The 268,220-nt window shown below is 46.2% G+C and overlaps 1 protein-coding gene across 1 annotated transcript; it reads right to left on the bottom strand.

Moving 5' to 3' along the window:
- Positions 1 to 33,457: 33,457 nt before the first annotated feature.
- Positions 33,458 to 202,540, bottom strand: ABCC5 (ATP binding cassette subfamily C member 5). Its single transcript, XM_073589272.1, has 30 exons — positions 202,385 to 202,540; positions 198,227 to 198,401; positions 151,831 to 151,994; positions 151,587 to 151,742; positions 147,182 to 147,329; positions 143,443 to 143,676; positions 129,678 to 129,851; positions 124,264 to 124,411; positions 122,744 to 122,892; positions 120,747 to 120,854; positions 119,440 to 119,790; positions 117,986 to 118,057; positions 92,738 to 92,862; positions 91,244 to 91,316; positions 81,632 to 81,835; positions 81,372 to 81,515; positions 74,788 to 74,890; positions 65,054 to 65,238; positions 64,736 to 64,882; positions 64,523 to 64,652; positions 57,641 to 57,794; positions 56,652 to 56,780; positions 56,353 to 56,539; positions 49,426 to 49,515; positions 46,904 to 47,093; positions 46,648 to 46,807; positions 46,257 to 46,335; positions 45,904 to 46,017; positions 36,523 to 36,687; positions 33,458 to 34,939 (listed from the first exon to the last, which is right to left on the bottom strand). Exons 2-30 carry the CDS (start codon positions 198,353 to 198,355, stop codon positions 34,838 to 34,840), a joined length of 4,314 nt encoding a protein of 1,437 aa, XP_073445373.1. The 5' UTR covers positions 198,356 to 198,401; positions 202,385 to 202,540; the 3' UTR covers positions 33,458 to 34,837.
- Positions 202,541 to 268,220: the final 65,680 nt, after the last annotated feature.

Genomic DNA, 268,220 nt, shown 5'->3' with positions numbered 1-268,220 from the left:
TGTGAAGAGGTTAGAGGAGCATGTGGAGAAGTTAGAGGAGCAGCGCTCTTTTTTTTTTTTCCTTTAACTTTGTTTGTTGATTCCGGTGTAAGAAGAGGGCAGGACGGTAGTCGTAGCCGAAGACACCAGTGGCTCTGGTGTCTTGACCTCCTCCCACAGGAAAATCAGCCTCTACCGGCGTACCTGTTTTGGTTGCTGGTCCACAGTCAGGGATTCCACTGCGGTGTAACTCAGCTCCTGCACACTTGATTCCAGTGCATAAAGATGAAATAACGGACACAGATACCGGTTCTGATGGAAAATGAACATTTTCACTTTCTTCTTTAACGGTCCCAGACACATCAGTTACATTACAGTCCACACAGCATTCCTCCTGCACTTTCCCTTGCTTACTTTCTGTACCTCATATACATTCCGGGGTAGTAGCGCCCTTGGCGGTACCGCAGCTTCACTATTGTAAGACCTCAGTACATAGGGGATCCCGCTCATCCATTTCACCCCGGGCTTGCCAGCTTCAGCCCTATTGAGAATCTGCCACATCTTGAACGTTCTGTGCCCTGCACGGCTTTTGGATCACATCTCCTTCTCTGTTCCTGCTGCTGATGTGTACTGTAATTCCCCGGGTGCTCTGGTCTTAACCAGCACCCGTCTGACTGTGCCTGTGCTTCTTCACATGAATAATGCTACGCAGCTCCTATGGCATCCTGGGCTTAGAGCCCTTATGGACCTGTCGGGCGTGCTCGCCCTACTAACTAATTCCTACATCCTACACTAGCTTAGCCCATAGTAGCGCCTCCTATAGTTAACTATGTGTGTTCTCTTACTAAACCTTCTAGAAACATCCTACAGCTATACCTAATAAGGCCCACTAGTATGCCCCCATCTAGTGGCCCGCAACAGTACTACGCTTACCCAGTCAAAGGAACTATATACTAACAGTGCCCTCCACTATTGAACCCGAAGGATGCACTATCTTACCCTAATCTGTACAGAAATACAATGCAGTGCAAAAGACATAATAAAGCACAATATCTTACAGTATGTACAGTATGGTAACACAAAGTGTGGTAATACCAATAAGACAGTCAGTAATACACAGTCATGTAGCAGTACCGTGGCATAATAATATTTACACAACATTTACAATATATTAATATTAGAACACCTTAAAGGGGAGGTGGCATTAAAGGGACATTCTACTCAATCCCCTACACTGGCAGCCACTGGGACTGTCACTTGTGTTACAGGGAGACGGGGTTCCAGGCTGGGACAGATCTGTGACCTCCAGGACAAAGGGCGTGACTGAGATAAAAGGGGCTGCGCGCACCAACAGGGGACTTTTTGCGGGATGATAGAGACTACTGCAGGAGGTTAGCTCCCTCCCTGCAGCGGTACCGCAAGAGACACTATCATGCTGCATTGCCTCCTGCCCCACTTCCAGAGACTGAGCAGCTCTAGAGGATGGCCCCCTGACACTACCCCTGGCCGTAAACCCTGACTGCACCAACCGACGCTTGCCTGCTGGCAGCTTGATCAAAGCGGCCCCGGCCAGAGACGCTGAAATAGCAGCCACGTGTTATGATTAGGTCACCGAGGATAGCCGGGGAATAATCTAGGCAACCAGAAAACCAGAAAGGCTGGTAACTAAGCGGATTGCAGACCCCTAAACTAACAACACAACTAGAATTAGCCGTGGGACGTACCTACGATGCCCTAGATGCCTCGGCACAGCCAAAGAGTTAACTAAGCCTAAAGCAAGAAAGAGGAAAGCTAAACTGCCCCGGAGTAGAACCCAAAAGGAATAGATGGCCCCCAAACATATATTGCCGGTGAGACAAGATGAGGCACAAACGCAGGCAGAAAATAGAGTAAGCAAATGATGGGGCCCAAACTGTCTAGATAGAACAGGACAGGAAAAATATTGTCTGCAATCACACAAAAAACCCTACGAAAAATCCAACACATCTGATATGCAAAAATACTGAGGCCACATGAAATCTCCCCCACTAGATCAGCATTCTGGTGTGAACTGGAAGCAAAACAAAAGATACTGATATAACAGGGGACTAGCAATACTGAACAGACTGACATAAGCTGTGGCATATGGAACGGGGTCCAGCACTGGTCCCAGCGAGGAACAATGCTGAACCCATACAGTCAAGCAGAAAGCAGAGAAAGGCAAAAACTGGATCAAATGCAAAAAGATTCCAGCAACCAAATAACTTATCTGAACGATGCAGGACCAAGCAGGGGGCAAGCAGACTTCAAAATGCACAGGAAGAAAACCAAATCACCAGCAACAACTGAGGGAAGCTTGCTGACTTAAATCTTCCCAGTCTGTAACACCTGACCTCCAATCATCCTCTTCAGGTGATTGACTTCTGTCAACCCGACGAGCTCCATTACCCGCAGCAACCGCCAGAGGGAGCCCAAACTCAGAAGTCAGGTCAAAAGTGTTCACAACAGTAAATATAACATACAACACATAACAGAGTACGTACTCACCGCACACACCTAATTCCCCAAAGCCATGGATCACCTGTAATAAAGATAAAATAATAAACCTACCTATACTCACCTCTCTGCCGTAGTCCAATTAATAATGAGGTCCCATGACGATCACCCGTGGAGAGCTGCCACATCAGCTGATGTGACCGCTCTCCAGGGGCTCCAGCAATGTAATGACAGGCGGAGGTAATCCTCCACTGTGTATCCCTCCACCAGGAAAGAGGTCCCGTAACCCTAGCCCTAACCCTAATTCTCGCACAGCAGTGCTGTAAAGTGAGTCTCTGAACTCAGGTAACCTCAGTAATGGGCTGCAAGAGGCATTGTCACCTGTCAGTTCATCACTGGGAAGCCCTATAGAGTGGTCACATCTGCTGTCACTGCTCTGAAGGGGAGATCGTTGTGGGACACTCGTTATTAATTGGACTGTGACGGACAGGGAGTATACAGTTGGTTTATTATTTTTATATTTTTTCTAGGAGACCGAGGGCGTCGCTTGGATCTGGGAGTTAAATAAAAAAGATGAAAACCGTGTTGTGTTTTATTTCATTAAAATACTTTATTCTTATATTTTTTTAACAATTTCAAAAGATTACTGTATATATTCATGTATAAGCCGACCCGTGTATAAGCCGATACCCCTAATTTTGCCACAAAAAACTGGGAAAACTTATTGACTCGCGTATAAGCCAAGGGTGGAAAATGCAGCAGCTACTGGTAAATTTCAAAAATAAAAATAGATGCCAATAAAAGTAAAATTAATTGAGACATCAGTAGGTTAAATGTTTTTGACTATCCATATTGAATCAGGAGCCCCATATAATGCTCCATACAGTTCATGATTGGCCCCATAAGATGCTCCATACACAATACACCCCATATAATGCTGCACAAAGGTTAATAATGCCCCCATTAGATGCTCCATAGAATAATATGCCCACTTAAGATGCTCCATAGATTATACCCCATAAGATGCTCCATAGATTATGCCCCATAAGATGCTCCATAGATTATGCCCCAATAAGATGCTCTATAGATTATGCCCCCATAAAATGCTCCATATATTATGCCCCATATGATGGCTCCATAGATTATGCCCTCATATGCTGCTCCATAGAAAATGCCCCATATGATGCTCCATAGATTATGCCCCCATATGCTGTCCCCATATGCTGCTCCATAGAATATGCCCCCATATGTTGCTCCATAGACTATGCCCCCAAATGCTGCCCCATAGCACATGCCCCCATATACTGCTCCATAGAATATGCCCACATATGCTACTCCATAGAATATGCCCCCATATGCTGCTCCATAGAATATACCCCAATATGCTGCTCCATAGACTATGCCCCCATATGCTGCCCCATAGAATATGCCCCCATATGCTGCTCCATAGACTATGCCCCCATATGCTGCCCCATAGAATATGCCCCCATATGCTGCTCCATAGAATATGCCCCCATATGCTGCCCCATAGAATATGCCCCCATATGCTGCTGCTGCAAAAAAAAATGCCATAGTCACCTCTCCTGCTCAGGACCCAGCACCTGAGATATTCACCTGTCCAGGGTCCATCGCTGCTCACCGCTGTCTGCCACGTCGTCTGTCAGTGACGTTCAGGCAGCAGAGGGCATGGCGCGCACTAACCATGTCACCGCGCCCTCTGCTGACTAAACGTCACTGACACAGGACGCAGCAGACAGCGGTGAGCAGCGATGGACCGGGGACAGGTGAATATCGCTATACTTACCCCCTCCTGGCGCGGTCTCTGCAACCCTGCTTCTCCACGGTCTCCCTTCCTGCCTTCAGCGGTCACGTGGTACCACTCATTACACTCATGAATATGTGCATAATCATAAGTTTAATGAGCGGTACCACGTGACCGCTGAAGGCAGGAAGGGAGACCGTGGAGAAGCGGGGGGCTGCAGAGACCGCGCTGGGGGGTAAGTATGATCTGTGACTCCCCTGCTCTTCCTCCCCCCAGGTATATGACTCGTGTATAAGCCGAGAGGGGGACTTTCAGCCCAAAAAAATGGGCTGAAAATCTCGTCTTATACACGAATATATACGGTGATAATGGATCGGTGTCTTATTGACGCCACTCCATTATTAAACGGGCTTAATGTCTCCTTCCAATAGCATGATGACATTAACTCCTTATTACCCCATATCACACCGCTACACAGGATTGGGAAGAGAGGGGCTAAGTGCCAGAATTGGCGCTTATTAGATGCCCCATTTCTGGGGCGGCTGCGGGCTGGTATTTGTAGCCGGGGGGCAATATCCATGTCCCCTTCCTAGGCTATGAATATCAGCCCGCAGCTGTCTGCGTAGCGCTCATAGGCACCAACAATACCCACTATTTTGTTACTGCCCCTCAGTGGATCTTAAGATTCATAGGGCTCTCCAATAAAAAATTTAGCTGTCTTGTCTGGATGTGACTTTGACTTTTTGCGTACTGTTTTTTTTGCAAACATGAAAAGATCCATGTGCTATCCTGAAAGAGAATCTGTCAGCAGGATTTAGCACTATAAAGTAAAGCCAAGGCCATAATGGCACTGTGATGCTGATTAATCTGATACCTCCTGTGAAGGAACCGATCTGTGGTTGCTGAAAATCATCCTGTAAAGGTTTCATCTAATGATATCTTCTGTGCCCTGGGATGGGCTTAGGAGGTAGGGTCTTCTTCTGCTTCTCCCTCCACCAACCTCCTCTGTTTCTTTCACAGGTCACTGAGAACGGCCTCCTTTTTACTTTATAGTGCTAAATTCTGCTCACAGATTCTGTTAAAAAATTGCATAGGACGTGTATTACAAAAACAGACTTGTTAATTTAGGAAGTTTTAGGCTGTGAGCTCACGATCAGGATTGCTAGAGTACTGGAAGCAGTGTGGGGTCCTCCCGATTTTTCATAACTAGACAAGGTAATGCAAACAGCTGCGGGATAATATTATCAGGGTGGAAAAGTCCATGGTTAATTGGGCCCTTCCAATCCTGAAAATACCAGCCCGCAGCGACCCAGAATTGGCACATCACATTAGATGCTCCTTTTCCCTGGCTATTCCTGATTGCCCTGATGCGACGGCATGTGGGGTAATGGTTTATGGGGTTGATGTAAGCTGTGTAGTGTCAGATGGCATCAAGCCCTTGTGTTAGTAATGGAGAGGCATCTATCACACACCCCCATTACTAACCCAGTAAGTTAAAAAATACATAATTTTAAAAAATACTATAACTAGCTCTGTTTGACCAATTTATTTAAAAAAAAAAGCCATGCAATCCAGGGATTCCAACATAGTCTTGGTAATCTGAAATAATTCACAAATGGGAAAATGAAAGACATAAAAAGAGAGACGTAAAGAAATAATAAGAGACAGTCCCTCATTCGCCAATTTATTATTAAAAAATAATCCTTGAAGCTCTGACATAGTCCATGGAGTTCCCAAGATGTACACCGATTCTGTGCTGCAACCTATGGAGTCTTGTTTTGAGAATGATGCTCCATAGTTCACTTCCAGTCAGGCTGAGTTCCGCAAGTGTGGAGAAGACATCAGTAACATTCCCATTCATCACTGCTCTGGCCAGGTCACCCAGAGGCCAGCGCGAGACCCTGAATGTCTCACGAAACATTTCGGGTCTCGCGCTGCTCTCCGTTACCCAGCTAGAGCGGTGATGAGTGGTAATGTTATTCACGTCATTACTGCTTAGCTTGACCGGAGTGACCTATGAAGCGTCTTTCTCAGAACAGTGCTCCATCGGTGAACGTCGTGGGAATGCCATGGACTATGTCAGTGCTGTGGGTATTATTTTTTAATAAATTGTTGAATGAGGGACTGTCTCTTGTTTTTATTTCTTTACCGTTCTCTTTTTATGCCTTTCACATTCTTATTTATGGACTACTTCAGATTTGGTGTACTACATCAGAATACCTAGACTACTTCGGAACTGCATGTTTATTTGTAATAAATTGGTGAAACAGGTCAAAAGTCGAGGTGTGCTTTTTTTCTCTTTTTACTTACTGGGTTAGTAATGGGGGTGTCTGATAGACGTCTCTCCATTACCAACATCAGGGCCTGATGCCAGCTGACACTGCACAGCTGACATCCACCCAATAAACCATTATCCGGTTTGCCACCGCACCAGGGCAATAGGGAAGAGCTGGAGCAAAGTGCCAGAATTGGCACATCTAATGTGATACGCTACTTCAGGGGCGGCAGCGGGCTGGGAAGGGTTACATGAAAAGCACTAAAGAGTGAAACTTAAGCCTTGTATAACGTTTCACAAAATAAATAATTAATTTAAAAAACATTAAAAAAAAAAAAAACTTGGGCTCCCTCCCTACTTTTGATAATCAACAAAGGTAAAGCAGACAGCTGTGGGCTGGTATTATCAGGAAGGGAAGGTCCCTGGTTATCGGTTATACAGTAGCTTGCAAAATAGGGATTTTTGTGTGCTCACCGTAAAATCCTTTTCTCCGAGCCAATCATTGGGGGACACAGAGACAGTGATGTTATGCTGCTTGCCACAAGGAGGACACTAAGTAAACCAGAAAAAAAGTTAGCTCCTCCCCTGCAGTATACACCCTCTCGCTGGCTGAGATTTCTCCAGTTCGGTCAAAAAAGCAGTAGGAGCATAAACAGTCAACAATAACCATAACTATGTCAAAACCTAAGAATGCTACAGTGAGCCAGTAGGCTAAACAGGGTGGGTGCTGTGTCGCCCAATGATTGGCTAGGAGAAAAGAATTTTACGGTGAGTACACAAAAATTCCTATTTCTCCTACGCCTCATTGGGGGGCACAAAGACAGAGGGATGTCCTAAAGCAGTCCCTTGGTGGGGAGCATACATCTGCTAATACCTCATGTACCACTGAGTCAACACTGAGGTACTGCTGATTGCAGGATGCATCTGCCGAGAGCTGCATCTGCAGAGGCCTGAGAATGAATTTGGTAATGTTTTGTAAAAGTATACAGACTGGACCAAGTCGCAGCCTTGCAGACTTGTTCTGCCGAGGCCTGGTGCCGAAAGGCCCAAGAGGCGCCCACTGAACAGGTAGAGGGCACCTTAATCCCCGCTGGGACAGGCGCGTTCCAGATACGGTAGGATTCCTGAATCACCAAGCGAATCCACCTGGCTAGTGTTGCTTTTGAAGCGGCTAGACCCTTCCTATGCCCTTCTGGAAGTATGAACAGGGCATCTGACTTGCAGAAGGGAGCCATCCGCGAGATATACCGACTCAGAGCCCTAACCACATACAGGGTGTGGAGGGCCTTCTCAATGCGATGGACTGGTGCTGGACAAATGGAAGGCAAAACAATTGCCTCATTGAGATGCAAAGAGGAGACGACTTTGGGCAGGAAGGACGGGGACGTCCTAAGAACTGCCTTGTCCTGATCACAATTCAGGAACGGAGGACGGCAGGCCAGGGCCGCCAAATTCCGAAACTTGTCTAGTTGACGTAATTGCCACTAGAAAGACCACCTTCCAAGAGAGAATGGTCAGTGGCATGTCCTGCAGCAGTTCGAAAGGAGCCTCCTGTAAGGCCCCGAGAACCAGGTTTAGGTCCCATGATTCCAATGGCCTTCTATAAGGAGGCACCACATGGGAAACTCCCTGAATGAACGTCTTGACCTGAAGCTTGGTGGCAATTTTGCGTTGGAATAGCACTGACAAGGCCGAAATTTGGCCCTTGAGCGAGCTAAGCGTGAGGCCTGACTCTAATCCGGATTGAAGGAATTCCAATATGGCTGGAGAGGAAAACACCAGAGGGGATCGATCATGATTCTTGCACCACGAAATGAAGGTTTTCCAGGTGCGGTGATAGAGGCGCCATTGACACAGGCTTCCTGGCACTAATCATGGTGGAAATCACGTCGTGAGAGAACCCAGCCTGTGCTAAAATCCAGGATTGAACGGCCACGCCCATCAAAGACAGGGCCCCGGAGTTCTGGTGATAAATCGGGCCCTGTGAGAGTAGATCTATGCGATCTGGAAGTCGCCAGGGGACATCGGCGACTAGTTGTATTAGTTCTACGTACCATGCTGGGTGCTGCCAATCTGGCGCGACTAGGATCACTGGTACTCCCTCCATTCTGATCTCCTTGATGACCCTCGGAAGCAAGGGAAGTGGGGGAGAGATGTACGGGAGCCGGAGCCACGGCAGAACTAGGGCGTCCTCTCCGATGGTGCATGGATCGCACGATCGGGCAATGAATCGAGGAACCTTGTTGTTTAATCTTGAGGCCATAAGATCCACATCCGGAGTCCCCCGACGATGACAGATCTGCTGAAAGACTTCCGGATGAAGAGACCACTCTCCCAAGGCAAGGCCTTGGCGATTGAGAAAATCTGCCACCCCATTCTCTACGCCCGGGATGTGGATTGCTGAGATGGGCGAATGGTTGAACTCAGCCCAATGGAGGATGTGACTCATTTCGTGCATGGCCATCCTGCTCCGAGTACCTCCATGGCGGTTGATATACGCTAGAGCCGTGGCGTTGTCGGATTGGATCCTGATGGGGTGACCTGCGAGATGATGGAAACTCCGTAGAGCTAATCTGATCGCTCGTATCTCCAAAATGTGGATGCGGAGACATGACTCTGGAGTTGACCAACGACCCTGTGCCGTGTGGTGACGAAAGACCTCACCCCAACCTAGAAGATTTGCGTCGGTGGTTACTACCAACCATCTTACTGGGAGAAAGGACCTCCCTTGATTCAGGGAGGACTTAAGAGTCCACCACTTGAGGGCTTGTCTGACCTGCAGAGACAGAAGGAACCGACGGTCTAGAGAGAATGCGTTCTTGTCCCAAGCTAACAGCAACGCATGTTGTAAGGGACAGAGATGGGACTTTGCGAATGGGACTGCTTCCATCACTGCCACCCTCTTTTCGAGAACTCTCATGCTGAAACGAATGGAGTGAGAAACCGGTCGGGAGGGAGTCCGCGCTGCCTGTTGTTAGGCTTGGGTCTTTTCTGCAGGGAGAATGACCAACCCGCAGGAAGTGTCCAAAATCATTCCTAAAAAGGAAATCTGCTGAGCCGGTTTTGGGGAAGACTATTCGAAGTTTATCTGCCATCCCAGGCGAGAAAGTGTATTTGCTGTTATATCCACGGATTCCTCGCAGGCTGGAAGAGACGGACCCTTGATGAGCAGGTCGTCCAGGTAAGGTAACACCACCACTCCCCGAGAGTGGAGAATGGCCATGACAGCCGCCGTGACCTTGGTAAAGACCCTGGGGGTGGTGGCGAGTCCAAAGGGCAAGGCAACGACCTGGAAGTGTTCCTAGTGAATTGCAAAACGCAGGAACTGCTGGTGGGACGGGCAGATCGGAATGTGAAGGTAAGCGTCCTTGATGTCGATGGATGCTAGGAACTCTCCTTTTTCCATGGAAGCGACATCTGATCGGAGAGATTCCATTTGCAATCATGGTACCTTGACAAACTGATTTAACAGTTTGAGAACCAGAATGGGCCGCATCGTCCCATACTTCTTTGGAACCACAAAAAGGTTTGAATAAAAACCCCTGAACCTTTCGTGATGAGGGACCGGAATGATGACTCTGTCCCTTTGCAGAGCCTGAACAGCCCGAAGGAAGGCTGTTGTCTTTTTCTTGGAGGGGGGGGGGAGGATGGTAAAAACCGTAGAAGAAAATTCTACCTTGTATCCAGAGGATACCAGCTCCCTGACCCGCTCGTCGTGGACGACCGCGAGCCAGGTGTGACTGAAGGAAAGTAGACGACCGCCTACTTTGTCGGTGTCCGCCGGATACCGCAACAAGTCATTGCGTAGATCTATGAGATCTGGCTCCCCTAGATCCAGATGCCCCAAGAGCGGTTAGGTCTGTATGAGACCTGGTATCCTCTGTCTCCGCGCGGGGACCGACCTGAACTGGGAGAGAAGGGAGAGGAGGACCAACTGGAGTTGTTGCGAAAAGATCGAGAACACATCGGCTGTTGGTTCCAAACGGCCTAACAGCCTTTTGTTGAGGAAGGAATTTACTCTCTCCCCCGGTAGTATCAGAAATGAGCTGGTCCAATTTCTCTCCAAAAAGACGACCAGTTTGATAGGGCAGAGAAGTCAACAATCTTTTAGATGTGGCACCGCCAGTCGTGGAGCCATAGAGCTCTTCTAATGGAGATTGCATTAGCGGCAGTTTGAGCAGCGCAATTGGCGGCATCTAAAAAACCGTTCACTACAAGGTCCGCTGCGTGAATTATCTGCCTGGCGACAATGGTTGCCTCCAGAGGAAGATTGCTACCCTAGAAAGCAGTAATTAAGACTTCTGCCCACGAGGCCATTGCCTTAGAGACCCAAGTCACCACGAAAGATGGAAAAAACCGCCGCTCCTGAAGCTTCAAAAAACTGAGCGGGCAAGGTAGTCAATTTGACGATCGGAGGGGTTTCGGACTGAGGAGCCCTCAGAAGTGGATAGGAGCGTTTTAGCAGCAAGACATGATATAGGAGGGTCCACCGAAAGGAACTGTAACCTTCATTAGGTCTGGAGCAAAAGGGTATTTAGCCTCAGTAGACTTTTGCCCTGTGAACCGCTTATGAGGCCGATCCCTATGTTGTCGGACAATGTCCTTAAACTCCGGATGGCTGGTAAATAACCTGCATACACGGTTGGACCTCTTAAATGAGATATCGTGTGCTGGAGCGGGAATATTTTCCTCGTCCAACTCCAGAATCCTGTTGACTGATTCTATAAGAGAATCAAGCGACTCCTGGTCAGTTGGGGAATTCTGAGGGACTGACGTGTCAGATTTGAATTCATAGTCATGCTCACTGCGAACCTCAGGAGAGGGAGAGCGAGAGACAGGACTCGCCGATGCTGAGGCGTGAGCGTGACTAGGGGACGTGTCATGGGCCCGCTTTCTGGAGACCTGACCATCCCTTGAACGAGTACGGCCCCTGCTGGTAGACGGTTCCCTCGCCAAAACCCTCCTTGGGCAGTAACGATGCTTTCTGACTTAAAGAGGCCCCCTGGAGGGAGTCTATAGCCTGGGTCAGTGACTCCACCGACCGTGACAGGGACGCAGCCCACTCAGGGGGACTAAACACAGGAAGCCCCTCAGCAGCGGATGCGAGGGGCGTTTGAGCCCAGGCCCGGTCGCAATCCGTGCATAACGGATTTGTGCTTCTTAGCAGCGCGTGTAGCTTAGATTGTGACATAGCGCTCCTGAAAGTGTTAAAAGTAGAGCCTGGGCTGCCGGGAATTGTGCAGGGAAAGGGTTAAGTTTTAATCTGGGGCAGATGCAGCTTACCCACGGTCCTGTGCTGTGCCCCCAGGAGGAAAAAACGGTGGTCCTGTGTGTCACCAGGTGTCCGTCAGAGTGCGCGGCTCACAGGCCATTCCCAAAGCAGGCTGAGGTAAAATACATGGCCCCCTAGACTAGGATTGTGTGTCTCATAAGAAACGAGAGGCGCCAAAGAAGGGGGGGCGGTGGCGCTATTCAAATTGCGGCCTAGTAGGCCAGAAAAGCCGGGGACTACATTTTTGGCCAACCTGCGGTAAGTGGCGGGAGCGGGAGGGCCACAACGGGGTGCCGGTGTACTACCACTGACGCTAAGTCAGTGCTTCTCCCGGGGACCAGGACCCGACCCCATACCTCCATCCAGTGCTCAGGCAGGCCACACTGTCCAGGGCCATCCAGCTGCAAGGGTCTCATCTCCCGGACGATGCAGCAGAGCTGGAGGAGCTCTTAAAGGGGTATGCTCAATCGATCAACCCTATGGCAGGGGGATGGAGAGCTATGGGGCTGATTCTGGGCATCCGAAAAGCGCTGCTCAAGTCTTCTCCATGCACTCCTGTGCTTCGTCCTTTTGTGGTTGCCCTCGTATTCGTGGAGTACCGGGACCGTAAGGGAACCATCATCAGGAATCAGCCCCATTCGTCGCAGGAAAGTGTACAGGGAGGTATACTCCGCGTGCTTGCCTGTTGTTGGTTCGGGGGAGAGCGGGCCGTAGAAAGGAACCGTCGCCCCCTTCACTCCGTTAATTAAAAAATAAAAATTTACAGAAAATTCAAAAGTAAAATAAAAACAGTGGGGTCTGAAACCAGACCCAAGTGCCTCCTATAGACACTAAGCAAGAACTGGAGAAATCTCTGCCAGCGAGAGGGTGTATACTGCAGGAGAGGAGCCAACTTTTTTCTGGTTTACTTAGTGTCCTCCTAGTGGCAAGCAGCCACTGGGCTGTGTCCCCCAATGTCCCCCCCAATGAGGCGTAGGAGAAAGTATTCACCCACCTTGTCATTTTTCATGTTTTGCAACCTCACAACCTGGGATTCCATGGTTTGATTTTTTACTTGACGGTTGTTATTTTATGCAAAGAACATGCCTCCAACTGTGAACATTTGGTTTTCTTTTTATTGCGATGCAAACAACAAAAAGGACAAAATAAATGAAAACATCCATGTGCATAACTATTCACCCCCCCTCAAGTCAGTACTTGGTGGCGCTCTCTTTTGCGGCAATTAGAGCTGCAAGGCGCTTTGGATAAAGTGTCTATGAGCTTTCCATATCTTGCTTGCAACACAATATTTTAGGGTCATCAAAGCAAATGGGATGAATAACTATGCACATCCCAATTTCTTTATTGTAGCCTCTAACTTTAATTTTGCCTATATTTTTCTCACTTCACTTCACCAACTTAAGACTTTTTAGTGCTGAGACAACACGCAAATTGGATTTTAAAAATATTTAAAAGCAAGTTATAATGTAACAAAATAGGTAAAAATCCAAGGGGATAAACACTATCGCAAGCTGCTGCATTAAGTATGAATAAAGTTTGTTGAAACACAACTTGAATTTGACCAACAGCAAAGCGTTGATCTGTTTCATGGGTGAAGAAGCCAAAGTACCATAAAGAAGTTGAAGTACCATAATAATTCAGTTCGTGATGAGCGAACCCGTGGATGTTTGGTTTTGCTGAATATACAGTCAAAAGTTTGGTTTGTGTTTGAACTCAACCTGGAACTTGACCCCGGACCCAATAGAAGTCAATGGTGATCCGAACTTTGGCGCTTTAAAATGGAATAAAAAAGTTCAGTCTGGGTTAAGGGACTTTAAAAGAAAGCTAAATGGGGGTAATAGCAGGACAATTTCACTCATAGAGCAAAGTGTATAGTAACCTTTATATTAACAATCGAATACAATATCACAATGATCCCACAAACATATTTCCCACAATCGCATACAAGATTTCTCCTGCGCATCCCCCCTACTCTGGAACTCTCTACCACAACATATCAGACTCTCGCCTACCATGGAAACCTTCAAAAAGAACCTGAAGACCTACCTCTTCCGACAAGCCTACAACCTGCAGTAACCACCGATCCACCATTCCGCTGCACGACCAGCTCTACCCTCGCCTACTGTATCCTCACCCATCCCTTGTAGATTGTGAGCCCTCGCAGGCAGGGTCCGCTCTCATCCTGTACCAGTTGTGACTTGTATTGTTTAAGATTAATATACTTGTATTTATTATGTATACCCCTCCTCACATGTAAAGCGCCATAAATGGCGCTATAATAAATAATAATTAACAGCTTACAAATTTCACCCACAGAGCATCTATCCACATCTCCCCGTAAAAGTGGAGTAAAAATTTCATCCACATATCATGTTTCCACATTTCCCCCCGCAGAAGCTGATAATAAATTTCACCCACAGAGCAGGCATGTATTCACATTTCCCTGAGAAAGTTGATTAAAAATTTCACACCTAGCAATTGGGCACATTACCCCAACAGCTCCAAGATGTCTGGTCTAGTAGCATAAGTAGCATTCTCTACAGCTGCGTCCTGTCCCTACACTAAGCAGGGCAGAAGTAACAAATAAGAACCTTGAACCAGGAGGAACAGGTCCAAGTGGAGGAGGTGGACGTGGCGTTATATGTGGAAGAAGCAGGGCAGGATGGTGGCTCAGTGGTTAGCCTACCAAGGACGTCTGCAAGGAGTATGTATGTTCTCCCCTTTTTGTGTGGGTTTTCTCTGTGTTATCTGGTTTCATCCCACAATTAGGGATGGGCGAATCCTGAAATACTCGGAATCGCTAGACTCTAACGAGTCCGACTCGGAAACTCGCTACTCGTTGCGAGTCCAATGTTAATGAATGGGGATGCGAGTATTGCAGCGATTCCTGTGCTGCCATTTTTTTTGTTCCGCTTACTTTCCGCATGTGGCTGTGCACACCTTGCGGAAAGTAAGCAGAACAATTGCGGATGGTACCCACGGTCCGGAGGAGAGGAGACTGTCCTCCGGGCTTTGGGCACCATATCCCTGTAAAAAATAGAATTTAAAAATAAAAAATATTGTTATTCTTACCCTCCGACGTCCCGCGCAGCCTTCCCGCCTCTCCACACATCCGTTCCCAGTAGTCCTTTGCGAAAATGCCCGCGATGGCGTCCGTTCTCGCGGGATCGCGAAGTCTCGCGGTCATCGCGAATTACCGCGAGACATCGCGATCCCGCGAGAATGGACGTCATCGCGGGCATTTTCGCAAAGGACTACTGGGAACGGATGCGTGGAGAGGCAGGAAGGCTACGCGGGACGTCGGAGGGTAAGAATAACAAAATTTTTTATTTTTTTACATTTTATCTTTTACTACTGACGCTGCATAGGCAGCCTCAGTAGTAAAAAGTTGGTCACACTTGTCAAACACTATGTTTGACGAGTGTGACCAACCTGTCAATCAGTTCTCCAAGCGATGCTACAGATCGCTTGGAAAACGCTAGCATTTGCATTGGACTCGTTACTGTGCGAGTAATCGCTTGGAAACTCGCAGAGTACCGACTCCTGCGAGTCCCCTACTACTCGCAGAGTAACGAGTCCTAACGAGTAGATTCGCCCATCCCTACCCACAATCCAAAGACATACCGCATATACTCGTGTATAAGCCGACCCCCCTAAATTTGCCACAAAAAACTGGGAAACCTTATTGACTTGCGTATAAGCCTAGGGTGGAAAATGCAGCAGCTACTGGTAAATTTTTTTAAAAAAATAGATACCAATAAAAGTAAACATTTATTGAGATATCAGTAGGTTAAATGTTTTTGAATTTCCATATTGAATCAGGAGCCCCATATAATGCTCCATACAGACCATGATGGCCCCATAAAATGCTCCATACAAAATACACCCCATATAATGCTGTTGTGAATTCCCTTTCTGGGCTCCCTCTGGTGGTTACTGAAGGTAGTGGAGCTGGTCAGATTGACAAAGGTGTTGCGAGTTCTCTTTCTGGGCTCCCTCTGGTGGTTACTGGAGGTAGTGGAGCTGGTCAGATTGACAGAGGCTTACCACCTGATAATGATGATAACAATTGGAGATCTGGGGTTTTTGACTGGATTATTTAAGACAGCTGACTTACTTCAATCCCTGCTGGTGATTTTCTTCCTGTGCCTTCTGAGGTCTGATGTCTCCTGCTCTGTTCCTGCATGGTTCAGCTAAGTGGTTCATTTGCTAATCTTTTTGCATTGGATCTGGTTTTGTCTATCTCTGCTTTGTGCGGGTCAGCTTGCTCCTGCTGGGGCTGTGCTGGATCACCGCCCATATGCTACTGCTTGTGTCATTTTGTTCTGTCCCATGTTATATTGGTCTCTTTTTGCTTTGCTTTCAGTAAATACCAGAGTGCTAATATAGTGGGGGCAAAGTCGTGTGACTTCAGTGTTTTTTGTGCATCAGACGTGTTGATTTTTCAGGGTTTTTTGCGTGATTGCAGACATTGTCTTTCCTTTCCTGTCTAGTCAGTTTGGGCCCCATCATTTGCTCAGTCTATTTTTCTGCCTGCGTTTGTGTTTTCATCTTGTCTCACTGACAATATATGTTTGGGGGCTATCTATTCCTTTCGGGTCTGCTCCGGGGCAGTTTAGATTTTACCTTTCTTGCTTTAGGCTAGTTAGCTCTCCGGCTGTGCCGAGGCATCTAGGGCATCGTAGGTACACACCACGGCTACTGCTAGTTGTGTGTATAGGATCAGGGGTCTGCAATCTGCTTAGTTACCAACCTCTCTGGTTTTCTGGTGGCTTAGCCTGGTCCTGCTATCCTCCTGGGTGACCCATTCATAACAACGCTCCATACAGTTCATGATGGCAAAATACGCCACAAATAATGCTGCACAATGGTTAATAATGGCCCCATAAGTTGCTCCATAGAATATGCCCCATATAGGTTATGCCCCTATATGCTGCTCCATAGATTATTCCCCCATAAGATGCTCCAGAGATTATGCCCCCATAAAATGCTCCATAGATTACACCCCCATATGCTGCTCCATAGATTACGCCCCCATATGCTGCTGCAAATAAAAAAAAAAAAAAAAGACATTCTCACCTCTCATCGCTGGGGGCCCAGTGCCGGTGTCCTGAGCAAGCGGTGACAGGTTTTGGTGTCACCGCTGGCTCAGGACCACGGAACTGGCGATATTTACCGATCCCCGCTCCATGGCTGAGAGTCGCTCTGTCTGCTGGGTCCCTCTGTGAGAGGGCGCGGCACTCACTAACTACCTCACTGCGCCCTCTGACCTGAACATCACAGACAGAGGATGCAGAGGGGAGGACAGAGTAGCGTGCAGCCATGGAGCAGGGACAGGTGAATATAGCTTATACACTTACCCCCTCCTGGCGCAGTTTTTGCAGCGCACCTGCTTCTCCTGGTATCATGTGACCGCTGAAGAAAGGAGCCAGAGACCAGGAGAAGCAGGGGGGCTGCAGAGACCGCGCCGAGGGGGAGTAAGTATGACCTGACACCCCCGCTCCCCCTCCTCGCCGACCCCCGGTATGTGACTCGCGTATAAGCCGAGAGTGGGACTTTCAGCATAAAAAAAATGGGCTGAAAATCTCAGCTTATATGCGAGTCTATACGGTACTTATAGGAAAATGAGGACAGTGCAGACAATGTCTGTAAGCACTGTAGAATTAATGGCGCTATGTAACTGAGTAAAATAAATTAATTGAATTAAGGAAGGAGAAATCCAACACTGTCCTGGGGCTTTATTTTTTTTTTCTTGTTTTATGGAACTGACTTAACCCCTTACTGCCATGTGACGTACTATCCCGTCCATGTGCCCTGGGACTTAATTCCCAGGGACGGGATAGTACGTCACAGCGATCAGCGGCGCCCACGTGGTGAGTGCAGCTGATCGTGGCCAGGCGTCAGCTGATTATCACAGCTGACACCCGGCACAAAGTGTCAGGGGCGGTCACGGACCACCCCCGACACGTTAACGCCTTGCACACCGCGATCAAACACAATCGCGGTGTACCGGGGGTTAAAGGGAAGCATCGGCAGGGAGGGGGCTCCCTCCGTGCTTCCCTGAGCCCCCCACAGCAGCGCAATGTGCAGCGCTGCTGCGGGGGTCTCCTTCCCTGCAGGGAGCTGGCTTCCTTAGTACCTGCAAAGCGCAGGCAAGAGGATGCCTTTTCAATGCCTGTATGCAAATAAAGTCCATGGAGCCTCATTTAAGAGTCTCAAACACGGGACTAGCCAGATCTTCCTCCAGGGAAGGACACAGCCAAGGAGTGGCTCATTTCGGAAACCACCATTACCACCATATTAAGTGGCCCTTTAAGTCAATATCCAGCTCTTTACAAGTTTACAGATATGACAAGGGAAATACCAAGGCCAGGTATCCATCCACAGACAGCTGTTTCGGGGTGTTGCCCCTCATCAGTGTGGAGTAGGATGCAAAGCGCAGGCATGAGGAAGTCTGAGTCAATGCCTGTGACAGATCGCTGATCTGTCACAGTGATCTGTGATGTGACAGATCAGCAATCCGGCACAGGACAGTGATGTCCCCCTTGGGACAACCTAATCAAGCTAAAAAAAATAAAAAAGTGTAAAAATAATTTTAACCCCTTCACTACCAAGGGTGGTTTGCATGTTAACTCCCGGGCCAATTTTTACAATTCTGACCACTGTCCCTTTATGAGGTAATAACTCTGAAACGCTTCCATGGATCCCAGTGATTCTGACTTTGTTTTCTCGTGACATATTGTACTTCATGTTAGTGGTAAAATTTCATTCAAATAACTTGCGTTTATTTGTGAAAAAAATGGAAATTTGGCGAAAATTTTAAAAATTTCGCAATTTTCCAACTTTGAATTTTTATGCCCTTAAATCACAGAGATACGGCACACAAAAAAACTTAATAAATAACATTTCCCACATGTTTACTTTACATCAGAAAAAGATAAATTTCAGCTCACCTCTTGTAGGTTCATAAGAACTATTGAAAAGCTCTGAGTGCGGACACGTCTCTGCCAGGACGTATAATGACTCCAAGAAAAGGAGTCTAAGAGCACTTGTGCTCGAAACGCGTACAGAGATCTGGAGAATATCCCCATGCGGTGAACTTTGTTGCCGTTACTTGATCACAAGCAGCCATGAATGTATTTTAAATATGATACAATAAAAATCCTGGAGTTTAAATTTCTGGAGCTGGACCTTTCTTCCTACTTTACATCAGCACAATTTTGGAACCAAAATTTTTTTTTGTTAGGAAGTTATAAGGTTTAAAAGTTGACCAGCGATTTCTCATTTTTGCAACACCATTTTATTTTTACAGACCACATCATATTTGAAGCCACTTTGAGGGGTCTATATGATAGAAAATACCCAAAAGTGACACCATTCTAAAAACTGCACCCCTTAAGGTGCTCAAAACCACATTCAAGAAGTTTATTATTAACCCTTCAGGTGCGTCACAGGAATTTTTTTGAATATTTAAAAAAAATGAACATTTAACTTTTTTTCACAAAAAAAATACTTCAGGTTCAATTTTTTTTATTTTACCAAGGGTAACAGGAGAAATTGGACAGGAAAAGTTATTGTGCAATTTGTCCTGAGTACGCTGATACCTGACATGTGGGGGGGAACCACTGTTTCGGCGCATGGCAGAGCTCAGAATGGAAGGAGCGCCGTTTGACTTTTTCAGTGCAAAATTGGCTGGAATTCAGATTGGACGCCATGTCACGTTTGGAGAGCCCCTGATGTACCTAAACAGTGGAAACCCCCCACAAGTGACCCCATTTTGGAAACTAGACTCCCCAAGGAACTTATCTAGATATGTGATGAGAACTTTGAACCCGCAAGGGCTTCACAGAAGTTTATAACGTACAGCGGTACAATTAAAAAATCGTATTTTTTCCACAAAAATGATCTCTTCACCCCCAATTTTTATTTTCCCAAGGGTAACAGGACCCTAAAAGTTATTGTGCAATTTGCCCTGAGTACGCTGATACCCCATATGTGGGGGTAAACCACTATTTGGGCGCATGGCAGAGCTCGGAAGGGAAGCAGCACCATTTGACGTTTTTAGCTGGAATTGAGATCGGACACCATGTCACATTTGGAAAGCCCCTGATGTACCAAAACAGTGAAACCCCCCCACAAATGACACCATTTTGGAAACTAGACCCCCAAAGGAACTTATCGAGATGTGTGGTGAGCACTTTGAAACAACCAGTGCTTCACAGAAGTTTATAACGCCCGGGCGTGAAAATAAAAAAATCGTATTTTTTCCACAAACATGATCATTTAGTCCCCAATTTTTTTTATTTTCCCAAGGGTACCAGGAGAAAATGGACCCCAAAAGTTGTTGTCCAATTTGTCCTGAGTACACTGATACCCCATATGTGGGAGAAAACTACTGTATGGGCACACGTCAGGTCTCGGAAGGGAAGTAGTGACGTTTTGGAATGCAGACTTTGATAGAATGGTCTGCGGGTGTCATGTGCGTTTGGAGAGCCCCTGATGTACCTAAACTATCTTTTTTTCACTTAGTGTCAGCCTCCAAGCAGCAGAAGCATACACCCACAGTATCTGTGTCCCCCAATGAGCGTCTCGGAGAAAAGGATTTTACAGTGAATTTATCACAAAAATCCCTGTTTCTCCTTCGCCTCATTGGGGGATACAGATACTGTGGGACGTCCTAAAGCAGTCCCTGGGTGAGAGATTGACTCACCGATTGTCATGTCGGACACTGTTCACACCAGGGTGTCCGGCAGACAGCGGTAATACCCTGTTGGGTATTCTGTTCCAGTCGGGATAGGGTTAACCAGGTTGTCATGCTGGCTGAGGGCTGGGCCATGCCCTTGGTCTTTAAATAGTTCGTCCTGACTATGGGCGTCGCCGACTATAGCTTTAGCCTAGTGCTAGCAATACCGGTCAGCAGTGGTGGTTTTGGAGCGTCTGATATCTGGTGCAGTATATCCCTCAGTGGTTCTTTCTCCAATCTGTTATATATATATTTGGTTGCCCTTGCACATTATTGTATTCCCTTGTGTATTAACTGTGTGGTGTTTCTTTTACCCCTGTCCATACGTATTTGTGGGGTCTGGTGTCTGGTCCCCTCACTGGGTGGAGGGAGGTGGGTTCAGCTTAGGGCTGGACAGGAGACAGGGACAGGGTGGAGGCTCAGGCAGGCACACCTTCAGTGTAAACCCTGGGTAGAGGGACAGACAGGGTTCCCCTAGTCTGAGGGACATCGCAGGGGTCCCGGGGTTTTTGCCTAAAGTAACCTAGGCATACCATGACATTATACTCGGCCTAAATAATAAAGTGAGAGAAAAAAAAAAAAAAAAAAAAGGTATAGATAGGGAATATAGGGGTTACTTACTATGGATCCTATACTTTCCCTAACCAAGCAGCTGGAGGCTCTATCCATACAGGTCACTGAACTTAGGGGGGCGGTCCAGCAACAAGGCCTGTCAGCTCCTGCAGTACCTGCTGAGGCTGCAGCCAGGGCAGCTGAGCCCAAGTTTCCCCTTCCTGAACGATTTGCGGGTGATCGTGGTAAGTTCACGGTTTTTCGTGAATCATGCAAATTGTATTTCCGTATGCGTCCACATTCCTCAGGTAATGAGGCTCAACGCGTGGGCTTGGTGATTTCTTTGCTGAGTGATGACCCACAGGCCTGGGCCTTTTCACTCCCTTCAGACTCACTGGCATTTGAATCTGTAGATTTTTTTTTCTCTGCTCTGGGTTTGATCTATGACGATCCGGATAGATTAAACTTAGCAGAGTCTAAGATACGCTCACTGCTACAGGGTGATCGACCAGCTGAGGATTACTGCACAGAATTCCGGCGCTGGGTGGTGGACACGCAGTGGAATGACCCTGCGCTTAGAAGTCAATTTTTGATTGGGGTTTCTGGAAGGGTTAAACAGACTCTCCTAATGTACGAGACTCCCGCCTCTCTGGAGGCTGCGATGGCACTTGTAGTACGCATAGACCGACGTCTCCGTCAGGGGGCGCTGGTTTCGTTGCCTCCGGGAGGTGGGGGAGTGGTCGGTGAGGTTGCCGCGGGTGAATCCGTGGAACCCATGCAGATCGCTGGTATAGCACAGTCACCGAGTAACAAGCCTAAACGTCCTTGGCACAGAAGGAAGGGGCTCTGTTTTTTTTGTGGCAAAGGAGGACATTTTATTAATGCTTGCCCCCTGGTACCTAAGAAGGGCGTGCCGGCGGAAAACTGATAGGCTCAGAGGGTTTGGAGGAGTCTAGTCTGAGCCTTTGTGTATCCTCCGTCATGGTTTCCCAGTGTATGCTCCCTGCTAGGGTGGTACTTGGGGGGCAAATGCTCTCTATTACAGTATTTATTGATAGTGGCTCAGCTGCCAATCTCATTGATGAGAGGTTCGCGCATACAGCGGGATTTCCGGTGGAGAAATTGCCGAACCCCATCCGGGTGGTTACCATCAATGCTTCCCCGTTGTCTCAAGGGGAGATCACAGAGTGTGTGTTGGATATACAACTCCACATCGGAGTATTACACTCAGAGCGGGTAACTTGTAAGGTGCTTGGTAACTTACCGGCTCAGATGGTTCTGGGCTTTCCATGGTTGTCAATGCATAATCCTGTTATTGATTGGAAGACCCAGGACATAATTCAGTGGAGCAGGGAGTGTCAGGAGAGGTGCCTGGCTACATGTATTTCCGCTTTGACCCCCAGTATCCCGGAGCCGTTGCTGGATTATGCTGATGTATTTTCTAAGAAGGGTTGTTCGGAACTACCACCGCATCGCCCCTATGACTGTGCTATTAGGTTGAAACCAGGGACCAAGTTACCCAAAGCTAGAATGTTTAATATCTCAGGTCCCGAGAGGCTAGCTCTCAAGGAATACATTGCGGATAGCCTGAGCAAGGGTCATATTAGACCTTCCTCTTCTCCTCTGGCTGCTGGCTTCTTCTTTGTTAAAAAGAAGGATGGCGGTTTATGCCCGTGTCTGGATTTCAGAGAACTCAACCAGATTACGGTCCGTGATCCTTACCCTATGCCACTTATACCCGATTTATTCAACCAAGTGGTTGGTGCCAGGTGGTTCTCCAAACTGGACCTCAGGGGGGCGTACAATCTTATAAGAGTCCGTCAGGGGGATGAGTGGAAGACAGCGTTCAATACCCCTGAGGGTCACTTTGAGAGTTTGGTAATGCCGTTTGGGTTGACTATGGCACCAGCGGTCTTTCAACACTTCATTAATGATGTCTTCTCTCAGTTGTTGGGGAGGTTCGTTATAATTTATCTTGACGACATCCTCATTTTCTCTCGCGACCATGATACACATATAGAGCATGTTAGACAGGTTCTGCAGTTGCTCAGAGAGAACAGGCTCTATGTCAAGCTTGAAAAATGTGTTTTTCGTACAGGAGCTACCGTTCTTGGGTTATATAATCTCCGCCTCAGGTTTTAAGATGGACACCGCAAAGGTGCAGGCAGTACTACATTGGGATCGGCCTGATAATCTTAAGGCGCTTCAGCGATTTCTTGGCTTCTCCAATTACTATAGGAAATTTATTAAGAACTTCTCTATGATTGCCAAACCACTGACTGACATGACTAAGAAGGGTACCGACTTTTCTGACTGGTCTGAGCCTGCGGTACAGGCGTTTGAATTCCTCAAGAATAGTTTTACCTCAGCGCCCATTCTGGTGCAGCCCGATGTCTCCTTACAGTTTGTCGTGGAGGTGGATGCGTCGGAGGTTGGAGTGGGGGCTGTACTGTCTCAGGGCCCTTCTTGGGCCAAGTTGCATCCGTGTGCCTTCTTCTCCAAGAAGCTGTCGCCTGCGGAGCGTAATTATGATATTGGCAACAGGGAACTATTGGCCATCAAATTGGCATTTGAGGAGTGGCGACACTTCTTGGAGGGGGCTGTTCATCAGATTACTGTGATAACCGACCATAAGAATTTGCTTTATTTAGAATCTGCTAAGCGCCTGTCCTCCAGACAGGCTCGCTGGGCATTATTATTCACCCGGTTCAACTTCATTGTTACCTATCGACCTGGGTCGAAGAATGTTAAGGCAGACGCTTTATCCAGGTGTTTTCCTGGTGGAGAGTTATGTGAAGAGCCGGTGCCTATTCTCCAAAAGGGTGTGGTGGTATCTGCCATCACGACAGAGATTGAGGCAGAGAATGTGGAGGCTCAGGAGGTGGTACCGCCGGGGTTGCCTGCTAATAAATCTTTTGTGCCGCTACATCTACGCTCTAGAGTGTTGGGCGAACATCACGACACGGTACTGGCAGGTCATCCAGGGGTTAAGAGCACTCTGGAACTGGTATCGCGTCGTTTTTGGTGGCCTAAAATCCGGCAGGATGTGGCCTCATATGTGGCTGCCTGTACCACGTGCGCACGGGCCAAGACTCCTCGTTCCCGTCCTGCTGGTAGCTTGCAGCCTCTCGGGGTGCCCAGTAAGCCATGGACTGAGATTTCCATGGATTTTATTACTGACTTGCCCGCCTCGGCAGGGAACTCGGTCATTTTGGTAATTGTTGATAGGTTCTCCAAAATGTCACATTTCGTTGCTTTACCGTCTTTGCCCAATGCTAAGACTCTTGCTCAGATATTTATTCGCGAGGTGGTCAGACTTCATGGTGTCCCGTCTGACATTGTGTCTGATCGAGGTACGCAGTTTGTGGCAAAGTTTTGGAGAGCTTTTTGTTCTCGCCTTGGAATCAAATTATCTCATTCATCGGCTTTCCACCCTCAGTCGAATGGACAGACTGAGCGGATGAACCAAAGCCTGGAGCAATACTTGCGCTGCTTTATTTCCGACAATCAGGAAGAGTGGTCAGCGTTTCTTCCTCTGGCAGAATTCGCAATAAACAACCATTGCCAGGAATCATCTGGGGAATCTCCTTTTTTTGTGTGTATGGTCAACATCCTCAATTTTGCACCTTGCGTCAGGGGTGCTCAGTTGGCGTCCCTGAGGAGGAACAGTTGGGAGCTCAATTGTCATCTGTTTGGAGGAGAGTCAAGCAGCGCTTGTTGAAGGTGGGTTCCAGGTACAAACGGGTGGCTGACTGCAGACGTGTGCCAGGTCCGGACCTGTGTGTGGGTGATTGGGTGTGGTTATCTACTAGGAACATTAAGCTCAAGATACCGTCACTTAAGTTGGGTCCCAGGTTCATTGGCCCATTTAGAATCTCCGCAGTGATCAACCCCGTGGCATTTCGTTTGGAGTTGCCGGCTGTGTATAAGATTCATAATGTATTTCACAAAGTATTGCTAAAGAAGGTCGTGGGTTTGGTGGATGGTTCCCCCGGGCCACCACCTCCCGTGTTGGTGGATGGCGCGTTGGAATTTGAGGTGTCCAAAGTGGTGGACTCTAGGGTTGTGCATCGCACTCTACAGTACCTGGTCCACTGGCGTGGCTATGGTCCTGAGGAGAGGACATGGGTGCCTGCCTCTGACATTCATGCTGATCGACTGGTTACTATGTTCCATCGTCGCCATCCGGACAAGCCAGGTCCACGACATGGTGAGGTTCCGGAGGTCCCTCGTAGAAGGCGGGGCACTGTCATGTCAGACACTGTTCACACCAGGGTGTCCGGCAGACAGCGGTAATACCCTGTTGGGTATTCTGTTCCAGTCGGGATAGGGTTAACCAGGTTGTCATGCTGGCTGAGGGCTGGGCCACGCCCTTGGTCTTTAAATAGTTCGTTCTGACTATGGGCGTCGCCGACTATAGCTTTAGCCTAGTGCTAGCAATACCAGTCAGTAGTGGTGGTTTTGGAGCGTCTGATATCTGGTGCAGTATATCCCTCAGTGGTTCTTTCTCCAATCTGTTATATATATATATATATATATATATATATTTGGTTGCCCTTGCACATTATTGTATTCCCTTGTGTATTAACTGTGTGGTGTTTCTTTTACCCCTGTCCATACGTATTTGTGGGGTCTGGTGTCTGGTCCCCTCACTGGGTGGAGGGAGGTGGGTTCAGCTTAGGGCTGGACAAGAGACAGGGACAGGGTGGAGGCTCAGGCAGGCACACCTTCAGTGTAAACCCTGGGTAGAGGGACAGACAGGGTTCCCCTAGTCTGAGGGACATCGCAGGGGTCCCGGGGTTTTTGCCTAAAGTAACCTAGGCATACCATGACACCGATCCAAGCTACATGCACCTCTTGTTTAGCAGTGCGCCATCGCTGCTTGGAGAATCCTTCTACCCAGGCTCGCCTCTGCTGAGGCCTGAGTACGGATATTATGTTTGGCAAATGTGTGCAAGCTGGACCAGGTTGCTGCCTTGCAAACCTGTTCCGTCGAAGCCTGGTGCCGAAGCGCCCAAGAGGCGCCCACTGCCCGAGTAGAATGCGCTCTGATCCCTGCTGGAATCGGCGTGCCTCTAATGTGGTAGTGGTAGGACTCCTGAACAGTCAAACGAATCCATCTGGCTAGGGTCGATTTTGAGGCAGTGAGTCCCTTCCTGCACCATTCGGGGAGCACGAACAGTGTATCCGTCTGACAAAAGGGTGCCGCCCTCGACACATACCTCCGGAGGGCTCTTACCAGGTCTAGCTTGTGAAGAGCCTTTTCCACATGGTGCACCGGTGCTGGACAAAATGAATGTAAGACAACATCCTCATTCATATGAAATGAGGAAACGACCTTCTGCAGAAAAGGAGGGGCTGATCTGAGCGCCACCTTATCCTTATGGAAAGTGAGAAACGGGGCTCGGCAGGATAGTGCCGCCAGCTCCGAGACCCGCCTGATGGAAATTATGGCCACTAGGAACACCACTTTCCAGGAAAGGTACCGCAAAGAGACATCCTGTAGTGGTTCAAATGGAGGTTCCTGCAGAACACTTAGGACCCGGTTAAGGTCCCAGGCGTCCATAGGCACCTTATAGGGAGGTACCAAGTGGGAGACTCACTGGATGAAAGTCTTCACCTGCAAATTGGTAGCAATTCTGCGCTGGAACAGGACGGACAAAGCCGATATTTGTCTCCTGAAGAAGCTTGTGGCTAACCCTGGAATCTAGGCCAGACTGGAGAAAGGCCACGATGTTGGGGATTGAGAATCTCAGTGGAGAACAACCACGGCCCCGACACCAAGCAAAGAACACCTTCCAGGTGTGATGATAAATACGTGCCGAGGCAGGCTTCCAGGCGCTAACCATTGTAGCGACCACCTCGCGCCCAAATCCGCCTGGGTTAGAATCCAAGATTCAATGGCAATGCTGTCAAACACAGGGTCCCTGGGTTCAGGTGGCAAATTGTCCCTTGAGAAAGTAGAAGATCTGGGCGCTCTGGCAGTCGGCGAGCAGCTGCATTAGATTTTCGTACCACTCTCGACGAGGCCAGTCTGGGGCCAGCAGAATCGCCGGAACCCCTTCTGTCTTAATCTTTCTGATGACTCTCGGGAGTAATGGCAGCGGGGGAAATAGATATGGGAGGCGAAATTGGTTCCAGGGCAGAACCATCGCATCCACAGCGATTGCCTGCGGGTCCCTGGCCCGAGCAACATATGTGGGCACCTTGGCGTTCACCCTGGAAGCCATTAAGTCCACATCCAGAGTCCCCCAGTTGGCAAATCTGCTGGAAGACCTCGGAATGTAGTGTCCACTCTCCGGACACAAGACCCTGCCGGCTGAGGAAGTCTGCCGCCGTTTTCCACGCCCGGGATGTGGACTGCCGAAATCACCGAGTGGTTTGCTTCGGCCCAATGAAGAACGTGCCCCACCTTGCGCATGGTTGCTCTGCTGCGGGTGCCCCCTTGATTTATGTAAGCCACCGCCGTGGCGTTGTCTGATTGAATCCGGACGGGGCGGCCCACTAGAAAGTGATGAAACTGTTGCAGAGCCAGCCGGATTGCTTGTATCTCCAATAAGTTGATCAGGAGGCGTGCCTCCTGCGGGGATCACCGTCCTTGGATCGTGTGGTGGCGAAACACCGCTCCGCAGCCGAGGAGACTGGCGTAGGTTGTCATCACCAACCAATGGTCTGGGGGGGGGGGGGAAGGGTTTTCCCCTGGGTCAGAGAGGGACTGGTTATCTACCACCCGAGCGACTGCCTGACTTGAGAGGGCAGTCGGCACCGCCGATCGAGCATGAAAGGATTCTTGTCCCAGGCTGACAAGAGGGCGTGCTGCAGGGGGCGAAGATGGAACTGGGCGAACGGTGTCGCTTCCATTGCTGCCATTTCCCCTAGAATCCTCATCCCGAAACGGATGGTATGAGGGGCTGGTTGGCGAAGTGCCCGGACTCCCTGTCGGAGAGATAGCGCTTTGCCCTGAGGGAGAATTACCAACCCTCGGCAAGTGTCGAAGATCATTCCTAAGAAGGAAATCCTCTGAGCTGGCACCAGGGATGACTTTTTTGCATTGAACAACTACCCTAAGTGGGCTAGAGTATCTAGCGTGATGTTGACATTTTCCTCGCATGCCCGTATTGATGGGCCCTTGACCAAGAGGTCATCCAAGTAAGGCAAGATGACTATGCCTCGAGAATGCAGTATGGCCATGACGACTGCCATAACCTTTGTGAACACTCTGGGGGCCGTGGCTAGCCCGAAGGGTAGCGCTACGAACTGGAAATGTCGACCGTTAATGGCAAAGCGTAGAAACCTTTGATGAGGAGGAAAATGGGAATATGTAGATATGCGTCCTGGATGTTGATCGAGGCCAAGTATTCTCCCTGCTCCATGGCAGATATGACTGAACAGAGACACTCCATCCAGAAATGTCTGATCCTGATGAATTTGTTCAGGAGCTTCAGGTCCAAAACAGGTCTGACAGACCCGTCCTTTTTGGGAACCGTGAACAGGTTGGAAGAGAAGCCCTGAGCTCTTTCGTGTTCTGGCACGGGAATAATGACCCCGCTGCGCTGGAGCGATTCGATGGATCCTAATAGAGCCCTTGCCTAGGTATCCACCCTGGGAAGACGGGCAAGAAAAAACAGTTTGGAGGGTATCTGAGAAATTCTATTTTGTAACCTGAGGTGTTATGATTGAGACACCGAGGAGGAAAAAAAGACAAGCTCAGCCCAGAAAATCAGAGAGGTTGGAAACTAGCAGATTACAGACCCCTAATCCTATCACACAACTAGCAGTAGCCGTGAAGTGTTCCTACGGTGATCCTAGACACCTTGTCACAGCCGGAGATCTAAATAAGCCTAAAGAGAGAAAAGGGAAAAACTGACTGCCCCAGAGCAGACCCCAAAGCAATAGGCAGCCCCCAACATATAATGACGGTGAAACGAGATGAAAACACTAACACAGATAGAAAGATAGGATGAGCAAATGATGGGGCCCAAGCTAACTAAAAAGGACAGGACAGAAAAGCTGCTGTCTGCAACCCGAGAAAACCCTGCTAAAAATATTACCAACACGACTGATAAGCAAAAAGGACCCTGAAGTCACTAGACTTCAACCCCTATATCAGCACTCAGAATATTCTGAAAGCAGAGCAAAAGAGAACACTGATCAAGGAATAAGAATCCAGCACATCCCCGGCCGGGGATGGCTGAACTCAAAAAACAAGGTAAACAAAACCAAAACTAATAAGTTCAATAGCAGAGCAAAAACTTATCTTTGGGAAGCAGGAATCAGACTGGTCTCCAAGAATCCAGCAGAGAAATCACCAGCCACTCAGAAGGGCGTCGGCTGCCTTATATCCAATCTGAAGTTCCTGTTACCCAGTCACAATCCACCTGATCAGGTGTTTGATTTATTTCATCCAAATCAGCCTCACTACCTTACTTCACCAGAAGAGGGAGATCCTCGGACACAAAAGGTGAATGCACAGATGAGCTCACAACACTGAGGCCACCAACACCTTTACCCATGCGTCGCGTGCGACATTGAGCCAGATGTGGCGAAACCAGAGTAGGCGGCCGCCTACCTTGCTGGTGTCGTCTGGCAAACGCCTTGAGTCATTTGGCTGACGATCTTTGGGATCTGGATCCCCTCGACCTGGGCTGTTGAGTATGCATTCTCCCCAATGGGTTGGCTCTATATGAGACCTGCCGCTCCCTATCCTGGTTGGGATGGCCTGAAGTGGAGGAATTGGCAGCTGTGGTCCACCCGGGGTTGCGAAAGGCCCGAAAACGTGCCTGAAACGGGTGGCAAAAAAACAGCTTGACCTTTTGGTGAGGGAGAAAACCACTCTTCCCTCCTGTGGAGTCGGAGATGAGTTGATCTAACTTCTCTCCGAATAGGCAGCCGCACTGATAAGGCAGGGAAGTCAAGGACTTCTTGAGGGTAGAATCGGCCCGCCATGTCCTTAACCATAGAGCTCTTCTAATAGCAATTGCGTTAGCGGCAGCAAGTGACGCGCAATTGGCCGCATCCAAAGAAGCATTAAGTAGTCCCCGGCCATCGCGATCTGACTTGCGATCTCAGATATCTCTACAGGTAGGTCTTGCTCCTGCAAGACTTTGTTCAATGATTCTGACCACTAAATCATGGCCTTGGCTACCCATGTTGCTGCGAACGAGGGAAAGAGGGCTGACCCTGATGCCTCAAATACCGAGCGAGCCAAGCTCTCTATGAGGCGATCCGTGGGGTCTTTAATAGAAGAACCACTAGGTAAGAATAACAGGGTTTTAGAGGCTAAGCGCGACACCGGAGGATCCACCGTCGGAGATTCTGTCCATTTTTTACGAAGGTCCAGAGCAAATGGATACCTTGCTTTGAGCACCTTCTGACCCGAGAAACGCCTATCCGGCCGTTCCGTGTCGCTGTACTATGTCCTCAAACTGTGGGTGAGCGCAAAAAACTATGTGGCCGCTTCACCTGCTTAAACGCCACCTTATGCCCTGTAGCCGAGGAGGGATCATCCTCAATCCCCAAGGTCTGGTTGACGGCTTCGAGGAGGCTGTCCACTGTCTCACGAGACCCTGGAGTATCCAGGTCAAGGGGTTCGTCTGCGTCAAAATCTGAGGTCTGCTCGCTATCAACCACTGGTGACGGGGAGCGAGAAGCGGAACTTACGGATGCCAAGGCACCGGATGGACTGGGCGACACCGTGTGGATTCGTTTCCCCCAAGTCTACCTGGAGTGAGAGCGGCCCCTGCAGGCCGGAGGCTCTTGTGAGGTGGAGGACCCCGCCCAGACAGGCGAGCCACTGTCCCTGCCCCTATCTGTGGCACGAAGGGACTCGATTGCCCTCATAAAGCGACACCATGGACTGTGACAGTGATAGGGCCCACTCCGGGGGGCTTGGCACATTGGTCTCGGTCGCAGGGGAGGGCTCCTGGGCGCGTTCGGACTCGCAGGCTTCGCATAATCACTTGCTCTGCGCCCGCGGAAAGGCGGCCCGACAAGAGATGCATGCAGCGTATGAAAACGTGTGCGTCTTCACTTTTTTGGACATGCTGTATCTGTCCTGCATCCGCACTGCAGACTGCTGGGGGGGTGGGAGGAAGCACCTCGTTTAGCCCTGTAGTGTGGCCTCTCAGGCAACACTTACCCCAGTACTGTGCCCCCACGTGTCCTGTCAATTTGCCCACTGGTTTCTTCAAGCTGCTTAGTGGCTGACACCGGACGGGAGCAGCCACCCTGGACGCCTGGTGCTTACTCCATACAAGCAAACGCGCGCCGCCGACAGAACCACTCCAGGGGCGGTACTTCCGGTTTGCGGCCTAGCTGCAAACCGAAGCCAGGGGCTAAATTTCTTCGCCGCCACTCAGGCACGAGGGGTGGGCAGCCAGATGTGACGTGCGGCACTTCCGCCCCACGGCCTAGCTCCAGGTGAAGCCGCAGGTTCAATTAATGGTATGCCTGCGACGGGGGGGGGGCGGACCCACCTCTCACGGCGACGAAAATGGCGCAAATTCACTGCCCTTCCGCTGCTGCCGACTAAGGGCTCCAGCCCCGTGGATTTTTTGCCGCCGGAGCCCTCCCAGGCCCCCACTGATGATCCTCTTCAGCTTCCCAGCTCAGGTATGTGAGGGGGGGGCCCTCGAAATAGGATGGTGCAGGCACCCTAGCTTCATCTAACCTCTTCAGGGGGTGAGGAGAGGGACCGTCCGCCACCTTGCACCGCAGTCTACGCATTGGTGGAGCAATGGGGGCCACACGGACTATTCTTGTGCCTCTGTACAGCCCACGGTTTCAATACCTTGGGGTGGTCAGGGCTAAGTCCGGCACTGTGTCCCACGACGCAGGAGAGGCTACATGGAGGCGACACTCGCACGTGCTCGCCCGTTGTTGGTTTGGGGAAATCGGACCCTTCCAATAGGATCCGTTGCCCCTGTCTAATCTTCATGGAAAAAAGAAAAAAAGTCTGGTGAAAAAAGCCAGACGTGTGCCTCCAATGGACACTAAGCAAAAAACTGATTTCTGCCCACAATCGGGGCGAGGGTGTATACGGCGGAGGAGGAGCTAACTTTTTTTTCACTTAGTGTCAGCCTCCAAGCAGCAGAAGCATACACCCACAGTATCTGTGTCCCCCAATGAGGCGAAGGAGAAAGGGGCTATCAGGATTATTCTCGCTTGACCCTCTATGATCTTCCTTGGCACTGGATGAATCAATACTGGAGGAAAAGAATAGAATAGGTCAAAGTTGTTTACCTTCATGTTCTGCCTGCTTGTGAACAAGTCTATGCTTGGAAGGTCAGACACATCTACAATTTGCTGGAATACTATATGATTCAGGGCCCATTCTCCTCGTCTCAGTTGATTTCGACTTAGGAAGTCTGCCCTATTGTTTTTCTTTCTTTTTATGTGCAATGCTATTAAAACCCCTTCACCACCCAGCCTATTTTGACCTTTCGAACCTGGCCATTTTTTGCAATTCTGACCAGTGTCCCTTTAAGAGGTAATAACTCAGGAACGCTTCAACGGATCCTAGTGATTCTGAGAATGTTTTTTCGTGACATATTGGGCTTCATGTTAGTGGTAAATTTAGGTCAATGAAAAAATCGTGGGACTCGTCCAAGTTTCTCGCAAGTCTGACCCCGGCCTAAATAGTATACTGTATGGTAGCTCCATCTATTCGTTCTTCTGATACAGCACACGCTACTATAACCGTGAGGATGGGTTTCGGTTTCATCTCATTGGCCACAAGCTGCAGCTTCTTCCTTTTTTCTACAGTGTAGTCCTGCAAGGTTAGGTAGCTTAGCTCCGAAAATAAGTGCATGATATGTAACTGTGCAGCCCTCTAGGGGGCTCTCTACACGAAACCTCCAAACCCAGATCGGACATAATAAAAGAGCACCAGAGCTACAAGCCTATGTATTTATCTCACATCCTGATGAAATGACAAGTACGACTATACAATTTTATTACAGATTTGAATCCTTTTGGAATGCGTTTAGACATATAAGAAAAATCACTAATGACAGCTTTTAAATAAAATTCTAGATAAGCATCAAGTCTTCTCTAGGTGCCCATACATCTTAGATGTTGCTGGTTCTGCCATTTCCTTTATAACTGTATGGGTGGTTGTTCAGTATTTTGATCCTGTGATACCTCTGCCTTATATCATGGAGGCTTACTGCATCGTGCAGTACATTAGTGTTGTGAACTGGTATTGGAAAGTACAGCTGCTTTTTACCTGTGATAACCAGTTTTTCGCTCCTCCATCATCATTACCTGTTAGGGGCGACTCCTGAGACTCCCATTCACATTAGTTGGTTGCCCAGTTTGGTACACTTTAAAGTCTTTGGAGACCTTAAAGGCCTGTGTTATAAGACGACTTTTTGTAGTGCAAATGAAGCAATGGAAAGATGCATTGGGCAGACAGGTTTATTATAGAAAACACCTTTGTTTTTGTACAGTATAAGGCTTTGAGACCATTTGTGTTAGATGTAAGTTTCACCAGGCAGACATGATACATATGCTTTGGCTTTTCCCTAAGTTCACAAGACATTGGGAGGAACTGGCCAATATAATTAATTCCATTTCCCATCTCTTACTTTGTTACTTTACCCACTCTCAGTATGTGGATAACATCCCCAGCACCAGAACCACTTAAGGTGGTTGTGGGTCGTCTACTCTACTGCTAGAAAATTCATAACCCAAGATGGCTTACAAAAGAATCCATGTACATTACAGGAGAGCCTTGGTAAACTCAAGAGGCGTTTAACACTTGAAAACAGTATTTATAGAGATAAGCGCTGGGGTAAACATTTTTGGACTTTTATAGGACTCTAGGCTTGATAGGTCTTGACTGACCCCATCCCAATATGACTAGATTTAATCATCTTTGAGCTGGTGCAAGTGAGGTCTTACCCTGGTTCCATACTTTAATGTTTCGTTGTTTGGAATTATTTATGAACCAGTAAATCATTTTTTCTACACTTGGGATTTTCAATTTGCTCTTGGTTTCCATGGTAGACTATGGGGTCTTCATGTACAATTCTGTCGTGTTACTGGTGTATATTGAAGCTTGGTGCACCAACACATCCCAACCCCGGAAAGGAATTAGAACCCTACAACTTTTTGATATTATGGACTACTCCAACAAAATTCTCCTGAGCCAGAAGAAAGTACCATAATAGTAGTGGTCCCCAAACACTATTGAAAAATGGCCCCCCTTCAGTTGACTCCAACCCTACCATCTCCCATTGCTAATTGGTTAAATATACAAAACGTTTTATATAAAAATTGTGAAAACACATTTACAGTCAAACGTCTGCATAAAATCCACACCCATGTATTTCATAGTTAACCCAGTGCTCATTTTAATATAAAATAAACCAGCTTACATCTTCACAGTAAATATAGGCTATGTACAGACGCATGTAGAAAGCTTCATTCTAAGCTGGCTACATACAGAACTATGGTTGCCTGAACCATTTTAATTATTTTCAGTGCATTTCATAACGAAAACGCATATATTTTTACCTTTAGTAGTAGGAATAAATACAATAGAACAAGAATATTTTTTCAAACAGTTAAAAAAAAAAATATATCTAAATCAGTCCTGAATTGGTTTGTGCTAAAAAAAAAAAAAAAATCTAAAACAAGAGATGGAAAATAAAAAGGCAAAATATACCATATTTTCAGTCAAGAGAAAAAAAAAGTAGGGATTGAGCCTGCCACAGGCAGGGAATGAGAAGCAGCGCAGAGCCCCACAATGTGGGGTTTAGCTGAGGTGCTCATTATTTAGCCCTTCACGGTAATCTTGTTATCTGCTGCAGCAAACATAGAGTAGAAACGAGTATTCTCATTGGAAAGCAAGGCAGACGGTGTGTCAAATTCCATAACCTGTAATCAATAAAAACAAATTTAGTGATATAAAAAAATGAAGACGTACACCGATATCATTATTACAATTTTTAAAAAGTGTTATGTGCAAGTTTTTTAATGAGTAAAAATGCAAAATGCTTGTAAAAACAAGCAACCTTGCTATTCACTTAATACAAATCTGGTCTCTAAGGCAAGGAAAGCAGCGCTTACAAGCTTTTTACTATAGAGCTTGCAAGCACTGGTCTGAAGGCTGACCTCTGCGCTGCTCTAATGCTGCAGTTCTAGTCAGCAGCACGACAATGCCACCAGCCTGAACTGTCTAAAAAGTAGGAGCATACAGTTTCTCAGTAAGCAGGCAGAGGGGTGAGTGGTGCGCTCCTGAAGCCACATAATTCAGCCAGTACACTTTTTTTTTAGTATAATGTACTGTGTGGATTTGTGCTCTTTGGAAGTCGGTAGCGTACACGCAGGTGATGTGATCTGGTCCAAAGAAGTGAAGTTTATTAATGTTTCATAAACTTCAGGAGGAAGCCAAACAAGAACACAGCCTTGTCTCGGTAAAAAGATAAACAAAAGAAATCAGTCCATAAAAAGCAAAGATGGGTTCACCCGTTTACCATTAGGTCCATACAAATCTGCAAAGGATCACAAGTCTTTCCACCTTCAATCGCAGATAACGCAGCTCAGCCGCCTTTTAAATAAACTGCACAGCCTAGATTGGAGATATTGGACCAGCCAGTCCCACCCAGCTCCTCTAGCTGCTCCTAAAACACAGACCCAGAAACCCAGTACCTTTTTAAAAACATCGCAGTAACCTAATGTTGCTGGAGCCTGCCCTACGTGCTTCACATCACTGAGGCTAACCACCTAAATGAAACATACCTCCCCACCCAGGACCTGTCCAGCTGCATCCTTACAGTACCTACAACTTTTGTCTCTGCCGCTTTCAATTATTTCAGAATAAAAAAAATAGTAGCATCTGAAATCAAACAGCTTGTAAGCTTCTGAGAATGGCTGATAATTATTCAATAATAGTATTATTGAATAATTCATTATATTGTGATTACTCTGCAGCCTGGCTCAAAAAAACAACTTAATTTCCAAATAGTCTTAGTCCGAATGCAAACAAACGTATATCAGTAACAATATGGACCATGATTCCCAGTCAGATCACAGGTCTACAGACCTGGACTCAACAGCCTTGTAGGTTGCTTGATTGGTGAAACCGGCCTTATAGAAACCAATTACTTGCACTGGGTATTTATGTGCTCTTTAGAAAGGCTGTGTGAAAATAGTATCAAAATGCTTGGACAATCAGACCAAAGACAGCAAGATACAATTATGTACAGCACTTTCGGAACTAAATAAAGGTAGGCGTGGGTTTGGGTGGGAGCTGAATACACAAAACCAAATGGTATTTTTAAACAAGATAGCTCACAAGGTCATGTAGTAACATGTTTAATAATTATTGAATATTTTATTATATCCAGGTTAGGACAATGTATGAAAACAATCTGTTCTAAGTAAACAGACACACAAAAAATGAACGACAGTAGAAAGTTGAATAATAAAAACCTCAATGCTAGATTATTCTCACTAACCTGTCCTTGTGCTAGCACCATAATACGGTCACAACCAAGCACAGTGTTGAGACGGTGAGCGATGGTCAACATTGTGCAGTCTGAAAATGCCTCCCTTATGGTTTCCTGGATTAAAAGGTCTGTCTCTGCGTCCATGGCTGCTGTGGCTTCATCAAGGATGAGAATCTAAAACAGAGCATAAACAATCAGCATTAAGGTAAATTTAAAGCCTTGCAAAAAGCTAACTCTTATTTAATTTGCAACACGACCAGCATAAAATGCAGTGAAACAATGCATTAAAAGGTGGCCCAAGTTTGGAAACAATCTATACTTCTCCACAGAAGTGGCTTCTTTAGCAGAATCCTAATTCTGATGGACTCCACGCTTGCTCAGTAAAGATTGCAGGCTATACACAACTTCATAATCATTTTTATTTTTAGCTGTTCCCATGCATAAAAAAAAAATATGCAACTTTGTGATAGGTCTTAAATATTTTGATAATTGTTTTATATCTTCAGCTCTAATTAGAAGTTTTCAACTTTCTCCTAAAATACATTAAGCAGGTTACTAAAAAGTAGGAACATAAAGTGTGATTGCGAGATTCAAATGTACAGGGTTTATTTGTCTGTTAACTTATAAAAGCATGGGTCAGCAATGGAGCATTGATATGAAACAAGACTTATTTGCAAAGGTTTTTGGTCAAGATGCATTGGCCTAATAAAAATCACTCTGCAACAAAAATGTGTAAAGACACCTCTATAAAGAATTTATATTTTTATCCCCAATAGGGATAGTGATGATAATGTTGGTAAAGCGCTGTGGAATCTGACGACACCATATAAGAAAGCATAATAAATTATAAAGGGAGTTTATCAACAGGTTTTTGCCATCTAATATGAGAGCAAGAAAATGGAGAAACAGAGACCTTGATTTCAGTTTCAGCAGTGTGTCACTTACTGTAGTAAACCTGCTGCCATAAAGTCCTCCATATTCATAAGCGCTGCATAACATCGCCTCCACCACTGATTGGCAGCTTTCTGCCTATGCACAGTGTACAGAGGAATATGGCCTTCAGTAGTGGAAGCGGGTTATACAGTACTCAGAATTCAGAGAACTGGTAGATCTCCCATCCCTAACCCACCTCTTCAACCTATCACTAACGTCCGGTACCTTCCCTTCTGCTTTCAAACATACCACAATTACGCCTATTCTTAAAAAGCCAACCCTCGACCCAACCGCTATGTCCAGCTATCGCCCAATATCGTTGCTCCCATTCGCTTCCAAACTCCTGGAACAGCACGTTCATGCTGAACTTTCCTCCCACCTATCATCTAACTTGCTCTTTGACAATCTACAATCTGGTTTCTGCCCCCCATCACTCCACTGAGACAGCCCTGACCAAAATTACTAACGACCTACTTACAGACAAATCAAATGGACAATACTCTATACTCCTGATTCTAGACCTGTCATCTGCATTCGACACAGTTGACCACTGCCTCCTACTACAGATCCTCTCCTCCTTTGGCATCAAAGGCCTTGCCCTATCCTGGATCTCCTCATACCTTTCCAACCGCACATTCAGCATCTCCCACTCCCACACCACCTCCTCATCCCACCCTCTCTCTGTTGGAGTCCCCCAAGGCTCTGTTTTAGGACCCCTACTCTTCTCAATCTATACACTTGGTCTGGGGCAACTCAAAGTCCCACGGATTCCACTACCACCTTTATGCTGATGAAACTCCGATCTACCTCTCTGGCCAAGACGTCACCTCTCTGCTGTCCAGAATCCCAGAGTGTATCAGCCATATCCTCCTTCTCCTCTCGCTTCCTCAAGCTCAATGCGGACAAATCTGAACTCATCATCTTTCCTCCATCTCACAGATCTTCCTTAACCGACCTAGCGATAACAATTAATGACATCACACTTTCCCCAGTACCGGAAGTTCGCTGCCTCGGAGTAACCTTTGACTCTGCCCTGTCCTTCAAACCGCACATCCAAACTCTTTCTACCTCCTGTCGCCTCCAGAATCCGTCCTTTCCTCAACCCTCAATCTACTAAAATGCTTGTGCATGCCCTCATCATCTCCCGCCTCGACTACTGCAACATCCTTTTCTGTGGTCTCCCTGCTAACATCCTTGCACCTCTCCAGTCCATCCTTAACTCTGCCGCCTGACTAATTCCTCTCTCTCCTCGCTACTCCTCTGCAAATCTCTTCACTGGCTCCCATTCCCTCAGCGTATCCAGTTCAAATTACTAATACTGACCTACAAGGCCATTTATAACCTGTCTCCCCCATATGTCTCTGAACTCATCTCCCGATACCTTCCCTCACGTAATCTCCCATCCTCTCAAGACCTCCTCCTCTCCTCCACACTTATTCGCTCCTCACCCAACCGCCTCCAAGACTTCTCCCGAATAGCCCCTTTTCTCTGGAATTCTTTGCCCCAACAAGTCCGACTAGCAACCACATTTGGATCCTTCAGACGGAACCTGAAAACCCACCTCTTCAGGAAAGACTACAGCCTGTAATAACCCCGCTACCTCCTTCTCTCTCACAACTACCGGTGATATCACCTCAACCAACATCGGAACTTCTGCATCCCACCAACCTACTGTCTCCTTCCCCACCATCCTGTAGCATGTAAGCCCGAAAGGGCAAGGTCCTCTCTCCCCTCTGTATCAGTCTGTCATTGTTAGCTTGTTTACTGTAAGTGATATCTGTAATTTTATATGTAACTCCTTCTCATGTACAGCACGATGGAATCAATGGTGCTATATAAATAAATAATAATCTGCAGCAGATAAAACAGACATTTTATCAAAGCTGCATAAAGCAACCTAGTAAGTGATAGATTGCTGAAATCAGCATCTCTGCACTTACATCATGTTGCTTTCTGGTGGCCTAGCAAAAACCTGGTGCAGATTTAAGCAGACTCCATATGCACATACAATGTGAGAATTGAGCAATTCATATATACCACATGTCTACGTTTAATGTGGAGCCGCTGCATTGAGAGACCCGACTTATTCCTCCCGACAGCATCCGGATTTCAGTCAAAGGCATGGCCGGCGTGGCGTCAGTCACCATTAGTACACAGCACTGACTGACCGCGAGCTCCATGCTGATAACTGCTAAGCTGGATGTCAGTCAGTGCTAGGGTGTGGCTATATATTGAACAGTGACTGAAGCCGCGCTTCTATGACTGAAAGCCAGATGGTGTCTGGAGGAACAACCTTTTCTCGTTCGCCTTATTGGGGGACACAGAGACCATGGGTGTATGCTTTGCTGCCACTAGGAGGCTGACACTATGCACAAAAAAATGTTAGCTCCTCCTCCGCAGTATACACCCCACCAATTTCCCCAGTTTAGCTTAGTGTCAGTAGGAGGTGGACACGGGTCTTTCATTAGACCCATATCTACCTCGTCGTGCGTCGTTCCTTTACAGGTTCTACGGAGGGATACAGAGTGAAAAGTCACATCTGTACTCCCACATGGAGTCTGCGAGTACGGCGTGTACTGCCACCCCGTATCCTTGCAGTTCCCCGCGGCAGGACCAGCCAGACGGACGCCGACACCAAGACGTGCCAGCGACTCCAGGGGTCCATGTCGTCAGTCTCCCTCCCACTCGCCTACCAGAGCCTGTCGGTTGGATGAGACGCAGGACTTCTTCAGACCCAGGTAACGGATCGGGGATGGGCGAGTATAGATTTTTATTACCTGGCTGCTCATTCCCGGCGGACAGGGGGCCTCTTCAATGGCACAGGGATGCGGGCGCTCGCAGTCGCCCTACATCTATAGGCACACCATGCTCTTTTTTGCTGGCCCCGCATTCCCCCCCCCCCTTTCTGGGGACAGGGAGCACAGGGCCTTTTTCCTTTCCTCCCCTTGAGAGCGGCTTGCTGCGTCCCCTTCTTCCGACCTCCACGTCGACCCCCTGCTGATAGGCGGCCGCCGCAACTAATTTAGGCCCCGGCTTCACTTCGGGCCTACCGCTGCGTCACGGCCACGCCCCCCGCCCCTTTCTTCTAAGCGGGCTTCTCTCCCGCTCTTCCCAGGCCCTCCCACCGCCTGTCCTTCACCTGCCCAGCCTGCTATTGGCTAGAGGGCGGTGAATTTTAACCCTGCAATGTGCTCCGCCCTCCCTCCTCTCCTGGACGCACGCTCTCTCACAGGCAGGCGCCATTTTACCAGCCTGTTAGCCGGACACCAGCTCGTCACCTGATCATCTTCTGCCAGCTGGTTTTTTCGTTCAGGAGGGTCTATCGGCCGGATTTCGCTCTGACCTGCATCCACTGACAGGTCGCAGAGCATCGCTTCTGGGGACACCGGACCGTGAGTAGCTCTGCACTGCAGACTGACCCTTCTCCGCCCTCTGTCCCCCAACCTTCCGGCATTACCTCAGCTTTTCACTATGTCTACCTCTAAGTCTGATCGTACCCGCTCTACTGCCCCCCCCTGCACTTTAGTCAAGTTCTTTGCATGTTCTTCGTGCAATTGCAAACTTCCAACAGGCCAGTCCACTCCCCTCTGCCTGGATTGTAGCAACCCAATTCAGCCTGACGCCGTCCAGGAGCCATCTACGGCTCCAGGTGAGAGTGAACCCCCCATGCCTGGCTGGGCCTCCTCGCTATCTCAATCAGTGGCAGACCTCACCAAGGTGTCTCAGTCCCTGGTGGCCACTCTTGATAAGTTGCCCCTGGACTCTTCAGCAGGGCCAAACAGGTCCCAAATTGTTCCATCTGAGTCAGCCAGCGTTAGTCGCAAAAGACCCAGGCAAGATGCCCAGCCGGATTCCTCTCCTCGTCCCATCTCACCGCATAGCCCTTCTCAGCAGCCTCCCTCTCGGGCCTCCTCTCCCGAGTCAGGTGAAGCGCTTTCGGACAGGTCATCTGAGGGGATTTTAGAGCTGGATTCAGACCAGGATGCAAACATGAAGGTCACAGTGCAGAACCTCATTGCAGCGATCCATCATACTTTCGATATTGCTGACTCCCCTGCGAAATCCTCAGATCAGGAGGTTTCGTTCAGACGGGCAGAAACTCCCTCCAGGGTTTTTCCCTTTCCATTCCGAGTTTGGGAAGATTTTTACCAAGGAAAGAGAGGATCCGACCAGACGCTTTCAAAGAGGAAAACGTCTAGGCGTACTCTACCCATTTGCTAAGGAGCTCACGGACAACTGGTCGGCCTCTCCCTCGGTGGATCCGCCTGTGTCCAGGCTTTCCAATAACACGGTTCTCCCGCTTTCAGGCGTGGCGTCCCTAAAGGATTCTAATGACAGGATTATAGAATCCCTGGCGAAGTCTGCCTTTGAAGCGGCTTCAGCGGCTGTGTGCCCAATCTTTGCTTCATCCTGGGCAGCAAAGGCCATAGTCACGTGGGCAGACAACCTTCGTCAAGGCGTCTTAGATAAGGCGCAACCGGAGCGTTTGGCCGATCTCGCCAATCAGATCTCCCATGCTGGGGACTATCTTCTTTCCGCTTCCTTGGATGCCGCATCCTGTGCAGTTCAGGCGTCAAGCAACGTAGTTGCAATTCGACGAACAGTTTGGCTAAAGGCCTGGCAAGCGGACTTGTCTTCTAAAAAGTCCCTCACTAACCTGCCTTTTCAGGGGGTGCGCCTCTTTGGGTCCCAATTGGACCAGATTATTAAGGACGCCACCGGAGGCACGAGTTCCCTTCTCCCTCAGTCCAATCCTCGCAGACCTCCACTAAGGCGTCAGTTTCGACCCTTTCGGACTTTCCCCCGTTTCAATACGGCGGACAACTCCTCCAGCCAACAGAGACCGCAGGCTCGCCAGGAGAGAAAGAAAGTTTCCTTCAGACGCACTCCTTCCTGGAGATCCCACTCTTCCCAGGGCAGACCGTCCACATCTGGACGGTCTACTTCAGCATGACTATCGTCGGACACGCGAGGCGCCTTTCCAATTGGGAGGCCGACTTCCTTCCTTCAGGGACGTTTGGCTGGCCTCCGTAGAGGACGCTTGGGTCAGGGAGGTCGTATCCTCAGGATACAAGATACAGTTCGTCTCTCTCCCACGGGATCGTTTCTTCGAATCCCAGCCTCCAAAGGATCCAGCCTTGGTCCCGGGGTTCTCTACGACTATCGCCTCTCTCCTCAGACAGCACCACTACCAGCTCGTCGCACGGCCCTTCGGTCTTGCCACCGCTCCCAGACTCTTCACGAAGATCGTGGCTGCGTTGATGGCTTTGTTGAGAGTCAGAGGTCTCGTTCTTTTCCCGTACCAAAACGATATTCTGATCAGGGCTCCCTCATTTCAACAGGCTCACCAAAGTTTGTCAATCGTCCTGGACACTCTTTCCGATTTCGGGTGGATCGTCAACAGGAAAAAGTCCTGTCTGGTTCCTACCCAACGCCTGGTCTTTCTAGGCCTTCTGTTCGACACTCGTCGGTCAAGGGTCTTTCTCCCACAAGAGAAGATTCTCTCTCTGCAGCAGGAAGTATGATCGCTGCAGATCTCACGATTCCCGTCCCTCCGTACAGCCAAAAGGGTCCTGGGAAAGATGGTGGCGGCGATAGAGGCAGTTCCCTTTGCCCAATTTCACGCCAGACCTCTCCAGCAGGCCATTCTGTCGAAGTGGAACAGGTCGCCTCGGTCCCTGGATCGCCCGGTTCCTCCTCCTTACTGGATCAAGCGGTCCCTCAACTGGTGGTTGTCGTCACCTCTCATTCTATCGGGTCGATTGTTCCTTCCCATTCGCTGGCAGATAGTAACCACAGATGCCAGTCTCCTCGGTTGGGGTGCAGTGTTCCGCAACCACACTGTTCAGGGTCGATGGTCGGATCGGGAATCAGTACCGATCAACATTCTGGAGATTCGAGCTATCCATCTTGCTCTCGTTCACTGGGAAAGGCTCCTCAAGGGACTGCCGGTACGGATTCAGACAGACATCGCCACAGCGGTGGCATATGTCTACCGCCAAGGGGGAACACGGAGTGTCTCAGCCCTGGCGGAGGGGTCCAAGATTCTTCGTTGGGCGGAGATTTCCGTTCCGTCAATTTCCGCGGTGCACATTCCCGGCGTAGACAACTGGGCCGACGATTTTCTCAGCCGCAAGGGTCTCGCGGCGGGAGCGTGGTCCCTCCATCCGGAGGTGTTTCATCTGCTCTGCCTTCGGTGGGGAACCCCGGATGTAGACCTCATGGCGTCTTGCCTCAACAGGAAAGTCCCACAATTCGTGTCCAGGTCTCGGGACCCTCTGGCAGTGGGCGCCGACGCCCTGGCCATTCCTTGGTCCCAGTTCGACCTTCCCTACCTGTTCCCTCCTCTGCCTCTTCTTCCCAACCTGTTGAAAAAGATCAAGGCAGAAGGAATTCCAGTCATTCTCATCGCCCCGAATTGGCCCAGAAGGTCTTGGTTCGCGGACATTGTCAACCTTCTCGCGGACGCCCCCTGGAAGCTTCCAGACAGGGCAGATCTGCTGTCTCAAGGCCCGATTTGCCACCCCAATTCTCGGCCGCTCAATTTAACGGCGTGGCTGTTGAGACCGAGGTTCTGAAACGGGCAGGATTTTCCGACCAGGTAGTTCAGACCATGATCCGAGCCAGAAAGCCATCATCTTCCAAGATCTACTACCGTACTTGGAAGGCCTATTTCACTTGGTGTGAGACCAATGACATCGCGCCCATGTCCTTTTCGCTCCCTTCAGTCCTAGCGTTTCTTCAGGCAGGATTGGATGCGGGCCTTGCCCTCAGTTCCCTGAAGGGTCAAGTTTCGGCGCTGTCCATTCTATTTCAGAAAACATTGGCTTCCCGTCCTCAGGTTAAGACCTTTCTTCAGGGCGTGGCTCACACGGTTCCGCCGTACCGGGCGCCCGTGGATCCATGGGATCTTAATCTGGTTCTTGAGGTTCTGCAAGGTCCTCCCTTTGAACCCCTCAGGGATATTTCCCTTTCTCTCCTTTCTTGGAAGGTAGCCTTTCTGGTGGCCATCACCTCCGTCCGGCGCGTCTCGGAATTGGCAGCTCTTTCGTGCCGCTCCCCTTTTCTGCTGCTCCACCAGGATAAGGTAGTTCTGCGGCCTCCGCCCTCTTTCCTGCCGAAGGTGGTGTCCTCGTTTCACCTCAATGAGGATATCGTGCTACCATCCTTTTGTCCGTATCCAACTCATCCCCGAGAGCGGTCCTTGAACAAGCTGGACCTGGTTAGGGCGATAAGAGTCTGTCTCGGACGACTTCCTTGCGAAAGACAGAGTCTCTTTTCATTATCCCTGATGGGGCGCGGAAAGGTCACTCGGCGTCAAAGGCAACTATTGCTCGCTGGATCAGATCGGCAATTTTGGAAGCCTACCGAGTTAAGCGTCGCGGAGCCCCTCCGGGGATCAGGGCCCACTCTACTCGGGCAGTGGGTGCCTCCTGGGCGGTGCGCCACAGAGCTTCCGCGCTGCAGCTTTGCAAAGCTGCAACATGGTCATCGGTTCACACGTTTGTGAAATTCTACAGAGTCCACACCTACGCTTCGGCGGACGCCAGCCTAGGTAGACGGATTCTGCAGGCCGCGGTGGTGAGTCCGCTGGCCTGATGGAAGTTTGTTTCCCACCCCAGGGACTGCTTTGGGACGTCCCATGGTCTCTGTGTCCCCCAATAAGGCGAACGAGAAAACAGGATTTTTTGGGTTGCTTACCGTAAAATCTGTTTCTCAGAGCCTTCATTGGGGGACACAGCACCCTCCCATGTTTTACAACTCCTGTTCTTATGGTTGTCGGTTGGTTACAGTTGAGTTGTCTGTTCTGTTTTCATTCTGTTTTGTTACTTCTCCTACTGCTTTCTCACTAACTGAGGAAATTGGTGCCGGTCGGTGGGGTGTATACTGCGGAGGAGGAGCTAACATTTTTTTTGGGCATAGTGTCAGCCTCCTAGTGGCAGCAAAGCATACACCCATGGTCTCTGTGTCCCCCAATGAAGGCTCAGAGAAACAGATTTTACGGTAAGCAACCCAAAAAATCCTGTTTTTAAGAAGGCCAGGAAAAAGAAAAGGCAAGACTATCTTCTAAAATATATAATTCACAAGCACAACATCCGGCTCTAGCTCTTCCTCAAACGAGCAGGAAAAACTTTTAAAAAGGATTATACAGTATTTTAGATATGGAATTTCTAAGTAAGTACACCAGACACATCAGGTTCAAGAATTTTTTTTTAACAAAGAGATCCTAATAGAATAAAAATCATTACACTAAGCAGAAGACTTTCAGCCTCAGATATAAATTCATGCAACTTTTCAGATGTCTCTTCAGATATTGACAGCTTCGATTATAAATTAAAAGGCATTGTCCAACACAGATCAGTCCAACAGGTTTTTTGTAATTACAGTAAGCCTAGATATGCCTTCTTTTGCATAAGCCCTGTAATAACATTCTGATATACTGAGCAGCTGACTTACCTTACATCTACGTAATAAAGCTCGCGCTATGCACATTAACTGGCGTTCTCCCACTGAGAAATTCTCTCCATTCTCTAAAACTTCAGTTTCAAGCTTGAGAGGTAGTTGGGCGACCTAGCACAAAGAAACCAATATGTTGCAGAAATTAAAGGGACTTGGTCATTGGATTTGTGCTGCTCGATCCACAGGCTGCATAACCCAGACCTGATTTCAGCGACGTGTGCTTTCTTTCAAAAACTAAGGCGTCTCAGAATAAACAAAGTTTGAAAGCTGGCCAGAGACTGTCTCCTGGCTGACTAGTCTGGCGCTGCCCCTGGCTCCAGTTGACAGCTCCAGTGCAGATATTAACTTACACATTCCTTCATGTGCGTCCTTTCCAGTGCATCCCAAATCTGCTCCTCCGAGTATTGGTTAAAAGGATCCAAGTTGGAGCTAGGGATTTAAAGTAATGAGTATTATAATTTTGCTACAGAAATAGGAGATCTGGTTTGCAGATAAACATTCTGTAGAGAGAAAGTAACTCTTAGCATAAACTAGTGGAACAGTCGTATGTATCTATAGTACCTTTAAACCAGCCCATACATTGACTATAAAAGACAACATGCATGTTACCACTCCTCACAACACCTTGGCACTATACATAAGCCGCAAATAAAGTTTGGCTAACCACTGACTGCTAGTTCTCCTCAATGCTAGAAGTATTAATGACGTTTATGGGACCTAGATTCTTGTAAATGTGCTTACCGGACAGTGCCACTGAACAAGACAGGCTCCTGGGGAATAATGGATAGCTTGCTGCGCAGATCTGCTAAGCCAATGTCACTAATATTTACACCATCTATTTTTATGCAGCCATTAGAAAGCTCCACAAGTCGGAAAAGTGCCATGCCGAGAGAGCTCTTTCCTATGGGGCAACATAAGGTTTAATAGTCAAAATATAATAAGTCACCATGGAACCACACAATGTCATTTCTTCAAGTATGCAACACATTTCTCTCACCTGACCCAGTCCTCCCCACAATTCCAACCTTCTCTTTTGGTTTGATGGTAAAAGACACTTTCTTCAGTACCAAGGGTAGGTTTTCTCTATATCTCATTCCTGCAGTTTCAAAAATGATCTCTCCCTCTTGGGGCCAATCTGCAGGGGGAGCCTTGTTCTTAATTCTGGCAGGAGCTTCAAGGGCCAACGTCTAAATGGAAAACAATAATTGTATGTGAATATTGAGCATCTGAAAACGCTTATTCATACACAATTCTGATCGACCTGACCTGGCGATCATATAAAGATCCCACAAAACGCCCCTAACAAAAAACACACAGAATTCTCACAAGATGAAAAAAATGGGTCACTTGGTTGGGATCCAAGCTTAAATAAAATAAACTTAATAAATGTGTCATGTCCTCAAAAGTTTAAACTATATAGTACAGTTGTGGCCAAAAGTATTGACACCCCTGCAATTCTGTCAGATAATACTCAGTTTCTTCCTGAAAATGATTGCAAACACAAATTCTTTGGTATTATGTTCATTTAATTTGTCTTAAAATGAAAAAACACAAAAGAGAATGAAGCAAAAAGCAAACCATTGATCATTTCACACAACTCCAAAAATGGGCCAGACAAAAGTATTGGCACCCTCAGCCTAATACTTGGTTGCACAACCTTTAGCCAAAATAACTGCGACCAACCGCTTCCGGTAACCATCCATGAGCTTCCTACAATGCTCTGCTGGAATTTTAGACCATTCTTCTTTGGCAAACTGCTCCAGGTCCCTGATATTAGAAGGGTGCCTTCTCCAAACTCCCATTTTTAGATCTCTCCACAGGTGTTCTATGGGATTCAGGTCTGGACTCACTTTTTCTTTTTTTCTCCTGTAAACTCTATGTTGATGCCTTTGCCCAAAAAGCTCTACTTTTGTCTCATCCGACCAGAGAACATTCTTCCAAAACGTTTTAGGCTTTTTCAGGTAAGTTTTGGCAAACTCCAGCCTGGCTTTTTTGTGTCTCGGGGTAAGAAGTGGGGTCTTCATGGGTCTCCTACCATACAGTCCCTTTTCATTCAGACGCCGACGGATAGTACGGGTTGACACTGTTGTACCCTCGGACTGCAGGGCAGCTTGAACTTGTTTGGATGTTAGTCGAGGTTCTTTATCCAACATCCGCACAATCTTGCATTGAAATCTCTTGTCAATTTTTCTTTTCCGTCCACATCTAGGGAGGTTAGCCACAGTGCCATGGGCTTTAAACTTCTTGATGACACTGCGCACGGTAGACACAGGAACATTCTTGGTCTTTGGAGATGGACTTGTAGCCTTGAGATTGCTCATGTTTCCTCACAATTTGGTTTCTCAAGTCCTCAGACAGTTATTTGGTTTTCTTCCTTTTCGCCATGCTCAATGTGGTACACACAAGGACACAGGACAGAGGTTGTCAACTTTAATCCATGTCAACTGGCTGCAAGTGTGATTTAGTTATTGCCAACACCTGTTAGGTGCCACAGGTAAGTTACAAGTGCTGTTAATTACACAAATTAGAGAAGCATCACATGATTTTTCGAACAGTGCCAATACTTTTGTCCACCCTCTTTTTTATGTTTGGTATGGAATTATATCCAATTTGGCTTTAGGACAATTCTTTTTGTGTTTTTTCATTTAAGACAAATTAAATGAAGATAATAATACAAAAGAATTTGTGTTTGCAATCATTTTCAGGAAGAAACTGAGTATTATCTGACAGAATTGCAGGGGTGTCAATACTTTTGGCCACAACTGTATATAGCTGATATATCTCTTATTCCTGAGCACTTTTTTCTTAGCATGCAGAGAATTCATAGACAAGTCAGAACAGCTCCAGCAGTGTGATCTCGTGACACATACAATATATCAGAATGTCACGCTCTTGTTTTCCCAGCAGCACTGCGACCAGATCAAGAAGAAAAGGAACATTCACATAGTGGAAGCAGAGAACTTCCAGGAGTCACCGAGGTGACGTTACAGTCCTGTATACACATAAGTACTGCAAACCCGGCTTGGTTTCCTGAGATAATGTGAATCTCACAAGAGCAATCTGCAGGAGCTGCTATAACATGGGTCCTTGGACTGTGTCAGAGCAGCTCCAGTTCATGCCCCATTGACACTGGGTGGCTTGGAGAGCAAAAAAAATAAAATGTGCAGAGGAATCAGGGAATCACCAGTTGTGAAAGATACAGTCAGCTTTAGGATCTCGAAGACATGACAGATCCTCTTAACACAATACTGAAAATCTGTTACAGAAAGCACAAAAAGTAGTTATAAAGATGAACACATGTGCCTAGAACATGTGATGCAAAAATCACTGTGATATTGGTGACCTATGAGTAAAATAAGTAATCAATATCAGAACGGTGGGGGTCTTGCACGCAGCAACCGCTACCACCAAAGCCAATAGCTGATCGATGGAGGTGTCAGATCTTCACCAATCTGATATTGCTGATAGGTCATCAATATCTAAGTAGCGGACAAACACTTTTTAAACACTGACGCTTACCTTGATGTAATGACTGATGCGTTCCACTGATGTGAATCGAGCTTCTGTTTCTGATGCAAGTCGGACAGTAAACTGGAAAAGTCCTGTCAACTGGAATTTAAATAAGAACAATAAAGCTAAAAACTGATGCATTACAAAAAAAAAAAATTTGCAAAATCTTCACAAACGCACAAAGAAAGATATACTACGACTCTGTAATTGAAAATAGATGGGGTAAATGCGTGTACCCTATCTGGGATATTTATGACATCCCCAGAGAATGAAACAAAGACGTGCAAAATCGCAGCCACGTCTCTATTCCTGACAGCCTGTGATATGGCCCTTTTATCAAGATAGCTGTGGGTCCCAGAGGTGGGATCTGCAACTTCCAGGCATATATGTCATATCCTGTCTATAGTGACAGACAGCAACTTCGGCATGATTATGTATTCACAATGGTGCTTGCTAAGTAAAGTCTTGACATGACTTAAAGAGGTTGTCCGGTCTAAAACTACAAGCTAAATAGAGTGACTGCGGACATGCATACTCCCGGCTACATTTTGACTAGATGGGCACGGACACACTTAATGCAAGTGTATTGAGCGATGCCGGAAACAATCTAATCGGAATGTGGCCTGGCGTATTGCATACTTGAGGTCACATGACTAGCACTTTAGGCGCCGGGAAAATCTTGATAGAGCGCAGTGAGCGTGATAGGGATAACAGGATTTTTGGGTTGCTTACCGTAAAATTTGTTTCTCGGAGCCTTCATTGGGGGACACAGGAACCATGGGTGTATGCTGCTGCCACTAGGAGGCGGACACTATGCAAATAAAAAAAGTTACCTCCTTCTCCGCAGTATACACCCCACCGACAGGAAGATATCCAGTAAGTGAGAAAGCAGTAGGAGAAACAACAGAATAGAGAACAGACAACTCAACTGTAACCATAAGACACAGAACAAATAACAGGAGTTGTAAAACATGGGAGGGTGCTGTGTCCCCCAATGAAGGCTCTGAGAAACAGATTTTACAGTAAGCAACCCAAAAATCCTGTTTTCTCCATCGGTTCATTGGGGGACACAGGAACCATGGGACGTCCCAAAGCAGTCCCTGGGGAGGGAAAAGTAAACTTCCATTAGGTCGGCAAACTCACCACCGCTGCCTGCAAGATCCTTCTGCCTAGGCTGGCATCTGCCGAAGCGTAGGTGTGGACCCTGTAGAATTTCGCAAACGTGTGGACGGAAGACCAGTTTGCAGCCTTGAAAAGCTGCAGCGTGGAAACCCTGTGGTGCACCACCCAGGAGGCGCCCACTGTCTGGGTGGAGTGAGCCTTAACCCCAGGAGGGGCACTCTGTTATTGACCCGGTAAGTCTCCAAGATTGCCGATCTGATCCAGCGAGCAATAGTCGGCAGGCCTTTTCGCGCCCCATCTGGAATGATGAAAAAAAACGGGAGTCTGGCTACCGGAACAAAGCAATTCTAGCCAAATAGACCCACGTTGCCCTGACCAGGTCTAGCTTGTTCAAGGAGCTTTCCCGGGGATGAATTGGAGCCGGGCAAAAGGAAGGTAGAACGATACCTTCATTTAGGTGGAAAGCAGACACCACCTTGGGAAGGAAGGAAGACGGAGGCCGCAGGACCACCTTATCCTGGTGAATCACCAAGAAAGGAGGGCGACAAGACAGGGCCGCCAACTCCGAGACGCGCCGGATGGAAGTGATGGCCACGAAAAAGGCCACTTCCCAAGAGAGAAAGGATAGGGAAACTTCCTTGAGAGGCTCAAAGGGGGGAACCTTGTGGGGCGTCTAGGACTAGATTGAGATCCCAGGGATCCACGGGAGCCCGATACGGCGGTGCTGCGTGAGCTGCCCCCTGCAGAAAAGTTTTGACCTGCGGACGAGAGGATAACGTCTTCTGGAAGAGAATGGAAAACAACGATAATTGGCTCTTTAGAAAACTAAGGGCAAGACCAGCGTGCAGGCCCACCTGGAGGAAAGCCAGAACAGAAGGGAGCGAAAAAAGACATAGGCAGGATGTGATTGGATTCGCAATAACCAAAACAGGCCTTCCACGTTCGATAGTATAATCTGGAAGACGATGGCTTCCTAGCCCGGATCACGGTGTGAATAACCCGATCTGAAAAACCCGACCCCTTCAGAACCACGATCTCAACGGCCACGGCTTGAGCGACCGAGAATTGGCATGGTAGATCGGACCGAGGCAGCAGATCTGATCTGTGTGGCAGCCTCCAGGGAGCGTCCGCGAGAAGGTTGACGTTGTCCTCGAACCAAGACCTTCTGGGCCAATCCGACACGATGAGGATGACTGACACCCCTTCTGCCTTGAACTTCTTTAACCGCTTGGGGAGACGAGGAAGGGGAGGGAACAGATAGGGAAGCGTGAACTGTGACCAAAGAATAGTCAGAGCATCGGCGCCCACTGCGAGAGGATCGCGGGCCCTGGAAACGAACCGTGGAATTTTCTTGTTCAGACGGGACGCCATGAGGTCCACATCCGGGGTCCCCCCATCGAAGGCAAATTTGATGGAAGACCTCCTGATGCAGGGACCATTCCGCTGCCGCGAAGCCCTCGCGGCTGAGAAAGTCGGCGGCCCCGTTGTCCACGCCGGGAATGTGTACCGCGGATATCGTTGGAACTGACACCTCAGCCCAATGAAGGATTTGGAGACTTCGGCCAATGCCAAAGAACTCCGAGCTCCTCCCTGGTGGTTGACGTATGCCACTGCTACGGCCTTGTCCGTCTGGATCCGAATTGGTCGACCCTTGAGCAGTTTGCCCCAATGAAGTAGGGACAGAAAATTTGCCCGTATTCCTAGGACGTTGATCGGCAGAGCAGCCTCCTGCGCCGACCAACAACCCTGGACGGTCAGATGGCGAAACACCGCGCCCCAGCCAAGAAGACTGGCGTCCGTCGACCCTACTTGCCAGTGTACCGGAAGGAAGGACCGGCCCTGGAGATGACAGCCACCAATTGAGGGACGGTTTGACCCGAAACGAGAGTCGAATTGGACGATCCAGGGAGAAGGCAGACCTGTTCCCTTGCGACAGAATGGCCTGCTGAAGCGGTCTTGAGTGGATTTGGGTGAAAGGAATCGCTTCCGACGTCGCCACCATACTCCCTAGGACCCTCATGGCTGATTGGAGGGAAGTGAGCTGGGGGCCCTGAAGCGAGCGAACATCCCGCCGAAGAGTTACTCTCTTTTCCTCGGGGAGGAAGACCTGTCATCCTTTCCTGACAGGTGTCGAAAAGTATGCCTAGAAACACAAGATGTTGTGTTGGAACAAGGCAGGACTTTTTCCTGTTGATGATCCACCCGAATCGGTAAAGGGTGTCAAGGACGATGGACAGACTTTCGTGAGTCTGGGGCAAGTGCGGAGCTTTGATGAGGGTATCGTCGATGTACGGAAAGAGCACGAGACCTCTGATCCTCCAGATTGCCATTAACGCTGCCATGATTTTTGTAAAAAACCCTGGGAGCGTGGAGAGACCAAACGGCAGGGCGACAAACTGGAAATGCTCCTGATGTATCGCGAAGCCCAGGACTTTCTGATGTCCCGGGAAGATGGGGACATGTAGATAGGCGTCCTGAATGTCTATGGAGCCCAGGAATTCCTGCGCCTCCTGAACGAAGGGACTCCATCATGAAATGTCGCACTGACCCTTTTGTTCAGTAATTTTAGATCCAGAATGGACCGAATAGTACCCCCTTTTTTTTTTTCGGCACTACAAACAGGTTTGAGTAGAAACCTGTGAAGCGTTCTTTTTCTGGTATGGGAACAATCACCCTTGAACTGAGGAGAGAGGCGATGAATGTAAAGAAACCCGGGACCAAAGCGGGGTCTCCAGGGGGTCGGGATTCAAAGAATCGATCCCGAGGGCGGGAAACGAATTCTATCTTGTATCCTGAGGATACCACTTCCCTGACCCCAGCTTCTTCCACCGAGGCGAGCCAAACGTCCCTGAATGCAAGAAGGCGGCCGCCCAACTGGGGGGATGCACCGCAACGGGGTTTGGACTGGGGGAGAGGCTTGGGCCCCCAGTGGCGTCCTTAATAATCTTGTCCAGCCTGGCGCCGAAGAGGCGCGATCCCTGAAAAGGTAGGCTGGTCAGGGACCTTTTTGATGATAAGTCCACCTGCCAGGCCTTAAGCCAAACTGAGCGCCGAATGTAACAACATTGCTAGATGCACAAGACGCGGCATCCAGGGAGGCAGAGGCCAAATACTCGCTTGCGTGAGAAATCTAGTTGGGGAGCTTTACCAGCTGCTCTGGCTGGGCTCCAGACAGAATGCCTTCGCAGAGATCCTTAGCCTATTTTGCAGTGGCCTTTGAAACCCAAGTGGAAGCAAAGGCCAGACTTAGAGCAGATGCAGCCGCTTCGAAAGCAGACTTTGCAAGAGATTCTATAATTCTGTCATTAGAATCTTGCAAAGATGCTACACCGGAAATCGTAAGGACCGTGTTGTTAGATTGTCTAGAGGTCGATGGGTCCACGGAGGGAGAAGCTAACCAGTCGGCGGTGAGCTACGGAGAAAAAGGATATAACACGCCAAGGCGCTTTCCTCTTTGAAAGCACCTGGTCAGATCCTACCTTTCCCTGGTCTGAATCTTCTGGAACTCAGAATGGGGAGCGAAGACCTTGGAAGGTAGTTTAGACCATCTGAACGAAACCCCCTGATCTGCGGGTTCTGTAGGAGTGTCTTTGATGTCGAAGGTCTGGTTGATCGCTCCAATGAGGCTCTGGACCATATCCCTCATGTCAGCGATTTGGCCGAATACAGCTCCAAAGCATCCTCAGAGGGCACATCCGAGAAACCCTGGCAAAGGAGAGGAGGACCGGGAAGAAGGAGGTCCCAGGGGGCGAGATGGAACGGGAAGAGGATTCAGACCAGTGTTCCTGTCTTTGCGACTAATGTTGGCAGGCTCAGGTGGAGCTTCTTGTGACCTGCTGTTTCCTGCGGATGTCTGCAGGGGCAATTTATCAAGTACAGCCACCAGGGTCTCAGACACTCTGGTGAGATCCGCCACAGATTGTGACAGAGAGGAAGCCCACCCTGGCATAGGGGTCTCACTCTCACTTGGGTCAACCGGGGGGCTCCTGGGTGGTGGGTTCAATGGGGTTGCTGCAGTCCTGACCGAGGGGAGAGGACTGACCTGATTGAAATTTGCGTTTACAAGATGAACATGCAAAGGACTTAGAATTAGGCATGATGAACAACACCACTAAGCTGTGCCAGGAGGATAGGGAATAGGGGAGGTATGAGTCTGCAGTGCAGAGCTACTCACGGCAGATGTCCTGTAGGTGACTGCCAGGCTCTAGAGGCTGCGCAGATCAAAGGGGCAGGCAGACAGGTCCCACAGAAGGAATCAGCTCCAGGATATATTTGAGGAGAGTGGGCGGCAAAGAACCAGAAAGCCGGCTCTCAGGGCTGGGAGGAGTGGGCGGAGCAAGGCTCACACACCCGGAGGAGGAAGATGCTGACGACGTCATCCTGCACTGAGGGAGGGAACAGGAGGCGGAGCCAGGCGCCAGGAAAGATGGGCGGGAGGGGGCGGAGTTAAACCTAGGGTCTGGAGGAGCAATATGGCTGCGGCTCCAGCACGCAGTGGAGTGCTGAGTAGTGGGCGGAGCCACGCACCGCACCAGGAAGAGAGACGGGCGGGAGAAAAGCCCGCCCGGAAGGGCAGAGGAAGGGGGCGGAGCCAACGCTATAACTAGGCCCGATATGGAGCCAGGGCCTAAATTACAGGCGGCATCCGCCGAAGCAGGGGGGAAGTGACACCGGGGCCACTGAAGCGGCGCCAAATGCCTCCACAGCGACGGAGAGCTTCCTGCGACATCGCAAAAAAACGTGCCAGCAGGAAAAAAAAGGGGAGGCCCCGAGTGAAGAGGCCCCAGAACTCCTGAGGGACCCTGGATCCCGTGCCCCATGGAGCGGCACCGACCTCCAACGCTGCAAAAACAAGGTATGCCCGGGAAATAAGGGGGGTGATAGTCTCAAAATGCTTTTTTTTTTTCCCCCTCCTCTCTTCTGGCGGCGACTCCAGCCGCCATGTTCTTCGGTCTTCCATTCTTCTTTCTGGGCTGGGGAAGGAAGAACATACCTTCTAATACCTTGAAGGTCGGACGTCCGGGATCCGCTTGAGGGACCTCCGTGGGACGTCCACGTCTCCTCACACTGACAGGCTCTGGTGGGCGAGTGGGTAGGGGGACGAAAGGCAGGACTGGATCCGGGCCGCCTGAACACTCTTCTGTGTTAGGGCTCTTGGTCCTGCCAGCTTGACGTATGAGGATACGGGGTGGCAGTACACGCCGTACTCAGTCTCTCTTTGTGGGAGTACAGTTGTGACTATTCACACTGTATCCCTCCGGAAACCTGAAAGGGAACGACGCACACTGCGGTAGATAAGGGTCTAATGAAAGACCCGTGTCGACCTCCTACTGACACTAAGCTAAACTGGATATCTTACTTCCTGTCGGTGGGGTGTATACTGCAGAGGAGGAGCCAACTTTTTTATTTGCATAGTGTCAGCCTCCTAGTGGCAGCAGCATACACCCATGGTTCCTGTGTCCCCCAATGAAGCGATGGAGAAATGAAGATTTAGAATTCTGCAGTCACGTAGAGTGACTGCAGACTTTTAGTTGAATACCGGACAACCCCTGTAAACATGACTATTCAAAGATACAGCCTGCCCGTTATGAAATATATCAAATTAAAGCAAAATACTGCAACACAATTATGAAATGTCTGAACAATGGAAAATCATTGCTCACATAGTGACATGGGGGGAAATCTGTCATGCAGTCATAAAGCTGAACAAACTAGTCTTTTTTTTTCCAAGGTGCCAGTAGTAGAATATAAATGGCCTGTCTAGAATAGGAGAATATCACAATACAAATCCAATGAAATAATTCCTTCACTAACCTGTACTGCGTACGACATTGCAAGTCCGGCGTATGCTGGAGAGATTTCCCCATGCATTAACACAATCATGAGGCCCGTGGTAGTGATGAGAGATATACTGATTATATCCAGACGAATGGCCAACCAGCGCATAGCACAGTTAAACAGATAGAAGGGGGCCTGGTTATTGTCCAACAACTCCTGATACCTGAAAAGTAATCAGAAAAATGTAAGAGAACCAAAGCTAGGGTGAGACGAGAAATTAATATAGCCTTCGATGAATATCAACCATTCTTAACATATGGCAAAAGGACACCAACCTGTGCAGAAACTCATGCCCTCTGCTGTATGCGTGAATGGTAGAAAGTCCTTGAATACTTGAGGTTATGTGTGACAAGAATGGACTTTGCGTAATGTTATCCAGTCTCTTCAGCTCTCGAATGAACACCCTGTAAAAGATGAATAGTATGTTCGTTACTTACTTTCACGAAGAAAATATACAATTGCATAATTTTTCACAACATATTAATGGATGTTTAATCCTTTTATGACAACGAGCTGTTATTGCCTATAGGCATTTCTAAACTATTTTTATAGTTGTATATTAATTTGGGGTACACATATACATATAGACAGTGCAAGAAACGCCAGCGGCTCTGATCAGTGATAAGATTTTTAAAGCTGGTCAGAGAGCCAGCAGCTGTGACCAGTGGTAAAAAGTTTACCTCCGATCACAGGCTTCGACTGATGGGAGTCCTACATAACTGCAATTCTGACTAGCTGGCTCACTTTATGCTCTATGCATGAGCTGGAAGTCTCTTGTACAATTTAAGTATATGGTGCCTTATCCTAATGCTCCATAGACTTACACTTTAAGAGCCACCTCCGGGTCATGCAAAGCGCAACATGTCCTTGACAATCTGCATAGCGGTGACATCACTGAAAAGAGTAGACCAGCGTTGGAAGAGAGTGGCGGTATGTGAGCGTATTAATATAGTCAAACTACACACCATACACACATTTAATGAAGAAAAATATGCATAGGAGTGCTTCTTTAAGGCTGTGCCACATGTCTCCATTGACGGAGTCTGGGAACCACAAATCATCTTCAGTACTACCAATAACAATAAGCTTCAATACCAGACACCATCCATGGACACATGTAATTCTTGTGCTGGAAAAGAAAAAAAAAGTAGATTCCGCTATTCTAATCCTGGATTACCTCTTTAAATAGAGCAACATAAACACAATGTACCCATGTAATACAAGCTTATAACAATCCCAGAAATGGCTGCAACATAGCACTTGCCTGGAAACAACATGCAAAATGGTGAACAAGATAATAAGTGGTCCGACTGCCAACAGGAACCATGGGAAGACACCAGATATGACTCCCAGACAAAAGAAAACTAGTATGACGTTTTGAACAAACATTTCAGCTTGAAAGGGAAGGCGGACATCAACTACAAAAAAAAACAATAATGAATGTTAATTGGCGAACAAAAGGTGACAAAGGTGGGTACAGATCAGTATAATACCATGTTATGGTTACTTATGAGCGAACATACTCGGAGGTGTTACCTGAGCATGAGCATGCTCATGGGGTAACAGAGCATAACAGAGTATCTTGGGTGTGCTCGTATACGATGTTCAAGTCACTGCGGCTGTTCAACAACCACAACACACGCAGGGATTGGCTGTTTATTAAGTAATCTCTGCATGTGTTGCGGCTGTTGAACAGACGCGAGACTTGCAGGCATGGCTACTTGAACATAGTATTTGAGTACACGGAAGAGACTCTATTAACACAAGAGCATGCTCAGATAACACCATAGCCGAGCACGTTCGCTTATTACTAGTTATAGTTCATAAAGGAGTATTGTAAAAACATCTTAAAGGGAATCTGTCACCCCTTTTTTTGAGATATCATATAATGATATCATTCAATTGTGTGTCACATAAGGATTCTCTTAGTACTTTTGCTTCCCCCTGACCCCCGCGCACCTTTCATGCATAAATACCTTTTTTATATCGGTTCAGATGTATGTAAACTGCCGCTCTCGGGTCCGATGGGCGGGGCTTATTCAACTGCTCCCCCTCCCTGTCTTGCTCTACACAAGAAGAAATGCAAAGAGCAAGACAGGGAGGGGGGGAGCAGTTGAATAAGCCCCGCACTGAAGTCGTGCGGCCACCGCACTGAAACCACCATGGTTACTTACCGGTAGCCGGTTTTTCCGGAACCCATGACAGCACCACATGAGAGGGATCCGCCCCGCCAGGACAGGAACCTACTGAGACATAAGGGGCGGCACCTCTCCCCCGCTTCAGTTGGGTTACAGAGCATTGAGAGGACTTCCCGGTTAGTTACATGTTTATCCAACACCACAACACTCAAAACACCCTACTAATTGTGCACACCATACAGTGAAAAAGGGGGGGAATGTACGGGTGCTGTCATGGGTTCCGGAAAAACCGGCTACCGGTAAGTAACCATGGTGGTTTTCCCTTCACCCATGACAGCACCACATGAGAGATTTTTGGAGACTTCGAAACACCTTAGGGAGGGACCACCGCTTGCAGCACCCTTCTACCAAAGGTTAAGTCAGCAGAGGAGGATAGATTTAATCTATAGTGCTTAAAGAAGGTTGAAGGTGAGGCCCAGGTAGCGGCCTTACAAATTTGTTCGATTGATACCTCTGCCTTTTCAGCCCAGGAGGTCGCCACGGCTCTGGTGGAATGAGCCTTGATGCCGTCAGGAATCGGGATACCACTAGCTGAATAGGCTACACTAATGGCTTCCCTGATCCATCTAGCAATAGTCCCTTTTGAAACCCCATAGCCTTTCCTGGCACCCTGAAAAGCTACGAATAGGGACTGTGACCTCCTCCACTGGCTAGTGGCAGATATATATTCTACAAGAGCTCTTTTAACATCCAGACTATGGAATTTTTCCTCCCCCAGATTTTTTGGATTTTCGCAAAAGGATGGAAGAACAATTTCCTGACCCCGATGGAAATCTGACACTACCTTGGGCAGATAACTGGGGTCTGTTCTTAACACTACCCTATCCTGAAAGACTTGCGTATAAGGAGGATTTACTGAGAGAGCCTGTAAGTCGCTTATCCTGCGGGCTGATGTGAGGGCTACTAACAGGATCGTTTTTAGGGTCAAAAACTTTAGGGGTAGCTGATGTAATGGCTCATACGGTTCTTTTGTAAGGGCTTCTAACACCAGGTTTAAATCCCAGGGGGCTATTCTAGGTATTGGAATAGGTCTAGCTCTATGGCAGGATTTAATAAATCTGGCTATCCACCTATCTGATGCCAGTTTGCAATTGTAGAGCGCCCCTAGTGCCGACACCTGAACCTTAAGTGTGTTTACTGCTAACCCCATCTGCAACCCAGATTGTAAGAACTCTAGGATGTCACTAATCGGAGGTTCTTTCCCTAACGGCTTACCCAAGAACTGTAGGAACTTATCCCATGTTCTGCCGTAGATGTTAGTAGTCACCGGTTTCCTGCTTTTTTGCAGAGTGGCCACCAGCCCAGGGGAGAACCCCCTATCTATTAAAAGCGACCTTTCAAATTCCACGCCGTCAGATGGAATCCTTTGACCTGAGCGTGTAATATTGGACCCTGAACTAGTAGGTCCGGGATTTCTGGCAGAACCCAAGGATCGGAGAGGGACATCTTCCGTAGCAGAGCGAACCAGGGCCTTTTTGGCCAAAATGGAGCTATTAGAATCACCCTGGCTTGATCGTTTCTGATTTTTCTTACCACAGTCGGGATCAGAGCTACTGGGGGGAACGCGTAAGCCAGTCTGAAGTTCCACTGGATGTGCAATGAGTCCACTGCCCATGGGTTTTCCCTTGGGTTTAGAGAGCAGAACCTTTCTGTTTGCCTGTTGTGCTTGTTTGCAAAGAGGTCTATCACCGGTTCCCCCCAAAGCTGAATTAACTTTTGAAAAATGGATCGGTTTAGTGCCCATTCTCCTTGCCTCAGGGTATTGCGACTCAGGAAATCTGCCTCTATGTTTTCTGCCCCTTTTATGTGTAGGGCTGTCACGGAGTGTAGGTGATCCTCTGCCCTGCTCAGAATGTTTGTTGCTGCTTCCATTAAGGAGTGTGATCTTGTCCCTCCTTGGTGGTTGATGTATGCCACTGCTACCTTGTTGTCTGACATGATGCGTACATCTTGACCCTGGAGTAGCGGAATGAAGTGGTTTAGGGCCTTGCCCACTGCCCACAGTTCTCTCAGGTTGGAGGATGCCTTCCTTTCTTGAGGTGTCCAGGAACCCTGACCTATGAGGCCCCTTAGGTGTGCCCCCCACCCCGAGGAGCTTGCATCTGTTAAAATTATATCTGTCGCCTGTCTGTCCCATGGTATTCCTAAGGTCAGATTTGTCTCGTTCAACCACCAGTTGAGAGAGTCTCTGGTTTTTAAGGAAAGCTCCAGCTTTCCTTCCAAACGCCCTCTTAGCGATCTTTGTGCTCTTAGTATCTCCCTCTGGAGTTGCCGGGTGTGAAACTGAGCCCACCTGACCGCCGGAATACAGGATGTTAGGGTACCTAGCAGGGACATTGCTTTTCTTAATGTCATACATGGTTGGTTTCGGCCCGCCAAGGCCAGATTTTGCACCTTCTCTATCTTGGACTCTGGGAGCAGACACTCTTGCCTTTCTGAGTCCAGTATAAATCCTAGGAAGGTCTGTTTCTTTAGGGGTTGTAATTTTGATTTTTTGAAATTGACTATCCACCCTAACTCTTGCAAGGTGTTGATCACCTGAGTCAGCTGTGCTGTACAGTGGTCCTCTGAACTGCCCACTATAAGAAAATCGTCCAGGTATGGTATTATGACCGTATCGTGAATCCGGAGAAAGGCTGTCACTTCCGCTATGACCTTGGTGAAGACCCTCGGGGCTATGGATATGCCAAACGGAAGAGCCCTGAACTGAAAGTGCCTTAGTGTGCCCTGAATATAAAGCGCTACCCTCAGGTATTTCTGGTAATCTGGATGGATAGGGATGTGGTAATACGCATCCTTTAAATCGACTACGGCCATGAAGCAATCTTGATGTAGCAGCTTCACTGCCGTAGTTACTGATTCCATCTTGAAGGTCGGGTTCTTTATCCATAGATTGAGGCGTCTGAGATTTATGATTGTCCTGAATGACTGATCCGGTTTTTTTATTAGGAAAAGGGGCGAATAAAACCCCTTTCCTTCCTGTAAGCGTGGCACCTCGGACAGTACCCGCTTGTCTATCAGGCTCAGGATTTCTGTTTCTAAGGCCAGTTGTTCTTCGGTCATCTTCCTGATAGGTGTGATGACGACCACGGATTTTGGCTCATGAATAAAGGGGATTTTCAGGCCTTCTTTTAGGATGCTCAGAATCCAGGTGTTGGAGGAGATCTTTTCCCAGGCCTGGAAAAAGAGTGCCAATCTCGCTCCTACTGGAATACTGGCGTCACTGTGGTGACTTTTTGGAGGTGGAGGTGCCTCCACCAAACATAAACCCTGATTCTTTCTTCTTTTTATCCTCCCATCTTCTCCTGTCAGCGGGAGGACGTCCTCTATTGAATCTTCCCCTCCGAAAGGGCTGTCTCCTCTGATCCATAGGGAATCTGGGGAAGCCTTTTTTCTTATCGCCTGCTTTCTCCAGAATATCGTCCAAGTTTTTGCCGAACAGGAATCGGCCATCGCAGGGGAGAGAGCACAATTTGGCCTTGGACTGAAGGTCACCCGGACAGCCTTTAAGCCATAACGCGCGTCTAGCAGCATTTGATAGTGACGCTGCTCTGGCTGTTAATCGCATAGAGTCCGCCGAGGTATCTGCCAGAAAAGCCGCTGCCCCGTGCAAGAGATACATGTCTGATAAGATCTTCTCTCTTGGGACCCTTGACGCCAGCTTCTCTTCTAACTGCTGCAGCCAGATCATGAGGGAGCGTGCCGTGCAGGTGCCCGCTATCGCCGGCTTAAGACCTCCTGCTGTTGCTTCCCATGCGTGCCTCAAATATGAGTCCGCTTTTTTGTCTAGCGGGTCTCTAAGAACCCCTGCGTCTTCCAAGGGCAGGGCCGACCTTTTGGAAGACCTGGACACCGCTGCATCTATTTTTGGGACTTTGTCCCATATTTCCGTATCCTTGTATTCAAAGGGGTATCGCCTCTTAGAAGCGGATGGAAGGGCCCCCGATTTTTCAGGCTTTTTCCACTCCTTCTCAATAAGCGCCTGGATTTTCGCGTTTACTGGAAAGGTTCGTTTTTTCCTCTCCTGAAGCCCCCCAAACATGACGTCCTCTAGGGTTTTGGCCGCCCTTTCTTCCTGTAGGCCCATTGTGGTTCTAATGGCCTTTAGGAGGGCATCTGTATCTTCTACAGGGAAACATGGCTTACCCCCTGTGTCACTATCTGAGGAGTCTGAGGATGATTTTTCCGCCTGAGATGATACTGATGCGGAATCTGAGGGGGAACTAGGGAAATCCTTCCTGCTTTTTTTCCCTTTTTTCAATAAGGACTTAATTGAGCCTTCCATTTCTGACCTGAGGGCAGATATTAGATTGGCTGCGAAACTAGGCGCTTCCTCCGCCATAGTTCGCTGAATGCACGAAGCACAGAGATCTTTTTGCCAGTCTCTTGCTAGGGGAGATTTACATATAGCACAATCCCTATTGTTCTTCTTGCTTCCTGCTTTTCTGGGCCTTTCCTACAGGGTGAAGCATACAATAGAAAAACCCCCTATTAATATACTGCTGACATTCACGAAGATCACTCACCACCCGTAATCAAGGGTACCGGATTTGGAGGCTGCGTCGGAGCACCTGACCCGCGCTCTTTGGACCTTGAGGAGTGCCCCGACCTGCGGCTGGGGCGACTGCTGCTTGAATGGCTTCCATGCTTTCTGCCAGAGGGCTGTGAGGGAGGCAGGGACGCTGAACGTTCCTGCTCGGACTCCATCTTGCACCGCCGATCTACCGCTGTCTTCCCCTTTTAATTTGCATGCCTCCGCCTGGTGAGCGTCTTCCTCCCCTCCCCCCTGCGACCGCCGGCCCAGCGCTTCAGAAAGCCGGCCGGCGTCGCACCCTGCGCCATTACACCGTCGCCTTCTGCTGACGTCAGCCGGCGCACCCAGCATTCCAAGCGCCGCTGACGTCAGCGGCCGGAAGACGCCAGCGTCTCTCCCCTGCCACGGGGATCGAGATGCGGCGTGCGCGAGGGGAGGGCGGCGCGGTGGGGGCTTCCCGGAGCCACCAGGATCCCATCCACGCCCGCACGAACCCGGAGCCCCAGGGACCCCGGGGACTGCGCTTCCAGGACCCGACGGCCGGCGCTACAGGTAAGCTACCTGTTCTTCCCGCGCCGGGACGGGCCTGGGTCTTCTTTCTCTTCGCCCATGACAGGCACCGCCACAGTGGGATTCCTTCCAGGACAGGAACCCAACTGAAGCGGGGGAGAGGTGCCGCCCCTTATGTCTCAGTAGGTTCCTGTCCTGGCGGGGCGGATCCCTCTCATGTGGTGCTGTCATGGGTGAAGGGAAAAACATGGCTACTGGGAGGAAATTAACTTTATTTCTCCAAGCAGCCTCCGGCTTTGAGTCGTAGAGGCTCAGACGGCACATCTTCAGTCTCTGCACTGTTCATGGTGTGCGGCGGCTGTAACCATACCCCGGCACTGTTTGACAGCCAGATCAACAGTACATCAGTACAGAGCTGGCTGACAATCAGTGCTGAGCATGGTTACAGCCGCTATTTACCAAGTTTTGAGCAGAGATTAAGGTGCGCCTCTGTGACTAGAGGCCGGAGGCTGCTGGCAGGAACAAAGTTAATTTCCACCCGGTAGAGAGGCTTACAGTGCGACAGCCTCATGGCTTTAGAACGCCACTAACCTGCATATTAACCCCATATCTGCAAGTTAATATAGTTTTTGACATAAGTTCCCTTTACAAACTTCTAAAAAATCTAAATACACTGCTTTGTCTATGGTGTTTTTGAAGATTTCTTTTTTAATAATTAAAGCCACAACATGCTCTGGATATGACTTTTTTCTAGTTTCTACCCATAGGCTCTTGTAAAGGACGTGAAAAAAATTAAAAATCAAAACCATTTTAAAATCCTAGAAAATATTTCAAAATTCTGACAAAATTGTGTGTGAATGAAACCAATAGGTTACAACTGCTCCAAGAGTACAACAGAACACACCTTCATCCATGTCTTTAGAAAACCTGTTAAGAATTCGACCTGTAGGAGTGGTGTCAAAGAACTTCATGGGGCTACGGAGAATGCGTCTAAAAAGTTCGTCATGAAGTTTAGAAGAAGCTCGGAGAGTTCCCTGAAACAAATTAAAGGAAGGAACATTAGCAATCGAAGCAGGGCAGTCAGCAGACCAACCAAAGATAACCGAAAATTCATTACCTTGACAAAGACAACGCCACGAACTGCTTTCAGGATGAGCATGACCACCATGGACAGAGCATAGATGCCAGTGTAGTAGAGCATATGAGGGTTGTCCTTCATGCTACTACTGATCACAGTTTCATTGTGTAACACCACAGATGTGTTCTGTAAGAATACACAAAAGACTTCCAAATCACTTTCTACAGCAGGAAAACGACTTGGAAAACACATTGCATGGTGTCTCTCTCGATCCATAGGACTATTCCATCCAGGATTTTAAGTGTTTACAGTGAATACTGTTTTTACATCACATTTAACATCAAATGAGTATCTTACCCCGCTTCCTTGCTTTATCCAGTAACTGAGCCACCAATTGCTGAATGCTGTGCTTCCAACATTGAGCACAAACAGGGCCATGATGACGAAAAATGCAAAAGGACCTCCGGCTGCCTGGATATAGACTCCATAAACTGACCAAGGCACTGATCCTTTGCCTTTCTCCTCCATCTGCATAAGCTGGCCTGTGGATTACAATATGATTGTTTTTAAACAAATCCTAATAATTCTTATCAGCATAAGCCTATTACTCCACCAATTAACACATATTAATTACGGAAACATTGTGCATCCACTGGAATTATTAAACCTAAAAACATGATCCACAACTAAGAAAATAATGTCAATTTTATTTAGATAATACATGAAATTAAGAACAGTAGGGAAAATATGCATATTTAAAAAAAAAAAATGCAGGGGTTGGAGGTAGTACTGTAAAATTGAATAAACACAAATGTAAACACAGTGTAAATAATGCACCAATATCGAATAAATGATCAAGGAATGTATAACTAGGGATGGACTGAAGTCTCCACAAATATTGAAATAAATTCTATAAGGGATATTTTTTTTAAAATTTTATAGTAAAAAGCAACCGTGCAGACCAAAATAAACTGGTGCCAATATAAATACAGTAAAAACATTCAGTGCATCATAAGATGGTATGGTCAGCTAGTTCCTATTATTATATTAGAATAAATACAAGCATCCACATAAATTAATAGATAGTCGACATTTGATATAAATAGGTGTACTATTACATAATGTGCCAGTGCCGGAAGAGTTTTATACAACTACATAATTAAATCAATACATATATATATATATAATAAGAAAATGGTGTATAACTGAATGTATCATTGGATCAAAAAGACCATCTGGATATGAAGGTACCTAGTGCAAAAATCAAGTCGCTGACCAGTTTGTACAAACTCCACACTGCAACTGCCCAATGCGCTTTTTGCCTGAGCTTTGACCACGATTCCCTCGTCTAAGCTCAGGTGAAATTTCCTTCCCCAATGATACATTCCTTGATCATTTATTCCATATTGGTGCATTATTTACACTGTGTTTACAATTGAGTTTATTCAATTTTACAGTACCACCTCCAACCTGTGCATTTTTTTTAATTCACTTGTGGATATTTTCCCTACTGTTCTTAATTTTATGTATTATCTAAATAAAATTGACATTTATCATCATTTTCTTAGTTGTGGATCACGTTTTTAGGTTTAACTATTATTACACCATATACATCTTCTTTAGTTTCGACGTATTCTACACAATCTTCACACTATGCAGTGTGTGCAGCATAGTAGCACCACATTAAGGGGAACCTGTCATCAGGAAATTAAGACTTTTAATTAAAGGCATGTTTGTAAAAGCCCTTTGCCTTTCTTGTGGGCTTTAATTTGCAAATTATAGAGCAATCCATTGCCAAAGTTTTAATAACAAGTGCAGTGGGAGGACACTGCTCTTCCAGCTCTAATGACTGTCGTATTTTTCCGTCTCCCATCGGCCGACAGTCTTTAACCCCTTAACAATCGCCGATACGCCTTTTTCACGGCGGCATTTAAGGGTACTTATGCCTCAGTGCTGCTTTTTAACGACACTGAGAAGTGTATAGCGCCCCCCAGAGTCGGAATTTCTCAGGGTCTCGGCTACCTGGGGTAGCTGAGACTCCAGAGAACGTGATTTGGGTCAGTTTTTACCGACCACAGTGTTGTAATCACAGTTATTAACGGCGTCCGCAAAGAAAAAAGTCCAATTTTCCATTTAATTTGTCTCTCCTCTGATGTGATCGCACATCAGAGGAGAGAGAAATAAGGTCCCTTGATCCCCCCCCCCCCCCCGTTGTCCCTGCAACCTCCCTGAGACGTCCTCCGGGCTGCCAACTGGGATAAAATGGTGGGCGCATGCACAGTGCGCCTGCCGAGATCTGCCGGTCGGCACCCGGCAACAATATGAAATTTTTCCTATCGGTTCATTGTGATAGACCCTATCACGGTGATCAACATAAAAAAAAATTGTAACTCAAACCCCCTTTTATCACCCCCCTTAGTTAGGTAAAAATAATAAAATAAAAAAAATGTATTTATTTCCATTTTTCCATTAGGGTTAGAGTGGGGTTAAAGTTAGTGCTGGGGCTAAAGTTAGGGTTGTGGTTATGGTTAGGATTACAGTTAGGGTTGGGATTAGGGTTAGGTTTGTGGTTAAGGTTATGGTTGGGATTAGGGTTAGGATTGTGCTTAGGGGTGAAGTTAGGGTTGGGATTAGAGTTAGAGCCGGAGATAGAATTGGGGTTTTCCACTGTTTATGTACATCAGGAGGTCTCCAAATGCGACATGGCGCCATCATTGATTCCAGCCAATTTTACGTTCAAATAGACAAATGGTGCTCCCTCCCTTCTGAGCCCTGCCATACATCCAGTGGCTTTTCCCCACATATGGGGTATAGGCATACTCAAAATGTTGTCCATTTTCTCCTGATATTCTTGTGAAAATAAAAAAAATTGGTTCCAAAGTAAATTCTTTGTGAAAAAAGTAAAATGCTAACTTTTGTCTTCCACATTGCTTTAGTTCTTGTGAAGCACCTGAAGGGTTAATAAACTTCTTGGATGTGGTTTTGTGCACCTGGAGGGGTGCAGTTTTTAGAATGGTGTCACTTTTGGGCACTTTCTGTTACTCTGTTACATTGACCCCCCCCCCCCCCCAAGCTCACTTCAAATGTGAGGTGGTCCCTAAAAAATGGAGATTTTTGTGTACCACCGTAAAATCTCTCTCTTAGCCTTTAATTGGGGGACACAGAACCGTGGGCGTTATGCTGCTGTCCACTAGGAGGCGACACTATGCATAATCTGAAAAAGATTAACTTTGGCTCCTCCTCTGCAGTATACACCCCTGGACGGCGTCAGCCTTCTCCAGTTTTGTGCAAAAGCATTAGGAGGAATATACCAGAAACATAACTATGCCTGTAAAAAAAGGCTACTATAAACAGGCTCAAACAACAATATGAGAACCCAACCATAACAACGGCCCGCAAGGGCAACAGGGTGGGAGCTGTGTCCCCCAATTAAAGGCTAAGAGAAAGAGATTTTACGGTGAGTACACAAAAATCTCCTTTACTCTGTCGCCTTATTGGGGACACAGAACCGTGGGACGTCCCAAAGCAGTCCCTGGGTGGGAAGCAGTGGACGAATATTGTGCTGACAGTCCTCTAGACTTGGGGTACTGCCGCCTGCAGGACCCGTCTACCTAGGCTCGCATCCGCTGAGGACTGGGTATGCACTCTGTAGTGTTTTGTAAATGTGTGCAGGCTAGTCCAAGTGGTTGTCTTACACACTTGATGTGCTGAGGCTTGATGCAGAACGGCCCAAGAGGCCCCTACCGCCCGCGTAGTGTGCCATGATACCGGCCGGAAGGGGAGAATTGTTGAGGCGGTAAGCCTCTTGAATGGTGGACTTGATCCACTTAGCAAGGGTGGCTTTGGAAGCTGGTAGGCCCTTGCGAACGCCTTCTGGAAGAAGGAAAAGTGAATCAGACTTCCAGAAGGGAGCAGTCCTAGACACGTAAATACGCAATGCCCTGACAAGGTCAAGCGTATGCAGAGCCTTCTCTAACCTATGAACGGGAGCCGGGCAAAGAGACAGTAGTGATATTTCCTCATTGAGGTGGAAGCTGGACACGACCTTCGGAAGGAAGGATGATACTGTACGGAGAACCACCTTGTCCTGGTGAAAAACCAGGAAGGGTTGTCTGCAGGAAAAGAGCTGAAAGTTCAGACGCCCTGCGTAGCGAGGTGATTGCCACTAGGAAAAAACACTTTCTGTGATAGAAAACGGAGTGAGACCACCTTAAGGGGTTCAAAAGGAGGTGACTGTAGTGCTGTCAAGACCAGGTTGAGACCAATGGACGTTTGTAGGGGGGAACCAATCGGGAAACCCCTTGGAGAAAAGTCTTCACTTGCAGCTTGTTAGCAATACGCCTCTGAAAGAGCACTGAGAGCGCTGACACCTGGCTCTTCAGCGAGCCCAGGGATAGCCCGGCGTCCAGGCCTGACTGAAGGAAACCGAGGACCTTTGGAAGAGAATAGGGAAGAGGAATCTGCCCACGAGAGTCGCACCATGTGAAGAAAATCTTCCAGGTACGATAGTAAATCCTGGCTGGAGTTGGCTTTCGAGCCCTGATCATGGTTTTAACAACGTCTGGTGAAAAACCTGCTTGGGTCAAAACCCAGGTCTCAATGGCCACGCCGTCAAATTGAGAGCCCCTGAGTTCTGGTGGAAGAACGGGCCTTGTGACAGGAGGTCGGGACGTGTGGGGAGACGCCAGGGGGCGTCTGCTGAGAGTTGCACGACGTCGGCGTACCATGTACGCCTGGGCCAGTCTGGAGCGATCAGAATGGTGGGAACACCCTCTTGTTTGATCTTCCTCAGGACCCTGGAGATCAGGGGGAGGGGTGGAAAAAAGTACAGAAGCTGGAACTGGGTCCAGTCCTGAACCAGGACATCTGCTCCGAGCGACCGCGGATCGCGCATCCTGGTCATGAAATTGGGAACCTTGGCCTTGAGATGGGATGCCATCAGATCCACGTCCGGGGTCCCCCAACGATGACAGATCTGACAGAAGACTTCGGGATGGCGAGACCATTCCCCCGAGTCCATTCCTTGTCGGCTGAGATAGTCGGCTTCCCAGTTGTCCACACCCGGAATGTGGACCGCGGAGAGTACCGACCTTGCAGCCTCCGCCCATTGTAGGATACGCGTTACTTCGGTCATCGCCGGATGCTGCGGGTGCCGCCTTGATGGTTCACGTATGCCACTGCCGTGGCATTGTCCGACTGTACTCTGATATGAGAGTCTGCCAGCAAGTGATGGAAGGCTTTCAACGCCAGGAAGATGGCCCGAATTTCCAGGATGTTGATGGGCATGGTCGATTCCCTTGGTGACCACCTGCCTTGCGCTCTGATGTAGGTGCACCGCGCCCCAACTCATAAGGCTTGCGTAGGTGGTCAAAACTTTCCATTGACCGGAGAGAAAGGATTTTCCCCTTGCAAGCGAGGTTGGCTTGAGCCACCAGTGCAGGGACCTCCTGGTGTTTGCTGATAACCGGAACTCCCTGTCGAGGGAGAACGGATTCCTGTCCCAGGACTTGAGGATGGCCAGTTGACGGGGTCTGGGCAAATGGTACCGCCTCCATTGCTGCTGCCATCCTGCCAAGTACTCATGGCATACCGGAGAGATCTGGGGGACTTGCGGAGGAGTGTGTGAACTCCCAGACAGAGAGCCAGTGCCTTGTCCCTGGGGAGGATCACCAGACCCTTGGAGGTGTCGAATAGCATCCCCAGGAAGGTCAGAGACTGACTCGGGGTAGTGAAGGACTTCTGTAAATTGACTAACCATCTCAGGCGCGTCAGAGTGTCGATCGTGATCGAGACGTTGACCTCGCAGTCCTTGAGGGTGGGGACCTTGATGAGAAGGTCGTCCAGGTATGGAACGACTACTATGCCTCTGGAGTGCAGAACGTCCATGGTAGCTGCCATGACCTTTGTAAATGTTCTGGGAGCCGTGGCGAGACCGAACGGGAGGGCCACAAACTGGTAATGGTCTTGGTTGATTGCAAATCTGAGAAACCTCTGATTGCCGGGAGCAATCGGTATATGCAGGTATGCGTCCTGTATGTCTATGGAGGCAAGATATTCTCCTTTTCCATAGACGCAACGATTGACCGGAGGGATTCCATGCGGAAGTGACGAACTCGAACATACTTGTTGAGTTGCTTGAGGTCTAGTATGGGTCGGACGCCGCCTTCTTGGGCACCACGAACAGATTGGAGTAGAACCCTCGGAAGCGCTCTTCTGCTGGGACTGGCACTATGACTCCTACTCGCAGGAGGGAAGAAACCGCTTGACGGAAGGCCTGAGCTTTGAGCGGGGATTTTGGAGGGACAGAGGGAAAAAACCTGTGCGGTGGGCTGGTAGTAAACTCGATTTTGTATCCTGAAGACACTATTTCCTTGACCCACTTGTCTTCTGTAATAGGCAGCCAGACCTGCTGAAAGAGTAGCAGTCGTCCGCCTACAAGTGGGGTGTCTTCCAGAGGGCATGAGTCAGGATGAGGGAAAAGTCTGAGGTTTTCCTCCTTTAGGTTTTACCTGGCTTGTCTTTAATTGCCAGTTCCTGTCCGGCCTCTGTGCCGCACGTGTGTTGTCCCAGCGGGGGGAACGATTACGGTTTTGTGCTGGGCGTGAGACGAACCAGCCTGAAGAATTCCGAAAGGATTGGAAACGAGATTGATTAAGCCTTTTAAACGTGCGTTTTGGTCTTAGTTGGGGAAGTACTTTTGCCCCCGTAGCATTGGATATCATTGTATCCAGCTTTTCACCAAAAAGACGGCCACTGAAGTACGGGAGATTTGTTAGGGACTTTTTTGAGGCCTCATCCGCTTTCCATTCTCTTAGCCAGAGAATACGCCGGATTGTGATGGCGTTTGATTGCAGAGTCCAACGCTGCATGGACCATGTAATCTGCCACCCCTGCAATTTGCACCGCCTGGTCCGCCAGCTGAGGATTTGAAGCTTGAAGGCCCTTTTGCAATAGATCAGCCCAAGCCATGATGGCCTTGGCTGCCCAAACTGAAGCAAATGCGGGAGCCAAAGAGGCACCTGCCGCTTCAAAGATTGAACGAGCCATGCGTTCGACTTGTCTGTCTGCTGTGTTCTTGAACTGTCCGGCAGCGAGAGAAGCGTTTGTGCTGCCAGCGTAGAGACTGGAGGGTCCACTTCAGGCGAATCTGTCCAATCCTTGGTGTCTTTCTGTGGAAAGGGGTAATTTGCTTCCAAATACTTGCGATTGGCGAATTTTTTCTCAGGCTGCAAAAAATGCTTAGAAAGGATTTTTTGAAATTCCGGGTGATTAGGGAAGACCTTCGATGGTTTCTGAATACTTTCAAAGGAAATCTTGTGTTCTAGTGCTTCCGGGGTTGGATCTGAAATGTCCAGCACCCAAAGGATGGGAGACGATATCCTCAACTATTGCAGTATTGCTAGGGGGACAGGAGACGAGATAATTCTCTGTTTCGTTGTCTGGGTTAGAGTCACATATGCCTTCCGAGTCTGTGGTCGGAAATCGTTGCGGAGATCCGCATTGTCTGTCTCTGTCAGGGGACGGACTAGGTGACCTGGAGCCACTGTGTCTCTCCCTGGAGGGGGACGACCGAGTGCTATGTGAGGACGCAGATGAATGCGACCTGTGGTCGGAAGTGGCATATCCCCGAGATTTAAACGCATGACCCCGGACCTGCTAGCGCGGGCTGGTCTCCCATTTGGGTTCCGGCCAAGGCTCAAGCTGCTTAGCGGCCGCCACCTGACGAATGCAGTCACGCTAGGCCTAGAACGGCCGGTGGCCTGGGTAACGTTCATAGCCGAGACATGAGCCTGTAAAGCCTGCAGTAGTGTAGAGGTCAGGCTATGTATGGACTGTGTTATAGACTGCAACATCTGAGTAGCCCATTCCGGTATGGAAGAAGACGCAGAAGCGTTGGTTCTGACCCAGTGTTTTGGACACAGTCCCGGCAGTGTGGGTCCGTGCTGCCCCTGGGGAGTGGTCTTGCAGGCTGTGCAGAATGCTCTTGCCTGGTTTTCTTCCTTGAGCCCAGCATCATGCACAGAGGCTGGCTAGCAGGGGTCCTACAGGGGCTATGCAAAGGGGAGAACTTATAGGTAATATGAATGCACAGCTGAGTAAAGAGAACCCAGCTGTGATCTTACCCCACCAGTGTGCCCCTAAGTCCAGCGCCGACAAATCACAGTCCTGTGCCCCCCGGAGACTGTTGTATGGCTGTCAGCTATCTTTCCTGCTGCAGCAAGATGGCCACCGGGATTCTGAGGTGGAGGGGGAAGGGGGCAGAGAGCTGAAAAGGGCGCGCTGAGCTATGTAAAAGCACGCCCTTCCTGCCTCGATCCGCCCCTTCTATGACACTGCAGTGTCATTTTCGTCATCCGGTGGGCGGGCCAGGGGGCGGGAATAGGGCGGCGACATCGGCTAGGCCGAAGCCGCGGCCTAAATTTGATACCTCATGCCCAGAAGGGCTCCAGGACGGCGCGGTTGTCCAGGGGGGGGGGGTCGGATTCAAACCAGACCCCCCCCGGATTGAACGGCAGGCTAGCGGTGGGGTTATGAGCGCCCTGTGGGGGGTCCATTTGAGACGCTATGCAGCTGGTGCTGCCACAGAGACAGGGGTGCAGGGAGCCCTGTCTCTGACAAGTGCCATGCCTGCCTGCACCTCCCCCGGTCCCAACAGGAGCCCGCAGCTGGGCTGGGGTCCCTGGACTTGTAAGTGGCCGAATGGTGCCTGATACAGGCCCTACCTGCGGTGTCTCAACCTAATGCCCCCAGAGGGGGATTAGGGAGGGTGCTGCTGTCACCGTCAGGGGGCTTCATCCTATCCTCGACCTCAACCCAGAGCCCAAGGTAACTGGGGAAGGAGGGGGGGGTCTCGACTTCGAGCCAGTACCCGAGGGACTGGGGAAGGAGCGACATGGGGAATAGCAGTCTCGACCTCAACCGGGTACCCCTTAAAAGGGGACCGAGGAGGGAGCCATGCCGGGAGTCTCGCTGGGGACCCGCTTTTCTTCATCTGTAATCCGTTGAAGAGAAGAAAAAAAAAATCAAGGAAAAAAACGGAGTAAAAACTCTTAGGCGTGCCTCCTTGCGACACTAAGCAAAAACTGGAGAAGGCTGACACCGTCCAGGGGTGTATACTGCAGAGGAGGAGCCAAAGTTAATCTTTTTCAGATTATGCATAGTGTCGCCTCCTAGTGGACAGCAGCATAACACCCACGGTTCTGTGTCCCCCAATAAGGCGACAGAGTAAATGGTTTTGTAAATTTTGTTGGACAAATGAAAAATCGCTGGTCAACTTCTAACTTTTATAACGTCCTAACAAAAATAAAAAATATGTTTCCAAAATTATGCTGATGTAAAGTAGATATGTGGGAAAGGTTATTAACTATTTTGTGTGACACCACTCTGTGATTTAAGTGTTCAAATATTAGTTTGAAAATTGCAAAATTTTCAAATTTTTTTGCCAATTTTCCATTTGTTTTTCTGCAATATGTCTTGCGTTTATTGATGAAAAAAATCTCAGAATCAGTGGGATATGTTGAAGCATTCTAGAGCTATAACCTCAAAATGACAGTGGTCAGAATTGGCTTGGTCATTAAGAACCAAATTGGCTCTGTCACTAAGGGGTTAAATGGCCATTACAAATATGCCTTTAGTTAGGGGTCTCATTTCCTGATGACATGCTCTTTAATGCAAGTATTAATTGCAGATTGTGGAGAAATAAATAATAACTATCTTTATTTTTATATAGCGCTAACATATTCCGCAGCGCTTTACAGTTTACAGTAACAATTGTGCTCTCCAATAAACAAGACTCATATTGGAATGCCCACTTCCAAGTAACCATAATGAGCTAGTAGCTATGATTTACGGTATCTGTTTCCAAAGGACCTTATTTAGAGAAGGCAATGGTCATGGATTACAACTACTGAATCAGTGAGCATGTATGGAAAGAATCTGAAATTTGCAATACATAAGCTCCTATGATCAGACTTGCAAATAATAGCATACGAGACAATTTTACTAATGGATTAATAGTGAAGTTCCTACACACACATTGACCTTAATACGAAAAACTTATGGTAGGTGACACACTGCTATAAATAGCTCACCATCTTCCTTTTTTGTGACCTTCTCTTTCTTCACAGACCCGGACTTGTTCCCTTTGTCTATAGGCTTTTTTAATGAACTGCTCACATTTTTTTTGAGACTCACCTGCAAAAGAAAAAATATACATTGCAACGTTTTTCAAATAAGACCACAGGGAAAGTACAAAGAAAACATATCTGCAGCATGTCAATTCTTTGTGTGTTTTTGTCCCATTGAATGTACAGGAAAAAAAATGCATGCAAAAATGTACCAAAAACGCAGCGGAATTTTCCGTAGGGTTTTTGCTGCCAAGAGATGCAGAAACCTTGCAGAAATTTCTGCAAGCAAATACTCAACGTGCGCACATAGCCTAAAGCGTCATGTAAAAATCTCCTATATGTTACATTAATAGGACAATAGACAACATACTCGGCTCACGTGTTATGATGTCCCATTCACAAGTCTCAATGGATAAGTGACCGAAGAAAAGAACGACACTGCTTATAGTCCTGGCACAGACCCCAAGAGCGGCATACACTATTGTCCATAGACTTAGGAGTGGGTGAGCATGCTTTACATCATGTTAAAAACATTCCATCCATTTCTTTATCCACCTGTTGAGCAACTCATTTAAAGGGAACCTGACAGATACATGTTGCTGTACATAAGTGACAAGTCTGGGGCAGTCACCCACCTTTCTCCGCATTAAAAGGAATCTGTAAACAAGGTTTTTGCCACCTAATCCAAGAGCAGCATAATGTAGCGACAGAGAACCTCATTCCAGCGATGTGTCACTTAAAGGGCTGCTTGCTGTAGATTTGATAAAATCACTTTTTTATCAGTAGGAGATTATCACTTGAGGACTAGTAAACCTCCTGTCATGTAGTCCCCCATGTCATGTAGTCCCCCATATTCATGAGCTCTGTATAACCCCCACCACACTACCAACTGGGAACTTGGTGCCTATAAACAGTGTACATAGAAATCTGCAAATCAGTGGACCAGGTGGGGTTATACAGAGCACACCCTTCAGAGAACTGGTACATCCGCAGCAGATACCACCATGGTTACTTACCGGTAGCCGGTTTTTCCGGAACCCATGACAGCACCACATGAGAGAGGGATCCGCCCCGCCAGGACAGGAACCTACTGAAACATAAGGGGCGGCACCTCTCCCCCGCTTCAGTTGGATTACAGAGCATTTGAGAGGACTTCCCGGTTAGTTACATATTTATCCAACACCACATCACACAAATACACCCGACTATTGTGCACACCCAAACGGTGAAAAAAGGGGGGAAAATATACGGATGCTGTCATGGGTTCCGGAAAAACCGGCTACCGGTAAGTAACCATGGTGGTTTTCCCTTCACCCATGACAGCACCACATGAGAGATTCTGGAGACTTCGAACACCTTAGGGAGGGACCACCGCTTGCAGCACCCTTCTACCAAAGGTCACGTCAGCAGAGGAGGATAGATTTAGTCTATAGTGTCTAAAGAAAGTTGAGGGTGAGGCCCAGGTAGCGGCCTTACAAATTTGCTCTATTGATACCTCTGCTTTCTCAGCCCAGGAGGTCGCCACGGCTCTGGTGGAATGAGCCTTGATGCCGTCAGGAACCGGGACGCCACTAGCTGAATAGGCTACACTAATGGCCTCCCTAATCCATCGGGCAATAGTCCCTTTTGACACTCCAAAACCTTTCCTAGCACCCTGGAAGGCTACGAATAGGGACTGGGACCTCCTCCACTGGCTGGTTATAGACATATACTCTACTAGGGTTCTTTTAACGTCTAGGCTATGAAATTTCTCCTCCCCTGGGTTTTTCGGATTCTCGCAGAAGGAAGGGAGGACAATTTCTTGGTTTCGGTGAAAGTTAGTTACTACTTTCGGCAAGTAAGCAGGGTCTGTTCTCATAACCACCCTATCCTGGTATATCTGGGTATATGGTGGGTTGACTGAGAGGGCCTGCAAGTCAATAACTCTACGTGCCGACGTTAGAGCTACCAAAATGATGGTTTTTAGGGTGAGATTTTTAGTTGAAATCTCCTGTATGGCTTCAAACGGCTCCTTCGTAAGGGCTTGCAGTACCAGATTTAGATCCCATGGAGCTATTTTTGGCAGGGAAACTGGCCTAGATCTGTGGCAAGATTTTATGAATCTGGCTACCCATCTGTTTGCCGCTATATTGCAATTGTATAACGCACCCAGCGCTGAAACCTGTACCTTGAGGGTATTAACCGCCAGCTGTAGGCCTGCCTGCAGGAACTCCAAGATGGACTCGATTGGGGGTTCTTGACCTAACGGTTTTCCCAGGAATTGTAGAAATTTCTTCCACGTCCTGCCATATATGTTGGTCGTTATTGGTTTCCTACTTTTCATTAGAGTAGTCACCAACCCCGGGGAAAACCCTTTATCTCTCAAAAGCGCCCTCTCAAATTCCACGCCGTCAGATGGAACCCCTTGACTTGTTTGTGGAATATCGGCCCCTGAGCCAATAAATCTGGGATTTCTGGCAGTACCCACGGGTCCGAGAGAGACATCATTCTTAGTAGTGAAAACCACGGTCTTTTTGGCCAGAACGGGGCTATGAGGATTACTCTGGCTTGCTCGTCTCTTATCTTTTTTACCACTGCCGGGATTAACGCTACTGGGGGAAAGGCATAGCTCAGTTTGAACAGCCACGGGATTTGCAGAGCGTCTACTGCCCACGGGTTTTCCCCTGGGTTTAACGAGCAGAACCTCCTCACTTGCCGGTTGTTTTTGGTGGCAAAGAGGTCGATCACTGGCTGCCCCCATAACTGTACTATCCTCTGGAATATTACACGATTTAAGGCCCACTCTCCCTGTTTTAACTTGTTGCGGCTTAGAAAGTCGGCTTGAACATTTTCTGTCCCTCTGATGTGTAGGGCCGTCAGGGAGGTTAGATGTTGTTCTGCTTTGAGAAAGATTCTTCTGGCTTCGTCCATTAGGGAGTTTGACCTTGTCCCTCCCTGGTGGTTGACATACGCCACTGCCACCCTGTTGTCTGACATAATTCGGACGTTTTGACCCTGTAACATGGGAATGAATGCCTCCAAGGCTCTGTTCACCGCTCTTAACTCTCTTAAGTTGGAGGAAGCCTTCTGCTCTAGGTGACCCCAGGACCCTTGGGCTATTTGTTCTCTCAGGTGTGCCCCCCATCCCGAGGAGCTTGCGTCCGTCAATATTACATCGGACAAGGGCCTGTGCCACAAGGTTCCTCCTACTCTTACCCTTCTTTTTTAATAATTTTTTAAGTGAGCCCTGCACCTCAGATTTTATTATCGATCTGAGGTTTGTTGCCAGGCTCGGCACCTCTTCAGCCATAGTCCGCTGGATACAGCTGACACATAAGTCCTTTTGGTAGTCTTTTGCTAAAGGGCTGTGGCATATGGCACATTCTCTATTTTTCTTTTTGCTTATAGCTTTTTTGCCTCCCTAAAAGAGAAAAAACAAGACATAGGAAGGCCTATTATTGTCTAACTTTCACGGAGATCACTCACCACCCAGGAAAGACGAATACCGGGTTCTGGGGCTGCGAAGGAGCGTGCGCTCTGCGCTCTCTTGATCTCGAGGAATCCCTCGATCGGTGACTCGGACGGCTGCTGCTTTTGCCGCTCGAGCGGCTCTTGCGACCAGAAGCTTGCGATGGGGGCAGGGACAACGGGGACGGTGAGCGATCCTCCTGAGACGCCATTGTCACCCCCGCAGCCGCTTCTGCTCCTTCCTTTATGTGGTGAGTGAGCCCCTCATTACCCCTCCCCCCGCGACCGCCAGCTGCTTCTCCTGGCCGGCGTCGCGCCAGGCGCCATGACGTCACGTCCAGATGACGTCACGCGCCCCACGTCAGACGCCGGTCTCCGCCCCCGGCTTCCCCTGCATGCATGGGGAAGGAACGGGCGCGCGCGCAGGGGGAGGGCGGCACAGCGAGGAACCTCCGAAGGGAGGACATCGGACCGTGCCCGCACGAACCCGGGGCCCGTACAAGGAAAACCCCGGGGACTGCGCTACCAGTTGCCGACGGCCAGCGTTGCAGGTAAGCCAGCCCTGCATCTTCACACGCCGGGACGGCCCTGGGTCTTTTCATCCTGACAGGCACCGCCGCTGTCAGAGGGATTCCTTTCCAGGACAGGAACCCAACTGAAGCGGGGGAGAGGTGCCGCCCCTTATGTTTCAGTAGGTTCCTGTCCTGGCGGGGCGGATCCCTCTCTCATGTGGTGCTGTCATGGGTGAAGGGAAAAAAAAGAGATTTTATCAAAACTGCAGCAAGCAGCTCAATAAGTGATACATTGCTGAAATCAGGGTCTCTTCCCCTACATCCGACTGCTCTCAGATGGGGTAATAGTGCGTTTGTTTGGAGGCCTGGGCAGGTGAGCAACTCTGCCTTTTTGCTGCGTCTCAGATGGGGCAACAAAAACCTGCTGACAGATTCCCTTTAACTGTTGGCTATATACAGATACACCTCAACCTGTCAATCAAATCTAAGCGGAGCCAAGAGAGCAATGAAAAAAACATTCTACGGTATCTAGCCGATATCAGATGAGTAGTACATACATTTTTGGTTTAACAGGAGAGGAGATCTAAATCCATACTGTGCTGATCTTACACAAGGGAACACAGTTTTATGACAGATCGGCATTTAATACTGTATTTCTATGCAGCTGCACTCCGGTCCTGAGTGCTGGCGGTGGCGCCGGATGTTGATGCGAGAGACTCGTGCGAGTTTCTCGCATCACACACAGTAGTGTGATCCCGGCCTTAGAAATCATTTCAAAGGTAATTCACAGCTTGGGAGAGGCATATGGTGATGATCAGAAAAGGCTAGTTTCTTAATGCAATGCAGATATGGATGAAACGTTTTGGCGACATAAATGATTCTTTTAAATTGCAGACAAATTCCAACGATACACTGTTATTAAGACTTTGTCACTACAGACCTGAATTACTGTATTTTTTGGACTATAAGACGCACCTAGATTTTAGATGAGGAAATTAGAAAAAAAAATTGAAGAAAAAATTTGGTCAATCCTGTACTTAATATCCCCTATCCTGGTATGCATGGCCCCTCTCATCCCCATCCTGGTGTGCATGTCCCCCCCCTCCTAGTATGCATGGGCCCCCTCATCCCTATCCTGGCATGCATGGCCCCCTCATGCCATCCTGGTGTGCATGGCCCCCTCTCATCCCCATCCTGGTATGCATGGCCTCCTCGTTACTGCCCTGGTATGCATGGTCCCCTAGCCTGGTAAGGCATGGTCCCCTCATCCTGGTAGGCATCTCCCCCTCATCCCTAGCCTGGTAGGAATGGTCCCTCCTCATCCCTATTCTGGTAGGAATGGTCCTCCTCATCACTATCCTGGTATGCAGGGCCCCCATCTCAGTCCTGGTATGCATGGCCCCATCCTTATCCTGGTATGCATGGCCCCCTTTCTTATCCTGGTATGCAGGTCCCCATCCTTATTGGGGCATGATTGCCCCCCCATCCCCATCCTTGTATGCATGGCCCCATCTTTATCCTGGTATGATTGGCCCCCATCCCTGTCCTGGTATGCATGGCCCATCCCCATTCCTGGTATGCATGGCCTCGTTAGAAAAACATTAAAAAAAACAAAACATTACACTCCCTTTCTGCAGTCCCTCGCTTCTTGTTCCGGTGCCAGCAGCTGCTTTATGCTTGTAAGCAGCGCATGGCAGGGATGTAATGCGCTGCTTACAAGCCGAAGGACAGCTGCCGGAATACTCATTGCTCTGTACGCCGGGACTACGTGCATTGAGGGCAGTGAGTTTTCATTGATCTTTAGTAGCGCGCCCAGTGTCAGCCGTCTGCTTCCCGCAAAGTCCGGGCGGTCACGTGTGCCTACTACTTAAGAGAACAAGACACGCTGGGAGTAAGCGCAGAATGGTAAGTGTAATTTTTACCTATTTTTTTTTTAAATGTTTTTCTGATGGGACCATGCATACCAGGATGAGGGCCAATCATACCAGGATAAGGATAGGGCAATGCATACCAGGATGCTATAAAAGAGAAATGAAGATTCATTGCCCTCCATGGGCGTAGAATGCAGTGAATATTCATTTCTCTTTAGCAGCGTGCACAGGCTTTAGCCGTAGCAGCCGGCTCCTGCCTCCTGTGACCCGCTGCCACTCCCTCACCTCAGCACGTACATCAGGGCTATAAGACGCACCCCCATTGTCATTCATATTTTTGGAGGAAAAAAGTGCGTCTTATAGTCCGAAAAATACAGTAAATAAAGTGACAATTCTAGCAGTACTGTGCCATTAATTGACTACCTGTCGGAAACTGTGCTACAGTACCTAACAGCAAACTTTATTACCATTATTTTATTTTACAGCGTCTTCCATTTATTGAATACTAATTATTTCCACTGGATCTTTTAGTAAGAAAAACACTGTATAATAAAATAATAATTTTTATTAAAAGATTACATTTGTGTACAAATCCATAAAGGGTAGAGCGCTATAACAAAGATAGCTATTTCAAGCTCATCAACTTAACAAAAGTTTGGTTTAATGACTTAATATTACAAGAGTAATCCAAAAAGCAGTTAAAAAGCCTAACAGTTACCTCAATATGAGGTGCTTCCCCTAGTTGAAAGTTGTTAAAAATTGTAGCATATTCTCCATTTAGCTTCATAAGATCCTCATGCGTCCCTCTTTCTGTAATGCATCCTTCCTTCATGTAAATGACTTCATCACAGTCCACAAGGTACTGGAGGTAGAAAGTATTAAAGAGGGCATAGAATGACACAAGGCAAATTTGACCATGTGTTCAGGCTATTTCACCCTGGCACCATTCTTGGCACCTCTCTCAGCTCGAACCATTACCTGAAGTTGGTGGGTGATAAACAAAATAGTTTTAGATTTCAGGTGCTTTTTGATGGCACTGTTGAAGATGTGATTGCCTACATGGGCATCTAAGGCACTGAGGGGATCATCCAGTATGAAAATGCTACGGTCACTGTAGAGGGCTCTTGCCAGACTGATTCTTTGCCTCTGACCACCACTCAAGTTTGCTCCACGCTCTCCAATCTGCAAGAAAATAGCGCAACACAATTGCAATCAGCTGAGCATGTCCCCAAAAAATCACCTTTTAGACAAAAAGAAACAGCACCAATTTATTCAAATAAAAAGCTAAGAAATATATATGCATATTGCCATTTTCTGAAAGTAGACACCTGACACACTGAAAAGGACTTCCTGCACTTTGTAACTGGAGGTCTACATAAAATTTTGCACCAGATCTTAAATTTTCGTAGTAAGTGCATAAATAATCATGATTGTGGCTATAAAAAAGAAAAAAAATTCCATACGTCACTTATGCCTATGTACAGTATATGTGCACACATCTTCACATTCCCAGAGCTGAAGGGATCAAAATCCAAAATGCAAGTTAACCCTGAGTTATGGAGTTGATAAATTGTATGGGAATTAATTAGGTGTGCAACGTTTCATCCTGCATTTAACGGAGTTCTGTACCTTTCGGCGCGAAAACGTTTAAAAAACTCGTACAGAATGCACCCCATGCATTCTTATGGCATTCCGCAGATGCTGTGCTAATGCTGCGCTTTTTTCCGCGGCGGAATCGCATCGTGGAAAAAAATACAGCATGCTCATTCTTTTTGCGGAATCGCAAAGAATTGCCGCGATTCCGCACCCATAGGAATGCATGAGAACCGCTTACTTCCCGCATGTGGCTATGCCCACCATGCGCAAAGTTAGGCTGTGTGCACACGCTGCGGATTTTGCTGCGGTTCCGCAGCGGTTTTGGCCGCTGCGGACCCGCAGCAGTTTTTGCTGCGGTGTACAGTACTATGATTCCCTATGGGAATCAAAAACCGCAATGCAGATGGTGCGGAATTTTCCGCGCGGATTATCTGCGGTTTTCAATCCGCAGAAAGAATTGACATGTCAATTCTTTCTGCAGATTCCCCTGCGGTTTGCCATCTCCTCCATTGAGGAGATGAAAAACCGCAGGGCAAAACCGCAGGTAAAACCGCAGGTATTTTGACCTGCGGTTTCACCTGCGGATTTTACAGAATCCGCACCTAATCCGCAGCGTGTGCACACAGCCTTAAGCGTCTCATGTGCGGATGGTACCCACGGTGTGGAGGAGAGGAGACTGTCCTCCAGGCCCTGGGTACCATACCCCTGTAAAAAAAAAAAAAAAAAAAAAAAAAACCCATAAAAAAAATCGGGGTATATTTACCTTCCGGCGTCACGCGCAGCCTTCCTGGGCCTCAGCGTTCCCAGTAATGCCTTGCGGCAAGGACCTGTGATGACGTAGTCTCGCGTTACTCTAGCGGTCTCGTGAGATCACTATAGCAACGCGAGACCAACGTCATCACAGGTCTCGCAAGGCATCGCTGGGAACGGGAGCGTCGCTGAGGCTGCGCGGGACGTCGGAAGGTAAATATACCCCGATTTTTTATTTTTTTTTAATAATTTTTAACATTCTTTTACTATTGATGCCGCATAGGCAGCCCCAATAGTAAAAAGCTGGTCACACTTGTCAAAGACTATGTTTGACGAGTGTGACCAACCGGACAATCACTTTCCAAGCGATGCTTCAAATCGCTTGGAAAGTGCTTGAATTTCGCGCGCGAAAATCGCGGCAAAAATGCTAACTATTGCGCGGAAAAAAACGCACGTTTTCTGGGAAGGAGTCCGGTTTTGAGTGTCCGGTTTAAAACGCTAAGTGGGCACATAGCCTAAATGTTGAGGGTTTTGATCCCTTAACCCCGGAGCTTTATTTGGTTTTGTGTTTTCGTTTTCCCACTCCCCTCCATCCCAGAGCCATAACTTTTTTATTTTTCCATCAATATGGCCATGTGAGGGTTTGTTTTTGCGGGACGAGTTGTACTTTTGAACAACACCATTGGTTTTACCATGTCGTGTACCAGAAAACTGAAAAAAAAAATTCAAAAAAGTGAAATCCCACACTTGTTCTTTGTTTGGATTTTTTGCTATATTCACTAAATTCTAAAACTGACCTGCCATTATGATTCTCCAGGCCATTACGAGATCATAGACACCAAACATGTCTAGGTTCTTTTTTAAGTGGTGGAAAACAATTCCAAACTCAAAAAAAAACCCCCGCCATTTTCCGATATCCGCAGCGTCTCCATTTTTCATGATCTCGGGTTGGATGAGGGCTTAATTTTTGCGTGCCGAGCTGACATTTTTATTGATTCCATTTTTGGTGCAGATACGATCTTTTGATCGCCCATTATTGCATTTTAAATCAATGTCGCGGCGACCAAAAAAACGTAATTCTGGCAGTTTGACTTTTTTTCTCGCTATGCCGTTTAGCGATCAGGTTAGTCCTTTTTTTTATTGATAGATCGGGCGATTCTGAATGCGGCGATACCAAATATGTGTATGTTTGATTTTATTTTTATTATTTTATTTTGAACTAGCTGAAGAACCCGGCGTTGCCTGGGCATAGTAACCAACTGTGGCTAGTTAAACAAATTATAATGATTATATTGCACATAAAAACCGTGCATCTAATCCTCTCCTGTGTGATACTGACTGCTGAGCCGTGTATCTAATCCTATTCTGTGCGATACTGTCTGCTGAGCCGTGTATCTAATACTATTCTGTGATACTGTGTGCGGAGCTGCGTATCTAATCCTATCCTGTGTGATACTGACTGCTGAGCTGTGTATCTATTCCTATCCTGTGTGATACTGCCTGCTGAGCCATGTGTCTAGTCCTCTCCTGTGTGATACTGACTGCTGAGCTGTGTATCTAATCCTATCCTGTGTGATACTGGGCTCCCCCTGCAGTCTGTGTCAGAGGGTGGTCTGTGTTGGCACGGTAATAAATTGTGTTATTTCCAGCTTTACAGAAGGACGATAACACCATAGAAATAAGAATAATAGGCCTCAGTTACCACAACTGCCTACAAAGGAAACTGTTGCTGATAGCAACCAGTCACAGCTTATTTTTCATCTTTTAAAAAGCTCTGGGACAGCGTGGCGAGTTTTGAGTGGCGACTTTTGTGTTTCGAATGGCGAGGTTATTGTATGTGTGGTGAAATGTGTGCTGAGGGTGGTATATGTGTTGAAGCACGTGGTAGTGTGTGTGTGTTCATATCCCCGTGTGTGGTGAGTATCCCATGTCAGGGCCTCACCTTAGCAACTGGACGGTATATACTGTTTGGCGCCATTGCTCTCATTCTTTAAGTCCCCCTCCTTCACATCTGGCAGCTGTCAACTTGCCTCCAACACTTTTCCTTTCACTTTTTCCCCCATTATGTAGATAGGGGCAAAATGGTTTGGTGAATTGGAACGCGCGGGGTTAAAATTTCACCTCACGACATAGCCTATGACGCTCTCGGGGTCCAGACGTGTGACTGTGCCAAATTTTGTGGCTGTAGCTGTGACGGTGCGGATGCCAATCCCGGACATAAACACATACATACACAACCACATTGAGCTTTATATATTAGATGGGGCAAAAGAGAGGCGATTTGAACTTTTAGATTTTTTTTTTTATATTTTTCAAAATGTTTGTTTTGGGTTTTTTTTAAAATTCGTTTATTGAACCTCAGGACACACAGAATTTACAACATACAAAATGGCTTATGATAACAAACATTATACATAGCATACGTTTCTGTCCATTGCAAAATATAAATCAAAGAAATTGCACATTCTTATAGATAAACAAGGCAATATGTACATATCCTTCCAAACGTACGTAAAGAATAATTGGTTATACATTTTCCAGCATGTATATCTATGAAGTACAGTATTCAGGTGTACGGGACATCTTGTTCTCCAGGATCCATTTTTGTGCTTACGACGCCATTTTGTTGTTTACAAGATAAATTTTGTAATTAGGTGAAAGTTCGCAGCTGTCATGAAACTAGACTGTTCTAGCTTGTACAAGATATGAGACCCTAAAAGAATGTGCTATTGCTCTATTTTCTACGTCACACAGCTAGGGACATATATTCCGATTTTCTTGCAATACTATTGGCTTATAAAGTGAATGTATTACAATGATGTTATTGGTAGTTGAGAACTTTGCATAATTAGGCAAAAGATTATAAAAGAAGTGACTAAAATAAAGGGGACTAGTGATCTGCCTGGATCCTCCCGTACAGAGACCCAGTCTCCGTGTGGTCATTCCCAGTTGCAAGCAACGCCCTATGAACTAATTTGGAAATCACTGGATCAACCGTGAAGGGTTAATTTAGCCCTCCCTAAATAGCTCCCTCAACATATCAATCCAATTTCACAAGCCTTGTAATAATCATTCAGAAATAAAATCTAACTAAAATTCCTAAACTACAACTACCACTACATCAACTAGTGTCTACTATTTCCGCAGCCTAGTCTCCTATATCATTATGTCGTATTTGATGTCTCAACCTTGCGTAAGATGAGAGGAATTCCACCTCTCCCAAATTTTTTCAAATTTACCCAGGCATCCCCTATTTTGGTATAACGTGCGCTCATATGTAACAACCGAATTTACCAAATCAACCCAAAGTCTAAGAGAAGGACATGAGCCGCCCATCCACCGCAGTGCCAGTACCTTCCGCGCCATAAACAGTGTTTCGCGCAGGAAGACCCCAGTATAGCGATCCCAAATCTCCTCCTCCCATACCACAAACAAACAGACCAATGGCTCTAGAGGGACTGGAGTCTGTACCAAGGATGTCAGTAGTGACGTAAGCCCTTTCCCGTAATGCAGGATAATGGGGCATTGCCACACCACGTGAATAAAATCCACATCTGGCAAGTGACATTGCAAACATTCTGATGATTGCAGTCGACCCATCCTAAAAAGTCGTATTGGGGTCAAGTATGATTGATTTATTATATATAATTGTATCATTCTGTTATTGATAAATGGTGATACTCCAATCGGAGATTCCAGAATCTCCTCCCATTCCTCTCTTTGCGTATTAGGGATGAGTCGTTCCCACTTCCTCTTAATAGAGCTTATGGCAGATTCCGCTCCCACCGACAGTATGTACGTATACAAAGAGGATATGAGACCTTGGGGACCCTGCGAATTAAGGATTCCTATCAGAGGTAACGATGAAATAGCATGGCCCAGACCCCTATTCCTCATACGTGATTGAAGAGTCGATCTCAGTTGTAGATAACGAAAAAATTGAGATCTCGGAATATCGTGTGGCCTGTAATTGCTCAAAAGACTTTAAGGTCCCTTGGTCATACAGGTCCCCCACTGAAGAGACGCCACACTGAGTCCAGAAAATGGTGGACGGGTGATTTAGAAATTCCGGAAAATAATTATTATTCCACAGGGGCTTTTCAGCTATAAAATCTTTAAACCCAATTACATTCTTGACTTGCCTCCATATTGATCGTGCCAGCCGGAGCAGGGGTAGCAGACGTGGGGCACTGGTTTTCTCTAGCTCAAGAAATCCTAATGGGCAATCCACTTGTGCAGCGTGAAGCAAATGACTTTCAGAATTGGGGAGGCAATTACCCGGCATCCATTTACTTAATGCTTTAGCCTGCCCAGCTAAGTAGTATAGGAAAAAATCCGGCAGTGCCGCCCCGCCTCCCCTCTTTGGTCTCTGTAAAGTGGACAATTTAAGTTTGGGCCTAGTTTTCCCCCATATAAAGGACGTGACCAGGGAATTGAGATTTACAAAAAAAGGACCTGGGCACCGCTACCGCACTGTGCTGAAGGAAGTAGCTAAATTTAGGGAGCAGTATCATTTTAATCAGATTAATGCGTCCGGCCACAGACAATGGGAGCCTACTCCAGGATGCAAATTTAACTTTAGCTAGTTCCAGTAGTGGGTGGACACTGAGTTGTAGATCAAGCGTACTAAAACATATTCTTTTTACTTTTGATATGCTTCAATAGTCTCCATGGGAGACTAGAAGCTGCCACAACCCGATCGACCCAGGTACATAGAGGCGATGCTCAGATCGCCTCTAAATAGCAGATTTACTCACTTGCTATGAGCGCCGACCACTGTGTGGCGCTCACAGCAAGCTGGCACTGACAACCATAGAGGTCTGCAGGAGACCTCAGGTTGTCCTGCCAACACACCTGTGACCCGGGGTCACCAGTGTGTATATTTCCAGCGTGATTGCCAGAAGCGCTTGTTAAAAGCCGCTGTCAGCGTTTGACAGCCGCATTTAACTGGTTAATAGCTGCGGGTGGATCGCGATTCCTCCTGCGGCTATTGCGGGCACATGTCAGCTGTTCAAAACCACCGGAGCCCACATCAAAAGAAAGGGAGTCCGACATCGGTGTAAATATACGCCTGTCGGAAAGGGGTTAAATTTGTAAGGCAAGAGTCTAGCCATGTATACCATTCCAACGTATCTCACCTGGTGAGGCAACCATCAGATATGCATGGTCAGCTCTTTATTCACTCTCAGACTGGGACTCTCAACTACCAGACATTTATGGAATATCCCTGGGAATACGTGGTAACTGTCTGGGTTAGGAATATTCCTTTACATATTACATCTTCCTTGACAGTGAACAAAGTTAATGTGTGTGATGGACCATCAGATTAATGACATTTATACTAAGAACCTATAACTCTGCCCTTCCACTCGCCAAACAGACCTACTACATCACCCTGATCGATTCACTATCTAACCACCCCAAAAAACGTTGACACCTTTCACTCCCTCCTCAGTCCAAAAGCACAGGCCCCTATCACAGACATTTGTGCTGATGACCTGACCTCCCACTTTATAGAGAAAATAGATAATATTCAACAGGAAATCCACTTCCAGCCACCAGGTGCTTTGATTCCCATCCCTCTGCACATCTCCTCTGGCTCACACTCCATATTTGATCCCATCACAGAAGAAGTCTCCAGACACCTCTCCTCTTCTTGTCCAACCACATGCACTACTGACCCCATTCCCTCACATCTTCTCCAGTCACTACTCACCTAACTACAATCTTTAATCTCTCCCTCTCCTCTGGCATTTTCCCCTCCTCCTTCAAACACTATCATTACTCCATTATTAAAAAAAAAAAGCCCTCTCTACCCATCCAGCTCAAATAACTACCAACCAGTCTCCAATCTCCCCTTCATCTCTAAACTTTTGGAGCACCTGGTCTACTCCCTCCTTACCAGTTACCTCTCCACTCACTCCCTCCTAGATCCTTCACAGTCCAGCTTCTGGACAGAAACTGCACTCAAAGTGACCAATGACCTTCTGACAGCAAAATGTAACAGTGACCACACTCTGCTCATTCTTCTCGACCTCTCTGCAGCTTTCGACACTGTTGACCACCATATCCTACTCTCTATGCTCCAGTAAATAGACATTAAGGACACTGCTCTCTCCTGTTTGTCTTCCTATCTTTCTGACCGCCCTGTTAGTGTATCGTTTGCTGGCTTCACTGCATCTCCTCTTCCTCTCAGGACTCAGTCATTGGCCCCCTTCTCTTCTCATCAGCAGATTTGGGTTTCAGTACCATCTTTATGCTGATGACACACAACTATACACGTCATCCCCTGACCTTACCCCCGCTGTACTACAGAATGCCAGTGACTGTCTGTCCGCCGTCTCCAACATCATAGCTCTCTATCTGAAACTCAACCTCTCCAAAACTGAACTTCTGCTCCCGACGTCTACTAACCTCCCTAAATCTGACATTTCCCTCTCTGTAGGTGGCACCGTAACGCCCATGCGCGCTGTCTAGGTGTTATGTTTGACACCAATCTTTCCTTCACCTCCTATATACAATTTCTTGCCCGCTCTTGCTGCTAGCACCTAAAGAACATCTCTAGAATCTGCCCATTTCTCACCATAGAAACAACAAAAACCCTCACTGTCGCCCTGATCCACTCCCGCCTGGACTACTGTAATGCTCTATTAATTGGCCTCGCCCTCAATCGACTTTCCCCCCTCCAGTCCATCCTTAAAATGCACCTGTCACCTGTTTTGTCCGCTATAAGATGCGGCCGCTGCCTTTCAGAGCTTATCTACAACATTCTAGAATGGCTCGGTCCGATCCGTTGGGTGTCGCAGGTCTGGGTCCTCCCATCTTCTTGCGGCGCCGTCCTCCTGGGCCTCTCTTATCTCTTCCGGCGCCTGCACACAGCAGTACTCTGCTCTCAACAGGGGAGAGAAGTACGCCTGCGCAGAAGTGTGATGCCGGGAGCGAGGAAGCAAGCAGGAGGGCGGCTTCGGACCCAGACCTGCGACACCCAACGGACCGGACAGGACCCCCCAAATCTCGTCCCCCGGGTGAGTATAATACATCACCTCCCTCATTTCTGTTTTTCGGCCTACTCGATCTTTACTCTGCAAACGACTTTCGACTAACCGCTACACTAATCTGTACCTCCCACTCATGGCTCCAAAACATTTCTCCTGCGCTGTGCCAATTCTCTGGAATGCTCTACCCCAAGAAATTAGAACTATCCACAACTTGCACAATTTTAGGCGCTCCCTCAAAACACATTTGTTCAGAGCGGCCTATCATGTTCCCTAATCAAAGTCATTATATGTGCATGTGTGTGAGTGTACCCCATTCACTATCTGAAAATAACCCTCCATCAAACTCCACCGCACCCAACAGCACCACAAATACTGGCTGGTGACCAGCTTATGCGACCTTTATCTATCTCATACTCCCTCAAGAAGGCTGGACCATCATTGTAAATACGCACCTGTACTTTGTAAGCTCTCATGAGCAAGGTCATCTTATTTTGCTTTAATTATTGTATTATTGAAAACGTTGTTACTTATGGCTTGTGTATGAAACTGTTTAACTGTAAAGCTCTGTAGAATATGTTGGCGCTATATAAATAAAGATTATTATTATTATGACATTAGGTCACTGTGAGAACTCATCTACAGACTCCTGCATTTTTAGCATTTCATCCATTGCATTAGAAGCCTTAGCAGGCTCTTTTTGTATACACTGCTTTCTTCTCCCTTTTTCCCTCTGGCTATTATTTAAATAATCTCAGGAGGTAATTCTCTCTCTTTAATCAATTATTAAAGCAACAGTGATAAACATTGATGGTATAACTTAGAACCAGGCAATATATCATATGGTGAGAGTTAACAGTTAAAAGGGGTATTCCCATCTCCAAGATCCTATCAAAATATGTAGTAGGTGTAATATTAATAAGATTAGTAAATGCCTCCAATTAAAAATGTAATATAGTTTTTCTGATTCACTATGTCTTTTTCCTTATGTGCAGGTATTGCAGTAGATTAGGTATCCATGGTTACGACCACTAGCAACTAGCTATCACTTCATCAGTGGACGTAACCATGATACCTTAAGGCATAGCGCATCAAAAAAACTATGCTAGATTTCTAATTGGAGATAATTGCTAATATTATTATTACACCTACTATATACTGGGATAGGATCTTGGAGATGGGAATACCCCTTTAAGGTAAATGTTAGATTTGCAATGGAAATAGCAATAGAGTACTATATAGAACGCACCTCTGTCAAGTCACTATTGGGTAGGATTGCCAAATCTGGTCTCAGACAGCAAACACTCAACACAGTGTTATACCTAAAGATAGAAACAAAGAAAGGACAAACTGATCAAACTAATTCTGTAACCAAACAACACAGCTTGATTCCCCAGTTGCTGAAACTTTAATACTTTAAGTAAATTTTTAGTCTGAGAATCAAGCATTCTTTTTCTATTATAAATTTTGTAGCACTAAAGGCACGAACAATCAGCCATATCAGAATACTGCCAAAAGGAGGAATCATTTCTCAAATTATGATCCTAAAAAAAATGTTATCATAAATAGATTAAGTCTTCAGTACAAATCCTAAGAACAAATGACATTATAGTAATACAACATGCCACCCACTGGAGGCTCACAAGTTATTTTTATTAACTTAAATAGCCATGGCCGAGAATTCATCACATACAGTGATATGCCAGTTACAACTCTGAGGCTTGTTTTTAAAAAACGAATGCAGATATCTGGTGTAGTATAACATAAGTAAATGATAAGAACACAGTCAGGCTGAAGGGTTTCTCTAGTTTTCAGCTTAAACATGAATGTGTCACCAATATTGTCCTTGTTAAAGGGATTGTCCAGGACCATTTTTTTTTATTACAGGCAGGTAACAAGAACCTGCCTGTTCTATCTGGTGACAACGCAGAGCGGTAATCAACTGCTTCTGCTGACGATTCAGCTGCTCCACGTCAACAAAGCATCTCTTCCTCTGCTGGGCTGCTCTGCCAACAGGGTGTAACTGCCGACATCATGCTGACAGCCAGCTCAACCCTGCCTAACAGCAGGAATCCCACTGTCAATCAGCATGTTGTCAGCAGTCATGCCCCGTCAACAGAGCAGCCCAGAAGAAGAGATGCTCTGTTGACGTGGAGCAGCTGAATTGCAGGCAGAAGCAGTCAGTGACCGCTATGAGCAAACACTGGTTGAGGCAGGGTTGAGCCAGCTGCCAATCAGCATGAGGTTGCCAGTCACATTCCATTGATAAAGCACAGCATAAGAAAAGCCGCTGCTCTGTCAAAGTGAAGTCAGCGGAAGCCGGTGAATCACAGGCGGGGCGGTCACCACTCTGTGCCAACAAAGACTGCGCCGGGCACAAGAGGCAGGGAGTTAGGAACTCCCTGCCTGTTGGGTTCTTAAGCCCATAATAAAAAAAAAAAAATTAAATAGTCCTTGATACCCCCTTTAAACATCAAAAACATTTTATTTTTCTAATACGATTGTAGATTTTTTAAATTTTATTTTCCATATAAGACTTGTGGTGCGGCCATCTTGCTGAGAAACTAATAAGCTCTGTTACAAGCATTCTGGCATATTCTCTACAGCAAGCCAGAAGTAAAATAATATTAAGATGCAAAGCATTAAAGCAGCATTATATACCATAAACAAAAGAGATCTTTCTCTGCATTTTTTAATTGAAGATTGTAATTTACTTTTGATTCCTTGTTACATGTCCACGTACCTTTCCTCATCATATTCCTTTCCAAACAGAATGTTATCTCTTAGCGTAGCATTCAGTATCCAAGCCTGCTGAGCAACATAGGCAAAGGACCCATTGACAGCTATGCTGCCTTCTAGAAGTGTCATCTGAAAAAAGACGCACAACTGAGTAAGGTATTGTGAAATGGCCGAGGAAGAAGAAAACAAAGAATTTCAAATACGAAAGTTACGCTATTATTTCTCAAGTTAGAAACATCTGGTAATTACTAGCATAAAGACCACTGTGACCATTATGTTCCCATAAGTTAATAAAAAAGATCACATACTGCAAATCATGATTTAAGAAGTGACAACACACAGTCTAAAATGGATTACACAGGTCAACGAAAAAAAATTTTTTTTCTGGTGTCCAAAATATTTTAATGAATTTGGGGTATTTTTGGGGTGCTGATTCTGAATATGTCATCAGTTTTGCCAGATTGGCTCAAGTTTTTGAGATTTTTGGTATCTTATTTATAGCACTTGTTGGTAAATGCGACGCATCATCTCATTAATTTCTTTGGATTAGTACTTGAACTGAGCAGTTCTCAATATAGTTTTGTGTTAATTAGTGTTCTAAAAGTTTGTTCATAGCTTGATTTTTGCACTAACTTTATGTTGTTGTCTGTTTTCCAGTGAAAAGCATGAACTCATCATGAAGAAGTTGTCTTAACGATCCAGACTCATTCTGTTACATTTGTGGTGAATATACACTGCCAAAACATAGAAGAAACATAACACACTTCGTAAAAAAAGTGTATTTTGCCTATTTTGGGGTTATGCTTGGGGACCAAGACAAGTTTTGGGCACCACACATAGTGTGCAAAGCATGTATCGAATTATTACGAAAATGGAGCAAAGGACAAAGAAAAAGCTTCAAATTTGGTGTTCCAATGGTGTGGAGAGAGCCAAAAAATCATCATGATGACTGTTATTTCTGTGCAGTGCAAGTGCAAGGATTCAATAAGCATAAGAAACGAAAATGGGAGTAACATGGAATCTGCAAGAAGGCCTGTCCCTCATTGTGAAGATGTGCCTGTACCTGTGTTTACCATAAATAACAGTCATCATGATGATTTTTTGGCTCTCTCCACACCATTGGAACACCAAATTTGAAGCTTTTTCTTTGTCCTTTGCTCCATTTTCGTAATAATTCGATACATGCTTTGCACACTATGTGTGGTGCCCAAAACTTGTCTTGGTCCCCAAGCATAACCCCAAAATAGGCAAAATACACTTTTTTTACGAAGTCTGTTATGTTTCTTCTATGTTTTGGCAGTGTGTATTCACCACAAATGTAACAGAATGAGTCTGGATCGTTAAGACAACTTCTTCTTGATGAGTTCATGCTTTTCACTGGAAAACAGACAACAACATAAAGTTAGTGCAAAAATCAAGCTATGAACAAACTTTTAGAACACTAATTAACACAAAACTATATTGAGAACTGCTCAGTTCAAGTACTAATCCAAAGAAATTAATGAGATGATGCGTCGCATTTACCAACAAGTGCTATAAATAAGATACCAAAAATCTCAAAAACTTGAGCCAATCTGGCAAAACTGATGACATATTCAGAATCAGCACCCCAAAAATACCCTAAATTCGATGAAATATCTTTGGCACCAAAAATGCTGTTGACCAGTGTTATATGAAAAAAATTCTATATTATTTTAGGTAAAATTTAAAGGCAGCCATGTTTGGAATTTCAGCCAATAGTTGCTAGTACATGACTAGTGTGTGTGGATAGATAGATAGATAGATAGATAGATAGATAGATAGATAGATAGATAGATAGATAGATAGATAGATAGATAGATAGATATGGTGGCTCAGTGGTTAGCACTGCAGCCTTGCAGCGCTGGGGTCTGGGTTAAAATCCCACCAAGGACAACATCTGCAAGGAGTTTGTATGTTCTCCCCATGTTTGCGTGGGTTTCCTCCGGGTTCTCCGGTTTTTTCCCACATTCCAAAGACATATACTGTAGATTGTGAGCCCCATCGCAGACAATGCCAATAATGTCTGTAAAGCGCTGTGGATTAATGGTGTTTATAAATAAGTAAATTAAAAAATTAAAAAATACATACACTAGTGATGAGCGAACCTCTGATAAGGTGGTATCTGAGCATGCTCATGTGCCTACAGACTGTCTTCGCCTTGCTCGAAAAATATGTTCATGCGGCTGTTAAGCCGCAATCCCTGTATTGTGTTTATGCAGCCACGGGGACTCTTTTTTGAGCACACCAAAGACACTCTGTTAACACACAAGCATGCTTGGATAACACATAATCCGAACACATTCACTCATCAATATATACACACCCCCCTTTTTGTTTGTTACCTTAAAAAGGGAATCTGTTACCACACTTGCCCCATGTAAACTATCAGTATGGACATACAAGTTATAGAATGCTGAAATCAGTCCTTCCGGTGTGTCTCATATCAAATGTGTTGTTGCTGAGAAGTCATCTATTTATCACTTTATATATTTATGAATTCTTCCAGGCTCTGGCGAGGATGGTGCCTGGAGGATAACTCTGTCCCCAGAGGATGTTTTAGACCAGCGGTTCTCAACCTGTGGGCCGCAACTCCGGCGAGGGTCGAACGACCACAACACAGGGGTCACCTAAAGCCATCGGAAAATATATATTTCCGATAGCTTTAGCCGCTGAAAAGTCGTGCTACCGTCTGCAGCAGCGCTATTCAGCTAGAACGCACGCCGTTACGGATGCGCATTCCAAACTGAATGCCTGCGCGCATGCGCAGACATGATTGCATCATCCGTCCCGGGTCTAAGGGGCGGGGGGGGGCTCCACAGTCCATAGCAGCACATTACGTGTGTCCGGCGCTTGCGGACGTCATCAGTGGGCGAGAAAAGGGAAAAGACACCCCTGCAAAGAGCGCACACTGAACTGAATTAAATTTTATTGATGCAAAAGGTAATACATTAAAAACATGATAAAACATGGTAAACAACCCACAATATATTTTCATAGAATCATAGAGTTGGAAGGGACCTCCTGGGCCATCTGGTCCAACCCCCTGCTCAAAGCAGGATTCGCTAAATCATCCCAGTCAGATGTCTGTCCAGCCTCTGTTTGAAGGCTTCCATTGAAGGAGAACTCACCACTTCTCGTGGCAGCCTGTTCCACTCATTGATCACTCTAACTGTCAAAAAGTGTTTTCTAATATCTAAACTGTGTCTCCTCCCATTCAGTTTCATCCCATTGCTTCTAGTCTTTCCATGTGCAAATGAGAATAATGTTGATCCTTCTACAATGTGACAGCCCTTTAGATATTTGTAGACAGCTATTAAGTCTCCTCTCAGTCTTCTCTTTTGCAAACTAAACATTCCCAAATCCTGCAACCTTTCCTCATAAGGCCTGTTTCACACTTCCGTTTTTGTGTCCGCCAAACGGATCCGTTTCCGTTTTTTTGACGGAAACTGATGCAAACGGATCCGTTTTTTTCAAAACGGATCCGTTTTTTTGACGGATCCGCGGTAACCGCTAATGGAAGTCTATGGGACAAAAAAAACGGATCCTGAAAAAAAAGGCGGATCCGTTTTTTTACGGAAACCAACGGATTTTGACGGATTTGAAAAAACGGAAGTGTGAAACAGGCCTAAGACAGGGTTTGCAGACCGGTCACCATTCTGGTCGCTCTTTTCTGAACTTGCTCCAGTTTGTTGATGTCTTTTTTAAAATGTGGTGCCCAAAACTGGACACAATATTCCAGATGAGGTCTGACCAAAGAGGAGTAGAGGGAAATAATGACTTCACGTGATCTAGACTGTATGCTTCTGTTAATACATCCTAGAATTGCATTTGCCTTTTTTGCTGCTACATCACACTGTTGACTCATATTCAGTCTGTGATCTATTAGTATACCCAAGTCTTTTTCACATGTGCTGTCGCTTAGCCCTATTCCTCCCATTCTATATATGCTTTTTTCATTTTTATTGCCCAGATGTAGTACTTTGCATTTCTCCCTGTTAAAAACCATTCTGTTAGTTGCTGCCCACTTCTCCAGTTTATTTAAATCTTTTTGAATCCTCTCTCTCTCTTCTCTAGTATTAGCTATCCCTCCTAGCTTTGTGTCATCAGCAAATTTAATCAGTTTACCCTCAATTCCTTCATCTAAATCGTTGATAAAGATGTTGAACAATACAGGGCCCAGGACAGAGCCCTGTGGTACCCCACTTGAGACATTCTTCGAACTGGATGTGCAGCCATTTACGACCACTCTTTGGGTCCGATCACTAAGCCAGTTATGAATCCACCTAACAGTTGCCTTGTCCATTCCATACTTAGTCATTTTTTCAATAAGGATTGTATGAGAGACTTTGTCAAATGCTTTGCTGAAGTCAAGATATACTATATCTACAGCATTTCCTTGATCCACCCAATCAGTGATACCGTCATAGAAGGAAATTAAGTTAGTCTGACATGACTTATTAGTTACAAAACCATGCTGACTCTGTTTAATCACTTCATTCTTATCCAGGTATTGACATACATGTTGTTTAATAATTTGTTCAAAGATGTTTCCTGGTATAGAAGTCAGACTCACCGGCCTATAGTTGCCTGGGTCCACCTTCTTCCCCTTTTTGAAGATAGGAACAACATTTGCTCTTCTCCAGTCTTCTGGCACTTCTCCTGTTCTCCAAGAATTTTCAAAGATTATGGAGAGGGGTTCAATTTCTTCTGCTATCTCCTTCAGTACTCTGGGGTGTAATTCATCTGGACCTGGAGACTTGAATTCATTTAGGTTAGCTAAGTGTTTCTTCACTATCTTTCTGTTTATAGATATCCTGGATTCTTCTATTCCCTTAATAGGACAGTGAATAACAGTTGATGTTACATTTCCTTTATGAGAGAAAACAGATGCAAAATAGGAATTTAAAAGTTCAGCCTTCTCAACATCCTGTCTTACCATTTCATCATTTTCATCCTGTAAAAATCCTATAGCATCTTTGACTTTTCTTTTACTTTTGACATATCCCCAAAATCCTTTATTATTGCTTTTGACATCTCTTGCAAGCCTCAATTCATTTTCAGCTTTAGATAATCTGATTTGTGCCCTGCAGGTTCTGCAGACAGCATTATATTCTTCTTTAGATATGCCTCCCTCTTTCCATTTTATAAACATTTTTTCCTTCCTTTTTAGCATGTGCTTAAGTTCTGTGTTCATCCATCCTGGTTTCTTTAAATGCTTCCTATTCTTCCCTCTTTTCGGAATTGTTAACAACTGTGCTTTGAGAATTTCATTTTTCAAGATTTCCCATCCCTCCTGGACATTTTTGTCTTTTAGGATATCCAGCCATTGGATCCCTCCAATTCTCTTTCTGAATCCCTTAAAATCTGCCTTTCTGAAATCTAACCTTGACGTCTGAGTCTTCACAGGTCTTCCGCCTCTAGTTATCCAAAATTCTAAAATAGCATGGTCGCTACCTCCTAGGGTCCCAGCCACTTTTACCTCCTCAACCATTTCCTCCCTGTTTATAAGGATTAGATCCAAGGTAGCAGTTCCCCTTGTTTTCTCCCTTACCTTTTGGAAGATAAAGTTGTCAGCAAGAGAGGATAAGAGTTTCCTTGACCTGTTAGTTTTGCCTGAGAGAGATTCCCAACAAATGTCTGGATAGTTGAAATCTCCCATGACAACTATGTCATATTTTTTGGAGAACTTGGCCATTTGATGCAGAAAGAGTTCATCCATATCTTCAGCTTGCACAGGCGGTCTGTAGTAAATGCCTACAATGGTGTCCTTTCCATTGTTCTGTCCTTGTATTCTTACCCAAACAGTTTCCACAGATCTCCCAGTCTCTGAAGCTTCAATCTCTGTGCAGATATACGTGTTTCTAACATACAATGCGACACCCCCTCCTCGTTTATCAAGTCTGTTTCTTGCAAATAAGTTGTATCCTTCTAGTCTTGTATTCCAATCATGTGTATTGTCCCACCAAGTTTCAGTGATTCCAATGACATCATATTTCTTTTCCTGTGTTAGTAGTTCCAATTCTCCTTGTTTGTTGCCCATGCTTTGTGCATTAGTATAGTATTGGTTCCTCTTTCTCCAATATTTTTATTAATTAGATTCTTTCGTATTTGTTCTTCCTTTCCACTTCTAATAGCAGAGTTCTCAATAGCATTTGTCAGGTGTATGGCTTTTTCTGGTCTTTTGCTTCCCTTCCCATGTTGTTCTAGTTTAAAGCTCTCCTTACAAGTGTAGCAAGGCGACTTCCAAATACATGCTTTCCAGTCTTCGTAAGGTGCACCCCATCTCTAGCAAGTAGTCCATCGTATAAGTAGTTCACTCCGTGATCCAGAAATCCAAATCGTTGCTGACGGCACCATCGACGTAGCCAGTTGTTCACCTGCAGAATCTTATTCCACCTCCTTGTTCCATGGCCATCCACTGGGAGGATGGAAGAGAAGACCACCTGCGCTCCCAGTTCTTTCACTTTCTTGCCTAAGTCATCAAAGTCTCTGCAGATGGTTTCCAGGTCGTTTCTTGCGGTGTCATTTGTCCCCACATGTAGTAGCAGGAATGGGTAGTCATCTGTAGGTCTGAAGAGTCCTGCTATCCTGTCAGACACATCTTTAATTTTTGCACCTGGAAGACAGCACATTTCTCTTGAAGTTATATCCGGTCTGCAGATAGCAGCCTCTGTTCCTCTCAACAGGGAATCCCCCATGACCACCACTCTCCGTTTCTTCTTCACAACATTTTTCTTTCTCCATCCAGGAGGACTCTGAAGGCGTACAAGGTTGCTGTTTGTTGGCAAAGTCTTATCCTGATGTATTTCTTCATCGTTTTCCTGCGTGAGAGCTTGGTACTGGTTTCTGAGCAGTATGGGTGCTGACTGCCTCCTGATCCTCCTGCTTCTCTGGGTCACATGTCTCCATTCCTCTGTTTCTTCAGGTGCACTTCGAATTTCTTCTCTTTCTGTAACATGAAGAGATAATTCTGCTCTGTCAAAGAACTCTTCACCTTCCTTAATGATCTTCAACGTAGCTAACCTCTCTTCGAGATTTTGCAACTTTTCCTCCAACAGGGACACAAGCTTGCATTTGTGGCATGTGAAGTTTGGCTTTTCCACTGGTAAATCTGTGAACATGTAGCAAGAAATGCAGCTCACCAAATGGCTCCTGGCCTCTTCCATCTTGAGATTTCTTAAAAACGATGAAAGATGAGCCAAAAAGGTTTTTCCGATTTCCTCTTTTCAGCTGCAACGGCCAAAACCCAGTGATCGTTGAGCTCACGGAGACTCTTCACTTATCCCAGAAGGCACTGGGGATATGAAAATGATCTCCTCAAGACTCTTCCCCTGGTTTTCCGATTTCCTCTTTTCAGCTGCAACGGCCAAAACCCAGTGATCGTTGAGCTTGCGGAGACTCTTCTCTTATCCCAGAAGGCACTGGGAATATGCAAATGATCTCCTCAAGACTCTTCCCCTGTTCAAACATGGCATATATAACATATCAGACCTGACACAATAATCCATATATAATCCGTATGTAATACAACCCCACTATGATACCCATAACCAATACCCTATATTTAGGCTCATGGAGACCAGGGGCAATTGTTGCACAGTATACAATATTTAATGCAACAAACCCTGCATACTACCTAATAATAAATGTATGCCACAAGCGGCCATAAAGCAAGGTGGCCCAATAATGACCAACACTCAATTGTGCCCCATCAACAAACAAGGTACCGCTAGGGGAAAATGAGGCTGCAACAAGACATATAGAGAGTGGGTGCTAACCCAGGACCATACCCCACGCGTATCGCCACAACCCGTGTGGCTTTGTCAGGGGAAGTCATCAGTGGGCGGACGCAGCAAGCGCCGGAGGACAGAAGCCTAAGAGGTGGAGAGGCAAGAGGCGGAGAGCCAAGAGAGCCTGCGAGATAGCCTGCTGGTGTAAACAAAAGGTTAATAATGTAAAAATTACAGTTTTAAAGTAGCCACCAAAATTATTTTTTGGTTTGGGGGTCACCGCAACATGAGGAACTGTATTGCGGGGTCACGGCATTAGAAAGGTTGAGAACTACTGTTTTAGATGAAGAGAGAGTTACCACTGTGAGACAAACAACTAACACAGAACAGGAGAAGTTTTGTCTTCTTGCAAACACATTTTTCTTCTCTCTGAGCTCTGCTGTATTGCAACAATATTGCAACCTTGAGCTCAACATACTGTATTCCACAAAAAGGTATATCATGTGGAAAAAAATGAAAATAAGAGAAAATATTGATTGTTAAAAAATGATTCTTTATTAAATATTATTAAAAAGAGAACTTCAAAAGGCCTAAAAAAAAAAGAAAAAAAAAGGGGGATAGGCTGCGGCAAAACAGTATACAATGATGTAAAAAAATATAATAATACACACACACAATAATAACCCTGTAGATGTAAATATAAGTACAAAAATGGTTCTTGCATGCAAAAGTAATAATAATTCCTGCCAGAGTCAGTGCACCATAGTAGGTGACAATGAACACATTGCTTGTTACTACTAGGTTTTGCAAAAAAGGCAATATTGCACATTGCCCATGTGGCTGTGGAAAAAGTAGATGTAAAGTAGATATAAATATAAAGAGGTATTGACATGCAAATTAATCACTGCAGGGTTCAACATGCCTCAGTAGACAAAAGCCATTGTTTGTTACTGCTGAGTATCTGCAAAGGAAACAGTATTGCACATTGCCCATGTGACTATTAGCGTCCTGAGTGTGCTAAAGAGTTAATGAGTAAAGTGTGCCAGAGAGCTGCACAGAGAATAATAGAAATAAAGTTCCTGGTATAAACTGGGGACTGGTTATTAGTACCCGCGTTAGAAGAATGTTCCAGATTCGGTGCAGCGTCCACCGGTAACAGCTGAGGGAATGCCGCAGGAATCTCCCCCCGCCCGACGAGCGCTGTTTCGCTATGTAGCTTCATCCAGGGGTGTGGAGATAAGGAGGTGTCAGCTAGGTATTTGTAGTGTCCTGTCTTTGCCCTGTCTTTTTAAGTTCTCTTTTTAATAATATTTAATAAAGAATCATTTTTTAACACTCAATATTTTCTCTTATTTTCATTTTTTTCCACATGATATACCTTCTTGTGGAATATGTTGAGCTCAGTATTGAAGTGACTTTGCCTTTCTAAAAAAGGACTGTGAGATTTAATATTGCAACCTTGTCTACCTGTGAGATGAAAGGTGAAGTGGAGAGGAATTGCAAATGTGTCAAGTATATTCAAACACAGCTTTGCAGTGAGATCAGGAGAGCAGAGAGCGGCCATTACATATCACACATCAAGCTGGTAACCTTTATACTTAAAACAAGCTCTGGGGGCAGAGTTATCTTCCAGGCACCAAATGTCCCAGAGTCTGGAACAGGTCACTTATACTCGTATAAAGTGATAAAAAACGTAGTTACTTACCGATAACGGTATTTCTCAGAGCCCAAGACAGCACCACGGAGAGAGGGGATCTGCCCTTCAGGGAGAGGAACCTACAGATAAAAGGGCGGAACCTCTCCTCCGCCCCAGTTGGTTACAGAGCATCAGAGGGTTAAACAACAGAAATATACATTATGATATTGCTTATTATCAAAAAACACCGTGCCTATACGAAAACAATCTACGAACAGTAAAACGTGCTCCCCTTACACGTGATTGGGGGGGGGGGGGGAATAAGCGGGTGCTGTCATGGGCTCTGAGAAATACCGTTATCAGTAAGTAACTACGTTTTTCACTATCCCCCATGACAGCACCACGGAGAGAGTTACAGAGACTGGTAGTGTAGGGAGGGACCACAGCCTGAAGGACCCTTCTACCGAAGGTCAAGTCAGATGCAGAGGCTAGATCTAATCGATAGTGTCTAAAAAAGGTTGAAGGTGATGACGAGGTGGCCGCCTTACAGATCTGTTCTATCGATACCTCAGATCTCTCAGCCCATGAGGTCCCCATTATTCTTGTGGAATGGGCTCTCAACCCTTCTGGGATGGTATTCCCGCTGGAAGAATAGGCCAGGGCAATCGCATCCCTTTATCCACCTTGCCAGGGTACTCTTGGACGCTTTAAGTCCCTTCTTGGGCCCCTGGAAACACACAAAGAGAGAACCTTCCTTCCTACACCCCTTGGTGGCCTCTAAGTATTGAACATCTCCCCTATTCCTAGGATTTGGGCAGAAGGAAGTAAGGAAGGACTACTTCTTTGGGACCTATGGAAATGCGATGCTACTTTAGATAAGTAGGCCTGGTCAGGCTTTAGGATGACTATCTTCCAAAATTTTTGTAAATGGTGGTACTGCAGATAGAGCCTGAATATCGCTCACCCTACGAGCCGATGTTAGTGCTACCAGTAGAAGTTTTTAACAATAAGATTTTTAGAGGGGCTGACTCAATAGGCTCGAACGGGGAACCTGGCAGTGCAGATAGTACCAGATTTAAGATCCCACGATGGACATTTTTGACTAATTATCGGCCTAGACCTAGCTGCAGCTTTAATGAATCGTGCTATCCATGGGTTACCTGCCACATCATGGTTATATAGAACGGTTTCCTACTTTTTAGTAGTGTAGTAATTAGGTTCTCCGAAAACCCCCTTCCCCTCAGCAGTGCCCTTTCATATTCCGTGCTGTTAAATGGAGGGTTAATGACCGAGGGTGTGATACCGGTCCCTGAGATAGTAGGCCTGGGAAATCCGGTAGGATCCAAGGGTCGGTGATCGCCAGCATCCTCAGCCAGGAGAACCAAGTTCTTTTTGGCCAGAAAGGGGCTATTAATATCATTCTCGTTTTGTCCTCCCTGACTTTCCTTATGACTGCAGGAATGAGGATGATCGGGGGAAAGGCATATGTCAGGTTCTGAGTCCATGGAAGCACAAAGGCGTCCAGGGCCCGAGGATTTCCCCTGGGGTCTAAAGAACAGAATTCTTGCACTTTTTTGTTTTTGAAATCGACGAACAGATCTATGCCGGGGTTCCCCACATCTTTACAATCTGCTGAAAAATGGACTGTTTTATGACCCTCTTGCCCTGCCTCAATTGAGTGCGGCTCAGAAAGTCTGCTTTTTGGTTCTCTGTTCCCCAATTGTGTAATGTGGAGAGGGATAGCAGATTTTCCTCTGCCAGGCTGAGGATTTTGGAGGAGGTATCCATCAGGGCTCGGGACCTGGTTAACCCCTGATGGTTTATATAGGCCACCGTCCGAGAATAAGCGGACGCGATGACCCCATAGCGGAGGTAGGAAGCGTGATTGAGCGTAACCTACTGCCCAAAGTTCCTTCTGGTTTGAGGAGGCTTCTAGTTCCTGACCCCTCTATTCCCCCTGAGCAACCCTGCTGTCCATGTGTGCTCCCCATTAGTGTTGAGCATTCCGATACTGCAAATATCGGGTATCGGCCGATATTCGCGGTATCGGAATTCCGATACTGAGTTCCGATACTTTTAGCATATCGAATACCGGAATCGGAAGTTCCCATAATGCTATGAGCTAGTTTGATTTGATTCAGCCAATGAGGAATCCTAAGAAGTGTGGGCACATCCTGTTAGGCATGTTAACTAATGGCATGGCTGTGATTGGCTGCTGAAATGATGTCATGATGCACTATAAAAGCCGCCGCCATTTTGGGTTCACTCTGCCTGCTGTGAATTCAGTTAGGGACAGGGCGCTGCTCTTCTGACTCTGAGGGACAGTTAGAGATAGCGATTTGCTATATAGTGCTTTACCCAGGCTACTGTAGCAACCCCTGTGTGAAGCTTTCTTTTACCTTGCAGCGCTGTTCACAGCTGTCTGAAGGTCTGTGTGTGTGAGTGCAGCTCACGGTGTAGTGTGTTCTGGACCCACCTCTAGTTGTAGGCCGCTCAGCGTGCGTCACTGCCTCATACATATATATTTTTTTTTTTATAGCTGCTCATTTTTACTGATTTCTCCTATTAGTGTGCATCCATCCGTATCCATCTACATTGGTTGCAAACACTATATAGGAGTAGATAGCGGAGCCTTTCTGCAGCCTTTCAGTGTTATGCACAGTTCTCTGCGCTGTAGTGTTCACGGCTGTCTGTGACGTCTCTGTGTGTGAGAGCTGCACACGCTGTAGTGTGTTCTGCAGCCACCTCTGGTTGTAGTCCGCTCAGCATGCGTCACTGCCTCATACATTGTCCATTTTCGCTGTAGTGCTGCTTATTTTTCCTGAATTTCTCCTATTAGTGTGCTTCCATCCGTATCCAGCTAGATTGGTTGCAAACACTATATAGGAGTATATAGAGGAGCCTTTTTGCTGGCTTGTGCCCTGCAGCCCCAGCCAGATTAGTATTAGCCTATTTTTTGGAGCCTCATCTATTTCATTGTAGGTTACCTTCCTGCATTGTAATAGCTCCAAAAAGTTTGTGATACTATCGCTTTTACATCTTTGGTCACATCCTTTGTTTTTTTGAAAAAAAAACACGTAAATAAAGTTCACCAAACACTCCACTTTACAGTTGTGTAGGCCACATTAGCTCATATTAAAGTGTAGTCCACACACTTTATAAATTTAGTGTTTCTTATACCTGTTAGCAGCTGTTTAGGAATAAGCACACTAAGCCTTTAGTACTTTTCTGCCTATCTTTAATCAGTCCACAAAGATGAAGAAGGCAGGGAGTAAGGCTCGTGGGCGTGGAGTTTCAGCAGGGAGTGGACGTGGGGATTCTGTGCCTGCTGCGGGCACCAGTGACTCAACATCCCCCAGTTTTAACACGGAACAGTCCTTTATGCGCAGCTTTGTAGGAGCTCGCCGTACCCCACTGCTGCGGGAGAAACAAATTGAAGCCGTTGTCGGATGGATGGCAGCTAACGCATCGACTTCAATGACTTCCACATCCTCTCAGGTCCAGAGCACTGAAGAGCAACCATCTGTCACTTCACCACCTGCCAAATTGCCCAGGCAGTCAGAGAGCCCTGGACAGGAGCCATCTCATTCTCTACTTCTGTTCTCTGAATCTCTTGGCTTGGAAAGAGGGGGCCAGCCAAGCAGCATTCTAGAATGTGAAGGAGAGGGAGTATGCAGTGATGCGCAACAGCTTTGTCTCTCTGAATCTGAAGAGGCGGGTGGGGCCAGTGCCTATGGTCAGCACACCTCAGTACGCATCAGATGAGACTCAGGTGCCACTTTCTGGTGCGTACTGTGCTGGCGAGACTACCCAGGAGAAGCAGGTGTTTGAAGAGGGTAGAGTAGATGATGAGGTCCTTGACCCATCATGGTGTGAGGAACAGGAAGGTGGTGGGAATAGCTCTGAGGAAGAGATTTCCCGAACAGCCAAAACAGGAGGGAGAGGGAGGGGGCAGACTTGGTTGCCTGTAGCCTTCACTTCGGCACCCATTAGGAGCATTCCTCTTCCAAAACCCAAAACGGGCGCTTCCAGAACCTGCAGTGCGTGGTCCTTTTTTGACACAGTTGCAGATGACATTTGCTTTGTCAAATGCAAGCTTTGTAATCAGAAAGTCAAAAGAGGGAAAAGTGTGAGCAACCTCAATACCACAAATATGTGGAAACATGTGCGGACCAAGCACATGGTGGAGTTACAAAGACACACTGAAGACGTAGGCCAACCTACAGCACAACCTACCACCTTTTCAGCTCGTGTTGTAGCCTCTTCCTCCAGCTCACACACAGCTGGTTCGGCTTCCTCACAAGATCGCCATTGGAAGAACCTCTGGCACTGTTGTACAGAGACCCAGTGTAATTACACCCACAGCACCACGTTCCCTGTCATTCTCACACTCCCAGGCCACTCTACAGCCATCGGTAGCACAGGCATGGGAGAAAAGGCGGCCATACTCGGCAAACCATCCCCGAGCACAGGCTCTGAATGCTGGCATTGCAAAACTACTGGCCCTTGAAATGCTCTCACTCAGGCTGGTGGAGACTGACACCTTCCGTAACTTCATGGCATTGGCAGTCCCACAATACAATGTGCCCAGCCGCTTTTATTTCAGCGGGCAAGCCGTCCCAGCCCTGCAAAAGCATGTGGAGGGAAAAATTAAACATGCGCTACTACACGCCGTCAGGAGCAAGGTCCACCTGACCACCGATGCGTGGACCAGTAACCATGGACAGGGACGATACCTTTCCCTCACTGCCCATTGGGTAAATGTTGTGGAGCCGGGTTCAGATCTTGAGAGTGGCGCTGTACGTGTTCTGCCAACTCCAAGGATTGCAGGAATCCAGTCTGTACACATTGACTCCTCCTCATACACCAGTTCCTCAGAATCAGCGCTGCAGGAGCCGTCACGGTCTACCTCCACATGGACCCGTGAACGCTTACCTGTTCAGACCGATATGAGCACAGCCGTGGCCAAACGTCAACAGGCCGTACTGAAATTAATTTCTTTGGGGAATCGAAGCCACACAGCGCAGGAGCTCTGGAATGCCATCAAGCAGGAGAGCGACGTGTGGTTTGTGCCAGCGAATCTCCAGCCAGGCTTGGTAGTGTGCGACAATGGCTGAAATCTGGTGGCAGCTCTGGGCCTAGGCAACCTCACTCACATCCCATGTCTGGCACATGTGCTCAACTTGGTCGTGCAGAGATTTTTGAGGGACTATCCGGATCTTGATGCACTGCAGCACAAGGTCCGCATAGAGTGCGCTCACTTGCGGCGTTCCAGCATGGCAAGATCAGGCATTGCAGCTCTGCAGCGCCGATTCCGCCTTCCGGAACATCGCATCATATGTGACCTACCCACCAGGTGGAATTCAACGTTACATATGTTGGAGCGGTTGTGTGAGCAGCAGCCAGCAGTAATGGATTACCAGCTGCATCAGGCGCAAACAAGTCGCACTGCACGCCGTTCACACTTCAACACTGAGTGGGCCTCTATGAAGGACATCTGCCATGTTTTGCGTGCCTTCGATGATTCCACGCGGATGGCGAGTGCAGATGATGCACTAGTCAGCATGACTGTCCCCCTTATCTGCCTTCTTCAAAATACACTGCAAGCACTAAGGGAGGTGGTTTTGGAAGAGGTGGAGGATGAGGAGTCACAAGTGCCATCTGCTTCTGGACAGTCTGCGCAACATGGTTCCTCACAAAGGCCTAGGCAGGGGACACTTTGTGAGGAGGATGAGGAGGAGTCAGTGGAGGAGGAAGACATCTCTCCAGAGGAGGGAGGTACACAATGCTCTAGTAGTCAGTATGTAGAGCGAGGGTGGGGTGATGCAGAGCAGGCAGAGATGACGCCTCAAACAGGGGACAGCGTTTTTGGCCAGTTGGGAGTCTGCAGCACATGGTTGATTTCATGCTGCAGTGCCTGAGAAATGACCGCCGCATCGCCCACATTCTCAACACGGCTGATTATTGGGTGTACACCCTCCTAGATCCTCGCTATCGGGACAACTTACATAGCCTCATAACACCGTTGAACCGGGAGCGTAAAATGCGGGAGTACCAAGACACACTGGTGCATTCCATCATGTTCTCTATTCCACCCAAGAGCAGTGCTGCTAGTGCTTTACAAAGCAGCTCTGTGCGTCGAGGCAGTGGAGGAAGCTCTGCACAAAGAGGGTGGAGAGGCAGTGCCTCAGCACAAGGCAAGACCAGTATGGCCCAAATGTGGCAAAGTTTTGTGTGCCCGCCACAAATGTCTACACCATCACAGATGGCTCCAGTCAGCAGGAGGTAATGTTTCCGTCAAATGGTGACAGACTACATGTCTTGCCCTCTCAGTGTACTCCCAGACTGCTCTTCCTCCTTCAAGTTTTGGGTCTCTAAGCTGGATACATGGCCAGAGCTTAGCCAGTATGCATGGGAGGTGCTGGCTTGCCCTGCTGCTAGTGTATTATCGGAACACGTCTTTAGTGCCGCAGGTGGTGTACTAACAGACCGTCGCATGCGACTATCCTCCGATAACGTTGACCGGCTTACTTTTCTGAAAATGAACAAGGCCTGGATCTCGACGGAATTTGCCAGTCCTCTTCCAGATTAAATAATTGGTTGACAACAGTATCCAGGTCTCCTGTTGTGTTCATGTTTCTACCACCTGAACTTTAATCCCTGGGCTCCAACACCGCCAGTTGCTGCTCAGAAGTGCCGTCTGCACAGAGAAAAACACTAGCTCCTGTGTTAGTGGCGTTCAGTAACGTCAGCTGCTCCCCTGCTGTGTGTCCGGCAATGTCTCCTGCTCCCTCCACATTCACACAACATCAGATATTAAACTTTCTCCAAATAGGCCTCAGCCTACACCATGATTGACCCTGTGCTCCAACACCGCCAGTTGCTGCTCAGAAGTGCCGTCTGCACAGAGAAAAACACTAGCTCCTGTGTTAGTGGGGTTCAGTAACGTCAGCTGATCCTCTGCTGCTTGTCCGGCAATTTCTCCTGCTCTGTCCACATTCCCACTACTACTAACACAGGAGCAAGTGTTGACTGTGCAGACGGCACTTCTGAGCAGCATCTGGCGGTGTTGGAGCCCAGGGTAAATACTAGAGACAGAGTGGAGCCAGAGGCCTAATTGGAGCAAGTTTAAAATCAGTAGTAGTCTACAACAGATATTAATCTTGATCCAATTAGGCCTCTGCCTCCACTGTTTGTACTATTGACCCTGGGCTCCAACACCGCCAGTTGCTGCTCAGAAGTGCCGTCTGCACAGTCAACATATGCTCCAGTGTTATTGGGGTTCAGTAATGTCAGCTGATCCCCAGCTGTGTGTCCGGAAATTTCTCCTGCTCTGTCCACACTCACAACTACAGATTTTAAACTTGCTCCAATTTTACCTCTGTCTCCACTCTGTTTGTATTTACCCTTGGTTCCAGCACAGTCAGCTGGTCCTCGGTAGTTACATTGGCTCTTGTTCCTTCTGCTGCCCCTCCGGGTTCCAGCACCGTCAGCTGGTCCTCGGTAGTTACATTAGCTCTTGTAGCTTCTGCTACCCATCCGGGTTCCAGTACCGTCAGCTGGTTCTCGGCAGTGCCTTTGGCTTAGGTGCCTCCTTCTCGGTATCCGAGTTCCAGCAACGTCTGCTGGTCCTTGGTAGTGCTTTCTGGCACAGGTACCTCCTGCTTAGTAACCGTGTTCAAGCACCGTCAGCTGGTCCTCGGTAGTGCCATTGGCTCTTGTTCCTTCTGCTGCCCCTCCGGGTTCCAGCACCGTCAGCTGGCTCTCGGCAGTGTCTTTGGCACGGGTACTCCCTCCTGCCCAGCCTGGTTCCAGCACGCCTGCTGTTTCCGGGAAGTGTCAACGACACTTTGGCATCAATACGTTGTCCTGTCGTGTTGCGGTCGGGTTAGCCGACTCTATGGTGCCTGCAGTTTAGGTGCTTCCTATGTGGGCTGCGGGATCTGGCAATAAAGGCTGTTTCCGTAGTGCCAATAGGACAAGCACCCCCTGTAGGACTGTGGGTTTCGGTAACTGCGGCCGGCTCACGGCCTTGCAACGTTGTTTTTCAGGGGTACTTTCTGCTGCCCCTCCGGGTTCCAGCACCGTCAGCTGGTTCTCGGCAGTGCCTTTGGCTTAGGTGCCTCCATCTCGGTATCCGAGTTCCAGCAACGTCTGCTGGTCCTTGGTAGTGTTTTCTAGCACAGGTACCTCCTGCTTAGTAACTGGGTTCCAGTACCGTCAGCTGGTCCTCGGTAGTGCCATTGGCTCTTGTTCCTTCTGCTACCCATCCGGGTTCCAGTACCGTCAGCTTGTTCTCGGTAGTTCCTCAGCCTTCTTGTACCTTCTGCTACATTTCCAAGTTCAAGCTTTTGAAATGGTTTTTGGTTATCACTCTGGATCTCCCTGACGACGACCCTGAAGACCACCCCAAAGAAGACCAAAAAGATGACCCTGAAGATGACCAAGAGGACAAAGAACATGAAGACAACCACCAAGATACAGAAGACCAAGAGACAGAAGACCAAGAGACAAAAGACCAAGAAGCAGAAGACCAAAAAGCAGAAGACCAAAAAGCAGAAGACCAAAAAGCAGAAGACCAAAAAGCAGAAGACCAAAAAGCAGAAGACCAAAAAGCAGAAGACCAAAAAGCAGAAGACCAAAAAGCAGAAGACCAAAAAGCAGAAGACCAAAAAGCAGAAGACCAAAAAGCAGAAGACCAAAAAGCAGAAGACCAAAAAGCAGAAGACCAAAAAGCAGAAGACCAAAAAGCAGAAGACCAAAAAGCAGAAGACCAAAAAGCAGAAGACCAAAAAGCAGAAGACCAAAAAGCAGAAGACCAAAAAGCAGAAGACCAAAAAGCAGAAGACCAAAAAGCAGAAGACCATTAAGCATAAGACTAAAAATCAGAGCAAAAGATATTATCTAAATTATAAGCAGAAGAAGACTAAGCAGGGTATGGGGGTGAGTCCGTTACTCCTCGTGATGCCCCTGGAAAATGCCTGCTGCTGCAGGCCAAACTGAACGCGGACAAATCCTGCTGTAAATCTTTTGTGACAGGCAGAACGGAAGGTGTAATCTTCAAACTTTTATAGATAACTACAGGAATGCCTGTCACAAATAAGAATATGATGAAGAAGAATAGGAAGAAGATGAAGAAGTAGAATATGAAGAAGAATAATAGTTGAATATGAAGAATATAAAAAAAAAAGAATTGGAAGAAGGTGAAGAAGAAGATGAATAAGGTGAAGAAGTTGATGAAAACGATGCTGCTGCTGAGGATCATGAAGGAGAAAGTGTGGGAGAGTAAAAAAGAAGGTGAAGAGCATGGAAGTAGTGAAACATACTGTACATATCTGACAAAATATAACAAAGGTTAACAGTCAATATCTTTGTAACTCCGAACGTCTTAAAAAAAAAAAAAAAAATACTTCCTGCTATTCCATTTCATTGGGCTAAACCTCTATGCCTTTAATGTCTCCTCCACCTCCCCCAATACATTCTACATTATTCTTAGTTGTTTTTCTTCATGTAGAATTAACCTACAAGGAAAGAAAGGGTTTATTTTAATTCCGATATTCCTGTCTCGTTGACTTGCATTGGTTTCCGGTATCAGAATCGGCGATATCCGATACTTTTTGGGTATCGGTCCGATCCAATACGATCTGATATTTCACGATATCAGAAGGTATCGCCCAACACTACTCCCCATCCCATGGGACTGGCATCCGTGGTGATTATGCGTGATATTTTTGTTACCCAGGGGATTCCCTTGGATAGGTTGTCGGTATTCCTCCACCAGGCTAGGGAATGAATAGTTTTCGAATCTAGGGTTATGTGACCCTCTAAGTGACCCCTTAATTCCAACTGGTTTGCTAATATATCCCACTGGAGATCTCTTGTATGTAGTTGTGCCTACTGGACTGCTGGTAAGCAGGCAGAAAGGGAACCCAGCAGTGACATCGCTTTTCTTAGTGTCATGGAGGGGTTCCGTATGGCTTTTGCCACTATCTGCGCAATTTTTTCTTTTTTGTGACTTGGGAGGCTGCACTCTTGCTTGTGTCCAACGTGAGCCCTAGGAACCCCTGCACTTTGCTGGACTCCAGCTTTGATTTTTTCAGGTTTAGAAGCCAGGCGAGGTTCTGTAAAGTGTCCATCACTCTGTCCCTCTGTTCTTTGCAGTTTTGGGCCAAGTCGCTTGCTATTAAGAAATCGTCCAAGTATGGGATTTTTAGGATGTCCTGCTTCCTTAGGTGGGGCCATTATCTCTGCTACTAATTATGTGAACACGCATGGGGCTATAGATATTCCGAAAGGCAGGGCTCTGTATTGGAATTCCCTTAGCTCGCCCTCTATGGAAACCGCTAGTCTGAGGAATTTCCTGGAGTCTTTGTGAATGGGGACGTGATAGTACGCGTTGCTGAGATCTAATACCGTCATGAAACAGTTCTGGAACAGGATTTTGATGGTGGATTTGATCGATTCCATTTTAAATTTTTGACATATCCATTTAGTTTCCGTAAATTTATAATTGTTCGATATGTGCCGTCCAGTTTGAACACTAGAAAAAGTGGGAAGTAGAACCCTTTGCCTATTTCCTGGGGGGGAACCTCCTGGCGGACTGCTTTTTTTTTTACTAGATTTAGGACCTCACATTCTATTATTATTATGCATTTATATAGCGCCATTTATTCCATGGCGCTTTACATGTGAAAAGGGGAAATATAGACAGGTACAATAAATATGTGTAAGACAAGGGACACACAAGTACATAAGGAGAGGGGACCCTGCCCGCGAGGGCTCACAGTCTACAGGATTCTAGAGCTTTTTGTTCTCGTGTAGAGGATTTTAGTGGGGTTACCACATATTTTTGAGGTAGGAGAGAGAGAAAGTCTATCCTCAGGCCTGACTCGATTAGATTCAATATCCAAGGGCTGTTCGAGATTTTTCCCCAGGCCAGAAGAAAAAGGGGTTAATCTTCCCCTCACCCTGGGCGAACTGTCACTTAGAGGAATTCTTGTCCCAAGATGAACTGCCGAAGAGGAAACCTCTATCCCTCTTTATCCCCTCATCCCATCTGTTCTGTTCCCTAGATGGCCTTTTACGAAAAAACTTTTGGTTCCGAAAGGACCGTTTAAACGCTACAGATTCGGAAAGCTTTTTTTCTTGATCCACCCATATCACTAGGGATCCTGAGGTACATGCTGCCTCTATGGCTGGTCTAAGGTTTCCCCCTGCTGATTCCCAGGTCCCCTTGAGGAAGGTGTCAGTTATTTTTTTTATCTAAGACGTCCCTAAGTGTACTCATGTCCTCAAAGGGGAGGGCAAACTTTTTCTTGAGGCCTTGGCTACGGCAAGTTTCGGGGCCTTGTCCCAAGATGTGGACGCCTCCTTGTCGAAGGGATACTTCCTTTTACGAGAAGGGACCGTGGAGTTCTTCATGTCCGGCTTCTCCCATTCTTTTTTGATCAGGCCCTGTACATTTTCATTTAGCGGAAAAACCCTGCGTTTCTTTTGGCCCAGTCACCCGAACATTATGTCCTGAACCGACCTATCAGGACGAGGGTACGACACCCCCATGGTAGAGCTCACAGCTTTCACTAGCGTGTCTACTTCGTCTAGGGGAAAACAATGACACCCCCTCATTTCCTCGTCTGAGGATGAGGAGAAAGAGTCCAATGTATCTGAGTTTAACTTCTCCAGATGTAGATGGATCTGATTGGGAACCAACTAAGGTTGTCCCTTTTTACTTTTTCCCCCTGTTTTAGAGTTGTAAGAGTACTCTGAACCTCTGATCTAATTACAGTTCTAAGATCAGAGGCAAAATCTGGGGTTTCCTCGCAGAGGACTTCTTTAATACAAGATTCACAGAGCTTCTTATCCCATGATTCTGGTAAGGCTCTGTTACAAGTGGGGCATTCCCTGTTCTTCCTTTTCCCCTTATTCTTTACCTAACAAGGGAAAAGAAGTCTATTATAATGGTGAACATTCGCGAAGATCACTCACGAGATGGATGGGGTCGCAGGTACCGGTTCGAGAGGTGGAATCGGATCCTGTATAGGATGATCCAAGGATGGTGTCTTGCTCCTTGCAACTGATCTGCTGTGCTGCGTGGAGTAACTACCGTATTGGGTGTCTCGCCTGTCCCGATCCTTCTGCCGGTGGTGATGCTGCTGCTGCCTGGACTGCTGCTCCTGCTGCTGGTCGCTATCCTCCATTTTTGTACAGGACGATTCCAGCCAGGAGCATTTCTAATGCCCATTTTAAATTTCCCAGCGTGTGCCGTCACTTCCTCCCATCCTGCAGCGCATGCGCAGACACAGGGACCCGGAAGGCGTCATCTATTTCCGGGGCAGCGGCCATCTTGGTCCAGCTCTGTACAACGCTGTCCGCGCGTCTGCCCCTGGTCCCTGCACATACTGTGACAGGGGCCTCCCTGCCGTCGGACAGGTCGGCCCCGGATATTCATCTGTCAAGTAACGCAAACCTGTAGGTCACCTGTCAGGGACAGGAACCCAACTGGGGGAGGAGGAAAGGTACCGCGCATTTATCTGTAGGTTCCTGTCTCTGAAGGGCGGATCCCCTCTCTCCGTGGTGCTTTCATGGGGGGGATAGAGAAATATGATTTCTCAGCAACAACACATCTGATATGAGACACACAGGGAGGACAGTTTTCAGCAGTTTATACCCTGCAAGCCCATATTATTAGTTTAGATAGGTCAAATGTGGTGACAGATTCCCTTAAAGAAGCAATTGTACCATTTACCTTCTACATTTTACGCTATGTATTGGTGTGCTACAGTGGTATTGGTACCACTTATGCAGAACCAATGCAAATTCCTCACACAAATGTGGAAAGCTCTACCAAGAGTGTGCTATTTTGTTAAATATACATTTTTTTTTTTTTTTAAATCAGGAAAACTTATTGATGCAGCAGGCATTACAGACTTCAGAACAGTACAACAGTAACAAGCGCAGAATATACATTGTCAACAAATACATTGTTGTCATACATGACCACTGTTCATACAACTGAAGTCTCAACCCCATTAACTCCCGCCCGACAACAAACCCTCCACTCATTTCTTGGCGTACGTCACCTATATAAACCAAACTAAATTACACATTCTGACTCTACTTAGAGAAGATATTAAATAACCTATTACCGTATTTTTCAGACTGTAAGATGCCCTTTTTTCCCCCAAATTTGGGAAGAAAATGCGGTGAATCCTATAGTCCGAACGTACCGTATATACTCGAGTATAAGCCGACCCTCTAATTTTGCCACAAAAAAACTGGGAAAATTTATTGACTCGAGTATAAGCCTAGGGTGGAAAATGCAGCAGCTACTGGTAAATCTAAAAAATAAAAATAGATACCAATAAAAGTAAAATTAATTGAGACATCAGTAGGTTAAATGTTTTTGAATATCCATATTGAATCAGGAGCCCCACATAATGCTCCATACAGTTCATGATAGCCCCATAAGATGCTCCATAGAATATGCCCCATATGCTGCTCCATAAAGGTTATGGCCCCATAAGATGCTCCATAGAATAGGCCCCATATGCTGCCCCCATAAGATGCTCCATAGATTATGCCCCCATATGCTGCCCCCATAAGATGTTCCATAGATTATGCCCCCATATGCTGCCCCCTAAGATGCTCCATAGATTATGCCCCCTTATGATGCCCCCATAAGATGCTCCATAGATTATGCCCCCATATGCTGCCCCATAAGATGCTCCATAGATTATGCCCCCATATGCTGCCCCTATAAGATGCTCCATAGATTATGCCCCCATATGCCGCCCCTATAAGATGCTCCATAGATTATGCCCCCTTATGCTGCCCCTATAAGATGCTCCATAGGTTATGCCCCAATATGCTGCCCCCATAAGATGCTCCATAGATTATGCCCCAATATGCTGCCCCCATAAGATGCTCCATAGATTATGCCCCAATATGCTGCCCCTATAAGATGCTCCATAGATTATACCCCTATATGCTGCCCCCATAAATGCTCCATAGATTATGCCCCCATATGCTGCCCCCATAAGATGCTCCATAGATTATGCCCCAATATGCTGCCCCTATAAGATGCGCCATCGATTATGCCCCCATATGCTGCCCCTATAAGATGCTCCATAGATTATGCCCCAATATGCTGCCCCTATAAGATGCTCCATAGATTATGCCCCTATAAGATGCTCCATAGATTATGCTCCCATATGCTGCCCCCATAAGATGCTCCATAGATTATGCCCCCCATATGCTGCCCCTATAAGATGCTCCATAGATTATGCCCCAATATGCTGCCCCATAAGACGCTCCATAGATTATGCCCCTATAAGATGCTCCATAGATTATACCCCCATATGCTGCCCCCATAAGATGCTCCATAGATTATGCCCCCAATGTGCTGCCGCTGCTGCATTTAAAAATAAAAAAAATGACACTCGCCTCTCTTAGCTGGGGGTCAGGTGCCGGTGTCACTGCTGGCACCTGAGATATTCACCTGTCCCCCGGTCCATCGCTGCTTGCTGCTGTCTGGCACGTCATCTGTCAGTGACGTTCAGACTGCAGGGGGGGCTGCGCACACTAACCACGTCACCGCGCCCTCTGCTGTTTGAACGTCAATAACAGATGACGTGCCAGACAGCAGCAAGCAGCGATGGACCCCGGACAGGTGAGTATCGCTATACTTAACAGTCCTGGCATGGTCTCTGCAGCCCCCAGCTTCTCCGCGGTCTGCCTTCAGCGGTCACGTGGTACCGCTCATTACACTCATGAAAACGCGCATGTTTAATGAACTGTTCATACTTTGGTGGAATTATGTATGGCCACTTTGGACAACTTTATTGCTAATACCAACTCAAATTCATCAGATAAAAGGTCATTCCATCATAATGAAGTGAATCGCCACCTTACAGGGAATCTGTTACCATGTTTTTCCATCCTGAGAGCAACACAATGTAGGGGCAGAGACCCTGATTGAAGAGGTGTGTCACATACTTAGCAGTAGAATGTAATTATTATGTTATCATCATTAACTTCTATATTTCACTATGTATTAAGTTCACATGTCCCCTCTAATAGTTGCTTCAGGACTTGATAAGGACTTTAGAGAAGGAGGCAGAAGAATCCAAGCCAAGGAAAAGGAACGAAGTATAGTGAGTTTATTATATGTGTGGCCAGAGACTGCCTGGGTCCAAATTCAGACAGGAAAAAACTTCAAAAACACGCACTGTAAAAAAACACACTGTACACACCTGTGTTTTGGTATAAAGACTTCAGAGTCTAATACCACTGAGTTTCTGTGTACACCTTAGCCTGTAAAGTTGCTGTCTGCAATCTCCTAGACATCTCCCGTCTGCCAGTAGTTTCCATCATCACGTCTGCATGCGGTCTCCGAGACGTTTCCGGCCTGTCTGTGGTCTCCTGGATGTCTCTTGCCTGCCTATGGTTGCAATATGCCACCTGCCTGCCTACAGTCTTCCGGACGTCTCCTAACGATTTCCAGCATTCCGGCTACCTGCCGGCGGTTCTCTGGAGATCTCCTGTTTACCTACAGTTTCCAGTCCCTCAGCTATCTATGTCCTGCGTGCATCACCTATCTGTTGCACTAATGCCCATGACCTGTGTGCTAACCCGGATCTTAGGCTAAGAGGGATTCACTTCTCCTTGTGAGTCTAACACCAACTAAACATGTGCAGCTTTGCTCAATTCACTTTGTATTGAGCGAGGCCATGCACATATAATTGGAATGTATGCAAATGTGGTCACATTACATCCAGGAAGAGCAATGGTAATACATGTTCGTTTTAACCCACAATCTGTCTCTTGTACACCCACACACAGTTTCTGCAATTATACTGTACATTACCTGTCCAAGTATAGCAGAAATTAAGGATGTTTTTCCACTGCCCACACATCCACATATCCCTATCAGCTTGCCCTAGAAGGGAAAAGGAACAAAACTAATTATTAATTTAACCATTATTAAATTAGCAAAGTGTATTAAAAGTAAATTTGCAAATAGAATGTATAAAAAAAAGCCTTTTTTAGATAAAAGTGCGTAATTTACTCCAGGTATCATTTACAGTATTTTACGGATTATAAGACGTACCCCAAATTTTGAGGAGAAAATAGGTAAAAATATTTTTTAATAAAATGGTAGTGCTTCTTATAATCCATGCGTCTTATTGCTTACCCGGGGGTGGTGGCTGCGGTGGTGCAGGGTCGCTTCTGGAGGAGACAAGAGTGTAGTGTTGATGCAGGCTGGGATGAGGGGGTGTTCCGATGTGCACCACTGCGGGTGTTCGGTGGTGTGGGGTCTCTGCCGACATCGAACACCCCCTCATCCCAACATGCGGCCTGCAGCAACGCTCCACTCTTGCCTCCTCCACCAGCGACCCTGCTCCACCGCGGTCTGTAAGGTATATCCGCATTATAAGACGCACCCCCATTCTCCCCCCCAAATTTTGGGGAAAAAAAGTGCGTCTGCGAAATACGGTATATTGCTGTACTAGAGATTTATGCAGCCATGCCACTGGTTTCAGTAAAAATAACCCTGAAGGGTTCCCGTTAAATGATTCTGTCCAGAACCAAAAGTGATCCCAATCCACAGGACTGGGGGGTAAGTTACTAACAGCTGGACATCTGACTACAGGGTTACAATGAAGTGTACTGGAGCATTTGGAAGTACTTCACTACACAACAGTATGGTAAAGTACTATGCACAAACATAGACGTTAAAGGTGTGGTCCAATCATAACTTATTGATGACGTACCCTTATGGCGAATTCAGACGTGCGTGCAAATCAGACCGGCCGGGGGGGGGGGGGGGGGGGTCTCCTGACCCGAGCGGGACAACTTCATAGAACTATAAGAAGCTGTCACGTTCGGGTCTGGAGGGCTGCAACAAGTCTAAGCAATGCGGTCCGTTGTTGGTCTGATTTATATGGATATCTGACTGCACACCCTCAGGATAGCAGATTGGTGTGGGTCCGACACCCAATACCCTCATCGATCAGTTGTTAGAAGCTCCAGCGGTGGCTGAATATAATCCCAGCTTACAGAGCTGTAGCATGCAACTACAATCATTGTGTATTGGCAGCTGCTAGAAAACGAAATGATGCCTCCGGAGCTTAGAGTTAATGGGGTGGGGGTGCCACATATCAGCCTCCCACCTATCTAATATTAATTGGACAGGTAATCAATATCTTGTGACGGGACAACCCCTTTAACACCACTCACCATAAATAAGACATCCTACAAAACCAGATTCCTTTCAGTTTATTATTCGAGATATTTTAACAATGGGTTTATAGTTTTTACCTGTTCAATCTCCAGATCAATGTTGTATAAAGCCCGCTGGAGCCTCGTACTTGATAGCTGCATATCTTTGCCTTCTTCATCAGGGCTGGCTTGCTCATCATTATCAAAAAGTAGATGTCCTTTTTGCTCTGCTAGAACAGTCTGTGGTCCTTCTTTCTGCAAATTAGCCTTCTCTTTCTTTCCTTTTGTCCCCTTCTTGTCTTTTTTCAGTTTGGGGGTGGTCTTCGGAGAGCACTGGGTGCTGGCATGAGAGGAATCCCAAGCTAATGTAGCATTTTGCAGCTGAATGGTGATGTTTGGGCAGGATGGCTTTTGCTTTACCATGTGAACCTCTTCCATTAGAAATAAACTCTGATAGGAGGTTGTGAGAAAGGTGCAAAGATGAGACAGCAGGTCAGGTCTAGGTCACGCAGGAAGCAAAAACATCAGGCTATACAGTGGAAGGAAGCTGCTGCGGAGCAAAAGGTAGCTTATTAGAGACAACTAACTTCAGATTGATGGAGACTGGGAGCATTTCTGGAGAAAATTTCCCATTCTAAGTAAGCAAATTAACAATCTAATAACGCCAGTCCCCCATTTCTCTCAACATCATAATAGGAGAGTGCATATATAACAAAGCCATACAGCAATGATGCCTGCCATAAAACATGCAGTACATATAAAGCTATTAAAGTCCCTGATGAAGGAATTCCAACTTCACCCCAACATAACCTATTACGAAATCCACTATCCACCTTCTCGGCCTCCAGAATTCCTACCATATGCAGCTACACCTAGCGGACTTATCACTTACAGCCTTGTGAGTTTTGAGCTGGAGACCAATCTGACTCGATTTGCTAGAGCTGAAACAAATGACTTCTGTTAGTGGTTATGGTAAGAGCTGGCATGCTCTCTTGGGCCTACGTTACCTTCTCAGCAGCCCATAGGTCCCTCTGCCTGCTCCAGTGTAACTTTCACTGGCATGACATAACTATGTCTATAGACCTGAAGACTGGTTAAGCACAAAAAGTGAGAGGTTTGGAAAGAAACAGCTGTGCATCAGTCCGACTTGTATTCATTAAAGGTGGATGACTGCGAGATTAGGCAGCCAGCAAATATGCACAAATTAGTAACAAACAAATTCTGCCAAGACAAGAAATATTATCCCCAGTATAAAACCAAGCGGCCAATAACAATGGATGACTGAAACGTCCAAAAACTAGTAACAAACCCTAATTAGGCCCCAATTAGAATTTTTACTAAAAGGACACCATGTCATCCGGACAACGCAGGAACAAACTGCATCAGTCCTGTGGACCGCAGCTTACCTTAAACCTTTCCATGGATACCGAAGCCTCAGAGAGAGATTTCACAGAGAACGGCGTCACCTTTAGTGCAAAGGTCATGGAATTAAAGACTGTGACAACGGTAAAAGCCTAGGGAAAAAAATACAACGTGGTGGATTTATCAATTCGGTCTAATTTTCAGTCACCGCAAATTGAGACAGTCTTAAAATGCACAAGATTTCAGTGACAAATCCAGTGCATCTTTAGGCTGTCTAACCTATTACTTGGCTTAGTTTGTGACAGAAATTTGTGCAAAAATTTTGCACAATATTTGCAGTATTTTAACCATGCCCGTTTTCCTTTCCAATGACGCCATGACCCAAAAGGTGTAGATAGAGTCAGAAATTCATAACAATTGTAAGTAATGAAGGTTGGATTTTTATACATAAACTGTCAGAATTCTAGAGTACTTCGTATGATAAATCTCACACAATGTGTCCTAGCTTCACTATCGAGTAAGCTTTCTACTTCAATGAAGCTTTTCCGTTCATTGCTCGGGAGCCGTATGTGACTCAAAGATCCCTTCTTGAATGTTCAGGAATAAGCCACACGGGCTAGGTAGTCAAGACATTAGATACACTGTATGTTGGCAAATCGTACATCGTAATGAACCGGCACCTGCTAACAATCTAAGGTTTATAAGCAAACATATAATGGCATAGTCTTGTTACAGAAGCTGGCCAATAGATGTACTAGAAATGGGACAAGTTGGCTACTGGGCCATATGTTACTGCAAATAAGTAGTGTTCCTTGATTCTTTGTAAAATATTACACTGGTGAGAGTGTACATGAGACCTGTCATTGTCTTACTCGACAACAGGATAACAATTAAGAGAAAAAAAAATATTCAGGATTGAGAGTCCTCAGTAGTTGATACCTTTTAATGGCTAACTGAAAAGATGGTAACACATTGCAAGCTTTCGAGACTACTCAGGTCTCTTCATCAGGCTGGACTAATACAAAATCTGAAGTCACATATTTATGCACAATACAGCCTAGAAAAAATGCAATAGATAAGACAAGTGACGTGAAGCAGAACTATCAATATGGGAGAGGGAGAAACATAAATATAAACATTGGACCAGTTCATAGATAAGGAGTCTGGATGTTTTATGGTCCTCTGATTGGGGTCTAGTTCTGTGTTGCCCCGCAAGGTTTTAAAAGGAAATTAGAGAAAAAAAAAGGCAGACAAAAAGCATACAGAAGAAACTTTATTGACTTCTATCAAGATATCATGAAAACAAGAGCATGAGACAATGAATGGCTCTACAATAGGAAGCAATGAATTCCGCTACAACCATAGATAAGTACCAAACTTAACAAGGACATACAGTATGGTATGACATGTATAGTTTTCATCCTGAACACTAGAAGACACACAATAAGGCACTACTTCTGGTTTCGGGAACTTATCTTGCTTGCTTAGAAGAGAGACAGGTTCGGGAAGACTAGATAGTGACACCTTTCCTGTCACTTCCATGAAAAAAGGTTATAAGCCATCACGTACTGAGAGCACTTACAGATTTTTTGTACATAAATCCTTGACAGTGATGTGGCAACACCACTGATCTCCTCTCCAAAAATAATGTATAAAGTTATAGTTAATGGGAATCTATCCAGGTTTTTGCTATCCCATTTGAGCAGCATGACACAGCGATTGAGACCCTGATTCCAAAGATGTGTCACTTACAGGGCTGCTTGTTGTAGATTTGATAAAATCAAGTGTTTTATCCATTACATATCTACCAGTTCTCTGAATGCTGAGCTCTGTATAACTGATTGGCAGCTTTCGGTGTACACTGTGCATAGGCTTCTAGAAAGCGGACTTGTCAGTGATGGGGCGGGGTTATACAGAGCTCATGAATATGGAGGACTACTTGGCAACAGGTTTTCTAGTTCTCTAGTGGTTATCTCCTGCTTACTATACTGTGATTTTATAAAACCTAGAGTAAGCAATCAGCTCTATGTCATAATGTTACCTGGGCAGCAGTGAGGTCGTATCCAAGCATCATGTGCACAGAAAAGGTGACCACGCTGGCAATGACCACAACGATAGGAGCAACTCCCACAGTGATGCTCTGGAAATATCCAGCTTTTTCAAGGATCTTGCGTTCATTTTCTCGTATTTCTAAAAGAAACGAGAGGCAAATATATGTTTAATGCTTGTTTTTGTAACATTAACAAAGTCCGCTTTTTTCCATAGATGTGAAGAAAACAAAAAAAGTTCTGTTCCTCTCCTGCGCAGAATAGAGGAGAAACCCTTTAAAGGGAATCTGTCACCCCTTTTTTGAGATATCATATAATGATATCATTCAATTGTGTGTCACTAAGGATTCTCTTAGTACTTTTGCTTCCCCCTGACCCCGCACCTTTCATGCATAAATACCTTTTTTATATCGGTTCAGATGTATGTAAACTGCCACGGTGCGGTCCGATGGGCGGGGCTTATTCACCTGCTCCCACCCCTCCCTGTCTTGCTCTACACAAGAAGAAATGCTTAGAGCAAGACAGGGAGGGGGGGAGCAGTTGAATAAGCCCCGCCCAGCAGCAATTTACATACATCTGAACCGATTTTATGCATGAAAGGTGCGGGGTCAGGGGGAAGCAAAAGTACTAAGAGAATCCTTATGTGACACCCAATTGATTGATATCATTATATGATATCTCAAAAAAGGGGTGACAGATTCCCTTTAAAGTATAAAGTAGACAGCCACTGCGCAGCTCATCTGTAAGATCTGGTGAACTTCTTGCATTCACTGCTTTGTATCAGAGAACATTGTAGGAGTCTGTACAACAAAGAGCATAGTACATACAAAAAGGAGAGCCATGGCCTGCAGGGTCAAGGCATAAGAACACCACGTCGCAAATAATTGGTACCGATCAATTTCCTTCCTTTCCCTTTAATCCGGTCTCAGGATGGTTTTAATAGTTAGGGCCCCGTCACACATAGCGACTCACCAACGATCCCGACAATGATATCAACATGTCAGGATCGCTGGTGAGCTTTGTACTTAGTTACCAGCGCGTTGATGCAGGGAGCTGGTAACTAAGGTACACATAGGGTTTCTAAGGGACGTGCGTCACTTAGAAACCCGATGTGTACCTTAGTTACCAGCTCCTTGCATCAGCGCGCTGGTAACTAAGGTACACATCGGGTTTCTAAGTGACGCATGTCCCTTAGAAACCCGATGTGTACCTTAGTTACCAGCTGATCGCTGGTCTCCCGCCTGTCACACGCAGCGATGCCTGCTGGCCAGCGGGAGACCAGTGATCAAAGAAATGTCCAGGGCTTTCCAACAGCGATCAGCGATACCCGGCTAAGGGGGCCGGTCGCTGATAGGTGTCACACACAGCGATCTCGCTGGTGAGATCGCTGTTGCGTCACAAAACTTGTGACTCAGCAGCGATCTCACTAGTGAGATCGCTATGTGTGATGGAGCACTTACACATTGCACAAAATCAGCATGAAAAAGGTTCATGTGGAAGCAAGAGAACTTACTCTGCACGTTTTGAGAGAAAGCTTTCACCCAAGCATACATCTTAATGAATTTGATGTAATTTAGGACTTCATTCATCTTCTGAACACGCTCATCAGTGACTGAAACACATTTCCTTCTGAAGTACGCAGTGAGCCTAGATACAAACATCTGCACACAAAAAAAGTAGTAATTTTTACTAATGCATCATTGGGATGAAAATGCTGCCCCAAATATTTACCCTCATTATTATGGATGTGCTTAGGACTACAATGATACAATACAATGTGTGTCTTAATATATGTCCTCTCTTGCTGTTTTTGATGCCTATTTCCTACCGTTGGACTCGTGCCTGGTTACACAGGCCTTGTTTTTATTTAGTAAGGGTTGTTTTCTACATTTTTCACTGTTCTGGACTCAATAACATGTCTTCCTCATTTTTCTAATTATAAGAGGGGACCTAGGATGATGCAGGTAGTAGGAAACCAGAATGGCTTGGCAACACTGTGAACATTGGACCAGGGTTCTAGAAAACGTTATGATCAACTCTAGTCAAGATTACAGGGCACATCACCACTGCAGCCGATTACAGAGTTCAGAGACTTGTTCCACCTACATTGATGGAGCCGCTTAGTACAATGATTGAATATAGAGATGATGTGCACTGTAGACATCAGCAAAGACCTTAACCCCTTCATGACCCAGCCTATTTTGACCTTAATGACCAGGCCATTTTTTGCAATTCTGACCAGTGTCCCTTTATGAGGTAATAACTCAGGAATGCTTCAACGGATCCTAGCGATTCTGAGGGTTTTTTCGTGACATATTCATGTTAGTGGTAAATTTAGGTCGATAATTTTTGCATTTTTGTTTAAAAAAAAACAAAACGGAAATTTGGCGAAAATTTTGAGATTTTCAAATTTTGAATTTTTATTCTGTTAAACCAGAGAGTTATGTGACACAAAATAGTTAATAAATAACATTTCCCACATGTCTACTTTACATCAGCACAATTTTGGAAACAAAATTTTTTTTTTTTTTTTTGTTAGAAAGTTATAAGGGTTAAAAGTTGACCAGTGATTTCTCATTTTTAAAACAAAATTTACAAAACTATTTCTTTTAGGGACCACCTCACATTTGTAGTCACTTTGAGGGGTCTATATGGCAGAAAATACCCAAAAGTGACACCATTCTAAAAGCTGCACCCCTCAAGCTGCTCAAAACTACATTCAAGAAGATTAACCCTTCAGGTGCGTCACAGGAACTAAAGCAACATGGAAGGAAAAAAATGGACATTTTAATTTTTCCAATAAATATTTTCTTTTAGCATCAATTTTTTCATTTTCACATGGCCAACAGGATAAAATGGATCCTAAAATTTGTTGGGCAATTTCTCCTGAGTACACGGATACCTCATATGTGGTCATAAACCACTGTTTGGGCGCACGGCAGGGCTCAGAAGAGAAGGAGCGCCATTTGACTTTTTGAATGGAAAACATGCTGGAATATTTAGTGGTTGCCATGTCACGTTTGGAGAGCCCCTGTGTGCCTAAACATTGGAGCTCCTCAACAAGTGACCCCATTTTGGAAACTAGAGCCTCCAAAGAACTTATCTAGATGCATAGTGAGCACTTTCAACCCCCAGGTGCTTCACAAATTGATCCGTAAAAAAAAAAAAAAAAAATTTCTTTTAGCCTCAGTTTTTTCATTTTCACATGGGCAACAGGATAAAATGGATCCTAAAATTTGTTGGGCAATTACTCCTGAGTACACCGATACATCATATGTAGTCATAAACCACTGTTTGGGCGCATGGCAGAGCTCAGAAGGGAAGGAGCGCCATTTGACTTTTTGAATGGAAAATTAGCTCCAATCGTTAGCGGACACCATGTCGCGTTTGGAGAGCCCCTGTGTGCCTAAACAGTGAAAACCCCCCACAAGTGACACCATTTTGTTAACTAGACTCCTTAAGGAACTTATCTAGATGTGTGGTGAGCACTTTGAACCAAGTGCTTCACATAAGTTTATAATGCAGAGCAGTGAAAATAAAAAAAAAATCATTTTTTTCCCCCTCAAAAATGATTTTTTTTTTAGCCCGCTATTTTTTATTTTCACAAGGCTAACAGGAGAAATTGGACCACAAAAGTTGTTGTGCAATTTGTCCCAAGTACACCGATACCCCATATGTGTGGGGGAACCACTGTTTGGGCGCATGGGAGAGCTCGGAAGGGAAGGAGCGCCATTTTGGAGTGCAGACTTTGATGGAATGTTCTGCGGGCGTCATGTTGCGTTTGCAGAGCCCCTGATGTGCCTAAACAGTAGAAACCCCCCACAAGTGACCCCATTTTGGAAACTAGACCCCCCAAGGAGCTTATCTAGATGTCTAATGAGCACTGTGAACCCCCAAGTGCTTCACAGAAGTTTATAAACGCAGAGCCGTGAAAATAAAAAATCATTTTTTTCCTTCAAAAATGATTTTTTTTAGCCCGCTATTTTTTTTTTTCACAAGGGTAACAGGATAAATTGGACCCCAAAAGTTGTCCAGTTTGTCCAGAGTACGCTGGTACCCCATATGTGGGGGGACCACTGTTTGGGCGCACGGTAGAGCTCAGAAGGGAAGGAGCGCCATTTGACTTTTCGAAAGGAAATTAGCTTCAATCGTTCGGACACACCATGTCGTGTTGGGAGAGCCCCTGTGTGCCTAAACTTTGGAGCTCCCCAACAAATGACCCCATTTTGGAAACTAGACCCCCTAAGGAACTTATCTAGATGTGTGGTGAGCATCTTAAACCCTCAAGTGCTTCACAGAAGTTTATAACGCAGAGCCGTGAAAATTAAAAAGCATTTTTTTCCCTCAAAAAATGATTTTTAGCCCTCAATTTTTTATTTTCACAAGGGTAACAGGATTAATTGGACCCCAAAAGTTGTTGTTCAGTTTGTCCTGAGTACGCTGGTACCCCATATGTGGGTGGGACCACTGTTTGGGCACACATCGAGGCTCGGAAGGGAAGTAGTGACGTTTTGAAATGCCGACTTGATGGAATGGTCTGCAAGCGTCATGTACATTTGCAGAGCCCCTGATGTGCCTAAACAGTAGAAATCCCCCACAAGTGACCCCATTTTGGAAACTAGACCCCCCCAAGGAACTTATCTAGATGTGGGGTGAGCACTTTGAACCCCCAAGTGCTTCACAGACGTTTGTAACGCAGAGCCGTAAAAATAAAAAATCATTTTCTTTCCACAAAAATATTTTTTTAGCCCCCAATTTTTTATTTTCAAAAGGGTAACAGGAGAAATTAGACCCCCAAAGTTGTTGTGCAATTTTTCCTGAGTACGCTGATACCCCATATGTGGGGATACACCACTGTTTGGGCACACGTCAGGGCTCGGAATGGAGGGAGCACTGTTTGACATTTTGAACGCAAAATTGGCTCGAATCAATGGTGGAGCCATGTTGCGTTTGAAGACACCCTGATGTGCCTAAATAGTGGAAACCCCTCAATTCTAACAACCCAACACACCCCTAACCATAACCACAACCCTATCCCCAACACATCCCTAACCCTAATCCCAACTCTAACCCTAACCACAAGCTTAACCCTAATCCCAACCCTAACGGAAAAATAAAAATATTTTTTTTTATTTTATTATTTGTCCCTACCTATGGGGGTGATAAAGGAGGGGTTTATTTACTTTTTTTTTATTTTGATTACTGTGATAGTTTATCACAGTGATCAAAATGTACCTGCAATGAATGAGTGAATCTGCAGCCGCCAGAGCCGACGGGCGCACTGCGCATGCTCCCGCCATTCTGCAAGATGCGGATGATGACGGTGCCGGCGGATCGATGCCAACAGTCGGTGTGTGTGTTGGGGGGGGGGGGGGGGGGTCGGATAGAGGTCTCCAGCCATGGCCGATGCTATTGCAGCATCGTCCATTGCTGACTTGTAATAGTTCACCAAATTTCATTGGTGAAATATTACAATCGCTCTGATTGGCTGTTTCACTTTTAACAGCCAATTAGAAGCACAAAGCCCCCTGTACCTGCGGGACAGGTGACCTTTCATTGACCCCAGTCACCCAACCCACAGGGGGGCGATCAATTCATGATGCCACATCAGTGCCAATCTGACCTGTGACGCCTACTTTCATGACACCTACGTGGCGTCAAAGGCCGAAAAGGGGTTAATAGCAGTGGAGAGGAAATGCTGGACCAATGTGTATAATTTTTAAACGTGTGCACGTCTTTAAAGTAAAAGTGTATTCACGAACAAACACTTTAAGGCAGGCAAAAATTACAGTGGCACAAATGAAATGATTATTTTATTCCAATTTAAGATTGCACACAATTTCCCTCTGCATACTGTGCTGTCTTTCAACCTTACCTTATAAACACTAACTACGTATACATTGATACAAATCAGAAAATAAAATTCTGGTAAAAAATTGTGCTGTGTTTTCCATTTATCAAGGCCTATAACTGGGTTTTCCTATATATTTTAATCATACAAGAAGCTGTGAGAATGAGTTTTCACACTTTCCCATGAGTCATACTGTATAAACAATATGTAGCTTCTGAACAATATATGGCACTGTTTTATACTGTTAACTTACGGTCCCAAGAAGTCAGCATTAAACTTTGCAACATAACACAAATGCTGTAATATCAAGATCAGCGCATAGGCAAGACCGCAAGAAACAAGCCTGAACTTACCATTTAAGTGCAGTACATTATTACTATTGGCCGTTTGTGACGCAGAACAAGTCAGAGAGGCTTACTGACCACAGCTTTGCCATCCATTAAAAGAGGTGACAAATGTCGCTGGTAGGTATCTGTCACAGCTCTGTTAAATGTCGGTAGTCTTTCGCAGGGTGCGAATAGAAGTATAAAATAAAAAAAATTAAAAAAAAGGTGACGTAAAAAGGGCTAAATGGATAATGCTCAAAAACCAGAAAGTCTAGTGGCGGGTTCACAACACCCGACCTGCGGTGTTAAATGACCGACAATCAGCTGTTTAAGAGACTGACTACATTTCATATATGCACTGACCCATCAGTAAGACATTATTCTGTGCCAATGTTCTTGGCAGCAAGTCCTGTTTACACAGAATGATGTGTTGCAGAAAACAATGATTTTTAAGTTTGTTTAAAAACCAAATTTCCCCAACAAACAAGCAGTTTACGCTATGGTTTGCCTAGCGAACAAGTGTTTTACTCATTCATCAGGTGATTGGCAGCCTATTTACACTTTCCGATTATTGGCAAATGAGCATTCCTAGGAAAGCACATTCACAATAACTGGCAAATGTGAAAATCCAGCTTAAATTATCTGTAATCCAGACAGTGAAACTATTTGTGGTCCTTTCTAGAAAAGCCGTGGCATCTCAAACGGAGAAAAAGCCAATCACTATTTAAAAATCTGAATGAAGTAACTCACCATAGCTGGATAAAACAGAATAAACACTGCAGAGCCAAGAAAGCCAGTGGGACCCAATATATAGACGTTGTACACCATGCCAAGGACTGCAACTATGGGACCTCCTGCCAGCAGACTGCCAACAGCTGCAGCTTCAAACACTCGCTGACCATCACTGGAGCAAACATTTATAAGCTGGAAAATAGAATAAAATTGTTACTAAAACCCAAATTTAATGATTACTTAAGATTATGCAATGACAACATGTTATAAACAAGATAAAAAGTGCCTCCTTTTCAATATTGTTTGTAGATTTGTAAGCTTGCGAGCAGGGACCTCACTCCTAATGTCATTGTTTGAATTGTCTTAACTTGTATTGAATTTATTGTCTGTACATGTCCCCGCTTAATTGTAAAGTGCTGCGGAATATGTTGGCGCTATATAAATAAAAATTATTATTATTATTATTAATATTAATTACAAGCATTAGAGATAGTTTATCAATTCCAGAATTTTATTCAACTGTAATATGGCCTATTCCTAAAGACCTTCTCATCTACATCTCATATGTTTGCAGATTTTATTTAAGAGTGTTCTTCTCTATATACAGTGGGGGAAAAAAAAGTATTTAGTCAACCACCAATTGTGCAAGTTCTCCCACTTAAAAAGGTGAGAGAGGCCTGTAATTGACATCATAGGTAGACCACAACTATGAGAGTCAAAATGAAAAAACAAATCCAGAAAATCACCTTGTCTGATTTGGCAAGATTTATGTTGCAAATTATGGTGGAAAATAAGTATTTGGTCACCTAAAAACATGCAAGATTTCTTGCTCTCACAGACCTGTAACTTCTTCTTTAAGACGCTCCTCTGTCCTCCACTCATTACCTATAGTAATGGCATCTGTTTGAACTTGTTATCAGTATAAAAGACACCAGTGCACAACCTCAGTCACACTCCTAATTCCACTATGGTGAAGACCAAATAGCTGTCGAAGAACGACAGAAACTAAATTGTAGCCCTGCACCAGGCTGGGAAGACTGAATCTGCAATAGGCAAGCAGCTTGGTGTGATAAAATCAACTGTGGGAGCAATAATAAGAAAATGGAAGACATATAAAACTTCCGTATGCAGCTCCCACTCCCCCAAGGCGAGCTCCTGACAACTAAGGAAATCTGCCGTCCAGTTTTCCACACCTGGAATGTGCACCACTAAGATTACCAAGTGGTTCTTCTCTGCCCAACGGAGAATGTGAGTTACTTCAGAAATGGCGACCCAGCAGCGGGTACCCCCTGATGATTGATGTATGCTACGGCTGTGGCGCTATCGAATGAATATGGATGGGATGACCCACTAGAAGATGATGGAACTGCTGCAGGGCCAGCAATATCGCACGGATCTCAAGAACACTGATAGGGAGCCTCGATTCCCGGATTGACCAGCGCGGCCTTAAGCAGTGTGGTGACGAAAGACTGCTCCCCAGCCCAAAAGACTGGCATCGGTAGTCACCACTAGCCATTGAACCGGGATAAAAGACTTCCCCTTATTGAGGGAAGAGCTCAATGTCCACCATCTGAGAGCCTGCCTGACCCTCAGGGATAAATGGCACCTGCGGTCGAGGGAGAACAGGTTCCTGTCCCAAGCCGCCAGAAGAGCATGTTGCAGGGGACGAAGGCGCAGCTGCAAAAAAGGGACGGCTTACATTGCAGCCACCATTTTCTTACGTACCCTCATAGCAAACCGGATGGAATGAGGGGCTGAATGACGAAGAGCACGGGCTCATTGTTGAGGGGCTAAGACTTTGTCTAGAGGGAGAATTTCCAACCCTCGGGAGGTGTCCAGGGTCATCCCTAAAAAGGATATCTGCTAGGGTGGGACGGGGGAGGATTTGCTGAAGTTTATCAGCCAGCCTAGGCGAGAGAGAGTATTGCAAGTGATGCAGACAGACTACACGCAGTCGTGAAAAGACGAACCCTTGACCAAAAGGTCGTCTAGATAGGGCAGAACGATCACGCAAAGAGAGCGCAAGATGGACATGATGGCCGCCATGACCTTTGTGAACACTCTGGGAGCCGTAGCGAGGCAGAAGGGCGGGGCCATGAACTGAAAATGCTGGTCGTGCATGGCGAAGCGCAGGAATCTCTGGCGGGGAAAAAAAACCGGGATATGCAGGTAAGCATCTTGGATGTCGATGGATACCAAGAATTCCCCTTCTTCCATTATGAAGTGATAATTGAACGCAGAGATTCCATGCGGAAACGACGGACCTTGACAAACCTGTTCAGAAGTTTGAGGTCTAGTATGGATGTCACCCTTCCGTCCTTTTTTGGGACAACAAAAAGGTTCGAGTAGAAACATTGAAACCTTTTGTTTTCTGGGATGGGGACAATGACGCCGTCGTGACAATGCGTCTCTGGAAAAAGCCTTTGCCCTTGCCTCTGATGTTGGAGGACGAGAGCAAGAAATGTGTTGGGGGGCGCGTAGTAAAATCGATCTTGTGTCTGGACGACACCAGGTCTCTGACCCATTTGTCATGGATGACGGAAAGCCAGGTCTGACAAAATAGAAGTAGGCCTACCCTACTGGTGTCAACCGGATAAAGCTAGCAGTCATTGGGCGGAAAATCTTTGAGACCTAGGGTCCCCTTAGATCGAGACTGTTTGGGTCGAGATTTCCACTGCTGGTTGGTCCTATAGGAGACCTGGGATCCTTTGTCCTTGCGTGGAGAGCGCCCTGACCCACAAGAAGTGGTGGTAGTGGACCAGCCTGGATTGGAGCGAAAGGATTGGAAACGGAGTTGTTGTTGTCTGCGAAAAGGATGCCCAAGTCTCTGTTGGGGAAGAAATTTGCTCTTCCCTCCTGTAGCATTGGAAATAAGCTGATCCAGCTTTTCCCCAAATAAGCAGCCACTCTGAGGAAGAGATGAGAGATACTTGACACAGAGTCCGCTTTCCACTCTGAGCCATAATGCTCTTCTGATCGTAATGGCAATAGGTGCTGACAAAGCAGCACAGCCAGCCGCATCCAAAGATGCATGTAACAGGTAATCACCTGCCCGAGAAATTTGGCTGGCAAGGTGCGCTGCCTCATGAGGAAGATTACTGCTCTGAATGGTCTTAGCTAAAGTATCCGACCAGACCATTGCCTTAGCTACCCAGGCTGCAGCGAAGGATGGATAGAGAGCCAAAGCTGAGGCCTCAAAAACAGAGCGAGCCAGATTTCCTATCAGGCAGTCCGTGGGATTTTTAATGGATGATTCATCTGGCACGGACAAAAGAGTTTTGAATGCCAGGCGAGATACTGGGGGGGGGTCTACAACCGGAGATTCAGCCCAATCTTTCTTTAGCTCAGCTGAAAAAGGATACTTCGCCTCAAGAGGTTTTTGTCCTGTGTAACGTATATTCGGTTGCTCCCTTTGCCGATTAATTATGGCCCGAAACTGGTGAATGGCAAATGCATTATGAGGGTGTTTAGTCCTCTTAAAGGACATGGCATGATCCAGAACGGAGCTGGAATCTCCCTCAACCTTCATAATCTGGTTGACAGCCTCAATCAGCGAATCCACCGTTTAATGAAAGTCTGGCAAATTCGGATCCAAGGACCCGTCTGATTCATATTTGGACTCGGGTTCACTGCTGACCTCTGGAGAGGGAGAGCGAGAAACTGAGCTTTCGGACGATAAGGCACGTGTTTGCTCGGGAGACGTACTACAGATCCATTTCCTAGGCACCTGTAGGCTTCTAGAGTGCTTCCGGCCCCTGCTAACTGACTGCTCCCGTCTGAGGGAGGATCCGTCTACATCAGTCCTGCTAACGCTCCGTTCTGAAGAAGGATCACGGAGGGATTCAATCGCTTTAGCCAGAGAAGCCATGGATTGTGACAGTGACGAAGCCCACTCAGGAAGACTAAGTACACTGGGCTCAGTGGTGGTGGAGGGCTCCTGAGCGCATTTGGGGTCACAGGCTTGACAGAGCGGTGAACTCTGAGCCTTAGGAAACGCAGACTGGCAGGAGGTGTATGCAGTGAAGAAGACTGCAACAGCCTTGTTAGCCTTTTTAGATGCTTTAAGCTGGGACATTGTACCCTTCTATGTGTCCACTTTAAAAATTAGGGATTCCCGAGGTGAAAGGGATACAGTAGGGAGGAGTGTGGTATAGGTCAGCACTCCCTTACCCAGATCCTGAGTCCCCAGGTCCTTCTGCGTGGCACTTCAGCTGCTGAGCCTCCCCAAGGAGTCTGCGGTGAGTTGTACCTGGCAAATTGCCTCAGGGACCGCTGCTGGATGCCAGGGTGTCCGGGGGGTCCGTGGGAGGAGGGGAGATGGCAGTCAAGATTAGGAGGCGCTTCTCGTCCTGGATGAGAAGCGCCAGAAAAGTGGGCAGAGCCGCCAAAATGCATCATAGCATGGGCGAGGCTTCAGGCGGCAGTCCGGAGAAGGCCGAAGCTGGAGACTAAATTTATCGGCGCGGATGCAGGAAGGACCAGGGAGCGCTGCTGTTGCCAGAATGAGCCCCACCTATGCCAGCGCCGCCCCAGACCGCTTGCCCAGAGCCCTCCAGCAGGTAAGCCAGTGATATACGGTGGGTATATGTCCTCCTGCTGCCGCTGCTGGTCATGGACGGTGCAGTGATAAAGGGGTAACCCTCAATCCATCATCCCTTTAATAGGAAGGTGGAGAGGGACCGTCCACCTCCTTGCACCATCCGCTTTAACAGTAGTGGTGCAGTGGGGGCTGCACAGACGCCAAAAGAGGCCTCTGTACATCCAAGGGGTTAAATACTCTAGGATGGGACAGGGCTAAATGTCCGGCATTAGGTCTGGCTGGGGACTAAGATACATGGAGACGACACTGCATGTGCTTGTCTGTTAAGGATGCGGAGAGATCGGTGCCCTTTAAGGGACCCGTCACCCCTTTAAAAAAAAACCCCAAAAAAAAAAAAAACAGCCCAGGCATGGCATTCCACGTCGCAGGAGAAGATACGGGGAAGCAACACTCACCGTGCTCGCCTGTTGATGGTTTGGGGAGATCGGAGCCTTGAAAGGATCCGTCGCCCCTTCGTCCAATGGAAAAATATAAGAATCCAAAAGTAAAGTGATAAAAATGAAAAATAAAATAAAATAAGAGCTTTTGATCTGAAGACCAGACCCGTGCGCCTCCTACGGACACAAAGCAAGAACTGGTTCTCTCAGAGCCAGCATGAGGGTGTACACTGCAGTGGTGGAGCTAACTTTGTTCTATTCACTTATTGTCAGCCTCCTAGTGGCAGCAGCATAACACCCATGGTCCCGTGTCCCCCAATGAGGCGAAGGAAAAATGTTATTTTGTTAGAATTTTAGAAAGTTTAAAAATGTATTTTAATAACAGCACCCCTCAACATAATGAAACTGCCAGACAGCAGTTTTGAGAAACACTTCAGGTGAATTTAAGGAATTATTTCAATGTGACATGACCGTAATGAAAAAAAATATTTTTACTACTTAAATGTTACTAATTTCTGAACAGGCTACTATATCTGTCAAAACCTAGTCCCATTATTAGGCCATGAATTGCCATAGCAACCATCAGTATCACACGATCAAGACCTCAGGTTGCCGATGGGGTTAAAGAAGGAGTCCCCACTGTTAACCATCTAGTGACTGTCCTGTAGTCACTATAGATAGCAGCATCTAAGGGGTTAAGGAGCCATGGTCAGTTTTAACACTGAGGGAGTGATGCAGCAAGATGTCAGCAATAGCGTACAGTTGACATCAGCTGGATTGTCACCTGTAGAGAGATGCTATCCTCTTATATCTCAGGTCAGTAAAAAGACATATTGGTGATCACTAAGGGTTAAACTCATCTTCCGGCGTCTTCACCTGTTAACACCGCAACTCCGGTCGGTCTCCAGCAGTTTGTGACCTGCCAGTTGCCCCAGTGTTTCATGGAGTGAGCTGGAGGTTACAACTCAATACAAAGTCTACGTGAGCCTCGTTCAGGCTCTCTTAGACATGCATAGAGAGCTTGCGATGTAGCTTCTAACTTCCGACTAGTCAGAAGCTGCAGTCACAAGATGGTGCCAATGGACCAGAGGGGCAAAAATAGGTGAAGATGCCAAAGGGTGAGTATAAAACATGGGGCAGAGACCTTAGGTTTAAATCACCACTTCAGCACTGAAAGAAAAAAAAGTTGGAGCGGTGCTTTAAAGGGAACCTGTCACCAGGTTTGACCAATATGAGATATGGCCACCACCTTTCAGGCCTGATATACAGCATTCTATAATGCTGAATATCTGTCCCCAGCCTTCCTTCTGAGGTCTCCCTTCTTGCTTCATGTGGATGACGGGTCCCTATGTCATCCACACAGTCTCCTCCCCCGGCATCACGCTCCTGCGCAGATGTACTTCTCTGCCCTGTTGAGGGCAGAGTAAAGAACTGCAGTATGCAGGCGGTGGGAAAGGTCAAAGAGACTGTGTGAATGTAGGGACACGTGATACACACAAAGAAAGGAGGACAGCATCACAAAAAGAAGGGAGGAGATGGACCAAGACCAGCAATACCCGCTTGGATCAGACCACCCCGCAGGTGAGTATAAAAAAAATAGGGATTTTTGTGTACTCACCGTAAAATCCTTTTCTCCGAACCAATAATTGGGGGACACAGAGACAGTGGGTGTTATGCTGCTGGCCACTAGGAGGACACTAAGTAAAGCAGAAAAAAGTTAGCTCCTCCCCTGCAGTATACACCCTCTCGCTGGCTGAGATTTCTCCAGTTCGGTGACAAAAAGCAGTAGCAGCATAAACAGTCAATAATAACCATAACTAAGTCAAAGCCTAAGAATGCTACAGTGAGCCAATAGGCTAAACAGGGTGGGAGCTGTGTCCCCCAATGAGTGGCTCGGAGAAAAGGATTTTACTGTGAGTACACAAAAATACCTATTTCCCTATGCCCCATTGGGGGACACAGACAGTGGGACATCCTAAAGCAGTCCCTGGGTGGGGAGCATACATCTGCTAATACCCCATGTACCACTGAGTCAACAGTGAAGTACTGCCGATTGCAGGCTGCATCCGCAGAGGCCTGAGAATAAATTAGGCAATGTTTGTAAAGGTATGCAGGCTGGATCAAGTCGCAACCTTGCGGATAGGCCTGAGGATGAAATTGGTAATATTTTGTAACAAGTATGCAGACTGGACCAAGTCGCAGCCTTGCAGACCTGTTCTGCCGAGGCCTGGTGCCGAATGGACGAAGAGGCGCCCATTGACCAGGTAGAGTGCGCCTCAATCCCCACTGGGACGGGCGTGTTCCTGATACAGTAGGACTACTGAATCGCCAGGGGAATCCACCTGGCTAGCGTTGCTTTGACACGGCTAGACCCTTCCTATGCCCCTCTGGAAGCATGAACAGGGCATCTGACTTGTGGCAGGGAGCCGTCCGCGAGATGTACCGTCTCAGCGCCCTAACCACATCCAGGGTGTGGAGGGCCTTCTCAATGCGATGGACTGGCGCCGGACAAAAGGAAAGGCAAAAACAATTCCCTCGTTGAGATGGAAGAGGAGACGACATTGGGCAGGAAGGACGGGGACGTTCTGAGAACTACCTTTTCCTGACGAAAAATTCAGGAACGGAGAACGGCAGGACAGAGCTGCCAATTCCAAAACTCGTCTGATTGACGCAATTGCTACTAGAAAGACCACCTTCCAAGAGAGGACGGACAGTAACACGTCCTGCGGCGGTTCGAAAGGAGCCTCCTGTAAGGCCCCGAGAACCAGGTTAAGGTCCCATGATTCCAATGGCCTTCTATAAAGAAGGCGCCACATGGGAAACTTCTCTGAATTAACGTCTCGACCTGAAGGTTGGTGGCAATTTTTCGTCGGAATAGCACCGACAAGGCCAAAATTTGGCCCTTGAGCGAGCTGAGCGCGAGCCTGATTTTAAACCAGATTGAAGGAATTCCAATATGGCCGGAATGGAAAAAACACCATAGATGATCGACCATGATCCTTGCACCACCAGGTTTTCCAGGTGCGGTGATAGATGCACATGGACACAGGCTTCCTAGTACTAATCATGGTGGAAATCACGTTGTTAGAGAACCCAGCTTGTGCTAAAATCCAGGATACAACGGCCACGCCGTCAAAGACAGGGCCCCAGAGTTCTGGTGATAAATCAGGCCCTGCGAGTGTAGATCCATGCAATCTGGAAGTCGCCAGGGGACGTCGGCAACTAGTTGTATTAGTTCTGCATACCATGCTCGGCGCGGCAAGGATCACTGGTACTCCCTCCGCTCTGATCTTCTTGATGACCCTCGGAAGCAAGGAAAGAGGGAAGATGTACGGGAGCCGGAACCGGTGCCATGGCAGAACTAGGGCGTCCGCTCCGATGGCGCATGGATCACGCGATCGGGCAATGAACCGTGGGACCTTGTTGTTTAGTCTTGAGGCCATGAGATCCACATCTGGAGTCCCCTAATGATGACATATGTTGAAAAGACTTCCGGATGAAGAGACCACTTCCCCGAGACAATGCCTTAGCGACTGAGAAAATCTGCAGCCCAATTTTCTACGCTCGGCCCAATGGAGGATGTGACTCGCTTCGTGCACGGCCATCCTGCTCCGGGTACCTCCCTGGCGGTTGATATACGCTACAGCCATGGCGTTGTCGGATTGGATCCTGATGTGACCTGCGAGGAGACGGTGGAAACTCGGTAGAGCTAATCTGATCGCTTGCATCTCCAAAATGTTGATGGGGAGACTGACTCTTAGGTTGACCAATGACCCTGTGCCATGTGGCGACGAAAGACTGCTCGCTAGCCGAGGAGACTTGCGTCGGTTGTTACTACCAACCATCTTACAGGGAGAAAAAACCTGCCTTGATTCAGGTAGGACCTCAGTGTCCACCACCTGAGGGATTGCCTGACCCGCAGGGACAGAGGGATCCAACGGTCCAGGGAGAACGGGTTCTTGTCCTAAGCTAACAGCAACGCGTTGTAAGGGACAGAGGTAGAACTGTGCAAATGGAACTGCTTCCATCGCTGACACCAACTTTCCTAGAACTCTCATGCTGAAACGAATAGAGTGAGAAAACAGTCACTCTGCCCATTGTAAGGCTTAGGTCTCTCCTGGAGGGAGAATGACCAACCCGCGGGAAGTGTCCAACATCATCCCTAAAGGGGGAATCTGCTGAGCCGGTTTTGGGAAAGACTTTCCAAAGTTTATCTTTCACCCCAAGCGAGAAAGTGTATTTACTGTTATCCATGGATTCCTCGCAGGCTGGAAGGGACGGACCCTTGATGAGCAGGTCTTCCGGATACGGTAACACCACCACTCCCCGAGAGTGGAGAATGGCCATGACAGCCGCCATGACCCTGGTAAAGACCCTGGGGCGGTGGCGAGTCCGAAGGGCAAGGCAACGAACTGGAAGTGTTACTTGTGAATTGCATGAAGGTAAGCGACCTTGATGTCAATGGATGCTAGGAACACTCCTTTTTCCATGGAAGCGACAACTGATCGCGACAACTGATCGGAGAGATTCCATTCGGAATCACCGTACCCTGACAAACTGATTTAACAGTGTGAGACCCAGAATGGGTCACATCGTCCCGTCCTTTTTTGGAAACACAAAAAGGTTTGAAAATAATCCTCTGAACCTTTCGCGATGAGGGACCGGAATGATGACTCCGACCCTTAGCAGAGCCTGAACAGCCCGAAGGAAGGCTCTTGTCTTTTTCCTTGGGGGGAGAGGAAAGGAAAAACCGAGTTGGAGAGGGAGAAGAAAATTCTCTCTCTCGTATCCGGAGGACACCAGCTCCCTGACCCACTTGTCATTGGGTAGATCTATGAGATTTGGCTCCCCTAGATCCAGAAGCCCTGGGCCTGGGTTTCTAAGAGCGGTTAGGTCTGTATGAGACCTGGGAGCCTCTGTCTCCACGCAGGGACCGACCTAATCCGGAAGAGAAGGTAGAGGAGGACCAACCGCAACTGTTGCGAGAAGATCAAAAACTCGTCGGCTGTTGGTTGCGAAACGGCCGAACAGCCCCTATTGTTGAGGAAGGAATTTACTTTTTCCCCTGGTAGTATCGGAAATGAGTTGGTCCAGTTTCTCTCCAAAACGACCCGTTTGAAAGGGGAGAGAAGACAACGATCTTTTAGGTGTGGCATCCGCCCGACAGCCGTGGAGCCATAGGGGTCTTCTAATGGAGATCACATTAGCGGCAGTTTGAGCCGAGCAACTGGCATCAAAAGAAGTGTCTACTACAAAGACAGCTGCGTGAATTATCTGCCTGGCGACAGTGGTTGCCTCCGGAGGAAGATTAGTGCCTTGGAAGGAAGTAATCAAGACTTCTACTCAAGCGGCCATTGCATTAGTGACCCAAATTGCCGCAAGAGATGGAAAAAAAACGCTGCTCTTGAAGCTTCAAATAAAAAAAAACTGAACGGGCAAGGTAGTCAATTTGACAATCGTAGGGGCTTCTGACTAAGGAAACCTCAAAAACAGATAGGAGCGTTTTAGAAGCAAGATGCGATACAGGAGGGTCCACCGGAGGGGACTGTAACCAATCCTACATTAGGTCTGGATGAAAAGGGTATTTAGCCTGAGTAGACTTTTGCCCTGTGAACCGCTCATGTGGCCGATCCCTATGCTACTGAATGACTGATAAATAACGTGCGCACACGCTAGGTTCCCTTAAATGAGCCAGCGTGTGCTGGAGCGGGAATATTTTCTTCATCCAACCTTAGAATCCTGTTGACTGATTCTATAAGAGAATCAAGCGACTCTTGATCAGTTGGGGGATTCTGAGGGGCTTACGTGTCAGATTCGAATTCTGAGCCGTGCTCGCTGTGAACCTCAGAAGAGGGCGAGCGAGAGACAGGAGTCGACGATGCTGAGGCGCTGCCCATCCCTTGGACGAGTATGGTCCCTCCGCGGGAGGCAAGAACACTATCTGCCTGGGTCAGAGACTCCACCGACAGTGACAAGGACGCAGCCCAGTCAGGGTAACTAAACGCGGGAGACCCGTCAGCAGCGGCGGCAAGGGACATTGGAGCGCAGGACAGGGTGCAGTCCGGGTCGCAGTTCGTGTATAACGCATTAGTGTGTGCACTGGGTAAGGCAGACTTGCAAGTGGTACACACAGTAAAAAACTCTGTGCCTTTTTAACAGCCCGTTTAGCCTCCTTAGATTGAGGCATAGCGCTCCTGAAAGGGTTAACGGCAGAGTCTATCTGCAGCTGCAGGGAATGTGCCGTGAAGGGGGTTAAGCTTTAATCTGAGGGCAGATGCAGCTTACCCGGTCCTGTGCTGGATCCCCCGGGAAGAAAAAACGGTGGCCTTGTGGTGTCACCCTGTATCCGGCTGTCCAGAGCAGGCATAGCGCTCATGAAAGGCTTAACGGCAGCTGAAGACATGGCCCCGAGAATAAAATTGCGCGTCACGTAAGTAATGAGAGGCTCCAAGATGCATCACCGCTGACATTAAGTCAGCGCTTCTCCCGGGGGGCAGGACCCGACCCCATGCCTCCACTCCTGTGCTCAGGCAGGTCATCACTGTCCGGGGTCTGCTTGTCTCATCCTCCGGGCGATGTAGCAGAGCTGGAGGAGGTCTTAAAGGGGTATGTTCAATCGATCCACCCTGTGGTAGGGGGAAGGAGAGCTCTGGGGCTGATTCATGGCATCTGAAAAAGCGCTGCTCAAGTCTTTCTCCATGCAATCCTGTGCTACGTCCTATTGTGCTTGCCCTCATATCCGTGGAGTACCGACCGTAAGGGAACCATCGTCAGAGGAATCGCCCCATTCGTCGCAGGAAAGTTTACAGGGAGGTATACTCCGCGTGCTTGCCTGTTGTTGGTTCGGGGGAGAGCGGGCCGTAGAAAGGAACAGTCGCCCCCTTCACTCCGTTAATTAAAAAATAAAAATTTACAGAAAACTCAAAAATAAAATAAAAACGATGGGGTCTGAAACCAGACCCAAGTGCCTCCTACAGACACTAAGCAAAGAACTGGAAAAATCTCAGCCAGCGAGAGGGTGTATACTTTTTTTCTGGTTTACTTAGTGTCCTCCTAGTGGCCAGCAGCATAACACCCACTGTCTGTGTCCCCCAATGAGGCGTAGGAGAAAAGCACTTTTTCTTATCTTTCAGGTCTTGTTGGGGGCAGATATACAGCATTATAGAATTATGTATATCAACCCTGAAAGGTGGTGGCCGCATCTCATATCAATGAAACCCCTGATGATAGGTTCATTTTAATTTCAATCTACCAATTCGCTACCAAAGGAAGCAAAACTAGTATCCCTGTACAGAGAAAACTACTTGTTGCAAATGTCATTAGTTTTTCTGTAGTCGAGAACAAAAATAGAAATAAACTGCAGTGAGAAAGCATAAACAGCCTTTCTATTGAAACAAAAAAAAACAAAAAACAAAAAACAAAATGCAACTTACAGTGCTCAAAAATATTAAGGAAACAACTAGGCCCTGTTTACACTACGTTTATGCAGTGGATCTGAGTCTCCCACTGTATCCCCATAAAAACTATATTAATGCACTGGCAGAATCTGTCTGCAGTGAATAAAGAATTTCACATTATTAATGACTAAGACAGGAGATAGCAGCTGCTGATCATAAAATTCTATAGAGGGGAAAGAGCGAGAGGCAGACACAGACTTACTGCTTCAAGTACACTTGAATCGACATTTACTCTTTAAGAATCACTACATGACCCCAAGTCGATTAAAGAGTAAAAAAAAACTTTGTCTTATTTATCAGCATTTGGAAGGTTATGAATTTTTGTAACATATCTTCTTAATTCCTTATTTTACTGATTAACCGGCTACGTCAAGCTCCCTTAGAATATGCTTTTAACTACTGCTCAGCATGACTATGTTCTCTACTTACAATCAGGGGAGAAAAGAAGAGAGGCTCAGACAGGGAAATTCCTGTATTCAGATTGTACTGTAGATAGTAAATAGTACCCTGACTGCTGTTTGGTACTGGGACAAAATCCTTATGAGTTATTGTTGCACATTACACAGGTGCAGAGGGCCCTAGGTTTCTTCTGTTGAAGGTCAAGCGGCCAAAGTGTGCAGGCAGTTCCTGGATGAGGAGAGCATTGATGCCATTGACTGGCCCTTATGTTCCACAGATCTTACATTGGTGCAATGTGCAGAGAGGTCTTTCGGGTGCAGTTAATACCCATCCTCACTTGTCCAAAGTGTTCAGAAAATTCCTGGATGAATAAATCAATCACGGAATTGACTGTCTCACGTTCCACAGACCAAAATGCAACTGACAACCTCTAGGACATTATGTATCAGTGCTTCTCATAACACCAATAAATGCCACAGATTGCACAGGAGCTCACTGATGCTCTGAACCAGATCTGGGAGGAGATGCCCCAAGAAAGCACCTGCCAACAGAAGCATACAGGCACTTGGTAGCCGTATACACTACTGAGGCCATTTTAGGTGCTAGCATGAAATTCTCTGTCATTTCTTTTTTCTACTTTAATTTTCAAGTAGTGGTTTAGAGTCCAGCCCTCAAATAGTTGATGATTTTGGTTTCCATTGACCTTTGATATATTATTTTGTTTTTAATGAATTACACAATATATATTCGTAAAGATTTTTAACTTGAATCTTGCATTTATTGAATCCGATGTGATTCAAGTGTCTCATTGTTCTTTGAGCAGTGTAGCAATTGACCAGCAAAGAGAACAAAGAAAAGTTTCCCACGTTAGTGAATAAGTGGAAACCTAAGCAACATAACTTGCAAGATACACAAGTAAGGAATAAAAACAGCTTTAATCTTAGACACACCTCTCCCAGTGATTTTTCCTTTATGTTCTTTAGCTTAAGAATCTTTTTGAAGGCCATGGTAAGTATCGCTCCTCGAAGACGGGAACCGGTTCGATAATTTAAAGCCCATGTGAGTGCCAGGGACCAAGATCTGACAATCTCTGTCATGAGTAGCCCAAACACTAACAACAAGCTGTACGAGAGTTCCGTATCATTATGCTGGGTATATTCCAAGAGGCTTTTCACTACGAACGCCTACGGGGAGAGAGGCAAAAAGGCATGAGAAGTCTTGTACACTTTTCACGACAAATTTAACAAGCTTTATGCTAAGTTAGAATACAGCTACTGGTCTCCCAACACCTAACAGGAAAGCAATACTGTTGGAGGTAAGTGTGTAACGTTTGGAGACAGTGGACAGTAGGTATAGAAATAAAGATAAAATGCAATTACACATTACCTTCAGAGAAATAAAGGCAGATTTGTGACAGGACTCAATGCATTCTAACTTAACATAAAACTTACTTTATCGGCAGTACAATATCAATATAAAACTAGTTTAACAGAAAACAGAGGCATAAAAAGGGAAAATAAAAAAACGAAAAGGAAAACAAAAAAAAAAAAAAAAAATCTTAATGCAAATACTTAAATTTGTTTTCAACGTGCGCATTGGATAGAAAGGAACAATTGTACCTACAGTTGTACGGGGAAGAGAAGGACATTTTGGCAATAAATTCCTGAAAATAAATATCAGCAGTTTATTATTATAGAAAAAAAAAAAAAAAACACAAGCAAGTTGAAACAAGACAAGTGAATTGTGTACTCTGGACACTTTACGCTTACCCAGGTAACCAAGTCTTCCACTATACCAAAAGCTCTGAATGGTTCATATTCCAGCCGGCTCCTTTATATTGATCTTTCCTATAAGTCATTTTCTTTACCGCTAAATAAATTCATTAATTTACACTACTTCAAAGCTATGATGCCAACAAGTGAACAATTTACTATCATAGATAAAAGAACTATGAACTTAGGGGAAAAAAATCAAAATTTTATTAAGGGAGTGGGGTTGTATTTCACCAAACAGATTCCAACAAGTACTTCTCTAATAACAGAATCACATACAAATCAGAAACAAATACAAGAGAGCAAATGGGTAATATACATATCCCAAGCATTCTACCAATCCATTCCAAAGCGTTCTGGAAAGAAGCATAACAGGGGGGAAAAAAATCCTATTCATCATTTTCTTGAGCTGTATCCAAAAGTTGACAAAAAACAAAAAGGAATTTTATCGAGTTGATATACAATCGAATGGCTGGAATCTTTTAAGTCTCTTCTAGTCCTTGTACAACAGTCTTTCAAGCTGAGCCAAACAATCAGTTGGCATGTTGTTGGCACAAATTATGAGAAGCTTTGCACGAGTATGCCATTGGTAGACATGAAGGAACCTGAGGTTACGCATTACCCAGCCTGCCTTTCCTATTATTACAGGATGAGTCCGACGAGTCCATGTCCTTGTGGTTTCCCCCAATCAGCCCTGTTGGGGCAACTTTCAGCTCATAATTGTATAAGGGAAAGGCAGCACTTGGAAAGGCGGAGAGACTGGATATAAGGCTGCTTGTTTGGAAAAGGAACACTGGGGTACCTGCTTGTGTAAAATTTTGGCACTGAAGGATGAAGCAGTCTACTTTTAAGACACTGGATACAAATAAAATAAAAAAAATAATAAAAAACACAGATACAGCGAAATAAGTGAAGAGCTGCTTCTAAAGAGTCTTGGGGAGGCACTGTTGGAGGTGTGAGCACCTCCTACCACCAGACAGAGACTCAAGATAAAGCAGTATGTTCCGTATCCAATGATAAAAAGGATAATAAATGAAACTCTAAGCATTCACAATTATCAATTTATTTACAAGATGAAGAAAAAATAAAACAAACAAAAAAAAAAAAAGTAAAATGGGAAGCAAATAATGAAAGCACTGTTAAGAGTTAATGAGAGAATCTTTGAAGATTAATGTTACCATAGGCTTAAGCTTCTTGTGGTTGTAAGCATTCCCGTGGAATAAAGAAGACCTTACCTTAATCTTGCATTGCGTGAGTTTCTGCCCAGGTTGCCTGGCTGTATCTGGCCGCAGAGCTGCCACCCTGGAAATTCTAAAGAATAGCTTCTGTCATTGGTTCCACTACATTGATCACGTTAGTAACGATCCCTCTCCCACCCCACCATTAGTCCAGCGTCTCACATGGCAAACAGGAGAGGCTGGATTAAAGAGAAAAAACATGTAAAAGCAAGTCAATGTACTCTTATAAGTACAATCCAGTATTCTAACTCTCAAATATGCAATCATTTGAATGAGACAACATAATATACCTTCCTCATCTTAAAAATCATGTAGATTATCTTTATCCTATGTGGCCTTTAAAAGTATTTCTCAAGTAAAGAAATATTTCACCTTCGGAGCACCTTGTGCCAAAGCGTTTTCTAACCGGAAGAAAATTATATGATTTTTTGCTGGAGCACAAAATTTTTTTTTTAAAAACGCTATTAAAAAAACTCACCAAAAATACATAAAATTGGTTAACTCAGATATGGCCACTTACTGCTAACAAATCAAGTGTCAGAATATAGAAAGCTCTAAGCTTTAGCGCTATAGTCACCATGTGGCACTCATTTTGTTCCTACTTGCAAGAATTAGTACGAGGCTCCATCTCTAACGACACAATGATTTTAGAGGAAGGCATGGTTTGTTCTTCAATCACTAGAAAAATTTGGGACAAAATCATGCAGACCACCCACCCGGCAAATCTAGAAAATGACAAGAGTACAGTTTGTCTCCTGACATTGATCTAAGACCATGGAAAGTACACAAAAAAACTTACATGGCTCTGCTCGCTATAAGATCCTATAATGTTTGCAAAGGTGTAAAAATGAAGTCACTTTCCTCTAGGAACACCCATTACCTATGTAGTGTAACAATGACAGAAGCTCTTCTTAATGAAGTTTTTTTTGTTAGGTTTGGAGATTTACAATATATCTACTACACCTTCAGACTCAATATCAAATCCAACATATTAAGTATTGAAAAATAAAGCAAGTCGCTAACAGATCAAGAACAAGCAGTATATACATTATATTAAAAAAGATAAACAGAAATTTTTGACATTGCCCTGTATTTACTTACCCATGCATTGCACCTTCGTCTTTAAGCAGCACACTGAAAATTAGTACTAAAAGAAATTGCTATACACCTTAAGGAAAATTAGCAATAAGTCGCAAAGGAGAGAACAGGAAACTAGAGCTTGCTGAATACATGCACGTATAATGGTATAATGTGAGGTATATGGCTCCTAATGATGGTTTAATAGAAGTAATACTTGCTTATTTTGTCTTCTATTGCAAGCACGAGAGCACTTGTTCATGATACCACATACGTGGTAGCCAATATTGATAATTTATATCAATATATATATTGATAAAATGGAGATTTTAATTTAAAATCTGTTGGAATTATATTATACTGAGTTTCTGGTTCTACAAAAATGCTGTATTTCCAAATGATTAGCTGTAGACTACACGCTCCATCAACAAGAGAAATAAAAGAAGAACCAATGCTAATTCTGCAGGTCTAAACTAACAAGCTTAATATAAGGGCAAAGAGTGCACAGAGGAGAGGGGGTGGGGGAAGAAAGTAAAAGAAAAAAAGAAAGTCTAAAGATGATATTACCTTTGGGCACATGAAACAGGGTGGAAAGTACTTACTGGACCAATGAAGCCAGCCAGTTGGGTAAGCATCAGGCACAGGATGGAGATGATGAGCCTGGTGCGACAGAATCTCCATGAAATGCTCCGAAGAGAGGCTTCGTCTCCTCCTCGTTCCTTCACCTCCTCAAACCACAGTTTCTCCAGCCTGGATGGGAAAAGAAAGTAAATTCTTGTACAATACGCAAATGTTAAAAGTGAATAGACTAAGAAATGATGCTATAAATAAGACAAGGGTAAGAGTACATTCTTGAAAAGACCAAGACCCTGACGAGAAGGTTTCCTTCCTGCATTTAATGGCTAAATGCTTCGACATGATGCAAAATGCATGAAGCTGGATGCTGGCATCAACTCGGTCACGCTCTACCTCTGCAAACAGAAGCAGAGGTCTACCATAAATTTTATCAATGACAGATTGTTGCATTTCTGCAGGACAGTCACACCATTTCCTCACCTAAAATGCATTATACTGTGGACAAGTCATTTTATACTGAATTTAGAGCTTCATAACAATCATGGAATAAAATAAAATAAGTGCAATCTACAGCCATCTCTAGGAGGATCTTCTTTGTATATTCATTTCCTATAGCCTTCATTGGAAGATGAATATATCTGCAGATAAACAGAATTTTAAATCAAATGTGCCAACTGCACAACCACTTCTCAAAATAAAGCTGTCACGGCTATTAGCTGATCGATGCTACTATAGCTGCTGAATCTACTAGCTGATTAGCTTGGCGTTCAGCAGCAATACCAATCAGAGGCTGCAGATGGTCACACATTTTCCTTAGTAGAAATGAATTGTTGCATTGTGCCCATTCAAGTTTTTTCTGCAGTAGCTTCTGTCCATGATAATGGAGGGGGATGCACCATTCAAGGACATCCAGATGTCCTTCACTGGGTATAGTAATAACAGTTGCCCTATTTGGGACATCCCCCTACAAGGTAACCATGCATTCAAAGTAATTTTTCAGAACAAAGTGTCCTGTGCTAGTACATGTGGAATAACACCATTCTTGGTCTTATGTGACTTGTGTATGGCACTCTCACCAGATTTCCATTCTGCATGCTTGCTCTGTAATTTGCTCGGGGGATTAGATGAGCTGTAGAGATTATTCTCATAAACACAGCACAGAGAAGGGGATGCCTGTTCTTCATTCACTTTATATCTCAGAGACAAGCTGCAGTGACCAGGAGGCCATTCTTCAGTAGAGCGGAGCTGATCTGAATCAACCTCTGATGTGCGGTAAAACACTTGTTATAAAGTTCTGCATAATGTTTTCCATCTGCCTTTATCTGTTAAGGCCCCGTCTCACTAAGCGATCTCGGTAGCGAGATCGCTGCTGAGTCACAACTTTTGTAACCTAACAGCGATCTCACCAGCGAGATCGCTATGTGTGACAGCGATCAGCGAGCGGCCCCCCTGCCGGTATCGCTGATCGCTGCAAGAAACCTTTGGACATTTCTTTGGTCGCTGATCTCCCGCTGGCCAGCACGCATCGCTGTGTGTGACAGGCGGGAGACCAGCGATCAGGTGTAAAAAATAATAAAGAAAATAAAAAATAGTTATTCTCACCTTCCGACGTCCCGTTCAGCCATCCTGCCTCTCTCCACGCTCCGGTCCCAGTGATCCTTTGCACGAATGACCGCGAGACTTTGTTATCCCTCGAGACCGTGACATCTCGCGGTCATTCGTGCAAAGGATCACTGGGACCGGAGCGTGGAGAGAGGCAGGATGACTGAACGGGACGTGGGAAGATGAGAATAACTATATTTTTTATTTTGATTCTATTTTTTACAGCGATGGCCAGCGATGCCGGGCGCTCGGCATCGCTGTGCTGATCGCTGGTGAAGCTGTTTGTGTGACAGCTCACCAGCGATCACATAGCGACTTACTAGCGATCCGGACACCTTGATATCGGTGTCGGAATCGCTGGTAAGTCGCTTAGTGTGACGGGGCCTTTACTTTCCCTGCTCCTCACTCCTTTTCCCCTCTCCACAAAGACTAATGAGCTGTGACACATGACACAGGCAGTCCATCTCCTCTGAACAAGATAAACTTCAGCTGTTTTTTCATAGTTTTCATTCAGTGGATGGGGAGGGAAAGAATGTCTGATAAGTGGGGAAGGAAGCAGATTTCTCTGATAAGATACATTACAAAGTTTCTTATAACTGAATGTACTATTGACTTATGCATAGCTGGTTGAAAGTACAGTTCCTTTTTAACTCCACGCTAATTCTAAAGGCCACGTCACACACAGCGAGATCGCCGATTTTGTGATGCCACAGCGATCTCGCCCGCGAGATCGCTGTGTGACATATATCAGCGACCGGCCCCCTGCCGGGTATCGAGGTCGAACGTCCTGGGCCATTTTTTGATCGTTGGTCTCCAACTGGCCAGCACGCATCGTGTGGCAGCAGGAGACCAACGATCAGCGACGCTGGGAGCTGGTTTCCAATGTAAACAGCAGGTATCTAAGAGCCGTGCGGCGCTTAAGCCCCCGTTACACAAAACGATGTTCCAGCGATCCCACCAACGATCCGACATGATGGGATCGCTGGGACATCGTTAGACAGCTCCAGCGATCAGGACCAGCGATGCTGGACGCTGGTTTCTAATGTAAACGTCGGGTATCCAGGAGCCGCGGCTCCTGGATACCCGACGTTTACATTAGAAACCAGCATCTAGCATCGCTGTTCGCTGGTTTCTCACTGCCACACGCAGCGATGCGCGCTGACCAGCGATCGAAAAACGGCTCTGGCCGATGCTGCACGATCAGCATATACCGGCAGGGGGGCCGGTCGCTGATCCCAGTCAGACACCGCGATCTCGCTAATGTGTCGCAAAATCAGCGATCTCACTAGCGAGATAGCTGTGTGTGACGGGGCCTTTAGTTACCCGCTGTTTACCTTGAAAACCAGCTTGCACGCTGGTCCTGATCGCTGGTGGGTCTGTCTATGTGACAGCTCACCAGCGATCAGCTATGTCCCAGCGATCCCATCCACGTCGGATCGTTGGTGGGATCGCTGGGATATTGATGTGTGTAAAGGGGCATTAAGGCAGTACACCAAGGCTAAATTGTTGGCATTGCTGTCTCGAAGAAACTGAGTTGTGATCTCAAATTTGATTTGTGTGCTCCAGAGTATGGTTATCTCCCTGATACTCAAATTTTTGGAAGAACACTGTAAATTGTTATTGAACTTACCTTGAATAATTCAGGTTTTAAGTATGTGAGCATCCCCTTATGTAAGTGAAAATAAAATGGTGTCCCATCTGAGAAATTTATGACATTCTACAAAATTTGCATCTATTCCAAGAGTAAGGCCTGTTGTGAACTCCCTTGCTCGAATTTCTGAGCCGAAGCTCCCTCTGGTGGTTACTGAGAGTAGTGGAGCTGGCCAGGTGGATGGAGGTTCTCCATCTGACGATGACAATTGGGAATCTGGGATTGCTGGCTGGGAGCATATAATGGAGCTGGCTGCTCTTGAAGGTTGCTGGTGATTTTTTCCTCTGTGTGCATTTGGAGCTCTTTTGTCCCCTGCCCGATCAGCTAAGTGATTCTTTTGCTAATCCTTTGCATCTAATCTGGTTGTGTCTTTTTTTTGCTTTGCTGCTAGGGTTCAGAGTGCTTGGGGCAGCGCTGGGCCCTGCTTCATTTGTTGCAGCTTGTTCTGTCCCCTGTTATGTTAGTATCTTTTTGTTTGCTGCCAGTTTATACCAGAGTGCTAATCTAGTGGGGGTGAGATAGTATGATCTCAGCTTTTTTTGTATATCAGAAGTGTTGGGACTTTTTCAGGGTTTTGTGCGTGATTGCAGACAGTATCTTTTTCGGATCTGTCCTGTCTAGACAGCTTCGGCCCCATCGTTTACTCAGTCTGTTCTCTGCCTGTTTGTGTTTCATCTTCTCTCACCGACAATATATGTTTGGGGGCAGTCTATTCCTTTGGGGATCTGCTCCGGGGCAGTTTAGATTTCATCTTTCTGTCTTTAGGCTTAGTTAGTCCTCCAGCTGTGACGAAGCGTCTAGGGATTCGTACGAACACTCCACGGCTACTGCTAGTTGTGCGGATAGGATCAGGGGTATGCAATCCGCTTATAGTTACCAACCTCTCTGGTCTTCCGGTAACTTAGCCTGTTCCTGCCATCCTCCTCGGTGACCCATTCATAACAGAGGCCCCATTATGCTGCAGTCAGAGTGGAGGATGAAGCAAGCGAGGTTCTCTCATTCATTTGTATGGGAGTTCCAAAAATTGGCAAACAAATTTGCTCAACAATTTCTGGAACTCTAGCCTAAAAGTAAATGGGCATACCGCATCTATCTGACATATCTTGTGAATATGCCATAAATGTCCTGAAGTTGTTAATTATAGTGACTTGCCATAATCAACCTAAACAATAACATACCGCCTACTGTTGATATCAGAAGACTCATGCAGGGACAATGGCCAGATATCTTCAAAAAATAATTCACCCTTCTTGTATGCTTTACGTGCAAGAGGTGTAAGCCAAGAGAAAGTCATGAAGGAAAACAGTCCAGCATTATCCACAGGGTGCTGGTGTCTGTAAACGAGATGAACATACAGTAAATATCAGTAATTTCGGAAAACACAAGACCTAACAAGCTTGGAAAGGTAGAAAGAAAACTTACTTGGAAGTAATCCGAAAAGGTTTCAGCAAGTGTAGACCATAGTGGTATTTGGTATTAGTGTGCTGGTTTTCACCCAAGAACTGCAAGTGTGAGTGCATGGAAATATCCAAAGGAAGACCCTCAGCTCGAGCAGCAGTCTCCAAGGCATCCAGGCAGCCCACATCCTGTAAGTAAATGTATAATATTACACCAGGAATAACTGAACTTAATATTTTCTTTATCAGCTCTGTATAATTCAGCATGAGCATGGAAAAGGGCAAATTAGAGTAAAAGAATGTCCAGTCAGGAGCTCAAAAATTATATTGCAGGCATGACCTACTGAAGGTAATTAATTACCTGCTACAGATTTTCCTCTTTGCTGTCTAGCTCAGCTCCACTAGGAAAAGCTGCCATCTGTGACAACCGTTCCGCTACAGGTAGTCAGAGACACATCCCCTGTCTTATCATTGGCTCTGCCTACTGCTATCTTCTTCCCTCTGCACCTCTGCCTTTCCGAAGGAGAGATGATTTATAGTACAGCAAGTGCCACACACACACACACTCAAATGCAAAATGAGCCTAAATAAGTAGACACCTGAAGGGTCGTTTGAAGTGGGCATGGAAGATGCCACAAGGACTAGAATAATCAGAAAGTCACAAAGGTTAGCAGTGATTCAATAATTCAGGTAAGGACCTATCAAAGTCTGTTTCCTGACTGAGCAACCCATCATTTCTATCAAGAAATCAGCTTTAATTCCCCAAACACAGCAGACTGCTTTGGGCTGAACCACCGTCCAGCTGGCAGCTACCTTGCACGACTCTCCCATACACAGGCGAGCTCTGCCAAGTACTCCTGTGTACTCTAAGAGAAAAAAAAGACTCAACAATTGTCAATCTGAAATCGGACATGTCTGATCCTTATTGGGGACCTGACACCTGTTACAGGCTGCACGATCCACAGGTAGCATGTATAAGATGCTGTCGGCATGATTTCAGCCACATATGTTTAACACTGAAAATATATGGTGTTTCTGAGAAAAACAATAGTTTAATAGCTGCCGAGGATCGAGCCACATGGGAGACTGGTTGGACAGTTCTCTCTGTATGCGCATATAGGGAGAGGCGATCACTCAAGGTGTAGTGGATGGGGAGAAGATGCTGTGGACTAGCCTGACTACTCTCAATTACAGCTTGGGCCCCTGCAGCTATGGCTGAAATCATGCCATTGTCTGATACAAGTTCATCTGATTAGAGTTCCTGCTTACAGCACTGAGAGCAGCGCATGTAAGCCCGTCCTCTCCCATACGGCCAGCTCTGCAGTGCTTGAGCCAAGGTATCAGAGTTGGGGCATGCTTATAGCTGACGCTCTTTGTGCTGAGGGCAGTGACAGAAATAGCTCCGGGCACACCTAATTGAAAGCCGGTGGCTCCTGGGAGAAATAAAGATCATTTTCTCCAGGGTGCTGCACTTTCAGAATTGCAGCCAAGCACCTTCAAAGAGCTATTAACTTGCAGATTAACCCTATATCTTCAGGTGAATAGCATTATCATCAGACATGTCAGCAGGTTTTTGCTACCTCATCTGAGAGCAGCAAGATATGGGCAAAGAGAAGCTGACCCCAACGATGTATCATTTAGATTATTGGGTCCAGCAGTTCTGACACAATCAGAGCTTTTAGATTTAGCATGAAGCAGAGCTGAGGAAGCTAACCCCGCCCACACTAGGCTATGTATATACCATATATATATATATACATACATATATATATATATACATACACATATATATATATATATATATATATATATATATATATATATATATATATATATATATATATATATATATATACACATACACACACACATATATACACAGTGCCTACAAGTAGTATTCAACCCCCTGCAGATTTAGCAGGTTTGATAAGATGCAAATAAGTTAGAGCCTTCAAACTTCACACAAGAGCAGGATTTATTAACAGATGCATAAATCTTACAAACCAAAAAGTTATGTTGCTCAGTTAAATTTTAATAAATTTTAAACATACAAGTGTGGGTCAATTATTATTCAACCCCTAGGTTTAATATTTTGTGGAATAACCCTTGTTTGCAATTACAGCTAATAATCGTCTTTTATAAGACCTGATCAGCCCGGCACAGGTCTCTGGGGTTATCTTGGCCCACTCCTCCATGCAGATCTTCTCCAAGTTATCTAGGTTCTTTGGGTGTCTCATGTGGACTTTAATCTTGAGCTCCTTCCACAAGTTTTCAATTGGGTTAAGGTCAGGAGACTGACTAGGCCACTCCAACACCTTGATTTTTTGCCTCTTGAACCAGGCCTTGGTTTTCTTGGCTGTGTGCTTTGGGTCGTTGTCTTGTTGGAAGATGAAATGACGACCCATCTTAAGATCCTTGATGGAGGAGCGGAGGTTCTTGGCCAAAATCTCCAGGTAGGCCGTGCTATCCATCTTCCCATGGATGCGGACCAGATGGCCAGGCCCCTTGGCTGAGAAACAGCCCCACAGCATGATGCTGCCACCACCATGCTTGACTGTAGGGATGGTATTCTTGGGGTCGTATGCAGTGCCATCCAGTCTCCAAACGTCACGTGTGTGGTTGGCACCAAAGATCTCGATCTTGGTCTCATCAGACCAGAGAACCTTGAACCAGTCTGTCTCAGAGTCCTCCAAGTGATCATGAGCAAACTGTAGACGAGCCTTGACATGACGCTTTGAAAGTAAAGGTACCTTACGGGCTCGTCTGGAACGGAGACCATTGCGGTGGAGTACGTTACTTATGGTATTGACTGAAACCAATATCCCCCACTGCCATAAGATCTTCCCGGAGCTCCTTCCTTGTTGTCCTTGGGTTAGCCTTGACTCTTCGGACAAGCCTGGCCTCGGCACGGGAGGAAACTTTCAAAGGCTGTCCAGGCCGTGGAAGGCTAACAGTAGTTCCATAAGCCTTCCACTTCCGGATGATGCTCCCAACAGTGGAGACAGGTAGGCCCAACTCCTTGGAAAGGGTTTTGTACCCCTTGCCAGCCTTGTGACCCTCCACGATCTTGTCTCTGATGGCCTTGGAATGCTCCTTTGTCTTTCCCATGTTGACCATGTATGAGTGCTGTTCACAAGTTTGGGGAGGGTCTTAAATAGTCAGAAAATGCTGGAAAAAGAGATAATTAATCCAAACATGTGAAGCTCATTGTTCTTTGTGCCTGAAATACTTCTTAATACTTTAGGGGAACCAAAACAGAATTCTGGTGGTTTGAGGGGTTGAATAATAAATGACCCTCTGAATAAACTTTTCACAATTTAAAAAAAAATTAAACAAAGAAATAACATTCTTTTTTGTTGCAGTGCATTTCACACTTCCAGGCTGATCTACAGTCCAAATGTCACAATGCCAAGTTAATTCTGAATGTGTAAACCTGCTAAATCTGCAGGGGGTTGAATACTACTTGTAGGCACTGTATATATATATATATATATATATATATATATATATATATATATATATATATATATATATATATATATATATATATATATATATACCCTGAGCTACTTATCACAAGAAACGGCAGACTCAGGCCTGGATTTAGGCCAGCCTAAGGCAATCCTGTGCAATAATCATGCTGTATATTTATTCAGCATCTTGATATGCTACATCTGTCAGGTGGATGGATTATATTGGCAAAGGAGAAGTGCTTACAAACATAGATTTAGATAAATTTGTGAATTGTGAAAAGTCTTGGATTTTTGAGTTCAGCATGAAAAACTGAAGAAAAAAAACATTGTGTGCTTTTTTCAGTGTAGTTAATGTTTTTTTTATCTCAGCCTTGAAATTATGTATTAGAATAAAAAAAAATAAAAAATAAAAAAAATAAAAAAAAATTGTTCCAAAAGTATACCTAGCCATGTTATAAGTTTTATATCAGACTGCACAGAAAAAGGTACAATAGTGGAGATTAGTGTGAACTATTAATTTGGGTAACCAAATAGTAATGAATATAAGGATTCAGTCTAAGAAATAAAGAAACCCTAATTGTTAAAAGACAAATACTTTAAAGGGCATACATAAAAAAGGTCCGAAGTGATACAAAATAATTTCACCAGGATGACAATATGGCCATCTTTTTCTGTGCTATAGAGGTGGTAAGAGAGGACCCAAGGAGGGGAGATTGTGACTAGAGGATCCTACAAAAGGAATGCCAATGGATCTTTCGGAAAGAATTCAAAAGCCAAAAGGGTTTAAATGAACAAATGTTCTTCATCTCATTCCTATAATAATTTTTGTCTCTATTTTGGACACTGGTATAGCTTGAAACAACAGCTTTTCCAGGTTGGATACAGTATCATACTAGATTAATACCTTTTTGGAGGTGTTCCCACTGCTCCATGTTTTCTCTGATAGGATATCATATAGTCTTATTGAGGTAGCATGCCATTTATCATCATCCTCAAAAACATTTTTTTTTTGGGGGGGGGCTAGGCTAGTTTCACACTTGCGTTAGGAGGCGCAGCCGCAGGGCAGCTCCGCCCCCTGCTGCGCCCCCTCCGGTCAGCTCTTCCTATGGGCGCATGACGCTGCATACGTACCCTATCGTTAGCATTGGGTACGCAGCCCGTGCGCTGGTACGCTTTTGCCGGCAATGTGCCCTTTTGACGGTGCGCCCAGCGCACCAAAATGCAACACGGTGCGTTTGGCACACGTCAGCGCACCGTCAAAAGGGTGCATGCGCCGGCAAAAGCGTACCAGCGCACAGCTTGCGTAACCAATGCTAACGATAGGGTACGCAGGTAGCATGCAGCGTCATGCGCCCATAGGAGGAGCTGACTGGAGGGGGTGCAGCAGGGGGCGGAGCTGCACGGCGGCCGTGCTCTACGACTCCTAACTTAAGTGTGAAACTAGCCTGTGTTTCTATGGGGCATCTCTCTAGATCACCATTTTATATCTGTCCTTTATTATCATCCACCATTGAAAATTAAATTAAAAATATCTACCATTTTTGGGCTGAGCTGGAGCATTTCTATTATGCAGCTCTGGCAAAAATTGTCTGATTTTTCTCTTCATAGGTATATTTTTGAGTAAAATGTAAATTGCTCTTTTATTCTATAAACTACTGACATGTCTTCGAATTTCCAAGCACTAAATTTTATATTTATTTTCACAAAATGAGAAATGGTCAAAATAACAAAAAATGCAGTGCTTGCAGACCTCAAATAATGCTACGAAAACAAGTTCATAATCATTTAGAAACAACAATACTAATGTTTTAATTCAAGAAGAGTTCAAAAATCAATATTTTGTGGAATAACCATGATTTTTAATCACAGCTTTCATGCGTCTTGGCATGCTTTCCACCAGTCTTTCACACTGCTTTTGGGTGACCTTATGCCGCTCCTGGTACAAAAAATTAAGCAGTTCTTTGTTTGATGGCTTGTGACTATCCATCTTTCTCTTGATTACATTCCAGAGGTTTTCAATAGGGTTCAGGTCTGGTGATTGGGTTGACCATGATAGGGATTTGATGTGGTGGCCCTTCATCCACACATTGATTGACCGAGCTGTGTGGCATGGTGCATTGAGAGCTGGAAAAAAACAGTCCTCAGAGTTGGGGAACATTGCCTGAGCAGAAGGAATCAACTGTTTCTCCAGAATAACCTTGTATGCGGCTTGATTCATACTTCCTTCGCAAAGATTAACTCTCCATTGACCGGGATGACCGTCATCTTATTTGCATGTCACTCAGCAACCGCAGGATGACATCAAGTGATATACAAAAAAAATGGCAGCTGAGGTGAATTGCACAGCAAGAACAGTTTGTAACAGGCTCCTAGAGGCAGGGATCAAGTCATGTAAAGGTAAAATAAAGCCTTTAATCAATGAGTGCAAAGGAGAAGTTTTCCAAAGCCTTTAATCAATGAGTGCAAAGGAGAGCCTGGCTGAAGTTTTCCAACGACCATAAGGATTGGACCATAGAGGACTGGAGTAAGGTAATCTTCTCTGATGAGCCTAATTTTCAGCTTTGCCCAACATCTGGTTGTCTAATGGTTAGACGGAGACCTGGAGAGGCGTACAAGCCACAGTGTCTTGCACCTACTGTGAAATTTAGTGGAGGATCGGTGATGATCTGGGGATGCTTCAGCAAGGCTGGAATTGGGCAGGTTAATCTTTGCGAAGGTGAATCAAGCCGCATACAAGGTTATCCTGGAGAAACAGTTGATTCCTTCTGCTCAGGCAATGTTCCCCAACTCTGAGGACTTGTTTTTCCAGCAGGACAATGCGCCATGCCACACAGCTAGGTCAATCAATGTGTGGATGAAGTACCACCACATCAAATCCCTGTCATGGCCAGCCCAATCTCCAGACCTAAACCCCATTGAAAACCTCTGGAATGTAATCAAGAGGAAGATGGATAGTCAGAAGCCAACAAACAAAGAAGATCTGCTTAAATTTTTGTACCAGGAGTGGAATAAGATCACCTAAAAGCAATGTGAAGGACTGGTGGAAAGCATGCCAAGACGCATTAAAAATCATAGTTATACCACAAAATATTGATTTCTGAACTCTTCCAGAGTTAAAATAAAACATTAGTATTGTGGTTTCTAAATGATTATGAACTTGTTTTCTTAACATTATTTGAGGTCTGCAAGCACTGCATTTTTTGTTATTTTGACCATTTCTCATTTTGTTAAAATAAATATAAAATTTAGTGCTTGAAAATTCAAAGACATGTTGACAGTACTTTATAGAATAAAAGAGCAATTTACATTTTACTCAAAAATATACCTATAAAAAAAAAAATCAGACAAGCTGAAAATTTTGCAGCGGTGTCTTAATTTTTGCATATATATATATATATATATATATATATATATATATATATATATATATATATTTATTGTGTGTGTGCGTGTGTGTGTGTGTATGCTTCAAGCAACGGTCACTCCACATAGCCATAGGGAAAGCGACCCTGGTCCATGGACACCCGACAACAGTTGTGACACACAGCTTGGCCTCACATACATTGCACACACAGATTTCTGCTGCAGGGACCCTCTGATCCCATGTATATGGGGTTACTATACTTCCCTGTCACAATCCATGTTTGGATTTGTGGCAGATCTGGTTCCTCTCAGTTTAAAACTTTTTTCCTTTTGGATAATCAGGGGTTAATGTCAGTTTTTCCCCCACTGGCAATCTGGTTGTTACTGCAGTGCTGCTGGGTCAGCTGATGCAGGGGGTGACCACTCCCACCATCCTTTAATAGGTTACCTGATGCGTCAGCTAACTGTGATACAGTTCCTTTCTGGAGACCAGCCTAGCAGGAGCAGCTCTCTGGTGTCAGCCGTCTGGTGCTTGGAGTCCAGTTGCTGTTGTTATCTGCAGTGTGGAGCTTAGCAGTGGTGTACATAAGCTAAGTGTGGTGTTTTTGCTTCCTAGTCCCTTTGGCGTGTTTGCCACTTTCCCCTGCGTGTACTATTCTGCAGAGGTGAGGCATGCTCCTTGCCGGTCAGTGCACTAGCCAGGGCAGTAATAGGTGACTAACAGGGACGAGGTATCCCGACGGCGGCCGGGGGGGGGGGGGGGGCTTGAGACTACCCGCATAGGGCGTTAGGTGAGTGCAGGGACAGGCTCAGGTTGGAGCTCAGGTGGAGACCATCCCTCATTCCCTTTTAGTGGGGCCTTCGTCTCACCTATACCATCCCCGTTGGGTCAAGTCATCCCGTGACATTCCCCCAGTGATGTGATTTAAGACATTGCTCTGTGACACGAGCTGACACTTCCAGCACAATCCTGCATCTGACTCCTCCTCCCAAGCACGTGACTGGTCACATGGTCATGACATAATCACAGGTCCTTTAGCTGCCAGGATTGATGGGAAAATCAGACATGTGAGGGGAAAAATGAGACATGTGAGGGGGAAAATGAGAGAAGTGAGGTGCTGCTGCAGTATGAGGCTGTGTATGGAGAAGAGTAAGGCGCTACAGATGGAGGCTGTGTTATAAGGCCACATTCAGTATTTGGTCAGTATTTTACCTCATTATTTATAAGCCAAAACCACGAGTGGGAGGAAAATATGGAAGTGGTGACGTGTTTCTATTATACTGTTCGTCTGATTGTTTTACTCCAAGTTTTACTTACAAATACTGAGGTAAAAATACTGACCAAATAACGTGTGAACGAGGTCTAAAGGAGAAAAGTGTGGACAATATAATCATAATTTGATATAACTATATATATTTATTATATATATATATATATATATATATATATATATATATATATATATACACACACACACACACACACACACACACACGCAGGCACACACACACACACTTTCTTTTCTCACTTCGTGCCTTTCAATGTATACTGATTAAAGTATTTGTATATTCAAGATAAGGGTTTCTTCACTTGTTAAACTGAACTAACAATTTGGTATAAATTCATAAATAGTCCTATAATTTTTTATCATGCACCACATTCATCTGGTTGGGGAATGATCTGTTGACTAATGGAGAGATCACAATGAAGGCAAGATAAAAAGATTATGTTATATATCTAAACTTGCACAAAAGACCATGACATAATAAAAATAACTTCTCTGAATATTATTCAAATGCTTCACTAGCAGACAAGTATGAAAAGGGTACTGTACATCTACAATACGCACGAGACTCCAAAAATAACACAAAGAAATTAAATAGATGACAAAACTACCTTCAACATTCTCTAAGTGCTCTTTAATGGTACTGCATCATAATAAAACACTGTGCAGAATGATTCTTCCATTATGTAGCTAAATCCAATGAGAATTCCTGTCAAATGCAGCCTTAGTCTCAGAAATTTAAAAATAGAAGAGAATGCTTCCTTATCCGGTACGTTTAGCATTAATGCATCACATTAAGTCCATGCTGTTGACATGAGGGATCACAAAGAAAAGATATTGAACAGAAGCAACTTTGAGGCTCCAATTCCAAGAGTTTTTGCTGCAATTCTGGAGTAAAACTCCTTGAAATATCAAAAAAAATGTTGAGACTTTTGGCATTTCTGCGTCAATCTTGCCAGCACTGTCAAGTTGGTGGAACTGGGGCGGGATGGAGCGTGCCAAAGCCACTCAACTGGAAAAACATTTCTTGAGGAAGAGCTTGACAGTTGAGAGATGTGCCAATCTCAATAACAGGCACACACCTCTTTTTCCATTGCTGCCTTTATTAAAACTGACATATAAAATGTCAGACTTAAAAGGAATCTGTCACCCCATTTTCGGCCTATCAGCTGCCGGCACTGACATCAGGGGCTTATCTACAGCATTCTGTAATGCTGTAGATAAGCCCCCGCCCGATGAAACCTGAAAGATAAGAAAAATAAGTTATATTATACTTACTGGGGGTTGGGTGCGGTGGGTGTGGCGGTCCAGAGCCTCCCATCTTCTAGAGATGACGTCCTCCTTCTTCTGCGCAGGCGTACTTTCTCTGCCCTGTTGAGGGCAGCGTAAAGTACTGCAGTGTTTAGGCGCCGGGAAAGGTCAGAGAGGTCCGGCGCCTCCACACTGCAGTACCTTACTCTGCCCTCAACAGGGCAGAGAAAGTACGCTTGCGCAGGAGCACAGCATGAAGCAAGGAGGACGTCGTCATCTTTGGAACATGGGAGGCGCCGGACCGAATCACGACACCCATCGGACCGGATACCCGGGTGGGTGTAATCTAACTCGTTTTTCTTATTTTTCAGGTTTCATGGGGGGGGGGGGGGCTTATCTACAGCATTACAGAATGCTGTAGATAAGCCTCTGATGGCGGTGCCGGCAGCTGATAGGCCGAAAATGGGGTGACAGATTCCCTTTAAATTGGGGCACATAGCACTGTTGTTTCAACAAACTTTGCATAAATCTGCAACACATGCAAAAATGAGAAACTTTTATGACATTTTTTTTCTCCAGTCACGAGCTAATCTCCCCCCACTTCTTGAACTCATTTTTCACTCTGAAACACAGTCCAAATCCATCTTGGCCAAAACAAGATAAACTGCCAACTCACTGAGGGATCAGATTAAAGCTGCCTATTGAAATCTATGGAGATGCAGTCTGTGGGAATGATGCTGCAAAATCCACACTGGTAAATACTACTGTGAAACAGGCTGTGTGGCAAGAAGAACCAGATAAGAATCCACACAGCAGTAGGGACTGATTAGGTTGAAACAGAGAATTTTTAACAAAAGTTGAAAACCCTTAAAGCATCCACTAACATTAAAGAAGTACAAGTCAGAAACAGCAGTGCCTTTTCCAAAGTAGTTCAGACAGGACTTCATTTCTGCTAAACATACACTTTCAGTACGGAAGTAACAGAAAATAAAGCCAACCCAATCAGACAGCAATTGTCATCAAGTCTGTTGCAATAGATTACTGCCAATTAGGATAAAGGCACTAAGTGAATGAAAAAGCTGCTGCCATAGGAAACCCTGACATCTCTATATATAAAAATTGAATATACAGTGCTGGCAAAAAAAACTTTACAAGTTCAATGAAATCACAAAATCTTAATATTCAAGTGGATTCAAGTGTTTTATTGTGGATATTTTATTACAATTAGTATTTTGTCATGTCACCCTTACATTTTATCACCATCTGCAGTCGTTTAGGCATGGATTCAGCAAGGCTGGCTAAGTATGTGGAGACCATGTTTACCCACAGTGTCTTCAGCACATCCTTTAGATTGTTGATGTTGCTGGGTCGTGTCTCTTGAACCTTGTTTTTCATTAAATTCCAGGCATTTTCTATGGGGTTAAGGTCAGGGGAATTACCTGGCCACTCTAAAATGTTAATGTTATGGTCACTGAGAAACTTTCTCACGGCCTTGGCTTTGTGGACAGGGGCTCCATCATGCATAAAGTAATCACACTGATGTATGACCCAAAATGTAAGCATGTGTTCTTCCAAAACAGTAATATAATTGCTTGCTTTCATAGTTACATTCTTGGGAATGAAGTACAAAGCTTCCCTGCCCATGCTTCCACTGAATGCACCCCACACCACACTGTCAGGGTGTTTAACAGTCTTAACTGTATATTTTAGGTCATACCGAGACACGGTACTCGGACGACGCACAACCTTTGAGCCTCCCCTGACCAGCCTGAAAGTGCTCTCATCACTAAAACACCACTTTCTTCCACTCTTAAGATGTCCAATCTTGATATTTCTTACAAAAGGCCAGCCTTTTCTTCTTCATTGCTGCTGTGAGCAGGGGCTTCTTTGCGGAACGGCAACTTGGTAGACCCAGGTCCTTCTGCAGGCGGTGACGAATTGTCCTAGGTACTTGTTTTTTTAGTTCAACAGCAGTTATAGAAGGATGTGACATCACTTCACGCTTCAGAAGCTTATCAGTCCTTGGTGAAGTCTTCTTAGGTGCGCCAGAGCCTGACTTCCTCTGTGGTACCATCCCAGGAGGCAATGATGCCGCCGACCGCTTCAGTTGATAAATTGCTTCTCTTGACACTCCCAGATCTCTAGCTACAGCAATCACCAAATCCCCCTTCTCGAGCAGAGCCAAGGCACAGGATTTCTCTTCCATTTTAAGCTTCTTTCGACCCATTGTGGGAGATAATAAAAAACTAAGGGAGATAATAAAAGACTGCCTAATAGCAAAACTGGCTGAGCTGCACATAACCAATCAGAGTGCAGCTTTCGCTTTACCAGAGAAGTGAAAACTGAGCGTTGATTGATTGATATTTGCAACAAAGCCAGCTTTAATATTAGACAGTTTTTATTATCTCCCCCCCCATTGTGTACACTTTTAAAAAGTGAAATTATGATGTGGATTTTATATGTAAAGTGAGGTGTGAAACTGCAGCGTTTCTACACAAAAGAATTGACATGCTGCGGATTGTAAACCGCAACAAAACCGCACGGAAAAATCCGCAGCATGTGCGCAGCGTTTTCCAGTTTACCATTGAAAACAATGGTACTGTACAACGCACCTAAATCTGCTGCGGACCCGCAGCTGCAGAAACGCTGCGAATACGCAGCAGAATCCGCATCGTGTGCACATACCCTCAAGGCTCATCCCCATTTGCAATAAAAAAACGGTCCGATTTCTGGACTGCAAGAAAGGGAGGAGTGCTGTGCGAGTCATGCGATTTTTAATCTTTCCATCCGTATGCAATCCGTTTTTTTTTCTCAGCAACTATTTTTCTACAGTCATTTACAGGACCATTTAGGCTGAGTTTACACGTGGCGTTTTTTTCGCGTTTCCGCGGCTGTTTTAACCGCACGATTTTGCCGCGAAAACGCGAAAAATAAGCATCCCATGCATTCCTATGGGATTCCGCAATGCTGTACTAATGCTGCTCATTAATTTGCGGAATCGCGGCGATCCCGCACCCATAGGAATGCATTGTTCCGCTTACTTCCCGCATGTGGCTGTGCACACCATGTGAAAAGTAAGCAGAACATGTGCGGATGGTACCCACGGTCCGGAGGAGAGGAGACTGTCCTCCGGGCTTTGGGTACCATATCCCTGTAAAAAATAGAATTTAAAATAAAAAATATTGTTATTCTCACCCTCCGACGTCCCGCGCAGTCTTCCTGCTTCTCTTCACGCTCTCGTTCCCAGTAGTCCTTTGCGAAAATGCCCGCGATGGCGTCCGTTCTCGCGGGATCGCGAAGTCTCGCGGTCATCGCGAATTACCGCGAGACGTCGCGATCCCGCGAGAACTGACGTCATCGCGGGCATTTTCGCAAAGGATTACTGGGAACGCCTGCGCGGGACGTCGGAGGGTAAGAATAACACCATTTTTTATTTTTTTTTTTACATTCTATCTTTTACTATTGATGCTGCATAGGCGGCCTCAGTAGTAAAAAGTTGGTCACACTTGTCAAACACTAAGTTTGACAAGTGTGACCAACCTGTCAATCAGTTCTCCAAGCGATGCTACAGATCGCTTGGAGAACGCTAGCATTTTGCAAGCTAAATACGCTTGCAAAATGCTAGTTTTTCCGCGGGAAAATCGCGGGAATTTAAAATGCGATTTTCCCGCGGACTGGAATTCCGGAATTCTCGCGGTAATTTCCGCGAGAGTTCCGGTACGTGTGCACTTAGCCTAACAGTGTTCTATGCCACAGAATGGTAATGTATCTGTTTAAAAATCGGATGGAAAACGGATGATCCATTTTTTAATCGCACCCATTGACTTGCATTAGTGATTTTCAAGAGAAAATCGCAGCATGCTGCAATGTTTTTCTCAGTCCAATTTCGGATGGGGAAAGAAGAAAAAAAAAAAAAAAAAAAAAAAAAAAAAAAAAAAATCGCAACTGAGATGTCACCCATTGACTAACATTGGTCAGAGTGCAATCCGATTTTCTCTCGAGTATGAGCCCTTAAAGGGATCTCCAGTATGGAAGTTAGGGCAAATCCCTCAGCGCTCTAATACTAACCCCAGGCCTCTCTTAAAGGGATCCCCGGTAAGGAATTAGGACCGTTCTACTCAGCTCCGTGGTTCTTACCCCCCAGGGTCTCTTAAAGGGATCGTTGGTATGGAAGTTAGGGCAATTCCACTGAGCGCTCTGGTTCTGACCCCAGGCCCCTCTTAAAGGGATCCCCAGTATGGAAGTGAAGGCAAATCCACTCTGTGCTCTGATTCTGACCCCAGGCCTCTCTTAAAGGGATCTCCGGTATGGAGGTTAGGGTAAAACCCTCAGAGCTGATTCTCACCACACCAGGCTTCTATTAAAGGGATTATTGGTATGAAAGTCAGGGCAAATCCACTCAGCGCACTGGTTCTGATGCCAGGCCTCTCTTAAAGGGATACTCGGTATGGAAGTTAGGGCCATTCCACTCAGCGTTCTGGTTCTGACCCCAGGCTGACGGGATGTTGTGGGATATTAGTGGTAGTTGTCCGGTGGCTATGGCTGACGGGATGATGTGGGATATTAGGGTGGAGTAGTCCGGTAGCTCTGGCTGATGGGATGATGTGGGATATTAGGGGTAGTAGCACGGTGCTAATGGGATGATGTGGGATATTAGGGGTAGTAGTCCGGTGGCTTTGACGGGATGATGTGTGATATTAGTAGTCCGGCGGCTCTGGCTGATGGGACAATGTGGGATATTAGGGGTAGTAGTCCAGTGGGTTTGACTGGATGATGTGTGATATTAGTAGTCCGGTGGCTCTGGCTGACGGGATGATGTGGCATATTAGGGGTAGTAGTCCGGCGGCTGTGACAGGATGATGTGGGATATTAGTGGTAGTTGTCCGGTGGCTATGGCTGATGGGATGATGTGGGATATTAGGGGTAGTAGCCTGGTAGCTCTGGCTGACTGGATGATGTGGGATATTATAGTGAATGTGGCTATGCGGAGTGGGCGGGACTATACACACTTTATATTATTATTTATAAGGCGCCATTAATTCCATGGTGCTGTACATGAGAAGGGTGGTTACATACAAAGTTATAGATATCGTTAACAGTAAACAAATTTACAATGACAGACTGGTACAGAGGGGAAGGGACCCTGTCCTTGCGGACTTACATTCTATGGGATAATGGGGAAGAGACAGAAGGTCGGGGGTGCAGCAGCTCTGGTGGTGAGGAGGTGGCAGCTCAGGCGGTGGTGAGGTGGCAGAATGGTCATTGCAGGCTGTAAGCTTTCCTGAAAAAGATCGGTTTTCATGTTCCGTTTGAAGGATCCGAGGGTGGTGGATAATCAGACGTGTTGAGGCATGGCATTCCAGAGGATAGGGGATATTCGGGAGAAATCTAGGAGGCGGTTGTGTGAGGAACGAATTAGTGTGGAGGAGAGTAAGAGGTCTTGGGAGGATCAAAGATTACGTGAGGGAAGATATAGGGAGATTAGTTCAGAGATATAGGGAGGGGAAAGGTTGTGGATGGCTTCGTAGGTCAGTGTTAGTAGTTTGAACTGGATTCGTTGGGGAATTGGGAGCCAATGGAGGGATTTGCAGACGGGGAGACAGGGGAGTAGCGAAGAGAAAGGTGGATTAGTCGGGCAGCAGAGTTTAGGACAGACTAGAGTGGTGCAAGAGAGTTGGCAGGGAGGCCACAGAGGAGAGTGTTGCAGTAGTCAAAGCGGGAGATGATCAGGGCATGTACAAGAGTTTTAGTAGATTGAGGACTGAGGAAGGGACGGATTCTGGAAATATTTTTGAGTTGGAGGCGACAGGAGGTGGCAAGAGATTGGACGTGTGGTTTGAAGGACAGGGCAGAGTCGAGAGTTACTCCGAGGCAGCGGATTTCAGGTGCGGGAGAGAGCGTGATGCCGTTTACCATAATAGATAGATCGGGTAGGGAAGATACGCGAGATGGAGGACTGATAATGAGTTCAGTTTTGTCTACATTGAGGTTTAGGAAGCGAGAGGTGAAAAAGGAGGATATGGCTGATAGACACTCGGGGATTCTGGACAGCAGAGACGTGACATCTGGGCCAGAGAGGTAGATCTGAGTGTCATCTGCATACAGGTGGTACTGGAAGCCATGGGAGTTGTCCTAGGCCAAGAGTATAGATGGAAAAAAGTAGGGGTCCCAGGACAGAGCGTTGGGGGACTCCCAACAGAGAGGGGGTGGGAAACGCTGACTGTGCGGTCAGAAAGGTATGAGGAAATCCAGGACATGGCAAGGTCTTTGATGCCAAGGGAAGAAAGAATCTTTAGCAGTAGGCAGTGGTCAACTGTGTCAAAGGCAGAGGACAGGTCAAGAAGGAGGAGGATGGAGAACTGTCTGTTAGCTTTGGCTGTAAGTCACTAGTAATTTTGGTCAGGGCAGTTTCAGTGGAGAGGTGGGGGCGGAAGCCAGATTGCAGGATGTCAAGGAGGGAGTTAGATGAGAGGTGGGAGTTAAGTTGAGCATGGACATGCTGTTCAAGGAGTTTGGAAGCAAACGGGAGCAGTGATATGGGGCGATAGCCGGGCATAGCAGTTGGGTCAAGGTTTGATTTTTTTGAGGATGGGTGTTATGGTGGCATGTTTGAAGGCAGAGGGGAAGGTACGAGAAGATAGGGATAGGTTGAAGAGATGGGGTAGGGCTGGAATGATCATGTTAGTAAGGTTGGGGAGCAGGTGTGAAGGGATAGGGTGGAGTGCACAGGTGGTGAGGCGTGATTTGGAAAGGAGATGAGTAAGCTCTCCTTCAGTGATGTTGGAGAGGGAGGTTATTAGGGAAGGGCAGAGGTCTGGTATGTGGAGTGTTTGGGGTGGTAGAACTGTAAAGGTTTGCTTTGTTTGGTCAATCTTGTTTTTGAAGTAGGTGGCAAAGTCCTCAGCAGAGATGAGGGGAGTTAGAGGTGGCAGTGGTGGGCGGAGGAGAGCGTTGAATGTGCTGAACAGTTGTTTTGGGTTGTGGGATAATGAAGAGACAAGATTTGTGAAATAGGTCTGTTAACAGAGGTGAGGGATGATTTAAAGGCAAGTGTAGCTTGTTTGAAAGCAGTGAAGTCATCTGGCAGGCGTGTTTTATTCCAACGCCGCTCCGTGACCCTGGATGCTTGTTGAAGTTTTTTGGTGAGGTTGTTGTGCCAGGGTTGCCTATTGGTTTGTCGCACTTTGCCATGCATGAGAGGAGCAACTGAGTCTATGGCTGATGTGAGGGTGGCGTTGTAGAAAGCGGTGGCACTGTCCATGTTGTGGAGTGAAGATATGGAGGACAAAGGTAGAAGAGAGTATGAGAGTCTGTGGATGTCTAGGTGTGCGAGGTTTCTGCAAGGATGTGCTAGTGGCTGGACATGGGGGGCAGGTGAGAAGGACAAGGATGAGAAGGTGAGTAGATGGTGGTCAGATAGGGGGAAGGGAGAGGTTGTGAGATTAGATAGGGAACAGAGGCAGGTGAAGATGAGGTCTAATGTATGTCCATCTGTGTGGGTGGCTGTGGAGGACCACTGACTTAGTCCAAAGGATGAGTGACAGGTGTTTGGAGGCTGCTGGCTGGGGGGTGTCAATGGGGATGTTGAAGTCCCCCATGATAATGGTGGGGATGTCAGCAGAGATAAAGTGGAGGAGCCAGGTGGTCGTTATATGACAGCCATTTGGAGATTAGAGGGAGAGTAAATACGGACAGAGTGAACCTCGAAAGAAGGGAGGATAAGGGAGGGTGGGGGCTGGATAGGGTTGAAGGAGCAGTTTTTAGAAAGGAGGAAACTCACTCCTCCACCTTGTCTGTTGCCAGGGCGAGGAGTGTGGGTAAAGTAGAGGCTGCCATAACTCAGTGCAGCCGGGGAGGCCATGTCAGGGGGTGTCAGCCAGGTCTCAGTGAGGGACAGGAAGGAAAGGCTGCGGGAGGTAAAGAGGTCGTGGAGCTTGTTGCAGACGGAACGAGCATTCCAAAGTGCTCCAGAAAGAGGGTGCAGGAGGGAGGGGGTCAGTGGCACAGGTTTTAAGTGTGAGGGATTGCGGTAGCTTGTCTTCGTGTGAGAAAGATAGGGGTGGGGAATAGTGGGATGTATAAGGCGGGGGGGGGGGGCAAGATTGGGGGATAGGTTACCAGCAGTGAGAAGAAGCAGAGAAAGGGAAAGCAGGTGGGTGGAGGAGAGTGATCGTCTTGTATTGTATTTTAGTAGGAGAGGTCTGAGGTTAAGGAGTATGTCTGTAGATAAAGCAAGGTGGGGGTGTAAGAGAGAGGGGGAGATAGTTATTTGGTTCGAGGGTGCAGGGGTTTGGGGATAGCGAACGAAAGTGAAGATTAGTGGAGCAAAAACGGTGAGGGCAAATGTGAGCATGGTTAAAGAGCAGAGTAAAAAAAAAAAAAAAAAAAAGGCAAATAAAGTAAGAAAGCAGTGGTTAGTCTTACCGTCGGACCGATTTCTGGACTATTTCTGGTATATTTCTCATGTATCACTTTAAATATGTCACTTCAAATGATGTCACATCTGACCAAGGTGTGTGTGTGTATATATGTATGTATGTATGTATGTATGTATGTATGTATGTATGTATGTATGTAGGTATGTGTATATATATATATATATATATATATATATATATATATATATATTCATTATAATTTGTTATAACTGACCGTAGTTAGTTACAATGCTCGGGCAGCGCCGGGCTCTTCGGCTACTGAGATATAAAGGTGAGGCCAAAAATGTGATGGTGCTTGTGTGATATATTGCAAAACCATCTGAATGGATGAACAAAACCATCTGAATGGATGAAAAAATAAGGATGTGGGCAGGAAGCTCACACAATGCTGACTCATCATGACAGGCAGCTGATCTGATGTAATTCTGTTCATTCAGGACATGGCTATTAACCCTATGCTTCCATCTGTTTATACCATGTCTAAACTGTTCTGCCACGTGTGTAATATACATACTAAACAAAAAAGGAGGTAAAGAAATGTTAGAAGCCTGTCATTAGCACAATCATTACATAGGTCAATAAGAGAATATGGTAGGACAAATATTCAGATATTTATTTTACTCACTAATATACCGCCATTAATTCCACAGCGCTTAACAGACATTATCAGCACTGTCCCCACTGGGGCTCACAATCTAGATTTCCTATTAGTATGTCTTTGAAGTGTGGGAGGAAACCCACGCAAACACGAGAACATACACATTCCTTGCAAATGTTGTCCTTGGTGGGATTTGAACCCAGTGTTGGAAGGCTGCAGTTCTAACCACTAAGCCACCGTGCTGCCATGCTTCTTCCTCCTATACCGCCACATCCACCTCGACCTGTTCCAAGATTCTTATTTTTTGTTTCTACCTTTTTTATTGTTTTAGGGTATGTGCACACGCTGCGGATTTTGATGCGTTTCCGCAGCATTTTTGGACGCGCGGAATTGCCTCAAATCCGCAGTGCGTTGTGCACACAATGTTAATGAATGGGAAATGCAAAAACGCTGTGCACATGCTGCGGAAAATTCCGCGTGGATTCACAGCAGTTTATTTTCCGCAGCATGTCAATTCTTTTTGCGGATCCGCAGCTGCGGTTTCCATTCTGGCACATACAGTTGTGGCCAAAAGTATTGACACCCCTACAATTCTGTCAGATAATACTCAGTTTCTTCCTGAAAATGATTGCAAACACAAATTCTTTGGTATTATTATCTTCATTTAATTTGTCTTAAATGAAAAAAACACAAGAGAATGAAGCAAAAAGCAAAACATTGATCATTTCACACAAAACTCCAAAAATGGGCAAGACAAAAGTATTGGCACCCTCAGCCTAATACTTGGTTGCACAACTTTTAGCCAAAATAACTGCGACCAACCGCTTCCGGTAACCATCAATGAGTTTCTTACAATGCTCTGCTGGAATTTTAGACCATTCTTCTTTGGCAAACTGCTCCAGGTCCCTGATATTTGAAGGGTGCCTTCTCCAAACTGCCATTTTTAGATTTCTCCACAGGTGTTCTATGGGATTCAGGTCTGGACTCATTGCTGGCCACCTTAGAAGTCTCCAGTGCTTTCTCTCAAACCATTAGTGCTTTTTGAAGTGTGTTTTGGGTCATTGTCCTGCTGGAAGACCCATGACCTCTGAGGGAGACCCAGCTTTCTCACACTGGGCCCTACATTATGCTGCAAAATTTGTTAGTAGTCTTCAGACTTCATAATGCCATGCACACGGTCAAGCAGTCCAGTGCCAGAGGCAGCAAAGCAACCCCAAAACATCAGGGAACCTCCGCCATGTCTGACTGTAGGGACCGTGTTCTTTTCTTTGAATGCCTCTTTTTTTCTCCTGTAAACTCTATGTTGATGCCTTTGCCCAAAAAGCTCTACTTTTGTCTCATCTGACCAGAGAACATTCTTCCAAAATGTTTTAGGCTTTTTCAGGTAAGTTTTGGCAAACTCCAGCCTGGCTTTTTTATGTCTCGGGGTAAGAAGTGGGGTCTTCCTGGGTCTCCTACCATACAGTCCCTTTTCATTCAGACGCCGACGGATAGTACGGGTTGACACTGTTGTACCCTCGGACTGCAGGGCAGCTTGAACTTGTTTGGATGTTAGTCTAGGTTCTTTATCCAACATCCGCATATTCTTGCGTTGAAATCTCTTGTCAATTTTTCTTTTCCATCCACATCTAGGGAGGTTAGCCACAGTGCCATCCATGGGCTTTAAACTTCTTGATGACACTGCTCACGGTAAACACAGGAACATTCAGGTCTTTGGAGATGGACTTGTAGCCTTGAGATTGCTCATGCTTCCTCACAATTTGGTTTCTCAAGTCCTCAGACAGTTCTTTGGTCTTTTCTTTTTTCCATGCTCAATGTGGTACACACAAGGACACAGGACAGAGGTTGAGTCAACTTTAATCCATGTCAACTGGCTGCAAGTGTGATTTAGTTATTGCCAACACCTGTTAGGTGCCACAGGTAAGTTACAGGGGCTGTTAATTACACAAATTAGAGAAGCATCACATGATTTTTCGAACAGTGCCAATGCTTTTGTCCACCCTCTTTTTTATGTTTGGTGTGGAATTATATCCAATTTGGCTTTAGGACAATTCTTTTTGTGTTTCTTCATTTAAGACAAATTAAATGAAGATAATACCAAAGAATTTGTGCTTGCAATCATTTTCAGGAAGAAACAGTATTATCTGACAGAATTGCAGGGGAGTCAATACTTTTGGCCACAACTGTAGAAAATCTCTCTCTCTCTTCTCTCTGGAATCCGCAGGAAAACCGCAAAGAATCCGCATCAATTCCACAGGAAAACCGCAAGCGTTTTACCCTGTGTTTCCTGCCAAGAGATGCGGATTCTCTGCTGAAAAATCTGCAGGCTAATCCGCAACGTGTGCACATACCCTTAGAATCTCCTTACAGTGAGTAGACGCTACAAGGGAGCAGAAGGAACCTGACATAAGCAGATGCCTAAAGATAGCTGTGTTACCAAAGGAAAATGTAGGGGGTTGTGAATAATAGTGCAGTCTACAAAGCAAAAAAAAAACAAAAAAAAACAAAGACAGCCATGAAAACACAGAAATAAGTAGAGATGGGTGAACCTGAACAGTAAAGTTCGGCGTCTGATATTTCAGTTTTTCTTTTTTAATAAATTTGCAAAAATTTCTACACTTCAGGCTTTTTTTCATCCAATATGAGGTGCAGAGTGTGCATTAATGAGAAAAAAAAATATGAACTTTTTTGAATTGACCAAATGGCTGCAATGAAACAAAGAGTGAAAAATTTAAAGGGGTCTCAATACTTTCTGTACCCACTGTATGGTTTAATTTAGATTAAAGGAGTCTGTGTCATTCTTTCAATTAACCCCTTAGCGACGGAACCAATTTGCAGCTTAATGACTAGGCCAATTTTTACAATTCTGACCACTCATCACTTTATGAGGTAATAACTCTGGAACGCCTTAACGGATCCCGCTGATTCGCAGATTTTTTTTTCGTGACATATTTTACTTCATGTTAGTGGTAACATTTCTTGAATTAGACTTGTGTGTATTTAAAGAAAAAACGGAAATATGGCGAAAATTTTAAAAATGTTGCAATTTTCAAACTTTTAATTTTTATGCCCTGAAATCAGAGAGATATGTCACAAAAAAAATACTTAATAAATAACATTTCCCACATGTTTGCTTTACATCAGAACAATTTTGGAACCCACATTTTTTTTTTATTAGGAAGTTATAAGGGTTTAAAATTTTTACAACAAAATTTACAAAACTTTTTTTTTTTTTTTTTTTTTTTTTTTTTTTTTTTTTAGGGACCACATCACATTTGAAGTCACTTTGAGAGGTCAATATGACAGAAAATACCCAAAAGTTGCACCATTCTAAAAACTGCACCCCTCAAGGTGCTCAAAACTGCATTTAAGAAGTTTATTAACCCTTTACGTGCTTCAAAGGAACTGAAGCAATGTGGAAGGAAACAATTAACAGTTAACTTTTTTTTCACAAATATTTTACTTAAGAAACAATTTTCTTTTTATTTTCACAAGTGTAAAAAGAGAAAATGAACCACAAAACTTGTTGTGCAATGACTCCTGAATATGTAGATACCCCATATGTGGGGGTAAACCACTGTTTGGGCGCACGGTAGGGCTTGGAACGGAAGAAGCGCCCCTTGACTTTTTCAATGCAGAATTGGCTGGAATTGAGATCGGACGCCATGTTGCGTTTGGAGAGCCCCTGATGTGCCTAAACAGTGGAAACCCCCAAAAAATGACAACATTTCGGAAACGAGACCCCTTAAGGAACTTATCTAGATGTGTGGTGAGCACTTTGAACCTCCAAGTGCTTCACAGAAGTTTATAATGTAAAGCCGTAAAAATAAAAAATCATTTTTTCCACAAAAATGATCTTTTCGCCCTCAAATATTTATTTTTACAAGGGTAACAGGAGAAATTAAACCCTCAAAGTTGTTGTGCAATTTGTCCTTAGTATGATCATACCCCATATGTGGGGGTAAACCACTGTTTGGGCGCACGTCAGAGCTTAGAAGGGAAGGAGCACTGTGATGAACGCAAGCAGGAGGCACGCCGCTGCCACCAAATTGTGACGAACGGCGCGGCTGGTGCCACCAAAACGTCACGATCCCACCACTGGCATCAGTAGATCAGCGGACAGAGAGATGCGACGCACTGCCGGCACACGGCTATCACAGGCACAGTGGAGGCTTATCTTAGTTATCCCGCCACTGGCACCATGTGACAAAAATATACAGCAAGCTAATCTCGCTCTAAATTTACCGCAGGGGGGTATTTTGGATGCCCCACCACTGCTAACAACCTTCCAAGAACTGCGAGGATTTATGTATATCCCACTTTCTCAGTTCCACTTTGGAACTCGCAGCTCTCCAGCGCCCCCCCTACCCTCAGGTCAGTCAGGGAACTGCACCTAGGATAATAATTAGTCGCCGGATGGGCTGCTTGTTGTGCACGGCCAATTAGACTACTGCAGTAAGGGAATTATCAATGCCGTGGCCGCAGCCCCTCATACAGCAATATAAGGGGCAGTGATTACATAGATAAAAGTTGCTATAAAGTTGAGCCATTAAATATGTACAGTTGCAAATATGAAAACAACATGGATTAAAAAGCAGAAAGTAACACTTACATGTGCTTAGGTGGTATCAGGCAGACCATGTGGCTGGGGGATGGGCCGCAACCAAACATCCCAAGACATGGGGTAGGTCTGTTCAGCATCAGAACTCCAGCTCCACTGCCTGGAATTTGGTAGGGAGTACCTTATAGCCTAGGGTCTGTGACCTCACGAAATGGGCGGTCTGCAGAGGTTCAACCTCCCTCTCTCCAAGTTATGATTTGGCTACAAAACTTAGAATAACTATATCTAAATGAGAAAAGCCCGTACCAACGCACATAGGGCACCATTGTTTATGATTTACCGAATAGAATCCGAAGACACCAAGCATGCCATAATTAAGACCCTCCATTTGGGAGCAATCCATATCTCAGTTTCTGGAGAGATTAGGATTTTGCAAGAGCCACTGTAGGGAAGCCGGGTCCACGCAGATCACAGAAATGTTTGTTTCGTCTTTCTGTCGCGATCGGAGCCCATGCTAGCCTATTTTAATATCTCTCACAGTTTTATTTCAGACACATGTCCCAGAGAACAAAGGACTTCCTTTAGCTGTGCAGGGAGGGGGGAGAAGAATTCTACACTGAGGCTTCAGGTTTCACAGAGCTGCACGCAGGAAGACGCTGGTGTGTGTTGTGGGGGAAGAGAGGGGGGGTTGCAGCTACATGACAGAGATTTTCTAGAATGTTCCAGAAACATATCTACAGTACATTACAAGCACCGTTTGACTTTTTCAATGCAGAATTGGCTGAAATTGAGATTGGACGCCATTTCGCGTTTAGAGAGCCCCTGATGTGACTAAATAGTGGAAACCCCTCAATTCTAGCTCCAACCCAAAACACCCGTAACCCTAATCCCAACCCGAATCCCTATCCCTAATTCCAATCCTAACCCTAACGCAAAAATGAAAATAAATATATTTCCTTTATTTCATTATATTTCCCTAACTAAGGGGGTGATAAAGGGGGGGTTATTCACTATTTTTTTTTTTTTTTTTTGATCACTGTGATAGGGTTTATCAGTGATCAAAATGTACATTGAATGAATGAATGAAATCTGCCGGCCGATCTCCATTTTCTAACCAGAAGAAGATGGCGGCGCCCATGGAGGGGGAGCACACGGGCCCAGGACCACAGGGTGGTAACGAGGGGGGGGGGGAAATCAGGGACCCTATTTCTCTCTCCTCTGATGTGCGATCACATCAGAGGAGAAATTAAATGGCACATCTGACTTTTTGCGGTTGCCGTTATACGATTAATTACACAGCCTGAGGGTATGTGCACACGCTGCAGTTTAGTCTGCGGAATTTTCTGCAGAAAATGCAGGTGAAAACGCTTGCCAATTTCATGCGGAATTGATGCGGATTTTAATGCGTTTTTGGTGTGCGGATTTGTTAGGTGGTATTGGATCTGTGAATTTTCTCCCGAGACAGCGAGAGAGAGATTTTTTCATGCGCCAGACAAGAAAACGCTGCTGCGGATCCACAAAGAGAATGGACATGCTGTACACAGCAATTCTTAATTTACCATAGACTACCATTGGCTGTGAACTACACTGCGGATTTGATGCAAATCCACGCATCAAAAAATGCTGCGGACCGCATCAAAATCCAAATGCAACGTGTTCACATAGCCTTAATCAGTTTTGCATCTGTTTTTTTTTTACTTTAAATTTTTATTCAAGTTTTTACAAAATTTTCAACAAATGCATGCGAGTCCAGACAGACAGAAACATAGAAAAACATGTGATATTAGAGAAATTACATTGGCAGGGTAATGAGAGAAACAGCAGAGGGAGCAACCCCCTATAACAGTTTTGGATCTCTTTAACGTATGTTGCTGTGAATGTGATGACTGGTATATGTGAACTCCCCCATATCTAATAGTTATTTTTTCACATTGTGGGTGGACATAATTGTGGTATTTCAGAACCCTGCACACCTTGATCAATGGTTTTTACATTAATTTAGTGTGTAAACCTCAGATTGTGTTGAAGTTTTTTAGGCACACGTATGTTTTAATGCATTTAACTATATAAAAAAAAAAAAGTTTGTGACAAAATTCTAGATCACAGGTGCCAACAACAAAGGTCAGTTTGTTTTCTAGAAATATATAGGTTGTAGGGGGTCCCTGTATTTTATAGGTTGTTCTCTTTCTAAAATTGCCAGTATAAAACTAGTATTTTGGTCCCTCCGGTTATAGTAATTTTATTGAAATAAGTGCAGCCTATGTAGTATGTATAGGGGGGTGCAAGTATTTTTCTATTTGGGTCACACGTCCAGTCACATGGATCAATTATTATGCATTCATAAAGCACCCCTCCTGCGTTTTGTTTTTTTTTATTTCAGAGCTGTGGTGCTATTGATCCTAGTATTCTACTCCTCCCAGCACCACTCCGCCAACATGTGACTGACCGTAAGTCAGTGGTAACAACAGTCATAGCCTCTCAGTGCAAGTCTAAGAGACCCTCATTCTGGTTCTCATAGACTTACATTGAGTTGTGACTTCTGGCTCACCCAGTTATCACTGGAGGGATCCGGCTGGTCATAACCTGAACACCAATTGGAGTGGCGTCGGTAACAGATGACAGCGGCTGGTAAGTTTAAGACTAGAGGCAGGGAACTCACATTAGTGACAACACTCATGCAGTAAAATAACTTTGTGGGTATGAAGGTTTTATATGTTTTTGGTTTTTTTTTTAATTTTATTTTTATTTGTGCATGTCAAAAATGTGACAATTGTCTAGCCTACCAGAAGAGAAAAATGTCCAAAAAAAACTTTGGCAGGGGTTAATAATACTGTGCACGTGTGTTGCCACTTCCATAAAAATATAGATGAACTTGCACATTCACAAAACCAAAGTCTGAATGTATGAGCAGATGTCAGTCACAGCCTCACCACCAAGTCAGCACCCAGGACCAAATAAGCTCAAGTAAACTGAACATGTCAAATAACCTAGAATATAGGTAAGGTCATAGGAGACTGTGCTGACAATTCATATACTGCCTACAGTATGGAGCCCGCAAAGGGAACGACCGTGAACAGTCAGTAGCTGATCAAGACCAGTAGCTGATCAATTTCAACCTTTAAAGAGAATGTGTCACCAATAGTGTTGAGCATTCCGATACTGCAAATATCGGGTATCGGCTGATATTCGCTGTATCAGAATTCCGATACCGAGTACCGATATTTTTACAATATCGGATACCGGAATCGGAAGTTCCCATAATGCAATGAGCCACTGTTGTGGCTGGGATTGGCTGCTGAAATGATGTCATCATGATGCGCGGTCTGTGCCGGCCTGCCGGGGGTCTTTGTGCCGGCCTGCCGGGGGTCTTTGTGCCGGCCTGCCGGGGGTCTTTGTGCCGGCATCGTCCAATGGGACTACAAGTCCCATCGGGCTATGCCTGCTACAATGACAGTGATTGACACATTAGCCAATGATGGGACAGTAGTAGTCCCATCATCCGGCTAATGTGTTGAATGTAAAAAAAAAAATTATATTATAATATATATATATATATATATATATATATATATATATATATATATATATATATATATATATATACACACACACACACAACATATATACAACATTCATACTACATACATCCAACATACTACATACATACTACATACATACTACATTCATATATACTACATTCATACAACATACATACAACCAACATACTACATCCAACCAACATACTATACATCCAAAATACTACATATATACATACTACATACATACTACATATATACACTACATTCATACAACATACATACTTCATATATACTACATTCATACAACATACATACTACATACATACTTCATATATACTACATTCATACAACATACATACATGCATACTACATACATACATAGTACATACTACATACATACAATATGCTAGACATACAAAATACATCCTACATATAATACATTCATACAGACATACAGTACATATAACAGAGTACATACTCACCATCACTTGTCACTTTGTTCCCCGAAGCCAGTGTCATCTGTGAGAAAAATTAGAAAAAAAACAAACAAGCAATATACTCCCTGATCCGCAGAAATCCACGAGTGTCCCACGACGATCTGCTGCACTGCATCACTGAGAGGTTACTATCGTTCACTGGTCTCACTTTATGGCAAAAGCTGTGTGGGAACTTTCTCACACAGCAATGCCAAAAGTGAGACTAGGGACTATTTTTTTACAGTGGCGGAGGAATACAGTGCAGAAGGATACCTACCTCCCGTCATTGTATTCCTGGAGCCCCCTAGAGAGTGGTTGCATCAGCTGATGCTGCTGTTCTCCACGGGAGATCGTCGTGGGACACTCGTGGGACACTGTGGATCAGGGAGTATATCGGTTGTTTGTTATTTTCTAATTTTTCTCACAGATGACACTGGCTTCGGGGATCAAAGTGACAAGTGATGGTGAGTATGTACTCTATGTTATATGTACTGTATGTCTATATGTATGTATTGTATGAATGTATTGTATGTAGGATGTATGTATTTTGTATGTCTGTAGCATGTATGTTGTATGCATGTTGTATGTATGTAGTATGTATGTTGTATGAATGTAGTATGTTGTATGAATGTAGTATATATGTAGTATGTATGTATGTTGTATGAATGTAGTATATATGTAGTATGAATGAATGTAGTATGAATGTAGTATGTATGAATGCTGTATATATGTAGTATGTATGTAGTATGTATGTTGTATGAATGTAGTATATATGTAGTATGTATGTATGTTGTATGTATGTTGTATGAATGTAGTATGTATGAGGTATGTATGTATGTATGAATGAATGTATGAATGTATGTATGAATGTATGTATGAATGTATGTATGAATGTATGTATGAATGTATGTATGAATGTATGTATGAATGTATGTATGAATGTATGTATGAATGTATGTATATATTTTTTTTTTTTTTACATTCAACACATTAGCCGGATGATGGGACTACTACTGTCCCATCATTGGCTAATGTGTCAATCACTGTCATTGTAGCAGGCATAGCCCGATGGGACGATGCCTGCACACAGACCCCCGGCAGGCCCGCACAGACCCCCGACAGGCCCGCACAGACAGACACACACAGTGTCCGCCCACAGTCTTCCCCCCTCCCGAACAGGATGTGCAAGTACAGAAAGGGTTTGTTTTTTTTAATTCCGATATTTCTGTCCCATTGACTTGAATGGGACTTCCGGTATCGGAATCGGCGATACCCGATACTTTTTGGGTATCGGCCGATCCAATCCGATCCGATATATCTCAATATCGGACGGTATCGCTCAACACTAGTCTCCAAGTTTATGCTAACTCATCTGAGAGCAGCTTAATGTAAGGATTATTTACAGCGATGTCACTTTACTGGGTGCAGCAGTTATGATGCAGTCAGTTTTCTCTGCTATAGATGTAGCAGAGCGCTGAAAGCTAACCATGTCCACAGCACAGTTTTCTATGTACAATGTGTATTGACAAGCTGCTAATCAGTGCTGGGGATGTGCTTGGACCAGAAGGCACAAAGGCAGTAAGTCCCACAGTTCTAAAAACATCTCCTGCTATTAAAACACTTACTGTGTTGAAACAGCACACAGCCTAATAAGTGGTGCATCCCTGAAATCAGTGTATCAGCCCCTACCTCATGTTGCCCTCAGATTACTTAGCGAGAACCTGCTACAAGGTTCCCTTTAGGCCTCCTTCACACGTCCTGGCGATTCAGTACTGGCGAGATCCATGGTCCGTGTTCACATGTGTGACATCCGTGTGTTGCCAGTGTGACATGTATGGAATGATATGCAGCATAGAAATTAAAGCGTTTTATGTGTTAATATTAACCCTGATGTATTGTTCGGGTCTAGATGACCCGGAAAAAAAGTTTGTGAAGCTGCAGGTTATTTGTTATGAGCATTTGCAAATCGTGGTTAGGCGAGTTTGTTGGGTAGGGTTTATTATGAGAATTTTTGGTTGGGCTTGGAGTACAGGTCTGTTTCGCTGTGGTTTGTAAGCCCTTATTGTTGCTACACTGGTTAGTGTTTGGTGTGATTTTATTATTCTTCTTGTTGTTTAGTTATATAAAGCTATTTTATTCCACAACACTGATTTTACCTCTTGAGGCTGTGTGCCCACGTAGCGATTTTTAAGCGTTTCCGCGGCGTTTAACGCGCGATTCTGCCACGGAAACGCTTAAAATAAGCGTTCCATGCATTTGTAATAGAAAACGCACATGTTGTGCCAATGGTGCGTTTTTTACCGCTGCGGAATCGCTTAGTGGTAAAAAACGCAGCATGTTCATTAATTTTGCGGAATCGCCCGCGATTCCGCATACCATCAATTATATGAGCAAAAACGCATGGGAAAACGCATGTCAAAATGCTTGACAATCACGTCAAAAACGTGTGTCAAAAAGCACATGTGATTTCCCTGGCAATGGCATGCATTTCTGCTCAGGAAAATATCCCTTGAAAAATCGCTACGTGGGCATATAGCCTCAAAGTCGTGAGTGTACATTATTTCAAGAGTTGAATAAAAATGTGGCAAAGACATCCATTGAGTGAAGCGGAATTGTAAAAGCTTGCCAACGCCTCTGATTCTGGAGCAAAAACACGGCAAATGTAAAACCAGTCTAAACCTGAGAGTCATATCGCACAAAATAATTCATAAGTAACATTTCCCACATGTCTACTTTACATCAGCACAATTTTGTAAACAATTTTTTTGTTAGAACGCTATAAGGGTTAAAAGTTGACCAGTGATTTCTCATTTTTCAAACATAATTTACAAAACCATTTTTTTTTTAGGGACCACCTCACACTTGAAGTGAGTTTTGGGGGGCCCATATAACAGAAAATACCCAAAAGACACACCATTCTAAAATCTGCACCCCTCAAGGTGCGCAAAACTACATTCAAGAAGTTTATTAACCCTTCAGGAGCTTCACGAGAACTAAAGCAATGTGGAAGGAAAAAATGAACATTTTACTTTTTTCACAAAAAAATTACTTTGGAACCAAACTTTTATTTTCACAAGAGTATCAGAAGAAAATGGACCAAAAAAATTTGTTGTGCAATTTCTCCTGAGTACGCTGATACCCCATATGTGAGGGAAAGCCACAGTTTGGACGCATGACAGGGCTCAGAAGGGAGGGAGCACTGTTTGACTTTTTGAATGCAAAATTGGATGGAATCAATGGTGGGCGCCATGTCGTGTTTTGAGACTCCCTAATGTACCTAAACTGTGGAAATCAACCAATTCTAACTCCAACCCTAATACAGCTCTAACCCCAACTCTAACTCCAACACACCTCTAACCCTAATCCCAACACCACAACCATAACCCTAACCCCAACTATAACCCCAACCCAAAACTAACCCTAGCTATAACCCCAACTATAATCCCAAACATAACCCTAACTCTAGCCCCAACCATAACTATAAACCCAACTATAACCCCAACCATAACCTAACCCCAACCATAACCCTAGCCACAACTGAAAAATAATTTTTTTTTTCCAATTATTTTTACCTAACTATGGGGCTGATCGCAGCGCAGGGAGACCAGGCGAAAATGTTGAGAGCTGCATTCAGCACCCAGCAGCTACAAACAGCGCTAATTGTACTGCCTTTCCAAGGAGCCGGTACATGTCACACTGATGACACACAGATCTCATCCATGTGTCATCAGCGTGCAGCACGCATTTCACCTGTGGTACATTAAATAAAGGGACATGTCTGCGGGTTTTTCACATGGACACATGGTCATTGTGTAAAACCTGACATGTGCGCACCGGCATTAAATACAATCGTTTTGCTAGTGTCCGTATTAGTGGTACTTAAAAAAACGGATCGCATACAGAAATAAAAAAAACAGTTGTGTGAAGGGGGCATTAAGGATAAAAAAAAAAAAAAAAAAAAAAAAAAACAGGGAGTACCTGATGTACTTTCAAGGAAGTTGAAAAAAACTGTCATCTTCTACAGCGCCAATATGTGATAGCTTATAGTAAATAGTCAAATGTATAACAGTAAATTAAATGGCTCCTATTTTTTAGACTAGGGGGTCAAACAAAGCTCTTGGCACACGTATAGTGCTCATTCATTTGCCTCTGCTGAGAAGCCGCTTTCTAAATGTCGCAGCAACTTTAGACTTCATTATTAGTAAGTTAGATAGCTACTATTGGCATATCTATTGGTAACTGTTTTATTGTGCTATAAACTACAGAGGAGCCATCAACAATTAGCATAAAGACCAGTGGGAGACCCAGAACAGCAGTACCAAGGAGCAGCCAGAGTCCAGTAAGAGAGTATAATTTTATATATGCCTATGAAGTAGCCAGCTCAGATCAGGAGACTTAGAGGTCTGCTGCGTTCACGGATGTGTGCAACCAGCCTAAAAGAAATAGTCTCCATAGGAGTGTGGCAGCGGCTTACTTCCCTCATCCTACTGAGAACATACATAGCCAAGTACAATGAACAAGCATTCGGCTAACAGCCATCTAATGTCTATCCCCCCCCCTTAGTAAGTAGGAGCCTCATGGGTCGCCATGAAGGAATCCAAACTGTTTGCACTATCTGGAGGCTCGACGGCCACCTACACAGGATTGTGTTAAATGACCTGATTGTGCTAAATTTACCGTATGTGTTTCTTTTCCTTTTGTGTCAGGAATTTCTTAAAGCCTGGAATAAAACGTACTGAACCAGCATTAATGCAGCAGGTCACCTTCATTATCATTGTAAATTCAGATGACTCTTTAAGTTCAACGTGAGAAATATGAATAATTCCAGTACTGCTTCCATCTCCACAACCGTGAATCATCATAAAGATCTGAGTGGGAGACCAAGACAGGCATACAATACAAGTCACTTTCCCCATGGTAAACTGCACAATGAAAGACATGTCTAGAAAAGAGTGATCAATGAGTACTTGATAGAAACTTATATGTTGTCTTGTGGTAAAAACTTTGTATAAAAGGTGTGGCCACAAGCTGCGGCTAACTGCATGACACACGAGTTTGCCCAATGGCTCCCATATTATAAAATAAGAATGCGTAGCAATTGGTCATTAGATTGGGCTGAGTTTTCCAAATTGCTGCCTCCTTTGTGGAAAGGGAATATGGGTCTTGGAGAATTCCCCATACAGAACTAGACAATTAACACTTAGGAGAGCCTTGTGAGAACAAATTAACGTAAAACACATAACTGCATTAATGCAATCAACCAGAATCAGCTTCATGTTGTCAGAATGATATGAAGACGGCACCAATTTGACCATATTTTGAAACTCCCAGGAAACCTTTCCTAATGTATGACATACTGTCTTTATCTCTATTATCGCTCAGAAATCTGCATAGCTTACCATAATAAAGCTCTTACCGATTGTATCAGTAATCAAAAGGGATGGATACACTAGAAATGGGAGTTCTGCATTGCTAGCTTCCTGAAGCGTTTATTCTTCTGTGTAAATGGCACTTCCCCAATGTACAAATCCACAATAGGGAGAGGGACATTACTAAAAGAAGGCATATAAACTTGCGAGCAGGTGATTGACCAGTTGAGTAAAGGACTATCATCCCATCTACACCAAAAAACTGGCATAAAGTGATAGATCCAAAGAATTTTGCAATTTTGAGCTCTTCTACACCAGCTGCGGCAAATTTTCTGTTATAGTAGTATAGTTTTTCATGATGTCTCTTTCCTCATATGCAGGCATTGCAGGACCTTAGGTATCCATGGTTATGACCACTAACAACTAGCTGTCACTATATCAGTAGTCGTAACCATGGATACCTAAGGTCCTGCAATACCTGCACATGAGGAAAAAGACATGGCGAATCAGAAAAACTATACTACATTTCTAATTGGAGGTATTTGCTAATATTATTACTAGCTAGACCAGTGCAAAATTTTCGCACATTGGTCATCGGGGGTGCAGGCAATTTCAGAAAAAGCAAGCTGGTCAAATGTAAATGTATTTCATGAGCTGATGAACACAGACAGGTATTTATATATGTAGATTGGTAATACAGTAAATTGTTTTGATAAGTAGAGGCCAAAAAATGTTTTCCGGTTGAGGTGCCACCTGCAGGTCATTGTGTCTTTCTGCAGGTTTTTGAAAATGAATGATTAAACTGTATTTAGTGATAAAATCTTGAATGTGTGATTTGTTTGGCTGTTTTCTTGCTGAAGGGAGCAAGTTTACCATTCAAATGGTGTATCGTGTGTGTGTGGGGCGAAGTAGTCAGTGAAAAAGCAGTGCATGTTAAAAATGTGTTCGTAATGTGCTTTGGGGTACTGTGGTGCCACCTACAGGTCATTTTTCCTCACTGCAGGTTTATGAAAATAAATAAACTGTATTTTGCGATCAAATCGTGGATGTGTGGTTTATTTGGCTATTTTCTTGCTGAAGGGGGCAAGTTTACCTTTCAAATGGTGTATTTGTGTGTGTGTGGGTGCAGTATGAACGGGGCACCGAAAAACAGTGTTTAGAAATAATAGAATAGATTACACCTACTACATATTGAGATATGATCTTGGAGATGGGAATAACCCTTTATAATGCACCAAGCTTCCAGACAGCCGTGAACCATAGGTTGGGGACCCCTGTTCCAAAGAATGGTTGTACTATTCTTGCTTCGTTACTGATGTCTAGAAAAGAAGCTCTCTCAAACTAGAAGTAATGAAATCACTGGCCTGTTGGCCCATTATATAGAATTCAGCTACTATCACCTTATTTAGCTTTTTATTTCTCCATGAGCATCATTGGATTCATTCTCTTCAGTTAGACAACATGATCTCATGGTGACTCCCTGACAATTACATGGCTGTGTATTCTCTCGGGTGGGGGGGGGGTGGTTTAGGGGGCACCATCTCAGTTACCAGAACTGAGCGTATGATGACATTTCATTGAACGTGCCGCTGATGTTCACCATGGGTGATGAAGGTGGGGGGTGGGGGAGATGTTTGTTGTATCACAGGTAATGCTGATGAAGATGAATGGCTTCTGTAACACAGCTGTTATGTAGAAGATGACAGTTCAGCCTCTCTGACCGTATACTTATACTTTTTTCTGTTTAGGAGAATATGAAGGGAGGATAATGAGATTGTACTCCCAGCAGGCAGAGATAGGACTGACTCCAAATGCCAATATGATGCTACACTGATGCATCATGGGATTGATAGAGCATAGAGGAATAAAATGCAGGATGACAGCTAGCAAGCAAGATGGAGGCTGAACTGTATGCAAATGAGTACACCATATGTTCGAGAAATGCGAGTGTGATAGACAAAGTGGGGGGAGCTAGGACTGAAAAATAAATTGCAGAACTGATGCATCTGCTACCAACATTCAACAGGCTTTGATAGATAAAGTCAGTCTACTACTCGGCTGCTTTCTACCCACCTACCAACAATAAGGAGATTTTTGTGTACTCACCGTAAAATCTCTTTCTCTTAGCCTCTAATTGGGGGACACAAAACCATGGGTGTTATGCTGCTGTCCACTAGGAGGCGACACTATGCATAATTTGAAAAAGATTAACTATGGCTCCTCCTCTGCAGTATACTCCCCTGGACGGCGTCAGCCTGCTCCAGTTTTGTGCAAAAGCATTAGGAGGAACGTAACAGAAACAACATAACCATGCCTGTAAGAAGGCCACTCTGTACGAGCTCAAAGAACAATATGAGAACTGAACCGCAACAACGGCCAGTAAGGGCAACAGGGTGGGAGCTGTGTCCCCCAATTAGAGGCTAAGAGAAAGAGATTTTACTGTGAGTACACAAAAATCTCCTTTACTCTGTCGCCTCATTGGGGGACACAGAACCATGGGACGTCCCAAAGCAGTCCCTGGGTGGGAAGCAATGGACGAATATTGTGCTAGCAGGTCCCTAAACCTGGGGCACTGCCGCCTGCAGAACCTGTCTACCCAGGCTCGCATCTGTTGAGGACTGGGTATGAACACTGTAGTGTTTCGTAAACGTGTGTAGGCTAGTCCAAGTGGCAGCCTTACACACTTGTTGTGCCGAAGCCTGGTGCCGAATGGCCCAGGAGGCCCCTACTGCCCGTGTAGAGTGTGCCGTGATACCGGCCGGAAGAGGAGAGTTGTTAAGGCGGTAAGGCTCTTGTATGGTGGACTTGATCCACCTGGCAAGGGTAGCTTTGGAAGCCGGCAGACCCTTGCGAACGCCTTCCGGAAGAAGGAAAAGGGAATCAGACTTCCAGAAGGGTGCAGTCCTAGACACGTATATACGCAATGCCTTGACGAGGTCAAGCCTATGCAGAGCCTTCTCCACTCTATGAACCAGAACCGGGCAAAGGGACGGCAGTGAAATTTCCTCATTGAGGTGGAAGTTGGACACAACCTTCGGAAGGAAGGATGGTACTGTACGGAGAACCACCTTGTCCTGGTGAAAAGCTAGGAAGGGCCGTCTGCAGGAGAGTGCTGACAATTCCAACACCCTGCGTAGCGAGGTGATTGCCACCAGAAAAACCACCTTCTGTGACAGAATGCGGAGTGGGACTTCCTTAAGGAGTTCGAAAGGTGGTGCCTGCAATGCTGTCAGGATCAGGTTGAGGTCCCACATTTCCAGTGGACGTCTGTAGGGGGGAGATAATCGGGAAACGCCCTGAAGAAAAGTCCTTACTTGCGGCTTGTTAGCAATACGCCTTTGGAAAAGCACTGAAAGCGCTGACACCTGGCTCTTAAGCGAGCCTAGGGATATCCTGGCGTCCAGGCCCGATTGAAGAAAACCAAGTACCTTTAGGAGGGAATAAGGGAGTGGAACCTGTCCGCGAGATTCACACCAGGTAACGAAAGCTCTCCAGGTACGGCAATAGATCTTGGCGGAGGCTGGCTTCCTTGCCCTGATCATGGTCATAATGGCGTCCGGTGAGAGCCCTGCCTGGGTTAGAACCCAGGTCTCAAGGGCCACGCCGTCAAATTGAGAGCCCGAGTTCTGATGGTAGAACGGACCTTGTGACAGAAGGTCGTGACGGTCGGGGAGACGACAGGGGGCGTCTGCTGTAAGTTGTACGATGTCGGCGTACCATGTACGTCTGGGCCAGTCCAGCGCGATCAGGATGGTTGGAACTCCCTCTTGCTTGATCTTCCTCGCGACTCTGGAGATCAGGGGGAGGGGTGGAAATATGTACAGGAGCTGGAACTGGGTCCAGTCCTAAACCAGGGCATCCGCTCCGAGCGACCGCGGGTCGTGTGTCCTGGCCATGAAATTGGAGACCTTTGCATTGAGGTGGAATGCCATTAGGTCCACGTCCGGGGTCTCCCAGCAATGGCAAATCTGGTGAAAAATTTCAGGATGGAGAGACCACTCCCCCCGAGTCCATTCCTTGTCTGCTGAGGAAGTTGGCTTCCCAGTTGTCCACACCCGGAATGTGAACCGCAGAGAGTACCGACCTCGTGTCTTCCGCCCAGTGGAGGATATGAGCCACTTCTCTCATCGCCTGGGTACTGCGGGTCCCGCCTTGGTGATTCACATATACCACCGCTGTGGCATTGTCCGACTGTATCCTGATATGAGAGGCTGCCAGCAAGTGATGAAAGGCTCTCAATGCCAGGAGGATGGCCCGAATTTCCAAGATGTTGATGGGCAAGGTCGCTTCCACTGGTGACCACTTGCCTTGTGCCCTGTGATGTAGGTGCACCGCACCCCAACCTGTCAGGCTTGCATCGGTGGTCAGGACCTTCCATTGACCTGAGAGAAAGGATTTTCCCCTTGCAAGCGAAGTTGGCTTGAGCCACCAGTGTAGGGACCTCCTGGTTGACGATGTTAGCCAGAACTCCCTGTCGAGGGAGAAAGGATTCCTGTCCCAGGACCTGAGGATGGCTAGTTGAAGAGGCCTGAGGTGAAACTGGGCAAATGGTACGGCCTCCATTGCTGCTGCCATCCTGCCGAGGACTCTCATGGCAAACCGGAGAGATCGGGGGGGATTGCGGAGGAGTATGCCAACTCCCAGATGGAGAGCCAGTGCCTTGTCCCTGGGAAGGAGCACCAGCCCCCTGGAGGTGTCGAAAAGCATCCCCAGGAAGGTCAGGGACTGACTCGGGGTAGTCGCTGACTTTTGTAGGTTGACTAACCAGCCCAGGCGACTCAGAGTGTCGATTGTGACCTCGCAGTCCTTGAAGGTGGAGGCCTTGATGAGAAGGTCGTCCACGTATCGAACGACTACAATGCCTCTGGAGTGTAGAACGTCCATGGTGGCTGCCATGATCTTGGTAAACGTTCTGGGAGCTGTGGCGAGTCCGAACGGGAGAGCCATGAACTGGTAGTGGTCCTGGTTGATCGCGAACCTGAGAAATCTTTGATGGGCGGGAGCAATTGGTATATGCAGGTATGCATCTTGTATGTCTAAGGAGGCGAGATATTCTCCCTGCTCCATGGACACAATGATGGACCGAAGGGACTCCATGTGAAAATGACGAACCCGTACATATTTGTTGAGTTGTTTTAGGTCTAGTATGGGCCGGACGCTGCCTCCTTTCTTGGGGACTACGAATAGATTGGAGTAGAACCCTCGGAAGCGTTCGGTCGCGGGAAGCGGTACTACGACTCCTGCTTGAAGGAGAGAGGAGACCACTTGGTGGAAGGCACGAGCCTTGTCTGGCAGTTTTGGTGGAACAGAGAGGAAGAACCAGTTCGGTGGACTGGAAGAGAACTCTATTTTGTATCCGGAAGACACTATTTCCCTGACCCACCTGTCTTCTGTAATAGGCAGCCAGACTTGCTGAAAGAGTATAAGTCGACCGCCTACTGGTGGGGTGTCTTCCGGAGTTCGTGAGTCATGAAGAGGCGAAATTCTGAGGTTTTCCTCCTTTGGGCTTCGCCTGGCCTGCTTTCAACTGCCAGGTCCTGTCCGGCCTCTGCGCCGCCCGTGGGTTGTCCCTGCGTGGAGAGCATTTACGATTTTGTGCTGGGCGTGAGACGGACCAGCCCGAAAAATTCCGAAAGGATCGGAATCATGTTTGATTATGCCGTTTAAACGTGCGTTTAGGTTTTAGTTGAGGGAGACAGGTACTCTTATCCCCAGTGGCGTTGGACATCATTGTGTCCAACTTTTCACCAAAAAGCCATCCACTGAGGTACGGGAGATGCGTGAGGGACTTCTTTGAGGCCGCATCCGCTTTCCATTCCCGCAGCCAGAAGATACGCCGAATTGTTATGGCGTTTGCTGCTATCCCCGCTACACCTCTTGCGGAATCCAGGGCTGCATGAAGCATGTAATCTGCTACCAATGCTATGTGAACCGCTTGGTCCGACAGCTCAGGATTTGACGCTTGGAGGCCAGCTTGCAATTTTTTGGCCCAAGGCAGAATGGCCTTGGCCGCCCAAACTGAAGTGAACGCGGGGGCCAGGGAGGCCCCTGCTGCTTCGAAAACTGAACAAGCCATGCGTTCTACCTGCCGGTCTGCTGCGTCCCTTAGGGCTGAGCTATCTGGCAGTGAGAGGAGGGTCTGTGCTGCTAGCCTAGAGAATGGGGGGTCCACTTCGGGTGGGTCTGTCCACTGTTTAGTGTCCTTTTGTGGGAAGGGGTACCTAGCCTCCAAATATTTGTGATTGGTGAATTTCTTCTCAGGCTGCGAAAACTGCTTGGTAAGGATCACCTGAAATCCTGGGTGGTTAGAGAAGACCTTAGGTGGTTTCAGAACACCTTCGAAGCAAATCTTGTGTTCTGGGGCTTCCCGAGTTGGATCGGAAATGTCCAGCACCCAATGGATGGAAGAGATTATGTCCTCAACTAGCGCTGTATTGCTAGGGGGACAAGGGACCAGAGACATCTCCGTTTCGTTGTCTGAGTCGGAGTCACAGACGCCTTCCGAATCCTGCGTATCACTGAGGCGTTCCCTGGTGGGTAAGCTGGGGCGGAGGTCTCCTGTAGTCGGGGGTCGCTGTGGAGATGTGCGTTGTCTGTCTCTGGTAGGGGACGGTCTAGGTGACCTGGAACTACGGTGTCTCTCCCTAGAGGGGGATGACCGTGTGCTATGGGAGACTCAGAGGAACGTGACATGTGGGTCAGCTTACGTCTGGGAGAGCCAGAAACGGCCTGTCCCTGAGTGGAGCTGTCCCTTTGCTGGGTAACGCTCATAGCCGAGACATGACCCTGCAGAGCCTGGAGTAATATGGAGGTTAGGTTATCTATGAAATGCGTCAGACTGCGACATCTGGGTAGCCCATTCCGGCGTGGTAGCATCCGCTGAAGCATTGGTAGGAGCCTCTTGGGGTTCTGACCCAGTATTCTGGATACAGTCCCGACAGTGGGGGTACGTGCTGCCACTGGGGAGAGTGGTTTTGCAGGCTGTGCAGAATGCATAAAAGCAGTCCTGCCTGGTTCTCTTGTACCTTGAGCCCGGCATAGTGCGTAAGGGCAGGCTATGGGAGAGCCCTACAGGGGTGGATATGCAGGGGAAACTTATGGGAGAGCCTTACAGGGAATCCAGATTCACAGCCGAGCAAAAAAAAAAAAAAAAAACAAAGCTGTGATCTTACCCCACCAGTGTGCCCCTAGGTCCAGCGCCGAAGATCCACAGTCCTGTGCCCCCCGGAGACTGGCTGGCGTGGTGCTCTGCTGATGCCTGCGTCAGAAATGGCCGCCGAGAGGATGAGGAGGGAGAAGAAAGGGGCGGAGAGCTGACAAAGAGCGCGCAGAGATGTGTAAAAACGTGCCCTGTCTCGATCCGCCCCTTCTATGACACTGTAGTGTCATACTTGTCATCCGGGGGGCGGAGAGGAGGCGGCGACCTAAGCTAGGCCGAAGCCGGGGCCTAAATTAGATATCGATGCCCAGAAAGGGCTACAGGCCGGCGCGGTAGTCTGGGAGGGGGTCGGATCTTAACCTGAACCCCCAGGATTGGAAGGCAGGCTAGCGGTGGGGCCACAATCGGAAGCGGGGCCCTGTGATGGGTCCCCCAGAGGCGGTATGGAGCTGGTGCTGCCGCAGAGACAGGGGCGCAGGGAGACCTGTTTCTGTATGTGCCATGCCTGCCTGCACTCCCCCCCGGCCCCGACAGGAGTCCGCAGCTGGACTGGGGGGGTCCCTGGATACAGTGAGCTGCAGATTACCGAAGTACAGGCCCTACCTGAGGCGTCTCAACCTAATACCCCCAGAGGGGGATTAGGGAGGGTGCTGCTGTCACCATCAGGGGGCTTCTTCCTCGCCTCGACCTCAACCCAAGACCGAAAGGATTTGGGGAAGGAGGGGGGTCTCAACTTCGAGCCAGCACCCGCAGGACTGGTGAAGGAGCGACATGGGGAACGGCCATCTTTACTTCAACTGGGCACGCCATAATACGGGGCCGAGGAAGGAGCCATGCCGGGAGTCTCACAGGAGACCCGCTTTTCTTCATCTGTCATCCGGGAAAAAAAACGGAGTGGAAAAAAAAAAAAAAAAAAAAAAATTATTTAGGTGTGCCTCCTTGCGACACTAAGCAAAAACTGGAGAGGGCTGACGCCGTCCAGGGGTGTATACTGCAGAGGAGGAGCCATAGTTAATCTTTTTCAGATTATGCATAGTGTCGCCTCCTAGTGGACAGCAGCATAACACCCATGGCTCTGTGTCCCCCAATGAGGCGACAGAGCAAACTGGCTTTTTAACTGCTCCATTATTTGCATTAATTATAGTGGCCCAAGCATGTGATTCTCTGCCTAGCCTCGTCAGTGACCAGGCTTGGGTGTGGGCTGATGTATGAAATTAATAGAAGACATGGACGAATATGTGATATACATTTATGAGATGTAGTCATCCAGAGCATTCACACTCTGACTAGAGATATTAAAAATACAAGCCCACTGGATAACAGACAGGTGCACGGCCATCGATATGCAGTCTCATGGTGTCATCAATAGACTATGTGAACAATACAATCATTCTCCAATGTTCCATGCTTCAAAGCACACTGAAACCAGCAGGTCAAAGAAACAAAATATTGTCTTGATACTTAAACAAAGATCTCAGTGTGAAAGGATATATATGGAGGGTACTATACAAAGGTGTTAAATACGCAAGGCCCATCATAGGTTCCCCTATGGAAAGGGATTACATTTCTATTCACTTATGATCATTTTTTTTGAATACTTATCTTTCTCACAAACTGTTCTTAAAGAAGCTCTCCCATCTAATTTTGATCCCCTAACCCTCTCTAAATATATCTGTAGTATACAGTGGCGGATTAAGTGGACTATGGGCCCGGGGCTGTTCATAAAACCTGGGCCCCTGTACCCCCCTTCCCACCTGAGCGCTGTGGTCCCCGTGCGGGAATTGACAGCCGTACGGACCGCAGCACTTGGTTTGCTGCGGGTCCATACGGAAAACCCGCCACCATTCCACCACGTGTGGACATGGCCTAAAAAGACGTTGCACATAAGCTGTAGGCCTACGGCCAATACGCACAAAATCACGCTCCATCACCCCATCATTGCCTGCTCCATCACCCCATCACTGCCTGCTCCATCACCCCATAATTGCCTGCTCCATCACCCCCATCACTCCCATCATTGCCTGCTCCATCACCCCATCACTGCCTGCTCCATCACCCCCATCATTGCCTGCTCCATCACCCCATCATTGCCTGCTCCATCACCCCCATCATTGCCTGCTCCATCACCCCCATCATTGCCTGCTCCATCACCCCATCACTCCCATCATTGTCTGCTCCATCACTCCCATAATTGTCTGCTCCATCACCCCATCATTGCCTGCTCCATCACCCCTATCACTCCCCTCATTGCCTGCTCCATCACCGCCTGCTCCATCACCCCATCACTACCATCATTGTCTGCTCCATCACTGCCTGCTCCATCACCCCCATCATTGCCTGCTCCATCACCCCATCATTGTCTGCTCCATCACCCCATCATTGTCTGCTCCATCACCCCATCATTGTCTGCTCCATCACCCCATCATTGCCTGCTCCATCACCCCCATCACTCCCCTCATTGCCTGCTCCATCACCGCCTGCTCCATCACCCCATCACTCCCATCATTGTCTGCTCCATCACCCCATCACTCCCCTCATTGCCTGCTCCATCACCGCCTGCTCCATCACCCCATCATTGTCTGCTCCATCACCCCATCACTGCCTGCTCCATCACCCCCATCATTGCCTGCTCCATCACCCCATCATTGTCTGCTCCATCACCCCCATCACTCCCCTCATTGCCTGCTCCATCACCGCCTGCTCCATCACCCCATCACTCCCATCATTGTCTGCTCCATCACCCCATAATTGCCTGCTCCATCACCCCATCACTCCCCTCATTGCCTGCTCCATCACCCCATCACTGCCTGCTCCATCACCCCCATCATTGCCTGCTCCATCACCCCATCATTGTCTGCTCCTTCACCCCATCACTGCCTTCTAGACCATCACTCCCATCATTGCCTGCTCAATCATACACACAGACATACACACACACACAGACATACATACATACACACACACACACACACACAAGACACCACCTCTCTCCTCTCACCTGTCCGCAGCATCGCCCGAGCTTCCTCCCTCACACAGCAGCGGCCGCTGAATGATGACGTCATTCAGCGGCGCTCCTCTGTGTGAAACAGGAAGCGCGGCCTCCGGGCAGGAAGCAGGACGGACCCTTGCCGCTCCGCTCCTGCTATTCACTCTTGCAGGCAGCGGAGCTGCCGTGATCGCATCGCTCCCTGCCCGCCGCTGCACTGCACTGCAGGGTGGAATTGCTGCTGCCGCGCCGCCCCCACACACATGCCGCCTGGGGCGGACCGCCCCCCCCCGCGCTACGCCAGTGCCCTGGGCCCCCAAAAAACCTTGGGCCCGGGGCGACCGCCCCATCCGCCCCTATTAAGATCCGCCATTGGTAGTATAGTGTAGATGCATTAAAATGCTTACAGAGAGCAGCTTTGGTTTCCAGCGCCGCTCCGGTCCTCTTCTAGATCATGTGATCAGAGATCACTCTTCCACTTTGCCTGCTCACGCAGGGACTGTTGTGTGGAGCAGTTGCTGCTTTCTCATGGTAAGTCAATGGAGCCTCAGAACAAAAGCTCCTTAGACTTAAGCCCCCGTTACACACTGCGATATCGCTAGCAATATCGCTGTAAAGTCACCGATTTTGTGACGTTGCAGCGATATTGCTAGCGATATCGCTGCATGTGATACCTCCGACCGGCTCCCCTGCTGGTTATCGCTGATCCCGCGAGAAGCTGCTGGACCATTCCTCGTCGGCCACTTCCTGCGGTGCCTCCTGCTGGGCTTCCTGTGGAGAGACGAGCGAGAGGACGCAGGATCGCCGCGTCTGACAGGTAAGTAACGACCCCCGACCCCTGCGATGTCGCTGGTGAGATCTGCCTGAGTGGCAGCTCACTAGCGACCACCTAGCGATGCACCAGCGATCCTGACCGCGTCATATCGCTGGTCGGGATCGCTGGTGCATCGCTAGGTGTAACGGTACCCTTATGGCTCAAGCAGACATCTGTGAAACTTGGTGAGATAACAATTCGGGCATTCCAGTCTGTATGCCGACCGAGTTTCATGGACGTCTGCATGAACTCTTACATTGACAAAGCCAATTCCAGTCCACACATAAACCCCTGGTAATCCGGCTAGTCCGATTTGGGATCGAATAGTCTAGAAAAGAACCGAACCAGAGCTGGAAGCCAGTGATCAGTAAGTAGTGATGGGTGAACCCCTAGATGTTCGGGTCTGGTGGTTTCGGCCAAACAGTTAAAAGTTTAGTTTGGGTACCAGAAAAGTGCCTGAATCCAGACCCCATTCACTTGAATAGGTCTCGCCGAACATCCAGTGTGCATGACAGCGCAGCAAACTCTGCCTTTGATCGGCGGTAAAATCACTGTTTTTTTGTTTTGTTTTTTAATTATTTATTTATTTAGAGTGCAGGCTGCTGAATACTCCCATCAGCCGAAGCCTGCTCTCGCTGTTATTAGCGGCAGCAGGCGTAGGCTAATGGGAGTAGCAGTCCCATAAGCCGACGCCAGTGACCCGGAGGTAAACTCTTTACATTCGATTACAGCTGCGGGCTCATGCTGTCATTTGACCATTCAATACCGGCTATCATCCAGGTTGACAAATCCTAAAGGTGAACTGAACATTCTACAATAGTGACCTAGTTTGCCAAGAGTTCACCATTTAGTTCAGTATTTGGTCAGTATTTTACATCAGTATTTCTAAGCCAAAACCAGAAGGGGGTAAAAAAAATGCACAAGTGGTGACGTGTTTCTATTATACGTTGCCTCTTACTGTTCCACTCCTCCAGGTTTTAGGCTTACCAACACAGATGTAAAATACTGACCAAAATGCTGAACACGTGAAGGTGGTCTCAAGGCCTCAATTCATTCATTTTACTACTTTATTGGAGTAAAAATGTGTTAGTTAGGCAATTTTATGTTTGTGCCAAATTCGTTATGGCTTTTCCAGAATTTTTTCCACTAGAATTTTTCTTAGGTTTACACAACAATGTGAACATGGTCTACATTATCCAGAAGTTTTCAGCCAATTCCTCATTTCATACTTTTCAAGATGTCACCAGTACCCAAATGGAGTGCAAAATCTGTCTGATCTTATTTTTGCAATGTTGAAGACTAACATGACATTATAAAATTTATTGACAGGACCGTGCAACATTTTAAACCCAAAAAACTCAAAGCAAAATGGTTTCTAGCAGGCTAGAAGTGGGAAACTCTGACTACCCCTCTGCAGTTCTGTTTAGGGTTCTCGGGTGTTCTGGACGGAGTACCATTATAATATCGGAGGCGTTCTGTAAGCACATTGCATAATGCTATTAGATGTACTAGGTAGGATAACATCTAGCTGTTTGAGGAAACACTGAGGATTTATATTTCAGAGCTACAGTCTCTAAAAATTACATGCCATGAAAAAGACAGAACCTGTGGGGAACATTATAGGCCAAAGAAAAACCTTTGTAAATCTAGTTTATTTGATAATGTAAAATGTAGACAAATACCGTAAATATAACAAAACTCCTAGAAAACTTCTTTAAAGGGACTCTGCAAAAAGGTTTTTGCCACCTCCTCTGAGAGCAACATGATGTAGACAGAGACCCCGATTCCAGTGATGTGTCACTTACTGGACTGCTTACATTAACTTTGATAAAATCACTGGTTTATCAGCAGGAGTTTATGACTAGAAGACTATGGAATCTGCAGCCATGTATGTAGTTCTCCATATTCATGAGCTCTCTATAACCCCACCCCCAACACTGATTGTCAGCTTTCTGTGTACTCTGTGACTAGGCAGAATGCTGCCAATCAGTAGTGTGGGTGGGGTAATACAGAGCTCAGCATTCGAGAACTGGTACATCTGCAGCAAAATTTAAAACAGTGCTTTTTTCAAAGACAGTAAGCAGACCCGTAGGTGATAGATCACTGGAATCAGGGTCTCTACCCCCACATCATGCTTCTCGTCGATGAAATAGCAAAAAACCTGGTGACAGATTCCGTTTAAAGAGGTTGTCAGGGCTTAAATGAAAACTCAGCAGTCACGCAATGATTGAGGAATCATAAAAATGTACGATGTGTCACGATTCTCCTGTATTTTCTGTGAAGGTGGATGGTAGTCTGTATTTCTCAACTTAATTTTCTTATATTGAGAGAGTTTGGATGAGTCTAGTTGACACATGACCACAAGTATGCAAATTGCATACATGCAGTCACATGACAGCCCATCCGTGTGGGGAATACAGGGAAGTTGTGACAGTCTGAGAATTGCACACGGTTAGGCTTCGGCAATGTGCAGTCATCTACAGTATTGCAGATTTTTCATTTCAACCCAGACAACCGCTGTAATAAATGTTACATTATTTTGTACTCCATATGAAATATTTAATATATGCAGTTGAAACGCTGTACCCATGTGCATGCGCCGTATACCCGTGCGGTTATGTTAAACTTATTCGCCCTTCTATGAGCAGAGTCTTCATCGATCTTCTGCGAAGGCAATTCTCTGCTATTGCGCTGTGACTCACCAATGCAGAAGATCGATGAAGATTCTGCCCATAGAAGGGCGAATAAGTTTCACAAAACCGCACAAGTGTACGGCGCATGCGTGGGATTACAGTGCCATAACTGCACGTCACAGGTTAGTGTGACATGCATGGGAGAGGGGTGCTATTATAATGAAGAGAGGAGGCAGGGATTTCTTCCAGGCACCGCATGCCCCAGAGCCAGGAAGAAATCATTAACATAAAACATTATAACTACATTTCTCAAGATCTACACTGCAGCTATGAGGCATACAGGTAAGACTGGTTTAACCATTCTATTACCTGTATGCCCAGAGTAATAGCTCAAAATCATCCAGAGGGTGACAGATTCCCTTTAATCAACATCTTGAGACCAATATTACAAAGCCAAACACAAAGTCAAACTAACCGGTGATTTCGCCTTTGAATATCTGAAGTCGTCGTCCTCTTTTTTCTCATCTTTGTTGGTTTGCTCCCGGACATTTCTGCACCCAAGGCTGGGTATGACATATTCGACTCCTAGATCTAAATCTTTCATCTTCTCTTAGCATTGAGCGCCTCTAGTGAAACCGCGTTCACTAAAACTATAGACAAAAAATACATCTTACTTATAAATGTCTGAATCACCTGCACTCTACATCTCTCACACATTAAAGGCAATGTATTCATTCATTAAAGGGAATCTGTCACCCCATCAGCTGCCGGCACCGCCATCAGGGGCTTATCTACAGCATTCTGTAATGCTGTAGATAAGCCCCCCCATGTAACCTGAAAGATAAGAAAAATGAGTTAGATTATACTCACCCAGGGGCGGTCCTGGTCCGATGGTTGTCACGGTCCAGTCCGGCACCTCCCTTCGTCTAACGGTGACGTCCTCTTCTTTCCTTCCCGTCGCGGCTCCTGTGCAGGCGCACTGCTCTCCCATATTGAGGACAGAGCAGAGTCCTGCAGTGCGCAGGCGCCGTGAGAGGTCCGGCGCCTGCGCACTGCAGTATTCTGCTGTGCCCTCAACAGGGCAGAGCAGTGCGCCTGCAAAGGAGCCGCGACGGGAAGGAAAGAAGAGGACGTCACCGCTAGAAGATGGGAGGCGCCAGACCGGACCGTGACACCCATCGGGCCAAAACCGGACCCGGACCGCCCCTGGGTGAGTATAATATAACTAGTTTTTCTTATCTTTCAGGTTACATCGGGGGGGGCTTATCTACAGCATTACAGAATGCTGTAGATAAGCCCCTGATGGCGGTGCCGGCAGCTGATAGGCGAAAAATGGGGTGACAGATTGTGATGCATTGCGTCATTTTTCTGCTTTTATGAATTCTTGATTATTTTTCAAACCATTGGCACGTGTTACTGTATGCAAATTGTCCGCACTTGCGTTTCCCTGTCCTGTACTATCCTCTGCTCTTACTTACACATCCAATAACAGGTGCTAGAAAGAGCGATGTATGTGTACATTGAATGTGCAAGGTGATGGTGGAAAAGGATAGCCGTACTATCCAGGTATTGACAGATCTGGGTGCCCACATTGGTTGCCCCATGGATCAGAACCATCTGCAGGCTCATAGTTGTGAGCACAAAGGGAAGATCCCCATCAGTCATCTCCACTGATGGATATGGGAAGCCTAGGGATACAAAAGTTTGCTGTCTATAGAAACACTTGAAAGATGCAGGAGCTAAACTAATAGGAAAGAAAAATTGCAGAAATACAGAAAATGATTTAATGCACCACAACAACAAAAAAAAATTGCAAAAGCTGTAAATAGCCTTTGACTCCTCCTAAACAAGCAGAATAGTCATTTCATTCGTTTTGGCCACAAGCTTATACAATAACGCACACACATGCCCAGACAAGCCTGCACTAAGCGGAAGCGGACTGAATCCCTCCATTCTTTTCGGGTTCATTTGATTTCTGTCTGCATTTCGCTTGAATTATAACATCATGGACTTGCTGAAGATATATAGCAACAAGCGGATAAACAAATATATAATAAAACAAAGGAAGAGTGCAGGATAGGCTCATCTGGATTGGCAGACTAGAGGTCATTAGTGGTTTTTAATAATTTCTCAGCAGTATGGACAAAATGCACATTTCCATATGCAACATTTGCAACCCACAAATATAAAAGCAGTCCGTGGTCCCCTCTAATAATAAAATATATATTTTTATAGCCTTGCACATATTACACCTCTGTAACCATCCGATACCCTAGTTAGGGACAGCTCCGGCCTTATACCAAGAGCACTCTCAGAATCATCCTTTTTTAAGTTTTCCCTTTGAGTACTAAATTGACTAATTAGAAATCCCCCTCAGGACTGGCATATGTATAAAGCATGCAAGGAAGAAGACACAATGGAAAGAAAGTAAGCAAGCAAGAAAGAAAGGAGGTAAACAAGAGAAGCAGTCCCACGCAAAAGGATGGAAGTAATCTCCTCAACCAGAGACTCCTTCAAATGAAAGAAAACTCAGCAGACAGCAGCTTTGGGGTCTTTTCCCCTCCATCTGTGCAGAGCAGGACAATGACTGACTGGACTACCAGGTCTCCTGTCTACATTAGCAACTGCGCCCAGGACTGAGCTGGTAAGCGAACGCCTTGAGAGCTCAGCTGCCTTGCATTGTACAGATTGGAACCAGCAAGGCCACATAATCTAGAGGTCCATAAATCCCAGCATCCAAGAAACTCCACATCAGTGCCCGGGCATGCCGCAGGGTTCATAAATACCTGCTGATCAGTGCGACAACGCTGCCAACTACAGCGCCAGTAATAACTGTATACAATAGCAGCAGTGTGCCACCCCCACCAGCACTGTGCGAGAAGAAAGGAACCAAAGATGTGCCAAGTCTGCCCCCTACTGCCAAGTATACACATTACACAAGCAAATAAACAAAAAAGAAGCAACAGAGGAACACGCCGGCCTCCGACAGCATCCCTGCGTTCTGGGGCAGCCGGCCTCCGACAGCATCCCTGCGTTCTGGGGCAGCCGGCCTCCGACAGCATCCCTGCGTTCTGGGGCAGCCGGCCTCCGACAGCATCCCTGCGTTCTGGGGCAGCCGGCCTCCGACAGCATCCCTGCGTTCTGGGGCAGCCGGCCTCCGACAGCATCCCTGCGTTCTGGGGCAGCCGGCCTCCGACAGCATCCCTGCGTTCTGGGGCAGCCGGCCTCCGACAGCATCCCTGCGTTCTGGGGCAGCCGGCCTCCGACAGCATCCCTGCGTTCTGGGGCAGCCGGCCTCCGACAGCATCCCTGCGTTCTGGAGCAGCCGGCCTCCGACAGCATCCCTGCGTTCTGGAGCAGCCGGCCCCCGACAGCATCCCTGCGTTCTGGAGCAGCCGGCCCCCGACAGCATCCCTGCGTTCTGGAGCAGCCGGCCCCCGACAACATCCCTGCGTTCTGGAGCAGCCGGCCCCCGACAACATCCCTGCGTTCTGGAGCAGCCGGCCCCCGACAACATCCCTGCGTTCTGGAGCAGCCGGCCTCCGACAACATCCCTGCGTTCTGGAGCAGCCGGCCTCCGACAGCATCCCTGCGTTCTGGAGCAGCCGGCCTCCGACAGCATCCCTGCGTTCTGGAGCAGCCGGCCTCCGACAGCATCCCTGCGTTCTGGCGCAGCCGGCCTCCGACAGCATCCCTGCGTTCTGGAGCAGCCGGCCTCCGACAACATCCCTGCGTTCTGGAGCAGCCGGCCTCCGACAACATCCCTGCGTTCTGGAGCAGCCGGCCTCCGACAGCATCCCTGCGTTCTGGAGCAGCCGGCCTCCGACAGCATCCCTGCGTTCTGGAGCAGCCGGCCTCCGACAGCATCCCTGCGTTCTGGAGCAGCCGGCCTCCGACAGCATCCCTGCGTTCTGGAGCAGCCGGCCTCCGACAGCATCCCTGCGTTCTGGAGCAGCCGGCCTCCGACAGCATCCCTGCGTTCTGGAGCAGCCGGCCTCCGACAGCATCCCTGCGTTCTGGCGCAGCCGGCCTCCGACAACATCCCTGCGTTCTGGAGCAGCCGGCCTCCGACAACATCCCTGCGTTCTGGAGCAGCCGGCCTCCGACAACATCCCTGCGTTCTGGAGCAGCCGGCCTCCGACAGCATCCCTGCGTTCTGGCGCAGCCGGCCTCCGACAACATCCCTGCGTTCTGGAGCAGCCGGCCTCCGACAACATCCCTGCGTTCTGGAGCAGCCGGCCTCCGACAACATCCCTGCGTTCTGGCGCAGCCGGCCTCCGACAACATCCCTGCGTTCTGGCGCAGCCGGCCTCCGACATCCCTGTGTAGGGGTTTGCCTGCATCCCTCAGGGACACTATAGGGTTAACCCATCGGCACTGACTGTGAAGTGCCGGATTATGAAGCTCGGCTCCGCAATGTCACCTCTGTCTGTAGGAAGGACGACACTGTGGACCGGCTCCTTACTGTTGTGTTTTGCTGCTGGTGCCTCAGGTGTCGGATAACAATGGGATGAGTCTGACACTGTGGGACCGGATATAGGGGAGACCCGGCAAAGCCCCCGAATACCTCAGTTTACCTCACGCCCCGTTGATGTGAGTGACGTTTAGGAGCACCGCTCCCGGGCCTAGTTACCTGGCAAGTTGTGAGCGCAAGTAGCTGAGGTTCGGTGCTATCACAAGCTCCGGTCTTGTCTCTTCCACTGCGGCTCTTCAACTCACGAAAACAAGCAGCCGGGCGGCGGGGAGAGTCCAGGGAGGGCTGCATTGCGCCTGCTCAGTGTCAGCAGAGGCTGGCTGTAGTTCTGTGTAAGTCGGGAAATGTAGTTCTTTTTCTCTCAACAGCTTTAGTAAAATACAAAAATACAAATAACGGACTACATTTCCCAGAATTCAATAGGGCTAAGAGAGGCGTGATTGCACTATCAAAGAAGGCGAGCGGGATGGCCTCCTGCTGGGCCACGCCCATACGCCCGTGCTGCGGCAGCACCCTCTGGAACGTTCTGTGTGGAGATCAGAGTGAGGCCATTTTAGGCCTGGGTGTGACTGGCAAAGTAATTGTTCTGCCAGAACAAGTGCTGTGTGCCTGGCGTGTCCCGGCCTGCTGGGTGTATCTGCTGCCCAGTCACTTGGCTATAGCTGCTGCCTTCAGCAATGTGAAAATAAAGTCTCAATCATGAATTACAGTATTAAAGCTTCAAATGAATAATATATAAGGCTGAGTGCACACGTAGCAGAAAATTTCTGCTCAAAAACCTGACTTCCCAGATACCGCGCCTTTTTTGTCTTCGCGTTTTCCGCGCATTTTCATCAGTTTTTGCGCGGTTTTGATGCGTTTTTTTTCTGGCGCGTTTTCAAAACGCATTGAACTAGCCAGAAACGCGGAAAAATCTGCGAAATTAATGAGCATGCTGCGTTTTTTACCGCAATGCGTTTTTTTTCACGGTAAAAAACGCATCAATATGCACAAAAAGTGCAAAATGCATAGAAATTAATGGGAAGCTTATTTTTAGCGGTTTTATAGCGCTTTTATTGGCAAAACCGCTAAAAATACCGCTAAAAAAACGCTGTGTGTGAACACAGCCTAAGGGCTAGTGCAGATGAGAGTATAATCTGTGTGCGCCAAGGAGGCGCTCAGCCCCATTACAGCCAGTGCACATGGTCGATTTTACACGTGGGCCAATGGTCTGTGTGGAATAAAATCGCAGCTGCACCAGGTTCATCCATGTTCCCGCCCAGAATAATGCTCCCAATGTGAGGGCTGCTGTGGCACCCATATACAACGCTGAGGCGCGGCCGGTGCGGAGCCACACCCAGGCATTCCCACACTGGGCTTGTAAGGAGGTGGCAGGGACCCTCCTGTGCATCCTCTCTTCTAAACGCTGGGCACATGTGCGGCACCCTGACAGCTATTCATGTTTACTAACGCTAATGTAATGTGCGGTTCCCTAATGTCCATTAATGTGTGTCACGTATTGTAATGTGATGCATTTATTATATACTGTGTGTAAGCTTAGGGACAGTATAGGACCATAGGGGGATGAGAATAGAGATAGAGAATAGGATAGATAAGAGTATTAGTTTAGGCACAGGCAGCAAGGAGTTTAGATTGGAGGGGCACAGAGCAGGGAGATATAGGACAGGCACTTCCTGGTTCTGTCAGACACCCGTCTGCCCAAGGGGCAGGACTTATACAGTGAGACAGTTACAGTCTGTGGGGGATAAGTCTGCACATGGCAGTAAGGGGCCCCCCGGCTGAAGAATAGTGCTGTCGGGCACCAGCTCAACAAGACCATCCCCAAGAAGGATCCGGGGTCTACGACCGGGGCGGGAGCAGCTGAGATGGCATTCCCTCCACCTTTCCCTACTGGAACCGGACAAGGGGCTGAGGGAGCTGGTGAGGCTGAAGGTACAGATAGGTCACGAACTGTCCAAAGATGCTGCCCGGATGGCAGAGGAAAGGAAAGCGCTAACAGGACTGAGTCTGGATAGAGGTACGGCCAAGAGAAATGACAGAGATACTAGAGTCTGCCCGTATGGCAGAGGAAGGGAAAGTACAGGAAACGTTGCCCTGTGTGAACTGTTCTGCTGATGTGAAGAATGCAGATAAGGCTGGTTTCACACTAGCATTTTATCGCACAGCGCATCGTGAGCTATCGGGCGCACGCGCAATGGTCCCCTATCTTTAAAATGGCGGGTGCAGTGTCTAGCGATTGCACGCACTCAGCAGCGTTTTTGCTCGCTGCGCATTTTCCATGTGTGCGCCAGACACTACATGTTGCATTTTTTGTTCCGCCCAACTTCGTTAAAAAATCACCTGCACACATGTGCTCACGGAATGTGCAAAAAAATAACATCACAGTCTATGGGGTCGCTGGTGTGCTCGTGGTCGTGCGCTCGTCAGCGCTTTTAGCACGCACGCGATTTTAGAGTAAACAATGTCTAGACACTGGTTTAAACCACCCCCTACACAAGCAACATTGTTTGGGAGGAGTGTACATAAAAGGTGTCTGCAGTGGCAGACCACTTACTCTACAGACAGCCGTGAAGAGATAAGACAGCATTGAACAGACAAGAGCCTTCCAACTTTGGATACAAGCTGCAGCAGCCAAAATGCGAGTATTCTTCAACAGAATGTCTGTCTGACCTTTCAAATTTATTATGTACTAATGTTTTTTTTTTTTTGTTTAAATTCCAGCAAGTCTTCTGGATCAGAATATTCTCCATCCCAGCAAGAACTGGCCCAAGCAGAGCGTGAGGTGAGGATCTTGCTGCCTTTGGGTAAGTATAGCTGCCTCTGCAAATGTGTAATAATTTTTTTTCTTTACAGACCTCATCATCAGACCCGGCAAGTGAGGCGGAACAACGGGAGCAGCCTAGCCAAGTCCCGGCGAGGAGACAGATTGTAAGTATATAATCTTTGAATGTCCCTTTTTTAAAATTTATTTTTTCCTCTTCCTTTTTTTCTGTCCTTTTTTTCATCTTCTATCTTGCTTCCTTTATTTCTATTTTTCTATCTTTTTCATTCTCCAAAATTTCCAAGATTATAATTTTTTTTTCTAGGTTCCACATTGGGATGAAGACATTTACTTGGACAATGAGCACCTGATCCACCTGGTCCAGGCGCGTGTCCCATTGTGGGACAGCCGTGACCAGCAGTACAAGGACACTGTGGTGACCCGGCAGCTCTGGAATGAGGTGGCTGCAGCGATGATGGTTGGCTGGGACAGCGCCTCTCCAACTTCAAAAAAGGCGTTTTGTAAGTATTTCCATGCACTGTGATGCCGCATTGACTCTTGTTCCTGATGATACTGGTGTGTTTCTTGCAAGATATATTCTTGCAGGAAACACAACAGTGTCCTCAGGATCAACAGTGACTGCATTGTGTATTGTACTGCTGTATTGATCATGCTTTCACTCTTGTTCCTGATGATACTGGTGTGTTTCTTGCAAGATATATTCTTGCAGGAAAAACAACACTGTCCTCAGGATCAACAGTGACTGCATTGTGTATTGTACTGCTGTATTGATCATGCTTTCACTCTTGCTCCTGATGATACTGGTGTGTTTCTTGCAAGATATATTCTTGCAGGAAACACAACAGTGTCCTCAGGATCAATAGTGACTGCATTGGGTATTGTACTGCTGTATTGGTCATGCTTTCACTCTTGTTCCTGATAATACTGGTGTGTTTCTTGCAAGATATATTCTTGCAGGAAACACAACAGTGTCCTCAGGATCAACAGTGACTGCATTGTGTATTGTACTGCTGTATTGATCATGCTTTCACTCTTGTTCCTGATGATACTGGTGTGTTTCTTGCAAGATATATTCTTGCAGGAAACAAAACAGTGTCCTGAGGATCAACAGTGACTGCATTGTGTATTGTACTGCTGTATTGATCATGCTTTCACTCTTGTTCCTGATGATACTGGTCTGTTTCTTGCAAGATATATTCTTGCAGGAAACACAACAGTGTCCTCAGGATCAACAGCGAATGCATTGTCTATTGAATTCTTTTGTGATGCCGCATTGAATGTTTGCCAAGTTCACTCAGGTGTGTGTGATGATACAGATGTTGCCATCAGTCATTGTATAACGTTTTTTCTTTGTTTTTTCAACAGTGAACAAAGTCCGCACACGTTGGCGCTCGATGAAGGACCGCTTCAACACTGATGTTCGTGCTGAGGGACAGGTTCGCAGTGGTTCAGCGGCAAGGACCAGAAGAAAATACCGCTATCATCGCGAGTTGGCATTCCTAAGACCGGTCCTTGCCACCAGAGCGTAAGTATTATATATATATATATATATATTTTTTTTTTATAATCTTTGCTTTTCTATTCCACAGCTGATGCTTCTAGTAAATGCATGATAGTAATGTTTTTCTTTTCTTTCCACAGCACCTGGATCAGCACCCTGCAACCTGTCCCTGGAGGTGTCCTTCATCGATCGAACTCGGACCCGTCCCAGCCATCTGACAGCCAGGAAGCATCTTGCAGGTCAGCAACACGGACAGCGGGTGACCAAGAATCTGGTCAATCAGGTGTTCCCCTGTCCCAGGTCTCTGCCACTGGTTATGCGGGCACTTCCCGCCAGCGGCAGAGGGCCTCAGACAGGCCTGTCTTGCCCGAGTTCATGCACTTGAGCGAGGCCTTTCATGCCAGCCTCAAGTCGCTGTCAGACAGAGTGGAAAGCGGTTTTTCACTCATGGAACGCAGTTTTACCCACATGGAACACCGCTTCCACTCTGTCGACCAGCGCTTTGACCATCTGAAGGCTGACCTCAACAGACCAGCGCACCATTTTTTCAGTAAAATTGAACGGGGCATGGTGGGATACCTTAGTCCTGAGCAACAGCGGAGTGTGTTGCAGGCCTGCAACACTGCTTACTTGCAGGCTATGCAGCAGAATCGGTACGTGCAGCAGTCAGTGGTGTAATTTACAACAGTGCCACCACTGACTCGCTACACCTCACTACCGACTTCTGCTGCATACCATTGCACGGCCACCTGCATTCCTAGCCAAGCTGGACACCACTACACCACACCAATGCCGAGTGCTGCTGGACACTCCACCCCGGCCACCACCATGGCAAGCGCTGCTCCTGTCTGGAGCATCGCCACCGGAGCACCATCTTGGGCCACCGCAGAATCTGCTTGGGCCACCGCCACCTATTCTCCTGTTCGGAGCACGGCCATCACTTCGCCGTCTAGGAGCGCCGACACCACTCATCATCATTCAAGGAGCACCGCTACCACTCCTCATCATTCAAGGAGCACCGCCACCACTCCTCATCATTCAAGGAGCACCGCCACCACTCCTCATCATTCAAGGAGCACCGCCACCACTCCTCATCATAGGAGCACCGCCACCACTTCTCCTCCTAGGAGCACCGCCAACACTCCTCATAATAGGAGCACTGCCACCACTTCTCCTCCTAGGAGCACTGCCACCACTCCTCATGATAGGAGCACCGCCACCACTTCTAGGAGCACCGCCACCACTTCTCCTCCTAGGAGCACTGCCACCACTTCTCCTCCTAGGAGCACCGACACCACTTCTCTTTCTAGGAGCACCGACACCACTTTCCCTTCTAGGAGCACCGCCACTTCTAGGAGCACCGCCACCACCGAGCATCAGAGGGGTGACCCACATTCCCTCTTTTACCCATCAAGGCCACGGTCCAGCAGGTCAAGGCGGTCAAGCAATGTAAGGCGGTCACAAGGTGGAAGTCGGTCCAGGCAGGAGACTCCAGCCACAAAGAAGCAAAAAAAACAAAAGACTTTGTTTGTTCCTCCCCCCTCTCCTCCTCATGTGTCTCAACCTGCCTCCAGTTCCATCCCTGAGCTCCCTTCCCCCAGTACTTTCGTTGCCCCTTCCCCTAGAACCCCTTCCTCAACTTCCAGCCGTTCCTCGTCTCTCCACACCCCCAAAGTATCCCAATCTTCCCCCAAACGTCATTCACAATAAAAAATTTGATTTTTTTTTTTTGTTTAAAAATAAATGTGAAATTCTGCTTTCACAAAATACGGTTTCATTAATGTGTCTTTCGTCGCCTACACACACTGCGCTGTACCCACACTGCGCCGTACACGTTGCGTTTTAGACACCACATAGCTCCATTACTGACACATGTTTCTTGTGTCTGTCTTGGGGATATGTGTAGTCAAAAACACAAATGTATGACTTGTATTTTCACCACCAGTCTCTTCAGTCTGCTAATATTGCATAGACTGAATAGAGCAGGGTTCCACAACTCCAGTCCTCAAGGCCCACCAACAGATCATGTTTTCAGGATTTCCTTTGTATTGCTCAGGTGATAATTGCTTCACCTGTGCAATGCAAAGGAAATCCTGAAAACATGATCTGTTGGTGGGACTTGAGGACTGGAGTTGGGGAACCCTGGAATAGAGGATGGTGTTGAGTGCAAGGCATATCTATTGTTACCTTGCCATGTATCATAAAAAGTTAATTGACTATGGTGTTTTTTACCATCATCATTTAACTATTTGTGAGACAAGGCAAGGGGATTCTAGATATACCTTGTAATTAACCACATCCTCTATTCAGTGTGTTGAATAACCTGATGACATGATGGGGAAAATACACGTCATATGTACAATACCCTGGCTTTGTATCATAACTATCACTCCTGGACAGGTGAATACACATGAGTTTTAACCTGCAGCGTCGCTTCAGTCTGCATACACAAGCCTGGCTCATCCTTGGGTACACTTTCAAGATATCTGGAGGTGCTTCGTTCATCTGTACAAACAAGATGGGAATTTCCAGTCATCATACCGCTCAGGAAGGAGACGGGTTCTGTGTCCCAGAGATGAACGTGCTTTGGTCCGACATTTGCATATCAACCCAATGACAAAAGCAAAAGACCTTGTGAAGATGATGGTGAAAGCTGGTAATATTGTGTCAATATCCCCAGTGAAACGAATACTGCATCAACATGGGCTGATCTCGAGGAAGAAGCCATTACTCCAACAAAAGAAACATAAAGAAGCCAGATTAATGTTTGCAAATGCACACAGGAGCAAAGACCGTAATTTTTGGAGACATGTCCTGTGATCTGATTAAACTAAAATTGAACTTTTTGTGCATAATGACATCGTTACCTTTGGAGAAAAAAGGAAGACACTTGGAAACCTAAGAACACCATCGCAACTCTGAAACACGGGGGTGGCAGCATCATGTTGTGGAGTTCTTTTGCTGCAGGAGGGACGGGTGCAGTTCACAAAATAGTTGGCATCATGAGAAAAGAAGATTATGTGGCAGTACTGAAGCAACATCTCAAGACATCAGCCAGGATGTTAAAGCTTGGGTGGAAATGAGTCTTCCAAATGGACAATGACCCGAAGCATACTGCCAAAATGGTAACAAAGTGGCTTAAAGATATCAAAATCAATGTTTTGGAGTGGCCATCACAAAGCCCTGATCTCAATCCTATTGAAAATTTATGGGCAAACCTGAAAAGAAAGGTTTGAGCAAGGCGATCTACAAACCTGGATCAGTTACACCAGTTTTGCCAGGAGTCATGGGCCCAAATTCTGACGGAATATTGTGAGAAGCTTGTGGAAGGATATCCCAAGCGTTTGACGAAAGTCATTTAGTTTAACGGCAATGATACCAAATACGAATGAAATGTATGTAAACGTTTGACTTTGCAGTAATAAAAATGCTTTAAAAAATTTTCTCATTATTCTGGCATTTGGCAAATATTAATAATTATGGTAATCCTAATTGACCTAAAACGGGAAAGGTTTATTCTGATTGCATGTCAGATATCGAGAAAAACATGCAGATGTGGCTTTTTATATAATGTATGTAAACTTCTGGTTTCAACTGTATATCCGTCATGGGACGTTAAGTGGTTAAAATAAAATATAGATGTTTTCAAAGAAAAAAATTTAGTTTTGTGGTGTGAGACCCATAATATTCTTTTTCCATTAACCCTTTAACGACCGCCGATAAACCTTTAACAGCAGTAGTTAAGGGTACTTAAACCACAGCGCCTTTAATTAATGACGCTGTGGAGAAAGTATATAGTCCCCCCCCAGTCGGATTTTCTCCAGGGTCTCAGCTGCTGGGGGTAGCCGAGACCCCAGAGAACATGATTCGCATTGGTTTTTACCGACCCCGTTTTTGCGATCGACATTATTAACCGTATAACAGCGACCGCAAAAAAAAAGCCGCAATTTTCCATTTAATTTCTCTCTCCTCTGATGTGATCACATATCAGAGGAGAGAGAAATAGGGTCCCTGATCCCCCCCGGTACTTACCGGTGGTCCTCAGACCCTCCTGCCTCCTCTGGTGGGCGCCGCCATCTTGGTCCAGGAAGAAAATGGTGGGAGCATGCGCAGTACGCCCACGGAATCTGCCGGCTGGCAGATTCCATTCATTCAATGTACATTTTGATCACTGTGATAAACCCTATCACAGTGATCAAAATAAAAAAAATAGTAACTAACCCCCCCCCTTATCACCCACTTAGTTAGGGAAATATAATTAAAAAAAGAAAATATTTATTTTCATTTTTCCACTAGGGTTAGGGTTGGAATTAGGGTTAGGGTTGGAATTAGGGCTAGGGTTAGGGTTGGAATTAAGGTTTGGGTTGGGATTAGGGTTAGAGATTAGCAAGAAGAAAAAAGTCAAAATTCATAGAGATTTGAAGAAGTAGGTGAACATGCAAATCCCATTAAAAATACAGTTTAATTCAATATTTTGTTAAAAAAACACCTTCCCAGTGCAAAAAGACCTGCCAAAAATAAAAAAAGACGTTGTCTAAAGTGCTGCACAGCCCTATATTAGGCCTCGCTGATACCTTCCTAGCCGTGGAGGTTGGCACCCTAAACAGTACGATATTGGCGCCCCCACTCAACGAAGACTATCCCTCACTTCCCTAACAGTCCCTGATATCACAGGAAGGAAATCAATATATCAAATAGTGCAGAGATGAAGACAACAAAATGCCCTAGAGCTAATGCAGACAAAAATATAATATTAAAAATTCCATATCATGATACTAAATGACATAAATACCCTAACATGGCAAGGTACATTGTTCTTCCCACTAAAGGGGATACAGGCAATAGATTACAAAGATTGGTCACTTCTCATGTCTATAGAGACCCCTCTTGATAAAGGTGCATATATCAATGTGACACGAAAAATCTTCACATAGTAAAGTACATAATAACCTGCACTCAGTGGGATATGTATAATCAGATACACTACAAAAGACTATTATAGTCCCTTCTTATGCCCATAAAGAACCCTCACTCAGGGGGATATAAACATTCAGATACATTATAAAGATTGGTCACTTATCATGTCTATGGAGAACCCTCAACGCGTTTCCCCGCCGTGGCGGTTCATCAAGAGGTATAACCAATGCTTTCACCAATATTATTGCTGCTCCATGCCTGATAACTTGATAATGGAAGCATCAGAGGTCAGACCAAGCGGATTTAAATACCCACCATGATAATACTAGCGCGCCACCCACCATCTGGTGGCCTAATCAGTGAAAAGATGTGGATAATTAAAGCCCATGTGTGCAGGCCAAATGTACCTGATAGTCCGGTATTCTGCCGCTATCATAGAGTTAAACTTCAGCAAATAATCGTTAGCGTGCGCTCCACACTGGAGCGCATCCAAGATGGCGCTGGAACTTCCGGTCATGTGATATAGATCATGCCATAGCAGTTACCCGATCATCCGGAACTAGATTTAATGGACGAAACAGCGGGGACCCATTTAAACGCGCTCAGCACTGGAGCGCACCCAAAATGGCGCCGGAACTTCCGGTCGCATGATGTCATATCCACCTCTAGCTGTCGCCATGGAGCATCCAGGATGCTCACCGGACAATCAGACCGCGCCATCAGATAGCGCGCAGTCTGATAACATATATCGCCCCCAATGCCAAAATATAAAGATGAAGTAAATGATTAAAGGGTCAGGGGCAGGACACATTAGATATAGTCCCACAATAGTGTCATAATATTAAGATGAATACCAAACAACATGTCAGTTTTAAAGACATTCCAGTTCATATCAGGGCACAACTTCTCACACACATATAGGCATGAATACCCTTAGAAACACAGATATATCCGCAGAACATAATAAACCTATTTCGCCAAACAATGTGGACTATGCCATACAAGCATCCTCCAATATGCCAGACAGATAGAAAACCCCCACCACCCACTAAGAAAACACATTCTGCCAACCAGGAAATTATATAAAACAGGCATATGACATATATTCATTCATCCCATCCGGAGAGACGGATTGTAATCTAAACATCCACTCACACTCCCGTCTCAAAATCAAATTGTCCAGATTTCCTCCCCTTGTTTTTGGTTTAACCAGCTAAATCATATTGAAGGAGATGTCGCCTAACCGGTTAGGGATTAGCATTAGGGTTAGTGTTGGGATTAGGGTTTGGGGTGTGTTGGGGTTAGGGATGGAGCTAGAATTGAGGGGTTTCCACTATTTACCAACTTTGGGGGTCTAATTTCTCCTGTTACTCTTGGGAAAATAAAAAAATTGGAGGCTGAAGAATCATTTGAGGAAAAAAAATGATTTTTTATTTTCACTGCTCTGCGTTATAAACTTCTGTGAAGCACTTGGGGGATCAAAGTGCTCACCACACATCTAGATAAGCTCCTTGGGGGTCTAGTTTCCAAAATGGGTTCACTTGTGGGGTGTTTCTACTGTTTAGGCACATCAGGGGCTCTGCAAACGAAACATGACGCCCGCAGAACATTCCATCAAAGTCTGCATTCCAAAATGGCGCTCCTTTCCTTCCGAGCTCTCCCTTGCGCCCAAACAATGGTCCCCCCCCACATATGGGGTATCAGCGTACTCAGGACAAATTGCTCAACAACTTTTGTGGTCCAATTTCTCCTGTTACCCTTGGGAAATTAAAAAAATAGGTGGCTAAAAAATCATTTTTGAGGAAAAATAAATGATTTTTTATTTTCACTGCTCTGCGTTATAAACTTCTGTGAAGCACTTGGGGGTTCAAAGTGCTCACCACACATCTAGATAAGTTCCTTAGGGGTCTAGTTTCCATAATGTTGTCACTTGTGGTTTTTTTGCACCGTTTAGGCATATCAGGGGCTCTCCAAATGCGACATGGCGTCCAATCTCAATTCCAGCCAATTCTGCATTGAAAAAGTCAAACTGTGCTCCTTTCCTTCTGAGCTCTGCCGTGTGCCCAAACAGTGGTTTACCTCCACATATGGGGTATGGGCGTACTCAGGACAAATTGCACAACTTTGGGGGTCTAATTTCTCCTGTTACCCTTGTAAGAATCAAAATTTGGGGCAAAAAGATCATTATTGTGAAAAAAAATGATTTTTTTAGTTTCATGGCTCTACGTTATAAACTTCTGTGAAGCACTTGGAGGTTCAAAGTGCTCACCACACAACTAGATAAGTTCCTTAGGGGGTCTAGTTTCCAAAATGGGATCAATTGTTGGGGATTTCCACTGTTTAGGCACATCAGGGGCTCTCCAAACGCGTCATGGCGTCCGATCTCAATTCCAGCCAATTCTGCGTTGAAAAAGTCAAATGGTGCTCCTTCCCTTGCGAGCTCTGCCGTGCGCCCAAAAAGAGGTTTACCCCCACATATGGGGTATTGGCGTATTCATGAGAAAGTGCACAACAAATTTTGTGCTTCATTTTCTCTTTTAACACTTGTAAAAATAAAAAAATTGGTTCTGAAGTAAATTTTTTGCAAAAAAAAAATTAAATGTTAATTTTTTCCTTCCACCTTGCTTCAGTTCCTGTGAAGCACGTAAAGGGTTAATAAACTTCTTGAATGTGGTTTTCAGCACCTTGAGGGGTCCAGTTTTTAGAATGGTGTCACTTTTGGGTATTTTCTGTCATGTACACCCCTCAAAATGACTTTAAATATGATGTGATCCCTTAAAAAAGGTTCTGTAAATTTTGTTAAATTGGAAAACTTTTGCCATATTTCCATTTTTTTCATAAATAAACACAAGTCATATAGAAGAAATTTTAGCACTAACATGAAGTAAAATATGTCACGAAAAAGCAATCTCAGAATCAGCGGGATTCGTTATAGCGTTCCAGAGTTATAACCTCATAAAGGGACAGTGGTCAGAATTGTAAAAATTGGCCTGGTCATTAAGCTTCAAAATGGCTCTGTCACTAAGGGGTTAATTAAGCTGAATGAGAGCTTGTTTTTTACGCACCAAACTGCCGTTTTCATTTATAATAATTTGGGATACATGCAACGTTTTGATAACTTTTTATTGTATTTTTTGAGGGAGAAACTGCAATGTTGTGGTTTGATTTATTTTCGCCTTATAGGCTAGCACTTACTGGGTTAATTAATATTTTGATAAGTTGGAAATTTACAAATGTGGCAAAACTAAATATGTTTGGGTTTTCTCTTTTTATTTTTAAAGGTTGAAAAAGGGTGATTCAAGTTTCTTTTTTTAATTTTATACTTTTAAAAACTTTATTTATTATTTCCCTTAAAGGGAATCTGTCACCCCTTTTTTGAGATATCATATAATGATATCAGTCAATTGTGTGTCACATAAGGATTCTCTGAGTACTTTTGCTTCCCCCTGACCCCGGCACCTTTCATGCATAAATACCTTTTTTATATCGGTTCAGATGTATGTAAACTGCCGCTATCCGATCCGCTGGGCGGGGCTTATTCACCTGCTACGCATTTCTTCTTGTGTAGAGCAAGACAGGGAGGGGGGGAGCAGGTGAATAAGCCCCACCCAGCAGACCGGACAGTGGCAGTTTACATACATCTGAACCGATATAAAAAAGGTATTTATGCATGAAAGGTGCGGGGTCAGGGGGAAGCAAAAGTACTAAGGGAATCCTTATGTGACACACAATTGAATGATATCATTATATGATATCTCAAAAAAGGGGTGACAGATTCCCTTTAAGGACCTTGATCCTGCGTTCATCCAATCACTTATACTATGTATTGCAATACTAAGGTATTCATATTCAACATTCAAAACTACATAATCCAGGATAATGTTGTGGACATGTGATGAAAATTTGTCGAAATCATTTACCACTTGTTCTTCCTCCTCACTGCTGGGGACCCCTTTTACATAAAATGCACACTGATCTCAATAGCCATTACATTTTAAAGGGAACCTGTCACCCCCCGGGCGTTTTTAAGTAAAAGTGCCACCTTCAGCAGCACTAAGGCTGCACTCTGTGAAGGTAGCTCTTCCATTTCTGACCCCCAGTAATGCTGAAATATTAACTTTTATAAATAGGTCCTCATACCTGTATTCAGTCCCATAGGTATGGCGTGTCCCCCTGAAGCAGCTGCCTCCCCGCCGTCAATCATGTTTCTGCAGCGTCTGGGCGCCGCCTCCCATAGCCATCCATCATGCCCCTGTGCTGCCGTCTGGACCCCACCTCCCATAGACATCCATCATGCCCCTGTGCTGCCGTCGGGCCCCGCCTCCCATAGACGTCCATCATGCCCCTGCTCTGCCGTCTGCAGTGCGCGCTGCCCGTGAACTGACATCAGGAGATCACGCCTGCATGTTGTGGACGCCGCAATGTGTGTGTTGGGGCAGGATCTGGGGCCTCCACAACACGCAGGCGTGATCGCCTGATGTCAATTCACAGGCAGCGAGCACTGCGCATGCCCGAGTACTGTTTTCACAGAGTAGGCGCCGCCATAGGAGATAGAAGGAGGCGGGGCACAGGTGGCAGAGCAGGGGCATGATGGATGTCTATGGGAGGCGAGGCCCAGACGGCACCACAGGGGCATGATGGCCGGCTATGGGAGGTGGGGCCCAGATGCTGCAGAGACATGATTGACGGTGGGGAGGCGGCTGCTTCAGGGGGACACACCATACCTATGAAACTAAATACAGGACCTATTTATAAAAGTTAATATTTCGGTGTTACTGGGGTCAGAAATGGAAGAGCCACCTTCACAGAGTGTAGCCTTAGTGCTGCTGAAGGTGGCTCTTTTACTTAAAAACACCCAGGGGGGAGACAGGTTCCCTTTATCACTTACACTGTGTGCAGAATTATTAGGCAAATGAGTATTTTGATCACATCATCCTTTTTATACATGTTGTCCTACTGCAATCTGTATAGGCTTGAAAGCCAACTGCCAGTTATGTAAATCAGGTGATTTGCATCTCTGTAATGAGGAGGGTGTGGTCTAATGACATCAACACCCTATATAAGGTGTGCTTAATTATTAGGCAGCTTCCTTTCCTTTGGCAAAATGGGTCAGAAGAAAGATTTGATGGACTCTGAACAGTCAAAAATTGTGAGATGTCTTGCAGAGGGATGCAGCAGTCTTGAAATTGCCAAACTTTTGAAGCGTGATCACAGAACAATCAAGCGTTTCATGGCAAATAGCCAACAGGGTCGCAAGAAGCGTGTTGATAAAAAAAAGGAGCAAAATAACTGCCCATGAATTGAGGAAAATCAAGCTGCCAAGATGCCTGTCAGGATCCTGCCAGCACCGGCGTGGAGCCTTCGCTGAGCAGGGACTCACCCGCACTGTAGGGGGGCCCGGGGTCAGGTATAGCCAGAAAGTACAGATATACAGGACCTGTGGACGCTGAAGTTTAGCAAGCAGTGAAGGACCTACGGTCATGTGACTGCAAGGGGGTGAAGCTTAGCGTCCTGCTTTCAGAGATGGCAGGACACTATACAGAAATACTCAGAGTCAGGTAAAACGGAGGTCATACACAGAGATAGCAGTAAAGTACCAGGGATTAGACAGAACGGATAGTCGGGGCCAAGCAGGGGTCAAAACCAAACAGACATAGAAGGTACCAAGCAGAATCCAACAAGCAATATCCAGAGAACAGACCGAGTCGTACACAGAGTATCAAGCAACCAGAACACAGCACAAACACACTCAGGGGTCACCACACAATGCCAAGGGCGAAAGTATAACTGACGGGGGATGGGAGCTTCCTTGGACAATAAGAAGCTTTCCCAGAACCAATAAGAGGCCACCATAATAAGTCCCAGGTGTGCAGGTAAGAGTCTGCACTGAGATCAAACCATTAACCCCAGAAGTGCCGGTCCACCAGCACTGGTATCATGACAGTACCCCCTCTCAACGGGGGGCCTCTGGACCCCCAGGCTTGCCCGGGTACCTAGCAAGGAAAGCCCGAACCAAGCGTTTCTGCATGCATCAACCGGGCCGGCACCCAGGACCTGTCCTCCGGCCCATACTCCTTCCAATGAACTAGGTACCGTACTGACCGCCGTATCAACCTGGAATCTACGATGTGACCAATCTCATATTCCACATGTCCATCAACCGAAACCGGAGGAGCAGCGGACTCGGATTCTCCCCCGGACTGCTTCAAAAGGCTTCAGTAGAGATCTATGGAAGACGTTAGGGATCTTGAAATAGGGTGGAAGGCACAGCCTATACGCCACTGGATTGATTTTTTCCACAATCTTGTACGGGCCAATGAATTTGGGGCCCAACTTGGCTGACGGAATCTTTAACTTAATGTTTCGCGTGGAGAGCCAAACTTTCTCTCCAACCTGAAACATGGGACCAGGTGTTTGTTTCCTGTCCGCGAAAAACGTATACCTGCCTTGAGACCTAGATATACGCCGCTGGACTTCTGCCCATGTATCTTTTAACCGCCGAACAGAGTCCTCAGCCCCGGGACACCCCGAATCCAGATGAGAAAACTCACCAAAATGAGGACTGAACCCATAGTTGGTCAAGAAAGGGGACATACCAGTGGATTGACTCACCCGACTATTGAAGGCAAATTCAGCCAACGGCAGTATATCACACCAGTCATTCTGTCTAGCAGAAGTCAGACATCTGAGGATCTGTTCCAGAGACTGATTAGTGCGTTTCGTCTGACCATTACTCTCGGGATGGTATGCAGACGAAAAGGACAGGGATATCCCTAATTTTTTGCAGAAAGCACGCCAAAACTTAGCCACAAACTGCACACCACGATCAGACACCACATTCAGGGGTACCCCATGCAAGCGGACCACATGCTGCACAAACAATCTGGATAAGGTCTCAGCAGAAGGTAATGCGGACAGGGGTATAAAATGAGCCTGCTTTGAAAATCTGTCCACCACAACCCATACCACCGTATTACCCCTGGAAGAGGGAAGATTGGTAATAAAATCCATGGACAGGTGGGTCCATGGTCTTTCGGGAACTGCCAAGGGCATCAACTCCCCCGCCGGCCTGTTATGAGAGCTTTTAGAATGAGCGCAGACCCCACAACCAGAAATGAATTTCTTTATATCAGAACCAAGGGTAGGCCACCAGAAGATCCTAGCCACCGCCAGTCACATGGCTGATATACCAGGGTGAGCACACAGCTTGGATTCATGGAACTCTTGCAAGAGTTTCAGGTGAAGTTGCTCTGGGACAAACAACTTGCCCCCTGGCTTGGCTGCAGGAGCCAGCGACTGGGCCCCCTCAATTTCCCGTTCCAATTCAGACGAGATCCCTGCTACCACCACCCCAGGGTGCAGAATGGAGGACGGTGGCTCAGGGGGAGACACAGGATGAAAACTACGAGATAAGGCGTCAGCCTTGACATTCTTTGACCCTGGATGGAATGTAATAGTAAACTGGAAACAAGAAAAAAAAAGCAACCAACGGGCCTGTCTGGGCGTTAGTCTTTTAGCAGACTCAATGTATGACAAATTTTTGTGATCAATGATCACAGTAACCGGGTGACTGGCCCCCTCCAAAAAGTGCCTCCACTCCTCAAACGCCAACTTGACCGCAAGAAGCTCTCTATTGCCAACATCATAATTTCTTTCAGCAGCAGAGAACTTCCTGGAAAAGAAAGCACATGGCCTGAGGTTGGTAAGAGTGGCAGGCCCTTGGGACAACACTGCCCCCACCCCCACCTTGGCGGCATCCACCTCCACCACAAATGGTTTGGACGGATCTGGCTGCACCAACACAGGAGCAGACATAAAACATTTTTCAGAGTCGCAAAGGCCTCTTTTGCGAGCGAGGACCAATTTCTCACATCCGCACCTTTGCATGTTAGATCCGTGAGAGGTTTGACCACCTGCGAAAACCCCCGGATAAATTTGCGGTAATAACTGGCGAACCCCAAGAAGCGCTGAAGACCCTTAAGACCTCGGGGTTGCACCCAATCCGTAATGGCCTGCACATTCTTGGGGTCCATGCGAAAACCCTCACAGGATACAATTAATCCCAAAAAACACAATTCTTGAACACAAAATACACATTTCTCCAATTTGGCATACAGATGATTTTCTCTCAGTCTTTGGAGAACAGTTCGTACATGTTCCAGATGAGAATGCCTGTCGGAGGAGTACTGTATATCAAAATATCATCTAAGTAGATAACGACAAAACGACCAATGAGATCCGAGAATACCACGTTGATGAAATTCTGAAATATGGCGTTTGGTAAGACCAAACGGCATGACTAAATTTTCAAACAGTCCCTCGGACGTGAGGAATACAGTATTCCATTCATCCCCCTCCCGGACCCTTATCAAATTATATGCCCCCCGAAGAGCCAGTTTAGAAAACCACTTTGCCCCTGATAGTTGGTTACACAAATCGGGAATCAACGGAAGGGGGTGCGCATTCCGTACAGTAATCTGATTAAGCTCCCGAAAATCGAGACAGGGACGTAACCTGCCATCTTTTTTTTTTACAAAAAAGAAACCTGCCGCCACAGGTGAGACTGAAGGACGTATGTGTCCCTTGCGCAGACTTTCAGCAATGTACTCCTTCAAAGCCAAGTGCTCAGGGCCGGATAAATTAAACAGATGGGCTTTAGGTAATTTAGCCCCAGGGACCAGCTCGATAGCGCAGTCAAAGGGTCTATGTGGCGGTAACGTCTCGGCCTCGCTTTCAGAGAATACATCTTCGAAGTCCTTCAGGCATTCCGGAATACCTTCCAGCTCGACAGATGATACAGACACAGATTTAACAGCAGTGCGGATTTATCACACAACTTAAAATCATTAAACCCCCATTGAACAATCTCCCCTGTTTTCCAGTTAATAACTGGGTTATGGCGTTGTAACCAGGGCATGCCCAACACCGACCCTACAGGTAGATTGTCCAGAACCAAACAACTTAGGTTTTCCACATGAGTAGCGCCCACTCTGAGCGAAAACAAGTCAGACATAAAGAGAATTCCCTCCTTAGTGAGGGGAGAGGAGTCAATGGCCGCCACCTTGATCGGAACCTTGAGCCTAACTGTCCCTATCTTGCAGAGTGTGACCAATTGGGAGTCAATGAGATCAATCGATGATCCGCAGTTCCCGAAGGCTGTAGAGGGAAAAGAACAACCGTCCACCAACTGTTCCACATGCAGTAACACTTTAGAAAATGAGGAAAAGGGTACCTGAGGGTCTGAGTAGTCTCCCCGCTGACTACCCAGACCTAGTCGTTTCCCACCGACCGGGTCGAAGACGGGCAATCAGGACACTCCCTTTTCCAATGCCCTGTTTTACCGCAATAAAAGCATAACTGCTTGTCCTTCCGGCGTTTCCTCTCCGTATCCTTCTGGGAGAGGGCACCTACGTCCATGAGCTCAGGGGCAGTCTCTTTTCCACTGGGGAACAATGGAGTCTCCACCTGCATCACCCCTCTGGCCATCCGGACGGCCTGGGTCATGGCGTCTTCGAGAGAGTTAGGTGGGGGATGTAACGCCAAGGCATCCTGCAGCAGCTCGGACAAGCCTCTGCGAAAGAGTCCTCGGAGTGCGGCGTCGTCCCAAGAAATCTCTGTGGCCCAGTGGCGGAATTCAGTACAAAACCACTCAGCCGAGTGTTTCCCCTGACAGACACTCATCACCATGTCCTCTGCCAATCGCACTTGGTCAGGCTCATCATAAATGTGCCCGAGGGCCTCAAAGAAAGCATTCACAGACACTCTCTCAGGGGCAGTGGGAGGAAGGGAGAAAGCCCAAGCTTGTGGGCACCCTCTTAAAAAAGACATAATGACCTCTACCTTCTGGTTTTCATCCCCAGACGAACGTGGTCTCAAACTAAAATAAAGTTTGCACCCCTTCATGAAGACCCTGAACTCCTTTTTGTTCCCAGAAAAAAGTCAGGCAGTTTAACAGGTGGTTCTGGGGACACCAGAACAACATCCCTCACCCCAGACCCCGGAGACCCAGCAGATAAAGCCCCTCGCACTGTCTCAGAAATCTGCTGCTGAGAACGAGCCAGAGCTTGCTGCTCCAGAGATAAACCCTGAAACATCTGACTCAGATTTTTCTTCTGGTCAGCCAGAGACTGTATGGGATCCATAACTCTCTGCATAAAAAACCCAAACGCTTATCGGTCAGTTATAATGTCAGGATCCTGCCAGCACCGTCGTGCAGCCTCCGTTGAGCAGGGACTCACCCGCACTGTAGGGGGGCCCGGGGTCAGGTACAGCTGGAAAGTACAGACACACAGGACCTGTGGACGCTGAAGTTTAGCAAGCAGTGAAGGACCTACGGTCATGTGACTGCAAGGGGGCGGGGCTTAGCGTCCTGCTTTCAGAGATGGCAGGACACTATACAGAAATACTCAAGTCAGGTAAAACGGAGGTCATACACAGATATAGCAGTAAAGTACCAGGGATGAGACAGAACGGATAGTCGGGGCCAAGCAGGGGTCAAAACCAAACAGACATAGAAGGTACCAAGCAGAATCCAACAAGCAATATCCAGAGAACAGACCGAGTCGTACACAGAGTATCAAGCAACCAGAAAACAGCACAAACACACTCAGGGGTCACAACGCAATGCCAAGGGCGAAAGTATAACTGACGGTGGATGGGAGCTTCCTGGGGCAATAAGAAGCTTTCCCAGAACCAATGAGAGGCCACCATAATAAGTCCCAGGTGTGCAGGTAAGAGTCTGCCCTGAGATCAAACCATTAACCCCAGAAGTGCCGGTACCCCAGCACTGGTATCATGACAATGCCATTTGCCACCAGTTTTGCCATATTTCAGAGCTGCAACGTTACTGAAGTATCAAAACGCACAAGGTGTGCCATGCTCAGGGACATGGCCAAGGTAAGGAAGGCTGAAAAATGACCACCTTTGAACAAGAAACATAAGATAAAACGTCAAGACTTGGTCAAGAAATATCTTAAGACTGATTTTTCTGAGGTTTTATGGACTGATGAAATGAGAGTGACTCTTGATGGGCCAGATGGATGGGCCCGAGGCTGGATCAGTAAAGGGCAGAGAGCTCCACTCCGACTCAGAAGCCAGCAAGGTGAAGGTGGGGTACTGGTATGGGCTGGTATCATCAAAGATGAACTTGTGGGACCTGTTCGGGTTGAGGATGGAGTGAAGCTCAACTCCCAGACCTACTGCCAGTTTCTAGAAGACACCTTCTTCAAGCAGTGGTACAGGAAGAAGTTGGTATCGTTCAAGAAAAACATGATTTTCATGCAGGACAATGCTCTATCACATGCATCCAAATACTCCACAGCGTGGCTTGCCAGTAAAGGTCTAAAAGAAGAAAAAATAATGACATGGTCCCCTTGTTCACCTGATCTGAACCCCATAGAGAACCTGTGGTCCCTCATAAAATGTGAGATCTACAAGGAGGGAAAACAGTACACCTCTCAGAACATTGTCTAGGAGGCTGTGGTGGCTGCTGCACGCAATGTTGATCGTAAACAGATCAAGCAACTGACAGAATCTATGGATGGAAGGCTTTTGAGTGTCATCGTAAAGAAAGGTGGCTATATTGGTCACTGATTTTTTTTTTTGTTTTTGAATGTTAGAAATGTTTATTTCTAAATTTTGTGTTGTTATATTGGTTTACCTGGTGAAAATAAATAAGTGAGATGGGTATATATTTGGTTTTTATTAAGTTGCCTAATAATTCTGCACAGTAATAGTTACCTGAAAAAACAGATATCCTCCTAAGATAGCCAAATCTTAAAAAAAAACCCACTCCAACTTCCAAAAATATTAAGCTTTGATATTTATAAGTCTTTTGGGTTGATTGAGAACATGGTTGTTGTTCAATAATAAAAAGAATCCTCTCAAATACAACTTGCCTAATAATTCTGCATGCAGTGTATTATTGCCTGGATGCATTATTGTAAGAGTGTTACATTTGGAGGTTTTCCATTTATTATTTCTGAAAAAAAAAACTGTCCTTGCTCAGTCTAGACACAAATGTATTATACAGCATCATTTTCTTGGCATCCGTTGAGTATTGCTGTTGTTTGTACTGTTTCCATTCTTAGGTAGTCTCCTTCCTATTTCTTAAAAGCAAAATGTATAATTTATAGGAAACATACAAAGTGTACTATAGACATTTCAGTATCACGTAAAGGGTTAGGGTATGAGAAGGAAATATTTTCTCCCTGAAATTTGGAACAAGAGTTTGTACTGATATAACTTAAAGGGTACTGGAGCACCCGCCAGGGCAATGGGGATACTCTGTACCAGGCCAGTATTTAAAGGAGATGTGTCACAGCAGCGGTGACCCAGACCGTGGCCCTGGGCGTCCAATAAAAGGGGATATTTACAAGGGAGATAAAGTTTATAAAGAGTTTGTGATAAAGTGTTCGTGACATCACCTGTGGTTTCTGGTCAGAGGTGATCAGAGCTGCAGTGCAGATCCTCTGGGACTGATAATGCAGCAGAGTTGGTATAGCTCTCCACAGGCAGAGCTTGGTCCCAGGGCAGTTGTAATAGGAAAGATGTTGTATGGACGTAGCAGAGTTGGATAGGTGACGCAGGAAGAATTAGAAGATACAGCTGGGCGAAGTTCCAAAGGTTTACTCACAGTTCTGGTGCACACAGATGCCCGCTTGTACTGTGTCCTCCAAGTGAGGGGTGCAGCAAACTCCCAGGCAGATCGGGATCCACCTTCCCAGGACTCCCGTGTGCCTTTCCTGCCCGTCTCACTGTTCTGGTTTCTACTCCTCTTCCTGCCCAACACCTCACAGTCAGTGTCCCAGGTAAGCAGCCGCAGACCTTTTCGGGCGACATCCTCTCTGCGTTCCCTTGCTCCCTTATGGCTGCCTTTCCGGAGAAGATAACCGTGGCTTTTGGCGGAGGTACCTACAGGTGCCTCTGCCTCCAGCTTTCCAGCTGAGTCTGATGATTATTCCACTGGACTAGGGGACCAATACCCCACTGCAACCTGATCCCTCCACCCGACGTTAGCCGGTGTGGAACGAGCCCCTCGGGCAGTATGGTCGCTGCGCCGTGCCTCTAGGATCCCTTCCCTCTTCAGGGAGCTTCCTTCTGTCTCTTTTCCTTCCCAGCAGCTTCTCCTGACAGAGAGCTGCTTCACACATGTCTTTTCATTTGCTCCCCTCCTGACGTTCTCTTTCTGACACCACTCTCTTCTTAATAGCTCCACTCACCTCCCAATACCCTTTCCTACCCAGCCAGGGATGAGATCCTCCTCCCGTAGGGTACATCTAGATGCTCTGCTGCTATAGGGTGTGTGTTGGTGTTGAGGTAGGGCTAAATTAACCCTTCACGGTTGATCCAGTGATTTCCAAATTAGTTCACAGAATGTTGCTAGCAACTGAGTATAACCACACGGAGATGTGTCTCTGTATGGGAGGATCAAAGCAGACCACTAACCCCATTTATTGAATCTCACATTACATAGCATTCTACTTAATTATGCAAAGTATACAGCTACCAATAGAATCGTAATACATTTAAGCCAATAGTATTGCAAGAAAATCGGAATATGTCCCCAGCTGCATGACGTAGAATATAGAACAATAGCACATTCTTTTAGGGTCTCATCTCATATCTCATATCTTGTACAAGCTAGAACAGTCTGGTTTCATAACAGCCGTGAACTTTCATCTAGTTAAGTTACAAAATTTAACTCGTAAACAACAAAATGGCGTTGCAAGCACAAAAATGGATCCCGAAGAACAAGATGTCCCGTACATCTGAATACTGTACTTCACATTGGATGCAGGTGTTAGAGTCCTGTGAGGTGCTCCCGCCTTACCTGAGAGTGGGGTACCGCACCTCTGGGTGAGGTGCAGTACCTCTGTGGCGACTGAACCCTCAGGGGCGCCACAGTATATGTCAGCAAAAAACAAAATGCTATTTACATGCAACCGTACTGGTCATCTAATAATAATCTTTATTTTTATATAGCGCTAACATATTACGCAACGCTTTACAGTTTGTATACATTATCATTGCTGTCCCCAATGGGGCTCACAATCTAAATTCAGTTAGCCTTTGGAATGTAGGAGGAAACCTACGCAAACACGGGGAGAACATACAAACTCCTTGCAGATTTTGTCCTTGGTCATCTGCAGATAAATATCATTTTAGGCCCCCCTTCACACGTCTGTATGAAACCAGTACAGGAAGAAACAGTACCAGAGTTATCAGTGTTTTGGATCATTGTGCTATCATTGTATCGTCAGTGTTTTTCCACTATGGCAAAAGAAAAAGAAATTACATAGTAATGGTAAACATACAGTACAGCACACAGATGGCACATGGACACGGACCCATAGACTTGTATTGGCCCCATTCATACGGGCTGGTGGTAAAAATGAACGTGTCTCTGTGTGGTTTACACAGATACACGGTTTATGTAAAAACATGTACATGCGCACAGCAGCATAGGTTATAATGGGTATGTGTGGTATCCATGAAAAAAACAGTGCCACGTACTGTAAACACTGAATTGAAGGAGGCCTTAAACACGTGCAGCAGTCAAATTAAAAGTGCGACTGCAGGGGATAATAGAAGTTACCGTATTTTTCGGATTATAAGACGCTCCTGAGTAGATCTCAGAGCTGAAATCTCATCTCCTGAAATCTTGATGCCGAGATCTCCATCTGCGCATACGCTGCCCCCGGCGGCCATTTTCCTGGAGTCCACCGCACCACAAACCACGGAACTGCGGGGGCTCTGGCCTTTCACAAAATGTCGGCAGAGACCCCAATAGCAGCACCGGACACCCCCTCATCTCAGCCTGCAGCAACGGTACCGGTAAGGTACACACATTATAAATGCACCCTCATTTCCCCAAAAATTTTGGGGGAAAAAGTGTGCCTTATAATCCGTAAAATACGTTATATTCTCCCTGCTGTCACTCGCTTCCAGTCATCAGGGCTGCCACTAGGAATTTTCAGGGCCCCCTTGAGACTCCACACAGGCTCCACCCCAGCTCCACCTCCACCCCTCAAACTGTCCACAGTTCCACCCCCCACTCTTGGAAAAACTCCACTTCTACACCACATCCTCACGAATCACTCATTAACACTTCCCATCACCATTTGTTAAAATATCCCAAACTCTTTAGGTATATTTTTATTTATTTTTCAATTTTTAAAATGACCAATAATATCATATACAAGGAGCAAATACCACCACACCATGACCAGACCACATATTACCACCACATAGCGACTGATACCTGTAGCATCTCCATTTTTCGTGATCTCAGGTAGGGTGAGGGCTTATTTTTTGCGTGCCGAGCTGACATTTTAATGATACCATTTTGGTGCAGATATGATCTTTTGATCGCCCGTTATTGCATTTTAAAGCAATGTCGCGGCAACCAAAAAACGTAATTCTGGCGTTTTGACTTTTTCTTGCTACGCTGTTTAGCGATCAGGTTAATCATTTTATTTTATTGATAGATCGGACGATTCTGAATGTGGCGATACCAAATACATACATGGTCAAACTTGTTGGTACCCTTCGTTTAACCCGTTTACCCCCAAGGGTGGTTTGCACTTTAATGACCGGGCCAATTTTTACAATTCTGACCACTGTCCCTTTATGAGGTAATAACTCTGGAACGCTTCCATCGATCCCGATGGTTCCGACATTGTTTTTCTTGTGACCAATTGTACTTCATGTTAGTAGTAAAATTTTATTCATATAACTTGCGATTATTTGTGAAAAAAATGGAAATTAGGTGAAAATTTTGAAAATTTCTCAATTTTCCAACTTTGAATTTTTATGCCCTTAAATCACAGAGATATGGCACAAAAAAAACTTAATAAGTAACATTTCCCACATGGTTACTTTACATCAGGACAATTTTGGAACAACATTTTAATTTTTAAGGAAGTTATAAGGGTCAAAAGTTGACCAGCGATTTCTAATTTTTACAACACCATTTTTTTTAGGGACCACATCACATTTGAAGTCACTTTAAGGGGTCTAAATGGTAGAAAATACCCCAAAGTGACACCATTCTAAAAACTGCACCCACAAGGTGCTCAAAACCACATTCAAGAAGTTTATTAACCCTTCAGGTGCATCACAGGAATTTTTTGAATGTTTAAAAAAAATGAACATTTAACTTTTTTTCACAAAAAAATTACTTCAGGTCCAATTTTTTTATTTTACCAAGGGTAACAGGAGAAACTGGACGGCAAAAGTTATTGTGCAATTTGTCCTGAGTACGCTGATACCTGATATGAGGGGGGAATGACAGTTTCAGCGCATGGCAGAGCTCGGAAGGGAATGAGCGCCGTTTGACTTTTTCAACGCAAAATTGGCTGGAATTCAGATCGGACGCCATGTCACGTTTGGAGAGTCCCTGATGTGCCTAAACAGTGGGAAATGGGAAATAAATCCTTTTTTCTTAATTTTATTATTTTTTTCCCTTACTAAGGGGGTGATAAAGGGGTTTTTTATTTACTATTTATAGAGGGTTTTTATGTTTCGCAGCTGTCACACGCTAAAAGACGCTTTTTATTGTAAAAATAGTTTTTGCATCACCACATTTTGAGAGCTAAATTTTTTCCATATTTTGATCCACAGAGTCAAGTGAGGTCTTATTTTTTGCGGGAAGAGTTCATGTTTTTATTGGTACCATTTTCGGGCACGCAACATTTTTTGATCGCTTTTTATTCCGATTTTTGGGACGCAGAATGAACAAAAGCCAGCATTTCATGAATTTCTTTTGGCCGGGGCGTTTACACCTTTCCGCGTCCGGTAACGTTGATAAACCGGTTTTATTCTTCGGGTTAGTACAATTACAGTAATATCTCATTTATATCAATTTTTATGTTTTGGCGCTTTTATACAATAAAAACAATTTTATATAAAAGATATTAATTTTTGCATCGCTTTATTCTGCGAGCTATAACTTTATTTTTTTTGCTGATGATGCTGTATGGTGGCTCGTTTTTTGCGGGATAAGATGACATTTTCAGCGGTACTAAGTTTATTTATATACGTCTTTTTGATTGCGTGTTATTGCACTTTTTGTTCGGCGGTATGATGATAAAGTCTTGTTTTTTGTTTTGTTTTAAGGGGTTCACTAAAGGTGTTAACTAGTGGGACAGTTTTATAGGGCGGGTCTATACGGATGTGGCAATACTAAATGTGTATTTGTTTTTTTAATTACAAAAAAAAGTATTTATTAGGGAATTTTTTGTAAATTTTTATACATTATTTTTTTTTACACTGTATTATATTGTCCCGGGGGGGGACATAACTGTAAAGTGTCAGATCGCTGACACTGTCAATGTCTGACTTTCATATGTTAATTTTCATAGATTTTTTTATGTACTATTACTTTTGTCAGAGTAAAGTTATTTCTGTGACCATTGTGGGTTTTTCTGTCATTAAATGAGGGGTACCAACAATTTTGACCACGTGTGTATGTCTATGTTTGATTTTATTTTTATTGCTTTTGTGACGATCTTCACTTCTCACAGCTAAGCCATGAGTCAGAGTGGACAGGGAGTCCAATTGGGGTCAGAAGCCAGGATGGTATGTCATAAACAGAAGAAAGAGACAAAAGCGTAGTCAAGTAACGTTCTGAGGTTAGAGTACCGGGAGGATAACGGATCAGAGCTGAAGGGGTTAAATAGGCGAATGGTCAGAACGAAGGCCAAGGTCAGGCAACAGATCAAGCAAATAAAACTCATGGCACAGTGAGCACATAGCACAAACGTCACAAGATGAATGTACGTCTGGCAGTGGTCTGGGAGAAGCTGCTCAGTTAAGTAGGCATGGCCATTACCCGGGATAGTGAACACCAGAGACAGCCGACGCCTCCCAGTCATAGAGTGGCTAGTCGAGCTCTTAATAAACACACTGACAGCTCAGCATGCCCCTGAACCAGATTGGACAGCTGAGCTGTCAGTATCTGCATCCCAGACACCCTGAGGGGTGGAACCGTGACAGTATTATTTTGAATGGGGCGAAATTTGAACTTTTATATATTTTTTTATATTTTTAAAAACATTTTTCTTTAAAAATGCCAAGCCAAGATTTGACTGGAATGGGCAAGGCCTTAGTTAACCCAAGGGCACCTACGTGGATTGGGTAATGAATTCTCTATAACATGAAACCAACAAGTTGAAGGGGTTGTCTGCTAGCTAAAGGGTTTGTCTTGTTTGCTTCTTTCAGGAGCACTGGGTCGCCCTCCCAGGGCTGTGGGGTACTCGGTACCGGGCCGGTATCAGTGAGATGTGTCACAGCAGCGGTGACCCGGACCGTGGCCCTGGGCGCCCAAGTAATAGGAAGATGTGAATGGTGGAATGTAGTTAGATGAATAGTTCGTGACGCCACCTGTGGTGCTCGGCAAGGGAGGTGTTAAGCCGACGCTGCAGACAGATCCTCTGGGACAGATGGTGTGGTGCAGCAATGATGTTATAGCCCTCCACAGGCAGGGCTGTTGTCCCAGGGCAGGATAGGTGAAGAGACACTTAGATGGTGTAGTGTCCGGCGCAGGGGATGTAGCAGTACCAGGAGGACGGACGCAGGAAGGAATGGAGGACACCAGGGCATGTAGTTCCAAAGCTTTACTCACAGTCTGTAGTGCCCGCTTCTGTGCCGTGTCCTCCGGGTGAGGGACTCAGTCAACCTCCAGGCAAGATGGAATGCTCCCTTCCACACAACGCCAACTTATGTGCCTTTTCTGAACGTCTCCTCTATAGCGCCTTTAAGTGTGAAGATCTCCTAGTACTGAGTTACACTGGAGTTCCTCCTGACAGATGTTCCCAAGAACTCTACTTGTACGGCAGACAGCTGTAGCCTGCTTCGGGGACTCTCTACTCCTGAGTCCCGGCTCTCTATCCGTGTTGCTGTGGTGCCCTCAAGTCTTCGATGGGAGTAGTGCATTTACAGCCCACTACTCCACCGGTGTCTGCTGCAGAACCATTAGTGTCCATACAACCTCGGGGACCGGGCCCCGGCCTTGCGCTTAGAACTTCTAGGCAGGGTTCTTCCTCTAACCCACGTCCTCTGTGTTCCCTTTCACTCCTACGTTCCATACTTGTCTTTCCCTCCTATGGAAGCTCAGGCTTCGGTTCAATGTCTTTCTCCTTCTTTCCTTTTCTGTGCCAGCTGGCTCAGATCACTGAGGCAGCTGCAGCACCCCTTCCTCCATCCCTCTTCCAGGGATCCCCACTCCTCTCCGAGTGGCTTCCTCTCTCAGACTCCCCGTCTGACTGACTGACCGACTGACTGACCTCTAATCCTAAACCATCCCGCTCTTTTATGTGTATTCTCAACTCCACCCACCTCCCAGCACGTTTAGTGTTCCAAGCAGGGAACCACCAAAGGTGCTCTGCTTCTCTCTAAGCAAGGAGCCACAATGTGGTTTTGCTGAACTACTCTATTGTGTGGGGTGCGAGTGTTGGAGTGTGGTCAGGAGCCTCCAACCTACCTGGATGGTGTGGCACCACACCTTAGGAGAAGGTGCAGTACCTCTGTGGCGACTGAGCCTCAGGGGCGCCACAGCACACCGCTGCAAAGTTTCCTGGCCAGGAGGTGATACGCTCCTGCTTGATATAGGACTAAATGTTTGCACAGCCAAACGGGGAGATGCCACATAGTAGGTTCCCAAACCTTATAACCAAGTATCAAATACCGGGCACACTCAAAGAATTTTGGTGCAAAAAAATCAGTTCAGCCCACGATTGTTTCTGGAAGTGCTGCGACTCTTTTTACTTTGGCCACACAAGTTTATGGACTGGGGGCTCAGTGGAAGGTACCGGAGACCGACTGCTGCCATGAGAAGACGGACCGTTGTTTAAAGGACCTCATTTGTGGACAACCCCCCGGTTGTTGCCGGCGCTACAACCCTTGTAGGATCAGCTGAGGAGGATCTTAACGAACACGATAAGTTTTTGACAATTGTACTGCTCCTGTTCTGCATTTTTTACCCTCTGTTTTGTTTCTTGCATTAACTCCTTAACTATTAATTAAGAGCTCATAGTTTGTTAAATTAAATTGTTAACCCTTGCTCTGTCTTCTGTCTGTCACTACATCCCACAATGTGCTTACACATACCTTTATAAAAAAACTGTCATCTGCGGAAAGAAATTATGACATTGGTAACAGGGAACTCTTGGCAATGATGTGGACCTTTGAAGAGTGACATCTTTTTTTTTGGAGGGGGGGGCAGTTCATCCGGTTATGGTAATGACAGATCATAAAAATCTCGTATATCTAGAATCTGCGAAACATCTAACGCCTCTACAGGCAAGATGGGCATTGTTCTTCACCAGGTTTAACTTTGTTAGACACTGCTCAAAAAAATAAAGAGAACACTAAAATACCACATCCTAGATATCTCTGAATTAAATATTCCCATTGCAAATTTTTATTGATTGCATAGTAGAATGTTTTCAGAACAATAAAACATAACAATTATCAATGTAAATCAAAATGAATATTCCATGGAAGTCTGCATTTGGAATGATACTCAAAATCAAAGTGGAAAATCAAATTACAGGCTGATCCAACCGCAGTGTAAATGCCTCATGACAAGGAAAAGATGCTCAGTAGTGTGTGTGGCTTCCACGTGCCTGTATGACCTCCATACAATACCTGGGCATGCTCCTGATGAGGCGGTGGATGGTCTCCTGAGGGATCTCCTCCCATACCTGGACTAAAGCATCCGCCATCTCCTGGACAGTCTGTGGTGCAATGTGACATTGGTGGATGGAGTGAGACATGGTATCCCAGATGTGCTCAATCGGATTCAGGTCTGGGGAACGGGTGGGCCAGTCCATAACTTCAATGCCTTCATTTTGCAGGAACTGCTGACACACTCCAGCCACAAGAGGTCTGGAATTGTCCTGCATTAGGAGGAACCCAGGCCTAACTGCACCAGCATATGGTCTCACAAGGGGTCTGAGGATCTCATCTCGGTACCTAATGGCAGTCAGGCTACCTCTGGCAAGTACATGGAGGGCTGTGCGGCCCTCCAAAGAAATGCCACCCCACACCATTACTGACCCACTGCCTAACCGGTCATGCTGAAGGATGTTGCAGGCAGCAGATTGTGCTCCACTGCGTCTCCAGACTCTGTCACGTCTGTCACATGTGCTCAGTGAGAACCTGCTTTCATCTGTGAAGAGTACAGGGCGCCAGTGGCGAATTTGCCAATCCTGGTGTTCTGTGGCAAATGCCAAGCGTCCTGCACGGTGTTGGGCTGTGAGCACAACCCCCATCTGTGAACGTCGGGCCCTCAGACATTCCTCATGGAGTCGGATTCTAACCGTTTGTGCAGACAAATGCACATTTTTGGCCTGCTGAAGATCATTTTGCAGGGCTCTGGCAGTGCTCCTCCTGTTCCTACTGTCACAAAGGCGGAGGTAGCGGTACTGCTGCTGGGTTGTTGCCCTCCTACAGCCCCCTCCATGTCTCCTGGTGGACTGGCCTGTCTCCTGGTAGCACCTCCAGCCTCTGGACACTACACTGACAGACACAGCAAACCTTCTTGCCACAGCTCGCATTGATGTGCCTTCTTGGCTAAGATGCACTACCTGAGCCACTTGTGTGGGTTGTAGAGTCCGTCTCATGCTACCACGAGTGTGAAAGCACAACCAACATTCAAAAGTGACCAAAACATTAGCCAGAAAGCATTGGTACTGAGATGTGGTCTATGGTCCCCACCTGCAGAACCACTCCTTTATTGAGGGTGTCTTGATAATTACTAATAATTTAAATCTGTTGTCTATACCATTTGCACAACAGCATGTGAAACTGATTGTCAATCAGTGTTGCTTCCTAAGTGGACAGTTTGACTTCAAAGAAGTTTGATTTACTTGGAGTTATATTCTGTTGTTTAAGTGTTCCCTTTATTTTTTTGAGCAGAGTATTTAGGCCGGGGAAAAAGAACATTAAGTCAGATGCCTTATCTCATTGTTTTCCTGGGGGTGGAGATAATTGTGAATCGGTTCCTATACTTCAAAAAGTGGTGGTCTTAAGGCCCTGTCACACTAAGCGATATCGCTAGCAATATCGCTATAACGTCACTGGTTTTTGTGACATAGCGATATTGCTAGCGATATCGCTATGTCTGAAACTTACCTCCGACCGCTCCCCCGCTGGTTATCACTGATCGCACGAGAACGTCCTGGGCCGTTTCTCGTCGTCAGCTTCCTGCTGGGCTTCCTGTGGCACTGACGAGCGATGCGTGGACGCGGGCGGGAGGACGTCAGGATCGCCTCGTCTGACAGGTAAGTAGTGACCCCTGACCCCTGCTGTGAGTTAGGGTGCCCCTAATGGTAGGGACAGGGAAGGAGCCCCTAGTCACGGGACACTTGACAACACAGTCATGACAGATACACAAACGAGCATCAGGGTGCTGAAGAACGCTCGTTACTCTATCAAGTATTGCGGGTGCTCTAGCGCCATGCTCAAGTCCCCGCCCTGCATGTTTTGCGCCTGTTAGACAGCCAATAAACACATGGGGGTTGTCTGTCATTCACAGTAATGCCTATGATTGACCTGCTGCATCGGGCCATTGGGTCTTAAGGGTCTTAAAAAAAATTGGTGACTCGATGTTCAGCACACTCTCCTCTGGAAATAGTTGAAGGATAGTTGATCTAGGATGGAGAGTTTAGATTAGAGCAGGCATATATGCAGTGTTTAATTGTTATTCCAGTACTTGTCTACCTCTGTGTCACGTCGCCGTCAGACTCGGGGCCTGCTGTTCCGCCCTCAGCCACTAGGAGGCGCCGTGGCTCGTGCCCGAGTGATGGCGGCAAAAGTGAATGGACTTCTGCGCAGGCGTCTAGTGGACGCAGACTCCGGTCCTCTGTCAGTCATGAAGGGGTTGGTACATCGTCATCAGGTCTGGTCCTGGGGCGGTCCTGATGACATCATCAGCCCGGGAGCCTGTGAGGGATGACCTGATCCCTCAAATACCTTGGGAGTAGGCTTGCAAGCCGCTGGATATATTCTTGGTTCCCCTGCGTGTTACTGTGTGAATTGCTATAGTTGACTGACTCTGACCTTGGCCTGGACTTCTGACTCTGCTTCTGCCTAACGATTCTGTACCTCTGCTGCCCTACTGGTTTATGACTCTGACCTTGGCCTGGACTTCTGACTCTGCTTCTGCCTAACGATTCTGTACCTCAGCTGCCCTCCTGGTTTATGACTCTGACCTTGGCCTGAATCTGACTCTGCTACTGTCTACTGTTTTTGTACCTTGCTGCCCGACTGGTTTAGACCCGGATACCACTACGTTTTTGTCCTGTTTTGGAACACCTTTCTGGCGACTGTCCTGCTCTGGCCACTGCTCCTATTCAGACAGCGCCTCCTGGGCTCTGCTATAAATCCAGATCCCTGTATAGGGGTAAAGGGTATCAGTGTTTCTCGGGGTGTTGGCTGGCTGCAGCCCAGACCGCAGACGGACGTCACATTATATCCGGCCATAAAAAAAACAAAAAAAAACTGCTTTTTGTATATACAGTGGGGCAAAAAAGTATTTAGTCAGTCAGCAATAGTGCAAGTTCCACCACTTAAAAAGATGAGAGGCGTCTGTAATTTACATCATAGGTAGACCTCAACTATGGGAGACAAACTGAGAAAAAAAAATCCAGAAAATCACATTGTCTGTTTTTTTTTTCATTTTATTTGCATATTATGGTGGAAAATAAGTATTTGGTCAGAAACAAGCAATCAAGATTTCTGGCTCTCACAGACCTGTAACTTCTTCTTTAAGAGTCTCCTCTTTCCTCCACTCATTACCTGTAGTAATGGCACCTGTTTAAACTTGTTATCAGTATAAAAAGACACCTGTGCACACCCTCAAACAGTCTGACTCCAAACTCCACTATGGTGAAGACCAAAGAGCTGTCAAAGGACACCAGAAACAAAATTGTAGCTCTGCACCAGGCTGGGAAGACTGAATCTGCAATAGCCAACCAGCTTGGAGTGAAGAAATCAACTGTGGGAGCAATAATTAGAAAATGGAAGACATACAAGACCACTGATAATCTCCCTCGATCTGGTGCTCCACGCAAAATCCCACCCCGTGGGGTCAGAATGATCACAAGAACGGTGAGCAAAAATCCCAGAACCACGCGGGGGGACCTAGTGAATGAACTGCAGAGAGCTGGGACCAATGTAACAAGGCCTACCATAAGTAACACACTACGCCACCATGGACTCAGATCCTGCAGTGCCAGATGTGTCCCACTGCTTAAGCCTGTACATGTCCGGGCCCGTCTGAAGTTTGCTAGAGAGCATTTGGATGATCCAGAGGAGTTTTGGGAGAATGTCCTATGGTCTGATGAAACCAAACTGGAACTGTTTGGTAGAAACACAACTTGTCGTGTTTGGAGGAAAAAGAATACTGAGTTGCATCCATCAAACACCATACCTACTGTAAAGCATGGTGGTGGAAACATCATGGTTTGGGGCTGTTTCTCTGCAAAGTGGCCACGACGACTGATCCGGGTACATGAAAGAATGAATGGGGCCATGTATCGTGAGATTTTGAGTGCAAACCTCCTTCCATCAGCAAGGGCATTGAAGATGAAACGTGGCTGGGTCTTTCAACATGACAATGATCCAAAGCACACCGCCAGGGCAACGAAGGAGTGGCTTCGTAAGAAGCATTTCAAGGTCCTGGAGTGGCCTAGCCAGTCTCCAGATCTCAACCCTATAGAAAACCTTTGGAGGGAGTTGAAAGTCCGTGTTGCCAAGCGAAAAGCCAAAAACATCACTGCTCTAGAGGAGATCTGCATGGAGGAATGGGCCAACATACCAACAACAGTGTGTGGCAACCTTGTGAAGACTTACAGAAAACATTTGACCTCTGTCATTGCCAACAAAGGATATATCACAAAGTATTGAGATTAAATTTTGTTTCTGACCAAATACTTATTTTCCACCATAATATGCAAATAAAATGAAAAAAAAACAGACAATGTGATTTTCTGGATTTTTTTTTCTCAGTTTGTCTCCCATAGTTGAGGTCTACCTATGATGTAAATTACAGACGCCTCTCATCTTTTTAAGTGGTGGAACTTGCACTATTGCTGACTGACTAAATACTTTTTTGCCCCACTGTATGTACATCTTACATAAAAGCAGTCTCCTGAATTTTTTTTTCTTTCTTCTTCTGACTGAGCTGATTTCCTGGCCTAACACCTGCTCCAGAGCACAGCCTGAAGGAACACTCCCATCTTCCTACACCAGCATGCTGCAGCCTGGAAGCTTCAAGGGAAATGCTGAGCATCAGAAATACACATTTCTGGGATGTCAGCCTCTGGGAAGCTCTGGTCGTGCTGGCCCAGAGGCTCAGGTATTGCCCGCAAATGCGGCTAAACTTTTGTTACCCGTCTCTCTCTCGTTTTCTAATAAAACTCTGTGTGTGAAGGCTTATGTGGATTGTGGTTCCGCAGGCAACTTCATGGATTTTTTGCTTGCAAAAAATCTTGGTGTACCTCTGCTAAAACTTAATGCCCCTATTCAGACCACTGCGATTAATGGTACATCCATTATCCAGGGTGGAGTGGAATTTGTTGCTACAGACATTGCTATGTCAGTGGGGGCATTACACAACAAACAGATGTCATTTTTTGTTATACATAATTTATCTAATCCAGTTGTGTTAGGCATGCCATGGTTGCACCAGCATAATCCGGTTATTGACTGGCGCATAGGTGATATCGTGCGCTGGAGTCCACGGTGTCAGAATCACTGTATGTCACTGTCAGTGAACCAAATTAAAATTAAAAACCCCTCCATTCCATATGCGTTCAGAGATTATGAAGATGTCTTCTCCATAGTGGAGTCTGAGAAACTACCTCCTCATAGAGAGTACAACTGTCCTATAGACTTGGTCCCAGGTGCCCGTCTCCCTAAGGGGAGAATATTCAACCTCTCTGGTCCGGAGCGTGTAGCCATGAATGACTACATAGCAGACAGTCTACGTAAAGGCTTTATTAGACCTTCCACCTCACCTGTAGGAGCTGGGTTTTTCTTTGTAGAAAAAAAAGATGGTGGACTCAGACCATGCATTGATTATCGTGAGCTGAACGCAATTACTGTAAAAAATCAGTACCCGCTCCCACTCATTCCTGATCTGTTTAATCAGCTACTGGGAGCCCGCTGGTTTACTAAACTTGACCTCCAGGGGGCATATAATCTGGTCCGCATAAGAAGCGGTGACGAATGGAAAACGGCCTTTAATACACCTCTTGGTCACTTTGAGTACCTTGTAATGCCGTTCGGACTCAGTAACGCACCTGCCGTATTTCAACATTTTGTCAATGATATTTTCAGAGACATTTGTGGGGTGTATGTCGTCGTGTATCTTGATGACATTTTGATTTATTCTGCTGACCCTGTGACACATGCTCAATACGTCCGTTCGGTACTGCAGAGACTGCGAAAAAACTCTTTGTTTGCGAAACTAGAAAAATGTGTTTTTTTTGCCGAAGAGGTACAGTTCTTAGGATACATGGTCTCAGGCAAGGGGTTTCGCATGGACCCTGCCAAGATTCAACCTATTAAGGCTTGGGTGCAACCCAAATCGCTGAAAGCGCTGCAGCGATTTTTGGGATTTGCGAATTGTTACCGCGAGTTTATCAGGGGTTTCTCTGAGATTGCCAAGCCACTCACGGACCTTACCCGAAAAGGGGCGGACGTGACTAATTGGAATCCTGAGGCTATTCGGGCATTTTCCACGCTAAAAGAGTGCTTCGTGGCCAACCCGGTTCTGATTCAACCGGACTTAGACTGCCCGTTTATTGTAGAAGTTGATGCCTCCGAAGTCGGAGTGGGAGCAGTGCTATCACAAGGCACTGCATCCCTCACTCAGCTTCGCCCATGTGCGTTTTTCTCCCGCATATTCTCTGCCACGGAGAGAAACTATGACATCGGTAATCGGGAATTATTGGCGATCAAATGGGCCTTCGAGGAATGGCGCCACTTCCTCGAAGGTGCCAAACACAAGGTCACTGTTATTAGACCACAAAAACCTAACCTACCTAGAGTCAGCTAAAAGACTAAATCCCAGGCAGGCCAGGTGGGCCTTGTTTTTCTCCAGGTTTGATTTTTTAATCACCTTTCGCCCCGGTACTAAAAATGTGAGGGCAGATGCCCTCTCTCGCAGTTTTTGCCCCACACAGACCGAGGACTGTGAACCAGTCCCGATATTGGCTAATGGAATCGTCGTGTCGGCAGTGTCTTTGGACCTTCTGGAGGAGATCCGTAGGTCTTCAGAGCAAGTTCCTGACACTACGCCCCCCAAAAAAAATAGTTTGTTCCGGCTAACCTTCGTCTGCAGATTCTAAAAGAATCACACGACTCTGCCCTGGCAGGCCATCCGGGTCTCAATAATACCACCAGGCTGGTAACTAGGAACTTCTGGTGGCCGACGGTGGTCAAGGACTGTAAGGACTATGTTTCAGCGTGTGAAGTCTGTGCCCGCGCCAAGACTCTCCATAATCGCCCTGCCGGCTGGCTTCAGTCCTTGCCCACCCCTGAAAGTCCATGGACCCACATCTCCATGGATTTCATTACAGACCTGCCGCCATCAGATGGGAAAACTTGTATCTGGGTGGTGGTAGACAGGTTCAGCAAGCAGTACCATTTTAGTCCCCTGTCTGGGTTGCCTAACTCTGAAACTTTAAGTAAGTTGTTCGTTCTGCACATTGTACGTCTGCACGGCGTTCCGGCAAATATTGTGTCCAACAGGGGTACCCAGTTTGTCTCGAAGTTCTGGAGGGCATTCTGTAGACGCATTGGTGTGGAGTTGTCCTTCTCCTCGGCATACCATCCCGAAACTAATGGTCAAACTGAGCGTACTAACCAAGCTCTGGAACAATACCTCCACTGTTATGTGTCAGGACATCAGACCGATTGGGTGGAACATCTGCCATTGGCTGAGTTCGCCCTCAATAATCGATATCAAGACTCCATTAAAACTACCCCTTTTTTTTGTAACCTTGGACTACATCCGCGCTTTGGGTCGTTTTCGGCCAGGATGTCGGAGCTCCCTGGGGTTGAGCAAAATATACATCGGCTAAAAACGATTTGGTCTGAGGTTAATTCAAATTTGAAAGGGGCTCAGGTTAGACAGGCTTCGGCTGCAAATAGACGACGATCTAAGGGGCCGCACCTGGGAGTTGGCGACAAGGTTTGGCTCTCTACAAAAAACATCAAGCTTAAGGTACCGTCCGCCAAACTAGGTCCCAGGTTCATCGGCCCATACGAAATTATCGAGGTGGTTAACCCAGTAGCCTTCCGCTTAAAACTTCCACAGTCATTCAAATTGCCTAACGTATTCCACAGGTCTCTCCTCAAACCTTATTGTTCTCCCATTCACCCTGTTCAGTCCCCTCCTCCTCCTGTTTAGATCGGGGGAGCTCTGGAGTATGAAGTCCAGGGTATCCTTGACTCCCGCCTTGTGAGGGGCTCAGTACAGTATCTGGTACACTGGAAGGGCTACGGCCCAGAGGAAAGGTCCTGGGTTCCTGCGGGGAACCTCCATGCCAAGGCATTAATTAGGAGATTTCATCTCCTTCACCCTGACAAACCGGGTTTTGAGGGTCCGGAGGCCCCTCCTGGAGAGGGGGGTACTGTCACGTCGCCGTCAGACTTGGGGCCTGCTGTTCCGCCCTCAGCCACTAGGAGGCGACAGACTGTCACGCCGCCCTCGGGCTCAGGGCCTGCTGTCCAGGCCTCAGCCACCAGGAGGCGCCGGACTGACATGTCGTCGTCGAACTCGGGGCCTGCTGTTCCGCCCTCAGCCACTAGGAGGCGCCGTGGCTCGCGCCCGAGTGATGGCGGCAACAGTGAAAGGGCTTCTGCGCAGGCGTCTAGTGGACGCAGACTCCGCTCCTCTGTCAGTCATGAAGGGGTTGGTGCATCGTCATCAGGTCTGGTCCTGGGGGCGGTCCTGATGACATCATCAGCCCGGGAGCCTGTGAGGGATGACCTGATCCCTCAAATACCTTGGGAGTGGGCTTGCAAGCCGCTGGATATATTCTTGGTTCCCCTGCGTGTTACTGTGTGAATTGCTATAGTTGACTGACTCTGACCTAGGCCTGGACTTCTGACTCTGCTTCTGCCTAACGATTCTGTACCTCTGCTGCCCTCCTGGTTTATGACTCTGACCTTGGCCTGGACTTCTGACTCTGCTTCTGCCTAACGATTCTGTACCTCAGCTGCCCTCCTGGTTTATGACTCTGACCTTGGCCTGAATCTGACTCTGCTACTGTCTACTGTTTTTGTACCTTGCTGCCCGACTGGTTTAGACCCGGATACCACTACGTTTTTGTCCTGTTTTGGAACACCTTTCTGGCAACCGTCCTGCTCTGGCCACTGCTCCTATTCAGACAGTGCCTCCTGGGCTCTGCTATAAATCCAGATCCCTGTATAGGGGTAAAGGGTATCAGTGTTTCTCGGGGTGTTGGCTGGCTGCAGCCCAGACCGCAGACGGACGTCACACTCTGCTGCACCATTAACAAAAGTCATTTTCAGGGCTACGTGCATTCCTTGGTCTAGTAAAACCGCTGTTACCTGCATTCAGTGTCGAGATTGCTGGTTGGAAGAGGGATCGCTATGTATTAGAGGCATATAGTCAGGGTTTATTGCTTTACAGTCCTTCTATAGGTATGTAGGGATGGTGACCTGATGGACGGACTTGTCTGTAGGGAGACGGGATGGTTTGTGCACTGTAGACGGCGGATGTTTGTAATGACAAAAGGGAAACAGCTGGGGAAAATGGAAAAGGAGTGCAGTACCTAAGTTTGACCACAAGATGGCAGGGGGAGCGTAGTTCAGGACTTGACAGCAGCTTATGGCTTTAGAAACTGCTTAGTCATGGGGGGCAGAGAGACAGGAACCCAGGAGGGGATTTCCTGAGGAGGGAGATAAATAGGACAGGAGAGGGTTCCAGAGAGATCCAGTCCCTGGAGGAGCTCACGAGGAGAAGCATCAGTAAGGAGAATGGACAACGGTGGAGAGCTCGACCAGGGGACTGAAAGGAAGAGACAGTCAGGGGGGTGGCCCCGACTCGAAGAACCGCAGAACAGACGAGGCCCCGGGGTACCAAATTGACGATGACCTCGGATTAGTGAAGCGCTGGCGGTAGATAGGCCTAGGGCAGCCCCAGCGAAAGAGCCGCGAGGAACGTCACTATGACTGAAGAGAGGTGCAGGTACCCGGGCCTGAATATGGAGAGCTGTAAAGGTGCTGCGGTGTATGGCTACGGTCGTCAGGAGGACGGCCAATAAACTCGGACCTGTTGTACCCGAAAATGTGCCTCCGTCTCGTCTCTGTGTCATCTGTGCGCGGTAAGCAGTGGACCACCCCCCAATCCGGGCTGTTGTGAGTTCATTTTCCCCTTCACTACTGAGGCCCGAGGAACTCCCTCTTCTGGTGAAGAAAGGTAGTGAGCCTGATTGTCAAACACCTGGGGCTGATGATGATGACTGGCTGAGTGGAATTAATGACTGGATATAAGGCTGCCGACGCCCTTCTGGCCTGCGGGTGATTTCTCTGTGGACTTCTGGGAAACCAGTCTGATTCCTGCTCATCTAAAGCTAAGATTTCTGCTTTGCCTTTTTGCATTAGTGTTTTGTTTTCCTTGCTTTTCTGAATTCTGCCATTCCCTGCTGGGGTGAGCTGAATCTCCTGTTGCCTGTTGCTCTGTCTTCACTAGGCATTGCTCCTACCAGCCAGTTTCCTACTCCACACTGATGAGGGGCAATACCCCGAAACAGCTGTCTGTGGATGGATACCATGTTTTGGCATAGGTGGTTTCCTTCATTGGAGACTGCCCTTCCCGTGGTTGTTCCTTCCCGGGGAAAGACCTGGCTGGTCATTGCTTGCGTTGAGAAACATGTGATGGTGTCTCCGCGGCTTCTGTTTTGCATATTTGCATATTTCCCATAAGGGATGGGGGCAGTGCTGTAGAATCACTGCGTTGAGAAACACGTGATGGTGTCTCCGCAGTGTTGGATGTTGATCTCCATGAGTTCATTCATCCTCATCTTCACAGTCTTTTACTAGGCATTGCTCCTACCAGCCAGTTTCCTACTCCACACTGATGAGGGGCAATACCCCGAAACAGCTGTCTGTGGATGGATACCATGTTTTGGCATAGTTGGTTTCCTTCATTGGAGACTGCCCTTCCCGTGGTTGTTCCTTCCCGGGGAAAGACCTGGCTGGTCATTGCTTGCGTTGAGAAACACGTGATGGTGTCTCCGCGGCTTCTGTTTTGCATATTTGCATATTTCCCATAAGGGATGGGGGCAGTGCTCTAGAATCACTGCGTTGAGAAACACGTGATGGTGTCTCCGCAGTGTTGGATGTTGATCTCCATGAGTTCATTCATCCTCATCTTCACAGTCTTTTACTAGGCATTGCTCCTACCAGCCAGTTTCCTACTCCACACTGATGAGGGGCAATACCCCGAAACAGCTGTCTGTGGATGGATACCATGTTTTGGCATAGGTGGTTTCCTTCATTGGAGACTGCCCTTCCCGTGGTTGTTCCTTCCCGGGGAAAGACCTGGCTGGTCATTGCTTGCGTTGAGAAACATGTGATGGTGTCTCCGCGGCTTCTGTTTTGCATATTTGCATATTTCCCATAAGGGATGGGGGCAGTGCTCTAGAATCACTGCGTTGAGAAACACGTGATGGTGTCTCCGCAGTGTTGGATGTTGATCTCCATGAGTTCATTCATCCTCATCTTCATATTCCTGAGTACTGACATAGCTTTTTTGAAGCCTAGCGTCTTCAGGGCCTTTTTTACTGTCAGTTTGTTGGCTCTTATTTTCATAGGGTTTTTCACGGATTGCAGACAGCAGCCTTCCTGTCCTTTCCTATCTAAGCTAGCGTGGGCCCCATCTTTGCTCAGTCTATCTTTCTGTCTGTGTTTTGTTCTTTCTTCTTGCTTCACCGTCATTATATGTGGGGAGCTGCCTTTTGCTTTGGGGTCTGCTCTGGGGCAGTTTAGATTTCCCTTTCTGTCTTTAGGCTATGTAGTCCTCCGGCTGTGATCGAGGGGCCTAGGGCATCGTAGGAGCCCCCCACGGCTACTGCTAGTTGTGTTGATAGGTTCAGGGGTCTGCAATCCGATAGCTGCCAACTTCTCTGGTTTTCTGGACTTAGCATTTCTATTTTTGCCTCCTATGGTGACTCAATCATAACACCGGGCCATTACCACATTTGGCGTAGTTGGCAGGATCGCCTCCGCCAATACTTCAACTTCAGCGGCAAGCCTGCATCAGAAGAGCCAAAAGGACTCGAGTTACTTTATTTGTGGATTACAAATTTGAGACTTTGTTCCGGATCATTGGTTGTCATCAGAGGATCCGGCGCGGAACAAAAACAGGACAGTGGATCGCTGGCTTTTCTCGAGCAGATCCAGAAAAGGAAAATTTTGCAAGATGGTGCCCGAGTGGAATACAAATTGGGACTGTGGCTGGACCCATCCAAAGAAAACCCAAAAGAGACTTTGTGCCTCGCCAGCACTGGTGACCTCAGATCAGGAGGAGGTTGGTGCTAACGTGGACTACCAGGAGCAGCCGTTGGAGGAACTGTGGCCGATCATCCCTGCGGAGCCATCAGGCCTGGAGGCCGGTCGTGCCGAAGGGCGGGATGAAGAGCAGCGGCGGGTGCCAAACGACGGGAGTGGGAGATGCGGAGGAGCAGTGGAGGCCAGCTACACCCCGGACCGACTTCTGGGAGAGTGGAGGAACAACCTGCAGAAAGCTGCGGCTTCGGGAAAGGTGAGAGTACCTCCGGCACAGCCGGTGGCGCCGCAGGCAGGTCCCGCCTCCATGTCCCGAGCACAAGACCAGTCCCAGGGCCCCAACACCGGCCCTCGGCCTTCCCGCTTGGCCTCCCGCTCTCCAGCGACCCCGACTCCGGATGACTCCGCGGCCCCCGCCTGGCCGACCGACACCTGGGCCAATGATCCCGAGCAACCCCACTTGGTGGCGCTACGTCCCACGTCGCCGGCGAGGAACCGACCCGTGGCCACTCCTGCCGCGCTCCATCTTCCAGCGGCGGTCTATCCATCGAGACCTGCCGTCACTTCGACCTCGTTCCGGAACGTCGTGGTGGCCGGGCTGCCAGGTTCTGCGGCCTACCCTTCGACCTCCGCGGCTGCCGCTACTTCATCCCCGGCTGCGTCCTGCTCTGCGGCCGCCTCTGGTCCACCTGCGGCGCCGTCCGCGGCCTAACCGGCAGCACCCACGGCCACCCCTGCCTCGCTCACGGTTCCAGCTGCGGCCTGCCCATCAAGGTCCACGGCCGCTCCTGCCCCACTCCAGATCGCGGCTTCGGCCGGGTCACCTTGCCCTGCAGCCTATGCTGGCCTGTGGCCGGGTCACCGGGCTCTGCGGCCTATGCAGGGCCGACTGCCATCCGCGTCATCAGGCCCCAGCTTCCCCGCTCCGCTTCACACCGGCCGAAATCCCCGGCGCCGCGCCTGCGGCTGGATCTATGGGGGCTGGGGGCTGGAGGGAGCGGAACCATCACATCGCCGGAGATAAGCATGCCCCTGCCGCTAAAATATGCCATGGAGGAGCTCTCTTCAGCCCGTGCCAGGGCCTGTCTGCTAAGTAAAGAGAGGGCGCAAGATGCGCGCCGTGGAACTACCTTCGGCCCCTTCTACCCCTTTTGACGCATCTCTCAGGAGGGAGATGACCCCTTGGCCCTGGGCAAAAAGAACACGCGGGGTCCAGGAACAGTCGAGGCATCCCGGGAGCTCCACGGCTGTGGAGTTCCTTGCTATTGGCAGAACATCGGCTGTCAGGAGATGGCCCGGACTACCGGGATTTCGATGCACCGTTATGCAGCCTAAAGGACAGTTTCACGTCCAAGATAAGGAAATTGTTTTTTCCTGTTTTTCTCCTGATACTGCTGGGATGCCTAGGCGATGGTGCTTATGTTAAAGGAAGGGGGAGTATTCATGTTCTGTTTTGAAATGTTGTGCTTAAAGAAATGTTGTGTTGAAAGAGAAAAAAACCCAAAAAAAAGCAACAAGAGAAAGGGGTTACTCCTGTTAAGTAACTCATATTGTTATTAAAACAAAGGAAACTGTATATACGGTATACAAAAACTTGGTTTAATGTATAATGTGTATAAGAATTTGCAACAGGTCCCAGGTACAGGGTACGATAAAAACGCTGACCATGACGTTCTAACTTAATGGACAAAAAGACGGAAGATATTGCACCAGACAGTGGTCCTTCAGTCAGGTCCCCGACACCACGGACACCCCAGAAGGACAGGCGGGCGCTGACAATGACCTGGTAGGCGTAGGGCCTCAGTCAGGGTGTTCCGGACAGTTGAGGGTGACAGAAGGGGAGAGTAGTAGGAGGTACACACCGTAGAGTAGTCCGGGTGGACCTAGCCCAACTTGAAAGATGTCATGTGGCATGCGCGCTGGCGAGTAGCGGTAGGCTGCTCGGAGCATGGTGCTCCCAGTTTGGTTTGGCCCCCCACGTATGGCGGGTTTGGCCCAACAACCGGTCCGACAACAGATAGTGGACAAGCTTCAGGACGACGTAAGTAGGGAATACGATTGTCGAGGACAACAATAGACAAAGGAAGGGAGAGTGTAGGGAAGGTGATCTGATGGACGGACTTGTCTGTAGGGAGACAGGATGGTTTGTGCACTGTAGACAGATATTTGTAATGACAGAAGGGAAACAACTGGGGGAAAATGGAAAAGGAGTGCAGTACCTAAGTTTGACCACAAGATGGCAGGGGGGAGCGTAGTTCAGGACTTGACAGCAGCTTATGGCTTTAGAAACTGCTTAGTCATGGGGGCGGAGAGACAGGAACTCAGGAGGGGATTTCCCGAGGAGGGAGATAAATAGGACAGGAGAGGGTTCCAGAGAGTTCCAGTCCAGGGAGGAGCTCAGGAGGAGAAGCATCAGTAAGGAGAACGGACAACGGTGGAGAGCTCGACCAGGAAACTGATAGGAAGAGACAGTCAGGGGGGTGGCCCCGACTCGAAGAATCGCAGAACAGACGAGGCCCCGGGGTACCAAATTGACGACAACCTCCGACTGGTGAAGCGCTGGCGGTAGATAGGCCTAGGGCAGCCCCAGCGAAAGAGTCACGAGGAACGTCACTACGACTGAAGAGAGGTGCAGGTACCTGGGCCTGAATACAGAGAGCTGTAAAGGTGCTGCGGTGTATGGCTACGGTCGTCAGGAGGACGGCCAATAAACTCGGACCTGTTGTACCCGAAAATCGGCCTCCGTCTCGTCTCTCTGTGTCGTCTGTGCGTGGTAAGCAGTGGACCAACCCCCAATCCGGGCTATTACCACAGGTATACTGCTGCAACCTAAAAACAACAGTCCTTTTCAGGGCTACATATTTTCTTTTCCCTATTAATACCGGACAGCTTGCAGGCATATATTATATATCTAATTTAAAATGCGCAAGGCATGCGGCCCTCACTCCAGATTTTTAGAGGGTCATTATGCCAAAAACAGAAGGCCGATAGAAGATGTCTGGTGAGTCCTGTTTTTCAGTTAGATCATTGTGAAACATATCAAGACACATTCACATTTCAATTTTGCTTTTTTAAACATTCAAAACGAATTAAAACAAGCACACAAACATATAAGTCATTGCAAACCAAATAAAAACCGATTCATATTAACATTCATCAGGGTCCTGTTTTTAAAATTGGGGATAGACTTTGGTTATCATCTAGAAATATCAGACAAAGTGCCGGTACCAAGTTGGGTCCAAAGTTTATTGGGCCTTATGAGACCTTAGAGGTAGTTAATGCGGTGGCGTTTAGATTAAATCCCCCTCCATCTTTTCACATCCCAAATGTTTTCCATAAGTCTCTATTAAAGGAATATGTCCATTCGGCAGTGTCTCCCTCATTCCTGCCTCCTCCAGTTTCAGTCTATGAGGGCTTGGAGTATGAGGTTCAGAGAATTGTGGATTCTCATAGGGTCAAAAATTCACTCCATTACCTCATCCACTGAAGGGGATACAGACCTGCGCAGAAATCCTGGATCCCAGTTCGACATGTGAAGTCCAAACGGTTAGTCAGGGTCTTCCATCTGAGATTTCCTGGGAGTCCAGTGGCCACCCCTTGGAGAGGGCATACTGTCACGATTCCACCCCTCAATGTGTCTAGTATGCAGTTATTGACAGCTCAGCCATCCAATCTGGAGCAGGGGCATGCTGATGATACTATCACTTGTTTTGATTGACTCCTCAGTCATCCAATTTGAGTCTGGAAGGTTCTGGGCTGCCTTCATGTGTTCCCTGTCCCAGGTGATTGCCCAACTACTTAGCTACGCTGTAAGTCCCAGATCTCTGCCAGACATACATTCACCACTGTGTGGTTTGTTTCTCTGAACTTTGTTTTCCTTGTGGATCTTTTTGCTGCCTGACCTTGAACCTCATTTTCACCACCCTTTTTGCCTGCTCACTTTGCCCTGATCCGCTTTCCTCCTGTTATTCTGACCTCAGACCGTTACCTGACTATGCCTTTGTCTCTTATATTTGTTTATGATGTACCTAGCATTTGACCTCGTACCCCTTGACTACCCTGAATACGAGTCTGCGAAAAGTGTCAGTCATATTGCTGTAAATAGCTATATGCTGAAATAAAAAGATATTGTGGCTGATTCATAAAGGGCTCATTGGAGTATAATGTGCCGAATTCACTAGGAGGTGCGACTGACTTAATGAATTTGGCGCATCTTCTCAGTGGTGTGCATTTTACTAGAAATGCTACTCCAGTCAAAGATTTGAATGGCATTTTAAATGTAAATATTGCCAGAACTTTTGCAGAATGTGACGACTGGGTGTAGCCGTGTCCCAGTTTACCCTGGCTCCTCCACACCTCTGCCCATTTTGGCAGAGAGGCTTTAAACTAGCATGAAAATGCCCCAAAAAAGAGTTGCAGGAAGATTTTTGAGACTTTTCCCAGCATTTTATACCAGTATTCAGGCGTAAAAGCTTTGATGAATTGCTCACATTGTAATGGAGTTATATATGAGTGCTGGGAATTTAAATCAAAATGTCAAGCAGTTGGCTAAAAACCATACTGGACATGAAAACCCCTTTAACTTAAATTCTAATTGGTATATTCATGGCTTACGCCTCCTAAGTGACTTGCTTTACAAGTCTCAAAGGAGACAGGTCTAAGCAAATATTCCAAAATGGTAATCTCTGGAAAGTTTGTTTATGGACAAATCAGAAGCAGGGTTTAAATGTCCTATGAATGGGGATTGAGAAGTTGGAAGGAAAGGTCCATCTACTGTCACCTGACTACGATATGACCTTGTGAATTCTTACTACAGGCTTAGCCAGCGAGCAGTGTGATGTAATATGAATATGGAAAAGACACACTGGTAGAGACATATAGCATGAATGGCTTCATCAACAACAGTAATACCTGTAGTGTGCAATAAATGGTGGCTTAATGCAATCCTGTAACAGACTTTCTTGTCCCCACTCCCATGCTGTCTGGCTCTTCTTTTGGTTGCCATTCGTCATACTGAGTGGTGTGCTGGCCGGCCAGTATGCTCTGGTAATAGCTCCTGTGCAAGGTGAATATTTCCAACTTCTGAATATTACTCAACCTGTAAGTAAAGGTCCTGCTGATGAATCACCAGACTAATGGCAGGGCAGGTTCAGTGGCCAATAGGGGAGCATGGCTCCATATTTAAAGGGAACCTGTTACTAGGAAAAACGAGGTTAACCTGCAGATATGAGGTTAATCTACATGTTAAAAAGAAAGTCCAGCTGATAAAAAAAGGCTACTCATTGAAAAAATTCAAGTTAAGATCACCATCCCGCAGACAATTAGCGGCAACGCAGCTACGCGTTTCGAACACATGTAGTGTGTAGTGTTCGAAATGCGTAGCTGCGGTGCCGCTAATTGTCTGCGGGATGCTGTTCTTAACTTGAATTTTTTCAATAAATAGCCTTTTTTTATCAGCTGGACTTTTCTTTTTTTACATTGTTTCCAAGCGGTCTCCGTGCTGACAACACGCCACAACAGGTGAGCTGGCCTTACTCTATTTCTTAATCTACATGTTAACAGCATTATTTTGCTGTCCGGCGCCTGCACGTTGCTGAATGCTACGGGAGAAGATGATCTTTATTCTCCCCGCCAGCATTCAGTAATAGGGGTGGGGTCGGCCTCGATTTTAGTTACCGCTCTGAGTATACAGCATGGCTGCTGTAACCGCACCCCAGCCACTCTGTATACTCAGAGCGGTGACTGAACCGGCTCCGCCCCTGCTTCTATGACTGAATACTGAATGCTGGCAGGGAGAATAAAGTTCATTTTCTCCCCCCTGCATTTGGCTGCGTGTAGGTTCTGGACAGCATCATAGATTAACCCCATATCTGCAGGTTAACAGCATTATTCCTGGTGACAGGTTCCCTTTAAGTCCTCATCTTACACCTGCCTCTACTTTAACTTCTACAGCTCTGCTGCATCTACAGTATATTTGGTTTACTCATGTGTTCTGACCCAGCTTCTGTTCCATATTTACCCTGCTAGTTAAACTCTTGGATACCTTTCCGGATTTTTTTTATTTTTCTGTTTGACATCTCTCCTTCCCCTGAACTTGAACCGGGCTATCTACTGACTACATTTTGAATGTGCTCACATGGCAATATGTCAGCTTTGACTTCCTGAAGATAAGATATGTTTCTACAAAAAGAACAAAGATAAGAACACACAGGCCCCCAGGCTTTAGAGGATAACAAGCTGAGCAAACTCTTAAGGTACTGTCACACTTAGCGATGTACCAGTGATCCCGACCAGCGATATGACGCGGTCAGGATCGCTGGTACATCGCTAAATGGTCGCTAGTGAGCTGCCACACAGGCAGATCTCACCAGCGACATCGCTGGGGACGGGGGTCGCTACTTACCTGTCACACTAGGCGATCCTGCGTCCTCCCGCCCGGCTCCACGCTCGTCGCTCGTCTCTCCACAGGAAGCGCCGCAGGAAGCTGACGACGAGAAACAGTCCTGGACGTTCTCGCGCGATCAGCGATAAGCAGCGGGGGAGGGGGTTGTAGATAAGTATCACACACAACGATATCGCTAGCAATATCGCTATAACGTCACAAGTTATAGCGATATTGCTAGCGATATCAGTTAGTGTGACAGGCCTTTTAGGGTATGTGCACAGGTTGCAGATTTATTGCGGATCCACAGCGTTTTTTCTGATGCGGATCCGCAATTAATCCGCAAGTGTGTATCAAAACAATGTTAACCTATGTAAAAAAAAATTGCTGTGCACATGCTGCTGAAAAAAACGTGTGGAATAGCAGCGTTTTTTTTTCCACAGCATGTCAATTCTTTGTGCGAATCTGCAGCGTTTCTGCACCCATTGACTTGCATTGAGTCAGGTACATCCGCAGCAAAGCCGCAGATGTAAAAAAAAGATCTGCAGTTTTTCTGCGGATGAAACACTGCAGATCGGGAGGAGGGAAGTGCGTGGGCGGAGACTGTGTGCGTGTATAGTGTGTGGGCAGTGACTATGTGCATGTATGGTGTGTGCCAGGGTCTGCAGGGCTGTCCAGGGCTGTGCGGGGGATGCCGGTGGTCTGCGGGGCTGTCCAAGGGTCTGCAGGCGTCGGCCGGGGCTGTGTGTGTGTATGCAGGCATTGTCCTACGGGACTACAAGTCCCATCCGGCTATGCCTGCTACAGTGACAGTGAGTGACACATTAGCCAATGATGGGACAGTAGTACTTCCATCATCCAGCTAATGTGTTGAATTTAAAAAAACAAAAAAAAAAAACATACAGAACATACAACATATAACATACATTACAGAAAGTACACACAACATATAACACGGAGTGCATACTCACCATATACACCTAATTCCCCAAAGCCCTCGATCTCCTGTAATAAAAATAAAAATGATAAACCAATCTATACATTACCTTTCCGCCGTAGCCCAGATAATAACAGTATTCCACGGCGATCTCCCATGTAGAACACTGACATCGGGTGATGTCAGTGCTCTACAGGGGCTCCCGCAATAAAATGACAGGCGAAGGTAATCCTCCGCTGTGTATCCCTCCATCACCGGGAAAGAGATCCCATACCCTAACCCTAATTCTCATGCAGCATTGCTGTAAAGTGAGAGCCTGAACTCAGGTAACCTCAGTGATGCACTGCAGGAGCCATTGTCTCATGTCAGTGTGTCACTGGAGGCCCTGTAGACAGGTCACATCTCCTGATGTAACTTTTCTATAGGCGAGAACATCGTGGGACACTCGTTATTAAAGGGAATATGTTGGAACAGGGAGTATTTGTTTATTTTTCTTTTTTTTCAGGAGATCGAGGGTGTCACATGGATTAGGCATACAATAAAATGGGAAAACTGTGTAATGTTTTATTTCATTAAAATACTTTTTCCTGACAGTGTGTGTTTATTTAACGCTTAACAACTATAGGATTAGTAATGGATAGATGTCTTATTGACACCTCTCCATTACTAACCGGGCTTAATGTCACCTTACAATACAAACATTAACCCGTTATTACCCTATATGCCACCGCTACACGGCAGTGGGAAGAGAGGCTAAAGGCCCTTTTACATTTAGCGATGCACCAGCGATCCCAACCGCGATACGACCCGGTCAGGATCGCTGGTGCATCGCTAAATGATTGCTAGTGAGCTGCCACACAGGCAGATCTCACAGCGATGCAGCAGCGATACAGCGGACGATACTTACCTTTCAGACGCGGCGATCCTGACGTGCTCCCGCCCGCCTCCACACGTCGCTCGTTGGCGCCACAGGAAGCCCAGCAGGAAGCACCCGATGAGAAATGGAGCTGCGGGATCTCGTGCGATCAACGACAGACAGCGGGGGAGACGGTCGGAGGTAAGTATCACACATAGCGATATCGCTAGCGATATCGCTGCTACGTCACCAAATCGGTGATTCTTTAGCGATATTGCTAGCGATATCGCTATGTGTAAAATCCCGTTAAGTGCCGGAATTTTATAGATGCGCCATTTCTGGGGTGGCTGCGGGCTGGTGTTTGTAGCCAGGGTGGCCAATATCCATGGCCCCTTCCTAGGCTATGAATATCAGCCCGCAGCTGTCTGCGTAGCCTTTCAGGCTATTAATTATAGGGGGACCCCACGTCTTTTTTTGGGGGGTTCCCCTATTCTAAAAGCCAGTAAAGGCTACGCAGAGAGCTGCGGGCTGATATTCATAGCCTGAGAAGATCCATGGGTATTACCCGCTTCACAGGTTTTAAACACCAGCCCCCAGTCGCCAGCTTTCCCACTCTGGAACTTGAAAATTGCGCAGATATTGCGTTTAAGGCCGGGGTCACACTTGCGAGAAACTCGCACGTGACTCCTAACTCAATACCCGTTTCCGCAATCAGTGATGGTTTGGGGAGCCATGTCATCTGCTGGTGTAGGTCAACTGTGTTTTATCAAGACCAAAGTCAGCGCATCCATCTACCAGGAAATTTTAGACTTTATGCTTCCCTCTGCCAACAAGCTTTTTGGAGTTGGAAATTTAATTCTCCAGCAGGACTTGGCACCTGTCTACACTGCCAAAAGTACCAATACCTGGTATAAAAACAAAAGTATCATTGTGCTTGATTGGCCAGCAAACTTCACTGACCTTAACCACATAGAGAATCTATGGGGTATTATCAAGAGGAAGATGATAAACACCAGATCCAACAATGCAGACGAGCAGAATGCTGCTATCAAAGCAAGCTGGGCTTCCATAACACCTCAGCAGTGCCACAGACTGATTGCCTCCATGCCACGCCACATTGAAGCAGTAATTGATGCCAAAGGAGCCCCGGCAAAGTATTGAGTGGATTTACTGAATATACATTTCAGTAGGTCATAATTTTGGATTTTATAATCATTTTTTCAAGCTGGTGTTATAAAGTATTCTAATTTACTGAGATAATGAATTTGGGGTTTTCATTGGCTGTAAGCCATAATCATCAACATGTACAGAAATAAACACTTGAAATAAGTAATTCTGTTTGAAATGACTATATAATATATGAGTTTCGCTTTTTGTATTGAAAAACTTAAATAAACTTTTTGATGATATTCTAATTTTGTGAGATGCCCCTGTATTTATGGGAAAAGGTTCAGTATAACTAGTAATTTATTGATATAAACCTTTGCTGGCTTTAGGAGTCCAGTGGGTGGTCCCTTATCTATATGTGCATATTTATGCATCCACCATTTTATTATGGCAGGAACGGCTGGTATACAGACTGGCATGGAAAATCCAGGCAGGGACGGCTGGTATGCAGGATGAACCGACAAGTACAAGCAGGTACAGCTGGTAAACAGACTGACATGGCAGGTGCAGTAAAGGTATGGATAGTATACAGACTGGCATGGCAAGTGCAGGCAGGTGCACCTGGTATACAGACAATAAGGCTATGTGCACACAGAGTTTTTTGCCTCTGCGGATTTTGTAGTGAAAACAGCAGATAAATCCGTAGGACTAAAGTCCTGCGGTTTATCTGCGGTTTTGCCTGCGGTTTTACACCTCATAATGGATGAGGTGTAAAACTGCAGCGTTTCTGGACAAAAGAATTGACATGCTGCGGACTGTAAACCGCAGCAAAACCGCGCGGAAAAATCCGCAGCATGTGCGCAGCGTTTTCCAGTTTACCATTGAAAACAATGGTACTGTACAACGCACCTAAATCTGCTGCGGACCCGCAGCTGCAGAAACGCAGCAGATCCGCAGCAGAATCCGCACCGTGTGCACATACCCTTAGACTGTCACTCAATCCCTCCTATGTTAGCAGGTTTGGCCAGCTTTAATGTACAATGTATAGAACAATGAAATTAATGTGGAACATCGAGCCCTGGCCTAGAGATTTTTCATTTTTGTGTTCTTCAAAGCATATTCAATGCACAATAAAAGGTTTTGCAACTTTCTTGTTTTCTTCTAAATATCTTACTCAGGATCTAATGAATATGGACTATGCTACCAAGAAAAATTGTTGGCAGTGCTGTCAATTTTAGGCTTCTTTTCTTAAGTGCAGGTTGAAAAAAATATTATTCTAGGTTGTTATTGACAACGTTGACTCTTTTCATTAGAACAGTACTGATGCAATTACCTCCTTTGTGTTGTAATTCCTGACCACTTTAAAGATATGTGCTAGTAATGAATATAAACATTGCTTATATAAAGGGAACCTGTAGGCAGGTTTTTAAATCACAAAGTGTTGTCATCACAGTAAAGTACCTAATTATGCAAATTGTCTCTTCAGAGAGGAAGAGGACTAGAACTCTATTGCCACCTATTGGAAGTAGCAATCCTAGAAGTCAATGTTGACCCTTTAACGAGCCTTAGAATCATAGAATCATAGAATCGTAGAGTTGGAAGGGACCTCCTGGGCCATCTGGTCCAACCCCCTGCTAAAAGCAGGATTCGCTAAATCATCCCAGTCAGATGTCTGTCCAGCCTCTGTTTGAAGACTACCATTGAAGGAGAACTCACCACTTCTCGTGGCAGCCTGTTCCACTCATTGATCACTCTAACTGTCAAAAAGTTTTTTCTAATATCTAATCTGTGTCTCCTCCCATTCAGTTTCATCCCATTGCTCCTAGTCTTTCCTTGTGCAAATGAGAATAAAGTTGAGCCTTCTACAATGTGACAGCCCTTTAGATATTTGTAGACAGCTATTAAGTCTCCTCTCAGTCTTCTCTTTTGCAAACTAAACATTCCCAAATCCTGCAACCTTTCCTCATAAGACAGGGTTTGCAGACCGGTCACCATTCTGGTCGCTCTTTTCTGAACTTGCTCCAGTTTGATGATGTCTTTTTTAAAATGTGGTGCCCAAAACTGGACACAATATTCCAGATGAGGTCTGACCAAAGAGGAGTAGAGGGAAATAATGACTTCACGTGATCTAGACTGTATGCTTCTGTTAATACATCCTAGAACTGCATTTGCCTTTTTTGCTGCTGCATCACACTGTTGACTCATATTCAGTCTGTGATCTATTAGTATACCCAAGTCTTTTTCACATGTGCTGTCACTTAGCTCTATTCCTCCCATTCTATATATGCTTTTTTCATTTTTATTGCCCAGATGTAGTACTTTGCATTTCTCCCTATTAAAAAACATTCTGTTATTTGCTGCCCACTTCTCCAGTTTATTTAAATCTTTTTGAATCCTCTCTCTCTCTTCTCTATTATTAGCTATCCCTCCTAGCTTTGTGTCATCAGCAAATTTAATCAGTTTACCCTCAATTCCTTCATCTAAATCGTTGATAAAGATGTTGAACAATACAGGGCCCAGGACAGAGCCCTGTGGTACCCCACTTGAGACATTCTTCCAACTGGATGTGCAGCCATTTACGGCCACCCTTTGGGTCCGATCACTAAGCCAGTTATGAATCCACCTAACAGTTGCCTTGTCCATTCCATACTTAGTCATTTTTTCAATAAGGATTGTATGAGAGACTTTGTCAAATGCTTTGCTGAAGTCAAGATATATTATATCTACAGCATTTCCTTGATCCACCCAATCAGTGATACCGTCATAGAAGGAAATTAAGTTAGTCTGACATGACTTGTTAGTTACAAACCCATGCTGACTCTGTTTAATCACTTCATTCTTATCCAGGTATTGACATACATGTTGTTTAATAATTTGTTCAAAGATCTTTCCTGGTATAGAAGTCAGACTCACCGGCCTATAGTTGCCTGGGTCCACTTTCTTCCCCTTTTTGAAGATAGGAACAACATTTGCTCTTCTCCAGTCTTCTGGCACTTCTCCTGTTCTCCAAGAATTTTCAAAGATTATGGAGAGGGGTTCAAAAATTTCTTCTGCTATCTCCTTCAGTACTCTGGGGTGTAATTCATCTGGTCCTGGAGACTTGAATTCATTTAGGTTAGCTAAGTGTTTCCTCACTATCTTTCTGTTTATAGATATCCTGGATTCTTCTATTCCCTTAATAGGACAGTGAATAACAGTTGATGTTACATTTCCTTTCTGAGAGAAAACAGATGCAAAATAGGAATTTAAAAGTTCAGCCTTCTCAACATCCTGTCTTACCATTTCATCATTTTCATCCTGTAAAAATCCTATAGCATCTTTGACTTTTCTTTTACTTTTGACATATCCCCAAAATCCTTTATTATTGCATTTGACATCTCTTGCAAGCCTCAATTCATTTTCAGCTTTAGATAATCTGATTTGTGCCCTGCAGGTTCTGCAGACAGCATTATATTCTTCTTTAGATATGCCTCCCTCTTTCCATTTTATAAACATTTTTTTCTTCCTTTTTAGCATGTGCTTAAGTTCTGTGTTCATCCATCCTGGTTTCCTTAAATGCTTCCTATTCTTCCCTCTTTTCGGAATTGTTAACAACTGTGCTTTGAGAATTTCATTTTTCAAGATTTCCCATCCTTCCTGGACATTTTTGTCTTTAAGGATATCCAGCCATTGGATCCCTCCAATTCTCTTTCTGAATCCCTTAAAATCTGCCTTTCTGAAATCTAACCTTGACGTCTGAGTCTTCACAGGTCTTCCGCCTCTAGTTATCCAAAATTCTAAAATAGCATGGTCGCTACCTCCTAGGGTCCCAGCCACTTTTACCTCCTCAACCATTTCCTCCCTGTTTATAAGGATTAGATCCAAGGTAGCAGTTCCCCTTGTTTTCTCCCTTACCTTTTGGAAGATAAAGTTGTCAGCAAGAGAGGATAAGAATTTCCTTGACCTGTTAGTTTTGCCTGAGAGAGATTCCCAACAAATGTCTGGATAGTTGAAATCTCCCATGACAACTATGTCATATTTTTTGGAGAACTTGGCCATTTGATGCATAAAGAGTTCATCCATATCTTCAGCTTGCACAGGCGGCCTGTAGTAAATGCCTACAATGGTGTCCTTTCCATTGTTCTGACCTTGTATTCTTACCCAAACAGTTTCCACAGAACTCCCAGTCTCTGAAGCTTCAATCTCTGTGCAGATATACGCGTTTCTAACATACAATGCGACACCTCCTCCTCGTTTATCAAGTCTGTTTCTTGCAAATAAGTTGTATCCTTCTAGTCTTGTATTCCAATCATGTGTATTGTCCCACCAAGTTTCAGTGATTCCAATGACATCATATTTCTTTTCCTGTGTTAGTAGTTCCAATTCTCCTTGTTTGTTGCCCAAGCTTTGTGCATTAGTATAGAAACATTTTATTTTGTGATTGGTTTCTCTTTCTCCAATATTTTTATTAATTAGAATCCTTCGTCTTTGTTCTTCCTTTCCACTTCTGATAGCAGAGTTCTCAATAGCATTTGTCAGGTGTATGGCTTTTTCTGGTCTTTTGCTTCCCTTCCCATGTTGTTCTAGTTTAAAGCTCTCCTTACAAGTGTAGCAAGGCGACTTCCAAATACATGCTTTCCAGTCTTCGTAAGGTGCACCCCATCTCTAGCAAGTAGTCCATCGTATAAGTAGTTCACTCCGTGATCCAGAAATCCAAATTGTTGCTGATGGCACCATCGACGTAACCAGTTGTTCACTTGCAGAATCTTATTCCACCTCCTTGTTCCATGGCCATCCACTGGGAGGATGGAAGAGAAGACCACCTGCGCTCCCAGTTCTTTCACTTTCTTGCCTAAGTCTTCAAAGTCTCTGCAGATGGTTTCCAGGTCGTTTCTTGCGGTGTCATTTGTCCCCACATGTAGTAGCAGGAATGGATAGTCATCTGTAGGTCTGAAGAGTCCTGATATCCTGTCAGACACATCTTTAATTTTTGCACCTGGAAGACAGCACATTTCTCTTGAAGTTATATCCGGTCTGCAGATAGCGGCCTCTGTTCCTCTCAACAGGGAATCCCCCATGACCACCACTCTCCGTTTCTTCTTCACAACATTTTTCTTTCTCCATCCAGGAGGACTCTGAAGGCGTACAAGGTTGCTGTTTGTTGGCAAAGTCTTATCCTGATGTATTTCTTCATCGTTTTCCTGCGTGAGAGCCTGGTACTGGTTTCTGACCAGTATGGGTGCTGACTGCCTCCTGGTCCTCCTGCTTCTCTGGGTCACATGTCTCCATTCCTCTGTTTCTTCAGGTGCACTTCGAATCTCTTCTCTTTCTGTAACATGAAGAGATAATTCTGTTCTATCCAAGAACTCTTCACCTTCCTTAATGATCTTCAACGTAGCTAACCTCTCTTCGAGATTTTGCAACTTTTCCTCCAACAGGGACACAAGCTTGCATTTGTGGCATGTGAAGTTTGGCTTTTCCACTGGTAAATCTGTGAACATGTAGCAAGAAATGCAGCTCACCAAATGGCTACTGGCCTCTTCCATCTTGAGATTTCTTAAAAACGCTGAAAGATGAGCGAAAATTCGCGCGCCGACAGGCGCGCGGTTTTTCCGATTTCCTCTTTTCAGCTGCAACGGCCAAAACCCAGTGATCGTTGAGCTCGCGGAGACTCTTCACTTATCCCAGAAGGCACTGGGAATATGCAAATGATCTCCTCAAGACTCTTCCCCTGGTTTTCCGATTTCCTCTTTTCAGCTGCAACTGCCAAAACCCAGTGATCGTTGAGCTCGCGGAGACTCTTCACTTATCCCAGAAGGCACTGGGAATATGCAAATGATCTCCTCAAGACTCTTCCCCTGGTTTTTGCCTTGTTACCAGACTTAGGATAAAAGCCAAGCCAGAATCTCAATTTGCAGACACTGTGTTTCGGGGTACTGCCCCTCGTCAGTGCAAAGTGTGAGATCTGGTTTGGCTGTATGAGAGGCGTCTGACCGATATCCAAGAAGTATCATTGCTCCTTGGGGAGAATGACATGCTAAGCATGTCGAGGTCAGGAGACTTACAGCCGAAATGCTCCTCTGGGAAATAAAGTAAAGTACCTGTAATAATGAGTACCTCCTTTATATTAGAGATCTGTATCTCTGTTGTTTTGTAATCCATCATAGAATTCTTAAAGGGGTTGCCCAGTCAAAACTGATAAATCTGCAGTCACTCTGTGTGACTACAGGCTTATGAATCCCCCCCAGCACACGCAATGTGCGCTGCTGGGATTCACCAGTTTCAGACCGGAGGGTATGTATGAGTTATATATTCGCCCGGCTAGTGGGCGTGACCTCCCTCTCCATACACTTGTATGGAGTGAGGCCAAGCCCTCTAGTCAGGCACACCCACTGGCCGTCTGCATCACTGGTTGGGGCGCCGCCGCAGCTCAATAGAAGTGTATTGTATATTGTACATCAGTAAAAGCTAAATAAGGGCCAAGATATGCAGGATTACATAAGAAATACTCTAGAAATTGTGTAGGGCCTGTAGGACATTGGGGGAGATCCAAAGGATTACCATGTTGCTGCACTACTACTAAGCGGCCTACCAGAAAGCTATGACACACTTGTAACTGCACTCGATACGCGCCCAGTTTATGAGCTTACATTGGATTATGCCAGAGGAAAGCTTGTAGATGCGTATATGCAAAAAACAGACAGTGTAAGCAGCAGTGGGGAATCCAAAGCAGAGTCCGCTGTAAGGCTGTGTGCACACGTCCGGAATTCCCACGGATTTTATGTTTTTTTGCCGCATTTTTTTCGCCAAATGCTGCAAAAATGCATAAAATAAGCAGCCCATTGTATTCAATGACATTACGCACATGCTGTGCTAATGCTGCATATTTTTACGCAGCAAAAACGCATCGTGGAAAAATACCCAGCAGGCTCATTCTTTGTGCAGAATCGCGGGGATTCCGCACACATAGGAAGGCATTGTTCCGCTTACTTTCCGCATGTGGCTATGGCCACAATGCGCAAAATAAGAGGAAAATGTGTGGATGGTACCCAGGGTCTGGAGGAGGAGACTCTCTTCCAGGCCCAGGATACCATATCCCTGTAAAAAAAAGAATTAAAAGAAAAAATGGTGAAGGTTCCCGCGAGACGAGGGGTGTTGATCAGGAGTCTGGCGGAGGGAGAGATGAGTCGGAGGAGGCAGAAGGACGCGGGGGCAGGAGATGCTGGTGCTATCCAAGATGGTGCTGCGGCCAGAAAGGACGCTGAGAAAGCTAACGCCGCATGTAAGCGGCGCATGGAAGTGGCTGCAAAGCTAAAACAGTTTGCCCGGGTGGAAGGAGCAGAGGAGGCAGAGACACATGCTGGAGATGGCTCTGAGGAGGAGGAAGAGGAAACGATCCCTGAAGGGAAGAATGAGGTACAGAGGGGGTCAGGAGGGAGCAGCATGGCTGTGGTAACAGGGACCCAGGAAGAGGTGGTGCTGGAAGGAGAACCGACCCTGAGAGACCTTTTTACACAAGTCTCTTCAAGTAAGCAATCCCTAACTGCCTTAACCCTGCAGGTGCAAGATGTTAAAGGGGAAATGGCACATATAAATGCGGCTCTACAGAAGGTGGATAAACGTATGGGTGCAGTGGAGGAGAGGGTGAGCACCGCAGAGGATCATATACTGTAGTAAAACTGCAAAAAGCGGAGAAAAAGCTTGCTCATGTAGTGTCAGAACTGACTGCAAAAAATGAGGATCTAGAGAACAGATCCAGAAGAAATAACCTCCGTATAGTTGGTCTGCCAGAAAAAACGGAGGGAATGAATCCTACTGAGTTTATTGAAAGCTGGCTGAGGGAGAAAATGGGGTCGAGACGCTGACAAAAGTTTTTGCTGTTGAGAGAACTCACAGGGTCCCACCACAGCCCCCTGCCCCTGGAGCTAATCCCCGTACTATGCTTGCCAAAATACTGAACTATAGGGACCGGGACATTATTCTCAGGAGGGCCAGAAAAATGGAGGATCTCACGGTCGATGGACAGAGGATTGCCATTTATCCGGATTAGTCTGCTGCGGTTCAGAAACAGAGGATGCAGTTTACTGGTGTCAAGAGACTATTGAGGGAATTGGGGGTACAATACTCCATGCAGTTCCCTGCGAGGCTACGGGTGGTAGCTTTGGACAGAGTCCATTTTTTCCTGACACCAGAGGAAGCTACCCAGCGGATTGACATTAATGCTAAGAAAATACAAGCCAAAGGGGACTGTGATTCCGCGGTGACCTGGATGCGTGGGAAAATCTTTTTTTATATATCTGGAATAGGAGAATTGTGTATATTTTTATACCTGTTCCTTTTTTTTGTGCGACTCTCAATTTTGGAAGCGCTGTGAATGGCCATGTGGTTTGCTTGGCCAGAGGGTGCAGTAATATATAATATGGAGGGAGGAGGAGGATTTAAAATGGTGCACTGCAAATGTTTATTGTAATCTCTTTCCTTTGTTGTTGGTATTGAAATGTTTTATGTAATGGTGGCGGGAGGCGAGACGGGATGGTTAACTACGGGAGAGTGTTTGCAATGGGCAGAGGAGCCCCTCTCTTAATGAGAGGAAAAAGCTTTAGATATGGGGGGGACAGAGGAGCGAGTTGGGATTTAAATGGGTGGGGGCCAGGGGCAGGCAGGGCTGGGTGGCAGAGAGGCAATTGCCCCCTGGGCTGGTCTCCTAGCAGCAGCTTTGGGCCGTTCAGCCACACATTACTTCAGAAGCCGCACTGTGTCTTCATTTGCTCTTCGCAACAAGCAGCATCATGCTGATTGGTGGAGTAGAGGTCGCTCAAGGCTGCAATGTCCTTCCAGCTCTCTGATTGGTGGAGAAGCCGTCCCTAGGGGCTGTACTGTATTCTTCCTGCTCAGTGTGCTGCCTTACCAATCGGAGAGCAGGAAGCAGACAGTGCCGCACCGCAGACCATGTGAAAGTGTGAGTAGCTGCAGTGCAGGCATTCAAGGGGGCTTGTGATAAGGTGGCTGTTTGCTTCTTTGTTGTTCGGGGGGAAGTATGGTCGAAAATGATCTAGGGGAGCAGTTAGGGTACATATCTGTCCGGCAGGCAGAAATAGTGGAATTTTCTGTATGTCTCATTCTGTGTGATTAAAAGCAGTTTCAAGTCCTCATTTCAAAGTATTCCTGTGTATATGTGTGCGTGATGACATGTATATGTGTACTGTACATGCTTGTTCTTGGTGAAGTGTGTATGCGTGCATCAGTATAAGTGGTGATATGTGTATATGTGCATCTGTGTATGTGAACTGTGTATATGCGCAACCGTGTACGTGGTGACCTGCGTGGGTGAGTGTGCACGTGGTGGCTTGTGTGTGTATGAGTGTGTACATAGTGACATGAGTGGTATGTGGTGATGTGTGTTGTGAGTTCATTTTCCCCTTCACTACTGAGGCCCGAGGAACTCCCTCTTCTGGTAAAGAAAGGTAGTGAGCCTGATTATCAGACACCTGAGGCTGATGATGATGACTGGCTGAGTGGAGTTACTGACTGGATATAAGGCTGCCGACGCCCTTCTGCCCTGCGGGTGATTTCTCTGTGGGATCCTTGGAGACCAGTCTGAATTCCTGCTCCTCTAAAGCTAAGTTTGCTGCTCGGCTTTTTGCATTTGTGCTTTGACTTTGTTTTGCTTTGTTTTTCTGGATTTCTGCCATTCCCTGCTGGGGTGTGCTGAATTCCTTTAGCTCTGTCTTCTGAAAATACCTGAGTGCTGATTTAGTTTTTGAAGCCTAGCTGCTTCAGGGTCTTTTTCATATCAGCTTGTTGGCTTGTCTTTGATAGGGTTTTGGCAGATTGCAGACAGCAGCCTTCCTGTCCTTTCCTATCTAGGTAGTTTTGGGCCCCGGCTTTGCTCAGTCTATCTTTCTGTCTGTGTTAGTGTTTTCATCTTGCTTCACCGTCATTATATGTTGGGGGCTGCCTATTGCTTTGGGGTCTGCTCTGGGGCAGTTTAGATTTCCCCTTTCTTTCTTTAGGCCTATTTAATTCTCCAGCTGTGATCGAGGGGTCTAGGGCATCGTAGGAACCCCCCACGGCTACTGCTAGTTGTGTTGATAGGTTCAGGGGTCTGCAATCTGATAGTTGCCAACTTCTCTGGTTTTCTGGACTTAGCTTGTATTTCTGTTTTTGCCTCCTACGGTGACTCAATCATAACAGATGTGGGTGTGAATGTGTACATGGTGACATGTGTAAGAGTGTGCACGTGGTGACCTGTGTATATGTAGTGATGTGTGCATCCGTGTACATGGTGACGTATGTGAGTTTGTGGTGACGTTTGTATACGTGCGTCCGTTTAAATGGTGATGTGCATAGTGACATATGTATGTGTGTGAGTATATACGTGGTGATGTGTGTGATTTTGTGATGACCTGTGTATGTGTTGATCCATGTATATGGTAACGTGCGGGTGTCTGTGTACATGGTGATGTTTGTGCCTCTGTGGTGACCTGTGTATGTGTGCATTCATGTATATGGTAACGTGCGTGTGTCAGTGTACATGGTGATGTTTGTACCTCTGTGGTGACCTGTGTCTGTGTGGATCCATGTATATGGTAATGTGCATGTGTCTGTGTACGTGGGGATGTTTGTGCCTCTGTGGCGACCTGTGTATGTGTGCATTCATGTATATGGTAACGTGCGGGTGTCTGTTATGAATTTGTCACCGAGGAGGAAAAAACCTAAACAAGCTAAGCCCCAGAAAAACCAGAGAGGTTGGTAACTATGCAGATTGCAGACCCCTGATCCTAACCACACAACTAGCAGCAGCCGTGGAGCGTACCTACGATGAACCTAGACGCCTCGTCACGGCCGGTGGACTAAATAAGCCTAAAGCAAGAAAAGGGGAAAACTAACTGCCCCAGAGCAGACCCCAAAGGAATAGAGAGCCCCCACACATGTATTGACGGTGAAACAAGATGAAAACACAAACACAGGCAGGAAAATAGGCTGAGCAAACGATGGGGCCCAAACTAACTAGAAAGGAAAGGAAAGGAAAGACACTGTCTGCAATCTGCCCAAAACCCTACAAAATAATGTCCAACACTTCTGATAACAAAGTTAACCCTGAATTCACTAGACTTCTCATACTATATCAGCACTCTGAAATATTCTGAGACAGAGCAAAAAGAGGCCAGTCTAATAAGGGACAAAAAGCAAATTGGCAAATACAAATAAATTAGAGTGGAAATTCAGCACAGCCCCAGCCGGGGCTGGCTGACCACACAAAAAACTGAATAGAACAACAAAATCAAGTGTGAACATTAGCAGAAAAACTTAGCTTGAGCTGACTGGAACAGAGCTGAGAACCAAGACCTGACAAGCAGAAGGAATCACCAGCACCAGAATAGGGCGTCGGCTGTTTTAAATCCAATCTGAGATTCCTGAGGTCCAATCGTCATCCTCATTATCAGATGGCAGATCTCTACTGATTAAATCAGACTCACTACCTCCTGTTACCACCAGAGGGAGCCTGGAAGGAGAACTCACAACTGGTAGACCAGAAAATGAACTCACAACAGTACCCCCCCTTGAGGAGGGGTCACTGAACCCTCATCCACGCCACCAGGCCGATCAGGATGGACCCGGTGAAAAGCACGAACCAATCTATCGGCATGAATATCAGAGGCAGAGACCCAAGAATTATCCTCCTGGCCATAACCCTTCCATTTGACCAAATACTGGAGTCTCCATCTAACCAAACGAGAATACAATATTTTCTCTACCTCATATTCCACATTGCCTTCAACCAACACAGGGTCCAATAAATCTTGGCTTAAATTTTGGAGATGCAACCTTCATAGGAATATTCTTAGACGACAACCAAACCATATCACCCACTTTAAACCGGAGACAAATGTTCCTATGCCAGTTGGAAAATCGCTGGGCCTTTTCCTGAGAGAGTGACAACTTATCCACCCCTTGGTCCCATATCTGCTGCATTCTCTCAACCACAGTGTCCACACCTGGGCAGGACGAAGATTCCACTTGCCCTGAAGAGAATCGAGGATGAAACCCAAAATTACAGAAAAAGGGTGACATCAAAGTGGCAGAACTAGCTCTATTGTTCAGCACGAATTCGGCCAAGGGCAAAAATGAGACCCAATCATCCTGATCAGCAGATATAAAACATCTTAAATAAGACTTCAAGGTCTGGTTTGTTCTCTCAGTCTGTCCATTGGTCTGGGGATGAACTGCGGAGGAGAAGGATAACTGAATTCCCAGACTGGAACAAAAGGCTTTTCAGAATCTGGAAACAAACTGAACTCCTCTGTCGGACACAATGTTCTCAGGAATCCCATGTAACCGAACCACCTGTTGTAAAAACAAGGGCACCAACTCAGCGGAAGATGGCAACTTTGGGAGTGGTACCAGATGGACCATCTTCGAAAATCTATCACAAATCACCCAGATAACATTCATTCTCTGAGAGACAGGAAGATCAGAAATAAAATCCATTGAGATTTGGGTCCATGGCCTCTTGGGCACCGGCAGGGGCATCAGCAACCCACTAGAATGAGAACAGGGTTTAGACCGAGAACAAGTCCCACAGGACTGTACAAAATTCCATCACGAGATAAGGCAGGCCACCAAAAAGACCGACTCACCAAATCTCTGGAACCAAAAATACCTGGATGACCAGCCAATGCGGAGCAATGAATTTCAGACATCACTCTCTTTCTCCACTGGTCAGGAGCATACAATTTTCCCATAGGGCAACGCTCAGGTTTATCCTCCTGAAATTCCTCCAGGGCGCGTCTCAAATTGGGCGAAATGGCAGAAAGAACTACCCACTCACCTAGGATGGTAGTAGGCTTGGTCACATTAAGAGAATCGGCAAAGAAACTCCTAGAAAGGGCGTCTGCCTTAACATTCTTAGTGCCCGGAAGAAAAGAGACCACAAAATTAAAATTTGTGAAAAACAAGGCCCATCTAGCCTGTCTAGGGTTCAAGCGTTTGGCCGACTCCAGATAAATCAAATTCTTGTGATTGGTGAGGACCACAACTTGATGTCTATCTCCCTCCAACCAATGTCTCCACTCCTCAAATGCTCATTTCATGACCAACAATTCCCGATTCCCCACGTCATAGTTGCGTTCAGATGGGGAAAACTTTAGAGAAAAGAAGGCACAGGGATTCATCTTAGAAGTCACCGGGTCTTTTTGGGACAAAACAGCTCCTGCACCAATCTCAGAAGCATCTACCTCCACCTGAAATGGAAGTGAGACATCAGGTTGCCATAAAACCGGAGCTGAAGTAAATCTCCGCTTAAGCTCCTGAAATGCTGAGACAGCCTCAGGAGACCAATTCAGCACATCAGCGCCATTCTTGGTCAGATCAGTCAGTGGTTTGACAATACCAGAAAAATTACCTATAAATTTACGATAGAAATTAGCAAAACCCAAAAACTTCTGGAGGGCCTTCAAAGAAGTAGGCTGAACCCAATCATAAATGGCCTGTACCTTGGCCGGGTCCATTTCAATAGTCGATGGAGACAAGATAAATCCCAAAAATGAAATCCTCTGTACACCAAAGAGGCATTTCGATCCCTTAACAAACAGGGAATTCTCCCTCAAAATCCGGAACACAGTCCGGACGTGTTCCACATGAGAATCCCAATCACTAGTAAAGATCAAAATATCATCCAGATAGATTATCAAAAACTTATCCACAAAGTCACAGAAAATATCATTCATAAAGGACTGGAAGACAGAAGGGGCATTAGAGAGCCGAAAAGGCATCACCAGGTACTCAAAATGTGCCTCCGGAGTATTAAACGCCGTCTTCCATTCATCCCCGTGGTTGATGCGAATAAGATTATACGCCCCCCTGAGGTCAAGCTTAGTAAACCAGCAGGCACTCTTAACTCTGGAGAATAAATCAGACATCAGAGGTAACGGGTACAGATATTTAACTGTCATCTTGTTAAGGGAACGATAATCAATACACGGTCTTAATGAACCATCTTTCTTGGCCACAAAAAAAAACCCAGCACCTAAAGATGAGGAGGATGGTCTAATATGACCCTTCTCCAACGACTCCTTAATATAGGATCGCATAGCATCATGTTCGGGTACTGATAAGTTGAAAAGCCGACCCTTGGGAAATTTGCACCCAGGCATCAACTCAACTGCACAGTCATAACTCCTATGAGGAGGCAAAGATGCCGACTTACTCTCTCTAAATACATCAGAAAAATTGGCCAGATAATCTGGAATATCATGAGACTGAGGAGAGGTGGAGAAAACAGGAGCATCCCTAAGAACACACTGACAACCCCAACTCACCACAGACCCGGATTTCCAATCCAGAACTGGATTGAGTTTGCAACCAGGGAAATCCCAGAACAATATTATCATGCAAATTATGCAGCACCAAAAATTTACAATTTTCTTGGTGGTCTGGGGTAATTCGCATTATCACCTGGTTCCAAAACTGAGGTTTATTCTCTGCCAAAGGAGTAGCATCAATACCCCTCAAAGGAATAGGCGTCCGCAGAGGCGTCATGGAAAAACCACAACGTTTAGCAAAGTCCAAATCCATCAGATTCAACGCTGCTCCTGAATCCACAAAAGCTTTAGTGGAAAACGTGGATAAGGAGCAGATCAGAGTAACTGCCAAAAGGAACTTAGGTTGTACACTGCCCACAGCAAATGTATGTGCAAAACGTTTCTCTCGTTTAGGGCAGACAGAAATAGTATGAGAGGCATCTCCACAGAAAAAACAGCTTATTGTGCCTTCTAAACTCCTGACGTTGCGCCCTAGACAAAACCCCATCACATTGCATAGGTTCAGACATTTGTTCAAAAGGTGGCAGCGCCTCCCGTGTAGTTTTACGTTCACGTAAACGCAGATCAACTTGAATGGCTAATGACATAGAATCATCCAGACCAGAGGGAACAGGAAATCCCACCATAACATCTTTTACGGTCTCTGATAAACCCTTCCGA

Source organism: Dendrobates tinctorius, unplaced genomic scaffold, assembly GCF_039654945.1.
Source record: "Dendrobates tinctorius isolate UK_male_01 unplaced genomic scaffold, ASM3965494v1 ptg000107l, whole genome shotgun sequence".
Lineage (NCBI taxonomy): Eukaryota > Metazoa > Chordata > Amphibia > Anura > Dendrobatidae > Dendrobates > Dendrobates tinctorius.
Note: the sequence above shows the minus strand (reverse complement) of the source record. Positions and strands in the feature narration are given on the sequence as shown.

Coding starts and splice junctions, on each gene's coding strand:
- ABCC5 (XM_073589272.1), bottom strand. CDS start 198,355: ATGAAAGATTTAGATCTAGGAGTCGAATATGTCATACCCAGCCTTGGG. Junction 151,743..151,830: donor CCTTTTCGGATTACTTCCAA/GTAAGTTTTCTT, acceptor TCTCGTTTACAG/ACACCAGCACCCTGTGGATA. Junction 129,852..143,442: donor AGGAAAAATCACTGGGAGAG/GTGTGTCTAAGA, acceptor TCTATTTTCCAG/CTTATAAATGTTTGCTCCAG.